The following is a 243359-nucleotide window of genomic DNA, read 5'->3' on the forward strand; positions in this document are numbered from 1 at the left end:
AGAGTCACTGTAACCTGAGCCAACTTGAGTTCCTCAGTTTGCATAAATATTTAGGTGGCCATGGGACAGAGGGTCCTGAGTTACATTAGTGACTTACCCATCTTACCATTAAGGTGACTACTGCCTTTAAAAGTTACTCTGCCTTTTCTGCTCCTGGTGGGTTTGGTTTTTTTGTTTTATTTTGTTTTTATTTACAATTTAATGACTAATAAAAGATCCAGAATGAAGTCAGAATGTAGAGGCTAGCACACAATTCTCCCAACAGATCCTCTTTCTTCTGTATTTGTTGGTTTTTTGCTTGCTGTCAGTCATTTCTTAATGTCTTTGTGGTTTCTGTATCTTATTAACTAAACACTGTAACATATTGTTGAAATCAGTTTTTATATTCTGTTTAATGAAATAAAATAGTTGGCAGGGATAATAAATGCAAGTTTCATCTCAGGTTATGTTGAAAACTTCTGTCCCTTTAAAATCCTAGGTGTTTTCAGTTAGCTAAAATCTGTGCTGCAGTAATATAATATATCATCTTTCTAATAAAACACAGACTGGAATGTATGTATCTGTTGTCTTCACAGTTTCACAGTTGTTGAGAAACAGACTTTCTCCTTTAGTTCCCAGTCATAGATTTCTGGAGAATATTTCCAGAACTATACATTCAATTGTTTTCTGCTGTTCTTGCAATGAACAAAAATAGCTGATTTTGATTACACCACTTCTCTTTTGATCCAAAAACTCCAAACAGAAAATACTTTCATATTCAAGGGCGGGGGAGGATACATTCTTCCTCATTATTTATTTTATAGCTCAGGCTAGTTGATGCAATCAATTGGTCCGTTTTAAAAATAGCTTGGTAAAATGCTATGCCTCTGAAGAACAAGGTTTAAACAGCATCATAGGATCTAAAGTAGTACGGCATGACCTTCTTAATGTGAAAAATAGCTTTGACAGAGGATCTTTCATTCAAAATCAAGATGCCTGAAGTTTGATAAATCATACAATTTAATGTAAACAACCACATTTCTTTTTCTGAGGGCTGGATCACCTCCCCTGTGAAGACAGGCTGAGAGAGTTGGGGTTGTTCAGCCTGGAGAAGAGAAGGCTCTGGGGACACCTTAAAGCAGCCTGCCAGTACCTGAAAGGGCCTACAGGAAAGCTGGAGAGGGACTGTTTACAAGGGCATGGAGTGATAGGACAAGAGCTAATGGCTTTAAGCTGAAGGATGGGAGATTTAGATTAGCTATTAGGAAGAAATTCTTCCCTGTGAGGGTGGTGAGGCACTAGAACAGGTTGCCCAGAGAAGCTGTGGATGCCTCATCCCTGGGATTGTCCAAGACCAGGTTGGATGGGGCTTTGGGCATCCTGGTCTGGTGGAGGGTGTCCCTGGCCACGACAGGCGGGTTGGAACTAGATGATCTTTAAGGTCCTTTCCAACCCAAGCCATTCTATGATTCCTTATGATTCTTCAAACAGGCCTTTTGAATTTATTTGGAGCATTACATCGCACTATGTATTCTTTCCTGGTATAAATCGACACAGTCCATTTTATATTAAGGGAGCTATAAGGAGCTATATATTAAAGGAGCTTATGCCATCTGAAGATTGGTAGTAAATGCTGATGTGAGACATACTAGTTCTGATGACTCACTAAAACAGTTGCTATTTCATAAGACTTTTCTAGAGAGAGAATGAAAAAAAAAAGGATTGAAAATCATTCAAGTAAAGAAACTTAAGAGTTGTCACACCTGGAGAAAACAATTCATCTGTATGTTCTTCATCATTAAGGGCAAAGCCATGGTAAGGCAGGCAGAAATTCTGACCCTCTAAAATGAATAGATTTCATGTTAAAGCACACCGGAAGATGGTTGCTCAGACAAAGACCTTGAGAAATTTATTGTATGTATGTGGATAAATCTGTTTTCCGAGGTCTTATTTTCTCTGTGGTATGCTGGATTATATGATTTCTGAAATACAATAAATGTATACAGGGGATCAGAATCAGTTGCCATATATGATCATTTGATAAATTATCTGACCAGGTTTAAGCATCCTGTTAATGACTGTAATAGCGCCATGAGAAGGAAAAGGTTCGACTGGGGTGATGGATTAGAAATGTTGCTGGTTTGGATTTTCTCACTAAAGGAGAATAATAATAGACTGCTTCTCAGTTGCATTTTTTAATTCAAAATTATAATATTTAAATATTATTAATTAAGCAACTGTTTCAGAATTCCTGTCAAGTAGAGAACCAAGGAACACAGTGTCTGTGCATAGTCAGTATTAGTAGCTGGCACTATATCTTTAAGGAATTAATCCAATGTAATACAGAACAAATTTTAGAATTTCCTGGATTTTCTCTCCTACAATTTCCTAAATGGTGGACTTACAGCCCAACAGATGATATCATATTTGACATCCAAACACAAAGAGACTTAAAAAATCTTTGGCTTAAACAAATACCTTCTTGTAATCAGTTCAAAAATTCGGTGTCCTCATTATACAAAAAATGTTTTTTCCAGCTGAATTTTGGTCCTCATGACACATACTAGTGGTGTTCTACTTTTAAATCATTCATTGGACTTGAAAATCAATGAGAACAAGCTCAACCTCCTTCAACTATATTATACATGTGGCTTTTTATTTGTACTTGACTTCTTAATAAAGCATCTCTATCAGCAGTTTTGTAGTGCCCTTGTATTTTAATGTACCTGAATTGACATGAATCCTACCAGCTGTGGGGGAGCAAAGGCTAACAGGATAGTAATATATATCCTCTACATAAGCCAATATATGTGGTCATTAATATCTTCTGTTGCATGAAAAGGAGAAAAATTGTTGTTCTAAGGGACAACTTAGGGTCAATTTTTTAAGGCTTTGCTCATCATTACAAATCAACTGCTGTGGATGTAGGTGCTGATCCCTTTTATATTTCCGAATCCAGAATCTCACTCACAGATGAAATCTCACTCATAGAGTGAGATTCCATGGGGAATGCTATGCAAAATCTTGGTGTCTTTTTCTTTAATTAAAAGCTTTCATAATTGACCATTCCAGGTTCTAGAGCTACCATTTACCGGATGCAGTTTTAAGACATCCTTCTAAATACTTTACTTACTAAGATTGTGGAGTGGTGTTTTAAAATACTATTTCAGATAAATTTTTGGTGAAAAATAACATATAACTCATTATCAGTGTGGTTCTCAGTTCAAATTTGTTTCTCCTTTAAATTTGTTGGGTTTTTCTCTGTAATAATATTTATTTTAGTAGATCAGAGGAACATCTAAGAACTATTTCTTATGGTTGCTTGGAATAAAATACTTCTACAGATTTAAAGGAAGGAAGCAAGCCCAGCAACATTTATTTCATTACTTTTAATCTCAGGAAATATTTTCAGTTGTGTTTTTTTCTACTTTATAGAAATAATTTCCATCTATCATTAGTCTCTTACAGAAAGATGAATGAATCTGCAACTGTTAAACCCTTTTAAAGAGATCAGTTCTCATCAGAGGTCAATCGGCAGTCAAACCAGACTTTTTTTTAGCAATTGAATAGGAGAATATTCCATTATAAATGTCAAGATGAGATGTGACTAATGTCACAAAAGTTAAAGGTTAGGGGCTAATCCTCTAAGAAGTCATTCATGGATCATATTTAAATTACTTTAGACACTTTTGAAAAGTCTATTCCCTCACAAGATCTCTGCAGTCTTACAGGAGTTGCAGCTACATGTGTAAGCAGACTTCCCTTACTATCTGTGCCAGCATTCAAATTGCTGAGCTAGGCTTTTCCTTAAAAATACAACAAAGATCTTGTGAATTAACTAGAAAATATCTCTTCCAAAATATATTAGTTCAGTAAGACCAATATTCTTTTAAAATCCATTTATTCATTCTAGAAGATCTTTTAAATTAAAAAGTAACCCCATTAAAACATGTACCTGAAAGAATAGAATTCTGAATGTTAATGTGGTGAACAAGTTCTAGTATAAGAAAGACTATTTGCTTATTCATATACATATGTACATTTAATAAAAATTCTTTGAAGAATCTATTTTGAGAGAAAATGGTAAGAGTCATATACAGTCTTTTTTTTTTCAAATGGAAGCTTCCAGAAGATCAAATTAAATAAACTGTAGACAAAAATGTAATGAATTTAAGCTGATCTTGGTTTAAGGGGAAAAAGAATAGCAGTGTTTGTTTATGTGTAGAAGATACTGATGAAAAATCATGTAATCATAGAATGGTTTGGGTTGGAAGGAACTTTAAAGCCCATCTAGTTCCAACCCGCCTGTCTTGGGCAGGGACACCCTCCACCAGACCACGTTGCCCAAAGCCCCATCCAACCTGGCCTTGAACACTTCCAGGGATGAGGCATCCACAGCTTCTCTGGGCAACCTGTTCCAGTGCCTCACCACCCTCACAGGGAAGAATTTCTTCCTAATAGCTAATCTAAATCTCCCGTCCTTCAGCTTAAAGCCATTAGCTCTTGTCCTATCACCCCATGCCCTTGTAAACAGTCCCTCTCCAGCTTTCTTGTAGGCCCCTTTAGGTACTGGCAGGCAGTGATAAGGTGTCCCCAGAGCCTTCTCTTCTCCAGGCTGAACAACCCCAACTCTCTCAGCCTGTCTTCACAGGGGAGATGCTCCAGCCCTCTGATTGTCGTAGCAGCATAGCAAACATTTCATGACCAAGCCATGCCCTTTTATGTCCTCGCACTACTTACATGGATGTTTTAGTAGGAAGAAGGTCATTGTCCAAACTAGATTATGGCCAAAATACAATGAATCCACCTTGATATACTATTGTAGTGATTTCAGGAAAAAATAGTGGGATTCCATTAATAAATTTACATGTGTGTGTGTAGATGTATGATCTAGTCACCATTGTTCTGTTTATAGACAGTAGACCTATATAGACATATAATTTTCATCATAAAATATGAAATTATATGACTTAAACCCAAGGTATCTACCAAAAGTAATGTTAATCAGTTTGGACAGTGATGACAGACTGCTTTGATTGCCTTTCTACAGTCTAATCAGGCAGAGAAAGAGAGGTTTCCTTTCCTCCTACAATCTTTGCAAATTTGCGTTATTAAAAGATACTCAGATAAAAGACTTCATGGAGAATAGGATGATTTAACACCTTGTGAATATCTTTAGTATCATAAAGACACTGGAAATTGTTGGGTTTGATCTGAGCAAAAAAGAAAATATTACTGTTAATTTTTACAATCATGTCTGACCAGAGAGATGCATGCTGATAGCTCATATTTGAAATACATGTTTTGAGAAATACCTCCAGAGTTTCCATTTGGGAAAATAAAATACTTTGCTTATACTTTGTGTATTGCCCTAATCTATTGAGACTTTAAAAAGTTTTCTGAATCGATCTGCAGAGACAAGCTTTGAGGTTAAGTTCTAGAAAGACAAATAAATTTAACAAAATGATTATGCAATAACATCTCTGTGTATTTGATTTGGAAAGGAGAGGGAAGTGTCTATTTTCCCTCTGGGGATTTTTTTGAACAGCTAACTTTTTAACTATACTAATATTTGTGGCTGCTTGAAACCATACAGCTGGGGTTTTTTTGCCTTTGATCTCTATTGTCAAACATGGCTAATGACTTTGTGATCCCTCATCTATTTTCATCATCAGTCCCAAATTGTGTCATAGCAGTGTTGGCAACTGTTTTGACTTTCACAGTATCGTGATGCTTTATATTAGGTTCATTAGGTAAAATACTTTTTGAAGAATCCTCATTTATAACAGGTTCCAGCTCTTGTTCCTACAATCATATAATCAAAGGTTGGAAAAGGCCTTTGGAGGTCATCAGGTCAGCCCTAACATTCAAAGCAGTACTAATTGTAAACTACGTAGCTCAAAGTAGCAATAAGATGTCTGCCTGCCTTCTGTTTCTAACGATGAACAAGTGCAATTCTCTGAGCTTCTGCTCACATACCACATGCTCCAGCCCCCTAATCATCTTGGTGGCCTTCCCTAAACTCACTCAAGTGAAAGCAAGAAGAGATTAAGTAGAAGACTAGCTTACTGTTTTCACTGTTTCTTAGATGTAAACTGGTTGAGGAAGATTTCTTCATTACATAGACTTTAATTTCAATATACTTGGCTCTTTTTCTCTTGTTGGAGATTTCAGTGCTTCCATGAGATGGGAAGCAGAGCGAACAAGCAGTTAAGATACTGGTTTGGGTGAGATTCCTGCCTGCTACTCTGAACGAAACCACATTTCCTCACATGTTCCTCTCTGTGATTCCATGCATTTCTTGTATTTTTTCACTTGGACTGCAACTCTTTGGGATCAGGATTGTTTCATTCTGCCTCAGCAGCATCTAGTATAACAAAGCCATGCTCTTGCAATACTGATCTTAATGCTATGGCACTGGTTTCCCTCCCCCTCGTTCCTTGTTGCAGAGGTAGAATAAGTAATGCTTCAGAAATGTGTCCTCTCAGTCATGGTGTCTCCTGAAGGTCTCCTGGCTTCCATGCCACACATTCCAAGTGCCTTAACGCACTCCCCAGCCTCAGCATACAATTAATAAAAGTCTACAATTCCTGCTATGAGCAATTACTGAATCTCTCTGCTCAAAATATGCTCTGTTCAGCTGGAGTACCCCACTCAGAGTTTATTAAGACTTGGCTCTGCTATCATCTGTTTCCCAGCCAGGAACTATGAAAGTTATGACACAGGAGGAAAACTAAAAAAGCAGAACTGACATTGATTTCCATGTGTGCATGATCTTGCTCCAAAGACTAGTAACATAGCAACAAGGGTTGGATTTTTTAATCCTCTTTTTTTCCCTATTTATCTTTTTTAAGACTGTGGTTTAAGTTATATGCTTCCTTCAGGGCATTGTACTTTTATTCAAAATAGAGGATGGGTTCACAACACCTTGTTCACAGTACTCACTTCCAAGTATATTATGCTCATTAGAGTTAAACCCTGATGTAGCATCTGGTTTTGATGGAGTTTCTGCTTTTATTCACTAATGCCCTTGGTCTGACCAGGTCATCACGTGTGACTTCATCTGATATCAAACAGCATGGCTTAATTGGTTTATTTTACATCTGAACATCAACATCTCCATTTCACTCTTTACAACACTCTTGTGTACCTTTCTTCAGTAATATCAATCAAGACTAAGCTGATTTTTAGAGATGCATTTTATTTCCACTCTCTACTCAGGTTCCCTTTTCGTGTCGATACATTATTATCCTCTCTTAACCTTAGCAGTGGAGCAGAGCTACCAAGTTATGTATGAGCATTAAGACATGTAACATGATAAGAGCAAACTCTCAGCCAAATTTTTGGGTATCCAACTCCCTGTACACTTATGTAGTCAGGGCAGGCATCGGGTCTCATTAGCCAGTGCACAAGGCTACTGTGCAATACAGAGGGGAATTTCCAGGTAGCTCCGTGTTCCAGAAGCTGAACAGTCAGAAATGATAAAGAAACATACGGTGGTTTAACATTTACCCTTCTGACAATTTGGCAGGTACCTGTCAGAATTCAAAGCTATGAAACCTCTCAAAGCTTTCTTTTTCCAAGAGAAAAAAAGTGAAGATCAAATCCTTGACAAGAGACAATTTTCTTCTTATACTGAGTATTTAGAGAACCTTCAGATAGTTAAGCTGAGGCTGAAATCCTTTATTAAAAGGCAAAAAGCTCCCATATATGTTATTTTTATAACCTAACTTCACTAACATGCCTAAACAGATTTTACTGTGAAAAAGAGACAGGATGAATCAGAGCAAGAACCTAGTTACATATTGACCTAGTTATCTGTAGCAATTCTGGAATCTGCTTATGAGAAAAATCAAGCTCCTGAAAGGAAAAAACCCTGACCGTAAGTGCTTTATCAAACCATACTCAGGTGAAATACTTCATAGTGTAAAATTTTAGTCCTTTTCCCTTAGACACAAAGTTTGACTCTTTCAGAACAACATAATTCAGCAGAAGCTCAAAATATCAATTATGCTCTTTCTGCCAACCTAAACCATCTAGCCTGCCTATCCACCAGTCCCCATCAACCAAGATTTTAGCAGGCTTTTATGAGGACCAGGTGATCTTCAAGCTATTATTTGATCCCCCATCTCACATGTACTATTGGGAGGCAGTTGATTAGTTGCAGATGGAGCTGGTTTAAATTCTAAGAACTACCACCATTTATTGTACCTAATGCCAGATTTCAACTAAGTGCCAGGGCTCTGATCATTTGTTTCATCTCCAGATGTGCACATATTCCGAAATTGTTAATTTCATAGTTTCTAACTATCTCACAAAGTTTTCTTGAACTCAGACAGGCTTTCAGTTAGTTTAATTATGCCATGGTGACAAGAATCAGGAGGACAAAAGATATAACAGACACTAAATATGAATGTTACTGAATTTCAGGAATTTCAGCTGTCAAACAAGATTCTCAGCAGTAGGAACTGGTCACATAATTCTCTCACTGCAGCTTAGCACAAATAAGAAAGAGGAGGGTTTGTGTTGCTGTTATCAGTGAACTACTTCTTTTAAAAGGACAACTGAACCTATTAGAATGTGCAGGTAGCAAATTTCTGCCTGTCGCCAAAGAGAAGGACTATATTAAGACTGCTTTGGATCTGTATATTTGACAGGTGGCATCTGTTTTTTTGAAGAAACAAGCAAATAGAAAAACTGATGAAACTTGAATGCCATGTTTCTTTTAAAGGGATGTTTTGTGGTTTTTGTTGAGAGTTTTTTTGCCAGAAATTGTGTTACTGCAGCCAGAGATAATGCTGTTTGCAATAAATTAACAATCATATTTAATGGTTTCTCCTATCTTTTTGATTCCTGGGAAATTAGAACAGAAATACCTATGAACAAAAATGTACTGAAATATTCAAACAGACAATTCAGTGTTCTAAATAATTTATTGATACTTAGAAAAGAACAGATAAATATGCAGGTGGCTAATTTTTAATGTGACCCTCCCAATGATTTACTAAGAACATCTGTCAGTTGGTTTATACGTGTTCTGTTCAGTACTCAGACGCCCATAAAGAAGTTGTCCTGAAGGGATGAGAGAACTGCTTCAGAGCAGGCGAGATGTATACAGTGCAACACACATGCCAGTGCTGATAGAGAGATTAAGTTTCTCTCAAGGATTGTCAAGTACAAATGTACTTTTTTTATTTTCTTTTGGTCATGCCAAAGTTTAGTCAGAGGTTGAAAAATACAGAGAAAGGATTCGGTGGAGATTCTGTGCAGACATAAATTGTATAGCTCTCCATGAACACACAGACAAAAAGTTTTTTACGAGCTAGTAAAAGTTTCTTCGATAATCTGTTGCATTTTCAGCAAGGTAGCTTTCATGTGGGGTTTACTTTGACTGTATATGTGATTCCACTTATTTTGGCTGAACTTAAAAATCATGAATGAGTTTATTCTACAATGGAAGTCAAATGAGGTTGCAATGCTAAGTATATGTGGCTGAGGATAGTTCTTATCAAAATAACTTGTGCATACTAATGTGAGTATAATAGAGGAGAACTGAGCCTTTGGTACATTCATGTGTCACTAAAGTCAGTCTTCATCCTGAAACACATGATTTTGCAGGGGATTGTAGCTGTCACATGCCAGGGTCTCCAAACAGGCCATGTTATTAAAGCTAACTATGGGGGCAAGTGGTCCCTGAAATGCGGTTGTTGGAGGAACTCAAGAATACAAACCGTACCCAGTACTGTGGCAGACACTACAGTAAAGCACTTAAATACCTCTGAAACTTAAAGCAAACAGTGCAATCTCCCTGCATTCTAAGGGAGTCCTCCCATGCCTTAAAGGAAGCCCACGTTTCACCACTTTGCTGTCCTGGGCAAGAATACCAAAGTGTAGGTTTTGAATCTTTAAAATAAAATTAAGCTATTTTCATTTCTTCTTCTTTTTTTTTTCTTTTTTTCTGCCCCCCCCCCCCCCCCCCGCCCCTTCACTGTTACTCCTCTTTGGATGATTATTCGGACTGGGCATCCCATTACAAATGTACATTACAAATGTACACAAGTATTGAACTAATTTGTTTGATATCTTTGTGCAACTAACAAGTAGTAGCATTACTCTACTAATATTCCCGAGTTGAAATCCCCAAAGGATACTTCAGCAAATAATGTAGTTATACTTAAAATAACTGAAAGATCCCAAATCACTGTCATGAGTTTATTAGTACTTAATGACTTCAATATTTTCCATTATTTTGTTCTGAGCAAAAGAACTTCTCTTGTCATCACTTGGCCTGGATACAAAATGAAGATTTTTATCCCATTGTATAAAATATACCAATGCACCACTATTCTTTATTAAAGCTATGCACTAAACAAAGGAGAGTGTTTTTCTTGATGACTTATAAGGCAGGATTGAATTTATCTCACTCTTCTGTTTCTTTTGCCAAGCTAACATGAGTTAAAAAAAGATAGATTTATTTTTGTCATTACACCAAGTTTGCTTGTTACAGACTGGGAATCTGAAATCTTTGAAACTGAAGATGAAGAATTTAAACAATTCTCAGGATCCAGACCACTGAGCTCATCTGTGTAACTATCTTTTGTGTCTTGCTTTAAAAGGTTGAGCTACCCCTGAATACCTTCGAAACAGCAGAGAAATCAAGTAAATAATAAATTAATCCACCCACTCACAAGATTCTTTTTCCCTTCTCCCTCAGAAAATCCTACCTGAATCTCCTAAACCATAAAAAGGGACTGTGAAAGTGGAAGATTGAAAAAAAAAATTCCCAAATGCAAGCTGTTTGTGTCTAGTACATCTTTTGTCAGTTAAGCCTACAGCTATTTATTTGACTAAAAGGAAGCAAAGCTACGATGCTTATCTTCCTATCTTCTCACAAGTGTTCTTCAGGAAAATATTCCAAACAAAATCATTCACAGCTAACTGGGGATGTAGGGATGATATAAATAAGAGATAGCGACTGTGCCTTTGTTCTGTAAGATTCTGCATATTCTAATCTGTTTTTACTTAGCATCCACCTGGCCTATTGTCTTTAGTTCTTTCACATTTTTTGACCACAGTTAATGCCATCCCCCCCCCCCCCAAAATAAATAAAGCCATCTCAGGTATTATAGTCAGGATTGTAAAACAAAGGGGAAAATAGAGTTTCAGTCTGCTGATGAACACTGACTAAAAACACTGCTACCTTGTATAAACACACCAAAGCAAAAAAACCTTTAAGCTCTGTCTCAGCCCTGGACAGATATTTCTGTCTGCAGCAGGTGTAACATTTTAGAAATTTCTTTAACATTCTTGGTAAGAAAGCCTTCAATAAAGCAGGCCTCTCCACCTCTCAAGCTGAAGTTAAATAAATAAAAAGCCATTTAATGGTAGCTCTTAATGCTTGTTGACATAGTAGGTAATGGCTGATTCAACATTAAGAAGCTAATGAAAATCAATGTAAGGATGATACATGATCTGGCAGATACACCTTTGACTTTCTACTGTATAACTTTGTATCATGAATTCTTGAGAAGCTCTTATCTGCCAATAAATTAAAAAAAAAAAAAAAAGATTAATGAGATTGTTTTGACTTTAATATTTTGTCATTTGTCTTTATTCTCTAGTCAGACTTTGAGTCACCAAAGCACTTAATCAAAGCCCTAACTTTAAGCATAACAGTGTTAAGCAGATGTTTCAAAGTCAGTCAGCTGGCCATTGTCTTTTGTCAAATTGGAAACAGATTATCAGGTAGCATGATGTGATATATCACGATCCTTCAGTTAAGGCACGTAGTATGAGGCACCTGTACCTTTGCTGTAGTGGTGTTAAACAGCTGTCCAACACAGTCTTTGCACCAACTTCATCACCTGGCAAAAGTGCCCATGAACGGGGATACAACTAACATTTTCTGCTTCAGCCAAGGTCTTCCTTCCACTCCTCAGTGGTTTCACCTAAGTGATCTCTACTGATAGAATCACCAGGTTGAACCAACTCTCAGCACTTTCCTTGTGGCCTCTCTACCCTGCAGTCAAAGGACATGTAGGCATATTGGGACTGGTATAAACCAGCTGCCCCATGTACTAATAGGTACGACCCTGTAAGCAGCACAAAATGGCAAAAGCATTGCGTGGCTGAACAAATACTGCAGGTCATGGGGCACAATATTCCACATCCTAGATGTACAATAAAATCAATTAGAGGCAGTTTTACATGTGTTTCAGTATACATCCAAGCCACAGAACAGGCATACCCTAAATATATAGCATTGAAAAGGATTAGGGAACAAACTACTCCCTAGAAGATGACAAACATGAGCTGCAGTAATGAAAATCATAGCTTAAATAAAACCAAGCTGTTGTGGGCCCAGCCCAGCATCCTTTCTCTACAAATAGCCTGTGCCAAAGTCAGTGGGAGAGCTTGCCTTTACAAATATGGAAAGATCATGTCAATTCCTTCCAATAATAGTCATTACTCTTTAAAAATATGTAAGGAGTAATAAAAAAGCAAACAGTGTTTGAAAGCTAGTGTTACTTTTACCCCCAGTGCAGGAAATTTGAATGCTGTCTATTTCTTTGAATAATAAAATTCATCATTTTTTCACTCTATAAAATAATTAAATTACTTGGTAAACTTTCATATTTGTTTTCTTTATTCTTGTTTCTAACCTGAAAATGTACAAGTCCTTTGTTTAAAAAGCTCTACAACATTTTTTCACGTATTATTCCATCACTGTGAATCCAGTCACAACTTTGTGTTATTTCAACAGCCAGCAAGACAGATACATATATGTGTCTGCCAGCACATCAGGGTACTGGTCCAGCCCAGACTATCACAGATGAAGATGGAAGTATAACATGTAGGACAATCCCATTTCTCCATGCTTTGAATCTACCTTATGATTCTCCATGCCTTATTTTCTACCCTTTAAAGAAGAATGGTTTCTGCTCCCTGATGCTTTTAATGGTCTCAGTTTTCTTTTGTTAATATATACCCAAAATCTACTGAGTACTTCAGACCTCTAAAGGTTTCCTAAAAGATTAATTTTATTTAACTTTCCAATCTTTTCACATTCCTATTCATAAAATTGTTAGGTCTAAATCCTGGACTGCTTCTTGTCATTGCCAAAATTTGCAATGAGTACATTTACAGCTGGAGCTTCAACCTATTTTTATATTTGATAAATATTTCATGAAAGACACTGTATGTAGCAAAAGTTGAGATATTCTGACATGTTGGTACAGACTTTTGGTCATCCATTTTTTGTTTTTAAACTTCTTTGTCTTCCAGAAATGCAAAGCTACTATTTTAAGCATGTGTTACAGCAGTTGAACCACATGTTGTACAAATTTCTAGCACTAGCAGGTATATGTATGTCGGTTTTCTCCCACCTGGATACTTTCAGTCATATTCAGCAGTATAACTTCAAAGTATGATTGGGAAAAAAAAAGACATGTGCTACTGAAGTCTCATTCAGATTTGATTTTCTGTGAAATGCTGGCTGTGAAAATAGATGTTTTCATTAACTGTCAAATACATGGACTGTGCGTCATAATGCGTGTCCCATGCATGTCTTGAAACATAATTTATGCAGAGATGACTGTCAGAATGATCTCTCCAGGAATGCTTTTTGAATATGTCTCTCTCTCAGATTGCATTTACCCTTTTTTTACAGGTACAGACAAGACAAGGTATGCAAATTTAATTGCTTAATTTTCTAGATTTCAAGAAGGAGGGGAGAAATTAATGTAAATGTCTTAATTTCATTAAACAATACCAGATGTATGCATAAAATAGTGATGAAATGAATTTTCTAACCTAAGCCCTACACATTTGGAAGATTCTTTCTATTAAAAAAAAAAGCCTTAAAAAAAGCAAAAAAGCATTTATACCCCAAAATTGCAGGCGCCTGTATATTCCTTTTTTTTTTTTTTTTTTTTTTTTTGATAAGCTGCCAATAGTTTATCCTTGAAATCAGTGAGATTTGCCCCAGGTGTCTTCTGGATTTTGCTTGATCCTGAGGATCTGAGCTGAAGCACTTAATCTGGGAACTAGAAAACTGTCATATGACCTCAATATTCTCTGCTTCCTTTTTTTGTTATCTCGATCAAACTACCTGAGGGAGTGAAACACCTCTGGACTAAGTTTCACTCTAGTAAGGTTTTGCTTAACTGTTGTGGTTTAACCCCAGGCGGCAACTGAGCACCACTCTGCTCACTCATTACCCCCTGCAGCGGGATGGGGGAGAGAATCGGAAGAGTAAAAGTGAGAAAACTTGTGGGTTGAGATAAAGACAGTTTAATAGGTAAAGCAAAAGCCACATGCACAAGCAAAGCGAAACAAGGAATTCATTCCCCCCTTCCCATCACAGCCATCTCCAGGAAAGCAGGGCTCCATCACACGTAATGGTGACTTGGGAAGAAAAACACCATCACTCCCAATGTCTCCCCCTTCCTTCCTCTTCCTCCAGCCCCTTATATGCTAAGCATGACGTCATGTGGTATGGGATATCCCTTTGGTCAGTTGGAGTCAGCTGTCCCGGCTGCGTCCCCCCCCAACTCCTTGTGTACCCCCAGCCTCCTCGCTGGTGCGGTGGTGTGAGGAGCAGAAAAGGCCTTGGCTCTGTGTCAACACTGCTCAGCAATAGCTAAAACATCCCTGTGTTATCAATGCTGTTTCCAGCACAAATCCAAAACATCACCCTGTACTAGCTACTGTGAAGAAAATTAACTCAATCCCAGCCAAAACCAGCACATTAGCTGACATAGTTACTAGACTAAACTACTTCACTCCTAGTTCTTTATTTTTAGAAGAGCAGGTAAGTGTGGCTGTCATCACTTTTACGCTTTCAGTTATGCTATTTTCCAGGTTTTCAGCTTGAGCTCTTCCTGTCTGAGAAGTTTTAATAAAGTATTTGCTTTATTTTGCTATATTTACTGCTATAAATATTTTGATATAGTATTATACTTAAAATAATAACAATATTTTAGGTGCTGTTATCAAACATAGTGAGAACAGAGAGGTTAATGTAAAGAGTTCTGCATAAAATTAAACAGAATATGGAGGAAAACAAAGCTTCACTATTGCTTGACACTTTAAGCATGGAATTTTCCTTATATATTTCATTGTGAATCTATTCCTCAATTAATTTCTGCTTTCAGTCAGTCTTGAACTGTTACTATAAGAATAAAAAGTCTTTACACACAGCTATACATAATTCTTTGCCAACACAGAATTACTGTAGTAGTGTGTTCTCATGTAGATTATTGTTTGCTTTGGCAGTTTTTCCCTTTTTGACATTTTTCCACTGCTTGTTGAATGTGTCTTCTTTTTGACAACTACCATAACTTAGGTCCAAAGTGAAACGATGCTCCAGCTCTGAAATTTAGAAGAGAAAAAAACCCCTGGATTTTGTTATAATTCATTAACTTGTTCCAAACATTGCAAATGTTGGTGGTAGATAAATATGCTTGGGTTCAGATACTTGTTGTTGGACTAAATTAAAAATTCTATACATCCCCTTTTTGAAGTTAATATATATTTTTAAACTACATAAACTCAAATATTACACATTAAAAGTGATGCATATGTTCTTGTTGATGAAGGACACATCATTGCTTTAAAAAGTTATGTTCAAAGATTTTTTTGAGAGCTCTTTAAGTTTGTGTGGTTTTAATTAAAAAATGGATCATCAGAAGTGCTTTTTGTCTTACAATTTTTTTATGAGCTCAAACCTGAAGCTTTAAAAATGGAGATGATATATTACCATGTAGGTTTTACCTTCACTGAGTCAGGAAGTTCATGATGATGGTTCCCACCACAACTGTAGCCTGGCCTCAAACACATATTTAATACTTTATTGGATATATTATTAAATTTCTATACTCATACAAAATAAAAGCTGTATACAAAAGAGAACTTCCTGTAATTTCAGCTCAATAGTTTCAATCATAATGTTGGATTGTTAGAGTTTTGCAATTTATTTTCCAGTAACTTTCAACATATTGAATCTGAAAATGTTCAAGAAGATATTCCAAATTCATGCTAGAATCTCTACTTATACATTTCTCTTTCCAGAGCCTTAGTTGTGGGCGTCATTCCTATATCAATTAGCTTCAGCACCATAAACTTCAGCCTGGCTGAAAGATTATTATATTAAATCAGGTAATCATCCTTTATACCTCTTTATTCTCAGACATATACAGATTAGGGCATGTGGTTGACACATATGCTTGACTCTTTTAATCAGTGATAATGTTTTCTTAACGGTTGATTATTAACTATCAAGTATGTGAAGGGAGATTTTGGTTCACAATATTTAAGCATATCATGAAGCTCTAGCAGCAAAATCACAGCTTTTACACTGCCTAAAGAGCTGAAAAATGCTGTCTTGGTAAATCCAGGGACAGAAAAAACGGGTGGACTCATTCTTCTCCAGGCTATGTGGTGAGGTATGGGTTATCATCTAGCAGTTCCTAGCTGCTGATGAGTGACCTGCTGTCAACCAGCATAAGTTTCAGGGAACTGTTGTGAATAAGAGGGTATTTGCTTTGCCTGGATGTGAGGCTGAATGCAGTTCAACAGAAGCTTAAGAAATGAGGCCATAGTTTGCATCTGGTTAGCACATATCAATCATAATTTGGTAAGAAACTGTGGAGCTGTCTAATGTCTATCATTAGGGATTTTCCCACTTCTCTGCTGAAAGTGTCATAAGACAGTAAATGTGTCATCATCCTCAGGTGAAACTTTGCATTCTCTAATTAAGACTCAGGAATTTGATAAAAACAAGAAATCAGAGTTGTTCAGTGTCTACACAGGAATGGTTTCTAAGGAAGCCAAAGATTATACTTTAGGATACGAGCAAAGTAAAACATGGGATCATTTGTATCAGTTTGATAGGAATGGCCAACAGTCAACACACTATCACAGCAACGTAACAGAAGAAAAAAAAAAAGTCAAGGAAATGTTAAGGTGTTTTTTCTTCTCTCACATTTTGCATTTTGAGGCACCCTTTATCCTTTCACCAATCTTTGTGGATCACCAGCAACACAACGCACCTTTGGCTTTCTTATGGTAGAAACACTAACTCCTGATCCCTCTCCAAAATTTCTATTCTAATATTACAACATACCAGCTTTACAACCTTTTAGGACAATTGTGCAAGATAAAATTATCTTGTTCTGATAGAAGATGTATCATATGATTGGTGAGAGGATTTCCAAGGGATTCCTCTAACTATATTATGTGGGTGGTGGGGGAGAGTGGAGCTTGTTAAAATAAAATGGGGCACATGATTCTGAATGTGGGTGTCTGCTAGAAAAATACTGTCCTTATTTCAACCTGTAATGATTTGGGAATATATTATTTTAAAATGTTAGAGTCTGCTGAATCCACTAGTTCAATGAATGCGAGGCTGTTGTGACTCCACGTTCCAAGGTTCAGCAAGGCTGAGCATGAATGAGTGTCCTTGGCTCTCCTTGGGCTTCCCACCAGAGACAAAGGGTTCACCATTCTTCTTGGATAGCCTCAGGGAAGTGGCTCCGGGTGCCCCATTCACACTAATTTACTGGGCTTTCTCAGCCTGACATTATTCCTCTGCATGCTGCTGGACTTCTGTGTTTATGGTGATTAGCTTTTAATCATATAATCTAACACGCATTTTACACACATTTTTTTCCCCTCATATCTTAGTTAATTACATTTACAAATTAATAATTACCCTTCATGGTCAACAGCAGAATATAAATGCACATTTCATCACAGACATTTTGCAGGCTTGCTTTGTAGAGGTGTATGAGCTGTTCCAAGCATCTATGACTATAGCCTTTACATCCAATACTACATTGTTCTTGTCTATTCTATTCTTTTCATTCCTATACTCCACTTATGAAGAGTAAGGTTTATTTAATCTTCTTTATATATAGTAATACAGTAATACCTTTATGTTAAAGATAATGAGAAATTTTTTTCCTTTGGACTTGACATAAGAGATGAGAATGATGGTGACTTTTGTTCTGTAGGATCTGACTGATAATTTCTGTTTTATCCTTTGATAAGCCCTAATGTTCTAGGGAGAAAAAACTTACTTTTTTACATGAGTAATGAAAGTTTTACCAACATACCAATCATCTGTCACTACAAGATCTTTTAGATTCATTTGACTGACAGTGTTGAATGACATAAAAATAATGACTGGGCCCAAGAATATTATTTGATAGTCTGTTAGGATGCCAGATTTAAAAGTGAACAGACTTAATGTGCTCCTGATAGTCTGTTACTCAGGAAATATGCTTCAGCTTTTAAGACTATTTTAAATGTTTTGTACGCTGAAGATTTCATGTCCTGCGGCTTTTCTGCTGTATCATTGTTACATAATGGCATCTGTTTCTGACCTTTGGGATGATGAATTATATCATGTTGGGACAGTTCTCTTAAATACCTTTGTTAGGAGATTCATATCTATCAAGAGAGGTAGGGGGAGATTTATTTTATATTGACCATAGTTCAGAAGGTTAGTATCAGAAACTGAACACAGAGTTAAGTTTTTACATTCTTAGTTCATGCAGACTTTTTTCTTTTTTTTTTTAAAGGATGATACTAATTCTGAATCTTGAGGTTTAGGTCTCATTTGAATACTGCAGAATAGTTATCTGAATTGTTTTTTGAAGAAGTGTCCTTCTGGTCTAAGATAAGATGTAATTTGTTAGCAAGGTAAATGGACCTCACAGGGGACTTACGGACCCTAGAGTCTTTGTTGCAATTGCAGCCAAGTCTTCAAATCACAAACTGTACTGTCTGCAGCAATGAGTTAACTTCCCACAGAGGAATATTCTTCTTTCCCCCCATACAATTACATTTTATAAAATGCTATGAAGCCAGTATGACTAAAATAAATATAAGGAAGAGGGCCTCATTTTACTTTGTGTAAGAATGAAGAATATAATTTAATCTTTAAAGTATGAGATTATAGCTTCTAATATTTGTGGGTTTATTTTTTTTTTTCCATATGAAAATAACATTTTGTGATGGAGATGTTTCATAAAACCATATTGGTCTTAACAAACTCTGGTAATGAAAAAATTGTTATTAGGTAGGTAATCTGGGACACTTCCTCAAGCCTGAAAGTAAGTTCAATGTCCTGTAATGTAGGTACAATGGTAAGGCCAACAGCCTGTACAGTGGAATTCATTAACATCAGCTCATTAGCTTTCTCTTTGTATTTCAGCACCCACTACACAGTTATTAAGCAGTAGGTTTTCCCACATAGGTCATTTTGATGTGGACTACAGCATTAACATTTTCATTAGACGGTAGTGTATACAAATAATGCATCACTATATGTTATTTTACATATTTTATGAAGAATTTGTGCTTTGGGAACTTGCTTTATTTTTCACTGAGTAGCTTTCAGTCTATGTATTACTGTATGTCATACACGTGTTTCATTTAAATTGAATATGGTTTCAGTGCATTTTGTGCCAGAACATGAATTATAAACCAAATAGCACCTCATAAGTTTGAGAAACAGAAAATGTTGGAGAAGCCAGATGCTTTCTGGCCAGTATATAGGAACCTCATTATGTAAATTCTCTTTTATTCTTAAAAATATTTACGATGACGACACAGTGATTCTCATTTGTAATTGTGTCCTTTTTTCCTTGCAATAAACAGGCCAAAGTGACAAACTCTGGTAATGCCTGCTAAAATGAGAATTTCCGTACTCAGGGTAATTGCTGCAGTGTGCACCAGTTACAAAGACCTGCAACAGAGACAGAGGACAGGCTAGAAAAACACTAACACCTATAAACTGTTGGTCTAAAATATGAGCTGAAGCATATCAGTAAACAATTTCTGAGGAAGAGAGTAGATAATTAAGAATATTGAGAGAAAAGGAATGTCCTCAGAGCAAAAGAGGAATCAGCAATTTTTGTGATGTTGTGAGAAATTAAGGGATTCCTAAAGGAAAGAAATGTGTAAAAAAAAAAAATAAAATTAAAGCAACAGCCAATGGAAAGGCCTTGGAAAGCTACAGATAATTTAGAAATGCAGGTGAATGTAGAAAAGAAATACTAATTAAATGTAGAAATTAGACTATAACTAGACACGGTATCAAAGAACATGTTAATATCAAAGCAAGAAAAAACCTTGGAGACGAGACTGATTAAGAAGATAAAATTTGAGTCCACATGATTTTCCAGTATACAACAGCACACGGACAGATTTGGAATGAACAAAGATGCTTCCTCTGAGCTTAAAATACTTCTCACTTTTGAGAAGACTGAGATTAGTTTTTATCTGAGTGCTGCAGAAATGCCCTTGCCTCCAATCGACACTAATTGTCAAAAACTTGAATGCGATGATCTGAAATTTGGAAAAATATTAATTATTGTACAGGTGCCTTTTGTGGATTTTTTTCAGCAATAATAATGTTCTATTATTGCTTATTTTCCTTAATATTTCCCCTGGAGAGCTGGCAAGAACAACATTCCTAATTACCTTTGTTGGCCAAACTGTTGAAAGAGACAGGCTTGCCCAGGCTTAGTAAGAGAGCTGCAGAGAGGTGTGCAGAAACACAGAATAAATTAAAAATCCTGTTAGTCAAACAGTTCCAGAAAAAGTCGTGAAAATTGAATCAACAGCCAAAATTATGCAGGGTTTGAAAGAAAAAAAGGTTGGGATCCACACTATAGTGAGATCACTTCGGAAGTTTTATTTTCTATATTTTCTTTGTAGAAAAGAAGAGAGTTTTGGAGAGGAAAGTTTTTGTATGTTTCTGTGTTTTCTCCCATCCTCAGTGATAAGGAATTCTCATGTGGGAAATTATGCATCAAAAATACATATTTAAAAAAAAAAAAAAAAAGTATTAACAAACCCTGTGGTGATATTTGGTAACCAGCTTTTCCTTATGAAAAGGAGGCAGCAAAAAACAAACTTGGGAAAACAGAGATATGAGAATTATTATTACAGAGAAGTATTTTGGTTGAATGAGAAATTTAACTGAAGAAGAAATTTTCAAAAGTGGATAATTTCTGGGTTTAGAAGATTTATAAGCCTTTAGTACTTTTGACTATGTCTACGTAGCAGCCTTTCAATGGGATCTAAGCTCAGTCAAATCCTAAAGTTTAATGAATTAGTGTCTGGACTACTTACCCTTTGCATGCTGTATGCTCATGGTGAACATGAGTCTAAGTATGTTAAAAATATTTAAGTTAAAGTGCCTCACCTCATATTTGTGAAAGAATTTTCATTGTTTTTCATCAGCACTGTATTTGAGCCCTGTATCTGCAGCGTAACACAGGACGCATCTTCCCTAAGGTTAGCTGTTTCATTGACCCTGGCCAGCGAAGATAAAAGTTCAGTGAGATTTATCTGACTCTCAAGCATTTACTGAATTATTTGAATCACGTTTAACATGGTGTTCTGGGAAAAGTAAAAAGATAAATTGTGGTTTCTGCACTCTGCCAGGTATAAGGATAGGATGGTTCACCACCAGAGCTAGTGGCAGCAGACAGGACAGCTTACTAGGTTGAGTGTGAAGCACCATCTGAAAAAGAACAGCAACTGCTTTGCACTCATGGGGAGATTGCATAGCCACTTTTTTTTTTAACTGTGGCTTTCCAGACCTTCCACCAAGCGTTGTCGTCCAGTGAAAACCAGCAAATGCAAATAAGTCCATAATAGATCAACGAATTAAGATAATGGTCATTTCTGCATTGTATCATTACTGAATGTATAAGTCTATGTTAAAATAAGTTTATTAAAACAGCCTCTGACAATTAAGGAAATATCAAGTTTAAGTTTTCTTGTGCAAACATAAATAACCATCTTGTGCATATATATGTGATATGCCTTCTGGCAGAAGAAACATTAGTCATATATTTAAAGACCACATCATATTTCAAATGGAAAAGAATGTCCCTTATTTCCTAATTTTGAGAGTTCATAATTTACAGAGATTTTTGGATGTGTAGTATCAACATTTCAAAAACCAGACTGATTAAAATAACAGCTCTATTACTTTACCACTCTCTCAGCCACTAACAAGTTTGAACTGTAGATTCATTGTTCAGATATGCCTACCAGCACAGGTAAGCATGTATTAACTGTCTGTAATCCCAGGTTGTTATTCTTTATGTGGGTGAGATAAGTGAACACTCATACATTTTGCCCTGGGTTTCACTGAAGAAGATGATGAAGCACAAATGCACAGCTCAAACCATGCTCCTTGTTTCCTGTCTAACCTTCTTATCTCCTTCAAGGTTCAAGTGGCACCTTTCAGATCCTGCTGATTCCACCTTATCTTCTCCAGTTTTTATTCTCACCAGAGACCCCCTTGCCTCGTTCTATTTCAGTCCAATTTCCCATGTACGTATGTGTGGTGGCTTTATTCCCCCAGCTGTCTCAGCACCAAAGAGAAAGGTCATCTTCCAATTTTTATTTTCCTACCATTTTGAATGCTTAAGGCAAGACCTTCTCAAAGAAAGGGATGATAAGAATTTTACATAGTCACATAACGTTATTCTCAGACTTATTCTCAGCCTGTTACAGGTTTTCTTTTTGTTTCATTAATTTGGACATTTCGATGTCACTGAAACCATCAGAAAAAAGATACAACCTATGGCAGACTTATGGAAGTTCACCCTAAAAATACTAGTTTTGTCAAAACTGTAAAAAACTAAAGGCAACATTTCATGATGGAAATTACTAGGTGCTCTTAATAGCAAGAAGTGATATACCACCCCTGAATGTGCAAGTATGTGAACTGCATTTATGCTTTGGCAGTACGCTTCCTGAAGTAGCTGTTAAATCTGTTCTCAGGTCATACAGCCCATCTCTGCTTTCTTTAGTGCTGAAATTGCTCTGACAGGTTTCCAGCATCCATGTTTCCCTTTCACCTGACTTCCTAAAACAAACACGCAAATCTTGCAGCCAGGACTCTCTGGCCACACACAAGTTGAAATTTACTGCTGTCAGATTTTGATGCCAAGGCCAGGAATGTATTTTTCCACCAAGACTAGCACATAGTATGTGGCAAGCTTCCTGTCTGGTCTCAGTGCTTTTGCCATTTTGGACTGGCATAAGAGGCCGCTGCAGAAAGGTTCTGCTCATGAGTTGTCTTTTGTCCTGCTGCCATTTTCCTTTGACTGACTTCAACCTGAAAAACTTGTTCCATTCTGAATGGTTTATTACTAACCAGGGCTTACAAAAATAGCATAAAGAGACTATTTTCTGCAAGGAAAATACACTTACGATTCCAGTGTGCTCTTGATATTCTTCATAAGTCAATAAGCAAGTTGTGAAAGTTTATTTTGTTATTTTAAATTGCAAAACTGTTATGTTTTTACAAGTATACAGAGAACAAATAGATTCCTTTCACAAAATTTGCTATAGCTCTTTGTTTGCATATACCTAATATATACCAGGGTAGCATTATCTGCTACACAGAGAGCTGGGCTGAAAATTTTACCTAGTTCTCACTCTACCTTCAGGTTGCTAGATAACTTGGAAGAAAAATTTCATTTCTGTGCTTTAATTTCTCTTCAGGGTCACCCTGAAGAAGTTAGAGCTTTAAACAAAATTTGATAATGTTGAATGGTCAAGCTGTGAGATTTGAGTGCCACTGACGGTGTATCTCATGTTCAGTGTGTGATTTATCACATGATAAAATTTGCAAATGGAAATATCTTTAGCTGGCAACAGTCCTGTACTTTTATCCGAGTCAAGAAAAGTAGGTATTATATATTGAACTTCCTTTATTCATATAGGAGAAGTAGTTTCAACAAAAAAGTCACTTCTTATAAGCGCCCCTTAGGCCTGATGAATTTACAATCATCTGAGGTGAAAAGGGAAGAGGAAGAAGCACTGTTATCTCATTTCAAGAGGTAGAGAATTACAGGCTTAGACACATAGACAAGTTCCCACGGAGATAAGAAGTTACTGAATAGCAACCAACGTGTTGTAACTGTCCTTTTGTGTTCTCTTGTTTTGTGGCAAATGTGAAGTTATTCAAATAATCTTTATCCTCTTCCATCACATATTTTGTTGAGGACCAAAGAAATGTAAATCACTTCACACTTGTCACAGGCTAAGAGATTGAAGACAAACGTTGTTGCAGATCAGCTATATTGGGTAACTCATTATGGCACCATGACTTTCCACGTGTCTGTGACTTGAGACCTGGATTGACTTTCTGTGCCAAACACTGAATTTACACTTCTTGAGCCTTACTCCCATGTCTAAACTAAAATCAATACCCCTTTTATATTTTTTCAGTGTCAGTCATGACAAGAAGAGTAACTCAAGAAAACCTAGCCCTAAGATATAGCTGGCCTGACAGGGAGAAAAAAAAGATATCAAACATATTGAAAGAACTAGATTTCCAGCCGTCATTTGTAGACTCAAGAAGCTTGGGTATTCAGATAAGCAACTAGCTTTCAGAATATTTATTAAGTGAAAGTAAAGTTGAAACTTTTGGGTGCTAGCCAGTTCTCTATCACTATTCATTATTATTAACATGGTGTTATTTCAAACAACAATGTTTTATTTGACAAGATTATGATTGCACCAAATAATGTATCTTGAGGACAAGAGAAAAATTCTAGCAATGCATCTGCAGCAGCTGCTCAGTTTTAGTATGGTCACTGTGATTTTTAAATCATTACTCCCACATGCTTTGTGTTTCTTTTTTGATTTGTGGGGAATAAAGGTTTTTGGTTTGTGTATTTTTTTCATAAAATATCTGAATAGAGTTTGACACTGGGAAGAGAAACTAGGATCATTAATACTGAGTCAGAACACCACCATAACCAATTACAATTTTTCTTCTTCCAACACACTACCAATTGTTTGGGCTCAGCAGAAAGAGGTCATCAGCTCTTATTTTCTGTAGCATTTTGCAGCAGTATATACATAGGCTTTGTGTTTCAGAAAAAGGGTGGGTTTTTTTTAAAAAATATGATAAGTCAACTTTGATGAAAGTAAGTTCATAATTTATTCTTTCCTTACAAATTACTCAGTGCCACTCAGTGAAAATCTTGCAGTCTGGTCCTTCTAGTTGCTTAAAAAATATAAGAGTGTTGAAATTCATAATGTCCATGACTCCTGGACCAATCTGTGGTCCATTTTCTGCCGAAGTATGCTCTGGAAGTATATGTAACAGCAGTAACAGTTCCTCATGAGGAATAAAGAAGAGCCAACACAGTGCCTACAGAAGGTTTATTGTGCAGTCTATTCACCACATTGTCTAATTTAAGCTAAACTCAGTGCCTGGAAATAACTTTACTTAACTGCCTCCAAAAAAACTGTCTGGAAGAATATTTGATACTTTGTAAGAGAGAATATAATTTTCTTTCAGGTGGATGCAATGATTTATTTCAACACTTGCTTGGTTGTCTTCGGAACTTTCTTGATTTATTTAAGGCCCTTTCCCCTCTTCCCCAAACTCTATCCTCCAAACCAGTGTCTTTTATGCATTTTAGTCTTTATGACAGGTAAGATGCGTGTTATATTTATTCTTGGTCATATATTCTCCTCTTCCAAGAAGATTAAGTGAGATAGAATCACCTAGAGGCAAAGAGAGAAAGTATCAGAAACTTCAGGGGGTGACAGGGAAAAGCTTGTAAACATGGGACTGGGGAAATGCGGCTCAGAGATGGTGAAGGTGCTGTGAAAAACAGGGACTAATCAGTCAGGGTCTAGATAAAACAAAATGAGAAACTCCCTAGAGATTAGAGCATGTACAAAGTTTACTGCATTTCAAAGATCATTAATTACAACATTGTATTAAAGCAAAGTTCCACCTGCAAGGACGCGTGGGGAAAGGGGAAGCTGGTGCATAAATATTTCTTATTTCATTTCTGTACTCCTTGGATAAAAAAGAGTTCTAAAATATTCCCCTTTATAAAAAGAACTCACAAATTTTAGTTTTCTGTCTTATAAAAATGTAACTTTTATTGATTTTAAAAGCCTTGTGGTCTTCTTCAGGGAGCTCATTATAAGGAAAAGGTCTAGATAGGTCTACTTCAAAGTAACAGTTAACTTGGAATCTTATCAATACCTTTCAAAGAAAAGTCTCTCATCTGAAGTTTTCTCTTTCTTTAAGCATATGTCTCTATGCATACATATATATCTCCTAGAAGTGCAGCTATATGTTTGTATGTGTATATATACATGAATATATATCTGTAAAGATATAAGAAGATATCATCATAGAATATTAGAATCATAGAATCATAGAATGGTTTGGGTTGGAAGGGACTTTAAAGATCATCTAGTTCCAACCCCCCTGCCATGGGCAGGGACACCCTCCACTAGACCAGGTTGCCCAAAGCCCCATCCAACCTGGCCTTGAACACTTCCAGGGAGGGGGCCTCCACAGCTTCTCTGGGCAACCTGTTCTAGTGCCTCACCACCTTTACAGTGAAGAATTTCTTCCTAATAGCTAATCTAAATCTCCCCTCCTTCATCGTAAAGCCATTCCCCCTTGTCCTATCACTCCATGCCCTTGTAAACAGCCCCTCTCCAGCTTTCCTGTAGGCCCTTTCAGGTACTGAAAGGCTGCTCTAAGGTCTCCCCAGAGCCTTCTTTTCTCCAGGTTCAACAACCCTAACTCTCTCAGCCTGTCTTCATAGGAGAGGTGCTCCAGCCCTCTGATCATCTTCATGCCTTTCCCCTGGACTCACTCAAACAGGTCCATGTCTTTCCTGTGCTGAGAACTCCAGAGCTGGATGCAGTACCCCAGGTGGGGTCTCACGAGAGCAGAGTAGAGGGGGAGAATCACCTTTCTTGACCTGCTGGTGTCCCGATTCAATGTTGGGGAGATTTCGATATGATCCCAAGGGCGAGATTAAGACACAAACGAGGTCAAATGCCGTATACCAGAAACCGTTTTTATTATGAAAAGAGTAAAAAAAAAAGAAAAGGTAAAGGTAACCAGTAAGAGCGATAGGACAGGGCAGAAAAGAAAGGCAGAAAACCAAGCAAGACTCCGGGATAGAATTGCAAGAATAGTCACCGCCATGGATCCACGGTGTTTCGGGGAGGGGGGGTTCAAATCTCTCATTCTGTGACGGTGGACAAAGGCACAGATCCACAATGTCTCGTGGGCGACATTCTGCGATGGTGGATGAAGGCGCAGGTCCACAGCATCTCGTGGACGAAGGCACGGGTCCACAGCGTCTCGGGGGTCTGTCTTGGGAGAGTCCAAATCTCTTGTTCTGTGGCAGTGGGCGAAGGCGTGCCACCCTGATCTTGGCAGTCCCCTTTTACACTGGTGGCAGTCTTCATGATGGCACGTGCGACACGGCTCCTGCACATGCGCACACACTTCTTGCAGTTCCAGCCCCGTTCTTCATGCGACTGTTATCTGACTCCCCGGCGCATGACCCCGCAAGGCCGTTTCGCAGGTTGAAAGTCTCTATGACCCAGCAATCGTCCTTATCATCCTTATCACTCAGTAGCTGGAGGGGTTTTCTGCTTGAGCAAAGTGATCTTTGAGACAAAAGTTCTTACAGTCTGGTTTCTCACAGCTGGTCATGCTTCTTTTCATATAGCCGAGGATATAGTTGGCTTTTCTGGGCTGCAAGTGCATGTTGAAATTCTCGTCCACCAATACCTCCAAGTCCTTCTCTGCACGATTGCTCTCAATCCATTCTCTGCCCAGCCTGTAGTTGTGCTTGGGGTTGCCTCAACCCATGTGCAGGACCTTGCACTTGGCCTTGTTGAACTTCATAAGGTTTGCACAGGCCGACCTCTCAAGCTTGTCAAGGTCCCTCTGGATGGCATCTCTTCCCTCCAGCGTGTCGACTGCACCATACAGCTTGGTGTCGTCAACAAACTTGCTGAGGGTGCACTCCATCCCACTGTCCATGTCCCTGGCAAAGATGTTGAACAGCACCAGTCCCAATACTGACCGCTGAGTAATGCCACTTGTCACTGGTCTTTTCTCGGACATTGAGCCGTTGACCACAACTCTTGCTGTGCACCCTCCTTGCTGCCCTGAGGATTTTGAACTTTGCCATTTCATGGCCATTGCAGCCAAGGCTGCCCTTGAGCTTCACATTCCCCACCAGCCCCTCCTTGTTGGTGAGAACTAGGTCCAGCATGGCACCTCTCCTCATTGCCTCCTCTAACACTTAGAGAAGGAAGTTATCATCAACGCATTCCAGGAACCTCCTGGATTGCTTATGCCCTGCTGTGTTGTGCCTCCAACACATATTGGGGTGGTTGAAGTTCCCTGTGAACAACAGGGCTTGTGAATGTGAGGTTACTCCTGTCTATAGCAGGCCTCAGCTACTCAATCTTCCTGGTTGGGTGGCCAGTAGCAGACCCCCACCTGTCCCTGCTTTCCTTTAATCCTGACCCATAAGCTCTCAGTCAGCTCCCCAGGCAGAGCTCCATACACTCCAGCTGGTCACTGACACAGAAGGTGGCACCCCCTCCCCATCTCCCCTGCCTGTCCTTTCTAAAGGGCCTGTATCCTTCCATTCCAACACTCCTGTCATAGGAGCTATCCCACCACATCTCTGTGATGCCAATAAGATCATAGCCCTGCAGGCATGCGCATGTCTCTAACTCCTCTTGTTTATTCTCCATGCCATGTGTGTTTGCACAGAGACATTTGAGTTGGGCCCCCGATGAAGATGACTGACTGGCTGGAGTAGGCGGAATTCCTTTGTGCTGCACTGCAGGTGCTCTTCTGCTGACCTGTGATCCTTGTCCAGGCTCTGGGCATTTATTCCTGGCACTGGCATCAAGCTGGTAGGAGTGGGATGGATTGAATTTCTCTTCCCCCCCTGCAACTTTAGTTTAAAGCCCTCTTTACCAGCTTGGCAAACCTACAGCTAAAGATACTCTTCCCCTTCTCTGACAGATGGACCCCATCAGCCCCCAGTTAACCAGGTTTCTCAAAGCAAGTCCCATGGTCTAAGTAGCCAAATCCCTGGCTGTGGCACCAGTCCTGTAAGCATTTGTTGATTCACCAGATTCCACTGGCCCTTTCAAACCCCCTCCCTTTCATAGGGAGGATTCATGAAACAACAGCAGTGGAAAATAGTCAGTGGACTGTATGAGGCTTGGTACTCTCTCGGTGTCATCCCTGATCCAAGCCCCGGTAAGCAGCACACCTCCCTGGAGACTCCGTCAGGTAGGCAGATGGGTACTTCTGTACCTCTCAGAAGAGAGTCACCTACTGCTATCACCCGTTGCCTTTTCTTACTTGCACTGGTAGTTACATGGGGCGCAGACCAGGCTGCATTACCTCCAGCATCTCTCCTCATGTGGCGGGTCTTTCCTCTTTGGTCTGCAGAGCAGTGAAATGGTTCTGCAAGGACACCTCAGGCTTCGGGGGAAGTCTCTTCCTCCTCCTGGTCCTTGCTGTCGCAAGCTTCCACTCTTCTGCATCATTGCCCCCCCCCCCCTTCTGTGTGTGCCGGTGGGGGAGTTTTTGGCAGTTTGGCTGTAGGCTGTGGGTCCACTGCAGACTGTGCTTGGAACAGCTATCTAACTCCTTCTCAGCCTCCCTGATGTTATGCAGCCTTGTCACTGCTGCCTGCAGCTCAGCCACCCATTGCTTGAGGTCCTCCACCTGCGCACACCTTCAGCAGGCAGGTCTACCGCTTGTCCCTGCCCCAGGAAAAAGATCTGGGCATGTCCTGCAGCCTGAGGTCTGCACTGCAGCCTCTCCCTTCAGCAGCTCCCTCCAGATGGAGGCATCGGCCACTGCTGGGGTAGATGATGCAGACCTCCCAAGCTGGAGCTGCAGCCTCCACTCTCAGACGAGCGCCCACCATTCTGCCTTGGGGCTCAGTTGGGATGGGTGCCCTTGGCCTGTCACAGGATGTTGCCCAGTTGCTGGGTTATGTGTACTTCAAGTCTCCCACCTGGCCAGTGGAATGTCCCTCCTTCGAAGAGGCGCCCTCCCTGCACGCCCTCCTGCGTCAACTGCCGCACCAACCGCCGCGCCATGCCCTGGCTGCTGCCCCATGCCCTGTTTGCCTGCTCTGGTTGCAGCTCTCCTGGCCCATTGCGCTCCCTGGGCTGCCCTTTGTAGGTGTGGGGTGGCCATCGTGGCTCTGGCAATGTCCAGGCCCCATCAGCATCTCCCAGGAGAGCAGCTGGCTCCTGGAGGGTCTGTCTGCTCCCCTGGTATTTCGCTGCATATATATACATTCTTAAGCACATTTATTACTTCATTCAACAGAAAGTTAAGGAAGTCTCATTTTAATTAATCTGTTATTTGCAAAACATTATTGAAAAAAACATTTCACACGTAAATGCGTATCATATTGATTTGGCAAGAACAAAGCCAATTAATTGTTCCCAGTTGCAATGAATAGAATTTCTCTCCCACCATTTCACTCCTGCTTTTGGAGGTACCTTCTGAAGTTAAACTTGCACATGTGGCATAGACCTGTATTTCAGCAAATGAGTTCTGTTAGCATAGTCATTAGGGTTAAATTTATGTGAACAGGAGACCAGGAACAGTCTACTAGTCCCAGTGGATTCCTTCAGTTTGGATTCACAATTTCTCTAAGTTATGATAACAGTCTAATTAGTGCTTTGGACGTACAGTTTTCCACTTGGCAGATAGACTACAATAGCTCTTTCAGAAATTCTACTCATTATGTCTTATTAGTATCAGGCAAGACAATATAAATCTCATTTCACAAGAGATTTATAAGAACTCCTACTGGGAAGTGGTCCTTGTTCAAATGACCCCTAGTTTCTTTTTCTATGTGTCAGCTGGATATTTCTAGAATACAGTCTTTAATATAAAGTATAGTACGTAACAGTATCTAAAAATGTCAGTGTCTGAGAAAGTAGATAATATTTCTTTAACCTAAAACTGCTTTGGGGAAAAAAATAATGCTAATATTAGTGTTTCACCAAATGACTGTATCCAAATGAAAATATTTTTAGTATATATTTCCCAATCAATCTCTGAAAAATTCTAAACAACTTAACTGTAATTCATTTTAATTCACATGTGAAGCAGAACATCTTTCTGAACATCTTGATTCTGGACAGAAACTTTGGGTTGAAGTCAAAAGAAGGGGTGTTTTTTTTTCCTTTTAAAAAAACTTTTTTTTTTTTTTTAAAACTGGAAATTCAGAAATCACTAAAACTTTACACATGTGATCTGCTTTTAGAGAAGTTTGTTTTGATTTTTTAATTATCCTAGAATTAACATGTCTTCATTTTGGTTGGCTTTTATGGGAATACAGCATGTCTAATTAAATGTTGAGAAAGTATTAAAATTCTTAAGATATCTCTATCTTTTATAGTGAAAAAAGCAATTGGAAAGTACTATTAATTCTGCTTCTGGTAGAGCTTGAGTATGAATAGGTGTCTTATAGGCACAAGTTTCCCATCCTATACAATCAGTTGGCTCATTCCAAACCACAGCCAAAGGCCGACCCAACATGTAGCTAATGTTCAGAATTGGGAATTTGAGCCTGAACTCAGAGACATGACTTGGTAAAAATCCCATAGCTAGAACTGGAGTACAACCAGCTGGATCTGGGATAAGCTGTACAGAGAATAATTTCAGTATAAGGTATGGTAACGGTTCATTTATCGTAACTTTCCGCACAGTTACTTTTTTTGCTGCTGTTGATGACCGAATCTGAATTGCATTAATTACACTGTGTATGCTGCAACGTCATTTGAACAGGATTTGTGTGAATAAGAAGAAAGTAACAGGCCTCTGTGTTTCACACTGCATTGGTAGGAAAGTGCACATGATTTGGCAAGTTCAATATTCATGGAACATATTCTATATTAAGCATGAATTATACAAGTGTCCAAACTTCCTATGCAGTGGTAAACCCTACAGAAAGTATTTGATATTTGTTGTTAGGAACAAACACGATTACTATTGCATTGTAAGAGATTATGTATGTCTTGATTGCAGCTAACATTTTTAGTGTCAGCAAAACAATATATTTCTCTGTATGAAAACAGAGTCTGAGATGCTTTCGCTTACATCCGCATGAGCTAATGACTCATGCTGTATTTTAGGAACAGGCCAATTTTCAGTCTTTGATCACTGTCAGCTGAATAATGATTTGCAAAACCAAAAATGAAGAAAAAGTGTGATTTCTTCATCTGTTAAAACTAAGTGCACTGTACTTAGTAACAATGAAAAATAAATGTCATGGAGCCAAATTCTGGTTACATACAATAAACTTAATTTGTAATAAACCCTTTGAATGTATTTATGGTAAAGTACATGTAAGCAGATGCATTTCCCAGTTGCTCTGAACAGGGGATGAAAGCAAAGTCTGTAATGTCACTGGACTGTTCATTTTCCTTGAAGCTGATTTAAATCAAAGGTGTCAATTGCCTTATGTCTTGGATATCTGTTATCCCCAATTTGGTTTTAGCTTCTTGTTTAATTTGGTAGCCTTTTACTTTCCTGTTGCATATATGGCAATCAATCTGAGTAAGTTAAAAAATATTGCTTTCTGTAGCTTTTTCTAAAGGTATTGTCTTAGGTTACAAAATCTGTATTTCATATTTCTGTCATATGCTATGGAAAAGGTAATAAAATTGTATTTATAAAGCAATTAAGTAAATCACCAACTTTAGGTATTAATTTAATTTAGGTATTTTCATTTCATACCTCTTTTTATTCTTCCAACCTGTGAATTAATGATTTTGACCCTAATACAGATTTATGTGAGATATATGTGACTCATTAACGATCACATTGTACGGCTATTGAGTTGGAAAATGCTTGTAATATATTTAAGCCTTCAGGCTTTATAAGGGAGATTTTCTTTCTTTCAATTAAAAAAGAAATAAACTCAGAAGTTGCCTATTTCTTGCTGTTTCTTTTTTTTTTTTTTCTCCCTTTTTCTAGAGATGTTTTAGAACAAGGAAATGTGATGTATATCCTCTTTAATTTCCACGGTGTCAAAATTTGACCTAGATATTTTGGGTTACAAATGAGATGTTCTAGTCAGAGTGAAAGTTATTGCATAGCTGGATTTCATCAGGCATAATTTGAAAGTCATAGGATCACAGACTGGTTTGGGTTGGAAGGGGCCTTAAAGCCCATCTAGTTCCAACGCCCCTGCCATGGGCAGGGACACCCTCCACTAGACCAGGTTGCCCAAAGCCCCATCCAACCTGGCCTTGAACACTTCCATGGAGGGGGCCTCCACAGCTTCTCTGGGCAACCTGTTCCAGTGTCCCACCACCCTGACTGTAAAAAATTTCTTCCTCCCATCCAATCTCCCAGTTTAAAACCATTGCCCCTTGTCCTGTCATTACAGGCCTTGATAAAGGCCTCTTCGTTGTTCTTATAAACTCCCTTTAAGTACTGAAAGGCAGCAGTAAGGTCTCCCCAGAGTCTTCTCTTCTCCAGACTGATCAGCCCCAACTCTCTCAGCTTTTCTTCATAGGAGAGATGTTCCAGCCCTCTGACTACTTTTATGCTGATTCCCCAAGACCTGGCTAAAATCAATGCACGTGCTTACCAGACACACGTAAGGTATTTTCCTTCCACAGATTTAACAGAAAATAGGCTTCCTTACCAACACTTCATGGGCCAACGGAGCCCTGATTTATGATATAACAGATCTAGTAACGTTTTTGGGGGCATACAGGAACTTTCCAGTTTCAAAGCAAAACCCAGCTGAAAGTATGTCTTTGAAAAACATCTCTTCATCTAAAAAAAATTGATTATATTTGGAACTTATCCCAACAAAATTGCTCTGATTTTCTGCAGAAACCATCAATGTTCCACATCTTGGAGTTTTTCCTAGCCCGTCAGGTGGGTTGTGAATCATAAGTACTATCACAGTAGTAGTAGAAAGTACAACAAAACACTCATCAGCTTGCAGAACACATTGCATGGACTTTGGGATGTTCGTCCCCGCAGTGACAGTTGCTCTGCAGGAAAAGAGATTAAACAAATACTACTACCACCATCAGTTTCTGTCTAAGACAACGTTAAAAATGAAGGACCACTCCACAACTTGCTCCCAGGTCTCACCCTGAGTAGCCCCAGGTTGCTGCCTGGTTCTGTACCCCTGCATTTCTGGGTTTCTTTTCAAATGAGAGGCAGGGAAGATACAGACACTCATTACAATGTGTTTGCTAATGGTAACAACTTGGTGGCCCTCCACAGAGTATAGCTGCCCCACAGGTGGGTAGTTATGCATATCGTACAAGGTGACCTGAGGTTACTTGCAAGCAACAATGGAGATGATAGAAAACGGACAATGTTTTTGCAGTGAGTTTTTTATGACTCTACAGAGCTCTGTTGACTTTGGGATTGTGCTTGGGTCCAGAATTCTGGCTCATATGGGATCAAAGTCATATAGACTCAGAGAGAAAAGGTAAAAGAACTTTTCCCTTGTTTTACCAGCTGCCTGCAACGCCTGCTGATTCCATGAAAACTGAACTCAAAATGTCACCTTCTTTTTAATTACAAAGCCAAGACTCAAACTATGCTTAGCAAAACATAAAAATAGAAATCTCTGCAGACAAGATACCATTACCCAAAGTCTTGTTAGTAATTCATTTGTTTTAAAAGGAATTGCCAAGAACAAGTCACTGTTAATTGTATAGCAGGTTATATTTACTTTTCACAAGAATGTCAGATGGAACTGCATTTCCAAAACCCTTTTTACGAGTAAATCTCCAACTTTCCAGTCCTGTCTAAAAGGGGAAGTTAGTGCTCAGTAAGGTAGGATGTGATTTTACGGAACACTAGTTATCCCACATTAACTCCCAATGTGAACAGTTGAGCTCTAGAAGGAGGTAGAGTGCCAGAAATTTCTATATTAGCTTTACACACAAAAACTTTCCTGTGAAGACAAGGCCTCAGGCAACTTTTATTCAACTCCTTCCATTTTTTTCAGCAAAGCCTTATTTTACTGCAACATTTCTATGTCTGTCTGATATAAACTCAGTATGCTGGAGCAGTTGCAACGAAAGACATGATGAATAGGGCAGCAACTTAACTTTACATCTTGAAGTACAGATAATGGGAATGCAACAGTTCCCACTCCCCAACAGACCCCAGCGCTTGGCTCTCAAAATGGTACGGAGAAGGGGGGAGCAAGGTAAGCCATTCTCAGGGAACTATATGTGCCACCATGAGATCAGTAGAAACTGCATTAACCTATGTGATAGGCTAGTAAACCACACCTATCTCAGAAATTGACTTTTGTGGTTGAAAACTGCCCATTTAGTCATATCAAGTTGTGGCCAAACTTAGTGGCCCTGTGTTGTCCCCTCGAGTGGCAACTTCATATTTTCAATGCATTCAAAATTCACTGCTAATTTCTTCCTCTTGCAACCCAGACAAGTTTTTTGGTTTTTGGGGGGGGTTTTTGAGGTTTTTTGTTTTGGTTTGTTTTGGTTTTTTGTTTTTTTGGTTTTTTTTTTTTTTTTTTTTTTTTTACAGAAGGAAGAAAGTAGGGCGAAGAAATTAGGATTTTTCTCCACGCTAAAACAAAATTTTCTGGGAGAGACAGGATTACCCTTGAAGAGTCCTGGTTTCCTGGACTGTGCTCAGGCCACTTTCTCACTTCCCTTCCTTCAAATAATACAAATATAAGTGCTCATCTGTCTGCTTAGTATATATTTTCTAGGTTTAAAGTCTATGGTATTAACATCACAGCACTGCTAACCTTTTTTCCCCTTTTACTTCAGCATTAAACTACAAGTCTTTACAATAATGCTTCAGGACAGAAGGAGGCCACGCAGTCCACTGCAGTCGTTCCCAGTAACACATCACTAATGTTTTCATTGCTTCAAAATGCTTGTCTAACACTTTTTGAATAATCACAGCTGTGGTTTCTGGTGCCATCTCAGATGATCCATTCTCCACATTAATTACTCCTTTGCATTCTGCTGATTGTCATAGTGCCTGATCTTCTCTTGTTTGACCTTGTGTCTGTCAGCATTAAAACTTCCAAAGTTCTATGTAACTTTAGCATATTTCTTAATTGTCTTTTCTCTTGAACATTTACAATGCATGGAGAAGTATGAAAAGGGGTTATATCCCTGAACCCTATGTATTAAAGCCTGACACCCTGCATATGAAATTAAGATGGGTGGAGATGAGAATCCAGGTTTCAGATTCTATACCTCGAGTTACTTGACAATGCCTAGTAAGAATTGCTATTCTACATTCCTCTGCTTAGGCAAGGAAATGTGCTTATCTTTTCCTTGGATACAAGAAGCCACATATTAAAATTCAGAGGTCGACTTCATATTATATCTCCCACAGACTTTGAAGCAAATTTCTCTTGAGCGTGGCAAGCTGATTCACAGCATTTCTTCCTAGCCAGTTGCACCTCAGCAGTGACCCTTTCAATTATAATAATACTCTAAGTTTAAGGCTCACATCTACATTTCACATTTCACTTCTAGTTCAGCGAAAGACAGTGGTTGCGATCAACCTCACATACGTTGTGGTTTGAGACCATCTAGTGCAGCACCCCAGCAGCGCAGCACTGAAACAATCAGGACAGATACATTTAACAATTCATGGAAATTTCTCACTGAAGACTTGAGTACCAGAGACCCCAAGGACACAAGAGCTCACAGAGACGATTTTAAGGATAGAGGGGCATCCTGTGATCTAGCTCCAGCAAATCAACAAGGTGATCTGCATTCATGTTTTTAGTATTTTTCTTTCATGCTGGTAGTTTGGGAGAACCTAGCTAAATTTAGAAACTTCAGGAACTCAGCAGAGCCCCATGTGAAAGTAAATATCAGCCAGTTACCTGCCCCTCATGAGGCATCTGCTCTTGTTCCCCTTGTGTTCCTATAAATACTATTGAGAAGGCTAGCTGGGGAATTGTTGTCTCTCACGTAAGCAAAAAAACAGCAACCATGTATTCTGCTACGGCTTGCCTCTTTGTAAGGCCATGGCTCCTAGACTCTGGGTCCCAGATACTCTCAGCTCTGAGCCAGAAGTTTACATCTCTTGTAGTAGCAGTATCTCTGTGAGAGGCAGCAGATATAAATCACAAATGCTTATATCTCAAAAAATATTTTCTACATTTACTTCCTGTTCATTTTTCCTAAATATTTAACATTTACTATTCACTAAATATTAATAGCATAGCTATTACTCAAACTTCTGTTTTGTTTCTGTATTTATTTTTAGAAGAAATACTTTGTGCTGTCCCTACATACCCACTATCTCAAAATTATTCTTTTTAAAAAGACTTTTTGAATCCCTTTTCCCTAATTTTCAGTATCTTGCTTATCTGTTCTGTTATTTTAAAATATAAATGATGCATAAGAGTCTCTCCTCTATTTCAGTAGCCTTTCACTGTCTTTTTCCTTGCTTGCATCATTTTTTGTGAGGTTCAGAAATGAACTTCAAGCACTGTAGACTATCTTTTACTTTGGATACTTGGTAAATCTTTGGCACGAGGAAAATTAACGAAGTTCAAGGAAAAAAAAATTCACTCAAATATGTATTTCTTGCTGTCCATCCTGATTCTTCTCCCCACTCAATTTTTTCTTCTTCTAATTACGATCTAAAAAGACGCCTCATAAGCTGAAAAAGAAATACAGAACAGTTAGTCTAGTATTATGTCTCCGTTTTACAACTTTCAGTATTACCCTACTGAGTTTCATAACTGTTTTCTTGTTCCCTTGTTTATAATCTGCAAATTGCAGAGTTCTCTCCTAGTTGTGATATAATCATTGAATCATAGTGAGATGATCTTGCCAGTTTCTGTTTCTTTTTCCTGATTAATAGTTCACTCATCTCCCAGGGGTTTGTGTAGTTTGCGGATGCTGCGGAACAGTTTTCTGCTGATCTTTTGATCATGCAGTTTTCAAGAATGCTCTGCTTTCATGGTTGGGTTCACCTTGGTTTCTAACATATCTTGCCAGTGCCTTCAAAGGCCACAATGAGCATGTTTCGATGGTATTTGCCATACACGTCTAGATGACATTTACCTCTAAATGGCAGAGGTAAGCAAGCAACCCCCTGTGGGGTTGTTCCTCCCTGTGCTCCAAGCCAGCCCACAGCCATGTGAAATCCAACAGGTCAAAAGGCAGGATGCATGAGCTCAAGCTTGGGAGAATTTAACTATGGGAAGACTTCTCTTTGCATGCTCACAAAAGACTATATTAATGGATTTTTTTTTATGAACCTGGTCCTTGTTCTGCCTCTCTGCTCAAGACAGTAGCAAGCCTGTGGTGTGATATGCCAACATTACTGACAGTTAACTTGGCAATGCGTGATGATGATTCCCACTAAAAGTGTGGAGGTCCCTCCAATCCTCTATAACATATTCACATTTATTTTTGCACCCATGTCTGTTATTTCCTGACAAACGGTAAGTGTCTTAGCCATCTCTGACAAAACAGTAAATTGTGGCTTCTTGACTTAAGGCTGCAAGTGTGTCCAGAGATGACTTTCCTTGCTTTGTATCACATTCAGACAAACACAGTGTTAGCGGTAGTTAACTATGTGTCAGCTTTGAGAAGTCTGATTTGTGTCTTTCCTATAATATCTATTACATTTCTTACATTTTATTCAATGTGGTTGTAGCTATTGATCTCTCTTCTAACTGTGATGCGACGTTCCAAATTAGTGACTATGTAATCTCCACGTTCTGTGCCCTATAGTAGTGATTTACCAATAGGTGAGTCTGAGAGTCATTCATTTCAGTGAAAATGAAAAAGCCTCTTTCCACTCGAGAGTAGCTGTGGATGGAGAATTACATTTTTCCTTCACATTTTTTTACTGATTAAGAGGTTTGAGTTGGGTTTGACTTAGCCTGAAACCTCCGTGAGAGCCATTATTCCTGTTCTTCTCAGAGAAGAAATTTTGCACTTTAACTCAATAGAGCACTTGGTGTGCTTTCACGTTTTTTAAAAAAAACCAAACAAAACCCTGTATAATTTGAACATGGTTCTCATTGCTGGTCTTTTATGCTGAGCCTGTTTCCACAGCATACCTCTCAGTTGTTGCATAATGTAACTTTTCCCATCAACTTATAAGCAGCTCAGGAGTCAGAGCTGAATAAAGCTGAGATAAAGGCTGCTATATTTGATATAAATAGAGGTGAACTGGCAATTTAATATTGCCCTTTCATTTTTCTATACTGTATAGGACTGTGAAAGTCAAATCTGGCAGAAACTATGCAGTGTTCACAACTAACAAGTAAGCCTTGAATTTAAACTTGATAATTTATGTGGGTGCAAGTGGATGCCTGTGAGTGAGATGAAATGATTTAGTCTTATGGAAGCACAGTCTCTGATTTGGAGAATTTTAAGACTCAGATTTGTAACCACTGAAATGTAAAACAACATATGCTTCACCAATGGATTAATAAACTAAACTAAGACTTAGCCAAAGATCTATGTAAAGTACTAGTAATATTCATACAGATATTCTCTGTTATAAATATTATTGGAATGATAAACTGAAACCACTGGTGAAAAATTAAAATGAGACCTGTACAGTTTTAAACTACTCTTAAAATATAACATCCTGTTACTAGATGGTTTACAGACAAATTATTGGACTCAATAGAGGGGAAATTCTTTTGCCTGTGTTATACAGGAGGTCAGGTTTGATGATCGAATGGTCCCTTCTGGCCTTAAAAGCTATGAATCTACTCCTTTTCTGCAATGTACACATAAAAGGTCAAATTTCCAAGACTGGAATATTTCACTGAAGGACCAGAAGCTCTCTAAGATGTCTTTAAAATAATGAAGGGAGTAAAAAAGACATAAAATAAGGACAAGAGAAGAAATACAAAACTAAACTTAAGGAATTTCTCTCTTTCACCCTCCAAATGGGAATAAAACATTAAATATCAGAGCATGCCATGTTCTTCCAGAAGTACTTACGTGGCAGTGCTTAAAAACAACTTCAGCACACAGCTCAAGCTAATCTGTTTTGCAAGGGATGTTTATGCATAATCTCTCACCTAACAAGAACCTGAAATTCTTTACTCAGGGGAAAAATATTTTGTGAACTGAATGTGTACATGTCACCCCATGTAAACACATAAACATAATTAAGGAGTTGCAGTGAGAAATACCAGGATCAAAATAGCTACTAACTACCTAACAACATTACCACAGTCCTGGTATTAGCATCCACCCTCCCATATCATCCCGAGAGCGAAATATCTACAGAACAACATTTTCATTTTTGGAGTTTGTGCTCTAATCTCAGTAAGGATTTCAGTGTTTAGAGTTTCAAAGTCTCATTGAGGGTCACTCTTAAAAAAAAAGGGGTACATATTTCTGAAGCACCTTTTAGATCTTGTTTCTAACTGTGCCTTATTTTATAAAGACATTGCACTAAAAAAGATGTTCCACTATTTTAACTCTAAATTGTTATTTGGTGGCACCATGGAAAACCCCCACTCAAATGCAAACAGTACAAGCCTATACCCTCTTAACAATCAGTACATAATTTGGGTTCCTCTAAATATTTGCTTTTCTCATAGATGACTTATCAAATACAAACAGTAATGAAAATTCCTTCTCCATCTTGATGAGCTTAGTTTCTTTGCAAAATTGACTACCTTAAAATGAGAGGTTTCTAAACTGTCATAAAAAAGGGATATATTAAAATAATACACATGCTAAATACTAATTCCCTCCATCTATATGATTTTTATTTTGTGCCCCATTAACCTCTACCACCTCATAAGGGTTTAATTTCTAATCCATACAACTGTTTTCTGACCAGCCTTCTAAGGCAAAAATAGTAAGATGTAATATTTGGAAGAAAAAATGCTGAACTGGAGAGCACAGTGAGAGGTGTTTTATTTAACTGACACTCTTGCATGTAGCAGCTCTTATCCAACGACCCAAGAGCACTCACATTTTACAGCCTATATTTTAGATCACTGTATCCATTATTGAAATTCGGCTATGGCTGGAGACAGAATAGAACAACCTTGTGAACGTACATCAAGATGACATGTAAGGTAGGAGAGTAATAAGGAATCTTCATACCAGTGTAAGAAATATGGATATAAGAGAAATTAGTTAAGTGAAATTTAGTCAAGATCCAATAATTATGGCTCTGTGTCACTTAAATCTAGCTTTATTACATTTGCATCTTACTCAAAGAATAATATCTCTCAGAATTTCTGTAATAATATGCTATTGTACTTCTATTTAGTATAATATACTTTGTGTTCCTTACTTCATTAATAGCAAGCAATTACTGCTGATAAATTGCCTGATATGAATAGGTCAGTTTTACTTGTGGTGCAATGATTTGTTAAGTTTTTTGCAAGATTAATAGTTTTGTTTCTAAATTTGGTGTGGTTTAACCCCAGCCGGCAGCTAAGCACCACGCAGCCCCTCACTCACTCCTCCCCACCCCACCCCACACGCCCCCCGTGGGATGGGGGAGAGAATCAGAAGAGTGAAAGTGAGAAAACTCGTGCGTTGAGATAAAGACAGTTTAATAGGTAAAGCAAAGCTGCATGTGCAGCAAAGCAAAACAAGGAATTCATTCCCCACTTCCCATGGGCAGGCAGGTGTTCAGCCATCTCCAGGAAAGGAGGATTCCATCATATGTAATGGTGACTTGGGAAGACAAATGCTACTACTCCCAATGTCCCCTCCTTCTTTCTTCTTCCCCCAGCTTTATCTGCTGAGCATGACATCATATGGTATGGAATATCCCTTTGGTCAGTTGGAGTCAGCTGTCCCGGCTGCGTCCCCCCCCAACTCCTTGTGCACCCCCAGCCTCCTCGCTGGTGGGGTGGTGTGAGGAGCAGAAAAGGCCTTGGCTCTGTGTCAGCACTGCTCAGCAATAGCTAAAACATCCCTGTGTTATCAATGCTGTTTCCAGCACAAATCCAAAACATCGTCCCATACTAGCTACTGTGAAGAAAATTAACTCTATCATCATAGCCAAAACCAGCACAGAATCTAAAAAATAGGATTTTGGGGGAACTGCTTATATTCAGAAAGCAGTCAGAAACAATGCTGTAAATCTCCTTGTTTTCCAAAGTACCTTAGCTAAATCCATTTGGGCTCATATTATGCGAAGTTTCAAAAATAAGATGAAGAATGGAACTCTTATTCTGTTTAAATAGAATTCTTATTTTAGAACTAGCTGTGATAACATCATAAAATTTCTTGCTGGGTTCCTTTCTGTAAAAACACAAAGCAGGGTTTTATAGAACTTTCTCTTCCCTACAAACCCCCCCCCCCCCAAATACTTAAGAAAGGGAAATTTTTGACAGAAAGCCCTCACCGGCAATGACCATCTGTCTTTGTGTTCACTGGTAGGTGCTAATTGGCATGGGTGAAAGGAGCTGGTAATAAACACTTAGCCCAGTGTAGCCAGCCCTGTTTGACTGAAAAAGAAAATTCTTTGAATTTTACTGGATCTTCAACAAATGGAGCTTTTTAGAGTAACAAATGCTTAGATTTTTACCAATGTTAAGAACACAGTAGTTGTGTCTGTAGGGATACAGAAAAAACATACAGACCTGACTCCATGATTAGTTTTATAGCAAATGAAAAAGAATTTAAGTACTGGAACATTTTCAGCCATTAACGTAGCTTTTGTTTTAACATTTGCTGCCTCAAAGGAACAGCTTCGGTGCTTGTAGTCTACAAGCAGACTTATGTTTTAGAGAACAGAGGCTTTGGTGTGCCCTATACCTTTGTACAATGCCCTGATTTCACTGGAAGTTTCTCAAATGTCACAAAGTTTAAGAGTAAAGCTGAAATGTGAAAAAGGAAAGGGAAAATCACAATGTCACACTGTACATGTGCTCTGTATATGAACTGCAGAACATGGCAGTCATAATCAATAGCGCATTTCTTTGAAATTAGTACCACTGGATTCAATATGCTAACTCAGGGCAGGGAGCAACTGGCAGAATCAGATCTATCTGATATGGTTCTGCCTTTGATATATTTTTTTCATTTCTCAAAAAATGTTAAAATGTAAGATACTTTGAAGAAAAAGTTCTAATTTTCAAGTGGGCAAAGTTTAAATATTATTATTTATTTGCATTTCTGCAACTACTTCACTGATTTTATTCAAGAAGTCCCATATATCTTTAATTATTTCCATTTTACCTAACTTGAAAGCTAATCTGAGCTTTTTTAGATATGAGTTCTACAACGTGAATTTTAAAATCCTCAAAACAAGTGTCTTCAGTAAGAGTAATAGATTGCACGGAAAAATCATATATGATCTTTTGAAACTCTTTGATAATAGAACTATATTGCAGCAATATTTAGTACTTCTAAATACTAAAGCAAATAAAAATACTTTAGAAGTTAACAAAAAAAAAAAATATTGACTCATTTTGAGTATTGATTGTCTGGCATTTTTAAGTTATCCTTGTTGAACTTATGAGTGTTCAACAGACACCATGGGATTTCACATTAGAAGTCTAACTTTTTCAGGGAAAAACATAGGTGAGACAAAATTAATCTCTAGTTTCTGTTTGCAACAATGTATCTGCTTCTCTACCCCTGCTAAATCCATTCCTGCCTTAGGATTATCATTCTCCATGCGAGTTCAAGCCATAAATAAATTAATAGATATAAATTTGAAATTTGAGACATTTTCCTTCTTTCAATTCTTTTGCCAATTTCAGTTATTGCAGTGACGGTATTTCACTGAATATCTGTGGAACACACAGCATAAGAAGGACTACATCTTGGGTGGTAATTCCAGTTGCTGTTGATATCAAGAAAAGAGCCTATATTGTTCATTTCTTGTGCCAGTATGAATCTGCTCCCAAGCACCTAGAATTCTCAGCTACATATTGGTTCTAGAAGATCAGAGAAAGAAAATAAATTTCTAACTTTATATATTTGCAAAGTGACACTTGCTAGTACAGTTGTCAGAATCTTATTATGTTTCTTCAGTTGGAAGGTTTATAAAAGCTACTTCATCCATATTAAATTCTAAAGTGAAATAGATTTATGTGGGAGAGAACTTCATCTCAGTTTAACATCAGTACAGTACCCCAAAGGATCACAGTTCATGCCTAATTGAGCTTTTGCAGCACAGTCCCAATCACCTACACGAGGAGATAAAAAAGATGCCATAACTCTAAAAGAGAAAATATTCTGTTCTGCTTAATCCTTCCCTCTTGCTTTTCTCTCCTCCCACTTCCACCCCCTTTAGCACAATAATACACTGTATTTTAAACATTCCTACAACAGATAAACATAGACATATTTTCCTGGTGATGGCCTTGTTTATCAATATTTGAAAAACTTAAAATTATGTCTGGCCTTAGTTTTATAATGAAAATGAACATGGTTTTTGCAATTCCTATTGAACTCTTCCTATAAAAAAGGCTCAGTTCTAACAGTTGGGAAGAGCACTATGACACTGATTATTTCGATAGTTACCACTATGGCTGCCACATAAAATTTAAAGATCTCCATAGCTGAGCATATGGCCTTCTCCAACTCGAAGTATGAAAATCAGCCTCCACTGTTCAGCCCATAATACCCTCTGGTCTTCTGTGGAATGGGCAAAAAATGAGGATCTTTACCACCCAGTTTCTAGCAGCCTACTTTAGAGTGCCCTGTTACCAAAGATACTCCAGGACATCTTTTTTAGTAATATTAGCTTACCAAGAACAAGCGGGGTTAAAGGAGGACCTTTAGCGTATTTTCTTTCTCTCTTGTGCAGATCAATGTGCAAGTAATGTGAAATACATATTATGTATTATCAAAATATGGTATAATGCTTTCCATTGAATTAACGGAAATAGAGTACTCAGACTCTCTCTGTGAAAAGTGCTGCTTTCAGTCTCAGTCTAATAATTTCTCTCGACCTCCTCACCTGTTCCAAATTCCTTGTAGAACTCTGATCATATCTAAAGCTGTCAAATGGAAATGATGGTTGTGCCTTATAGGTAGGAAATGTTTTGCAAGTCCACTTATTCCAGTGTAGAAAAGTTGGTGCTATGTGTTTTGCCCAAAAGGCCTTGCATTTAATATCTGAATTTACTTGCTGTGTCTTTCTGAAATACAAGGAAAAAACCCACACTTGTTATTTCTCCTCATGTCTTCTCTCATCTTCTTTGAATGAATGTATTGAATCAATCCAATTGTTAGAGGGTGATTGAGGAAGAAGTTCAATCAGATAGTGTTTAAGGTACGAACAATTGGGGATTAACACTGACAAGCAGGAATTAGTGCCCAAAACCAAGAAGAGACTCCAGATTAAGTAAGAACAAAGGGCACATTTTTTTGTCTGATGCAATGCAGCATTTCCTTCCCAGATCCGGAGCTTTTTTTTTTTTTTTTTTAATAGTTTTACAACAAATAAATGAACAGGCTTTATTATATAATATTTATGGAACTTGGCTCTCTACTTACTTTCATTCTTTTTTTTTTTTTTCATTGAAAGATTATACTGGGACACAGTTAATATCTTCACATGCCAAGAACTTTAGCTAGTTGCTAGCTAATTTTATCAGTCAGAACAACTTGAGCTAACCCAGTCAGTAAATCATAGTCTTAACGCTAAATTGGAATTTTATAACAAACATTTAGTTTCTTAAATACTGAGTAAAATGTTTTCAATTCTCTAATAGCATAAGTAACCTTTACTATGATTATCACACTCATACGCCAACGCTTTACTAACTTTTTTGGCCCTAGTTTGTGAGCTAATGTTAGCATACAAAGATTTTACTTAATGCTTTTAGTAGAGAACTTAAATGGGACAAAACCAAATCATCTAAATAAAAGAAGGCAGAAGCTACACAACACTCCATAGAGTGTTGCAGTAATGCTTTCCTACTGAAACCTTTTTTCATGTCGAAAGTAATCCAACTGATGCTGAACAGGGACATTGGGGAGCCTTCCACAGAGAGTACTTATACGCTAGTTTGATGGGACTTAGAGAAAATTACGTGTCACAAAAGATTTTTATTCCTAGATTTTGAGGCAGCTTTTAGAGAAACAAAGAGTACTACAGCTCCTTGAGAAAGGAAATAAGAAAAATTTGAAATACCAATGTATGTACAAGGGAAAAAAAAAATGGCTTTCAACTGCCACGACACTGTAACTTTGTGATTGATATTCAGTATGAATAGTCCTAAAAATAAATCAATGCACATTTTGAATGCTGGCTGTTTGGATACACATCATTGTACATTTTTATGTTTTTAAGTCCTGATAGTGAATCTTGTCTTCTGATTTTACAATGATAATGTGATTCATAGCTTTAAAGTCATTAGAATTAATATCAGTAAAACCAGTTAAGATCCATATTCTGAATAAAATAATTTAAAAAAAAATAAAATCTGTCTGGAGTAGAGATGTGTCTGGAGTTTGTAATCATTTTTTTCTATTTTCCATCTGACTTTTAGAGTCTATTATTACATGTTGCTGGTAGCAACCTTAAAGCCAAAGAATGGCTTTGTATTCCACAATCCCTTTGGAAGTTAAGCTCTTCAGAAGGATGGCTGACTGTTACATAAATCAGATTTTACATAAATCAGTCTTAATAAAAGAACCATTATAACTGTACTCTGTTTGGGGGTATGCTATCCATTAGGAAACAAACAGCTTTTTCCAGCCACATGTGAGGAAGTATCAGCCTGTCCTCAGTGCCTCCACAACTGTTTCTAGGGGATCTGATAGTTACAATGCATGATGCTTGCCAAGTGCACCCAAGTCTCCTGGAAAGTAGCTATAGCAATGAAAGACTATGTAGGATAAGCCAAACTCAACTGTCATTGCAAACATCAGGAATGTTGCACTGGATAATGGTCACTGTTAGACACAGCAGAGCCTTTGCTGAAATCCTCTGTGGTGATTAAGGGGAAAAAAAAATAGAAGTGTGTTTAAATACTGATTTAAATCTCATGGGCATCATCAAAAGGATTTAACATCCTGGAAAATACCTGGAGAATAGAAGGCCTGAGATCAACCTCTATGCATAAAACTCTGCCTCCAGCTTGGTAAGTACTGACGTGTTCGTTGAAGAGAACAAACATATGCTGTATCAGACCCTGTTACAGGTCTCTGATGAGAATGTCATTCATAAATACCTTACGTATCATTAACTCATAAAGTCTGACCTCCTGCATAATTCAGAGTATATAAAATTCTGGTGTAATTCAATATAAAAAATAATCTAGTTTTTCCTCTACGGAAGCTAATAACTCCATGTGACTAAAGCACAGCTTCCAAAATGCACTTAGTTTTATTTTGAGGATTTAGAAATGGGCAATCCAACATGTCCTCCTAATCTGTAACATGATTGTGTTATGAAAGAATAGGGACCTTAGTTTTATTTAAATTTTTCTGTCAAATTTGTTGTCATGGATTCTCATTGTGCCTTTCACCACAGGATTAAAGTATCCTTGATATTTTTATTCTCATTTTACAAAGGTTTAATAGTGGCACTGGAAATCCTATTGATAAACAGCTGCACTTTATAAGAAACTCTTTTTGTCTTGTTTTCACTCACTGCTTATGACGGTATTAAAGAAATACACAACCTTTACTGACAACTTTGGAAGTATCAGAGCAAACATTGGAAGTCCCTCTCCTCGCATTAATAGCACTAGATTCAACTTTCATAGTACAGGTTGAAGAACTGAAGGAATCATGTAGCCAATAGGACTCTTTTCAGGATCTGTGTTTTCTAACATAAGATGTGTGCAATCCTTGAATTTCAGGCTCTATTTGGATTTTCTTAAAAACAAATGAATGACTCTAATTAGACTGAGTATCACCTGTGTCCAGGAATAGTCTCAGGGAAATAAATGGAACTACTTGTGAAATAAGGATCTAATTTAGGTCAGGGTGAGGTGACATAGCTCGATACTTACTTTGCCAGTTTTAGCAGGCAATATATTTTTGGACTTTTTTGGAAAGTTTAAAAATTTCTATCTTCACCCAAAGATTGTACAGTCTTTTTTAATAATGATCAACAGACCAAAACTCTGCCTCAGAATGTGAACTCGTGGTCAAGTAAAATCAATAATATAATCAAAATAAATGTAAAAATCTTTCTTGTCAGCAATTAATTTTTTTTTTATCTTCTTCTGCTTTCTGAAACGTCTCTTTCCTGATCTTGATATAATAAGGAAATATCATTTCATTTGAGCTCTCAGAGAATGCACTATAAAGAAAATGCAATTTTAATCTTCTGGATATAAGTAACATAGAATGATCAGTTTCTGACTGACTTTTTCTCCTTAATATGAGACTATAGATTTCAAGTATCTTTTGATTCTGGCTGATAATTCTTATCAAACAACCAGCCAGGAATATTATCCTGTGCAAAGTTACTCCATGTTTCCCATTAGTTTTCTTGCATCTTTCTCTGAATTATCTGGTTCCCATCACTGTGGAGGAAAAAATTCTAGACTAGACAAGTGTGATTCACTATAATAGTTGTTGTATTTCAGGAAGCATATTAGTCATTGACAGAAAATAAAAATATTCATGATCTTGCACAGCCATGCTCTTGCATTCTCTGGAAAGTATTTATTCCTATGTAAGCTGAGGATGCTACTCAATCATTTTATCAGAAACTAGATTTTACCTATAACTAGATGGACCAGAATCACATGACTGTATCCTTAAGGGGCACCAATGCGATTCTGTCTTTGTCTAACTCCTTCCTTAAAAGTTCACTTCTTACTTCTGTACCTGAAACAAATGACTGGGCTGTCCTGAAGATCCAGGTAATCCAACCATACTCTGAACATTTTTTTTTCACTATGAGTAATTAAAAAAAAAAAAAAAAAATTATTTTCTAAAAGTTTAACAAGTGTCATTATAGAGTACACCGATCCTATTACTTACCAGTTTCATACACAATACTATTTGCTACGTTAACTCTTCATAATTTTTTTTTTCTTTTTCTGAGCAATCACCTATAATGTCTATGAACAGAAAGTAGACCATTATATTAGGCTACTGCTGCTAAATCAAAAAGTGCTTATTCACTGAGGTTGGGAGAAAGATCTTGACAAATCACAACTCCACTGCCTCTAAATGCCCGGTAGTTACCAGCTGCAAATAGACATTCTTCCTTCTGCCTCTCTCTCTCTCTCGCCTGTTTACCAACTCTGCAAAGTTCCTGGGAGGGCTGGTTGAGGTGGTGGTGGTGGTGGTGGTAATCTACATTACAGAGGAAACGCCCTCTCTATTGGCAAGAACTGCATGAAACCACCCTTCTTTTGTGTTGTGGATTAAATTGCCAGCCCACGTAGAGAGAGAGGGAAGACAACAGGGCATTGCTGTTAGTATTTCATATAGCATAAAAGCAAAGGAACAGTCAAAGTAATATTAAATGATGCTGATGAAGCAAAACTGAGAAACAGAAAATTTCATTGAAGAAATAGCGCTGTGCCATTTATATAAAAACAAGGATTAAATACTACATATAACTCTAAATATATTTTTTAAAAAAATATTCAAATAATCTAATAAAATATTGGACTATAGTTTCACGTAAATATCAAGAGTTAACACACACAGACCAAAAAACTGGAGTCCATCTAACTTAAAAGACATGGTCCAGAAGGATAGAAATGAAACTAAGCATGCTGCTTCTTAGGGTCTTCAACACAAAAGTTGAGAAATCTTGAATGACCATGTGGAAATTTTCTGCTTGCTTGGAAACTTGAGTTTCAGTTTTCTAAGCAAGGAAATGATCAGAAATAAAAGAAAGCTATATATTTTTTACTGTAAGCACCACTGGTCCATAACCAAGAAAAACCCATTTTTGAACTTGTTTCATAGTTTGCTTTTCAGACTTTTCATTAACTTCATGTTTCATTCCAAGGTAGAAGGATATCTACTTTGGCATGGTATAATAAAAGAGAACGTACAGGGCTATTACTGAACCACGTTTGTCACACATCCGGCTGCGCGCTACAGATTGTGTGAAAAGGAGACGGCAATTTTGCCAAGCGGAGCTCTTGCTAGCTGAAGCTCCACAAGGCACTGTGATATCACACTGTCGCCACAGCAGAGAAGCTCTCAGAAGCACTCCCAAGTCAGCCACGGGGTCTTGCAGGCGGGTGACTGTCCTTAGAAAAGAGCTCAGCACAAGATAATTTGGAGAAATTAGTCCCCAACTGGTTGATTACTCTCTTTACATAAAAAATCTTCTCCTTCCCACGTCACAATTTCCTCTACAAAGGTTGTATGATATATCCTAGGAAAATTGTAAATATAATGTTACTTCAGATACATATTTTTAATTTTTTTCTCATTTTTCTTCTTATCTTTAAATAGAATAAGAAAGCACTATGGTCTATCTATGTAACCAGGAAAAATCAGCTTTCACATCTGCAAAGGCAAAAGTAGATTGTGAAAACAATTATATATATTTTTTTAAAATTACAAGTAGGACATTTGATACCCGTGAAATTTCATCTGCAAGTCTGTAAAATTTGACGGGATTATTGGGTAATGGGTCTGTATTCTGTCTCCTCAGTGTTTAAATGCTTTCCAGGTACTATTAATGTCTAACTTACATTGAATAGATATTTTTAAAAATCAGATTTTTTGAATGAAATAATTCATTTCTATTGATCATTAGTTTCTTATCTATCTACCTAATGACAAGCACAATTAATGTTTTGTGGAGTTTGCAACTAGAAGACTTGCGCAAAGCCTAGACACAAATGATTACATGAGTAAAAGTTCATTTGAGCAATGTTAAAAAATGTGTGCAATATTTTAGAAGTTGATGAATCTACTCATCTGGCTTATAATTTCTCATGCACTAATTTTAGATTTGAATCTTCAGTGTCAAATGATGAAGATCAGCTTTGAACTAAATAGTCTCATAGAAAAAAAGTAAATAGGAATATGAGGGAATCATTAAGAAAAATTAAAACATATGGTGATATAATTTATTCCAAATATGAGTAACTCTCAGCAAAAGAGTGAGAGTTTCCAATTTTGGAAAGTGAATTCTGTGACAAATCAAAAGCAATGTCAGCAGTAAAATGTTGTATTAGTTTGACTCTAGTCTTTAGCTGCTTTCATTTTTTTGTCTGTATTTATCAGAAAGTGTTTTGGTTTCTTATAGAAATTAATAAAAGAAAACCACACAAGTTCTGTGCTGTGTTAAATGGATTATTATTACAATGATTATTCTGGTATACCTACAGAATTTTAAACCCTGAAGCATCCTTTTACTAAGGGTCAATATTTAATACAAAAATAAGTGTCAAAGTCAAATTTATCACGTGATGTGTAAAGGACTGCAAGTGTAAAGGTGTACAGGTCGTTCTCAGAAATGCATCTTCCCTGGTTTATAACAGATGCTGGGAGAAGAACGAGTTACACAATTTTATTTCAATATATTCGATATCTTGAGTGTCTGGAGATAATTGAGTACAAAAGAAAGTAAGAAAAAATAGCTTCTGTCTAGAGCATTTGAGGTTGGGGCCTATAGTCCTAATCCACACTCAGGTGTGTCATAAAAAATGTTCTGGCAAACAGCTGAAAAGAGAGGAAGGAAGGAAAAAAAAAAAAAATGACCTTTTCAGGTCATTCAGATTCACATCGGAAGCCAGTGAAGCAGAACCACATCACATTGACTTGCTGGACACTGCCACAATTTGTCACTCCATTCTAGTGCAAACTTCTTCAGTTTTGTACCATTATAAAAGCAGAAGTTAATGCAAAAGACAAAGTCTTTCAGATGAACAGTACTGACAGATGTAGTTATATAGAGATTTCTCCTGTAACATTTTCTTTTAAAGGAAAAGCAACATTCCTTCTTACTGATGATGTTAGCTTTACTACCTCTAGCAAAAATAATACGTTGTTTTATGGTTCACTTACAGTGCTACTACACATTTTATGCTTTTGTGCAGTATAAGCGTGATCTCTACTTTGATAATTAATAACATCCGCTTTCCTTAGATGACAAATGATGTTTCTTAAACCCAAGTTGCTTCATTTCCACAAGTTTTGCATGAGAATTCTAGGAAAAGTTTTAAAATGTTTAGGCTTATACAACTTTCTAAAGGGCTTTGAGCTGCTTAGAAAGCAGATTATCTTAGCTTTTGAATCTGAAAGAACACAGTTGACTTAAAATTCAGCTTGTTTCTGTTGTGGCTGCTTAGGTAGGGAATATATGAATACAAAGAATTAGACTTTCAGTGTGATGTGTAAAGTATTTTGAAGTTAAAAATTTATACACTTTTATAAGATGATTGTCTATCCAAAAGGTGTTTGTATTCCAGACTTGATATCTTTAGACTCCATAAATATTCAAAGAAATATCTTTGCTGTATACTTTTGATATGAAAAAGTATTATCTCTGGGTTTTCTTATGGGGAACTTCAGACATGAAGAAATGAAGCGACCTGAACAAATATCACAAAAGCAGAGCCAGGAATTGAATCTGGATCTCCTGAATGCTAATTCTGTGGGTTTGTTTCCTGAATTAACCCTTTAGGAAAGAAATGATGTATTGCTGTTCAGCATCTTTCATTTGACATTCCTGACATTGTTCTTTTGGCTCCCAGTAAAGCAGTCATGTGGTTTAGAAAGCGGCAAAAAGCTGCATATTAATTTCAGCAACTGTGAAAGGAAGGAGGTGGCTAATTGTTATTCAAGTATATTCCATTTTTCTGGACCTTGAAACTAACTTTTATAGTCAGCTGATGAAACAAGAAATGAAGGTGCATGATTCATGGTGCTATGTAATAGCTGCCAATCGGAAGAAATGAGCTTGTAATTAGGACTCATATTTTCTATTGAAAAATGCAATATATATCGTCAATATTTTTTGGAGACCGATTGATTCTTCATAAACCTGAGCAATTCAGGTAGATCTTAGGTCAGCTAAATTTAGTTGCTTAAATATGTATAGACATCTAAATTATGCTATAGCGTCTAAACGTCCTCTCCAATCAGTAAAGAGATGTGTTTGCAATATAGCCTAGGACAGGTTTCTGAGATTTAACTCTAGTGGTTGACTAACGGTAAGATGAAAAGAACCCTGTGCTTAGTGCTCATGCCAGGCCTACTTAAGCTTCATGAGCAAGATATCAGTTGCATCCCAAGAACTCTGCTGGGGAGAGGAAGCCACAAGAGAAGGAGATGTCTTGTCACTGGGTGGAGCAATGAGGTAAAAAATGAAAAGGACAAATAGAGAGATCTAAGACATACCTGGTGTTGTATGCGTTATACTTAAGAGGTTGTTATTTTAGAAAGAATTGCATCCCAGGAGAAAAGACTGCTAAGCAGTTATATTTACCCTCTAGGAATTTTGTTGTTGTTGCTCTGTTTATCTACCTGTTAAGTGTGCTCTTTTCTTCGATGGATGAAAATTTTGATTGCTAAACAAGGTTTATTAAACCTTTTTTCTCAGTTTAGAAAATTAGCTCATTGAGCAGCAGAAGTGTTTGTATAATTTTCCCAGGTTTCTGGATGGAGCCAGTGTGTATAGGGGCCAGTAGAGGCCCCTATAAAATTTAAACCCAGCTCTTGTTACTGCAAGTCAAATTTTGGCAGAAGAAAACATTGTACCAATACCTCATGATCTTCACACCAAATAGTCAAAATAATAAACTTTTTCTCCAAAACAGAAACAAACTTTACAATTTTTTTTTTTTTTAAATTTTGATCATTATTTAATGACAGAAATTATCCATATAAAGAAACTTTATAGAAAGGGAAGAAAATGGTGGGGGAGGTCTGAGAGAGGCTGAAATGCATGCTTAAAAGCAAGTTATCTGCAATAAAGGGGAATTAATTATTCATTAGTGCAGACACTTCACGATGTATTTTTATTATGTTTTTATTACGAGGGAATTTAATCCAAAATATCTAGTGAGGTTTGGAATCACATTTCATTATCTGGTGTTAATAAAAATCTTAGCTTTAATAGAAGGAACTCAGGAGCAAATGTTAAATGTTATTTATAAGGTGGAAAGAAGTGAGGAATTTCAACCTGAAAGAGAGTTGCATTTTTGGGCATTTTAGTCAATGCAGCATCACAAATGTTGCTATGAGCCTTTACAGTGGACTAAAGACCAGGAAATTTAAATGAGCTTTTTGCTACCAAGGGGTCAATTAAATGCGGACGGCTGTAGAAACCCCACAGGGATGAAGGGCAGCCTGAGTTAAGGAGAAGATCCAAATTAAAACCAGTTCTTAAACTGTTACTGATCATTATTTTTTATTCTTCCTAAATGCTTTGTATTCTCTATATTCTAACTAAGAGTAAAATTACAAATTTATGTTCCAAAATTAATACAGTCTACAGAATAAAATTTCTGATTCAAATTCACAACTTGCAGAGTACCAAACATTTTAGGGATTTCTTCCAGGCCAAATCCAGTTCAGAACATTAACAGGTATAACAGGCTAAATTCTAGTTTCATTGTCCAATGGTCACTAAAATCACATTTGACATCTTGTGATGGCCTCAGCAAAAAAAGGACAAATATAGATTTGATTGTATAAAATCATGTGATTCTTCTGAACAAGATTGGTGGTGTGCTGTTTTTTCCCTTGTCAATACAGAGGTACGCTTGGGCACCAGAATGTACACTGTCTCTCTCTGTGTGGTGTTGCTTCTAAATTTAAATGAAGATACTTAGGCCCAAAAGCTGACAAAGGCATTCCATTTTGAACCAATGGCTTCTTCCACTGCTGTGGCTGTGGAGGCAAAGTTGAAGTGGTCTGTAGACAGCTCTGGGGAGAAGGACCTGGGACACCAAGCTCTCCATGAGCCAGCAATGTGCCCTCGTGGCCAAGAAGGACAATGGCATCCTGGGGTGCATTCAGAAGAACATGGCCAGCAGGTCGAGGGAGGTCGACAAGAAACTACTGGACAGAGTCCAGCAGAGGGCTATGAAGGTGATTAAAGGACTGAAAGATCTCTCGTATGAGGAAAGGCTGAGAGAGCTGGGTCTGTTTAGCCTGGAGAAGACTGAGAGGGGATCTTATCAATGCTTATAAATATCTAAAGGGTGGATGTCTAGAGGATGGGGCCAGACTCTTTCAGTGGTTCCCAGTGACAGGACGAGGGGCAATGGGCACAAACTGGAACACAGGAAGTTTCATCTGCATATGAGGAAAAACTTCTTCACTCTGAGGGTGACCGAGCACTGGCACAGGCTGCCCAGAGAGGTTGTGGAGTCTCCTTCTCTGGAGATATTCAAAACCCACCTGGATGCAATCCTGTGCAACGTGCTCTAGGTGATCCTGCTCCAGCAGGGGGGGTGGACTAGATGATCTCTAGAGGTCCCTTCCAACTCCTGGCATTCTGTGATTCTGTAATTGCCCAGTGAAAATATAAAATTACTGAATGCATAAAACATAGTTGGTTAATATACTTCTCAGATTGTGGGGTTTGGGGTTCAAAGTTGTGGGTCTTCTACAGAAATTATAAGAGAATAGTCATAAAATCCTCACAACATTAAAATCTAGAGGAAAATATTCAAAGAAATATTTATCCTAAGACAAATTCCTGAGAATATATGTGGAAAGAACTAATTCAATGACACAGGCTTAGAAGTAAGTCTTTCCAAAAGTTAAGTGCCAGTGAAAGACATGTGTGAGTATACAATTTTATTTTTAGGGAGATCATTTAAAGATATTTTAAAAACAGGATATTAGCTGTGGAAAATTACTGGCCCTTGAACTGAAATAAATAAAATATGACCTTCAGTACAAAATAATTCCTCCCATCTTACAGCTATTCAAACAGTGAACTCAATTGGTCATTTGTTGGGTGTTCAGCCCACAGAGAAATAAGGTCCCAGCTATGGCTGATCAAGATTTATGTATTTATAAATATGTGCTTTTAGTTGGCAGACTTTCTTGATCAAGCACACCCCTTTTTTAGAAGAAAATGGCACATTTCCATGAAAGTGACAAGTAATAGTAATCTTTCTCAGACAGGCTTCCATTCTGCTGAGTGTTTCAGTCTGATGATCTGAATATGGGAACTGAGTGCCAGATCTGCTGAGGTCCTGTGAATAGTGTTATGTGAATAATTGTATTTCAGTATTTTAAAAGTGAAATAAAGTTCCAAGTTGAATAGAATGTGATATTCTTTTTCTCTTTCTCAAAAAAAAAAAAAAAAATCCACAAAAAAAACCCAAAACAAAACAAAACAAAGTTTCTGCTGGGAACCTCAGAGGAAAGGTCCAAGGAGATTTATGTCAGATAATCTTCTTGTTTGAGGTGGACACGTAAAAATACTGGACCATCGTTCAACTTTATGCACTGCATCATTCAAAAGAAAAAAAAAGACTTTAGATTTATGGGTTTAAATCTAATTGTGACATAGTTTAAAGTTGGATCTCTCACATCTGGACATCTAATCACTGGTCTATTGGATCAACATAGGTAAGATGCACACTCTTGCTTTAACAGTTTTATGAGTCTAATGACTTCCTCACTATTTCTATGAAAAGTAGTTGTATCTGAAATGATTCAATTAATTTGATGTGGATTTGTCAGCAGCCAGGAAACAACTTAGTCTTTTTTATCAGTTCTATACCATTAACAAGACCTGACATCTATGCTATACGAGTTCCAGGAGTTTAATTTTGGATTAGTTCTAGTCTGATTCCCTGGACTGGTGCCCAGTAACAGTAGGAGCATGTTGGGTGCAATCCTGGAACGTATCTTCCAGTCTAGTTTCATCAGAAAGGAATCTAGTTTGCATCTTCCCCCACTGCTCTGCAATGCAAACCAAAGTGTCTTCTGTGAATCAGAAGATTCACTCCAAAGTTATAGCCCTGATCAGAACAAAAGTGTGCATGTAGACAGATGCACCCTTAGTTGTTTCTCTACCGGCAAAGCGTTAGTGCAGTCAAAATGGGGTAAAATTCTCCATGTTATACTGTTTACTTCCTTTTCTTCTGTACAAAATCATTCATGATACTCTTTTCTTTGGATTCCTAACAATCATTTTAACGTAAGTTTCAGGTGAATCTTCTCAAACTTGAGCATCCTTTGACCTTGAGACTAGAAATGACCTACAGTAATTATAGATTATGGCACTAGGAACAAAATAAGAAAGGGGCCAAATGAATTCACAAACTTTTCAAAGAGGAAAGCAGTAATTTCAATTACAAATAGGTTGTTTTGCTTCCATTGGCACAGTTGGAAAAAGGATAGAGTAAGGCATATTCTGGAAACTTCACAAGCTGTACAGAGAAACTATGTAGATTACAGAGATTTGGTAAGAAACTGAAGAATAGCTAGAGCTGTGTGATGACAGAAGTGCCTAACCTAGCCTCCTAAATAATATTTATTTTCAGCAAAGTGAAATAACTGATAGGCGCTGATGAGAATTTGTTCTCACAAAATAGTATCTGACTGTTGAAAGCTTGCACAGCATAAACAGAGATAGGCAACTGCCTACAAGGGTGTCCCGCAAAAGGCAATAGACAGTCCCCTCTGCCTGCAGCTGGGATGGGAAGGAGTCTTTGAGCCTATCTATCTATTCATGCACAGGCGGGGGGAGGCAGGAACACTTTCCACAGCAGAAGTTTCTGGATCCCATGCTGACCCTGACCTTATGAAGAGGAGGAAAGAGATCCGCACTTATTCCATGTAAAAGCAGCTCAGCCTTCATGTCAGCCTAAGATACACAGAAAGATGTATAGGAGAGGTGTCAGTGGCAAGGAAAAAGGGAGAGCGCTAACTCTGCAGTGGGAGCACGGAGTGCAGCCAAAGGCTGCTGCGGCAGGGAAGGCAGAGGGGTCTGCAGGTGTGAGGGGGGAGGGAATGGCTCCTGTCCCATATATGAAAAGGGAGAACAGAGAGAAATCTCCCTGCCCTCACTCCGATCCCTCTAAAATTTTTTGGACTCCATCTCAGCCTCTTTTCGTTGAGCCAGATTAGGACTCATTAATATTTTATTTGCTCCCTGACTCTTTTTTGGACTGTTCCAACCAGCTGTCTCCAGTCCAGGAGACAATTCACTCCAGAGATGCCTCTGGGCAGGTGGCACACAAAGGCCACCAATCTTCACCCTACGCTGTCCTTCAACACTATCTCTGCGTCCACAGAAAAGCTCACGAGCCTTCATAACCCACCTGATGGCATGCAATCACAGAACCTTAATTTTGTTTCCTAAAAATGCCAAACTAGTGAACTGCAACACAACCCCCAAGGTATTATTAGACAGTTTGAAACTAATAAAACACACAGGGTGATAATCACACCTCGGGAACTCAGGATGACAGGGAAACCTTTGGTCCACGCCTAATGTAAGTGGATGTGGCTGATCTGCACTATAGTGCATTAACCCTACGCAGTATGGACATAGGGCAGTTTGTTCCAGCCACTCTTGTAGGCACAAAGCATCCCTCAATCCTCCTAGCATTGGAGAGGTACCTTCCAACCCCACTTCCACCCCTCTCTCCCTTTGCCTGCCCTCACTTCTCTGGAACTAGCTCTGTCCAACTTACCCCATAAAACCTCAGTTTTCCACTACCTCAGCACTGATTTTTTTACTGTACAGATGCAAAAACTGTGATCTCTATCTGGAATCAGTTTCACAGAAATTATCATCTGTTTGGGGGGAATTCCCAAAATGGGAAAACAAGTGTAAAACTAAGGAATAGTTCATTCTTTTCTAACACTGTTACTGGGAACAAGTTTTTTTGTTGTTTTATTTTCTATTTTGCTACTACAAAAAAAATCCAGGATTTTTAACCCTGACCCAGCAAATCACTTAACCATGTGCTTAACTTAAAGCACATGAATGCTGCTGTTGAAATCAGTGGGATTGTTTGTAGTCTGAAGGATGTCTGAAGTGTTGTCTTGGATTAATGGAACAGGAGAAGTGTATTTTATTTATTGTGTTTTCAGTTCTCACAAATAGGTGTAGAGATTCCACCTGCAGCCCATGGAGGACCCCATGCCGGAGCAGGTGGAGGCACCTGAAGGAGGCTGTGACCCCGTGGGAAGCCCGCGCTGGAGCAGGCTCCTGGCAGGACCTGTGGATCCGTGGAGAGAGGAGCCCACGCCAGAGCAGGTTTGCTGACAGGACTTGTGACCCCGTGGGGGACCCACGCTGGAGCAGTTTGCTCCTGAAGGTCTGCACCCCGTGGGAGAGACCCACGCTGGAGCAGTTCGTGAAGAACTGTAGCCCGTGGGAGAGACTCACGTTGGAGAAGGCCGTGAAGGACTGTCTCCCGTGAGAGGGACCCCATGCTGGAGTGGGGGAACGATGAGAGGAGTCCTCCCCTGAGGATGAAGAAGCAGCAGAAACCCTGTGTGATGAACTGACCGTAACCCCCACTCCCCGTCCCCCTGTGCCGCTGAGGGGGGAGGAGGTTGAAGCTGGGAGTGAAGTTGAGCCCGGGAAGATGGGAGGGGTGGGGGGAGGTGTTTTAAGATTTGATTTTATTTCTCATTCCTCTACTCTGTTTTGCTTAGTAATAAATTAGATGAATTCCCTCTCTGAGTTTGGTCTGTTTTGCTCGTGACGGTAATTAGTGAGTGATCTCTCCCTGTCCTTATCTCGACCCACAAGCTTTTCGTTGTACTTTTTCTCCCCTGTCTAGAGAAGGAGGGGAGTGATAGAGCGGCTCTGGTGGGCACCTGGCCCCCAGCCAGGGTCAACCCACCACAAACCCCAAAAATTCAATTTGGGGAATTTTAAGGCATAAAAAAGGGGAGGTTTTTTTGAATGAAAGTTTTTTGCATACTCACATTCCTCACCAATAGAGTTATAATTTCAATATATTTGCTGTTCTTAGCTGTCCCTATTAATAGAAATTGAATCAAGTCATTTTACACAACCAGAAAATAAGGCCATTCTGTTTCTGGCCCTTTTGGTGATGCAGTAATTTGGCTCTGAAACCTTAGGAAAATACAACTGAAGGAATAAGAGCTACACAGAGTGAAGAAGTGATACACAGGAACCAAAATGAGAGGGTTCTGCATTTTACAGACAACGTTTGTATTCCAGATGATTTAACAACTACTTAATATTTTAATTAATGTTATTTTTAAAACTTTTTCATAGTAACTGCTATGGTAATCATGCTGAGCATCAAGTAGCACAGTAACACCAGACTGTATAACTTGCTGTATTGTAAATCAGGGCTTCCCCCAGGCAGCCATAATTTGTATGCCCTTCTGGTTTTGCCTACTTTAACTTTTCTATTTTAGGGAATAAACATGTGCTTTGTGTTAGAGCAGGGAAGTCATAGAAGACTAAACTACAGTCTATGGTGACTTTCCCTTCTGGGTCATGCCCTCCTTTGGTGTTGGAGGAAGATGGTCACTTATATAAAAACAAATTATGATTCAGAGAATCCCTACAGAGAGATTAACCAGAGAAGAGTGGTTTTCACTGTGCCCTCACCAAGTATACAAAGTCCCTGTATAAATAGTCTTGTACTGTTCTAATTAATCAGCTCTCTAATCCTTGCCTTGCCCATTACATACAAAGTGGTTTTGTTAATTCAAAATAGACATGGTCTTGAGCCACAACATTTATAAGATCATAGCATCTAAGGATGGAAAACAAGTGATACATCATCCGGTACACTTCCCCAGCAGGGCAGGGTAGTGTAGTTAAAAATGACCCAAATAACATGGCTTTGACCACATCCCGAGCCAGCCAGTCCACTGTCTAATTCATCCTGCTGCCACGATGCTTTCCTTGATTTTTCTTGATACCCTGTTTCCTAGCTCTAGCCTCTCACTTTGAATTCAGCTCAGCTATAGCAAGGGAGTGAACCTCCCTTGCCTGAGGACAGCTTTCCACATTTGTACAGACAATTGCTTGCCTCCTGTTTATGCTTCTATCTTGTTGCTGTTCTTTTGAGTTGGGGAAATTTGTGTATACAAAATTTCTATATCAGCCAACACAGCCTCAGGATTCAATTTTGGATATTTTTCTCAGATTTGGCAATGCTATTGTACTTTTGCTACACAGCTCTAAAACTGGATTTCTGAGTAGTTATTCTAATGCCTGTAACCATTGATTTTGTTACTGGAACACCAAGTTCCTATGAAGGCAGATCAGGGTAATACTTGTCCATCCTTAATAATTACATAAATGATCTCAACAGGCAGACAACAGATTTCCCTGAGATAAAGCATTCACTTTTCTAGTTGTAAAATAGACTGACACTCCTCTCTCATTTCCTCAAGTTTATAATTTAAAGGATTAACTTAATGCGGTTTGATACCCTGTCCAGAGACTTCTTGAAAGTTGTTGGCTCTTGAATAAAGAAAATGTGTTAAACCCTCTGGTTGTTTTTTTTTTCTTTCTTTCTTTCTTTCTTTCTCTTTTTTTTAAGTGAATGTGTTGGTGGTTCAAATAAATATCTGTCTAGACGGATGTCAAAAGTGAAATCCAATGATCATGACTTTCTTCATGATAATAATAAAGTAGATGGCAAAAAAAAAAAAAAGTGTTTATGGTGTAAGGAACACCCAAGTTCTGAATGTAAAGACAGATCTTTTTGTTTCAACTACCGCACAGCAAAGGGCAGTGAGTTAATCAGACAAGAAGTTCTTTTACATCGAGGTATTATAGGCTATGGGTGCGTATGTGTGTGTACATGTGGCAAAGCAGTTAGAAATATGGCAATGGATTATTTTTTTTGTTTTTCTCCTTTGAAAGTGATGATCTGGTTAATGCTGGGATTTCTAAAGACCTTAAAGGGAATAGATTCTTCAGTTCCCACCACACCGGGCTCCTCATTCCTTTGAGATATTTCGTACAGAATTTGAAATGTTCGATGTCTCCTGCCCTTCCCAAAGCTGCAGTGAGATCAGCCACTGCTCACCAGGAATTGCTGCAAAATACTGGGGATTTGTGCGCTTCAGTACTTAGCGTCACAGTACCTAAATGTTAGCTGCCTGACAACTGTAAAGGGATTCCAAGCAGGAGATATACCTATGAACGTCTTTAAACCAAGGAGAGAATTAATGCTTTAACCACTGTGACAGAGAAGAAGATCAGCTAAGCTTCTTTCTGTATTGCATTCGAATACAGACAGCTCACTTCTAAGCATGCTTCATATTAAATGCCCAAAACTGTGTCTTTAGATTTTCTTCATCTTTCCTTCAGTTTTTGGACCCATGTTGCTGTCATAAGAAATCTAATTCATTCCTGAAAGCATATTACATCCCACTGATGCAAATCACAGCATATACCAGTTCTTGCTCTCTGCTTTTGGGATCTGTCATGATGTATGTCTTCCATTAATAGGTGTAAGAGAAAATACAAACTAAATGTAGCCTAGGAGTCATGTCCAGACTGATGATGTCATCACCTTGCCCAAGAAGGAATATGGTATCCATTAGCAGGCAATAGAACTGGAACTGATTTTCAAATATTTTGCATCAACATGCATTTGCAGCTTTAAAACCTGCAACTGATTTGTGGTCAAAATGGTTTATTTTTTACAAATGCTTTCCATTTCACCTTTAAGATGATGATTACATTAAAAAATGGCCATAGGCTTCAGACAGAAAATTTGTAGGTTATATCTTTGTATGTCTGATCAAGGAAAATAAACTTTTGTTTACAGCTCTCTGACAAATGGTCAAATCACTTCATTCTTGCATAGAGAAAATAATAGCAAAGAACTGAAGCAGCTAAATGGCACCTTTAAGGCATAAAATATCATTCTTATATAACCAGTGCTTTGTTTGTTGTTTTGTTTCTTTTTTAAATAGTGAAGAATCAAGAAACAATCAATTGGAAGCAAAATCATGTAAAGGGAGAACTATGCAGTATTCACATTGTTCATTTGGGATAAAAAAAGCCATAATTAACTTTTAATAAAATATATTCCTCATTCTGAGGTAACAGGAAATATCTGATAGCCATAATTACTTAATATTAGACTTTTGACCATTACATTTTTATTTCCTGTTCAGTGATCTGTGGAAAATATGACATGCCATACTGCATCTTGATCTTCAACAACAACTAACTGTTTCATTTATTATTTTTTTTTCTTTTGAGAGACTTCAGCAATTATTTAGTAGCAAAAATATCATCAAAAATACATTCCCCTAGAGAAATCAGTAATTTGATTTTCATCCATAACTAACCGTACAGATTGCTGTGACCCATGTACTAATCGTAAGTCAGGCACATGGAGTTGATTTCAGGAATAAGATATGCCGATACACCATTTTTTTAGTGCAACCTATAAAGAAATCCCTCAAGAGGGCTGTATTTGAAAAAAGAAACATTTATTCCACCTGGTTTTTTATAGGTTAACCAAAGTATGTAATCTATGTCCCAAGTAGTATTGACATTCACCTGTAATTAGTCACAGAAATGATGTTTCTACAAACAACAATGTTCCAAGGACAGTATGTTTCAATATTTACCTGCCAAAACCCAATCCTTCTGGAATTAAGAGGAATGTAATTTAATTGAGAATTCTTATTCTTCCTCCAGAGCATTAATTTGCTATGCAATTTTGTGGCTAGTTTGAAGTACAGGTTCATGTTCAGTCAAATTCTTTTGCTTAATGAATATTGTCTCAATTTGATCTTGGATCAAAGAGAGAATGCACTGTGTATAAAACAAGAGAAATAACACTTCCCCATCCTGGAGATATTAGATATAAACACAGCTACTTTCATGCAGGGTTAGGATCCAACTTTTGCAGACAAAAGCAAAGACCTAAACCATTTCTAATCTGAAAGTTCCATATGAGGACCAAGTTTTATTATTATTTCCTGTTATTTCCTTGTATCAAACAGGACCTGGCAACATTCTTCTGCTATCAGCATATCCTCCCGAGGGTCAGTGGGGTCATCCAAGTGGTGGTTCTACTCCTTTCATTGAGAGAGAACCCAGAAGATATTATTGAGTGATTACTCACCTGTTGGATCAGCTTGTTCTTGTTCTTGTTATGTCTTGTCAGTGCTCTTACTTCATGTGTTAGCAGAATTTTTTATGGGTTGATTAGGAGTCATGAGGCTGCAGTATCTGCGTTGCACCGATGACAAGCAGTTTTGTGTTACCGTTTCTTCCAGTACTGCTGACGTAAGAGAGTCAGCTACCAGTTTGTAATGGAGACTGGAGCAGACATGAATTCCCACCTCAAAGGCAGAGATAAGACAGAGATAACACTTACATGATATACAGAACTTTTCTTCATCTCCTACATCTGCTGTAAGGATTTCTGTAGGATAGAATTTGACAGCTGATGTGTCAATAAGAACTGCAATGCCCAGTGGATAAATAGTGACATAAAAAGGTTTTACAGGTGAAGTACTGTGAGATAAGTTCTTTAAGCATCTTTTAGAGTTTTGTCTATTAAATAAATGAAGATATGATAACCTGTGCAATATAGCTGCCACAGGTTATAGTACTAATGAAGATAAAGGCATCAGTGACATCAGTGAAGGCCACACAGCTCCGTTAGGGACTGCACGCCTTCTTTTGATCTGCAAGCATAGCCCGGTAAAGAAAGAGAATTCCTACCATGGCTCAGTGTATTGTCATCAGAAGGAGGCAGTCTTGTAACTTTTAAGCCTGGTTTTAAGTTATGGTTATGGCAATTCTTGGACCACCCCAGCTTTAAAATTTCTAAACATTTCATTTTGCTTTATAGTTATAATGTTTAGAATTTGTTACTGGTGCTAGTAGCTACAGATCCACTTATTTATATCATACTCCTGCGTTTACATTTCACTCTATCAGTTAAACTTAAACCAGTTCACACAATATGACAGAAGTATTTTGTGTTGGAGTGTTTAGATTCACAGGCTGAATGACTTCATTAGAATTGCTCTGGATCTGCAGCTGCTGCAGCAAGTCAAACTATGGTTCACAGACTTCACATAGCAATTCACAATTAATTTGTAGTCCTTTTAATGGACTTCTCTACTGTACATAAAGAATGCAAATGTACACAACAACCTTATTTTTTTTTTCCTTTTCTATTAAGACAACCTGTCATCTTCCTCTTTAGGACTGTGTAATTATACAAATTCTGCCCCAGCAATTAAATACAGGGTTTGCATGTATATTGCCAAATACTCTTTACTTACAGGTTTCCAGGCATGATTTTTTACTTATCTGTCAGCATTTACTTAACTGGAGATTTTACTACTGAAACAAACTCAGCTTTGACGGATATCTGTTGTATTTGCCTTATTAACAGCAAATAAGCAGTAAACCCACCTCGTTTACTCTTCAGAGACCCAGCACTGTACTACATGTGGGCTCCGCAGCCCCAGGACATCTGTGTTTGTACTCATCTAAGACTGAATCCTAATATTTGAACATCTTTGTTGCCATCCTTCTACCTACTGTTTAAAATCCTTTAGGAAGAAGTCTCTCAAAACACCCCTTGAGGCAGGACCATATGCCTGTTTAATTGCAAAGATGCTGAGGCAAAGAGCTTGACTGCCTTGCCTGAGGCCACGCGTTTCTCTTGACTTGAAATTGTGGGTACCTTTCCACTACTTGCTTTGCATCAAAACTTGTTGTGTAAGGGTGTAAGGCATGCGATTCTTATACAGCAATTTCAGGAAAAAATAGATGAGGATTCACCTGCTCAGAACATTCAGTTTTCTTAGAAAAAAGTCAGTCTCCTGCATATACCTATACATGAATTTTCCCTTTCTCTTCCATCCCCTTTCCAGTGCAGACATCTTTCCGCGCATTCAGCAGCCATTCCCAGCTTTCCCATGCCAGCACCTCTTGCTGACAGCCAAAGCCTTAACGCTGAGTGGCAGCTCCAGCTTCTGCTTCTGCGCCTTTGCTCCACGGCCCTTCCCTCGGCAGGCAGAGGAAGGAGCCTGAGGCACCCGCACAGCCCACCCTGCTTGAGAATCAGATCTCAGACTAAAAAATTTTATCCTTAGGCACAAATATGAAAATCAGCTTGTTTCTGACTCTACTGGAGCTCCAGCCTTGGGTCACGTTGTGTTTGCAGGGAGCTGTTGTGCAACGGCAGGGGATGTGTGGGGTTAGAAATGCATGTGAGAGCATGTAAACTCAGGTTCTGGGGGAATTGCCCTTATTTGTGTGTATGTCTTGTTTGAATAGACCTGCTGCACCCTACGTCTTATCTAAATACAAAACAAGGCCCACAGCTTCCAGCAGCTCCCTTGCACTTCCACTCCCCTGTTCCTTTTCCCCAACTGGAAAACGAAACCAGAATTTTAAAGCTGGGAAATTTGTTTTGAAGTTGTTGCACTAATTTTTTTATACCACCTCAGGATACCTGAAATCTAACTATTCAGTCTGTTGAGTATCTACAATATTAGCTGCAGCCTGAGAAAATTAATAAACAACACCCTAGTACAGCTTGGAGAGGAGTTCTGGAGAGAGGCAGGATTTGGGGGTTTGCACTAATGTTTGCTTTATTCACTGAATATGGTTTTAGTTTTCATACCGTGAGCTCACATTTGGATCTTTGTGTCCTTTTTAAAAATAAATACATTAAGTTACAAGTGTTAAGTTTTCCATATCAGGATCCTTGAAAGAAAAAAAAAAAAAACCCCGAACGTTTGGGCTATCTCAGAATTGGAATTGTTTAAGTTTTGCAGACTTATGTTGAGAAAGAATGAGTCTTTGAGAATTCTATTGATTTTTTTTTTTTGAGGAAAAATGAAATATTTCAATAAGAATTCACAAAATCACAAAATCCAAAGACAAATTAAAGTATTCAGAGAGACTTCACTAATCTCAACAGGTACCGGACAATGCTCACTTAGAGCAGATTGTAATGGTCAAACATTTGTATGCCTCAGTACTAGAGAAAGGTGCCAATAATAATAATCATCATCATCCCATCGGGTATATGATAAACTCCTCCATGCTGAGGTGAGTGCTTGGAGGCAGCGCCTACATTGCCTTCTCCACTGACAGTGTCTCAAGTGCACACGCTGAGCTACTGCCAGACAGCCGGCGCATCAGCAGAAAAATCAGTGCATCCTGCAGTTGTGTGCAAGAAATGGAGCAAATAGCTGTGTGATTTCGCTCTTGCTCCTGTGGCTCAGCTGCTGTTGGCACAGTTTCCAGCTGACTGAAAGCAAGCCCAGGTACGTGTACGTGACCTGCTCTTGAAGAACTAACAGGTAGACATGACCTCCTCCCTGCTCCTGTTTTTACAGCCTCCAGGAGTCCTTGGGCACTCTCATGATTTCCTTCTGTCTTTTCACCAAAGTTGCTTTCTTTTTCTGTCCCAGTAGTTCACATTTTTTATCCTTCTTGAACAGTTCTGTCTTCTTCCATCCATACATGCTGCTATTAAAATTATTAACGTTTCACTATAATATTGTACTGGATTCTTTTCAGTTTGCCGGCGTACAGAAATTTTGTATTAAATCTTTCTCTCCAGACATCATTATCTTTTGTTGGCTACCAAATTTGTCTGAGTGCATTATTTTCAAATGCATATATTAGTTTCCATTTTCCTTTCTTTGTGATTCTTTTTCTGTATAAAACAATGAGAAGTATAAAGACTTGACATGACATTAATGCCCCATCCCATTAAAAAAATGCAATTGTTAATGACTAAAATGCACCTCGCAGAATTCTAAATGATTCTATGCATGAGATCTTACCTCCAGAAGACTTTATTCCTGAATTAATGTATTCCAGACATAGATTTATAGTCTTTATTTATAAAAAAAAATTACTTCTTGCCACGGATATATTTTTAAATTACATATGATGTGAAAAAGAGATTAAGTTTTCTGGTATTTGTTAGTTGCAGTATAAGAAAGAGCTGCTTGACACTTGTAAATCTGATGCTGTTCATCATGTTTCCACACCATTCTGCTCAGGATTTTTTTTTTAAATACTGCCCAATCCTACAGGCATCTAGCCACATCAGTAATTTTACTGACATGCATAGACGACCTAAGATTCCAGACTTACAGACGTTTAAAATGTAATTGGGAGAAGCCACTGTCTAAAACTGCATTTGGAAAAAAAAAAATAAATTAAAAATTAAGCCCTTTTCTTTAAAGTGAAAAAGGATATAAAACAGGAATCTTTTTATTCTGATCCACTTAGTAGCATGCTGTTTAATGACTCTAAGTGATAATGTACTTAAATAGTTAATTCAAGGGTTAATCCTCCTCTAAAACTGAGCTGGGAACAAAAGCTGAAATGACTTTTCGAAAAAGAGGGACGGGAGGATTTCTGACCCTTCTCCCGATGCTTAACAACGTGAAACCACGAAGCAATTGAGGAATCAGTGCACGGCACGTGGATTAAAACGCTTCCTAGAAACAGCTAGTACTGTACATTGCCTCAACCCTCCCTGAACTTTCTCAGTAAATACAGCAGCCTGACAGCCCGGCTTCCCCGCTGGGTGGATCCTGCAACTCCAGGAGGGAATGGCACTTCTTGTTTTTAATTAGCAAAGGTGAAAGGTGAATTAAAACTAGCTGTTTGGCAAGTCAGAGCAAGAGGCTGAGTTCTGAAGAGCACCAAGGAGGAGGGTGCTTTCTTCTTTTTTTTTTTTTTTTTTTTTTTCCCTCCCTCCCTCCTTCTCTGAATGAATTGCCTTGCAGGAGGGACTGAAAATACAGCTTCTTCCTGAATCCACTGGCAGAGTTACTAAAGAGAGCTCAAGACTCAACACTGCAGAGTAACGCCTCGGAATGTCCTCGCACTTTATAAACAATTGTCCTAGGGAGGGAATATTTTTACATGACATTTGCACAGCTTGACAAATGGCTAGCTGAGGCTGTGTGCTTCTCTGATGAACGTTGAATTTCCCATAGAGATACCCCACAAACTGACCAAAGAGAGAGATCTAACTGCACTGGGAAAGTAAAAGTGGAACTTGGAGCCTTAAAAAACCCCCACCAAAACAACAAACAAACAGCAGCAGTTAAGTGAAGAGCGCAAGAATTTGATCTTGGGCAGGATGGCATCTGCCCAGGACCTTTTAATCCTGGCACTGTATGGCTTGTTACTAGAGCTACCGACTGGATGCCATGCAACAGATACGAGGCAGCCAAGGTTACGTCTGTCACATAAAGGTAGGTCAGTGTGTCAGGTTTTTAAAGACTTTATGCTAATGCAAGTTCATTGACTGCACTGAAAGTATTGCATCGGGGTTAAATTATGGTCCTTTGACAGAGTAAAATCTTCCTGTTCAGAAATCTTGTGAATTGTTTCCTTGTACTAAACTGCATTCATCATTAAGTTTACTGAATTCAGGAAGATTTAAGGTACTGACAGTGATGATTTTAGGCTACTGAAATATTCTTCTACCTGAAAGTGTGTTAGATTTTCTTGTCATTCTGTCTTAGCCTCCATGCTGTAAGAAGGTTGTCTGGTCCCTAATATGAGAGATGGAGAAGATAACCTGAAATTATTTCTGCATAAATATACTCTTATGCATCAAGTAACCCTTAAATGATTAAATGCTTGTGTCACCTTTAGAATTCTATCTACAAATATAGCTAAGGCAAAAAGACTGAATTCCTGTGCAACCATATGATTCATTTTCTAAACTAGCAAGTGTCATCACACTATAATTAAAATGACTAACTGCCAACGTAAGTCTGCTTGCAGTTTAACTGAGTTACCCAAAGAAAAAAAATGTTATTTTTTCTGACATATGTATGTAGAGTACTTATAACTTTTTTTTGGTTTTCAGTTATTTAAGTTTCAGTTTACCTGAAGCCTGATCGATTCTTCCTTAGCTCCTTCAGAATATGTCCTTGTTCAGTTCTGGATTGTATGTGATTTAAACTCTTCCCTATGATTTGGTTTTAATACTGTGTATATATAAAAATACCTGTGCACAACCATGACATTTCAGTTCTCTGCAGCATTACATACGTTTGTAGATTATGTACTTAGAAATATATGACAGACAGTTATTGCAGTAGGAGTGAAAAAATGTAAGTGTGCAATATAAATTGATGGTTGGCCAATCAGTAATGTTTTGATATTACCTCTTATGCAAAGATGAAAAAAAAATGCCTTTTTGCTGACATACTTGGGAATGAGCAAATGCTAATTTACTCAAGAACATTTCTGCAGTTATGAAAGTGATAACTAAGCTGCATCAGTGTGAAGTACATGAGAATACCTATTTTAAGTATGGCTAAGATTTAAGAATTAGCATCAGCTGCAGCTCCACGTGTAGACAGCTTTAGTCTAAACAAGGTTTAATTGTGTTTTATATAGCAAGCTAAATTACCAATTATAGAGAAAGGAAAAGCTGAATAGGATAATTGGTCTGAATGTCTTGCTAGGAAGCTATAAGAAATGGATTTGCTTTTATAGGGCAGTGAAACACTTTTTAAAGAAAGAAAGATTTGTTGTGGGAAGCTGTCTTCTAAGTAAACAATTAATTGCAATGAAATAAATTAAATGATCCCTCTTAATATATAAACCACTTCTCTTTTAGCCTACGGTTTCAGAGTACAGTAGCAATGAGTGACAAATGCTGATTATATAATCCTTTCATATCTCTTATTGTTGAAAATGTGCATTTGAACATGGATTCATTTCTAGGTGTAATTACTAAGGCTATCATTATTATTGATATTTGTTTGCTTGTGATGGGGTAAGGGAGATGAGAAAAGCACAGTAAATGAGACAAATAGACCTACTGTTACGTTGGTTCAGGACTTTGGCTTAGCTGCCAGTTTTGGCAGGCACCCCACTATGGTGCTGCGACTATTAACTGCTTCTGTGCTCACTTGTAGAAGTAATTGTTTTTCCGCTGGTTGGAATCAGTGTACATTTCACTGCATACTACTTCCATTTTCGGCAGGGAGCCAGTAATTTGGCCATAACACATAAAACATCCATTTCTCACAGAGAGCCAAACCTCCCCTGACTGATGTCAGTTCTCTCAGATCCAATGACACAGAAAGATCTGCCTCAAGTAAATTCTCTACCATGAACACACACATCACCATCTTATATTTTGCCTTGTACAGTACCCTGCAGCATTTTTCACTCTTATGAAATGTGACTGATTTTCCAAGCTGCGTTGCGGTCAGTGAGTGCTTGACCGCATATCCCGAGTCAAAGGTTAGAAATGGCATACCTGCCTGCACCCTGGGAACAGCTATTGCAACTCCCCCAGCCAAAAGAATGTAGCAACCAAGCATGAAGACAATGAGTAAATGTCGTCGTTGTATTCACTAATCAAACAGGAACAGCAGGAGGGTCCCTCATCTTAATTGCTTTGACTCCAGAGAGAGATCACTGTGGGTACCAGCGAGGCACGGGGCAGTTCGGAAGGGGTGGTCACGCACCCTCTTCACAAAGCTGCTCCAGCCTGTCCCGGGAGCTGCTGTGTTGGTACAGATGATGAAGCCCATATGTATAAATTTAGCTGTAAATTCAGTTATAAATTTCACTGCAAAGACCCTGAAATGTGAAAATAAGCATGCTTGCTCACTGCTTCCCTTGGATGCTGGTGGATGCTGGTGGTTAATGCGGATGCAGGCCTTTGCAAGATAGGCTAGTGCTCACTGGTGAGATAAAAGCTTCTGTGGCAAGTATGATGAGGTTTATGGACATGAGATTTTTTTGTTTTGTTTTGTTATGGGGGAAGTATTTACAACTAGCTATTCTTATTTTAAAGAGTCAAGAGAAGGCTTCCACACATTAGAAAAGGACACTATTTGATTTTTATAAATTCACAAATTCTCTTTTCTTTTTTTTCTCTTTAAAAGTGATGCTCAGTGAAAGTGTAGTGAACTGACAATGAATGAGAACTTTTTGCTCTCATAGCAAACCAGGCTTCACCTGCAGCGCACACATGTCTCCAGACCCACTGCAACAAGATCAGGTCCTAACCCTTGTGCAGAGGGGTCACCTGATGGATAGGAATACCACAATCCCCTTGCCAATTAAGAGATATATTGTGCAACCCCTGTTTGACTCTATGGCCATTTACTCAGCTTCAGTGGGACTTAATGAAAGTCCTGCATTCTTGAACTACTGTTAAACCTGTCAAATTAATGCAAACTGTAACGGTGATTTTTGGTAAGGTAGAAGATGATCTTTATTCACAGTAAACTCAAACATGAGAATTTTGCCATTCCTTTATATGGGATTAGAATTAAACCTATAACCACCTAACAGTTATGGTTCTAACTTCATTTTTAATAAGCTGAAATATATTTAGTAAGCTGAAATATATTTCTATCCAGGACTTGAAGGTGTTTTCCTCAAACCATCAGCTTTTGCCTATCAGAAAATTTACACTGCATTTAGTACCACTGATGGTATTAGTGGTATGGTTGTGCTAAAGGTCGGTGTTTGATGGTGACCAATGATCTTGCTTGGGGTAATAACATACTCCAATGGCTTCATGTTGACTTGTAGAGGTAAAAATGTATTATTGCTCAGTATTACAGAGAAATAATGTTCCTACATTATGAAGTTATAGGTTGACAACTACTTTTAAAATCATTAGCTCATTTTACGTACAGTACAGGCTCTGCCTAATGAGGTGTTAATGAAAGCCAAGCTTTAGCCCCTATTCTTTATAGGCTGCTGGTTAAATTCTTTCCCAGTATCCCACGGTTTGAGTTCTCGCAATGGGAAATATATAATTAAGGTGAAATCAGCACACACTGCATGTTAAAAAGAAACTATTTACATCACAGATTGAAATGGATTGGGTTTCCAGAGGACAGGAGGGATATATTTATATAAGCCTAACAGAGCTACGCTAGAGTCATGTAGGCCTGAAGAGCCCATGAAGGATGTAATTGTATAATTCAAGCATTACACACGGTTTGCAGCGTATTTCTAACTGTTTTTTTTTCTCCCCTTGTTGGTGAATATGGTAAAAAGCAAAGGTAACATAGTATGAAAATGAGAGGTTGAGTCCTTCCAGCGGTCTGTACAACTTTGTTGCTGCAGTGGGATCTGGTATAGTTGGTTATGTGCAGAGATTTGCAGATCTTGAGGGATCTATTTTCTGTTTTATCCATTTACATTGCTCTTGAGTGACTTGAGGGATCTTGGCATCGCCTGATCTCCGGTTGTGTAGCTATGCATTGGACTGGAAAAGGTATGGTTAAGTAGCAGTTGTGCCTGCCTTATCCATCCAACTATCTCCCTTTTCCCTGCTGTGGGAACTGCTTGCCGCTTTCTATAGCAGAGTCAAGCTGCAGCAGGCAGAAGGAGAAGACTGAATTTAGAAGAAAATAATCTGGATTGGAAAATTTATTCTCCAAGCATAAATATTTCAAACAATAGCAGCAGATGACTAAGCAAAGGAGAGCAGAAATGTTGCAGAAGAAAAGTGATACTCTCCATGTTCATATACAGACTTTAATATGTAGAATGTGTAATATAAAACATTTAATGTATAAGAATTTAGGTTTGTTAGGGCTGGCTAATGATCTTTGAGAGCTGCTGACGTCTGTTACAGCAGAAAAAAATGTTTCATTGCCATTTGCAGGAGCCAGACTTTCAACACACCTACTTTAACTTTCTTGAAAATTGTAATTTAGAATTCATTTTAATTAACACTAAGAGTTTTATCATAGAATCATAGAATCATCATAGAATCGTAGAACGTTTTGGGTTGGAAGGGACCTCAAAGATCATCTAGTTCCAACCCCCTGCCACGGGCAGGGACACCTTCCACTAGGCCAGGTTGCCCTGGATCTCATGCTTGTCCATGATCTCATGCTTGATATCTTACTGTGTCTGTTCTCTGGCTAGGTGGCAGCAAAATTTACTCAGGGACTAGTGATCAAATTGAATAACAAAAATGTAGGGAATACTAAGTCAGGCATTTGTGAATTCTGAAGTAGGTAATTATATTTAATGTAAAAGTATAGTATTTTCAATTAGTAATCACCTGGCCACATAAATCATGGCTAATTAATGACTGGTCACATAACCCATAGCTGAATCATGACTAATTCAATTTCATGCACAAAAATGTTTTCTATTTTTAACAGCTTTCACTGTAATATAATTTTGATTTTGAATAACTAGAAAAGACTAGTTTTCCTACCAAGGCAAATTCAAATTTGAGAAAGATGTTAATTCATGCTAGATATAAATCACCTTGAATTTGTACCAGAATAAGATTTAGCTTGTGGTGTATGCTTATAGTCCAGAGAAGTCTGTATTTAAAAAAAAAAAAAAAGATATACACACACATATATATATGTATCTATAAAATATGTGTGTATATATAACAGATTGAAATTTGGATTTTTCTTACAATGAATTAAAGAGCAGTATAATTCCAAAGGTTTAGGAACTAAAGACCTGTATTATCCTGTATCATGTCTCCAGGTCTAAATGTTTTTGGGTGTAAGGGCTGATAACCAGAATTATGAGTGTTTGGAAAAACTACATGACAAGCAGTCTCTTCTTCCTACGCAAATTCTCGAGGTCACAGAGAACTCAATGTCAGCTTAGAAATGTCTTAGGGAAAGACACACAAATATGTCTGGGCCACTTGTGGGGTAGAGAGGAGAGCCTTGGCATCCCTTCTCCCACCGGATGGACAATTGATTCTTTACCAACAATCAGGACAAGCTTTACATTTATTATTCATCCATATCAGAAGAGGTGACTGGCAGCAAGTTCAGGAGTGTTTCCAAGTAATCCTAGAGGGACTTGCTCACCAAGACAGGAACTTTTTGGCAGAGAATCCATGCTAGTTCCTTTCATAACTGCATTTTGTTGACAAAGGCTTCTGTAAGTATCGCTGTAGCAGAACTCTGAAGCGATAAGCACCATCGCCAGGGATGCAAGCAGCAGACTGTTTGCTGTGTAACATCAATCACTTTCCTGCTTTTTCTTTAAAGAACTAAGTACCATCTGAAGGTGCAAGACCAGAATATCCTGCATGCTGCTGCTTCTGTGCAGCTACCTTCCTGCTTTCAAAGTGATGACACCATCTGCTATTTTAAACTCTTCATCAGATACTCTACTCATCATTATTTCACTGCAAGCAAGTGTTATATTTTACTTCAATGAAAATGGGATTAATGCTGTTTGTATGATTTACAGTATGCCGTGTAAGGGTGAGCATCTGTTTCAGGCCTTTTGAGAAACTTTTGGTCAATAAATATTCTAAAAGTGTGCAATGGGAATACCAAATGTTATTAAAACTGCTGCCCTGGTTTTCTTCATGTAGCCAGGCAAACATGATGAAGTTATAGCATGCAGCCAGCTTTAATTAGAAAAATCTTCATTTCTTAAAGGAATTAATAGCCTGCAAGGATAAAGATAATAATCTTTGTTTTATAGAAAAAAAGTGCTCTTAACTTGAGTATACTATTTAAAATGTTTCGTGTTGGTTAGTTAATGTTTGGCATTTAAATAATCAGCTAAGGATTCATGATTAAACATGAAAGAAAATGTTAAAAAATAAAAAAAGAATGAAAATATTGCATTATAGAAAATCTGTAGTGTAGTTTATTTATAATTCCAAACTTCTGTAAAGAAAGGACATAAATAACTTTGAAGAAACAATATTTGAGAAGTTTTTAAAAGAAACTCCATCTTTAAATTGATGAAAAATGTAAATTGTCATCACCGAGACTCAGTTTGAGGAACTGAGTTTGCTACATACACTAAAACAAATAAAACCATCATGATTCTCTCAGAGCATAGTTTGAAAAACAAATGTTACCAACCTATTGTTTCCTCACTTTTATCATCTCACATTGACAAATTCCTTTTTCCCTTGATCTTGGTTCTTCTGATCATAGTCAAGGCTACAAATTCTTATTTTGGAAGAGAGATTTCACCTTGTTAATGAATTCAATTGAAGGCTGACTTCACTGTGTTTCTCCTCTAACCATCGTCTGTTGGTTTTGATGAAGCTATAAATTGATATGCTTTCACTCATCCTGCATCCGTTTGGCAAACTGTTTTACAGCAGTCTAAAGACTTTTTTTTTTCCCTTGCAAAACAATGTAAAGCAGGAATGTATCATTATGTATTCATTTTTTTCTTACCCTGTGATGATTTTCGTGTTTATAAAAATCACCAAAGCAAAAGTGTTTTCAGATTTTTTTATTTTATTTTAAAGAAACAACATTATGAACACAAGGAAGGGTTTCTCTGTTTTTTCTCAGGGTTTCTTTGTGACATTTCTTGATGATAGACCTTTTCAGAGGATTTCTAAATCACAGGACATCACAATCAGGCATCTGGATACACTGTTTAGCCACCCTGCTCTAGGTGAATATATCATCTTAGTGATGAATCTTTGTTTCTCTTCTAGTCTACTCTCATTCTTTTTTTTTTACCTGTAATCTGCAGGACCTCCGGAATATAATGGCATGTCAAAGGTTCCTTTTATAGTTTATGTGCAAGTATGTACAGGAGGTCTGTAACCACAAAGATGTCAACAAAGTGATGCCTGCCAAACATCTTGGTCTTGGCATGACGCACAGACTGTGTGTGTAGCCAATAGCTGCAAAACTTGGATCACTCGTGTGGCAGAAAAATAATTTTTGACGGAATAAAAGTTGAATCTCATCTTTAAATTACTTTTTATTAGTCTCGGCTGAAAGCAGGTAATAATTGGTAGTTGTTTATGTCGTGTCTTGCTACCCTGTCTCAATATAGTGCTCGGTATGCTTTATTATCTCTTCTGTCAATCAGAATCTTCTCCACTCTTATTAAAAGTCAACAAGAGTCTTCCAGTTACATAGAATGACCTAAGATTTGTCCTTGAATGCAATGCAATGTTTCAGACTGAAACTTCATTTGCCTGGTAGAAGTGCCATCCATTTACCTCATACGCTTCACAGTACGAAATCCATGAAGTTCACCAGGAAAGAGCAACACTCTCTGCCATGTTGTCTCTTTGCCTTCCGTGGAGAAACTTGGTGCCATAGCACTTTCTGTAACTCACCTGCCTGTTACTGGTTGACTCCTGATACTTAGATCTCCAGTATGAAAGAAAAGATTCAAACCTAAATTTCCAATCAAGGAAGGCTGTATGATATAAATGGGATTTTTGTGCTTTGTGTGATCTATTACAATATAGTTCAAAGGATCCCTACGAATATTAAATGTCAAAATACAGAAGAAATAAAAGGCCAAACATTTCATTCATGAAAAAAGCCCCAAAACCAAAACCCAAACCCAGCCAAACAGAGCCTGCTAGCCAAAAAGGGGGGGGGAATCACTGATGACTTCTCATATCCCTTTGGTCTGAGCTGAAGATGTTCATTATTTGTAAGAATTTGATGACAGGCAATATATAGTCCTCTTTAGACTGGTATTTGGCACCAGCAGCTAAATAAAAAAAAAGATGTTTATGATCCTTGTGAAATCATGTTGCTAACATTTCTACTTCATCAGTACTAAAGAATTTCAGGTTTTAGGAAAGTCACTCTTCAGTGCAGCATGCGAAGTTTATCCTCTATTTCTATTTCTCTAAATCTCCAAAAATATATTTACATACAAATTTAAAACGTTCCTGACTGGATCCCTCCAGTATGATGATGGTTTGTGGGGGTTTTTTTGCAAACTATTTGCAAAATAATTCTCTAAACCGAGGAACCAGTGCTTGGAAGACAGGCATTCAGTGAAAGAAGACTTCACTCCTCTTAACATCCTTAATGTATCTATTCTCTACTTCTTCTGTGTTTATTTTTATCTAAAGGATTCCTGACTTCATACTGTGAAGCAATTGAAGCTTCAGTAGGGAGTCAAACAATGGGCTTTTTACTGTTGCTAAGTTCGCTTTATAGGCTTTTTCTTACAACACATTTGTTTAATAGGCCTAGTAAAATGGTGAATGCAGCTGTAAATATATCTTTTATTTGTTGATGTGCAATAAACATCACAGGGATGTTGGTCTTTTCTTATTCTGATCTTCATGGCACTGGTGAAAGGAAATTGTACAAAATGAATGAAAAGTGCCTTAAACTGATTGCAGAAAACAACAGTCCCCAAATACCTAAGGGTCAGTACCTTGTTTCTCTTTTAACAGATGGTTTCTCCCAGCAGTGTTACTAAAACTTAATAATAGTCAAATAATAGGTTGCTTGATGTGAAGGAATTATTCCAGATAGCACTATTCACTGGGGTCATCTCTGAAGGTCATTTTTCAGCCAGAAAGCTAAAGGTTAGCAAGTGTTGCCCAATTCGGTGAGCTCCTGCAACTCTTTATTTATGATTAAGCTAAGTGCTTTCCCGTGGGTGTGTGCTAAAAGCCAAGAGTAAAGGAAAATAAACCCATTTCTTTGTGTATCAAATATTTCATCTCAGTTGATTGAGAATGGTACTATGCAAAGCTTGAAAACACGTGTTGTCTGGGAGCCCAGAAAGACATAAGCTGTCTTAGAGATCTTGTTCTTATTAACGTTGTTGCTGAAAAAAATGTCTTGTCTTTATGTGCCTGTGTTTACATGCAGTAAGTCATTATTTTCTCTTCTCTTCCCTTCTCTGCTTATCTTAGGCATGGCCATGTCCTCCTGCATATTTTGAGGTTACACAAGCATATGGGATAGTAGTCATTTCTAAACACACGATTGAGGAGGTGTTAAAGTATTCAGCAGGTTGAGCATTTATTATAGCTCAGAACCAGGCTGTAAACAGTCCCAAGCTCTTTATGGATTCCATAGTATTCCTTACTGAGTGACTGCAGTTTCCGTGGGTCAACACTCAAACACTTCAATGTTTTTTTTCATTTCTAAAATACTTGAATTCTTGTAGATAAAATGCTTCACATCGAGAAGATAAAATAAACAGTTAACAGTAAAGAGTGGTTCTCCAGCAAAGGCTTTGAATGTAGCACGCTGTACTTAAATTCTACGGCTAAATATATGAAACATTTAATACAAAAATAGAAGAAAGGCTTTATTTCACTGTTCGTAAGGACAATAGCAAACCTCCCACAAAGTCCTGTGACTAAAGATTTGAGAGGATATTCCTCGTTCCTGACTTTACTTTCTGAAAGAGGTGATTCATTTGGTTGTTGCACTTAGCCTGGAAGTGTATTTCGTTCTCTCCTGAGCATAGAAGGAGAACACTGATCGCCTTAAACCAGAGGCCTGGCTTACACTCAGATAAAAGTAGGTGAGATGGATTTGGGAAGAATGTCTGATGATGTTACACATCCAAGGATAAAACCCTTTAACTGAGAATGACCTGCTGCAGAGCTTATAAGCTGCAGCACTATTGCCTCGATAAAATATAAGTGAGGATGTTGTTACTAAGTAGTGTGTCTTTGATCTAATAACGGTCTGGAAGATGAGGACAGAGGTGCAGTCCCTTGAGCAATCTAAGTGGCCACCATGACTGCTGGACACAGCTATCTCTGGACCACAGACATGTGTTCTGCATCTGCTTCAGTGCACAATATGCTGACTTCATTTGAGCACAATATGCTGATTTAGGTTAAGCACGATATGCTGACTTCGGTTAAGCATCTTTCGGAACGATTTAAACTAAACCGATGTATTTCATCTTGTAATAGGTAAGTCTTTCACAGCTGCCTGCCAGAGCTCAGCTACTCTCTGGCCAAGAAGCAGTAATAAACAGTGGTTATATAGAAGGTTTTTAAGTTATTTCCGCTGCACACAAAGCAGCCTTATAGACCATATCCTAAAACTTTCATTCTATAAATACTTGATCATGTGTATACCTTTAATCAGACAAATTACTCCATTGATGAAAAGTTAAGTTGGGGTTTGTTTGAAAGATCAAAGTCTAAGGCACAGATTCTTTGTGGCCATCCCTACAGCGTGATTGATTAAAACCAATCATGACAGAAGTTGTTCTATTTTGCCCATACCCCAGGCATTACAAAGCAACGTGAAACTCTGGCAATTTTGATTTATGTGTATAATTTCACTTTCCATTTTATTCTTTGGTTAAAACACTTATGAAAAGGCTTGAGACTTACAACTTACTATGCTCCTTTGTTACATGGAAAATGGTATTTTCAGAAAACACTTCTTTGAGGCTTTTATAGAGCACTATGGGTCCTTGTCATTTAGAACTGAGAAATAGATGTTACAAGTGCTATGTGCGGTCTCTGTAATTTTCTTGACACAGAACAACCCTTTTGTTAGAAAACGTAACAGATTACTTCGTAATATCAGGTTAATGGATTGGAATTTTTTTTTTTTTTTGTGGTTTCACATTTACTGCTTTAATGTGTAATAGCACTAAAACCCTTGAGCTGTAAAATTGGATCTCTGGGCTGTTGAAAACTCCTTGTACTCTTAATTTAAAAGTAAAACAAACCAAAATACTTATAGCATGGAGACTTGAAAATAATAATCACTGATGTTTATACATTCTTCTGAAACGGCTCCTGAAGTGTGCTGTGAATTTGATAGCAGCGTAGAAATGCTCTACCTTAGGATCGTGGAAAGGTAACAGACATATTGACACATACTGATATCTGATACTATTGCCTGGGAGTGTTGCAGGACCCGTGGGGAATATCTGAGAGTTAGACTTGTCATGTCTTAGCATGTTTTATATTTTAAATGGTGTAAACTATAAATTACCACAAAGAAAGTAGATTTCTAATCTATGACGAAAAGGTGTTTCAGAGTTTTGCTGAATTAGTCATACATTATATCCATGCCTTATAGTCCTGCTGCAACCTTGCTGGTGTGGTTTGGCTTCTGTGTTTAACTGTTCGCAACATGATGGTGAGTTTCTACAGATGTGGGTTTCTGTGCAAATTCTGTCTCAGTGGTTTCGCTGTATAAGTGTTTGGTCCTTCAGCCTGTAAGGTCTGCTGTTGCCAGACATTGTAATTTCAATGGCAGGCGTTAGCTATTACCACATCCACCTGAGCCCCATATTTACGGCTGTGACCGCGTTACAGTAGCACAGGGTAATAATGTGTTTCTGCTGGCATGTTGGAGTTCTGCTGTTGCTTTTGCAGGGATTGTAATAATGCCAATACTACTGAGTCACTACAGGATTGTTTACAGACTTTTAAAAATGCATCTGAGAGCACTAAGGGGTGGAGGTAGGTCCTGAGAGCAGCTTGTGTAATTGAATTAGAAAGCCTTCAGGCTGACCCTAACGTTATTGATTGGACGAGACTTGTTTTTAACCCATCAGATCCTGGCCTAAGCTGTTACTGATTTTTACCCTTGTAAAGACCTCGCAACTGCTGGTAGCTATCTTAGATGGTGAACTCCAGAGATCTGATGTGGTGCTTATAGAAGCTATAGTACCCTTAAAACATCTCTGCGTGCAATTTTAAATCAAATCCTTTTATATTTAAAACATTTCTTTCAGGAAAGAAAAGTTCCAGTCCTTTTCTTTCATTGAGAGTATTTCTGTTAGGCTGATTGGGTCACCAATAATGTGTTAATAATCTATTAGATTTGAGAAATCTGGATTCACTTTGAAGTTTTATGAAAAACTTTTAACAAGCTCCTGGGATCCTCAAGTATTTACATCTTGCTAAATCTCATAGTTGTTTTCCCAGTAGAATTATCTAACCTAAATGCGAGAATAAAACTTCCTTCCAACTACCTATTGTTTTGCCTAGTTAAGAGTGAAATATCTCTAAGCAGCATGACACCAGCAATGAGAAATATTAACAAGGACATGCCTCAATAGGAGGCAAACATTAAAGCGGAAAATAAACATGAAAAGTGTAATAAATGTATTCTAGTCTCCTATACACTTGTATCTCATATCCCTTGGGCTTTCTCTGTTCTTTCCTCTACTGAAATAGTCTGAGATCTTCTCCTCTTCATCACTAGCTTTGTTAGTATCTCAAATTCTTAACAAATCACTTAATCCTTCCAAAGTCACACGCACCTTTCCTCATCCCTAATGTTTTCCTGCTGCAGCACACATAATGGACTATATTCTTTCTTTTGGTTAAGGAACTGATGGAATTTTTGCATTTCTTAACTACTGATTTTCATGAAATTTGGAAAAACTTAATGCTTTTTAGACTGCCCTTCCTCCCCACCCTTTTCCCAAGTAATTTGAAATATATCAGAGGGATCTCATGTGTCAGAGATAGATTGTGTCACCAATGAGCAGAGTGATCAAAAAAGCCTCCTTTCCTTAGGAAATGAGACTTGTTTTCATCACAAGAGAATCAGTGTCTTTACTATGATAGATCATCATCCTCTTACTCCTTCAAATCGGTATTTTGTAGAGAAGTCAGATAACCTCCTGAAGATTTAGTGGCAATGCAATTGCAATTATCTTTTCCAATAGCTCCTATGGAAATGTCAGTCTTCTACTGTGTCTACAGGTAGCTTTTCCGAGGAAGTCCAGCTGATCACCAAGCAAAATTTAGGTTGAAAATATTTTCTTATTACATGAGTTAAAGGCACTAGGTCTCCTTTCTTAAGGATTAAAAATATTAAAATTAATATATATGCGGGGTTTGGTTCTTAATGTTTTGTCCTTTACCAATAATTTGGAACAGTGCAATGAATATCTGGAAGAGATTTTCTGTGGCATTCCCTGCATTCAGATGGGTTAGGATTATTATCCCAGCCCTTGCCTGTCCCTGTAGGATTTTGACATGATCTTATTCCCAGGAGAGTCTTGGAGATGTACACACATGTTGACCTTTCTAGACAGAGAATATTAAAGCAAGAAGCCAAAGAATGAAGAAGACTGCACAGGTCAATATAGTGTTAAAAGAAAAGAACATCAGGGAAAAAAAAGACCACATATGATCTATATGACTGTGGAAGATTAGAGTCCTTACTAGAAAAACATATGAACTGGGAATTTTACAGACCAGATAGCCAGCCTAGTGAGACAGGGCTCTATATCTGACCTGAATCAGTCCCACTATATCAGTATCAGCCAGTTTTCACCAATAGACTTGGTAATGTGAGCAGTTAAAAAACAAACAAACAAACAAACAAACAAAAAAAAAAAAAAAAAAAACAAAAAAAATCCCAAACTTATCAGGCTAGCAGCTGACAAATGTGTAGATAAGCAAGATGAAAAATAAAATCTACGGGTATGTTGAGCATATTCTAATTTAAGAGTAATAAAAAAACATTCTCTGTTTACTTTGTATTATCTTAGATGGTGTCACTCAGCTCTGAGTGATAAACTATTAATATATAGTTTTATGTTGTACTAACAAGCAGTTTTATTTATTTATCAGTAACCTCCAAAGTACTTAAGTACAGCAGCATTTTACTTAAAGTGTTTTGAGATACTAAGTCAGATAAATTAACCTTTTTCCTTTTATTGATTGTACTGCAAATGCATTCCAAAAGTTCTAGTGTGCTTATGAAACCAAATTTCTTCTTAAGCTGCTGCCATTTCTTGTTTTGTAATGTTTATCTAGATACTGTTAATTAACTGCAATTTTGCAGATAGTTTAAGAATTTTAAAACAAGTCTCGTTGTCTCTCAATTCCCAGAAACAGTAAAAACACTTTTAAAGAGAAAATGGCAGGTGGTGTCTTTCCTGGCCTCCCTCAGAATGCTTATTTTTGCTTGCATTTAAGTATTTAATTCAAAAATTCCATATGAACTGACTTAGTGATGCTGAGGCTTCCATATTAATAAATTGAGATACAGATTTTTTTCTTTGAAGTCCTAGGTACTGACATCTAAAAATTTTTAAGAATATAAGTATTAGTTTTTAAAAATTGTAGTGCTCAGCATTGCAAAGAATTCTTGGAAACAGAAACTCCAAATACTGGGGAAAATGGACAGTAAATTGAAAGAGCTTAGTATTTATTTCCTGAAATACTGCATACTTTTTCAGAAAGTCTGATCCCCCATTTTGCCTGAGCTTGGCAAAATTGGTTTTTGATAAATGTCAATACGTACTAATAACTCCTTAATACATTATCAGTGAATTTAAGTGGTATTTTTTTTTTCCTCTAGGACAAAGGCTTATTATTACTCGATTATGTCTTGAACAGGTATTTGTGTAATTGTTGTGGTGAAGAACAGCTGCAAGGAAATGTTCAGGTGTTCATTTATTGCAAGGTAGCCCAGGTGACACCTGCATCCTTCTGCAGACTATCTGGTTTTGAGTTTGGCTACTCATTGTTCAGATTTCACTGTAGCTTTGCAAATCACCAACACAGGACCCAGGACCACACTCTGTTTGCAATGGTTTAGCAAGTCATGTGGCATCTGAGTGCACCTTCATGGCCTGCAGCAAATATAAAATAAAGCAACTTCACAGAATCATTGTAATTTGGGGCCAAAATTACTTTGATTCTAAGGCATCCAGTTATCACAAGTTAGCTGATGCATGTTAACTTGTCATCGCATCATATACTGATCATGCATCAAATCTCCATCAGTTCGCATGTCTTAGTTGATTCCCTTCTGTTGGCCTCAATGGGCTGTTTTGTTTTTAAAAAGGTTTCTTGACTCAGAAAAAAAAAAAAAAATCTAAGATCCATGTTGCTTTGCTTTGTGGATTTCTTTTTTTAAATTAATTTTCCTGAATATGTATGATTGGTATCATATGTTTATGTAACCTCCAGCTAGTAATACAAGGATTTCAAATTATTTTGGTCTTTTTTATTTTGTTTTTGTATATATTTTGCTTTTGATTTTTAATGTCTTCTGAAGTCTCATATTGTAAGGTTAATTTATATTTTTTTTTTTTAATATTATGCCCCCCTCCAAGAGAGCTAAATTTAATTCTGATGTGGTCACTATTACTTAATGTCTCAAGTATAACTACTTTTTCATTTTTTGACTAGCTTTTCCTTTGATATGTTCCAAAACAAGCCATTCCAAGAAGGAATCGTTTAACAGGCAAAATAGAACTTCCTTAAATGTTTTCTTTATTATGCCAGACAATCAGTTTAAAAAAGAGATGTCCAAGACATTTTCTAATTTAATTTTATTCTTTTTGTGTGGCCTCATTGATCTCAGCCAAGACCGTGTCATTAACATTCTCTCCAGTAGAAGTACCATATCTTTATGGTACTGTCCATGTTCTCTACGGACATCAGTTTAAAAAATAAATACATTTCTCGTGTTTTAGAATATATTTACTTTGTTTAAACAGTTGTATTTATTATGCACATATTCTTGTTTGTAGACTACAGCAGTGTTTCTACTCATTCTTTTGTGGCATATGTCCCTTGCTCAATTTTGGAGGGTCTGGATGAAGAAAAACATACCTTTTTATAAACAGGGGAGTTTCTATCATGTCTGATTTTCCTGAGTGAACCTTCCTCTTACTATATTTGAATATGAATTTGAGAAAACAGAAAGCAACTCAAAGTAGAGGATTTACTTTGACTTACTAAAGCAATTTAGTGTAAAAGAAATCAGTTAATTTCAAAGGGGTACTGTATTTTAATTGCACATGTTTAAAACCTCTAGAAACTAACACTTTCTATTTAAGGTAGTTTTTATTTAAAGTCCAGATAAGGAGCAGGTTTGCAAAAATGAGTTGTTTTGTTATTGGAAGATATTGGAAGTTGACACTGTAATGACCGAAGCACAGCACTGAAGTGGTACCATATCAGTATTCCTGGAAGACTGACTGTCAATATTAGAAGACCTTTTCATTCTGTATGGTATTAACCCTTTTGTTTCCCTGTAGATAACTGATTTTTTCTTAAATAGAGCTTGATTGGTTTGGAAAAAATATGTATGTAACTAAACAGCAGAAATAGTGGAAATAGCTAATTACGTTTTTGTTTATTAGTCCTTGCACAGCTTATGTTGTGGTACATATGCAATGATACAGGCTTAGGGAAGAGTGACTGGAAACCTGCGTGGTGGAAAAGGACCTGGGGACGTTGGTCAACAGCCAGCTGAATATGACCTGGTGGCATGCCTAGGTGCCTTGTATCAGTGATGCTGGCACTTCTTCAGATCAGCTATAACTTTAATCTAACAAACTCCTGCTAATGCAGTCATTGACAACATGCTTGAACTACCTTCCTTTGGCACTTTTTATTAACAGATTTGTTTGTGGTGTTCAGATTGTTATAGGAAGTTGGAAACTGTGTTGTGTGGTCCATAGCCCGTACTGATGTCTGGAATATTAGCAACTCCTTGGAGTCCTCCTAAACTGTGCACTTGTTGCAGGGTTACTTTTAGTTAGATGGAACTGGACTTCATAACCCACATATCTCTTTCCAAATTTTCATGACATTAACTTTTAAGATTTTTCAATGACAATGAGAACAGAGACATCAAATTGTCAATCAACTGCAGAAGATATTAATAACTCTAACTGGTGAACATTTCAGACCAGCAGTAGTTATAATGCTACTAACCTACGCAGATAAGGAGGAACTCTTACAAATTTTCTGAAAAATTGTCTGTTATTTAAAGCATTTAACCTGAGAATAGAACATGTTTGTTTGCAGTGGAACTACTTATATTTTGATTCCCAAAGCTATCAATTTTTTTTCCAGAAATCAGCTTTATTTTTTATTTGCTCCTTTAAACTTCCACTGCAACCTGAAAAGTCTGAAGAATTCCACCAGCAGTAAGTTGTGTGTTAACTCAGAGACATGGAGAAACACTGACTGAATTCTTAGTTAAAATGATTAAACTTTTAATATAAGACAAATGTAAGCTCTCAATCTGCAATAAATTCATGGGTAAAATTTGTATGGCTAAATTAATAGACTATATTTCTGATGTACTGTTCAGGTTATCCTGAGTTTTGCAGCAGATGAAAACTTTCTTCTGCCCTTGGATAATCTGGAAAGAGAGTGACATAATCAAACAGAACAATAGATCATTCATGACTACTGAATAAGTGGCATGTTTTTGTTTTCCCAAGCTGAGCATTTCTAAATTGAATACCCTTTTGTTTCTATTTCTGCGTTAAAAGCCTACATTCCTTTGGATAAGGATTTTATAATGATGACTGATGATATAAGAATATGTGGGATTTGTTCTGAGTTGTAAAAGTCACTGCATAATGAATTCAGAAATATCTGATGAATAATTCATTGTATTCTATGTAATATCAAGATTAACTTGTCTTTCAGCTGATGACCAGATAGTTCTAGAAAAATATTCTACAGGAACAGGGGAAGATAAAGGACAAGGCCTCCCTACTTATATATACATCACACTTGTACGAATTTTTGTATGCATTAAGGTCAGTTGAACAAGATTTGAGCTATACATCGCATGCTGAAGCTCAAGTTCAGTATATCCTCTAAACATATGTTTGGGACTTCTGTGAACATATCCCCTGACTTTAGTGCTTCAGCTGGCTCTTCTGATCTTTTCCAAATTCTGATGGAACTTATGTTTTTGGAAGCTTAATGAGTTGTGTTTTCACTGCATCCACATTGCAAAATCAGGACAGAATTAGCTCACAGCCCAAGCTGGGCTTTTCACTTTGTTTGAAGTACTCGTAACTTGGCCTCGGGTTTGTTGAATGAGAACCGAGTAAAAGCCCAAATTAACAGTGCAGTGAAGATGTGCAATCCTTTCAAACATTACTTCTTTCATTCTGTTCATAGCTAACTAAATCTCCTCAAGGTATTACAAGTATGCTGATGACTTTGTACTGTTTGGGAAGTAAAGCTGAGTTTAGGTCCTCGTGGTTACTAATCATATTCAGGCAGAGTATTCCCTTCTGATTCTTAAAATGACTAATAATTTTTCTGGGTTTTTGTGAGTCCACACCCAGTTTCTGGTTGTTTATGATTCTACAGTCTTTTCCATATTAGCTATCCCTATATCCCTGCTGTTATGTGCACGTAGGATCTGTGGTTGCACCTAAAAGAAATTGTCTGTGAGAATCCTCTGAAATACTTTCAGGGGGCCAGGAGGAAAGGAAAGGGAGAAAGTCATTCCCTGCCTTGCCCCTCCACCCTCCAAGAATAAAAAACAAAACAAAACAAAACAAAACAAAACCACCAAAAACCACCCAAATCAACCACATTTAAAAAAACCCTGGAGTTTGATTCAGGATGGTACAGATTAATGTGTTAAAATTGGGTAAGGCTGTGCCACTGTGACACATTTCCTCTGGCATGGGTTCTTAAAATTGTCTCAGCAGGCTTTGTGCCTGTGCATACAGATCCACAGATTCACAGATCGGTAGGGGTTGGAAGGGACCTCGGGAGATCATCTAGTCCAACCCCCCTGCTAGAGCAGCATCACCTAGAGCAGGTTACACAGGATGGCGTTCAGGCGGGTCTTGAATATCTCCAGCGAAAGAGACTCCACAACCTCTCTGGGCAGCCTGTTCCAGTGCTTGGTCACCCTCAGAGTGAAGAAGTTTTTCCTCATTTCCAGATGGAACTTCCTGTGCTCCAGTTTGTGCCCGTCATACTCCCATAATCCTCATGCTACAACCAGGATCATGATGGATCCACTATTATCATCTTGTAATGAGAATCCACAACCTTCTCATTATTTATAGGGTCCAGGTCATCACAACAGGAAGTCAGAGGGCAGCAACAGAAGAGTTTAATCTAAATTGATAGATCAATATCAGTCTAATCTTGACCTATGTTAGCTGTATTTTTAAATGCCATCCCATGTTGCAGAGTTAGAGAAACATATCCACTGAAGGAATTGGAGGTCTTTCTAATTTTTCTGATCTGTAATCAGTGGGGCAGCTGGGTTATCTTCCTTAGTAGGACACTCTTAATCTAACTAAAGTACTAATTGTCATTCTGTGAGATCACTATCCTACATTTGAGGTGGTAACGTTCTATCTGAGAGACTTGCAGAAAAGATCTTGTGTCTGAAAGCTTGTTGCTTCTCCCAACTGTTTAGGCATTAGAACCTGTAGCCTCTTTTTTTTTCCCTTACCTACATTCTAGGAAAATCATAAACACACTCTACAACTAAAATGTAGCAAGTGACTGACTTATTTTAAAACTAGTCATTAACGAAGATTCATATAATGGTACCCTCCAAAAGAATTACTTTGTCAAAATGAAAACCAAAATGACGAACAGCAATGTTGTGGGATATTCAATATTTAGATAGTTTATCTAAATATCTCTGCTATTTCCCTTGTGCCTAGTTTTTACCCTTGTAGTTATAACTAGGATCAGAAATAGAAGTGTGACAATATTCTAGAGGAAGATATAGAATTACAAAAAAAATCCCTCAGATATGATTTCCTTTGTATACTCATCCCATCTTAAATCAGGCTAATAACTCTGAATTTCTTTCATTGCTAGTTCTGCACTTGGGAATACAGTTTGAGGTAAGCAATTTTAGGACAAATTGGTTATTTGGAACTGCTGGACTGGAAACCAATGTTGCCTTTCCACATCTACAGTTGGTCATCTCAGGCTAGCATGCATAAGCACATTTAAAACAGATTTGAACTGAAGAACTATGTTGCATTATACTACGTTATGCTTTGATAGAATATGATGCAAACTTAAATGCTAGGTTCTCACTTGGCATGATAAATACAATTTTTCAAAACAGCTTTTTTTTTTTTTTTTTACTGCTTCACATTTGATAAGGAGATGTGGGGTTCTCTTTACTTCAGACATTGTGATATTATTATTATTATTATTATTATTATTATTATTATTTCAAATAACAGCAATAGCTGCAGAAACCTTTCAGTCTGGTCCCAGATAGATGCAATGTAGGTCAAGCAGATTGTGTATATCTTTACGTACGTTTTTTGTCCTTACCAATACACAGCTTAGTATATGAAAAATAATCGTGAACAACAATGAGGTAGATGTCATGAATTTTTTACACATAATCTTGCAAAAGCTACACCTTTTCTCAAATGAAAACATGAATTTTGGTGCAAGTGAATACCGCTTTTTTTTGAAAGATTTAACAATAATAAATATAGATAATCTCATCAAAAAAACTATTCTCACTTTCTAGATTACGTGAATGATCTTTAGAGGCAAAATCCACATACTGCGTAGGTCTTAATTTGAATACCTTGTCACTTATTATTTGTTTTTTGTAGTATTTATAGTTATTAATTAATTAAACATAATATTTGCTGTGTTTATTAAATATTATATTTTTCAATGTGTTATTTCGATACTTATAAAGAATGATAGCTCTTTTCCTGTTCTTCCCAGTAAGTAGCTTTATAAATTGTTTATTTATTTTGTGATTATATTAAGAGATGTAAGGCTCAACTATTTGTAATCCTCCTATAGCTAAATACAATATTTCAATACCATACCTTAGTGTTTAATACCACTTGAAGTTCTAAAGCCAGGTTCCTTAATCCTATGGGATTGTCTGGAAAATAGATGAACTGTTATAATGTGAAGTTTAGCATATCTTAGGTGAGTAACCTTTGTAGTTCAACCTGGCAGGAAGAGCCATTAACCACTTTGTCCTTCTCCCATCGGTACATCCAGACTTTCAAAAGATGCTGCAGATCACTCTGTGACTTAAGCAACAAATCTCATGTTTTCAATTTTCTTTTCAAGACTTCAATTTTGAGCAGCCTGCAGGACACTGAAATTTTGCACGGAGTGTAGCAATAGCCATTCACTACATGTAATTGAGAAGCAGAGACCCCCGGTGTTTCAGCTTACTAGGGAGTAGATCTGTGGAGTATAGCCAGTTTCCTGGACTATTAATTAAGTCAAGGATAGAGTTTTCTACTTCACTATGGATCAGTTAGTTTATCATTCCTACAGATCCAGAAAATACATCTGTCCACATCTCGTGGAGCAATATTTTTTTCACCCTATATATTGAAATAACATATGTCTTTCACCAGCAGGAAGTCCTGTTGTTTGCCTGCAGTGATAAGTAGCTGCACTTACTCAGAGAGAAGGTGATGTTCACAGCTAAAAAAGGCTGTCCAGTTTTCTTTTCTCCCACTCAGCGTATTCAGCTGACAAGCTGAACTGTGTTTTAACAAAAGGAATTGCGATGCCTTCAGTCTCCAACACAGTCATCCAAGAGTGGGGCCTCCAGAGCAGAAAGTCAATATCAGTATTGGAAGAGATTGCTTAGGGGATTGCACAACCTGGTTTGCAGCAGCAATTGTTTCAATAAGAGCATGTTTTGTCTCAACCTGTACTTCTTGAAGTGATTGACTGTAAAAAGATGTTTGGGCAAGTGTGCAATAATAACCTCTGAGCAAATTTTGTCCACACCTGGCTGTTTCTATAACCTTTCTACATAAGAGAAACCTGGAGAGTCTGAGACAAAGTGTGTGATCTGGTTTAACTATATGTTTTAAGTATTGGTACACACAGTTTCACAACTTATGTGTGATAAATCAATGTAAAGTTTGCAGCAGTACAGTATGAATCAGGGCTGATTATGACAATGATGATAATTTTATTCTTTAACAAATGTTATTATGTAAAACGAGTCTAGTCTACACCTGGCATTTCAACCGTCATACTTCAAACACCTTTTTTCCTGGAGTGATTATACATTTATTCATGAAGCGAATATTTCAATAGCACCACACTTTTATTCTCTCTGAAAGAATAGTTTTCCAATTTGAGATACTGAGTAATCCAGGAATTAAAATTGTCCTTGTTATGCTACATACGCATAAGTTTCTACTTATACTTTCTCTGCTTATGCCAGTACTGGGGTTTCCCAGCACTCATTTTTAATATAATCAGACTAACTACCATTGCCACTCAGTGCAAATCAAATTGCATCCAAATTGCAAATCCTTTGCAATTTACATTACCATTCAATGTAAATTGACGTGTCACCCACAACTTCAGTGGATCTACATTGATTGCACTGGTTTACGTCAGTGCAGGTTCAGTATACCTATTGTTTCCTTAGACTTGCAGGGATGTGCTGGGCCAGCCAACATGTGCAGTGATGGATGACAGTTACGTGGAAGACCATTTCCCGAACATAAACAAAAGCATTACATTATTTTGTTTTAAAAAGACGATATTCAAATCATAATCAACTGAATTAGAGTGTAGCAGATATTTTTTCTGTATCAAAGTGAGCATAGTTCTTATCAAAAATGCTCATCATCCTGGCAAAGATAACACTTTTACTAGACCAGTTGGAAGAAAAAACAGTTGGAAGCATGCTCCCAGTCATATTAATTCTTCTTCAGATTCAGTGCCTAGAGAAACTTCTAGTCACTCTCTCTTTAACTACAAAGCAGGTGTAAAAAGGAAGGGCTGCAATCAAGGAAGTCATCCTACATGTGCCAGCATGGATTAATAATTCTTCTTCTTGACTCCAGCAAAGCATAAATCCAGCCAGAAAGTTGAAAGGGAATAGGGTGGTAGACACAGTACTGCTACTCTGGATTAGCTCAATAGGCTTGAACAAGGTTTTGCAAGAGCCAGGGGAGTCCTTTGCTCTGTCTCTCCTCTCCTAAAGGCTGGCATTTGCTTGATATTTTCAAACTCTCTTGTACCGAGGCAATCATCACACGTGGCAACCAAGTGCAGTGCTGCGCTTATCATTTCCACTCAATCTTTGGCCTGTCTCACGCATCCAGCAAGAGATGATTTATTCACTAAGTTTAGTAATAACTTGAGTCAGTAAAGATAAACTCTCCATTGTGTTACTTATTGCACAAACATGTATTAAAAAAAAAAAAAAAGAGAGAAGAAAAGAAAAGAAAAGAAAAGAAAAGAAAAGAAAAGAAAAGAAAAGAAAAGAAAAGAAAAGAAAAGAAAAGAAAAGAAAAGAAAAGAAAAGAAAAGAAAAGAAAAGAAAAGAAAAGAAAAGAAAAAAGAAAAGGAAAGGAAAGGAAAGGAAAGGAAAGGAAAGAAAAGAAAAGAAAAGAAAAGAAAAGAAAAGAAAAGAAAAGAAAAGAAAAGAAAAGAGAAAAGAAAAGAAAAGAAAAGAAAAGAAAAGAAAAGAAAAGAAAAGAAAAGAAAAGAAAAGAAAAGAAAAGAAAAGAAAAGAAAAGAAAAGAAAAGAAAAGAAAAGAAAAGAAAAAAAAGAAAAGAAAAGAAAAGAAAAGAAAAGAAAAGAAAAGAAAAGAAAAGAAAAGAAGAAAAGAAGAAAAGAAAAGGTTGTAAACTCATCTGTCTCCCAGTTTAGATGGAAGTGCCTAAACATCAGTTAGGAAATTCTACCACCTACCTGGAGGATTGTTTTCACAGCTACCAAATTAGAGGCACAGAATTTAAAAGCCTGAAAACCTAGACTTTCCACTTGGGTGCATATTGACGTATAATTTTACATGGCTGTCTGTGTCTAGATAGGTGTTGAAAACTGACCTGATTAATTGATATATGTGGAAATACTATGTCTATTCATCTGAATACTGTTAGTTAGTCTTCTTTAGCCGATATGAGAACATCATTCTGTCTTTGGGTTCTCATTATATATATTGGATAAATAATATTAAAGTTTTCTCAAGAGACATACATGTCTAAATACAAATATTATTCCAGCAGTGGCTATAATATGGCATTTCCTATGAGGATATCTCTGGTACAAGAAGGAGTCTTTTCATATCTCTGACTATTAAAATAGTACAGCCTATACTGTGCACAGGGTCTGGATGGATTATTATAATGTTCTCTTATATCCTTCAAATTTCTGGGACATTTCTTATTTGGCATAATTCAGTCCAGCTCTGTGGAATGCATAGGCATGTACAGGTTTAGTACAATTTCACTGGCAATAGACTCCTAATTTATAAAGGCAGTTCTGATACCCTTTCATCATTAATGTTCAGTTTTCATCTAATGCACATTTTTTTTTTATTGGACTTTGAGCAAACATATGAAATTTATCATTTTAGCTGCTACTGCATGCCTGAATTTAAAAAGAAAGAAAAAAAAAAAAAAGTAGGAAGCTTTATCCTGTTCAACCACAGCATATTTTTTCCATCCTCAGGGAAAAAAAAATAATTCTGGTTGAAAAGGATACTCTGTTATGTATAGCATAATGTTTTCTCTGACTTTAATGGATTTCACTGTTTTAGAAAGCCCTGAAAATGGAAAACTTTAGACACTAACAACTAAAATCACATCACATTGCTTTTATTAAAAGCAAAAAAAAAAAAAACCTCAGAAAAGAGAACAGAAAGAAATATAGATTCAGCAGTGTTCCTTTCTTTGAAAAGAAAGAGACTTCCAGGATGTATTTTCTTTAGAAACATATGTAAGTATGCTTAATTAACACACTCAGAGATATTTAATAATGAGCAATTAGTTTTAAATTGAGAGAAGCAGCTGTCACTTTAATAGTTTGGATAAATCTAGAGGCTCTGCAGGCATTCAGTTTTCATAAAGCATTAATGTGACTTGATATTTGATATAACAACTGAAGAACTTTCTGGGATCCATCCAGCTATGCTTTAGCATATTTAGCACCATTCCTAATCATGTTCTAAATTAAAGTCTTACATATACAGATGCATAACTCCAAGTACAATGTTTAAGATACCATGTCTGGAATATCATAGAATTTTAACAAGAGATTCCACACAATCCATTTGCATTACTGATAACTGTGTTTGCAGAGTCATCCCTAGTGATTTACTGCTTCATAAAAAGGAAATACTAATGTGAATTGATTTTGCAGTTACTTGTGGAATGGATTTTTTATGGAAGTACCTGAGAAGTAGAATTTTTCATGGACATTTTTTACTTCATAAAAAGTCAAAAATGTATTTTCCACAAAGAAACTGAATCAGTGTTTCTTTTCAGGCAAATGCAACCTAAAACCAAAATATACTTTCTTTAACTTAGCCATTTTATTTTGAGTTAAACACTAGACTACTCTTCCTATCGGTGACTGTGCATTTGTGTATAAGTCTCTGTTCAAACCCTCAGATTCTTCTTTGGCTCAAATACACTATAACTGAACACAATATAACCACAAATCAGCGACTGTGCATGTGTGACTATTGCTGAAACATTCATGTTAGCTGACATTTTCGATGAAGCCTGTGAGATTTCAGTGACCAAGTCCTTATCTAATCCACTTCAATCCCTTTGAAAATCCTACCATTAACTACTGAATTCTCATAATGAATAATTTCTGAAAGCACCCACGTACTTCTCAAATGATATATAATGTAGTCTTTGGAAATACACTTGTCTTTGTGGAGAACAACAGGTGATTTTCAAGTAATATTTGTTAAATATTCAAATAAACTAGTTGATTTTTTTTATTATTTTAAATACAATTCTAACTTTTTGCTACACGTGTAGCAGTTTAACAACATAATTATCTTCTGAGAAAAGGATAAAGATTCTTTGTAAAAAAAGTATGAATTATTAAAAGACAGCTATAAAAATGACTATACTTATAGTTGGCAATATAATCTAGCACAGCTTCTATTTATCATTCTCCCTAAAATGCTTTATATATATTTTAAATTATATATCAGTTTTGTATCAAATATTCATAAACATACCAATTTAAAGCACAACCAAATGCTTTGCCAACATTAGGTGTATTACAATAGTCTGACATATCTATATGTCTTCAGTTATTAACATTTTTTTATGTTATTATTGCCTTTATCTATTATGGATGTAAGTGAGATTAGGGTGACATTTGTACAAATCTGTAGCAAGATTCTTCTGTTCTCAGGGAGAACAGCTTGGCTTTTGGCTGAAAATATCTAGAGTATTAAACTCAGATTTGGTTGCATATCCATATCATGTCTGTTCTTGCTGGAAAAACATAAGTATTAGAGCAATTTACTACTATTCTGGCAACATCCATAGGATTTAATGAGATGGCTCTCATTTTTGTAATCTTGTAATCTAGAAAAATCTAACTTGAAAATGTTATTCTTCTGAGCATTTCATTCAGTTTTTATATCCATAGGTCAAATTCCTTACTTATATTGGTTTAATCATACTGAAAAAAATGGAGTTGTCTGCAGCGCATACTGCTGCACAGACATGAATGATACTGTATGTGATTTACAGACAAAATAGGGTTTGAAATCTAGTTTATGATTTCATAATTACACAGTACAGAAGGCCAGACACAATCACATGTGTGGTTTTCTGCAATTTCTTGGAGACAGCCATCTGACATCCTCTACATTGACTTTTGAGCCACTCATTTTTAATAAGATATATCCTGTTTTCTCTTTACCTTCGTAATCACATCTGTGAAGTCACTTTTTCTGTTTGACTGAAAAAGGGCAAGGGGACTCCACATTCAGGCAGCAACTAATTGACTCTTAAAACTTTTTGCTACCAAGGAACACAGTCTAATTTTGAAAGCAGTTCATAATCTGATCTTAGAAACCCCTAATCATGATGTTATTGTTGGGTGGTCAAAACCATACATTGTTTGTTAGTATTTAACTGAACTGAGTTTAATTTCTATGGAAACCAGAACGATATGGAAGTAAAGCTAGCAGGTTATTCACCCAGTTTGAACATAGCTATTTATAACATTTCTAAGAGAAGTGTCATATTCTTGCTTGGTTCTCAAATATAACATCCCTTTCTGTAAATAAGAATCTCACGTTTTAATTTTATTTCACTATTTGCAATAGAATTGTGGATTGGCAGGGGCACTACTAGAAACATATGTTTTTAGCATCAGTCTGTATATTGATCTGATACCTCTGCATCCTTACATTTTACCTTTCAATTCCCTTCATATTTTTGTGATGTCTTGTAAAGTAAAAGATATATATGCTTGCAAATTAGAAAAACAAACAAACAAACACCCCCCCCCCCCCAACATTCTCCAGAGGTGAGAAAAGGCTCTGTCTACCCACTATTAATTTTTTATTTTTCTCCTAATCTTTTAACATAGTCAGAACGTCATGATTTATGAAAATGGGAATATGTGTATTGTTTTGGTAGAGAATTCAACCTTCATCTTATCTGAGGCCTAAATGTTACCTGAGAGTTTGGTTTTGCATTGTCAGAAACTCTTCACAACAGGTTAATGATTGTGGTGAGCTGTTCATACTAGTGAAGGAATTCTTTTCAGCATTTTTTTTTTTTTAATATACTAACTTTGTGCCTTCGGTAACCACTGTTTTCAGTGAGATCCCTGAATAATGACACTTAAGCTTAGCCCTGGAGGCAAATAGTTCCATGCAAGGTCTTGGACTTAGGAGTTCTCCTTGTCATCAATACTTTTAAAATATTTATTTAGAGAACTACTCATCTAATTAATGAGTACATTGGAAAGATCACCAGCATCTAATTTCTCTTTTATTAATCTTCTCTCCACTTGTAGCAGCATTCTAGCTACCAAGCCTATTTAGTTTTGGAGATCTTTGGGTTCCTTACCTAGAACTGGGAAGTTACATTTTGGGAGTAGCCACAATAAAAGAGTTTTCATTTTTTCACTTACTAATAAAGATGCCTGCTCTTGAAAGTGTTATAACTAATAAATCACTGGGAGACTAATTCTTCTTACATATTCATTACTGTTTGGTGTTCTCCTAAGGAAAACGGGTACTCTGTTCAGTCCACTGTACACATGCTCTGCTGAAGTTTTTCGTACACAGATCACTTCCATTACTTTTTCCTAACTTATTTTCATGTTGCTGTGAGGTCTGACTTGGGTCTTTTTCTTGCTCTTGAGTCTTTCTTTAATGTTACTTTGGGACTTTAACTTCGGTACCTGGCCATTAACTATGGGGAAGTACTTTACCAGGTGACCATCATTGCTAAATACTCACACAGCTCCAGTGGGCAAAGCTAGAATCACTGAGATGAATATGAGAAGCCAGGTTAAATTTATACAATGATCGGAAAAGATGAGAAAAAGACAAGAAATTAGAAGAATCCAGACTTTTAGCTATTAAGACATTACCTGGATACCTACCGTGTAATCCATGAAATCCATGTGAATTACTGTCCTCAGTGAAATAGGTATGCTAATTCACCAGATTCAGGTAGTATCTCGAATGTCTCACATATATCAATTAATTTTTAAACATAAAAACCTTTTCAAAGCTAAACCAGACTCCTTTTTTATTATTTTTTTTTTTATTTTGGGGAGGGTTATTTTAAATATTGGTTTCACAAGACATTGTAGCACTATTTAGTTAGGAACATGGAAAATAAAGAAGGGAATAAGGCTTGTCTACTGATTGGAAAACATCTCGAGTTCTATTGCTCACCTCTGAAAGAAACACAGCCTATTAAAAAGCAACATGGGAGTAAAAGATTTAAAAACCTGAAGGGATATAGACTTTATTATTTGCTGTGGTTAAAAGCTAGTTAGAATGGAAATACAGTTGGTATGAAAAGGGAAAATATAAAATGAAAGTTTAAAATTATACATAAGTAGCCTTATTCAAACAAGAGAAAAATTTGAAAATTTGATGTTGTCAGAATGACAGAGATGCTTATGGTTGGAACTAAAATCTGCCATTTCATAGCACTATACTGTGGACATTATTTGAGTGGCAGTGAAGATTAAATTGATTTAAATTATACTTAGCTATTATAGCTATTAATTTCTGTATCACAACTATTTGTATTTTGACTTTACTTTTCCCTTGGAGATCTCAGAGCACTTGAGAAGATTAACACTCATTAAATATACGGTGCTCATTTAATCAGCCATCTGCCTGGTTTACTCATTTGAAAAGCCAACATGTGTCTTCTGCATTTATATAATTTTTTGTGCCCTTTTCAAGACAGAGGTCAAAACAACAACATTCTTGTGCATGGCACCTGTGAAAAGTCCGTCGGTTTAAGCTACCCATGTTACTGCCACATCTCAAAAACTATTATTAGCCACTTGCCTAATTTATAGAGGCAAGTGACACGAGTTTGAGAATCTTGTATCCCAGTTCCCTTCCCAGCTAAACCACTTTGGCAGCCCAGCAAATTGTCCCCCCATGTTGTCCCAACCCCATGGAGCTCTCCGAGCTCCAGTAACTCTCAGGCATACTCAGTGAAGTTGGTATGTTTCTTATTATAGAAATATTTTCTAGTAGAGGATATAAATTCATTGAAACAGAGCCATTTCCAGTTTGCAAAGTATACAAGCTTTGCCAGTGAAGGCATCTTTAAGAAATGCATTAAAAATAGCAAAGAAAGACACTTTATGCTGTCTCTGCCCAGTTCCAAGAGCTATAATTTAAAAACTATTCAGTTGATGGCCGTCAGATTTAATTTGATTTTTAAGTCACAAAGTGTTATTAAAAAGCCCCTAAACCTTCCAAAATGCATCATCTTTTCTTTACCAGTTATTTCATCAACAATTTTACATAAAAATGGACATGGAAAATATTTGGGAGGGTTATATTCCATTTGTTGACTTTTTTTGTTTATTTATTTAGCTTACCTCCTCATGAACTTTGCATAATAATCAGAAAGAATTTACAGTTGAGGGGAGATGAACTGTGGAAAATTTTATCATAATGAGCATAATATTGGAAAGCAACTGGCCAGAAAGTAATAAAGTGGAAATATTCTACAGTAAGGAGCATTATCATTAAATGACTATGGGATGAATTTTTTGTTCTGTCTATCCTCTCTTTCACGAACAAATGTCTCATTATGGCCAGCAACTACTAGAAGCTTGATTTTTAGAAGGTATTTAGGCAAATATAACACAATACGAGAACAGCAGAGAAGTTAAATCTTGCTTCTCTGTTATAATCTAAATTGAACAAAACTGGAATAAATTATTTATACTGATAACTCCCCAATGTGAGACATGAGAGAATAAACCAGAAAAAGAAAATAGGAGACATCTCAAGATATTGGCTGATTCAGTACAAATTCAGACGCTCCACTACTTAATTGAGCCTATTGTCCTCTGTAATGAAGACTAAGGCCCTATATCAGTGCACAGTCTCCCTTTACATGTGTAAGTTATATACCCCAGTAGACTGAAAACAGCCAGCACACTGCCAAATATACTATTTGAAGCCAGAAACAAACTAAGGAGTTGCATGGTGCTAGTTGATAGGAAAAAAGGCCAACATCATAGTACCAGTCCTCAGGTAACTAACGGTTTCAGATATCTGCAAGTCAGGACTATGAACCCTTTTATTTTTTACAGGTAATCATATACTTTTGAAATAAGAGAAGAGGTCTCATTTTTTCTCTCTTGACATAGCTTCATTGCCACCTAACTTACTAGGTAGAACATTTTTTATCTGAGATGTAAGAGATCTGAACTCAGCTTCCTCCCTTGACTGATGCCAATTCAACCTCTTATCCTTCACCTCTAATGGAGAATTTTGATATTGTTTCGAGGACCCTTGCCTCTCCTCCCACTGCAGCTATCACTTTTATAAAAACATTTGAGTCATTAAAGAGAGGATACAAGTGAAAGTAAGGCTAGCATATGGTAACCTGAAAGCTACAGCAATGTTCTGGCTAAGGAAATTCTGGACATCCAGAACCTGAAATCCTCTGCATATTTAGGCAGTTGTCTGCATACCAACTTTGAGTATTTCAAACTAAATTTCTAACTATTGTTTTAATTGTTATCTTTGTTGCAGAAATTTATTACGCAGCTAGTAAAACCTGCATATATCATCTGTGCTGTAGCACTGAATTTAGCTTTCTCTGAGACTGCTGTAACCTTGCCTTGCTTTTCACATCAATTTTTATTTTAAATTCTGAACAGGAGCCCAGTCATTTAAAAGTATGCAAGAATGTTAATGTATTATTAAGTTGGTCTAACAGGTTATTGTCAGAGCCTTAAAAATCAGCATTTGCAGAGAAAATATGAGTCTGGGAAAGGCAGGTCCAACTTATCTGCTAACTGATTCAGATCGGGGATTTGGTGATTCAGAAGTTTGATTTTAATTGCTTTGAAGACTTTTCAGCTTTCACAGGCCTGTTCTGGAAGAGAAAGTTTGCTTTTGCTGACAAATGAGAAAAAATAACACTGGACAAATGTGTTAAAAAAAACCCCAATGTCTGGACACTGGATTTTTCTTCAGTCTGGATCCCTATTAGCCAACGTGGGTCCCTGGGAGACTCGCTGCCAGTAGGTAGTTATATTTGTTTCTTCCTGTATCAGTAATATTTGTACTTCTTGAATCACTGAAACCCATGTGCAGTTTAGTTTCTTCTGGGCTCTCTATCTGGGGTCTTAATGAGAATGGTTAGATAAAGAAGAAGAGCTAAATGCCCACAAAAGAGGGTTAAAACAGGACAACCCACAGCTGCTTTGTATTCCTGTATGAGCTTCCCAGACTGGCAGGGCTGCCCGGAGCACTGAGCTGGCTCCGCAGCCCAGGTAACAAGGTGCAGACAGGGAATTAACGCTGTCTTTGGCTCCGTTCCTCCACTTGCTGGCCAGTGTAGCTGAGCTGGCATGGAGGTGGGACAGTAATTTATTTCTGGAAAAGACCATAAGCTAATGGAAAGGCTGTGGGAGCAAGGAGGAAGCCAGGGAGGAATTATGACTCAGAGGGATGTCTGTGAGTCACAGTGTTTCCCTGGGCTACCCAGGAGTTACACATATCCTCCTCCTTGGAGTGAACGTAAAAGCATAATCTCCTTCAACAGTGAAGTGAGCACTGAGAACTTGAGCTTGGAAGGGTTTGCAAAGAGTGACTTCTCAATGATGTTTGTGTTTTATTGTGCTTCCAACTTGAGTTGAGGGCATCTGAAGTAACTGATGAAGTCATTAGCAAACCTGAGATCATGATTCTGTTTCATTCCTTCCATTGTGTTATGAATCTCAGAGTGAGAAATACAACTACAACTGTACGCATCACGATAGAAATATAAAGACATGGTTTCTCACTCTAGAAGGTTTACAGCATCGCTGATGGACATCTGCCAGCTGAAACTGGGTTCTAAACACCCGTTTACTGACAGTGCAGCTGGCTGTTTCCTGGGAGCAGGAATGCTTTTTTCAGCAGCTTTACTCTATTCTAGTGGAGACTTTCAAGTGTCCCTGTGTTTCAGGGTGTGTTGAAATGCATTCACGTTCCAGTGTTCTAACAGAGCTAAAATGTTAACATTTCTGTGAATATATCTACATAGGAAATACACTTTGGTCCCACAGTTATCCCTGATAAATCCCCTTAGCTCAATATTAATCCACTCCTCCTTTGGATGGCAATTATGCTTAAATAGCCTTCTGAGTAAGGTTGTTCATACGAATCAGAGCACACACCTACAAAAGAACAGTGACAATCTTTTTCTTTGCCTTACTGAATAGCTGCCTTGGTAAAAGAAGCAAAACATGGAACAGCTTGTGCCTCCCAGTTCCAGTGCCTTATTCTCATAATTGGAAAAATAGGGGGTTTTTTTTTGGTACACCTGATTTGCTGCTTTTACATCAAGACAGCGGGAAGGCACTTTAGCCTTTGCTTGCTCGCTCTCTCACTATAATCACTGTCTGAGCAGCACAACTGAGAACTGGACCCAGCAGAATTTCAAGCATTAAAACTTCAGTGTTTTGCTGGAAGAATCTCTACGAAAGCCCCTAAAGCTTCAGTAGTGTTTCTAGTGAAACATGAGGAAAGTATATCCTTGAATCAATATAATTCAGCATTAGGTAATAATTTAGTGCTCTTGACTTCAGTGAGAATTTTGCCAGCACTGAGAAAGAAACTGGGGTCCAGGTGCACATTTAAAAAAAAAACCCAAACCAACACCTTGGCATTAGATAAAGGTGAAATACTTGGCAGCTTAATTTTCCTGTGATCTTATATTCTTCTGATAAAGTAAGATGAAGATAACTGTGCATTTGTGTTTATGTGTTTATATGTATAGTGATGTAGTGTGTATATGAGTGTATATATACAAGCATTTCTTTAATGTGTGTCTTTATATGTGTATACATAGATATACATGTATATACACATTCACACATATCTCCACGCTTTTGGTTTATAAAGTCTCATTCTTGTTTAAATATACATCTTTCGTAAAAGCCCTTGCAGTAATTGTTCCTGTGGGTTAGCACTCTACTGTATTTTCTCGGCTATAATCCTGTGCACAAGTCGTAAAGAGTTTTTAATTCACTAATTAGTGCACAATAGGTAGTCAGTATTTAGTTACCTTTTCTATCTATTTCTTTAGTAAGTGTATATTTTTATCATTCACGAATTTGTACTTAGCTAAAAAAAAAAGACGCAAGTATTGTGGCAAAATTCTTGTTCCCATATAGAACAGAAATCCAACATCAGTTATTTCTTTATGTACATTATTTAAAGTATATGTTTCCCATATCTTTAAGTATCAGAACTTCATAGCAAGAAATTTACATTTCTGTAAGAAAGTTTTCCATTAAAACACCGTTCTGTTCCCCAGCACTGAGATTTCAGCCAGCATCACTGTTCGAGTGGCCATACTCCTCCAAGGGAGAAAATTCCTCTTTTGGGGAAACAGGAAAGATAATACATGCATTCATAGTCTGAAGTCTGTGTAGTATGCTTCAAGTTTAACATTCAGCTTCCTTAAGAAAGTAGAAAGACGCTTCTGTTTGTGGTATAAATAAATTCACATGAAAATGTTTCCAAAAGAGAGAAGGCTTTCCACCCTGCCTGAAACCAGAACAGATGTCATCCCATTTATTTAGGAACAGTTTCTAAACCTTTTTTGTATTATGATTTACTGGGACAAAATTGCCAAGTTTACATTTTTCATTTGCATTAATGCAAAGATAAATTTTCATTGACCTTCAACATGTAAAAAGAGAGAAAACTGTAATTGCACTTTTATTTCCCCTTTCTTTTGGTGTAAGAAAGAAGCTGACCCACACTGACACTAATGGGCGAAAAGCATCAAGAGTTATTCCGTAGCAAAACTCGACATAATCCTTTCATCCCATCCCCACTTTTTGCTGTAGTCCCATATCAGCTGTAGTCAGTTCACATAAGCCAGTGTCCCAGTAGCATGGGCTACACATGCCAGTGCTGCAAACTATTAAAACTTTTAAAAAAACCTTTGTTTCAAGGAATTTTAATTATGGCTCACAAGGTCATTCATGTTGAGACTTTATATCATGGGCCAAACTTCAGATCTTTGTGAATGAGGCAAGGGGTTAGTATGTGTAATTTTATCCCCACTGTAGAGTTCATATGCTGCTGATTATAAGCTTGTAAACAAATCCTTCGTATCTCTCCTGTCTGAAATAGCTTTATAAGGAGTTTATTTTTTAGAAAAATAAGAACAGGTGACAAGGACAAATTGTTCTGAAGTATGTGCAAGAAAGCTAAACCCCCAATTTCTGATGAAAAAGAGGCCGTAATTAGACATATTAGATCTCTTTAGACTATCCTGAGTTTCCTTAGGTCACGTCACAGTTTTGCTGGCAAGGAACACTAGTGCTTGGCTTCAGCGAGATGTAGGGTGACTTCCCTTTTCATTTTTCTCAGCATCTGGTTTCCTCTCTTTTCCCTATTTCTCCACGTGGACATACTTTTTATAGACTAGAGTTGAGTTGAAAACACTGAATCAAACTCCTTGCTCACCGATTTATAAACTCCTTAAAGTATTTGGCAATTAGAATGAGCCAAATGTTTATGAATGCTACCATCTCTCAGGGGACTTGGAGAAGGTATATACAATTTTAATCCAGGTTCTCCTTTGTATATTATTAATTTGCATGCAGTAGAAATCATAATGACATTTCTGCTATTTGTTCTCCTCTTTATATTTTACAGACATCCATGTGTAAAGTCTGTTTGGTCAATGCAGCAATATTGGATATATGTTGTATGGGGCTTTTTTACTCGAAAAGGCATAGTTCTTTTTTTCTTTCTTTTCTTGAGAAGAACCATTCTGGCACATCTGCCTCTCTCACTTTATTTGACATATACGACTTGTCTTATGCCTTAAGAATTAATTTGGCTTACTTGTGTAATTTGCTCTTTTAGCCTGCTTTTATCATCTTTGCTTCAGAGAGCATTTATGTCTTGAACTGAGACTAAATTGGGTTAATTAGGAAAATATCTAATGGCATCTTGCCCATCACCATGCCTGAATGGCCACGTAAAGTTAAAAAAAAAAAAAAAATAGCGGTGCATTTCTTGAATTCATAAGAAGTCCTTCCAAAAACATCAACATTGAGTAATTTATCTTTTTTAGACACTGGCAACATAGTAGACAAAGACATAATAAGAGAGATTTGGAAGGGAAATTATGTAGACACTTCCCCCCCCCCCCCCCCAGTAATGAGAATAATTAATTGTTGGGAGAATTTTCTAGCCAAAGTGACGGAGTAGCTATAGCTGAGTGTCTTTCTAAATCATGTACTTGAGCTCATCAGGAAGTTATTAGGCTTGATGCAGAAATTACTCAATTAAATTTTATGCCCTGTGTAACTAAAGAGGTCAAACTAAAGAGTCATAATAGTCCTTTTTGATCCTCACTTGCAGGTGAAATTGTGGCCAAGTGAATTGAAGGCCTAACTCCTATTGATTTCAATAAGAAAATTATTTCATCGAATAAACTTGTGAACAAAACTTTTACTTCTGTTAGGTGAAGACAGAAACAGACAGTATTTTAGGTAATTTATTTTTGATCTATTGTGTTATGTAATCATGTGTTATGAAGGAGAATGAGATATTGATACAATGCTATACACCTATTTACGTTTTTGCTATGGCAATAAAAAGCTTTATTCTTCATTTTACTTTGTCCCAAAGGATTCAGAAGTGCTTTGTAAGCTGATAAATCAAGTTCATAATTTCATTCAGTAATTAAACAAAGCTGTCCAGTCAGTAAAATTACTTTGGCTATTTTGATAGCTTGGTGCACTGCTGTTTTGTCATAGTGATAGGATCATGGTATAGTAGTAACTGGAAATTTGATTGTTGCCTGATAGATTAAAATAAAAGAAAAAATTCTGCTTACAAGAGTTCCACTCACAGACTTTTTTTTTTTTTTTTTAAATCAAATGAATTTGATACAAAATGAAAGCTCTTCAGTGTAAAATGTGGAGCATGACAGTGTAGTTGTGAAACAGCTCAGTAAAGCCCAAAAATTTATTTGCCTATCTTCTGCTGCTCTGTTACTTTCAGCAACGGTTCTGGATCTGGGGCAGTTCTGCACCTACACAGAAGGAACTTGAAAGTAAAACAGAGATGTCCCAATGGGAACTGCAGCAGCTTTAATATTGAGGCAACAACTCAGTTCTTATGTGATTGCAATGAGGTGTATCCGGAAGCTTCAGAGAAACTCCATGCTCCTGCTGACAGTAACAGCCGCTATTCCAGCTTATTTCAGTTTGGCTCTAGTTTTCCCATCTTATGGAACTGTTTTTCTTGGTATCAATATTCTGTTTTCAACTATGATTAATGATTTGGGATGATTTAGTTTAGACGCAGAACATCTTTGTACAACTGGAAAGGTATCTGTTTCCCAGGCTGTATGCTGAGAGTTCAGAGAGTCATAAATTAGTAATTTAAAAAAAAAATAAAAAATTGGCCTGTTTGAAATAGAATAGAATAAGACTAAGACTAAGACTAAGACTAGACTAGACTAGACGAGAATAGTTCAGTTGGAAGGGACCTACAATGATCATCTAGTCCAACTGACCACTTCAGGGCTGACCAAAAGTAACTAAGTATTAATATCTTCATAACCAAGTATTTTATAATTTGTTTGGTCATTAGTTTCATTCATTAAAGAAATCCTTAGGTTTGGTGTTAAAGTATTAGCTATGTACTGCGTTAATGCACAGTTGTCCTCTGAGCAGATGGGCTCAAGGATGTAAAAGGTTTCATTATTCTTATCTTGTATGCTTTCACCAAGGGACAAACCCGATAAAAGTATCCCCTTTATCATGCTGTGAAAACAGCTGAATGTCCCTATGGAAATTTAGCATCTTTCCATCTGCTTTTTCTTAGCTCATTATAACTAACACAACTTCCAATGAAGCTGCTAAGATTTTACTTAATATCTGGCTATAATATTTACTATATTGAATATTACGGTAGTGTGTGTGTGCATATATGTATACACACATCATATACATTATGTGCTGAGGAGCAGGTCTTAATCCTATTCTAGTCAATTACAGAACTTTTTGACTTCCCTGAGACTCAGGTTTAGGACTCTGCTTCTTTTTCTCTTTTGCAAGTTAATGCCTATATTTTTAGCTCCTTCATATAATGTAGTAGTCTCGTGCAATTTAGAATCTAAAGGGGGTCAGTCTGCTGTTGTGACCCCTAATTGCTTCTGTCTTAAAACATTTCAGTATTTCTAAGATGAGTAATTTTTCTTCTTTTCAGTGCAGATGAAAAGGGATAATGTTAGCGTTTTGCAGTTAATTCAATTACTTTCTACTTGTGAAAATGCTGACAGGATTTCCGACCGCTGGAAGAAGTGCCCTGACTGTTAGATGTGATTGGCAGCCCAGACATAACTTATAAATTGCAGCTGAAATTAAAGCATTTTATCTTCATCCATATATATCCTTCATGACAAACCATTCAGCAATACTTTTAAGCCATTATTTCAGTGAATTGATTTTCAACAGCAATTAATGACCAATTTGTTAGATAATGTTCCCAGTCAAATCACTGATGAGTCAAGATCTGTTTCGGTAATGGACAAGACTTTAGTGTACTTGTGATCATAAGTCATAACTGTTGTTTTTTAAATACCGTAGATAAATCTTTTTTTTTTTCAGATTTATACCATCTTCAATACCACTATTATCAGAAGACTGTGCCCTGTGTGTTTCATACAAACTACAAATATGAAAAAAAAAAAAGTTTATTCAAAAAGAAAAGTGCTAATTTTTGCATGCTGGAGAATATATCTTCCCATACTAAAACATCCTTTTTTAAAATGTTATTTAAAGATAATAGTAAAAATTTGCCAATCAGAAAATAAGAAAGTCATTTGGAAAATAAAGCATGCCAAAAGCAATTACGAAACATGGAAAAACCCCCCCACTTACTTTAAATATGGTTAACTAAAGCTTACAGTCATCACACCTAACTTTAATTATTCAAAGAGTCCAGTCAGCTCAAATTTTCTCCATAGTCTATGGAAAGAAAAAGACACTTCCAAAAGTAATTCATATGATAGATGGGCTGAATTTCCATTTCCAAGTGGCTACCTTTTGTGGGTAAGTACACAGACATGTACAATCCCTCTGAACCTGTTTAGAGTGGACATATAATTTTTAGACAGACCTTAAGGGACATGAGCCTCTATCAACTCTCCATCTGATGATATTAGCATGAGTTTATTACTAAAAAATGTACAAGAACAGAGAAGAAGCTAGGAAGGGTGAAAATGGCAAATCAATTATTTTATCCTATTATGGATTTTGCAGACATGTGCAGAAACCCTACATTAAAACCTAGTAGAATAGCCACATATTAGAGTTGAGTCATATTTAAAATTCTTAAAAAGACATAAAAAGAGGAAACTTAAAGGATAGGAGGAAAATTTGAAAAGTATGAAGACAAGTAATGGCCTAACAGAGCAAAAAATGCACTTTACTATTATGACAAAGAATATTTTTCCTTTATTTCATTTTTTAATTTTTATGTGGTATATCTATCCTGAGTAGCTAGAATAGCAATATTTAGTCTTCTGTATATCAACCAATGGTGAGGGCTTTCTTAATTGAAAATATGTCTTGGCCAGTTGGTGCAGCCAGCTGCAGGAACAGAAGGTCTGACTGGGACCATCCTGAACTCTCCTGAGCAACAGTGTTTCATGGTTTGCAGAAGCAGATCTCTCTATCCATTTTCCAGCTCTCTGTAGGGGAGAAATGAACAGTTTCTTCTCAAGGCAATTGAGGTTTCTTCTTGTCCCTTCTCAAGGAGTAATGGAAGTCTGATGCATCTCCCAAGATTTGGAGAGCAGGGATGAGTTTGAGTTGCCATACTCCCTGCCTTGACATAGTATGGAATATTGGTTGAAATACCTTAGACATGCAGAAGAGGGGTCTATGTTTTCAGCAGTGAACATCCAAAATATCATTATAGCTGATTTTGAACTGAAAAATAGTGGCCTCCATATGTGACAGAATGATTAAATCATGTTAAATCTATACACAGTTAAACATAGTCAATGTACATGCTGTTCAAATTTGGTTTGGGTGTTTGGGTTTTGTTCTTTTTTTTAATATATATAATGGAACCTCAATTATCTTCAAAAGTAAGCTAATAAGAGATATGGGGATTAAAAATTATTAAGGAAAATTAAGGGAAAGAACTATGCTCATAAGTAATTTAAAAAACCCTTTGCATCATGAAAACTGATAAGACATTTTTGTACTGTTTTAATCAAATTTGCTTTTGCACTCTTCTTAATTTTAATTAATAATTTCTTTTTTTTCGCAGTTTCTCAGCTTCCAGAATGATAATTATACACACACAGTGTTTCATCCCTTTAGAAAGGAATCAAAACATTTTATTCCTTTGAGAAAAATCTCAATTGTAAAAGATGCATTTGCAGCCCAATAGGTAGCTTGTTCCTAAAACATAAAATTGAGCATTTGTTACATATCTTACAGGGTTATTTTACAATATCCACTTTAACTAGCAAACAGTTGCAAGGTCTATAGTGTAATTGCTTTTGTAATTTTAGTGCCTACAAGCCAAAAAAAGTAAATATTTTTATAAACGCTTCTTTGTTATGTCTGTGTTTAATTAAATTTAGAGATATGATTTTCCCCATCATCATGTGCTTCTGATTACAGTGATACCTGCATTAGCCTGTATTGTGGAGGATTTGTCTTAAATATTCACCATCTGTTAATAAAAGAGATTATCTCACTGCATTTTGGAACAGGTATAGACTAATTAGAACCAATTGGTATTTTTTTAAATTATTTTTTTTCTCATAAAGGAACTCTTCAACATAGGAGTTACACAGTCAGAAATGTATCTTCTGGCTGAGTGCATGTTTATTGGATGATGACCTAATCCATCAAAGAAGTTGATTATATCTTTTAATAACTGGAATAGTCAAGACCAAAAAAAAAAGAGATTGATTTAATGATATGGCAGGTTTAGCACAAAGCAGGCATTTTAAATCGAAGACTTTGCCTGCAAGGGGAGAAATCGCCTGAAGGCTATGGAGAAAGCATTATGGTATTTCGGTGACATATTTCCTTACTGCTACTTCAGCATGGTTTACAGCTGATTGCTTCTGTTTGTGCTTGGAGAGTTTTCTAAGGATTATGAGATTATTTGTGTTGACTAAAATAAAATAAAGTGAAACTTGAGATTTCTGTACAAAGTTTATATTGCTAAAATTATATAGATGTATTCCTATGCTTATCTCATACCAGTAATTAGTGGACTCCAGTGCCTCAGTGATACTAGTTTTGAAATAAGTGTAATGATATAAAAACACTGTGTGAAGCAGCCCTAAAGTAAACCTTCTCTCTGAAGTAAATGCATTCTGATAGGAAGAACAAGAATATATCCATCTAATTTTTGAGGAGAAACTTACGGAGACAATTAGTAATTAGTAATCTCTTGGTCAGACCTACAAAATTTATAAAAAATGAAGTCCACTCAAAAATTCCTTCTCAAATGTTGCTGGATGGCCAGATATAATTTATGAATTTATCAGAAGAATCTCTCTCACGGCTTTAAACTAATGAGGTGTTTGGTGAAAAATGGCGGTACATAGAAGTAAGCTCTTGTGGACTAAAATGACATTGGCCATAAACCCACCAAGAATTACCATGATACCGTACATACATATGTACTTTGGTTTAAAAAGGAAAAAAAAAATCAATTTATTTCAGGGACAACCAGTTCAATAAAAGGAATGGTTGGAACTGATATTTTAACTTTTCTTGTGTTAATAATTGTAAACATTTTACATTAAGAGGCCATAACATCTTAGGTGAGAATGAATGTGGTGTTGGGTTTTTTGCTTGCTTGTTTCTTAAGATTCCATGTACCTGAATTTATTGTTTTCAAGGCAGGTTTCGTTATTTTAAAACATGCACAGACATATAAATTGCATCAGTACAGAATATACCGTTTCATCTGGACTTTTTTCATAGACCATTTTAGGTGGTTTAATCAGTCTAGGGGAAAGAAAAGTCTTGTGAAATCCTCCAGTTGGTTCAGAAGTGATGGTTCTCATTCTGAATTATGTGAGAACATTTTTATAGGTTACCTAATCTCTGAAGCCTTGGCAAATTCTAATCCAAAATCATAAGGGATGCATGAATTTGTGTGATCTGTTCCTCACTGATATTAGGTTTTCGACAGGTGTTGGTGGAGACTGGAGCTTTAACCAATTATTTTCCATAATCAGCCAAACTTCTAACAGTTTTAATAAAAACACCTTTGCTGTCTGTGGACCAGCTACATGTAGACCTCAACGTACTGTGTGATTTCAGTAGGAATTCTGGCTGAATTTCACTATTCAGCGCTACAGGTTTACTTTTGACCTCAGTAATTTCTTTTACTCCTAGTAACTGCTGAACCAAGAGAATGTTAGTTTATTTACTCTGATGAGATTTAAGATGCTGAAGGTGATCTGAAGAGCCAGCAACAATTGGACTTTTAAGATTGCAACATACAGTCATCAGACACGTTAGTTATGTTCACTAATGTACTGTTAATATGAATAGTGTCATGGGAATTTTGAAATACACTCTATAGAAGTGTATACCTCTTTGGAAGACCATCCTATAATCAGAGTAAGAGCTAGCAAATACTGAACAAAAAAGCTTTCAGCCCAGCTTTAACCAGGAGGCTGTCCCTCTTTGTATTGTTTTCTTGGATAAAAAACTTCAAACAAAACTGAAGACCAAAAGCATGAATGTTAAATTTTGCCTCCTAAAGCTCTAGTTCTACTTCCAGCATATTGATATTTATCATTTTATTTCAGTTTCCATGTTTTCAGTTTTTTGATCTACTGATAACCTATTAAACTTAAACTAACTTCCAGGAAAACCTGAACGTAAAACATTATTCTTAGACAGAGAGATTATGCCAAATACTTTAACAGAGTAAGTGAAAGGGATCTGGAAGTTTTGCTTTAAATGCTGCACAGGAGGTAGTACTGCAGCTCAACTATGCATTAATAGGTGATAATGGACATTTAGGTAAAACTTGAAGTTTAATATATAGCAGGACAGCATGCTTTTGTTTACTTATCACAGAATCACACTTGAAATGTTTCAGATGCTTTAGAGCTTTTTTATATGTTGGCTTTATAATGTAAGTAATCTGAGAGGACTAGAGAGAAAAAACAATGTGCTAACAGACAGTCCCCAGGAGAAACAATACCAAAAACATCGTCTGTGTACCAAGATGACAATGGTTCTATAAACGGGTTGCGAGCAGATTCTGAAATCCAAAGATATTAAAAACAGATGGACAAACACTGTTAGATAAAGAGTCTTTAAAAGTCAGTTTTTAACTTTAGAACTGCAAGTGAATCGGATGGGGGTAATGAAATCTATTGTATCAATAATATGCTTATAAATAGGACTATCAAATTAATAGAATCACAGAATCACAAAATCACAAAGTGGCTTGGGTTGGAAGGGACCTCAAAGATCATCTAGTCCCAACCCCCCTGCCATGGGCAGGGACACCCTCCACTAGACCAGGTTGCCCAAAGCCCCATCCAACCTGGCCTTGAATGCTACCAGGGATGGGGCATCCACAGCTTCTCTGGGCAACCTGTTCCAGTGCCTCACCACCTTCGTAGTGAAGAATTTCTTCCTAATATCTAATCTAAATCTACCCTCTTTCAGTTTAAAATAATTACCCCTTGTCCTGTCACTTCATGCCCTTGTAAACAGCTTTCTTGTAGGCCCCTTCAGGTACTGAAAGGCTGCAATAAGATCTTCCTGGAGCCTTCTCTTCTCCAGGCTGATAAACCCCAGCTGTCTCAGCCTGTCCTCATAGGAGAGGTGCTCCAGCCCTCTGATCAGCTTCGTGGCCTTCTCTGGACTCTCCCTAGCAGATCCATGTCTTTCTTGTACCGGGGACCCCAGAACTGGACACAGTACTCCAGGTGGGGTCTCAGGACAGTGGAGTAGAGGGGCAGAATCCCCTCCCTCAACATGCTCGTCGTGCTTCTTTTGATGCAGCCCAGGATACAGGTGGCTTTCTGGGCTGCAAGCGCACATTGCTGGCTTATGTTGAACTTTTTGTCAACCAACACCCCCAAGTCCTTCTCCCCAGGGCTGCTCTCAATCCATTCTCTGCCCAGCCTGCAGTTGTGCTTGGGATTGCTCCAACCCATGTGCAGGACCTTGCACTTGGCCTTGTTGAACTTCATGCGGTTTGCATGGGCCCACCTCTCTAGCCTGTCAAGGTCCCTCTGGATGGCATCCCTTCCCTCCAGCGTGTCGACCACACAACACAGCTTGGTGTCATCGGCAAACTTGCTGAGGGTGCACTCGATCCCACTGATCATGTTGCCAACAGAGATGTTAAACATTCTTGTGCCAACAGCTATACCTCAGCTTGTCGTATGGGCATCCTTGATAACCAGTGAAAAGAAATAAGCTCTTCTGGGTTGCAATTTACTTCAGCAATTTTGGACATATATAAGGATGACCTGAACGGGTCTCTTGCTAGAATGACTCACTTCTCTGTTTTAGAAAGATTAGACAGCTAGAACACATCTACATATCAGACTTCTGAAGTTGGATGTCCTACCTTAAATGTTAGATTTTGTAAGGTTAGGCATATATTTTTAGGAAATAATAAAAAGAAAAAGTTTCTAACCTTAAATATTTCCAGGCTGCAAGGACAATGTCATTAATCTGTCATCTTAATGTGGTGCTGAGATTTTATTTGAGAAGTGCTATGAATGAAAGTATTCTATAAATGCAAAAGTGAAAGCAGAGCCCAGTCTTCCGACTTCTTTGGCTGAGCAAGTATTGCCAAATGCCTGCTACCCTGGAAGCCTTAACAGCAGCCCTAGCAGTTTCTAATGCACTTTACTGAAAACAATTGAAATTGCAAGTGAATTGTAATTGCTACAAAAGCTTGAGTTACCACTGCAATTTCTAATGGTGATTTCCTTGGCACTTAGTGAGGTTTTGAAAAGTACTTTAGTTGCAATTAGTAGAAATAATGGTGTATTTCTAATTTCCTTTGGCCTAAAACCAAAATAGTCTTGACTCTGATTGACATATATTCTAATAACATTCTAATGAATGTTAAATGCTAGGTTTTTTTTTTCTTTTTTTCTTTTTAAATTAAGTAAATAGGGTTGAATGTCTTTATTAGTGCAAAACATGAAGCATGCAATTATTTGGCTAGCAAGTAAATAGTAACTGGCAAACTGTGTAGACAATCTGGAGCTCAGATATTTCGACCTTCCTGGTGGTCCCAAAGTCTGCAGTGAAGACTGAATGGCATAGGGACGGAACTATTCTTGCAGCTGAGTGGGTGGTTCTCTGCAGTTCAGAGCTAAGACAAATAACTAGCAAAGGCAGGAAAATATTTACTGCCACTACTCACAACACATACTGCCACCATACATAATGTACTGGCATTGTAACTGAAAATAACTTTCCTGGCTCAAAGATTATCAAAGTATTATGTTCTCTGCCAATAATATATGATGTTTATAGACCAAACAGATGGAAACAACATCTCAATTAACAGCAAAACCACATCTGTGTCACTACATTCATTGTAGGAGTGAGAACATATCTAAATCATCTAAATTCAGGCACCTGTAATGCTTAATATTACGGTCTTAATAAGCTGTTCATGCAGTCAATGGAAAAGGATGGGCCTTTCAGAGGGCAATGCTGATTAGGTTAAAATACTCTTTGGAGGGGCACATTTCTCTCCATTAACTATTAGGGAATTTAGTTACTGGGTATGTAGCTTGGGTGCCTCTGATAAGTTCTTACTTGGGGTGGAATGACTCTGAATCCACATGACTCAGAAAATTACTGAGGAGAGTGCAAAGGAGATGATAAAATATCCAGGATCTGGATCATGTAAATTCCAGACAGTAAATCAGTGATTAGTGTATTCAATTCATCAAGAAATGTCATCAGATCTTATACCTCATACCCTGAAAGGTATGTGCAATCTTTGGACTAAAAAAGCAAAAATTGTCCTGGGAAGCAGGAACCAAAACCTTAGAGTCTTCCCTCCAAAATAATGAACTGACTGTTAACCTAGGGTCAAATCCATGTTTGCTCATTAGGCTGCACAAGCCCTCTCCGTCTTCACTGACGTATCTTTTCAAGCCAACTGAATTGCACCCTACTTCACAAAAAGAAGTTCACAGTAATTTCACTGAAGTCTCCTAATGAATGGTTAATGCTAGATAAGGATATCTTAATCAAAATAAGGAAAATTAAGAGCTGAATTTTAGGTATGTGTCCTCATTTTATATCCACACACACACACACACATAAAAATAATAGAATTCTAAAATTATAGAAAAGCTTTGATGAAGACCACTGGTAAAAGTTTCAAATCTCATACACTGGAGCATCTGACTAGCTGTTACTGTTACTGACATTTAAGGACTTTGTGGTCTTCATTTTAAAGCACAAGTATATATTTATGTATTTACACCCTTAAGCTACACCATCAAAGGCATCTTTGTAAGCTACAATTTTCAGTAAAAATAAATTAAAATTGTTCTGAATGCTAGTGCAATAACAAACTGGGGCAATCCATCTGGAATTCATTTTACTTCATATTACGGTCTTTGTGTCACTGCTGTCCAATTTGACATCCAAAAGCACAAAAAATAACATTGACATAAGGATATAGTTATGTTTATACGTACAGAAGCAGATTTTTTTTCTGTTATTTTCAGAGTAGTATCCTTAGAATTGGCACCCTCAACTGGCTTTTGGAAAAAAATATCTGTAGCAGGCATGTTAAAATGCAGCAGCAAAAGCCCATGAAATGAAAAAGCTGTCAGTTCAGCTACTGTTCTTAGTCAAGTACTTCCGTTGTGCCCATGGGAGGCTGGGAGGCTGGAACTGGGAGACACGCTTTCCCAGACATGCTCTGAGCAAAAAGGTAGAATATATGTCTGCTGGCTGCATCAATGCTTTTTTTCTTAGGGTCCATTAAGTCATGTCCATTAAAGGCAGTAGGAGCTTTTTTCTTTAATATGCCTAGTCTGTCTCCATTAAAGCAGAATAAAATCTTTTTTTTTTTCTTTTTTATTTCCTGACGCCACATTCAATGTGCTTATATAATACACATGTTTTTAAAACTTCAGGAAGCTGAGCCTTCACAGTGGCTGCACCTATAAGATCTTTAGGTGTCTGAAAGAAAGAACATAAAGGAGAAGGCAATTACGTCACTGTTCAGCAAGGATTGGGCCGAACTTAGAGATGATCTAAGTATAACCCAAAGCTAATTTTTTTTTTAATAAGGGTATTAATATCAAATACAGGAATAAAAGATTGTTAATAACAATAGATTTATGCAAGAGAAGTGTGTCTATTTGGTTTAAAGAAAAAAACATCAGGAGTTTGATAACCTCGAGTCAGAAAAATACAAATCTTCTTCAACACAAATTGTAGGCTTATCCAGCTATCTAAAAGTATGGCTCCCAGTTCATTCAAGAGAGAAAATACGTATCTTATTTAATTCTAAATATGTCTGCGTATCTATAGGTGCAGGATGACACTGGAGACAGCTTCATCAAAGATAAATGCACTTGTACTAATTTATTGTTATTTGATATATGATTCATTTCTTCAGACAGATGAAATGTAGTAGAGCAAATGTGTCTAGACTTCAGTAAAATATTTAATATAGTGCTATGAGATGCTATTAGTCAGCTAAAGGGTTAGGGTTGGACAAGTATTAGCACACACCTTATAAAATAAATAAAGGAGAGTGGGCTTGAAGAAGGGTGTTGGGTTTTTTGGGGGGTTTTTTTTTGAATTCCAGAAGGGTTAGTCATGAAATGCATTTTATTTAATAGACATATTTATGGGTTTGGCATAAAAACAAGCAGTGTGCTAATGAAATTAGGAGATAATGCACAAAATAGATGGCCTTAAGAAAAAAGTGTTAGACTGAAATAAATTGAATAAAATTTTAATAGTACCAAATGCTTGATTGTGAACATAAAGGTGCATAACAAGTGACCCTGTTAAAAGCTGCACAGGGAAGGAGAAAACAGAAGCCTAAGGGCTCTGTTAGTGGGATTGGCCATGAAAAGAAAAAGGGACTCCTAAAATCTATTAAGCAAAGTATTTCCAATGGAATTAGGAATTACCGTTATGTGAGGCATAGGTAAGACTGAAGCATAGAATCATAGATTCTACGATTCTATGAATCAGGAAATACTATTACACAAGGCATGGGTAAGACTACTAACGGATGTCAGGCCAGCGCCAGCGAGGATGCTGAGCACTACTTCCCATATCAAGCCTTAAGACAAGCTTCTTTGATACCTACCAGGCCCATGGACTGGGACTCCAAGTGAGAAGGCAGAAATTTTGTGCAGCCCTGTGAAACTTCTCCAGCTTCCTACTTCTGATGCCAGAACCCACAGCAAAACTCTGTAAACACATGGTGTCCCTTCTGTAGCTCAGGAGCCAGAGTTACTGACTTTTACTCAGGAAAAAAGCTAAAAGCTAAATCAGCATGATCTCCCACCACCTCCACACAATGATCTCCCACCACCTCCCCACAATGATCTCCCACCACCTCCACACAATGATCTCCCACCATCACAGCTCATGCCATGGAAAAATCCTGTTTCAATTGTATAGTAGCAAGACAAGTAGTAAGCAGCTAAAAATCATAAGCAGTGAAATAAAATGAACTTTGGGGGAAAAAGAAACTATTTTTGTACAAATGTATGCAGGAGTAAGGCAAGGGGAAAAGTGAAACAGCAAATACACTCTATTACAACAGTGTTTTCCCTAAATAGACTTTGTTTCAGAGTTTTCCGTGTGCAATCAGCAGGTCTTACAAATGACACAGAACGAACATGCCACTAAAGTGTGACCAGAATGGAATACAGCCACATTTATGCTGATAGCACGTATTTCCATACAAACAATGGTTAGGTACAAACAGCAGGGAGTCCATCTATATCTTTATCTAGTCTGTGAGTTACTGCGCAGCACTAATGAGCAGCCGATGAGATAGATTCTTTGGTTTGGGTTTTTTTTTTTTTGTGTGTGTGTGTGTGTATTTGTTTGTTAGTTTGGTTTGGTTTTGTTGTTGTTGTTGTTTTTCGCTATGGCTTTATATTTGGAGTCTTTGGCCTCTAGAGAGACTTCTCTTGTATAATTTACTTGGTTTTAAGTGTAAAAACCTAGCCAGATTGGAAATAATGGGACTTGGTTGCCTATTGCGTATGGGTACTTTTGAAAACTTTGGTAAACTCTCAATTTCTAAACAATTCTGAAAAATCTTACCACGCTCTGTGTTTTTCAACCAAAAACTGTGTTACTTAGCATCAAATATGAACATGATGCTTTGTTAATTTAAATGGCTTCCTAAACTCATTGTTTAAGGTTTTATATTGTTGGTGTTCAAATAATTTTATGTTTTGTGCTTTGATACTGCTAATGAAAATTTTGTTCTAGTGGCACACTTTTCACACCACTAGTAAACCAGGGAAAAGCCAAATGTTTTCTGGAAGAGGGGTATTCAAACTTTAACTACTGGAAGTATGCAGTGGGAATATTTGTGTTTTATTAACAGTTAAAAATGTTGAACACAGTAATATCTTGGAGCTGATATTTAGCCAAGATTAATAATCTCATCTTCTTCTTACTTAAGATTAATTACTATGGCTTTTGATTTGTCCTAATCTTATCTGAATATATTTAAATGTGATCGAGTTATCAAGGACCTAATTAAATGTAACACTTAACGGGGAGTTGGGAAAGATTTTATATTCTCAAATGTTATGAGTAAGTGAATATGAAGACGAATATACACTATTGTTTAAAATTAGGTCCACATCGTAAGGTGGAAGCACATTAAAAGGATTATGTTCTTTCGGCACTTTGCAGGACTGAATGTTTTACTTGCACAACTGAATGTACTAATAGAATTAGCTATGAAGTATTAATGCTATTGACATTAGCACTTATTAATGAATGATAATAGCAATCCATTTTCATGCTTCTAGATGTGTATTATATAGTAGAAGACTCTGGGACAACACATATATTATGTCACCCAGTCAGTATTAGAATTATTCATAGTTCAGATTTTTGCCAGTGTCAGCAGAAAAAAATGCTAGTTAAGATAAGCAAATGATTTAACTTAGAACTAATCTTGCATTCTCTTTTTAGTATCAGAAAAATATTTTAGAACAATTAACTAAATGGACTTGAGGTAGTGGAAAACATACCTGTAATCTTCTTGTGGGTCTCATTAACTCCTTTGTGTTACTTTGATGTGGTTTTGTAGTTTAGGTTGTTTAATTTTAGATTATGCAATTCAGCATGTCTACATTACAGAGTGGAAAATGTAGCATTGTGCCTACAGCAAAAAGTGAGGATATATTGGCACGGCAAGGCTGACCTCGTAGCAGACTCAAGCTTATTATTCATTTCTTGAATAAGAAAAACTGGCTTCTGCAAACAAGATAGTGATTTATCGCATAGTTGAAGTGAGAAGGCAAAGGTTAGCAGAGGCATATGAAAATGAAACTCTTTCATGCTTTAGTTGAATAAGAGGTTGGCAGAGTTATACTATTATGATTTATAATATAGAATATATTAATATACACAAAAAAGGGAAAAGCTTGAAATTCTAAATAATGTATTCATAATAACAGCAAACATTTGTACGTGTAGATTACTTCTTAAGGAGACATAGTATACAGCTCCGTCCCCTGCCCTAAAAACTCATCCTTTCAATGTGCTGACTAGTGTATCTGAAGTTCTGCTCTAAGCAGGAATCTCCACAACAGTACATAAACCTAACACTTCTCAATTTGAGGGGCACTGATGATAGAAGGAAAAAACATTGAAGCAAAATTCTGACTACAACCTTTAGATTCTGTTCTTGGCTGTAGAACAAGTCACAGTTGCTAAGTTACTTATAAAAAATAACATGTTTTTCATGCAACTGTATTGTTTTCCCTAGGGACCAGAGTTTGCACTTACGCACAGTATTATACGCTTTATACACCTGTTGTAGAACACATGTTTAGCGGATGAGACCGTGCTGGGTAAAAATAACCTATATTATTTCACTGTCTTCAAGATAATTACAGATTACATTTTCCATGATTTGAAGCTTTTTTCATATATTGTCACTGTGAACTAGCCTGTTTTGTTTGATCCTAGGACCCTTCCCATGGACAAATTCTGTGATGTAGATTTCTTGGGGGTTGGACATGCACTTAGAATGAGATTTGGATTAATTCAAATAAAAGAAATTTCTTAATTTTGCATTCCATACTCAAGTGCTTCCTGGATTAGACAATATTATTATTATTGAGCTATGTGGTCAGCCTACGTATGTCAAAGCAGCTTGTAACTAGCTTTTAATTAACAGATTACATACATGCTTTTCTTAAAGCTGTTGCTGATGGCAACTGAAGTTACCACTGCTCGTTAACATTACTGTGGTAACATTAGTTGTGCTCATTAATGCCCCTTGGCTATGAGGCAGCAAGTGAATGTTTCCCTACTATTTCTTCAAACTCAAAGGCAAAGAACTGGGCTCTTTATTGTACACATGTGAGATGCTTGGAACAAGGGAAACGCTTCTCATTTAGCTCTCTCTCCCCTGCTATAATATATCAGTTAAATAATAATTATTGAATTCTGGAATAAAATAGAAATACAATAAAATGAAAAATTATCCAAATTCAAACCTAGTAGGGATAGCTTTTTAAAGATTACATTTAATTTTAAAAAGTAAATCCAGAGCACAAACACCCACTGAAGCACTGACCTGTGTTTTTCCCTAGTATTTAAATTTTTTATGTTCTTCTTGGCAACTGTGAAAACTAGCACTCTTCCAAATAATATTTGGGTATGGTTCAGGAGACAGTACAACAAGGACCATTCTAAGCAGGGGGGTTGGATGACGTTATGTTGCTTGAGATGAAGACAGTGGAACAATTTAGCTTTATGGATGTATGCCATGTGGCCTCTGAGCCATAAAATGGTTTTATTTAGTAATACTTATGCAGCCAAGGAAACCATACTCTTTCAGTGTAGCAGGGCCTATTACAGCATTAATACTTCTCAAACAGAAGACCTGGGCGTAGTTTCACGGCTGTATAGGTTGTGTTGTAATTCCATCAGTTACAGATCTTTGTTATTGTTGTTATTTGTTATCTTATTTGAGAATAAGAGTGGCTAAATGCAATTTAGATAATGCTGACAAGTACCATATATAATTCATTAGTTTTCTTCTATAACAAGACTGTTAACACAGAGTTGCTCACTATGTTCACTTTTTAGTATAAATGAATTTTAATTCAATCTCTGAAAACAATCTCTTGGCTTGTTCATTTACATTTCATAATTTAATGGAATGCAGAATAGAGAAAACATGACTCCAAGTGACTTTCCTCCATAATTTTTTGTTAAATATCACAAATTTTTTTGCCAAGACAATCAAAGTCACCCTTGATTCCAGACATTGAAATTTATTATGCTATAGTTTCCTGCATTCATCAGCATGCAACAGAAATCACACCGTTTTTAGCTTTTTGATCACACGAAAACATTGGTCAAGCTGATATTTGGCTACTTCACAAAAATCCATGAAGCCCATCAACAGTGCATAAAAAAGGTATAAAGTAAAGCTCTTTTCATGCCATTTTGAGACATATGATTAATGAGATACAGCCTAGTTTGATTAATCTGTGCATTCATAGTATCTCATACTTTACACTTGTAGCTAGTTGATTCTTTTATGAGAATTTTTCTTATAGCATTTATATACAAAAGGGAATTAATCATCCTCCCAGTTAGTCACCTGTTTTGTCACTTACCCACCAAAAAGCCTCAGCTTTCGAGCGATTGTTTCCACTAAACACTTTTGCTGTCATAATATTTGATTTCTCCACCACACACTTAGTTTTCATCTCTCTAGACAAAACTATTTTTTGTTCTACAGTTTCTAAGGGGTGTAATATTAACAAAGTATTTGAAAAGAAAAAGCCATTGCTAGTCTATTTTATATTTCACATGTAATGAAAACAATTTGAATTTGAGTTGACATATATGCACTAATGATGTTCGAGCAAGGACAAAATACAAATAATAACAAGCATCAGCAGTGCTGGAATCCTATACTTGTGTTTGACAAAAAACTTCAGTGTTCAGTGACAGATTATAAGGTTTGGGTATATGCCTGGAAGCAATAAATCATCGAATCATAGAATGATTTGTGTTGGAAGGCACCTTAAAGATTGTCTAGTTCCAATCTCCCTGCCATGGGCAGGGACACTCTCCACCAGATCAGGTTGCCCAAAGCCCCATCCAACCTGGCCTTGAATACTTCCAGGGATGGGGCATCCACAGCTTCTCTGGGCAACTTGTTCCAGTAGAGAATTCTTCCCAATATCTACCCTAAATCTGCCCTCCTTCAGTTTAAAGCTATTACACCTTTTGCTATCACTATATGCCCCTGTAAACAGTCCCTTTGCCAGAGGCCCCAGAGCTGGACGCAGTACTCCAGGTGGGGTCTCTCAAGAGCAGAGTAGAGGGATGGAATCACCTCCCTTGACTAGCTGGTCACCTATCTTTTGATGCAGCCTAGGACACGGTTTGCTTTCTGGGCTGCAAGCGCACATTTTTGGCTCATGTTGAGCTTTTCATCAACCAACACCCCAATGTCCTTCTCCCCAGGGCTGCTCTCAATCCATTCCTCGCCCAGCCTGCAGTTGTGCTTGGGATTGCACCGACCCATGTGCAGGACCTTGCACTTTGCCTTGTTGAACTTCATGCAGTTTGCACGGGCCCACATCTCCAGCCTGTCAAGGTCCCTCTGGATGGCATCCCTTCCCTCCAGCGTGTCGACCACACCACACAGCTTGGTGTCATCAGCAAACTTGCTGAGTGCCCTTGATCCCACTGCCCATGCTGCTGCTGAAGATGTTGAACAGTGCTTTTCCCAGTACTGACACCTGAGGAATGCCACTCATCACTGGTCTTTATTTGGACATCAAGCCACTGACTGCAACTCTTTGAGTGCAACCGTTCAGCCAATTCCTTATCCACTGAGTTGTCCATCCATCGAATCCATGTTTCTCCAATTTAGAGGCAAGGATGTCGTGCGGGACTGTGTCAAATGCTTTGCACAAATTCAGGTAGACAATGTGAGTTGCTCTTCCCTCATCCACCAATGCTGTAACCCTGTCGTAGAATGCCACTAAGTTTGTCAGACACAATTTGCCCTTAGTGAAGCTGTGTTGGCTGTCACCAATCACCTTCTTATCTTCCATGTGCCTGAGCATAGTTTCCAGGAGGATCTGCTCCATGATCTTGCCAGGCATGGAGGTGAGACTGACTGGTCTGTAGTTGGTGGTTCTTCATTCTCCCAGTCCCTGCCTTTGCCTTCTGTGTCCTGGGCAGTGTGGCTGGAGCACTTGCTAGTGAAGGCTGATGCAAAAAAAGTCATTGAGTACCTCAGCCTTCTCCATATCCTGGGTAACCAGGTCTCCCATTTCCTTCATGAGAGGGCCCACATTTTCCCTAGTCTTCCTTTTATCACTGATGTATCTATAGAAGCTTTCTTGTTGCCCTTGATGTCCCTGGCCAGATTTAATTCTATCAGGGATTTAGCTTTCCTAACCTGACCCCTGGCTGCTCGGACAGTTTCTCTGTATTCCTCCCAGGCTACCTGCCCTTTCTTCCACCCTCTGTAGGTTTCCTTTTATGTCTGAGTTTGTCCAGGAGCTCCTTGTTCATCCATGCAAGCCTCCAAGTGTTTTTGTGTGACTTCCTCTTTGTTGGGATGCATCGCTCATGAGCTTAGAGGAGGTGACCCTTGAATACTACTAACCAGCTGTCTTGGGCTCCTCTTCCCTCCAGGGCTTTGCCCCAATGTACTGTACCAAGCAGATCCTTGAAGAGGCCACATCCTGCTCTCCTGAAGTCCAGGGTGGTGAGTTTGCTGTGCGCCCTCCTCATCGCCCTAAGGATCTTGAACTCCACCATTTCATGGTCACTGCAGCCAAGGCTGCCCTTGAGCTTCACATTCCCCACCAGCCCCTCCTTGTTGGTGAGAGCAAAGTCCAGCATGGCACCTCTCCTCATTGGCCGCTCTGTCACTTGGAGAAAGAAGTTGTCATCAACACATTCCAGGAACCTCCTGGATTTCTTATGCCTTGCTGTGTTGTCCCTACAACAGATATCATGGTGATTGAAGTCCCCCCATGAGGACCAGGGCTTGTGAATGTGAGGCTGCTCCTGTCTGTCTATGGAGGGCCTCATCCGCTCGGTCTTCCTGGTTGGGCAGACCCCCACTATAGTGTCTCCTGTCCTGACCCATAAATTCTGGGGGGATTTAACTCCTTATCCATCCCCAAGCAGAGCACCAAACACTCCAGCTGGTCATTGACATAGAGGGCAACAGCCCCTCCTCACTTCCCCTGCCTGTCCTTCCTAAAGAATCTGTATCCTTCCATTCTAACGCTCCAGTCACAAGAGCCATGCCACCACATCTCAGTGATGCTAATGAGATCATAGCCCTGCAGGTGCGCATGTTTCCAACTCCTCTTGTTTATTCCCCATGCTACCCGTGAGTGAAAAAGAGTGAAAAGAAGTAAGAGTGAAAAGAAGTAATTTAACTACAGTAAATGATATTACGCATTTATGCAGAAGACAAATGGTCACCTTTAAACCATTATTTTACTTCTTCATTCCAATTGTGGATAATCCCACAGAAGATAAATTATCATAGAGAAGTGCAGAAGAGGCAAAAGGACCAGTGAAGGCCTGTGACCACCTCCAAAGCTCTCACCAAGTTTTCAACCTTTGACTCTGCTCCTATTCCAGGTGCATCAGCACCAGCATTGCACGTTAAGCTTTTTGCATGCCAACAACTATCTCTGGTGTTGGCACACAAAGAGAAGCTGCTGCATGGAGTACAGTGCCCCACATCCCTATAATGAAAGAAAAAGGGCTAAGAATTTTTCAAAATCTGTTGTAAAACTGAATTGAGAAAATTAATGTGCGGCTCTAACTAGTTCAGAGGGAAAGAAGAGATCTTTACAGAAACAGTAAGCAAATTAACTGTTAGTGAGGGAAGAGATTAAACACTTCTGTGTTGTGGGGAAGCAACAGAGTAGTTGTAACTATGAAGGGAGCTCATTAAAATCTGCCGCTGAATCTGTCTCTTAAAACATGTGCCATCATATCTATAAGTGAGGATGCTTGTTAGTAATAGTAATTATTGCTCACAACACTAATAATTGATGCTTTCCCAGTAGTCAGTGAATGTTCTTTTCAAGACATAAAAAGTTTTAGTTTCAGTCATCTTCTTCTTGCCTTATTCCCCTTGCTTTTTCAAAGGCAACTTCCCCTCTCCCTGCCTTGATGCTCAGAGGTTTCTATCTTTTGAACTTGTAGGTGAATAAAAAACCTGGCGAGCAACCTGTCAACTGTAGATCAGCTTCCAATTTCAAGGCAGAATTTTAAATAAGCTGGAATACTTTTCAGAGTTTGTTAGCTCACCAAGTCTAAATGGCAGATTCCCACGTGCTGAGCACTGCCTAGGCCTATGTAATGACCTAGCACAGTAACCTTATTATTGCCACATAATTCATTGATTTTCTGGGCAGTGCTGCTGGTGCCCGTTTAACATATTACTGCTACTTAATATATCTTAAATTAAACATTACCAAATATCCTTTTTTTTTTTTTTTTTTTTTTTTTTCCATGCTTTTTCCTCTGGTAAGTCAGAAGAAAACTGCAGATTGTCAGCAGCTCTGACAGTAAAACCTGCTACCCCTCACATGTATAGAGTGCCAAAATGTGAAGATGCAATTTTAAAATGCTGGGTTTTTTCCTACTCTGAAATGCAGCTCAGGTGCCACTGTCCACACCGTTAGCAACTATATCATTCCATGTGCACACATAATTAAGAAAACCCTAATTAATTCCCCTTGACAGTAATAGACAAGAGACCTTACTGAAGCTATGGCAGTGCATATTTTAATACCATTATTGCATTTTTAATTGAAATTGGTGTCCCCTTAACATGCCACACTTAACCTCTAGGTACAACACAACAGACAAGAGTTTTGAGATAGTTGCGCATTAAAGGTGTGTAGTTAGGCATAAAGCCAAAGCTAAGTGCTCCTAGCTCCTGCGGAGAAGAATATCCTCCAAGGAATGCAAATATTTATATCCAGACAGTATCCTTACTGCTAAGTGATTCAGCCTTCAACAATCTCCAATTCTTCAGAAGAAGGAAGCAGATTGTTTTATAATGTTAATGAATTATTAGTATTCTATTTCTATTGATTTGTATGCACAGGTAAATAAATAAGCACTTTAGTACCTCTTCTTTCCTTTTTTATAATATATTAAAGAGCATTAAACTGATACTTACAAATCCTTGAGCTTGACATGGATTTGTGCTAAAAAACACATGATGTGTATAGGTCTGTTCATTGTTCACTATTCACCATTTTTAAAAGTGATAAATAAAACAAACAAAAAAAAGCATATCCCACTTTTCACACTTGTTACTATTGGTGGAAACAACCAAAAAAATGTACTTTCAACAGTTCAAAAATTTTGTTAGATTGAGATTTCCTGGTCATCAACTAGCTTCCAGATGTTTCCAGCCTCTTCTGTGTGAGGTTTTTTTCTGTCAGAAACAAACTTTGAACATAACTAGTCATAATTTTATCAGGTCAGTTGCTTGTGTCAAAATTAATTTATGAAAGGAATAAAAGCCAATATATTGTGTAACTAAGCACTGCCTAAACTAAATAGTCAAATGCATGTGTCAAATCTTGGAGTCAGCTTAAAAATCAGAGGCAATGATATAAAAGTATTTTGAAATGAAAAAAAAAGAGAAAGAGAAAGAGAAAGAGAAAGAAAAAAGAAAAAGAAAAAGAAAAAAGAAAAAGAAAAAGAAAGAAAAAGAAAAAGAAAAAGAAAAAGAAAAAGAAAAGAAAAGAAAGAAAAGAAAAGAAAAGAAAAGAAAAGAAAAGAAAAGAAAAGAAAAGAAAAGAAAAGAAAAGAAAAGAAAAGAAAAGAAAAGAAAAGAAAAGAAAAGAAAAGAAAAGAAAAGAAAAGAAAAGAAAAGAAAAGAAAAGAAAAGAAAAGAAAAGAAAAGAAAAAAAAAGAAAGGAAAAGAAAAGGAAAAGGAAAAGGAAAGGAAAAGAAAAGAAAAGAAAAGAAAAGAAAAGAAAAGAAAAGAAAAGAAAAGAAAAGAAAAGAAAAGAAAAGAAAAGAAAAGAAAAGAAAAGAAAAGAAAAGAAAAGAAAAGAAAAGAAAAGAAAAGAAAAGAAAAGAAAAGAAAAGAAAAGAAAAGAAAAGAAAAGAAAAGAAAAGAAGAAAAGAAATTAGACTTTTCATTTTTCAATTTTTTTTTTTGCTTCAAGGTCTTCATGGTTCTGTCACACATTCTGCACCTTCTCCACACTCATAGGAGAACTTGCAGTTTAAAAACATTAGCTTCTCACATACAGTCAACACTCCAGTTGTAAGGAGTTTCAGAAAAGTGAGTGCTGCAACAGTCACATTAAAATGATGGAAGCTGACAATGTTGTAAAACAGGTTATAAATTGAGTATAAGCAATATATTGTACCTTTGTTGGCAATTTTGGTCTATGTGAGTACAACAACCCATAAGACTCTCCTAACAAAAAGTGCATAAAATTAGGAAGTTCTAGTTTGATGGAAAAAATAAGACAGCCTTCAGGTCACTTAACAGATTGTCACTAAGCTCTAGTTACAGAAAAATAGGATAGGTAATCAGTTTTTTAAAAAAAAGGTTAAATGCATATTTTTTTGTTTAATTGAGGATTTTTTTAAATGAATATTCCATTAGCCCCTTCTCAAAATGAAAATATAGTTATCCTATATTTGGCTGATTGTCTGAAGAACAGCTGGGAAATAACAGAAATATTCTGATTTGAATAGAAACCAAAGTATTGACACATCAAAATATATTATTTTTCTGATTCACATGTATTAGAAATATATTGAAATAACATGGAGTAAAACATTAAAATTCTATTACGCCATGAGTCACAACATAGATCTAGGTATTAATATAAATATTTAAGTTAATTCTCTGACTAGAAATACTTCAAAGAGAAAAGTATTTTTGAATATTACTGCACTCATTTGCATCTTTCTTGTACTGAATGCTAAGTGCCTGGTTCCTGAAGGAATTAAGAGATATTTAACAGGAGTGAGCATAAGAATAGGTAAAAAATAATTCTATCACTGAAGAAAAATAATCTTATAGGACTGCTGCTGATGCTATTCAACCAATGCTTCTATTGAACTGTTACTTAAATTTGCAAGATATTGTTCACAATTAACAACACAAAGAAAATTTTCATACATCTACAATAGAAAAGCTTTCGAATTAATAAGAAAAGACATAAAGCAGGCATTGTCTTTGCCTTAATTCTGTATGTCATTCTAATAAAGATTGAATAATAGAAATTTGTGCTAAAACTAATCTTTTCTTTACAATAAGAAGGCTCTATAGTGCAGGAAAAATTATAAACTTTTTTGGTCTGGCTGTTTCTCAATCAAAGGGCATATCAGTTACTATATATTACTGCAACATTCCAAGCATTAAATTAAATTATAGACAATGGAATCAAGTACAGTTTACATCTGTGGGGCATTAAAAAATGAGGTATGTTCAGCAGTTTATTTATTCCCAGTAGAAATATCCCTGCTGAAATCGTGCTCTTAAAACTTTCTTTCCTACCAGACTTTGCTGTTTCAAATGAATTCCTACGGCAATGTATGTATTTAGTTTTTAAATGTAACATGTAGAAATCAGCCTTGATTTTCTTGGATGGCTTGCCTTTCGTTAGTTGTGCTACAGTTTAGGTAACCTTATCACTCCCACGTTCTAACCCTGCTACTGGACCTCTACAAACAGCCTGAAGCATGCTTATTCAACAGGGCTACAAATAAGCACCAAAGGTCCACCTGTGTTAATACGTTTTGAAGGTTTCTGCCACTTATTACACATGATTAATGTGTAAGGAGAGGCCAAGTACTGCGGAGACAGAACCTGCAGTCTTTAGTCTAAACACACGGATCTGTACCATCTGAACTGAAAATTACAGTGTTTGTTCAATATCATTAGAGCTCACTGCAATCATGAAAGAAAGGGCTGCAAACAATACTGTTCTTAATTTATCTTAGAATAGTTTGGTACATTGGAAGTATTTTGGATTTTAATAGTAAGCATCATATCTTCTTGTTCCTAACACTGGAAAATTTTTTCTGTAATTTAGCTCAGCAGACCATATAAATAAATCAGAAACAGAAATGTAGTGCATCATGGGCCAGATCTACACAGGTATAAATAAGTGAAACTTCAGTTATGCCAGTGGGAATAGGCTAACTGAAATGAACTTCACCTCTACGTGACTGGCCCTCAGAATCTGTTTCAGCAGTGCAAAATTACTCGCAATTTATAATGCTATCTTTTGCACAATGTTCATGCCATCTTCTTTTGCTGCTATGGTCTTTTGCCTGGAGACACTGAGGCTGAATGGCACATTTGAAATTGAATCCCTACCTATGTGGAATCCATCCATTTCAGGACTTGTTACACTACACTCTAACCACATGTATTTCTGTTACTTTTTCCCCCAAAAAGACTCATTAGAACTCAAGAAAAAAATGCCAGTAGACTGCATAGACTTTGTAGCTTGATGTGAAATTTAGTGTTTATAACTGTGTGTTGAGTTCTGTGACTGAAAGCCCAAATTGGGTGGTATTGGAAGACAGATGAAGGTGATTAAGCATAAATGAATCCAAATTTCCTAGAATTCTTGTGTAATGAAACTTCTGAATGTTTACAGCAATATTCTGGAGGCTTGCTCTACTTGTTTTTTCATTTGAAGCTCTCTGACATAAGAATGTAAAAAGGAGATAGAGTAAATATTTAACATGAAGGGATTCCTTAGATGTCTTTAGTACAACTTACTTGAAGCAGAGGATGGTATTTCAGGACACATAATTTGTGTTAACGGGCTGATGCTTATGTTTTTGGTATAAATGCAAGAACAAGGGCAGCTAGACTTAGTGGAAGCCACAGCTGCCTTGACAATGTCAAGGCACCTATGCAAACATTGTGACTTCTAGATTTCAGTACAGACAGCTTCTATATTGCTGCCTTACTACAATAGCATGTGTAAACCCTTAGATCATAGTAAACCACCAACAGACGCACAGTGAAAATAAATCCTGCTTAAAGACTTGCCTTCTGATCTTTATAACTCTTCTAAAAAGAGCAAGAAAGCAAGCAGTGCAAATTCCAAAATGTTAGGGTCTTTGAAATGATTTAGTAATTAATACTGAGACACTGACCAACTGAGCTAGGAATTACCAAAGTGCTAAATTCCGTAGGGGAAAAAAAAAGTAATTGTTTCCAATAGCTATTTAGCATTTTTTAAAGCTATTCAGATAGTGATGATGGTTATGGGCAAAAGAACTGATAACCACAGATAAAACAGTCATTGACCAATGGCATTAATAGTAGCAGCAGGGTAGACTTGCAGAGAAAATATGTAAATATAAATGAGCTTGGTGATAATTTTTAGAAATGATCTTTATTGTCTGTAGTGGTGGCACTGAGACTAGTTTCAAAGGGAAAAAAAAAGAAATAAGTTGCAACAGGAAAAAAAAAGAGATGGTCTGCTGTTTGCTTTTATCAAATTTACATTTGACTCATAATCTTTTGAAAAATTTGATCCTCATTATAGCTATCATATTTGTACCTTTTTATTAATTTGTTGATGCCACTTTTATTAGAATAGTTTGAGATGGCAAGCAGCTTTGCTTATAAAATGAGACCTTTGTGTGAAATAACATTTTATATATGCATATAAACATACATATACACGCACACACAAACACACATTCCGTGGGTCCCAGGATATTTTCCTCAGATGCCTGTACTCCCAAGAAGATGGATGTAAATATTCTTTTTTATGTTACTGTTACACAGAAATATTTTACTTGGAAAGGTGACACATCCAACTAATGAGCTGGTATCAATATCTTGTGCATATAGACAACTTTGTTCTTCAGTATAAATTGTATTATGGAAAATGAAGATGGAGAAATAACCTGGAAGATAGCTAATCCTTTTCCAACTAGTGCACGGCTATTAACTAGAGTAAATTGTGAAATGCTTCCTCCTATCTTTTTTTAATTGGCTCATCTAATAGCAGTTCTGGTGCTTGCCTTTGCAGATTATTCTGAAGCTAATACATCTGACTGTCACATTATTTGTATCCTTACTGTTAAATGACCCAAAACAATTCCTTTTCTCGTCCTTGCAGTATTTGCTGTTTTCTTTCTTTTTTTTTTCAAAAGCAAGTATATACAATTATCTTGTGTTTTAACAACTTTATTTTCCATTGCTTCCAACAGTGGAAAATGGGGAGGGAGTGTTTTATACTTATCTTACACTCAACTTGAACAAGTGTATGACATTACAAAAGGTGCAATGAAGACCATTTTTCCTTGGTTTTCTTGTGACACAAATATAACACACATCACGGCCCACGTGGTCTCTTAGTGCCAGCCATCCACTGGTACATGAGTTGTTTATGCAACTCTTAGATTGAGAAATATATCCCTCTGCAAGAGAGCCTGTTGAAATCAGAAACTGTTTATATAGATGATACTTATTTCTGAAAATAAAGCTGGCATAAATAAACTAGATATATTGCATTTACATCTACACAAATGAGCATTTTCTAATGCTTTTCCTGCTTTTTATTTTTCTCTGTAAAGAAAGCTGTCTCACTGCCTTCAAACCAGACACTGTTTTATAATATCCTACAAGGGTCAGAATAGAATCCAATATTCCTGATTCTTTAATTCTTAAAGAGGGAAAATTCCCTTGAACTTCAGTTAAGCTTATATAGTAAGTGTCAGAACTACTTAAGTGTAACATTTTCCTCTAAAGTATTAATGAAATATAATATAAACAATTAAAGAGCTTTCAGCTAAATAATATATGTTTAGGACCTATTCATTCCTAAATATACTTACCTGTGACAGTTTGATAAATATATTATTCTGTGACAAGCTATTTCATACAGTTCATGATGCCCTTGTTACATATTTTTCATAGTATTAGCAATGTAGAGTTGTATCCTGATGGATAAATACTGGAGCAATATGCAGCATGTATTACAAAACTAACATGTCCTCAGATGTCCTCCATGCTCATAAATAATGTGCAGAATATAAATTGCTGTTTCTATTGTATTCTAAACAAAAACATTGCAGTCAGATTCAGTAATATGGTACTTGGGACATATAGTTCTAATATATCTTCGAATTGTTCATATTTATTTTGACCTAATTTTAGAAGTAATATTCATATCTCAAAAGTCAATATTTAGGAATTGTCTTGTAATCCTGTAAAAGGAATATCATTTTCTATGTGTCTTTTATTCTCTACATCCTTCCATCTCTACATACTACTATGAAAAATCCATAGCAGTTAAACTAATGAAATATTCTTTTTTCAAAAGTTCTTTTGCTTTTAGAAGTAGCTAAAGTTTATTAGAGACTAAATTTTTTTTATAGAAAGAATAACAGGAGATGTTTTAAAAGTATGCACAAGGTTTTTTATGGCTATATGGATCCCAGACTTGGGTTTGTTTTGTTTTGTTTTGTTTTGTTTTGTTTTGCTTTGTTTTGTTTTGTTTTTCCCTCTATGAAACATTATAAAATCATGGAAATTGAATGTTTTCATTGATTAATATTTTGGCAAAAAAAAAAGAAGGATATTTACATGTTTCAAATTAAGACTTCTATTTTGTTCAATGAACATTTCATTTTGAAATGTTAGTTGACTGACAATAAAAAGATGACACTGCTTTAATAAAAATAAAATATGTAAAATTATCAAAATAGTTCCATCACATCAATGTGAAAGTAACAGGCTTTTTCTACATTTGAAAATGTTCTGTATCTGAAGATTTTATTCTACTTTGGGATGGAAATATTTTTCAAAGTTTTTCAAAATTCTTTCAGATCCATAAAAAAGTTCCCTTGTAGTTCTAATCCTTCACGTGTGTTCCTTCATGTCTTTTTTCTGATGGCAAATTCTGATCACAAGAGAATAGCCTTGTGAATCACCCATTGCACTTGTATTCAAAATATGAAGTGTCCAACAGTTACATACAAACTTCCTGAATGATTGCTGCAAATCATGTAAAACTAAATCAAACCTTGGAGAATTCTGTGAAAACTGAAATTATTATTTTGTCATTTTCCCCATTTTCATAATGGATGTTCTTCCCTTTTGCTTTCTTTTTTGGCTGTGTCTTCCAGTTAGATTACAAATTCCTAGAGACAAGGATCGTCCAGTGCTGTATATTTTTGCAGTGCTGAGCAGTACATACTCTAGCGACAAGTGGTGTCCCTCAAGGGTCTGTACTGGGACAGATATAGTATTTACTATCTTCATCAACAACACAGACAGTGGGATTGAGTTCACTCTCAGCAAGTTTGTGGATGACACCAAGCTAAATGGTGTAGTTGATACACAAGAGGGAAGGGATGCCATCCAGAGGGACCTTGACAGGTTTGAGAGGTGGGCCTGGGCAAACTGCATGAAGTTCAACAAGGCCAAGTGCAAGGTCCTGCACATGGGTTGGTGCAATCCCAAGCACAGCTATAGGCTGGAATGGATTGAAAGCAGCCCTGAGGAGAAGGATTTGGGGATATCGGTGGATGAAAAATTAGACACGAGCCAGCAATTTGCACTTGCAGCCCAGAAAGCCAATTGTACCTTGTGCTGCATGAGAAGAAGCATGGCCAGTAGGTCAAGAGAGGTGATTCTCCCCTTCTACTCCACTCTTGTGAGACCCCACCTGGAGTACTGTGTCCAGCTCTGGAGTCCTCAGTACAAGAAAGACATGGACCTGTTAGAGCAGGTCCAGAGGAGGCCACAGAAATGACAAGAGGCCTGGAACACTTCTCATATGAAGAAAGGCCGAGAGAGTTGAGGTTGTTCAGCCTGGAGAAGAGAAGGCTCTGGGGAGACTTTATTGTGGCCTTTCAATAAATAAAGGAGGCTTATAAGAAAGATGGAGAAAAGCTTTTTACCAGGGCCTGTAGTGATATGACAAGGGGTAACTATTTTAAACTGAAAGAGGGTAATTTAGATTAAAGGAGAAATTTTTTATGATGAGGCTGGTGAGACATGGGAACAGGTTTCTCAGAGAAGTTGTGGATGTCCCCTTCCCTGGAAGTGTTCAAGGTCAGGTTGGATGGGGCTTTGAGTAACCTGATCTAATGAAAGATGTCCCTGCCCACGGCAGAGGGGGTTAGACTAGATGATCTTTGATGGTCCTTTCCAACCCAAACAATTCTATGATTCTACGATCTAATGCCTGGATCTCTAGGGGCTTCTGCACAACATTCTATTATACAAAAATGAATCTGCTGTATCAACCTGTCATTTCCATAGTATCTCTATAATTCTAAAGATCAATAGCCCTTTTGTGAATTATAGGTTATTAATGAAATTATCTCATATTCTACATACTGTGAAGCCAGCTATAAGAAGAAAAGACAGTCTGACCCCAAAACATCTGAAGTTAAGCACCAATGCTAAAACAAGCATCAAGATGAAGGTGAATTTCTAACTGTACAGTGAAGACCAGCGTACAGGAGGAACACCCCATAAGTGTATGGCGTTTATACATACTATGCAAAATGAATCAGGACAGTCTGATACTGAGATGATGTTCCATTTTGAAGGTGGAAGGGTTGTTGGGTTTTTTTATGGCTACATCAGGTCAAATGAGGATATAGAGATGTTACTTGTAATTTGGAGACATCGTTTCTCCCTTCTACATGTAGATTTCTCTACAGTCTTGACAGGTCTTTTATTACCACTGGGTATTTTACTAAAAGCATAAGAAGGGTTTAGGAGCACAAATTGCATCTGACATTCAGTAGGATCTATTGTCTGACTCTGTTAGATACTCAAATTTACCATGAGAAAAGATGTTTATGATGTCAAATGTACAATAAATTTCTAAAAAAGCACTAGGATTTCCTCCCTGCCTTGCAAAATCTGCCAGACACAAATCAATAGGGTGGGAAAAAAAGAAGGGGAGGATAGGTACACATCTCTGTGAAGGTTTAAGGATAATATGCAATGGTTCCTAATACAATTCATAATAGTTATGTGGCCATTTACAGCTGCCTAATATTGACTTTTATTCTCCGGTTACACTACTTAAGATCAACTCTGTTGAATTCTACCAGCTCAAAGTCAAATGGCAGAAGCACGTCTCTGGTTTTGACTGCTAATATTTGCAAAGCGTTATTCATTCTGAAAGGTTTCAAATATGTCTCAAGTTATTCAAATAAAGCTTTTCTCTCTCTCTTTCTTCCAAGGCATTTAATCTAACCAGCATTTTACAGATAATTAGGCATACTGAGGGAGAAACAATAGAGACAACAGAGATTCTTAAGGACAGTTATTTCTATGTATTTCCCTTCATTGCACTGCTTAAAATTGCAAACACTGACAGAGTATAGCCTTAGCTTATGTATAGAAAACATTTTGGGGTGGTATTCATCTACATTTAACTGTGTATCTAAAAAGTAGTAGACTTCCTTGAAATTTGGAGTATAGAAATGACTACTTTTAGATGATATGTGTTTAGATTCTTTTATAAAGGAATTTTAAAATGGAAAATGCCTCCTTCTCTTGTTCCGATAAAAAAGACAGCTGGATAAATATCTTAAATTAAACACCTGACTTTGAACAAAAGCTGAATATGACATATCTCACCTACAATATAAAAGCTTGAATTCTTTCATAAAAATCCATCTCATAATACAAAAGATAACATAATTAAAATAAAGCCAACAAACAGACCGTTGATCTATTCAGTTTTCATTAATATTCAAAAGTATTTGGGACATATTAGGAAAAGCAGGATCAAATCATGGATAGATTAGTGCTAGATACCTCAAATTAGGTAGGTCTTCTGAAGAAAATGATGTTTAGCAGCTGGATACTTGTCTCCTTTCTCTTTCCCAGAGAAGTTATTCTGTTCAATTAAAGAGAACAGACTTTGGGGTAACAGTGTACTGATTTCTGCATAAATCTATTCACTGTTGTTTAGAGTTGCTGTGCTCGGTAAAACTTGGGTTTATTTCAGTGTGTGAGGTGTAGCAAATCTTTCTAAACTCACCTATGGAATATTACCTCAAACTCTGCATCTTCTGTGAGTAATTGATTTGGCAAAAAAAATACTCTGAAAGTTTCCTTTCATCTTTTTAGTTACTTCCATCTCTACCTTTTGCTGTTCTTACAATGCTTCCTTTCTCCTTCCTTCTGTTTTTTATCACGTTGATGATTCCAGATAGCCTTACGTATACTGTCAATCACATGCCATCCTGCCCAAGAGCACATGTCCCTGAAAATCACATGGGATAGCTCATTTTTATCCATCTTTTTCAAAGGAAATTCAATTTAACAGTCATTTTGAATAGCATAAAACCCTGACTTTTGGCATCTTCGTTTTAAATGAAAGCACCAGATTGTCTTTCTGTCAAAACAATGGATCTCTCCATAAGAAGAATTCTACCCTTCCCAGATTGGTGTGGTAATAAGCATGTAGTAAGTGGTACACCTTAATAAATCAAGTCCTCAAGAGACTGGACTGTCTGTGTTTCATCAGAAAAGGGCTCTGATTATTTGAACCATATGTATCTTCTAAAACTCAAGAGTTTTATAAATTGATTCTTTCACTTGTTAACAGTATTAAGATATTAAACATAATGTAAAACATCTTCTGTGAGTATAATTTAAAGGGGACATTTCTTTGTATGCTTACTTCCTTAGAAATGCATTGGATGAAGTAGGTAATGTGACCAGAGGCTTATTTCATGGTTGCTTGTGTCATCCTTAGACTGCAATATTTTAACATTAAAAATTTCAAACGTACATTTCTGCTGGAATGTTTTTATAGACACATTGTTGAAGCTTTCTATTGGGCATCCTACATTCAGAAAAAAATTTCTAACATTAATAAATATTTTTATTAACTACAACATTATCACTTCTTATCACCTACTCAAAATGCTTTATTAAAGAGATAAGAAACTTCAGGGTTTGAAATCATGGGAGAATTTTAGGCAGCCCCAGTATATTGGTTTAATATTGCTCACATGAATAAATATCTACCCTACCTTGGACTGAGACCTGGGGACTTGTAACAGCAATGGTGTTATGTCATTTTGCATAAACAATGAATATGATTTAATATTTTGTACCACAACCACATTTTTGAACTGCATTGTCAGAGAAGACTTTGGGGATGTGTGTATCTTTTCTGAGAAATATCACACTGGAAAGGTAAATAATTTGTTTTATAATAGAGTCCCTGGTAGAAGGAGTATGTCAACTTGACCATAGCAAATTTGTTTGGATGCATACCAAAATTTGCTATCTAATACCAAAATGAATTGAAAAAAAAAATAAAAAAATTCCATCACTTGGCAAGCAATAGCCAGCTAACTACAAATAGATATTGAATCAATATAATAAGCTTAATTTAAAATCTTTGAAAATAAATGTTGACTGAATTATTATTATTAAATATTAAATGTTATCATTAAAACCATGTTGTGAGTGCATGGAAGAAATTATCCTTTAAATAAAAATTTAACATTGGAATTATGAAGATTTACTATCATTCTGAGTTGATTCCCTGTCTGCTGTTTCTCAGGTTCAGATAAAATACAGGAGGAAATCTACTATTCATATACTATTTCACACCTATTTAATTTATATTGTTGTGATTACCTAGCTGAAAGTTAATGAACTTAACTGGGAAAAATGGCGTATGAGTTCTGGATTAGGCCTTATGTCGGAAGCTTACTACTTCTGTAATGAAAATCAACAATAAGATCCAGAAATTGGTAGGGTCACATATATTACTAACATATAGCACTTCAACATACTGATTATTTTTAATGTACACTATGAAGTTTCCAGCAAGAACTAGAAACATTATGAAATACTGTGCAAGCATAATTTTTTTTTTTTTTTTTTTTAATAGTATGTAGCATATCAATACTATAAGCCCTGGTAGATTTGTAATGGTTATATTTCTGCTGTTTAATAACTAAAACCAGATCAATTATAGTGGGACTAACTGAGTATGTTATTTTGCCAGCAGGGAGGAAAAACTAAGTATTTGTTAGATGTGACAGAGTATGTATATGTCACAGTATATACGTGACATATAATAACATGAAATGGAAATACCAAGGATTAGGACATGAGCTAACATGACAAGCTGTGTAAAAGACTTTCAAGTTCCACTGAAATTTCTCTGCCATAAGCTGAGTAGAATTAGAAGAAAAAAGCATATACCCTATGATTTATTATATGTTTCAGTTATAAGGTTTTCCAATATACTTAGAAAAAAGATAGAAGACAGTTTTGTCTTTCATACAGATTGAAAATATTCTTGTCTCCCCAAATGATACCTTTTAGTTTCAGAAAATTTTGCCTCTGTAATTTAAGCAAACTCACAGGGAAAGTTCTTTGAAGATTTAACTATAATTTAAAATTCATCACTAGATCCACACATTCGGAGGAAGAGCACCAAACAAACAAAATTATTCATGGACTTTGCTGCACCAGCTCACTTCATGAAGCCAATTAGATTATCCAAATATAGCTAGATAGCCAAACTCACCTGCTGTTAAGAGCAGAGGTTGAACCATGTGAGACTAGTTATGGACTAATGGGTTTTTGCTTGTCATTACTAGACTTTGCTTTCTGTCTCCTACCCTGCCAAGTTTCTGGGGCATCTGCCTGGCAGCCACACAGATAAAACCTCAAGCAGTGAAAGTTCATACTTCAATCTCCCTAACAGCCTTTTAAGTTTATCTATCTCCTACTGATTCATGTTCCTCAAATAAAATACTAAAATATCTTAAGAACTGTGTTTTAAAAGAACAGTGGCAACTTTCAGCATTACTGCTACCAAGATTTTTGAGTTAGTTTACTATTTGAAATTAATTCTGCCTTTAAGGTTCTTGGCTCAGATTTTGCTAGCAAACCTCATGTGGCAGCGTTGACTTTAGACGTCTCTGGCCAATTTCCACTGTCTCCTTTTCTATTGCTCAACTGCTTCAGTTGCTTGCTGGTTCACCTGAGTTATTGTATCCCTACCTGGCAATCACTATCATGAACCTATAATTATTTTTGCAGTGATATAGATGATGGATGACTGTGAGCATAGGGAAGTAAAAATTGCTAATGCATTAGCTCATCTTCAGCATCATAGTTTTTTTGGGGTAGATATGGTCTCTGGTTTGTTTTTTTTTTCCCCAGGGAAGAAAACTTCTGCCTCCTGTTACCAATTTCATACGGAATATTGCCAGTTAGAGGTCTTAACCTTGTCAGAAAGATCCAGCCACTTGAAAGATGGATATTTTTGTCCTTGTGATGGATGACTCTTTAGAGTACCCTTGAATAGTAATTTGCCTTAAAGTACTGGTGGTTTAAAACTGGAGGATACTTGCATTGCCTGATCTTACTTTTAACCTGTAGTTCATAAACTGTGTCACAGGCATTGCCAGATCTCCCCTATGTCTCCTTTTTGTTTTTCCTCCTTTTTGTTTCTGTCTCTTTCTTGTCACTTGTAAGCAGATTTTGGTTATCACTTGTAAGCTACATAGCAAAAAGTTGAATTAACTAAGATTACATAAGGCTCACCAAATTCTTATAAAACTTTTTGCACTGTAATATTTAGATTCCAGGACTATCCTGATAATTGGAAATACGTCATTCAGGTGTTCACATTACCTAGACTTTATATCTGTGGTCTTTTGCATTATTGATGGGTACAGAAGGCAACCCCGGTCGTTACCTCTTCCTGTAGAGCAGCACTCAGATGTTCACCTTACATACTCAACATGTTCAAAGTGCCAGACTCATTTGTCAATGCCCTGCATCTGGAAAACATCTTTGCCAGAAGAATGTTCTGCAGAATGAAGTAGTGTGGGAGGTGAGACTATATTTCTGTAGAATTTAAAAGGGGAACCAAAGATTTTTATGAGGGCAAAAAAGGGCAAAAGCAATGGATTTGTGCAGTTGTGATGATGTAATGCCATGGAAAACAGAGCAGAACAACAGCAGCTTTGTCACTCCCTGAGAAAAAAAAAAATAAATCGGTAGTGATATTTGTCAATAATCAAGTTGCAAAGTTATATCTTACTCACTACATGCTTAACTTATAAGAATCTGTTATAAGTGAGATCTTACTATACTTTGACTGCTGTGGAGCCGCAACAAGGTTTTTGCATTTAATGTCCTGAGCATATTTTATTTATTAAGCATTTATGTTTAAAAAATATCAAAATAACGTAATAAAAAGGTGAGGGGTTTTTTGTAGTAGAAGAAATGACTGTTTTAACACAATCTTAGAAGTTAATTACATACTGATCATTAAACCATTCAAGAAATCCACTATTGTTAATATAATTAACATTGCTTGACAAATGGTTAACAAATCTTGTCAAAGAGGATATAGTACAAATATGTTCACCAAAGCAGTTTTGCTATAAGAGAAAATGTGGTAAACAAGATCAGTCTGAATATTTGCCAGCAAGCTCCAGCAGACAGATAACAATACTGTTCTCAGTATTTAAAGCAGAAAGAAATGGCATTTGTTCTCTTATGAAATGCACTCCAGCAGTCCAGACTTGCTTTAAGGCTTTCACAGGTAAGTGAAGTGCCATATAAGAGTATGTAAATATTGAAGCAGTCCTTCCTTTGTTGAGTAAAATATTGTTTGTACTGTAATGGTGTGGTTTTAGTTATGGTGTTGAGCTTTTAGATTAAATGGCAAAACACTACAGTACCAAAGCTAAATAACATTTTCTCAGATTTGGGGATCAGTACACCAAAGCAACTTGAAGCTCATTTTTTACCAAAAGATAGTAGGAATAGTCTTTTCTCTTTTGTCCTATGCGTTGAGCAATAACAATATATTCTCCTGGAATAATTCATCCTCTTTTTCTCTTCCTTTTTAATTCTTTACACAAGATAGATTTATAGAGGAAGAGGTTTTTGTCACAGAAATCTATAGAAACTCAATACAAGGAAGGGTTTTACTCAGCTGAAATCTTTAGCCATTCCCATGTGAGAGAGGAGATGAGGGTTTCTAGTCCATGTGCTAGAACAGTTTATAGAGTTTATTCACTGTTAAATATAAAATGCACAGACTATTTTGAGCACTAGAGCCAGAACTTCCTTCCCCAAAAAGCAATTTAACTACTATATTAGAGTCATGCTACTGCTTGTTCACTCTTCCTGAAGCTTGAGTATTTTGTTGCACAGCTTCAACAGGAAATGGAGAAAGCATTCATCCTTCCCTACCAATCCAGTAGCTAATAGCTTATGATTAGACCTCTTTTCATAAAGAGAAAGATCTGGGTTTCAATCCATTTAAAAAAGGAAATTGAACTAATGTCTGCTGTTTCTCAGGTGACCAATTTAACCACTAGAAAATTTTTAAAACATTAGGCAGCACTATACTTTCTCTGACCAGATTCTCGAAGAAAATTGCAGTTGCACCTGATCTTGTAAGTGTGCTAGATGTGTTCAGCATAAATGTAGCTATTAAATCCTAGTACTAAGTAGAAGAACAACTTTTTTTTGGGTTACGCTCAAGTTTAGGCATGATCTAACTGAATTTTACAAATCGAGGGCATTGGCATGACCAGGAGCACAACTCTTGACACCTTGAGGAGTCTATAGTCACAAGGTGACCCTGGTAAACAAAAGCTTCTTCAAGGTAACTGAGGGTAAGTTTTGGGGAAAGTTGCTTTAAGCTTTGAATTTAAGGATCTCACTCCCAATCTTTCCTTGACTTCAATGACTAAGGGTATCTTAACACTGCGAAGTGCAACAATCCATGAACTAACAATTCTCTAAATGAGCATGAGGGCTGTCCAACCTGTGTCTGCAGCAGCTCGTCTGGAAGTAGTACAGCTGCATTCATGTAGTACTATATCGAAGCCAACCAATTTTGCTGAAGGAGTGTATCACCACATAAATGAAGTTTTATTGCTTCAAAATCTGGGTCATTTACATCAGGCCAGATCATGGTGAGATTCACTTGCCTAGAAACGACATTTAGTGCCATTTTAGATTCCTGGCTATCCCACCCATTCTTCTCGCATTAAGAAGGTGCTTATCCTATTTACCTACACTATGCTAATATCTCAGTTATCCTACAATAACCAGAAATCCTGGTACCTTTCAAAGGAACTACATAATACTAGTATATTTTGTGTTTCAGTAATGAAATCACTCCCCAGGTCCCACTCCTTGGTGTTTTCCAGCCCTTCCAGATGTCAGGTTCACTTCTGTGCTTGTCTCTACACCCACGGCAAAAACATGCCTGTATAGCTTTGATGGAGGTAGTCTTAGAAATACCTCTTTATACAAGTTTGATCTTGAAAGGTGTTTAATATTCTCAACTTTCATTTAAGACAATGAGAGTTGCAGGTGTACTTGGCAGGACTGAGTCTTATATGAGTAGTTACTGGTGTACATGACCAGGTAGAGGAGTGTTCATCATGCCTTGTGCTCTCATGGAGAACATGTGAGTGATATCTCTGATCTATGTATAGAAATATTGTCTCATTTATGAAAAATTTGCCTTCAGGACAACATGGAAATAAATCAAGGGAAGCTACCACAGTGTCCTTTTGTGGCTTGTACATAACTAGAATTTAAAATGCAATTCTTTTAACTCCATAACTGACTCAAAAATAAAATATATTGGATGTTTTATATTCTTGCAAATAAAAAATTACTTTCTTTAGGAATGAGAGAATATTTGGTTCTGCTTTCATTCTGTTTCTAATCTGATCACAAACAAGCAATGTTCTGAAAGAGCAGTCTGGTGGATTTGCTTGGTGAGAGAAGCTTGCTTTGAAAGCATGATTTCCACATTGCTATGCAGTTCTTTGCTGAGTGTATCACTGTCAAGGAATGTATATATGGTCATTGGCTAGTATGCAAACCTGAGACAAAAAAGACTGTTCTGCTCATCATGGTGCTTCCCTCTGTGACTTAGTTTTTGCATTTGTAATATGAGGCCAATCACACCCAGGTACAAAGTATTTTGACCTCTACTATTAAAAAATATTATGGAAAGCATAGATATTAACATTGTTTTTCACAACTATTTAATCAATCAATTCTTTTTGAAGATAGCTCAGGAAAGAAATCAGTTGCGAGACTGAATTTCTAGTATGACTCCTTTGATAGAAAATTTATCATCTAGGGAAACCTCTTTCAGAAACTACTTGCTTTCAGCTTCTCTTGACTTGAATCAAACCTCGTCAACAAATGGAACAAAACATATATATCCTATTATTAAATTCCTTTATCATTACACACACAATATAAATAATAATTAAAAAAAAAGAAATTGTGACAACTCGTTGGATTAAATTAGTATCTTCATTGAATGTTAAATTTCTTGCTTTGGCTCAAAATATTTGTTCTCTTTTCTGTACTTCAGGATATAAGTAAGGTATGTCATGCATAAAATTGGTCATGCTAAATCTTTCTGTGGGTAAGGTAAATCCAAATTCAAATTAGAATTCAAATCTCATTGGTTTGGAACATCCTTTTCTCAGTGAACACAGGACAGATTTTCAATAATGAGTATGAATTTTGATGATTCAATATTAGATACTTTATGAGGATGTATTCTCAGATTAAAGATATACATAAATTTCTGAAAACTACAGCATATATGGATGGCATTTATGGCATCCCCATATGGCTGTCATAGTGATAGACCTGTGCAAGGACTTTCTCTGACATGTAGGACAAGTATCCCTGCAGAAGGCCATCTGTGGCCTCTATGTGGCTGACCAGGTGCTGCATGGATGAATGAACATAACTGCTGGTGTGGCACGCAAGCTGGACCCTCCACCCCAGATTGGATGAGGACCCATTGATGTCTTCACTAGCTGTGGGGACAATCCCGCTTCTCCCAACATCAGCTGCTGGGCCACATCCAAACAATTAGGAAAGTTATGCTGAGGGATAGCTGTGAGGATAAGCTAAAGGAATTTAGTTGCTTTTACCAAGAGTGATTTTTGTTTCTTCAAAATAAAACAATCACCACGCATAGACACAGGAACATAGCTCCTTTCCCTCAGTCCCAGCTCCACTGTTTTGGAGACAGTCCTAAGGCACTCTGTAATGACTTATTTTGAGGCTTCCTGACAGCAAAATGGTTTTCAGCCTCTCTGGCCTGCTACGAGCTGGGATGTGCTCTGCACCATCTGCTCAAGAGTGCAGAAAGACCTCTGTGCTTGCCTCTTTCTTCCTTCCTGAGGCCTGATTCCAAGTTTCTGCAACGTTACCCGGGATGAATTTCCCTTTCTCTGTGGGAGTGACTTTGGACTGGATCACATGCAGCCAAGCCCCAGCTCCTCTTATCTGATCATCGTATTTCTTGATAAAATCAGTAATCACTTGGAAAATTCTGAATATGCATTTTACAGATTTCTTTCTGTTCTCACTGAATTTAGAGGCAATACTTTCAGTAAACTGTGTGGAGACACTACTGGGCTTAAAACAAGCAACCCCATCCCCCCCAAAAAGCAAAACCAGAACAACATTGTGCGTACAGTAAAAACCTGCAGTTTGACATGCCTGAGGGAAAGACAAGGAGACAATTTTCAGCAATTATTTCAATTTCCATTAGCTCAATCATTTTTTCCAATTTGCAGTGAATGTCCTAAGCAGTATTTTTTCCTTTTCAGAAAATGTTAAGAAGAAAATTTATTTTCCCCCATCCTCATCTCACGATATATTGAGCACAAAAATTATGATGTAAAGATTCACACACAAATCTCCTGGAGAGCTGGCTCACTTTGAAAATTGTTCCCAGGTGTTTTGTGTCTCTTTCTTACTCAAAGATTATACGATTAGCATTTTAATGTCCCACAACTTCTTTTCTAGTTCCCTAGGAGGATATGAAAATGAAACCATGAAAGCTAAGCTGTTTGGTATTTATCACACACACTCTGATTGTATTTCAGAGCTCTGGGATTTAAACAGGACGTCAGTCTTTCATAGCCCATTTGGATATCTTGGTCTTCGTATAATGCTGCTGGATGAGTATCAAGAGCGACTGTTCGTGGGAGGAAGAGACCTCTTGTATTCCCTCAGTTTGGATCGAGTCAGCGACAACTACCGAGAGGTGGAGTAAAAAGCTATATGTATTAGTCACTTCACATCATAATGTGTAGCACAGAGTATCAGAGTTTGCATGACTGGGAATGAGATAATGGTGGTTTTGTAAATGTTTTGTGCACAAACTTTAAGGTCATGTTTATATTTAAGAAAAATACACTAATTACCATTTTTCCCCCAGTAATAACCCCACAAGGGTCACTCTAAGTGAAGAGATCTGGGGATCATATAGCTAATTCTCACTGTTTTTCAGCATGTTTACAGATATTTAAAGCATATGCACTTTATGCATATTTGATTTTTTGTATCTACCCTATATTATCAAGGAATAATTTCTCCCTGATATTTCTGTGGGACTTTTCCACAGCAACAGAAAAAACATTACAAAAAAAAAAAAAAAAACCCAAAAAAAAGCACATAAATGATAAGAGATATTCAATAGCAGCATAAACCATTCAGCTAATGTTTAGCCTTCTTTAGAGACTGGATTTTGAATTGACTTTGAGCCAGTCAAAGCTATTAAGTAGTGCTATTAAGTAGTGACTGAAAGTGGCATTTGAAGTCTACTCAGTGGTCTGTGGGAGAAAGGTGGTTCAAGTAATAATCCTACCAGAGAGATCGATACATCGTAGAAACTGCAGCTGATTAGCAAACTGGCAATTGAGGTGGAGAGGCCGGAGTTTGAGCTGATGTGAGCCTTGCCTTCCTTACTCACCTCAGCTGTTGGCAGCTAGGGTTGGAAACTTGCAGTAGCAAAGGAAGCTGGTAGGAGCATTGCTCCCACCTCAGCCATCTTGACTGTGCATAAACGTTGCCGTAAAATATTTCAGTGTTTTCCTTTTCCACTTTTTAAAATTTTCTCAATTCATTTTCATTCATTCTCAAATTAATAAATGAATGAAAAAGTGAATAATAAAATAAAACCCCTCTGGAGAAATATGATTTTTGTTGATGTCCGTACTGCACTGACCACTGATGTTTCAAATTCTTTTCTTTCTGCTTCCTTGTTGTAAGTGAATATCACTATTCTCATGTCAACACTCTGGTCAACGTTGCCATAAGCAACCTTGCTTATCTCCAGATATAATTAGTATGTTCCACTACTGTGAACAGATATAATATGCTTTATCCTTTTTATAAACAATTTGGGAAAGGCAATCCTAGATATGGGGAAATGGATATACTCAGGGAGGCCATTTGACAATTTATGTACATTAAAAAAAAATAATTTTTAACTCCTCAGGGAACAATGTTACATACTGAGCTTTATTCCTCCACAGTGAGATATGAGTTAACTCCTTTTCCATTTGATAAAAATTATTACTATCCTGTCATAAGATATTAGAGCTCAGGGATATGAAAACATTTAGGAAGCAGTTGTTTCTATAAAATAAGCTTTTTTTCCCCTCTCTTCTTCCCCATTTGGCAGTAAATCTGTATGAGGAAAAATGACAGGATAGAGCACTTCATGCTTCTGTCCAACCACCATTGTCCCATCTGGACACTCTCTTGAAGTTCGTTGCTCTTGTTGCTGTTTTTAGATGGAAGATCAGCCATTTACTCTGAAACCATACTCTCTGTCTTGAGACCTGTATGCAGAGTATGACAAATTAATGGAAGCTCTTCTTGCCTGCTTGCCTGATTTTATGATGTGCAAAAGATGAGAAACTGGAATAAATGGAACTTGACCTAGCATGTTGAGAAACATGAACTCACTGGGACTTAGCTCCCTTGAATACAAATGTCACGATCCTTTTCCTTTTCCCAGTGTTCACTCAGTGAGATCCCATCCAGTGATAGCTAGGGAAAACTTGACTGCCCCACAGCACTATCAGCAAAAGTATGGAAAGAGACATCGCTGCTATATGAGGGCTTACTTACTGAGATACACTGGGGAAAGTTCCTGGAATCAAGAGACGGGTTGATTCATTATTGCCAAAGTTCTTCATTAATCTGTCTTTAACTGTGTGTTGGTTGGCCTTTGACCTTTTCTTTCAGACTGAAGACTTTACATTCGTTAATCTAAAACACTAGTTACGATCTAGTGAAAGTATAGGAATGGAGGCGAGTTCCTGGCTTTTATTCTCTCTCTGGTAACCATGATGAGTCTCTAGCTGCAAAAGAGATGTTTCATAAAGTTGGTAGTTTTGGGTAGATTCATATAGATCTTTTTCATCTTCTGTGTTCTCGAAAAAAGTTTATGTGTTTTAATTCATTGCCGTCCCTTTCCTCACAATTTGGAATATGAATATGCTTTCTAAAAACCAAGGTAAAACCTATTCCCAATTAGACATGTATCCCTTCTGCTGTAAAACGACCCAGTAATTCAGTTCTAGCAAGCATATTAGAAGTCCTCCAAAGAAAAACAACAAAATGCTGAGTGGACATAAAATGCTTTTGCACTGAGACCTACTGACTGCCAAAGTAATCTAGCATTTCCAAAAAATTCAGCCTGTGATGTATATGAGGTATGCATTCTATAAATCTGCATTTAATAGACTACATTTTCTCTTAAGGTTCAATTGTCTTCAGCTTTCAAATACAAAACAGCACTCTGAAGGGTAGATTATAGTTTTTCACGTAAGCTATTAGCTATTTATGTATACATCTACTAATGTTATTTTAAACATGTATTATCTTGACCATTTTTCATATCCAGTAAAGATACACAAAAAATGGGAAAAATCTTTCAGGGAAGAAAACTACTACTGTCATTCTTGCATTGGTTAGGAAATCCAGAGATTCAGATTGAACTCTCAGCTATAGAATAGACCTTCCATGTCACCTTGGACAAAGACTGAATCTCACTTCTCCATTGGTCAAATTATATTTCCTTTGCCTATTTTGCATTTTTTTGGTACTCTCTGTATCTCTCCTTTCACATAATACACACAGAAATGTTCTTGCTTTGAGTATTTAACATATCTTACCATAAGTTTTTGAAACAAAAAGTTACTCATGAACCTTGGTTTCTGTATGAAGAATGCCCTAACACTAACAGTAGCAAGAATGAGGGAGAATATGAAATATGGATACCAATATTTACAGAGAATTAAAGCCATAGAAGCACTTGAAACCTTGTGTAAAGCCAAAGATTTGGAGGTACCCTCCATGTGACCTTTGCTTTCCCTGAGATCTCATTCCATTTGACACCACCTTTGGAATCAAACTTTACACATATTTGGGATTTGATCCAAAGTCTTTAAGGCTTGTAATGATCTAACACACTGATAGAGAACTTTCTTTGATATCTTGTGCCAAATTTATTTTGAAAAGCATTTCAGTTCATTGCAATTTTTGCCAGAGCAGATCTTTGCTGACAGGAAACTTGAACCAATGCCAGTAGTTCATCACCACTGATCCAACAGCTCATAGAAAAGGATGACCTTCGTTTCTACTTTTTATCTCTTGTTGGAGTGAAAAAAAACCCTGCACTTTCTATTCGTCCACAAACTCCTTACAGATACTCCTTCTCCATAGCTTCTGCTGCAAAGGGCTCATGAAGGCCTTGCTCTGAAAAGGAAGCCTTCCTACTTCTGTAAACAGGCCTGTGCAGGCAGATTTCAATGTGCTGTTTCTGATCTAGTATGAGATAGCTCCAGATTAGGATTTAGGGCTTTGTTGTAATAAACTATAGAGTCCTCATACTATATCCTGCCTCTAGCGAAGCTGGCTATATTTCCACTCCAGAGATAGCTGAACACAAGTCTGCAAGAGCAGGGCTTCCTTGTATCTCCTTTGAATACTGTGTAGGAACGTACATATATTCAAGCTGAAATAAGAAGCACACATTTTACCAGTGAGATTGATTATCCATTGGAATTACCTCCCAAGAGGCAAGGTGGCTGTGATTTTTTGTTGGTAGATATATGTAATATCCAGCCATAACCAGATATTTTTTCAGAATTTGTGCTTCAGCCAAACACAAATTATATGTTAATTAAGCACTATTTATTGACTTAAACCAGGGACAGAATAGCTGAATTGCTTAATTGCTCTGTCATACTAGAGTTCAGACTAGCTCACACAGTAGTCTATTTCGGTCTGAAGTGCTGTAAAGCTCATATAATTTCTCAAAATTAATTTTCATTAGATATGCCATCCTGGTTTTGAGGTTAGTTACTGAATAGGAAAGCTGTTGGAGACATTAATTGGCATTACAGTTCCAGTTTGCTAAGTAGCTGTTGTCTGTACTGCTTTACAACTCCATTTTTTTCGCATGAGGAGTATATTTAAACGTAGCATTTGCCTGTCTTTTAAATACAGTGCTAAAATTGCATCATCCAGGTCTCAAGGATGATAATATGGTGCAAGATGAGAAAACATCACTAAAGAAGCAATTAAAAAATTTACGTCACAGTAACTTGAAGGGATGAAAAGTTTGGAAAAAATATGTTCAATTTTGCTGATAATAATTATGTCAAGCATGCAGCCCAGTGCAATGTATGTTATTGTGATGTTATTCCAGTCTAGATGTACAGGAAAATTTCCCAACAACAGTTATTGACAGCTTGCCAAAAGATTGTAATCCTGGCAAAGAATTCAAAGTTAAAGCTGATAGTTGTCCTAACTCTAAAGCATAAAGTCAGGAAAAATAATATGTGGCATGTTAAAGGCTACCATTACAGCTGATTAATCTGGATTTCCATGCAGTGCAAACACATCCTATGTTATGCTAGTTAAGTAAAAGAGCAACAATTACACAAATATAATTAAGTACATTAAGTACAACTTGGTAAAGTATTACTTGAGCCACTTACTATAGATTTCTTTGCAAATTATCATAACAGACCGAGCAGCTCTTCTCAGATGTTTTAACTGAGCTAAGGAATCCTCATGAAGATTTTAAGAGAGATATGGATTTGATGGATGGCCTGTTTGATGAGTAAGGAATTGGCTGGATGGTGACATCCAAAGAATTACAGTCAATGGCTCCAAGTGAAAGCCAGTAACAAGTGGTATCCCTCAAGGATCTGTACAGGGACCAATCCTATTTACTACCTTCGTCAACATGAATGATCGAGAGCAGTCCTGTGAAGAAAGACTTGGAGATATTGGTGGATTGAAAAATAAGCATGAGCCAGCAATGTGCACTTACAGTCCAGAAAGCCAACTGTATCCTGGACTGCATCAAAAGGAGCGTGACGAGGTCAAGACAGGTGATTCTGCCCCTCTACTCCACTCTCATGAGACCCTACCTCGAGTATTGCATCCAGCTCTGGGGTCCCCAGTACAAGAAGGACATGGAGCTGCTGTTGTGAGTCCAGAGGAGGCCACAAAAATGACCAGAGAGCTGGAGCACCTCTCCTCTGAGGAAAGGGGTTGTTCATCCTGGAGAAGAGAAGGCTCCAGGGAGACTTTATTGCAGCCTTTCAATATATAAAGGGGGCTTATAAGAAAGACAGAGACTGTTTGCCAGAGCCTGTAGTGAGAAGACAAAATACAAAGGTTTTAAACTTAAAGAGGTAAGATTTAGATCAGATAAAAAGAAGAAATTTTTATAATGAAGCTTGTTGGACACTGGAACAGGTTTCCCAGATAAGTTGTGGCTACCTCATCACTGGAAATGTTTAAGGTCGGGCTGGACATGGCTTTGAGCACCCTAATCCAGTCAAAGATGTCCCTGCCTATGGCAGGGGGTTGCACTAGATGTTCTTTAAGGTCCCTTCCAACCCAAACCACTCTATGACTTTATGGTTCATTCTATAATGCTATGCTAAGGACCAAATTCTTGTTGGTTACACTGCAGCAGCTTTTCAACATTCCAAACAAGGTGGGGGCATTGGGTTACTTCTTCAGCTTTTTTCTCTTAATTTTGTGTATGCATTTAATTCAGTATGTCTTAAGTGGAAAATGTGCATATGAAATATTTTCAATAGCACTGGGACTATGTATCCACATGTAAAAATAATCAATCACCTATACACAGTGTATTTAATATTAGGTTACAGAGTCAAGTGTTTTATTCCCTCTGTGGTTTCTCTGTTCCTAACAGCCACCTACACCTGATATGGGCAAAAGCCCCCATTTTATCCTGCTAGTTAGAACATTTCTTTGGGAAGTGGAAGCTGTGACTTCAAATTTTTAGGGACAGGAGATGCTAGAGTTCATATCTCCTAACTTCTAGGCTTTTTTTGTTAAGGACAGGCTGTTGCCTATTCAATCCTTGACCAGTGGGTAAAGTAAATGACTGTGGACCCCGAGTTTCATACTGAATGAACCAGAAATAATCAGACCAGGGCGACTGGACGAGTGCCCTCATGGGAGTTCAGCAGAGTTCAGGTACCTCCCCCGACTACACAGCAGCAGCACAGAGACTAGATGAGAGTTACTTCTGATCATACGTAGGTGACTATAAGACCATTTGACGGAAGACAAATGTTCTGATTAATTTTAGGTTCCTTGCAGGATTGAGATGGTGTGTGACCATAGGTGGCCTGATTTGGGCACTGAGACATAAACACTGACAAGCTGCTGAAGTTAACAAGAATAACATATAGCTGATCTCTTGCTTTTAAGCACTAGGCCTCTAGGATTTATAATTTATCCCCACTTTTCTTGAAATTTATTTTTCTTATAATTTATCCCCAGATTTTCTGGGGTTAGAATTATTTCAAGAAAACAAAGTAGTTCAATTACAATAAAAGGAAGAAAAAAAGCCTTGCAGAAGAACTTAATTTTAAAATATTTTCCAGATAGAAAAATAATTTGTGATTGGATTATTGACAAAAATGTCCTAATGATGACATCCTTTTTTTGATACTTACTTGGTTTCAGCCAAGCCTGATATCACTGAAGTGAACATATTTTTGTTGTCACTTTTTAAAGTTCTAAGAAATTAAGTAATCATTCCAGTCTGCTCAGTCATTGTTTAATATTGTTTTCATCCAAACAAATCATGCATCTGGAATGAAACATAAATTTTATACAGTAGGTAGCTGAAAAAAATCTTGCTTGTGTAATTTGGCTTCACTTCTATTAATTGACTGTGAAGACCCGATCCTACTCCCATGAGGTTAATTGCTGACCCTCATTAATTCACTGTAAAGCATTTTCTTTCCTAAGTGTCACTTAAAGCAGGAAATCAGTAGTTCAAAATTAATATTCTATGTTGAAAGTCACTGACAATTTAGCAGAGATTTTTCTACTGAATTTGTATTAATTGTTCCATACATTAACTTCCTTTAAAATCTGTTGATTAGTACCGAGTTTACTGAGTTACCCTAGGCAAAATAGTGATGTTTCAACAAAAAATATTTCTTCCGTTATTGTAAACTTTTATAGAAATTTAAAAGTAAAACTGGAGTATTTTACATGAAAACTGTTCAAATGGTATCAGAAACTTGTCTAAACTTTATAACATGCAACAAAACATGTGTGTATATTATGATGAGACAACTATAAAGACAAGTGCAAAGTCTTGCACCTGGGACAACATAATCAAAGAGCCCAGTACAGGCCGGGATCTGTGTGGCTGGGGGGCAGCCTTGCTGAAAGGGACCCGGGGGTCCTGGTGGACAACAAGCTGAATGCGAGTCATCAGTGCACTGCTGCAGCAAGGAAGGCAAATTGAATCCTGGGCTGCATCCGCAGGGGCATTACTAGCAGAGATAGAGACGTGATCATGCCTCTCTACTCAGCTCTTGTCAGGTCACACCTGGAGTACTGTGTCCAGTTCTGGTCCCCACAGTTCAAGAAAGATGTGGACAAACTGGAGAAGCTCCAAAGGAGGGCCACAAAGATGATCAAAGGGCTGAAGAACCTGCACGAGGAGGAAAGACTGAAGGAGTTATGTCTGTTCTCCCTGGAGAAGAGAAGGCTCAGGGGCAACTCATAGCAGTATTCCAGTTTTTAAAGGGCAGCTACAAAGAGGACAGAGGCTCTCTCTTCACAAGGAGCCACATGGGGAAGACAAGGGGCAACGGGTACAAGTTGCACCAGGAGATAATAAATTTTTTTATAGTAAGAACAATCGATCACTGAAACAACCTCCCCAGGGACATGATGGAATCTCAGTCACTGGATATTTTAAAGATGTGATAGGACAGGATGCTAGATAATCTCATCTAGGGTCCCTTTCCCATGGAAGGTTGGACCAGATTATCTTTCGAGGTGCCTTCCAATGTGGGCTGTTCTATGATTTTATAATTCTCTTCTATGAGTCTTTCACATGAAAAATAGTTTAAAAGCTGGATTGGCATGGTCAGACTGCCAATTGAATTTTTTTCTATGCTTGTTTGTTTGTTTTTCCCTCAGATCCATTGGCCTAGTACACCTCTACAGGCAGAAGAATGCATAATTAAAGGAAGAGATGCTGTAAGTATCATTAATTACAAATCAAAAATACTTTAATTATACCAGTGGCTGGTCCAAAAGAAGGATTCAGGCATCCCTAAACTTCAGAAAGATCAAAACACAGATATAATTCTAAGTGTTGCAACTTAAAAATGTGTAAGTACTGTGAATACACAAAATTATTAGTTTAATTGTTGTTCAAACCAGCTCATAAATGGGCAATGAACACTTCTGATCATCTGAACTTTCTTCTAATTTTTTTTTCTGGTGATATCAAAGAAGGTACCTTAATAATTCTTCCTTCACATTTCTATTTCCCTTTCTTTTCATACACATAGGATACCTTCTCTGTTTAAACTTTTTCACATTCTAATTTATATTTAAAATTCACATTCTCTAGAATATTCAAAAAAGTGGCTAAATTATTAGTAATTATAAAATATACTCTAAATTGTTTTGTCCTATAGGTTTTATGGTATATTAAAAATATACTCCTTTAATAAGCCCCCAAACTGTTCTGTTCTTGTGATCCAGTGCCTTGCCTGTAATCAGTTCCCAGGGAAAGACCTGAAAGCTCGCTGACATACAGCAGCTATCATTGATATCATTGGCACCGCAGGATGAAAGTTCTGGATGCAAGCTCTCTTTAATTTTGCAATGCACCAAGCTCATTATCTGCACCTCATAAACACACAGCAAGTGCAACACCTAATAAATCCCACAGCTGAGAGAGCTCACACTGTACCAAAGGATCTGAAAATGATGATAGTTTTACAGCAACAGTGACAGGAACGTAGGACATAGAAGGGTACATACAAGGTTTTCCCACAAACGCAGCAAACAGACAGCCTTGATGATAACCACAACGTATTCCCAGTGAAGATTAGGAAGCTATAAAGATTCTTGCTGAAGTACAAGCATGAGAATTATCCACATCAAGGGAATCAGTAAACCAGACTGGAAAATAATAAAATAATAATAATAATAACAATAATAACAATAATAGCCCAACATGATACTCCACTCCTTGCACTCACCTGGCCTAGAACTGATCCTTTTTGAGGCATCTTAAAAGTTAATTTCATTTTTCTGGATGCTTTTGTACCCTTGAGAATTTCAGGTGGCTTTGGATGAAAATGATGTTTTTCTACATTATCCAAACTTCGTGGTCATATTAAATGAATCCAAAACCTAAATCCTTTGAGCTTTATCTAATACAACCTCTCAGCATAGGCTGTTATTAGTTAAAGCTCTGTCATCTTTCCTTCACCACTGCATGATGGGATTTATTTTCTGATACTTTGACAATAATCTTTGGGTTAAATAAATACAGAAATAGGTACTGTTGTTCCAATATAATGTAAAGATATCCATCTCAGACTTGTGAAATTCTATACAATTTGAAAACTTTTACAATCCAGTCTATTATTATGTCTTCAACATAAGTTGGTGTCTCTATTTTTTTAAAAGAAAAACACAGAATTTTAAATAATCACAAAACCCCAGAACTAGAGTCTGTTAGAAAAAGATGTTAAAATTGTAAAAGCTGGAAATATTGTAATACCAAACAATATTCTAATCCTCACATGAGACTTAATTATGTATGGCACTATGTGAATGAGTAAGACTAATTAATTCCAGGGAAACATCAGTAATTATCATTAGCATGCTCAGCATTCAGTAAACTAAATTGCTCAACCTGAAAGGAATCTAAATTAGAATAAAAAACTTTCCTGTTACTTTTCTTTTTGTCTTCATTTTTTGTAGCCATAAACCAATATTAACTTAATGGCATAATGTCTTAAAATCAACCCTTTGCCATTTCTAAGTTCTGAATGCTATTTTTCTCACTGTAAGTCCCAGAAGAAAATTACTCATCAGTGCTCTTTCAAACCTTTTTGCTTATTTCCATGCTGTTTCTTTCTTTGTTTTCCTTTGTAAATGATCTGTTACTCAAGGCACAATTAACATTAAGTAGAACTGAAAACGTTGTAATAAGCATCTCGGTGTTGAGGAACTTCATGTGTTCTCTGCTACCTCTTTCTCTATAACAGAACAGGCCACTTTTACAGGCTTTTGCAACCTTTAAAAGTTATCAATTCATCTTGTAGCAGTAAAGCTGCAAGCATTGTAGTCATAAACATGATTTCAGAAAGCTTGTAAGACTTAACAGGAGAGTTAGCCCTGTCTTAGCAACGTTTGCATCATCTTAAACTCAGGCCACACTTTTCTGATGCAGGTCAAGCCAAGTTAAAAACCTTTCTGCTCTCATCCACTGTGCCAGGAAACACACCTGTGGTGTGAGAGCTTTTGATCCTTTCAATTATTTTATCAGAACTGGAAATCATTCAGATAAAGAAATCAAATTCTGTAGTGATGACTAACTCCTTCACACTGAAAAGTTTCAGATGAATGCAATTCCACAGATCTATTAATATGCCTACAGAGCCTCCTAGACACAACCACAATATTTAATTAATTAATATAGTAGCAAGAAAACTTATTTTAACATTCCCTTGGCTGATGTGCCTCTTCCTAGTTATGTGTACAGGACATTATGGGGCCAGCAGCAATGTCTAGTTGTCTGACACTTCCCAGAATAACACCTTTTTTCATTTGTTTATAAATGATAAAGTCTAGCCATTTGGAATGATTTTTTTCTATATTTGGTATCTGCCTCATCCTGTTTTTTTCTGCAGAATTTTTCAGGCATTTCTATGAAGACGCACAAGAGAAAAAATGTGTAATTTTTGCCCATTAAAAAAAATAAAAATCCAAGATCTCTCTTCCTCCACAGTGCTTTTGAGAGAAAGATGAAGAGCTGCAGGCATATGTGGATAAAAAAGGAAACCATGGATTAAAGACCAGACCACCACTGAGAGAGAACAGAGGGGATAAGTCAGGAAGGTCATACTTGGAGGGGAGGGAGAATAAGGAACAGCATCAGTGCCCAGTAAAGCATCTATTTAAAAACTGCAAAGCATCATAAAATTCCTATATATTATCAGTCTGCTACCACCCGTCAGCAGATGTTTGTGAAACGCACATACAAACTGGGCACCTCTGTCTTTAAGTGCTGATCCTCTATACATGATACATATACATGATGCATATCCTACTAATCTCAACTCATTCTTGTCTCAATTTGTCTGACAAATCAAGTAAAAGGTTTTTTCGTGGGTCTAAAAATTTTTGTCCAGGTGAGAGACCATCTGGATGTCATGTGAAGGTTGATTTGTCTTTTGTATATATATAATAATTAATTACACAACAAGTTACCTTTCTGTGTAGGTTACCTTCTTCTTTCAGTTAGCATGATATATCTCCAAGGTTAACAGTTAAGGAGAATCATGTAGCAAAGATTTTTTCCTTATGATCATTATTTTTTGGAGCAGTTGGAAGACTTGCAAGGGATTGAAGAAGAAATATGGTTTCTTAGTTTTGAACCCAATGTGGATTTGCAAGAGCTAAATTCTGCCCATGACCCTGTCGCAGACTCTTCCTCTGTGACATTAAGTTCTTGCAGATCCAGAGTTATTCTCATATAAATATAGCAGTGTGAAAACTGATTAGTCATCAGTGAAGGACAGCGAATGTTCAAAAAGGAAATTCCTCCACTCTGTTTTACACATTAATTTTAGGACAGAATTAATTGTCTTTTGGAGATGTCTGGCCTTCTTCATTGACTACTGAAAAAGCCTAGGAGAATAGAATAAATTATATGTCTAAACTTTAAAATATCTAAAGTTAGCTAAGATTAATCCCATTATAATTGTCGTCTTAAACTTGGTGTAATTGTCTTAAAACCCAGGGTTTGAGTTGCAGAAATGTTGAATGGAAATGAACAGGAATTTTGCTCCAAACATAGAAATCATTACAAAATGTTAAATACTCTGTAAAACCAAGTCCCAGGAGTCCCAAAATCAATGAATACTTTTATCTCACTGTCTCCATTTCTAGTTTAGCACAGGAAGGATAATGACCTCACATCTCAAAGGGATGTTTGAAAATTTTTTAATTGTAATATTTATGAAGCTGCAAATACACTAATGAGTCCCAGAGTATTACCCTGGGGGAAATTAATAGCTGCTTCTTCAAAGAAGGGTTCGAACAGTGAGAACAGATAAAGCATGAGACTATACAATATAAAAAATATTGATTAACAATTAATTATATAAGAAATTAATGGTGCAGTGGTTTTATGGAAAAAATTATAACAAGAAAAAGTGTTATTTTTCTTGAGATAAACTTTTTTTAACTTGAGAGACAAGCCATTTGCTGACTATTCACATATGCTCTGGGTCTAATGTCTAGCACATCTAACAATGCTTAGTAAAACAAATATTTAGAATTGCAGAATATCTCTGAGATTGAAGAAGCACGAGTGTGTTTTATAACTTAATAACTCCTAACTGGTTTAGTATCTAAAATAAATTGTGATAAATCAGTGCTCTAAACCTGCTTTTTTCATGTCACAAATGTCTATCTATGAAACTGGTGGCACTAAGGTACTAGCATGAAGTGGGAGAACTAAGATCTTATATTTAACAGAATAGAAAGTTTCAATATGCAGAATATTACCTAAGATATTTAATAAAAAAAAAAAACAAAAAACAACCAAACCCCCAACTTTTTAAAAAAGTTAATATTTTCCTATGTTTATTTTTTATGTAAACTAGGATGAATGTGCAAATTACATTCGTGTCCTTCACCGATACAACAGAACACATCTTCTAGCTTGTGGAACAGGAGCTTTTGATCCACTCTGTACTTTTGTTAGAGCTGGACATCCATCAGAGGTAAGAAATTTGTTTTACAGTAGTGACTCTTTTGGTCTGTATTCTAGAAAAGCCTCTATAGTTAAAAATAAATGCTTAAATTCAACTGCTCAGAGTTCTCATACAAGCTGCACAAGAGATATTTTCTCCGATGAAATGTAGTGCTGGCCTAAAACTCAGTTTGGTACTAGAGGATCTCACTAAGGGTTGAAAGTATATTTTGGATAATCATGCAAAGAACTCAAAGTGATTTTCATCTTAGAAATTTATTACTAGATCAGCTTACCAAAAATTATTAAATATTTTTAGGTTTTTAGCTAAATCTGTTGTTATGGGTTTTTTTAGGAAATAATACACCATATAACAAAATTCATATTAGTTTGATGGGAGACGAATACCTTAATAATTCTTTGTCAAATTCAGCTTCTTAGTGTTGATCATATTCAGCAAGTGTGTGTTAGCTCCTTAATGACACCTGTAGCTGAGTGAAATAGTACTGCAGAGAAGATCATTATAATCAATATATATTGCAGAATATAATCAATATTGTTAATATATTTCTTATGCAAAAATAGAAATTTTCTGGATTTTTCTGAAATCTGGATCCTTTCTGTCTCAGTTATATTAGATCAGGGCTAACGAATCAGCAAAAGTAGCAATCTCTCATTTTAGATTAGTGTATAAGTCTCATTAAGCATTCAACCGAATCCTGATTATATGCAACCTATGTGTTGCTACATAAAGACCAAACTTCTGATTGGTTGATCCTGCTTACATCCTGCTTCTTTGCATCCTTGTTTCGTCGTATTCCTATTGCAGTCTAAAAAACGTATAGAGTTTACGAATATATTTTGAAATTCCTAATTTTAAAAAGCCTTTATGAAGGGCTGAATTTCTTCAACTGTTATCAGATTGAATTTGTAGACAAGTTATAAATTACAATACTAGGTCTGGACCTTGGAAGTCCAGACAGTGAAAATTGGATACTCAAAGTTATCCCTTAACATATACTTAGTAATGCTGAAGAAATCATTTATTCAGTGGTAAGGTAGAACAACTGGTAAGGGATCCCACTGTTTATCTGAGCTGCCCTGCAGTCAGAAGTACATGTAGTGACCACTTAAGGAATCTGACCAGGGATTCTTGGTCACGCACTTTCTAAGTTGGAACTTAATAGATGGAGATCATCTGTAGCCCAGAGGTAAGACTGAGTTTTACTGCAAATGTCAGGAAGAGATGCTGGACAATGGTCTTGCTTAGTTGGTTCATATTTAGTGATGTCTCCTGGTAAAGCTAAGCACTTGTCCTGGAGCTGATGTTAAAGCACCATCCAAGAGAGTTCTTGTTTCCCCCAACAGCCAGGAGTGGGATTTTCAAGGTGATTGCAATTACATAAGTCCACGTTAGAAGCAGGTTCAATTTTGTGGATATTATTAATAAAATAATATAGAGTGATCCATAAAGACCAACCTTACTGATGACCAGGAGAAAAAAGTAAAGCTTCAAAACAGATAAAGTCACAAGTGCTTTCCTTTCCATTTCCAGATATTTCAGAATATTTACCAAAAACTTTAAGCTACATTATAAATAGTTGGTGTGTGTATACATATATATAGAAAAGAAAACATGAAAGCTTTGTGTTTAATGTTTTATGTAGCTAAACTTGGATACATTGGAAAAAACTCTCTTATATCCAAAAAAATTAAATCTAAATTCTGAATTATGTTTGAATTTTTTTCTGTAATTCCACATCAGAATTACTCAGTTTATCAGTTTATAAATAATGTATTTCTCCTAATTCTTTTTCTCACAGATTTCAGCTTAAGCTCTCCAAACCAAACTGTTTTTATTCTCTTACATCACTTTAATTATTATACTCCACATTTAACTGACAGTTTTGTACCTAATGAGTTAAAGCAGCACAATTCAAACTTGTCCCATACCTACAGTATAGTTTACTGGTCTGGTGGTCAGAATAACAGGAAAACAGACGTCAGGGGCTGGAGCTGACTTAAAATAAGCACTTGGCTTGAATAAACATCAATTGCAGATGTAAAGCTTGTTAAAGCGTACTCATACAAATCAACTATGGTATTTACTTTAGTACATTTTTTTTAATAAGCTCTTCTGAGTGAAGGTGTGTCCCTTTGACAAACCAAACCAAACTAGAATCACATCACCGAAACAATCTCCAAGGATCCAATCCATACTGTGCACCTCCAACTGCTGTTACAATCAGAAGCATCTCAGAAGTTAAGACTGAGCACATCACTTACATTGAAGTTATTTGAATTGCAGAAACATAGTCTTCTGAAATAGAGGAAGGAACTAAATAATAAGCAATTTTAAAATAAGGCAACTTTGCACGTGGTCTTTGCTCCTCTCATGAACCTCCTGTCAGGCTTCCTGGTACAGTTTAAAGAAAGCAATGTCTGTATATTTAGGAACACTATTTAAGAAAGCATAAGCAACAGGATAATAAAAATAGAAACAAAACAAACAAAAAATGAGAAACAAGACTTGTATATAAGAATGTGTGGCCCATGATCCTCCCCTTATGTATCACTGTCCTTCCTTCCCTTCTTTTTGTTTATTATTCTCCCTTGTCAATCTGAAGTTCTAAAATTTTACCCACACTGAAGTCATGGGAAAATTACTATTTTTCTGTTTGTGTAGACCAACAGGAAATATATTTGCTGCACTAATAAGTAGCTCTATTAATTTCCATTATCTGAAAAGCTGACCATCAGGATTAAAAAAGGCAGGTGCTATGTATATGGTAGGTTAAAAATAACACATGGTAAGTGATTGAGTGGGCAAATCGTAATCTTGCTTTCTTTGACTGATAAGGACATCGTGTAACTGCAGGAAGTGAAGGGACAAGAACCTTCCTCAGAAAATTGTGGTTCAGTCTCTCTCTGCTGATCTCTCTGTTTGGCCAATGTGTCCCGGTCCAATGACTTCTGATTACTGTCCTCCCATTTCTGCAATCTCAGCTCTCTTGCCTCTTTCTCACTGTCTGACTGTCATGGAAGGGAGAGTAACAAATGAAATAGCCTTAAAAATATATTGATACTATTTATTCCATGTCTAAACAGGACCCAAACACCTTTACTGAAAAACTAGTAAAATTCAAACTTTCAATTTGAAGGGTAAGTGCTGGTTACATTATGCGGTTATATGCAGTTAAATGCAGTTCATAATATACAGCTGGCTGAAAGGAACATTTTATAGATATTGTTGATATTTTTATCAAATATATTGAAATTCAATATGAGTAAAATCTAACTTTGATCTGCAAACTAAGTTGCTTCTGAACAGAATCTCTTTAAGTACCACAAGATGTATTTGAGGCTTATATACGTTTGAACAATGACAATTTTCAGGCATGTTGAGGTATAAAGGGTGGAAGGTAAAAAGGGAGCCCTTATCGCAGACTTCTGTGTATCTAGATACCTAGCTAAGGCAGCATATGAAGCTAGATGCATTCCATTCTTCCATATGGAACTATGAATCAGCAGTATTAACACAGAGGAAATATTTTCTCTCTGGTCAGGGACCTTAACTGTAAGTTTCAATAGTGTTGCCTGAGCTGATGGCAAAGGGAAGATGCAACCCTCTCAGTAAAATCTGCAGGGTTCTTAAATTACAAACTGTATATAAATACAAATTAGAGATAGAGACATTTAAGAACATGATAGAATAGCAGAACTTTATTTTCTACAACCTTATCTCTTGCAATTTACCGAGCAGGCCAAAGAGAAACAATTTGTTGGAACAAAACATCCAGTTGAGGGTCTTATTCTTGGTTCTCACTAGTCCTATGTTGCAGGAAATTTTATTTCATTGTTGGCTTGCAACAAAAGTTTATGTAAAGTCATCCATTTCTTCATAGCCATTTGATAAGAAAACAAATCATTACCTTTTTGCTTTTCAACAGTGACATAATCCCAAAGCCGTGATCAGAACCATACTGTATGGCATCCTGATCTAGTATTTAACATGTTTTTGTGAAGTGCAATCCAGCTTATGAAAAGGAGCATTCTGCTTCCTATATAAAGTCTCACATTCTTATGCAACTACAAATTCATATTTTCTTATCAAAAACAAGTTTGACGTGTCAGAACACTGAGCTCTTGTCAACAAATAGTGAAGCCAAAAGGAGATTTCTGTCTCCAAAAACAGGCAGAATCTGATTACCTCATTGGCACATCATTACTCCTTGGAATTTACTGAAAATCAGAACCGTTAATTTTCTCAAAAACCACAGTAAAAATGTCCATCCCTCTAGCCAGTCTCTCTATAAAGTATTACTCTAACTTACTATGTAGTAATTGAAATGTGCTTTGAACTCTTTCACAATCAAATTGTACTGATACATTATATATGTTTAAATGTTTCTTTCATGCTTTTCATGGTGTATAGAAATTTAATGATACTATGTATTTTGTCAATATAAATAATTATGCTTGAATATGTTGATCATATAAAACAACAAGCAATAAATATTGAATTTATTGAATTATAACTCAAACTTGTGTTGTACAACCAGAGCCTAACCAAATATGTTTTTCTAAATCAAATTATTTATAAATTCTGTGATGCTCTATATATCCATTTGAAATATTGCAATATTAGTTTAATTGATATTGCTTTGGAATTCCAGGCTGTTCACTTTATTAAAGCTGTTGCCAGGTATTACCTTTCTAAAAATATGCAAGTATAGTCACTGACAGCAACATGCAGCTTTTCATCTTTTTCTTTCTAATTACTTTGTCTCTGATGAATGTTGCTTTCCCAAATTTAAACATCTCTGATGAATGTTGCTTTCCCAAATTTAAATATTTCAGCAAATTACCCAATGTTTTTCTGCCATTTAGAAATAAATTACAAATTGGGAAAATAGGAGTGCTGACTTTGCAGAGAGAACAACTATTGGTGTTTGCAAGAGAACATAATACAAAAACTCGTCCAAAAAAACATAAGCAAGTTACTTGCCAGCCAGTAAATGAGTTCATTGTCACTGACTTCATGAAATGTTTCCAAATGTCAAAAATCCATGCAGGTCAGAAAAGACTGGGTTCCTCCAATTTCTATTTGTCTGTCATCCAGAAATGAAGGAGAGTTCATTTCATTAAAAATCAACATTTTTTTTTCTGAAGAAAAGAGACCCTCCACCCCAAAATTCACATGATGAATTGAATATGCATCCTTCCCATGTGCTCTGTGAGAAAAAATCTGAGATAAGTTTTCAAAACAAATATAGATGATGAAGAAAAGTGCAGAAAAAAAAAATTCCTCTTCTTCCATTCTCACCAAATCGACATTTGTCACTCCTGTTGCCTTTGATGCTAACAAGGGCGAGGGAGGGTGTGGGGGGGAAAGAAACTGCATCCAGTCTCTTCCTTTTGCATTTATATAAACTTCTCAGTTTTGGTAGTGAAAAATGAGTATTGGAAGAAGTGCTTTCTGTCTCAGTCTATGTTTCTCCATATCTAACTGCTAGTAAAACAGTACTTCACTACTGTTCTGTATAGCTCAAAGTACTCTAGGTGAATTATGATGCACCTTAGATAAAACGGGTGATATCTGCAGTCAGGCAATGATTTTATCTTAATGAGTTATCTATTCAGCAGAGCAACAGGTTTTAGAGGTGCCCCAGAGGCCTTCCAATGATCCAAACTGCCTTATTAACTAACTCACAAAGCGCCTTTAACAAGTCCAGACAGGAGTTCCAGCAAATACGGCTAAAGAGATTACTCTGCCTCCATAGGACCTGCAAAATGAGTGGAAATTGCAAAAGAAACCAATGTGCAGAAATAATATCCTAAGTTTTTGCAAATTATATGGTGACAAGATAGAGCTGATTCCTGGAGAGGAAAGCATCTCTGCATGACAAAACCTGTTGAAGGAATGAAAGTTGTGGGAAAGAACAGTGCATGAAGAATTTTTCTTCCAGAACACGCTGTAATTTTTTAATATGTACATTGAGCTGGCAGAGAACCATTTTCAATGCCTCATCTAACTCAGTAAGCTGCCTATTTCTCCACCTCAGAAGGCTGATGGACTAAGTCACCCTTTCTACAAGATGCACTGCTGATTTCTGGAAGTCTCCCCTAGGTTTCCTGATCTGATGTATTCCCTTTTATGCTATTTCCTCTTCACTTAGCCAGATGAGATTCTGCTTATCAGGGAACAACAGTTCTAAATTCTAAGTCTGTAAGGCCTGTTAGAGAGGAATTGCCCTTACTGAAGCAGCAGGTGTATTTGTTGGCTTGGAGGATAGTTCAGTCAAGTTGGAATTTCTTCTTGCTAATCTATGTTGCCCTTAATATTTCATTGGAAGTGGAGAGGGGCACTTCTTTTTCTACACATTCTGTGATTCAAAGCAAAAATAGGGTAAGGTTCAACTGTGCAATAAGCTTTCCATTTGCCTCTCTACATCAAACAAATGTAGGCAACATGAGCTCCTCAGCTCTTGCTTTAACAAATTGAAGTGAATTGGCGTGGAAGTTAAGAGAGAATGGTCCAATCATACCTCAGTTTAATTTTTACATGACATAATTCTGCTCTTGACTAGCATTTGGTAATGTCATCATTCTTTCAACTTTGTTAAGAAACAAAATTGTATACACATTTATACCTATTATTTTAGGATACTGTTTCTGACGTATTTTTATAATCAAAACAAACAATGATCTGCCCAGTTACTCCCTCTCCATGCTTTTTCCTATTACCTCATCTCCGCTCTCAGTTTGCAGAGGATTAAGGAGGAGGAACATCTGGTTTCATTGACCAAACAGAAATGGGTGTTGGTTAGTCCTTCATTAGAATGTGTGACAAATTCCTGCCCTGGAAATATTTGCTCAGAGACACAGTGTCCCTCTGCATGGATAAAAAGCCACCAGTTAGAATGCCATCCACTAAATCTTAGCAGGTTTTTCAACTTACTCAATTTGTGGAATTGAATCTGCAGTCCTAAATACTACAATTTATTGCAGTCATCTGCAACCATAGCTCATGTGAAACTAGTCATTAATCTGGGTGATGTTTAAACGAATATCAAGTGTTCATCTATATGCAGTGCTACCAAGTAAGCAACACAACATCATCACAGAATCCTTTACCAGAGGAGTTCATTACATTATCTAGTCTGAATGCCCACATGAAATTGCACCAAAACATCCAAAATCCCCAAATTTCAGTTAGATTGAAGCATTTCAGGGTTTTGAAGTTAAATATGCATACATTTCAAGAGAGATTAAAATAGTACCTAAATTCATAATAGGCAGGAAATTAATTAGGTGAAGATTACACCTATGCTCACAGCATACAAGAAGGGTGCCGTGCTGCAAAAGGGAAAAAGAAAAAGCAGAAGAGCCACATCAATCCTAATCTGAAGAAGTATTTCTGACTGAACCCATGGCTTATCTATGTGCTGCCAAGAAAATGAGAAAGTACTAGCCAAGCAACACATGAAAAAGATTTTCTGCACCAGCTCAAATAACAACACAACCCCTGCAACTGGTCAGTCTTTGAACCTTCCAAAAAAAAAAAAAAAAAGAATAAACATCCTCTCATGAAACAGGGTGAAAAAGTTGCTTTTGAACCAATGCATATGGTTGTTTGAGAAATTAAATTTCATAAGTTTTGCCTATGTTAATTACCTTAATGAGGAGCAGGATATGTGAAGCTCAGTAAGGATAATGAAGAAAGGACAATTCTGTTCTTCCCATGCTTTGCTAGGAAAGGGATAATGGGAATTGCATAAATAGAAACAAAGGACAGAAGGGTCCATCAGAACATTTTATGTGGTCAATCACACACTGCATGGATAATTGCTCCCAGGTACTGAATTAAAACATTTTCAGGAAAATATGTATTGCCATTTCAAAGAATCCAGATAATGGATAATGGATAATAACACCACCATTTCTCTGGTAAGCTGTCCTAATATTTAATTACTTTCAATGTTAGGAAGTAGCCACTTACTCAAAGTTAAATTTATCTGACTTCAACTTCCTCTCATTTAACCTTGATATGCCTTTGATAGCAAAGTTGAAAAGTCTCCCACTATCTTTTCTACATCTTTTCCACATGTAAGTACCTATGCACAAAGATCAATCCACCTCTTCACTTTTTTTGATAAGCTGAATAAATATAGCTCCTTAAACCTCCTATCACAAGGATTCCTCAGTCATATTTGTGTCCTTCCTGTGAACTCTCTGCAGTATTTTCACATGTTCTGGAAGTGTGGACACTAGAACCAGACATGCTATTTGACGGTGTGTATACAGGCAAGGTCACTTCCCTGCCTCTGTTTGAGATTCTTCTTTTCATAGGCTCAAGTGCTGAGTTCTTGGCACAGCATCACAAGGAGAAATCTCTTTTTAGCATTTTGCACTTGACCCAAAGTTCTTCTCCGGAGCACAGTTATCCCAGTTTACACACTTATTTGAGGCACCTAATTAGCAGTCTCATACGACAAGGTCAGTGAAGAGATTCCTAGAGATGCCTGTCACTGTCAGCTGTAACAAGGCACCTAGGATGTCCAAGATGAGGCGCCTCAGCCTAATGTAGGAAAGTAGTCTGAACAAGGATCTGAACCTCCACCTTCTAGGGCATTCTGATGTACCTCAGATATAAACTGTTCCAAGATATATCACTTTGAATATGGTTGTATTAAAATCTACTTTGTTAGCTTCTGACCTTTGACACAGTATTCAGAGCATTCCATAACCTGAATGCAGCTGGAGCTCTCATTAACCCTTTCGCTTCATTATTTATATCTCCCCAGTCTTTTTGTAAACTTTACTAGGAAAGAAATCACATGATGGTTTACATCACTGCTAAATTAAAAATAAAGTCATCTTTCTATCAATCAAAAACAAAATTTAGGGAAACCATCAGTAAAGGAGAATTCATCGATACCTACCAAATAACAACTATACTTTGGCATATGTTAGCGGTTTATATTTCTTAATAATTCTACAATGCACATTGTTTTATCAAATAGCTGTGTACTAAATGAAAGGGTCTGGAGAAAGCCAAGTATTCTGTATCAGCACAGTTGTTCTTATCAGTCATTCTTACACATTGTAACAGACAACAGGTTTGTTTGACAGTACTCCATCCATAAAATGAGGTGAATGACATCCATTGCTTTTGAATGCTGTCTAAATATGGCCATGCGTTAAGTTCAATTTGTCAGATTGGTAGAGAATGTGAATTTATCAGCCATATGAAATGAATTTTCCATCGTATTAGACCTACCCTTTGCAAGATTAAAGACAGATGGTCAGGAGAGAATGAATCAATACAGAGGAATAATACTATTATCCCCAAAAGAAAGAAATACTCCACCTGTGTGGTAAATTGATGGGGGTAGGTAAAATATTCCAGCTCTCATCATAATGATTTTTAGATTCCACCACCTTTATTTATGAGAGGAAGTATTTTTCTAAGTGAGGGCACCTGGTGAAGTCTATGGTATTGTTTGAAGAGTGGGGGTACTGCTCAAGAAGGTGTTAGTCATCATAATTAAAACCAGCAAAAACTGAACAACAACAGGTTTTAGTTAATAATTTCGCAAATTTATAAAATGGCCCCCTAATATTATATAATTCTTCTGTAATTTATGACTGATATTTATTCTTATTTGACTGAGATCTATCCGGGAAAATTATTCCAGTTTATAAGAAGTGAACTAAAAAGAAGTATTATTTGCAGCTCATATGTGTCATCAAGAGCAGTGGATCCACTCCTCTGCTCCCTCTTCCAGAACGGCCTGCTTTGGCACGGCCTGCTGAAGCTCTGCAAAAGGACTGTTGGCTGTCTAGGTCTCCACTCTGCAGAGACAGACAGAACTTCCCCAGGGTGTCTGCTTTCTCTTGGAAATCCATTCTCACTTGAAGGTGGCTGCTGTCCTCTCCATGCCCAATGCATCTGTTGCTCCATCCATCACCAAAGCCTTGACTGTAAGCTCAAACCATGGAGCTGTATCCTTTTTTCATTTTTTTTTTCACTACGTTTGTCCCCAGTTGCTATGATAGCAATCATTAGATGTTTATGAGGTATTTGCTCTGATATGACCCTCACAATGTCAACACAAGTTTAGCCTGTCAAAATCAAGAAAAAGGGAAAGTCTTGGCTAGCGAGGCTCGTTGTAAAGACTGTGCACTTCCCCACAGAAACCTCTTCACTTTTGTATAGCAATTTTTGTACTATCTTTAGCTCCTCTTTCACCTGGTCATAAAACTATATCTCCATATACAGCTATACAAACATTTTAATTCTAGAGATGTTTTATGTTGTCCCTGGAACTTTCATGTATAACTATCACACTAGTGCAGTATAATCATAATTGATTTGTCTAATGGTCCTATTCTATGCCATAGGACCCTAATGACTTGTGTCTAGTTTAAGGTCATGCAAAGGTGTGTCTCCTAAAATTCTGACCAATTCAATCACTTCTGCTTAAACATTCTGAACTGCTAAGGATAAATGCCCGTGATTTCTAGACGTAGGGTGGTGGCTGTGGTTTTTTTGTTGTTTTCCTATTGCCAGAGTATTTCACACGCATTAAATCAGGGAAATATATTATTTTTGTCACTTTAGGCCAGATATTTTGACACAAGTCACAAATTGCTAATCCTTTAGCAAACTCAGACAGCAGTCTGACACAGCTCCAGATTTTAAACATGTTTTTAGATTGGAGCCCAATGTGTCTTAATCATTTAACTGTGGAATAAAATGAATAGACCTGAAACATACATCTGAATTTTTAGGGAGGATTTAATGTCTGTAATATTTTATGCAGTCTCATCCTATAGGACGATTGATCTTTTCAGTATGTCGCTGGATAGTAAAGAGGATTGAAAACAGATCCTCAGAAGAAAAATTACCTCCCAAATATTCTTAATCTTAATTATTTGGGAGACCTTAATTATTTAGTGGAGACTTGACTATTTCAGCCAGTTCTTTGAGGACTCTATTCCTAATATTGTATCCCCATTTGGCTTGGAAAATAAAGTTAAGTGAACATAGAAGGTGTAATTTTAAATGTTAGTAATACTCTGACAACAAGTAGAGCAATTTTTTTTCCAGTGTTTAGTCCTTTTGAAAATTAGTGTTTGGAAGTTTTAAAGAAGATGTTACATCATGAAATGAACGGTTCTTTCATTGATGAAGCATCCTTGTGTTAGTCACCCACATATCTGTATGCTTGTGTTATGTTGACTTAAATAGATCAGTAGGTTGCAATATGAACTTATTAGTATTATTATAAGTATTTGGAGAATAGATTCCTTTACATAAACTCCATGATATTGATTCATTTTTTATTAGTTTTAGATTTTTAGATGATTAGGCACCTAATTAATATTTGGGTCTATAGTTATCAGATACTGCTAAAACACATTTTTCTTAGCACCAAAATATAGCCTGCTTAAACACAAAAGGCTATGTGATGTGAGACATCTTTTCAGGCCTGACCCAGTATGTTATTTTCTGTTATTATGCAAAGACAAAATATTTTACTGTACATCTCTTTTACCATGAGCCTTCTTGATGAGGCAAGTGTACAGATTAAGACAGGTCATGGAGTTGAGAGTTCATTTTGGAGACTTATATTTGAATTATATTTTCTGCTGATTTACAGACATGTTCTGTGATTTTTTTTTTATTTTTTTAAATTGGAAAGTCAAGGTCCATCCTTCATAAAAGAAGCCTCTGCATAGTGTATTTAGTGCATCTTTCTATGTCAAAATAAAAATGTAAGGAGAAGTAAGATACAAGAAAGATACAAGAAAAAAGAAAAGTGAAAAATTTTTTTGAGAATATACAGAACACAAGAGTATTTGCAAAATTGTGTCATATGAATTTATACTAAAACATTATAGTGCAAAAGAGAATGGAAATCAAGATAAGGTTTATTCTGTGCATTGCACTTCACTTTCTATTGTGATCATAAAATTTCTCTGGATTCACTCAGTATTCAATTTCTCACACAAGGAAAAAAAAATCCAGTCACATCAGTGAAATGCTCTACAAATCTTATTTTTTATTAATTTTGAAATAAGTTCTTTGGTTCTTCATGTTAGGCTGTGCAAGTGTGCATGGGTATGTATGGGTGTGCAAAATGCCAGACTGTAAAGGTGCAATGTTAAGATTAAACCAGACTTAAAAGTTACATTAATGAATGGGAAAGTACATATGGGCAACAAATAGTTCTTTGTTTACAAATAACACGCCTGCTATGTTAGATATTTTGAAATTTTATTTTCTAAAGAACAAAGTCTGTTACTGTCTTGTAGATTGCATAAGTTACCTTCATTTCCATGGTGCTAAAGACTGTCAGTAAATCTCCACCGGTAGCCCACTGTGTACCTAAATTGGTGAAGTTTTTAAATCACAGCTTCCCAATGTGTTATTTTATTGTTTTGTTATTTTGGCTTTAAGATAGTATTAGGAAAAAAAAATAGAGTACATGGAACCAGTGAATCCAAGAACGATATCCTCTGTTTGGGACAAGAGTCCCAGCATCATTCACATAAAGAACCAGGGTAAAATTGCAGTGGATTTCAGTGAAAGTGCTCTGTGAGAGGATGTAACCCTGCAAGTGAAAATTAACTTCACAGCGTTTGTACAGAGGTTCAAGGAAAGGTTCTGAACATGCTATCTTCAGAGTAGGGATGCGAACATCCCCTTGGCAGCCTTCTCCCTCCCATACCTTCTCCATTTGCAGCTCTCCCTCTTGCTCTGGGCTTCAGTCTCCACCTCTGATGACCCTTGTTGAAAGCCCATTTTACCAGGTCACTCAGCCAGCCAGATGGTCCGTTAGGATGTCCTTTCCCCATGGAGTCAGGGTGTCCCAGTGTGTCATATCCCTTCCAAAGTCTTCTTCCTCAAATAGGGCATTATGATCAAATAAGGTTAATCTTTGATGTTTAAACTCCCTTTTTTGATGCCTTGGGAATTACTTGAACAGAAAAAAGAGCACATCATATGACACTGGAATACATGGCTTTAGTAAGATTTTTAAAAGAACATTTCTCTTCATTTCGCACAAGCAGTGCATCACTATTTTACGCTTTCCCATTCAATGCACTTTGCATGTGAACCTTCTTATTCATAGTTCTCTTTAAAAACGTCTCAAATATATGACCCCTAGTAAATGCAATGCAACAGCTCTTGCATGTAATGTCATTCTTACTCTAAGGTTGAATAACTATGAGATCATTAATGCTAAGAATGAATTTTGTCCAGTGAGTTACAATAATAGTGGGTAGTATAGCCCGTGCTAAAAACTATATTCATAAAAATCTGGTGTCTCTCCCCATAATACTCTAAATATGATTTACTATCCCATAATTTAAGTAACATGGACTTTTTAAAAAACAAACAAACCAACAAACACCCCCCCCCCCCACACACACACACATAAAAAACCCTACCAAAAAAAGTACCAAGTACAAAAAGGCACAAGTATCCTTGTATAGCACACCTTGGCTATACTGGTGGAGCATATGCACACAGTTAAGTATGTAATTAAAGGTTCTAAAATGGTTTAAATTTCCTTTTTAAAAATGCTAGTATGATATGTTTTACTTTTTTGTTACCTGGAAAATAATAAAAATTGAAAGTGAAAAAAAATCCCCTTAGACAAAATCAAATTATTTTTTTCTCATAAAAATAATATAAGAAAACCCAACCAAAGCATCTATATTTTTAAATCCCTGATTTAGTGAAAAGATACAGCCATTGTATTAAGTTGAGAATAGACTTAGGTACTTTGCTGAATAGGAATGGAAGTAAACATATGTTTTAAATAAATCACATGCATAAAACCAGAGCAAAGCAGCACTTGGCATTAGAGAAAGCAATTTTCTGCAACAAAAGTTAAACGCAGTGTTTAAATTTTAATGGCTCTGATTGACCTTTTCTTTCATTATTATTTATAACCTACATTATTCTTCATTGTCTAAAATTATCAATTCATATCAAGTTAATGGCAAAATGCTTGATGTCCTCGGAAATATCTTCTATTTCTTTTTAAACAACACTATTATTTCAATAGTAGTTGAAAGTGTATTACGTTTCCTGAGTCATAGGTATCATAAATCAAACCCAAAGCCCCGTTTTTTCTCCCAAACTGCATGTAGAAATTTGTAATTCCACTCCCAGCCCTCCATATGCGCTTTTGCATAACTTTTACCCTAACCACTGAAAAGTGTCTGTGAAATAAATTGCAATGTTGAATTACTATGTTGAATAATCTGTGAGGAAACTGTCAGTTTTCTTCTGACATTTCTCAAGGGATTCCAATGTCACAAACAGCAAGGAGAGCTAGAATTATGGTATTAGCCTTCAAAGCTGATTATTAATGTGTAACGCTTATTTCATTTAAATTAGCATCCCATGGAAGCTGACACATCTAACACCTGATCTTCAATTACTTTCTCTGGTGATGGGAATAACTTATTGCAACCATAGAATATTTGGTATGCTGTCCTAAAAGGTGAAGGTGGAAAATCTCTCTTGGAGGAGTCATTGCTTACATTTTCAGTGACTTTTCAGATGGTTACATGCATCTGCAAGCATTTATCAGAGACATATTCTGCTTTATATCAAAACCGGTGAGATCCACTTAAAAACTTCTCCAAGTTGCACTGAAATCCAAATTTTTGTCTACCTTCAGTGTTAGCATTAGATTACATATTTAAGCTACAATCCTTATTCACAAATTCCAGCTGTTAAAATGTAGATAATGAAAGGACACTATGCATACTGCTTAACATTTTCATTCCATGGTTGTATAGTTAGCTGTTTTAAACATTCATGTCCTGAATGCTAAAAGAGATGGGTTTATCTTTCCCACAGATTTAAGTCAGATTCTCAGGGGAATGGTTAACTACATTAGTAACTTTCTTCATTGTGATACTATAATTTGGTGTACAGTGACACAAAATCCTTCTACATCATCTGGAAGACTCCAGTACTGGCCGTCTCCCTGGTCTTGAATATCAGTAGCATTTTACCAGGGGAAGACCTGAATATGAAGTATGGTTTATGATGCCTTGGTGGGATCATGTCTTGTCCTACAGTACAAAAAAATTCAGTTTCTATTCCCTATGTAGGATGAACTATGAACCATACACTATAAACCATGAAGTATGAATAATACAACTTCTTCAAGTATTACTTCGAATGAATTTTGTTTCCACACCTGATCACTTTACCTGACTACGTTTTTTAGAATCACAGAATCACAGAATGGTTTGGGTTGGAAGGGACCTTAAAGATCATCAAGTTCCAACCCCCCTGCTACGGGCAGGGACACCCTCCACTAGACCAGGTTGCCCAAAGCCCCATCCAACCTGGCTTTTCAGTAATCAATTTTAAATTTGTTACTTTTTTCTTTCATATACAAATTTTTATTTTACTGTGAGGAAAAGTGAACAGGAAGCATTAAGACTAGAAAAATCTATTAAATTTTAACTCTCAGTTTATCTCCCCACTTACTTTTATGTCTTCGTAAAAATTGTTTTTTTTTCTTTATTGAACTGATTCATTGACAAATAGTTTAGTTGAGATCCCAGAAGAGAAGCTTTTTAATGAGTAACTTTGTTTTTAATACCTCATTAGCAAATAAATAACATCAGACAGATTGTTTTAAGAAATATTTCTCTTACATCATATTTTATGACAATTATGACTCCCTAGCCCTTTTTCAAGATTTCAAAAGGTTTTTCTTTCCTTTCCTGAGTTCACCTTACTCTTTTTTTTTCTACTGTTGACCAAAAATGTTATGATATTTAGTTTTGAAAAATACCTGGTACGTGATGTTTGAAAAGTATGGAATGGGCCTGAGATTTCCACATGTACAGAAATATTTCTTCATTGTTTGACATTTACCCAACAGCAGAGGGAGAACAGTTACTACTGATGTGCAATTGAAGCTGATACAGCAGAAAATAATATTCCAGCACCACCAGTCTCTACCCAGGATGATTATTTTCTGCTGCATCAGCTTTAACATCAGACACTAACGTGCCAGGGTTAGGCTAACACAGGAGCTTCTGGAGAGGTGAGATTCTGAATGCCTTGTTACTTCGTGAGTTTTAGGACCATTACTTCAATTTTGTATGTTTTTTCTTGCTATTTTTATTTTGGAGTGGGTTTTTCACTTCAAGTAGACGTGAAACATATGTCTTATTTTTCCAGAACTGCATTCTGAGTTATATCCCATTTTTATATAAACTCTCTAAGTAATAGGAATCTTACTTTTTGATCAGAAGTTGCAGCAAAATGACATGTATTATTTAGACATGGAAGGTAGGTACATCAGCTTGGCTGATCTGAGGATTAAGAAGTGAGTAATGCTTTGAAAGGGAGGGGCTTGTGACAAATTCAAGATTAACTTTTACATGAAAAGCACAGAAATATTTAATTATTCCTCAATGAGTGAGCACTAACAGCTCTATAACTTTCCCACTTTCCTTACATCTTTTTTCTTTCTGTCCTTTAAAAAAATATTTTTTTTATTATTATCCTACCAGTCTACCATCCCATGTAATAGTTAGCATACCTTCTGCTTCTTTGCTCCTTGTCTTTTTCATGTGTTTTTTTCAGGAGAGCATAGCTGTCATGAGTGGAGCTACCTGAAGAGAACATTAGTTTTGCTTTGGAGGCAATTGTTCTTGGTTGGGGAGAGATTTGTAGGTTGTAGGGTGGGATGAGTAGATGTAGGTGAGTGATCTGAAAGGGGAGTGGAGAATACAGCATTGCAGAGAGCAGACATAATCAAGTTTCTGTGTGTCTCAAAAGAAAAATATCTCTAGAGACCAAGATCCATGACCGAAAATTAAATGAATTATAACCAACAGTAGGAAAAAGAACCTGCCATAATGACATAAGGACTAAAAGGACTGCATACACTTAAATACAGACTATCAGGACACTATTTTGTCCAGTCTAGATATATCAAGCTTTTTTTCTGTGCAAATATTGAGTTATTATAATAAATATCTGAAAAGTCAGGTCTAATAAAACCTGATTTTTATGGTTAAAAAGCCTCTTGGACCTCTTTAGGAATGTTTGCTGTAAGGGAGAGATCCAGACAGATCCTCCTCAAAATTCTGGGGGATTTAGGGTCCTGTCACATGTAATTTTATGCCTCACAAAACATTTCTCTTTGTATATTAGCAATGTGAACCTGAGATTAATTTACGGACCAGGTAGGTTGCATTTATCTAACATGTTGACATAATCTGCATTTCAGTAAACTTTTGAGTAAAACTGTTACACAGAACAAGTGGAACTGCTAGACTATCAAAATGTTTTCTAGTCACACACTTGATGGCAGGGTGGTGTATCTTTTACGAAGCATTCATAGCTTTCTCTCTATTTACCCTTTTATTCTCCCCTATCCCCGTGTTTTGTGGTATGCTTTTTTGGTAATATGTAAATTAAAAAAAATACTGTGCTCTCACTTGATATTTTAATCAGACATTAATGGGCTCTTTTGAGAAAGCTGGGACTAAGGCAGCATTGCAAATGAAAATTTAAAATGTAAATTCTTTCTCAGCCTTTAAAGCCTTATACAGACAAATTAAACTAAGTTGCTAATATTATTTTTTTACTGATATTCTGTTAAATCCACTTCAGAAATCACATCTGCTGTGAAAACCATAATTGGGGTTTCATTCCTAAGTGTACTTTTATGAAGAAGATATACAAACTTCTCAAAGCTAGAAGAGAAGATAACACAGCATGATATATTTAACAACTACTGGAAAAAAATGTTTAAAGAGGGAAAACACATTCCATGGCTAGATATCTATTTCATGTTTAGATAATTTGGAGAAAAGATAGAGGAATCTTCACTCCCTACTCCCACAGAAATGAAATAAATGCAATTTTAGTGCATATTTTACTGATTCTTTTTGAGCAGTGCACACACAAAGGTGATTTGTAGAAACCCAGAGAATTTTTACTTGTACGCCAGTTAGCAATGATAATTGTGTTCTCTGCCTAATGAAGTCAATCCATTACAAAGGTATAACACAGTTAAAGCTCATCTCTAAGGTCTTTTTTTCTTTGCCTGTAGGGTTTATGTTGTTTTCTGTGATTTTTTTTTTTTTTAAAGGATCATCTGTTTCAACTGGAATCGCACAAATTTGAGAGAGGACGAGGCAGGTGCCCTTTTGACCCCAGTTCTTCCTTCACCTCCATCTTAATTGGTAATGATCTTTATGTCAGAAACTTCACGGTCCTGTCAATCTGTCACTCTGAGTCTCTTTCTTCAGCACACCAAAGTGTTGTCAGTCTTCCATCGCAACCTTCCACATGTCAGACTTAATCCTCAAGGTGCTGCCCACATTAATATTACATCTCAGGCAGCATTAACTCCAGCAAGGGTGTCTCACTGAAGTGAGTAGATGTTATATGACACGTGCCATCCTGATTGTTGTGTAATTTTGGAAACCATAATTTCCTGCTTTCCTTCAAAACAAAGCAATATGTCTAGCTTAGTCTTTCACACCACTGAGACAAATACACAACATTTACTCTTTTCTCATCTACTGAGACGTAATCTGTGTAACAACCATCTTGTAAAAATGTGAATTTAACTGTTTTTATATTAAGCATTTATTGTTTATATAAAATACAGCTTTTGAGATCAAAATAGATTTTTTTTCAATGCTGCCTGCCTTCTAACAAAACTATCTAAAACTTCTTTAGTAGTGTTCTCTGTTAGGAGAATTGATCCTATACTTGACAGTTATAAAAATAAAATTCAGTCTAAGTCCTGCAGTGCCAGAAAGCTGTGCTGAGATAGTGCTCTTCTTTGCCTTGCTGGTAAGTACATCACTGTAGGGCTGGGACCTTTGAAGTTGTAGTATGGCAAACCATATGTTTTTTCCTCTATAATGTTTTCCTGAAAACATTTTGTGAGATCAAGTAAACAAAGACTTGGCAATATTATAGTACATTGATTAAAAATAGACTGGAACAGCAGGTAAAGGGTGAAAGCTAGATGCACTTAGGGAGTAATACAAAGATTTCTGGTTTTTAAAAACATAAATAAGATGAAAACAGCATTCAAAAGGAATAGTCATTAAAAAGACAGCTAGAAAAAAGAGGCTAAAAATCAAATACATTTTCAACTTTTCAGAGATAAAAAAGTTAGAGGATTTTAGGGCCCTTTGATATTTACATTTGACTTCATATCTTAAAATCAGACAGCTAGTCTCTGATTATTAGCTACAAAGATATAGCTCACCCATTGTTGTGAGGAAGTATTGGTGATGAGTGATACATGTATCTTTACATGCTAGGTTTGTTTGTTCCTTTACATTGACAAATTACAAGAAGAATCTTTATCAGTAATGTTAAATATTTCAAATTGCAGGAATTCATGAAAATATTGTTAATTTCCATTAAAAAAATTACAGCTCAAATTCTTAACAGTTAGTGGGTTAAGAAGTCATGAAAGAATCAGAAAAAAACCTGCTGTATTTTGACTGAACTTCGAAAATCCATGAAGCACAAATTGTTATGCTTTTCTTCCACCCTTATTTCTAAATTGTTTCTACAGTTTTTAACAGATTCCAGTCTTAGCTCAGCCTAGGAACAGACTCTTCCTGTGGAATTTGCTGTAGGCCTGAAACCTCATGGTCTAATCTTGAAGTCCTTCTCAACCTTTCCTCAGACAGAACTAAGTAAATAAATTAACCTGATCATGTTCCTACTGTGAGATCAATGTGAATTTTATTTGCTTAAATGGAAGCCAGATTGTTCCACTGAGCATTTCAAGACTAATGGTTAGTCCTTGTGTTTCTGGCCTATTCATTAATTTGCCTGGATTATAGGAGGTCCTATGGATTCTCACAGTTTTATCTGAAAGAGAAATCCATTAAACAAGCCCTCCCCTGATAAATGTTGATCAGTCCTGGACATCCACTGACAAAGACTTATAAAAACGATCTCACAAAGCTAACAATTCTGTAATGTGAAGGCAGCTTATAGTACCCAAAGGGGGACTACCGGAAAGATGGAGAGGGACAGTTTATCAGGGAGTGTAGTGACAGAACAAGGGGTAATAGGTTTAAGCTGAAGGAGGGGAGATTTCTATTAAATATAAGGAATAAATTCTTGACTGTGAGAGTGGTGAGACACTGGCACAAGTTGCCCAGAGAAGCTGTGGATGCCCCATCCCTGGAAGTGTTCAAGGCCAGGTTGGATGGGGCTTTGGGCAACCTGGTCTAGTGGAGGGTGTCCCTGCCCGCAGCAGGGGATTGGAACTAGATGGGCTTTGAGGTTCCTTCCAACCCAAACCATTCTGTAATTCTATGGTTAACACAGCAGCCTACACCAGCATGGCTATTGACTAACAGTGAGGATTAGACTAACAAAGAAACTTTACACACCTCCAATAAAAGTTTAAAAGCTTTTAAAATCTTGATATTGAAGGATCATTTGCATCATCACTAATTAGAACCAGATTTAGCTAGATTAATTTAGGAAGAAAGAGAATCTCTTGTTCTGTATCTCTTCATGTATTTCAACACATCAGTTAAAATATCCACTTCAATAAAACAATAGTTCGTGACTTGGCTTTAAAACTAAATATCCATGCTGTCATAAGTTTTATTACAGGTTATATGACTCAGTGGTAAAGTAGCTTGTGATAAATTCCTCAATTTATGAGCAATTAACTTTTAGCAATTTATTGTCAGTATCAGGAAACAGAATAGATGTTGGATGGCAGACAGGCTGAATAGAACATATGTATTTAGAATATCTGCATATAAGATTTTTGGATTTCGATTTCTAATGAACTCTCCCATCTGCTTTCAATAGCCCAAACTATTTTTGATATCAAATCATGCATGCCACGCTAGCTCTTGAAAGCTGAGAAATTAATTTACCTGCAATATATCAGAGAAAGTGGTGAAAAACCTAAACTACATTTGAATATGTTTTTCTATCCAGGGAATCCATTCTGCTAATATTTTCTGGCTTTGTAGTTTCAAAACAGTTTAATGTATTTGTGTCTTTTACTTTAGACAAATAAAATAATTACATATTATCTCAAAACAGAAGACAGAATACTTGAGTGAGAGAAAATACTAATATACAGAGAAAGTTTAGCAGTTAAGCAATAGCTAATTTCTTTTGAGTTTGTTTTATTCCTACTGTGAAAAGTACCATTTGCTAAAAATGTGAATTGGCATTCTGATTTTAGTTGTCATGTGAGTAATAACTGGCTGTCAGTCAAGGAAATGCACAAAAGGTGCTACTTATGTTCTACTCATTATGTTCTACTCCTTTATTCATAACAGAGCTAGTCCACTTTGTAGAAAGTGATATAATGGTGATTTTACACTAAAAGGACTACTGATGAGTAATAGCTTATGTTTGCATTACCTTCCAATTTGAAGCAGGTATACAAAACACGCCAATAACAAATGAAGGAAATCCGCTTCTAAGGTGGAAGCAGCCAATTTATAGAAATCCCTTGTATATATATATATATATTTTTTTTTTAAACTAAATCACATACTTCAATGTTTTACTTTAAATATTGTCATCTAGGAAATCTTGGGTTTAGAAGAAAAAGGTTGGGTTTGATTTTGTTAACATTTCACTCTGAGAAAAGTGCAAAAAAAAAAAAGTATCTTTTAAGTGGTCCCAACTGAACTTTGATGTACTTGTTGTCTTGAAAAGAATGCTAGCTAAAAAGTATGCATGTATCACTTGAACTAAAACTGTTTTTTGAGGTCCATGGGATTTTTATGTTTGTTTGTTTGTTTAAATAAGGAAAAAAAGAAAGATTCTGTTCTTGTTTTAGCAGGATTAACTAGGCTATGTTAAAACTTAAATTTTAGTAATTAATTTGTCAAATGCATGAGAAGCTGAGGTTGGACTGGAAGAGGGGAGGAGTTGTGAAGATCTGTGAAATTGTTTAATTTGCAGTTGATTTTTGCTGGAAGATACTGGTTTATGAGTGTGATGTGCTGCAGTATAAAACCCTACAGCCAAGACGAGAGTGAGTTGCTATGTAGTAGTAGCCTTTCGATGGAGGAGAAAAGACTAGAAATCTTGCCAGGATTTTCCAAAGCTCAACCTCAGGTTGTCTCTAAATCTAGAACTAGTCAGCACCTGTAAAAACCTAGTGGTGTTCAAAATTTGTAATATGAATTTAAAGGATGTGCAAAAGGGTGCTGAACAGGAAAAAATAAGATGCTTTTAATGTGAAAGGTGAAAAAGATCTCAGAATTATGTTGAGTGTTCTTGTGCTGAGAACTTTGCCAGCCACACTCATCAGTATTGTCTCATCGCTTTCCTTAGGCAAGGTGATATGTGTGCTCACACTTGATACTTGTCTGATGTTTAGTTTAGTAACACTTCAGGGTAAAAATCAGATTTAATTTCTGTATCTATACAATTTCTTTAATGGAACAAAATCCATCCAAGACTGGAACATCCATTTTTTCCCCCAGGATCTGACAGATAAAATCAGTGATAACTTCCTTGGCATATGGTAGAATGCCATACCAGCAGGTTAGCTACATATACTGACATTTTATACCTATGTCAAACAGAAGGAATAGGCTTCATGTCCAAACTTCTGAACATCTGGACTTCTAAATGTCAATCCTGATCACCAGCAATATGTGATGAATCATTTGCCCTGCACTGATGCATTTTCCAAGATTCATTATGGTGTTGAAAGGATAAAAACATTGTGTTTTGTATTACATATCACTATAATTTAAAAACCAAACACCCAGTCTAAGATGTTTTTCCAACAGAATTCTTAAAGGGGGATTTATGACTAATGTAACTCATTAACTGGAGCTGTGAAGATTGGAACATTATTCAGAGATGCAAATTCTGTTGTTTAAGCAGCTCTATGTTGTTTAAAAAATAAAGCTCTCTATTAGTTTGGGGTAACCTTAACTTCTACTGATGCTGTAATTTATATTTACTTTTCATTTCAGTTGCCAATATTTTACACTAAAGCACCACCGTATATTTTACAAGGCAATATCCATTCTTTATATGGTGAAGCATAAAGCAAAACTATGCTCAGCTCTGAATCAGCAGAGGTCTCTGAACCAGCCCCAGCTGCCAAACTACAAACTTTTCAGAATCATTATTCAGACTTATTGTACTGTTTAATTCATACATTATCTCTTAAAAGAAACAAAATTCACACTTTGAGGGAAACCAACAAGTAAAATTTTTGCTTTTGCTATAATCCTTTATAAATACCAGCAAATGTTATTTGAATGGATCCATCATGTTTATTTTGATTAGGGGGTAGGAAGCCATGTCACTGAAACCTCCTCTCATATTAGCCACAAACTGGAAATAATTTATTTCTCTCTTCTTGTGCAGTTTAATTCCTGCTGCGTTATTTTCTAACATAAGGATGCCACCTAGTGACAATAACTGTCTGCATCTTAAATTTGGCTTAATTTCTAATCTATGTCCACAAGGATATGAAATATATTATTATTAATGCTTGGTCAGTTAAGGGGAATTGTGCCCATGCATAACTACAAGATAAAATTATTGCTAGTATTTCACTAAAGTAAGATATATCCGACATCACAATTTTAGATGGGTTTGACAGAGATAGGCTGGATTTTTGAACATATGTATGAACCAGTTGTACCCAACTACATATAGATTTTCAACTGTTATTGCCAATGAATGGATTATTTCTAATATTGTCCTATACTTACTTAATTTATGAATGCCACCTAAACCCTTTGAAAATGGGACCCAATTGCTGTTCCCATAAATTTTTCAGGAAATAGTTGTGCAGAACAGACGAGATCTCAGGTCCTGTCCCTACTCTGGTGAATATTATAAGGAGATGAAAACAAGTTATTGCTGGACCAGAGAAAAATAGGCGCTTTTTTTTTTCTTTCTTTTTTCTGTCTTTTTTCTTTTTTTTTCCTTTTTATTTTTTTTTCCTTTTCTTTTTTTTTACTGAACACCTAAGCCCCTCAGCAAGCAAGTTACACCCAAAGTGTATTTATTTCAGGTAAAGCGGAATAGCTCCAGTAAGCTGACTGGAAAACCCCCTCAGCCTAATAAAACATGTGCTTGTTTATAGAAATAACTTCTAAGGTAGCAGGTACTGCTTCTATCTCTCCAGCTGGGTAGATAACTACATCCAGCCCTCCAGTATTTTCAGTATGTGCTTCACTAATGAATCCTTTTTTCAGCCATGTTTTGCACAGAGCCAAATCTGATAACTATGCTCAGGAAATACTCCACTCTGAGGTCTAATCTGTGGATCCAGGTACGGTTTAGCCTTGAGCTGTATCCATGCAGTGTAGCCATAATCAGTGGTTTGGGCCAGCTACCACTATCGCTTAGCACTGCATCCTCTGAAACCTGCTGCTGCATTTTCACCCCATCTTCCAGCTCCTATTATTTCTGGCTCCTCATAAACCCAACAAGGTCCCTCCAGTTCTGGGCCCAAGCAATTCGTTGCTTCTCATTAGCAAGACCCGGGCACGTCTGGAAGTGGTCAGAAGCAAACCACTGGACAGAGTCTTTGCACTGGTGAAAATTTAGATGCCAGCAAAGGGTAGGTGTCTCTAGGGCCAGGCACTAACGCAATGACAGTGAGATCTTTGAACTTAGGTGCCTGATGTATCGGATGTTTTTGTGGCAAGTGAGCTTAGATGTTAATTTAATGCCTTCATGTTTTGTGTGTGAATCTCTCCCAAAGACATTAAGTCAGTTTTGTAAATGAGGCCAAGCCCATCAATGAATCTTAAAATTCTTGTCCTTGTGCTGTTCCAACAGTAAATGTTGCAGTGCTGGTAGAAACCATGTCCATATTCTGGTTAGACTGTATGTAACTTACTGACTCACCTTCTTACCTGAATTTGAGCAAATACTAATGAGCCATGTTTATAATGCATTTCCTATCATATGCAATGAAATCAATAAGTAGAGCATTACCAAATTGTTTTGATTTTGTTTTTTAATCTATGGTCTGCAGGTGGTGAACTTTTTACTGGTCTCTACAGTGACTACTGGGGAAGAGATGCTGCTTTGTTTCGCACCATGACTCGCATGGCCCATCTCCGAACTGAACCTGATAGTGAGCGCCTCTTGAAAGGTATGGGAAGAAGGAGAAAGAAGAACATGGAACCGGAGGTGTTTCAGATAACTAGAGAATCTCTGTTTAACCAGAAATTAAAATGATACTGTCCATGCATAGGTATATCCATTTGGAGGTGAATTTGTTTAAACTATCTTTTTTCCATTAAATTTTTCATGAACCTTCTGCCCGGATGAACATATTGAAATCATTGCTTTGATTACATATTAGAGTTAACAACTGGAACTTTAAGTCCTTCATTTTTCACTTTTAAAATTGCTTTTAATTTATACTCTGGGTATTCTATACTATTTCATGATATGCCAGATATAATTAAAATAATACTTTAAAATTATGTATTTAATTAATGGTAGCTTCTAATTAGAACACAGTACTCTCTTTTTCTAGATGAGCTCATTTTGTCTTTATATTGCAATAAAACAGCTCAATCTTTGCCAAGCTGTGTAGTAAAAAGATGTCATGCAATAACGCAAAATAATAAACATACAATGATCATAAAGTTAAATGAAATAAAAAGTTAAAGCAGGCAATTTTAAAGAAGAAAATTAAAATATTCCACAAGAAAAATATTGAGAAAAATCATGTGCTGGGAAATTTAGAAATTTTTTCATACTCTTTCATGTCAAATCTAAATGAATTTCAAAGTATTGAAATTTCTGTGAAATGGAGAGTCAGAATTTTGATTTAGAATCATAGAATCATAGAATCTTAAGGTTGGAAAAGACCTCTAAGATCATCAGTTCCAACCATCAAAAACCTGTCTGTTTTTCTCCAGAAGTATTGCAATATTTCATTATAACATTGACATAATTGCTGCTAATGTTTGTTAAGGAGAGTCAACAATTGCCTTTTATGGTGATACATATGGTGACCATCATATTTTCAGTGAAAGTCATAGAAGTCTTTTCTCTCAAATTTCAAGGCAGTTTTCTCCCAGATCAGAAGAGAGAAAATAGTTCTTCTGCATAATTCTTCTGACATGAATCTGACCTTAGTCTTGAATTATTTTCTTTTTCTTTTTCTTTCTTTCTTTTTTTTTTTTTTAAATATGTTTAGAAGATGCTTAGACATGCTTTAAGTCCAACACTTAGAGCTTTGCCAGACTGAGTGTTTAGACTGGCTAGATAAGGGTAGCAACAATCAGGTAGATGTTCACAATGTGCAAGTGAAGTTTTCTCTTCTCTTCTCTTCTCTTCCGTCTGGAAGATTTCATTATTTTAAGTATAGAATTCTCTAAATTATAGCCTCAAACTTTGCTTTTCAGTTTGTCTACACTTGAAATTTAAATTTGCCGAAAGGGAATATCTTAAAATGTATATTAAAAACACTTCAGAAAATTAGCAAGTGCTGTATCAATGTCTTAAAATACAATGGCTGTTTTCATAGAGAACAGGAAGTTAGAAAAAATTTACATCACCCACTGCTTCTTAAGAAATCATACTAATTGTATGAATGACGTTGTCATTTAAAAAACTCGTAAAAACTTTTCTACAATTCAGTGGGATGAAATCATCCACAGGTCTGCTTAGTGTGGGGTTAAAAGTTATACAGGCATAGACTGAAGTCTGAACTTGGGTTTCAACTTTGCAGCAAAATGTCAAAACAGGAAAAATTTAGAAGGTTTTTATTTCATGACAAAGATACACAATACATCTTCTGTCTATGAAGGTACATGTTCATATAACATCTATTAGCTGAACTACCAGAGCTTTTGCTTTATCTAAAAGGCTGTTTGTCCAAAGTTGACATTCCTACACCTGGTTTGTATGGGATCAAAGACTGTTATGTGAGTAATAGTGCCAGGTTTTAGCCTAATCCAAATTAAAATATATAAACCCTAGAGAATGGGACTGGAAAAAGGTCTTTTTCTTGCATACATACAAAGGAATATTGATCTGTGAATTGAAGCTATGAAAATAGTTTTACATTAATGTATTCCACATGTTCTACAGATACTCACCCACAAAGAAAAAATAGATTTTTTCCTATTTCTATCACCCTATTCCCCTTAGGTAGCTCTCTGACTGACAGATCCCTGATTCTTTAATTTTATTTTTTTTTCTTTGAGACCAGCTGATTTTAAGGATTGAAAAAAATAAAAGAATGTTTTAATAAACTTGAATTCAATTCCTTTTTGTTATTTTTTTTTAAAGAACCAAAATTTGTTGGCTCATACATGATTCCTGACAATGAAGACCACGATGATAACAAAGTATATTTCTTCTTTACTGAAAAAGCATTAGAAGCCGAGACAAGCACTCATGCTATATATACCAGAGTGGGACGTGTATGTGCGGTAAGATCCCTTTTCCGATTCCCCAGCTAAATGAGAAAAAAAAAAAAAATCATTCTCCTTTCTTTGGTCCTTCTCCCCAAGGCAAATATGGCATCTGTTAGTGTATGTGAGAGTAAGTTATAGGTCTGAATGAAAACCCTCCATCTAAGCCTCAAGCATTGGAAAATTCAAAAGCAATCTGAAATCTGGACTTGAAGCCGAATTTTGCTGAGAGGAGGGCAAAGTTCAGAAATCCTGTTATTCAACAGGAATATTCCATCTCTCTTTGTGCTGATATGTGGTAACAGTAATAGCAGTTGCCCACAGGACTGACTCTCTTACCATCCATATTCTCAAATCAGACCAAAGCTCCATCACCATTAGTGTTGGCAGTAGGTCCAAGGCCTCTTGCAGCTCTCACAAGTGACATAAATTGATATTCCCTCATATTCCTGGTCACAGGATAAACCCAGCCACCAGCCCTCTCTGACATTCCCTCTTGCCTTCCTATTCTGTCAGCAAGGAGCAGACATTTGTGCAGGGTCGATGGCTATCCTGTCAGACAGCTGGATTGGACAAGAGGCAATGGGCATAGACTAAAACACATGAAATCCATTGAACGTAAGAAAACATTTTTATACTACAAGGTGCTTGAACACCGACACCAGTTGCCCAGAGTCTCCATCCTTGGAGATATTCAAAACCTGCCTGGATATGGGTCTGAGCAATTGGCTGAGCAGCTCACTCAAGGCAACTTACTTTGAGCAGGGCAGTTGGACTAGATGATCTCCAAAGGTCCCTGCCAAATTCAACTATTCTGTGATTCTGTAAATTTTGAAAATGTCTTTCTGATGCATGAATGATAGGAGAGATAAAATGTCAACCATCTATAGAATGCTTTATAAATAGTAGCTAATAATAGCTACTAATAGTAGCTAATTAATGTTTTCATTTCATCTCATTCCTCTCCTTCTCAACAGCAACTAAGGGAAATTGTGCAGATAAGAAACTAGAACAGAGCATTGAGTTGTCTAGCAAATTATTATTGCAGATTTACCAGAAGGCACAGAAAAATCGTGAGGAAAGACCTTGCTTCCCTCCACTGCCCTGCACGATTATCCATTTCTCACTCAGGCCACGCTCCTGATGTACTGATCCCATCTCTTTTTGGCTCCCTGGCCCCCCACACAGGAAAGAGATCTCGGGCAGTTGCTGGAGAGGAGCACTTTTAACGTACGACCTCCCAGATTAAGCTGCCCATAGTTGGTCCTCTCTGGACGACTGCTGAAGTTTGGGTGCATTCCTTTTCTATTAATTGAACTACAGTAAGGCTGATGAGAGGAGCTCTCCCATCCCTATTGGGACTACATCTGACTGATTAAAGGAAGGAATGAGAAGCTTATTTATTAGCATCTGATTTTGTTTCTGAAAAAAAATTGCACTCCCTCTCCTAACTGTAGGGGATACATTCCTAAAACTATTGTGCAAAGAGCAAGACACAAGTTAAAAATCTCCTGTCACCTCAATGTATAGTATATGTCACATATGCTCACCAGCATACTACCTATTAACATTTCTTAAGGAGTACTCATGTATAACTTAAAACATCTGAAGTATGCAAAGTACCAAACTGCAGCCTAAGATATTAATGTTCACAAAGCCAGCTGGATTTCTGAATTCAAGCCTGCACCAAGATCTGAAGTAGAATTCTTTGGCCTGTGTTCTGGTAGATGTCTGAATAGATTATTTTAACAGTTCCCTCTAAGTCTGAAATATATCCACCTGAATGTCTTATCTCTAGGCACAGGTTTAACCAAAATCCCACAGATCTTTCTATTCCACTTGTACAAAACACCAAATGCTTTATCATCTGAACATTAACTTCACAGCCAAATGCTGTAATTCAAATTTGATTTAATGAATACAGAAAATAGCTAGCTGGTGATTCAAGAACAGGCTTTTTTCTCGCAGTTTTTATATTTTCATCTGAGCTAGAACAGATTTTGCAACACAGTCATCTACTCTGTATATTTCTACTTTTCTGAGGAAAACAGATATCTGATTTTGTAAGATCTCAATGTGAAGCTGAGGAAATCTGTTAAGTTTGGTAGTTTAGAATGAAGCTGTGAGAGGAGTTTTGCAAACCTGATAGAGGGGCTTCAACAGTTAGCTAACAGTCTACCTGAATATAAGGCCATAGCTTTGAGGAAGCTACCCAAAGGTTACAAATTGATTACTAAGTTTTACTAACTGCCCCCTTTTCATGACAATCCAAGAGTCGTAATAGCAAGAGAAAGATGAGACAGTCATAGCAAAGCAGGAATGACATAAAGTTATTGAGAAATCGTTGGAACACCATGCAGATGCTTGCCTCAGACTTGCCCCAGCTGTACCAGCCCTATGGATAGATTCAGGGCTTCAGTCTCCAAATGTGTTGATCTAGCCCTGCACTGAGCTCCTAAAGCAAAGCCAAACTTTGCTAATGTACTCACTACATCAGTTAAAAAAATGAGAGATAAAAAAGCTTTACAACAGCTGTATAGTTAAAACTATCCATGGATGCAGTAGAGAATTAAAAAGTTCTTATAAACCCACAGCTCTTAATGAGACCTGGACTTGATCAGTGCAATCCTACTTGAAAACTGACTCCAGAGAAATAATACTAGTAATAGACATGTGGTTTGAAAATGCATGCTTTTGACATTAAAAGATACAATGAGTGGCTAATTCAGCAGGGATGTTTGTGCTTCTAGACTTACTCATGCAAATTACCATCAGCATTTGTTTCCTTCTACGCAGAACGATATGGGAGGCCAGAGAATGCTTGTGAATAAATGGAGCACTTTCCTCAAAACCAGGCTAGTTTGCTCTGTGCCCGGGAGAAATGGAATTGATACGCATTTTGATGAATTAGGTAAATATCCTAGACTGCAACAAACTTAAAACCATCATATAAAACATATACTTTCATGATAACACTTCTTACTGTCAAGTATTATAATTGCTTTCATTGATAGGGAACAGTTGCTAGTGTTTTGTTTCCAATGTATACGAAGTTCTAAACACATGGAGTTGACTATCATCAATTACACCTTATTGCATTGTTTTCAAAGATTGCTTTTAAAATCTGCATAAAATTAAATTGCATATATGAGTAAAATAGGATAATACTTTTAACAAGCAATGAAGTTTCTCTTTTGGGGCTGAGAAAAGTAGTTTGCTACCAATAACATTGCATTTAAATTTTACAGAGGATGTGTTTTTGCTGCAAACTCGTGATAACAAAAATCCAGTGATATTTGGCCTCTTCAACACTACAAGGTAAACAACTAGAAGAAATAATAGCAGCAACAGAGGAATGTTTGAACAGCCTATTGAAGAGATAGAAGCTGCATGATAAATATCCCTTAGCAAATATATAGTAAACACTTTAATCCCTGTTCTATTCACAGTGGACTTCCTTGTTAGTGTAAAAACTGCTCTATGACACTCGGGGGCTTGAAATCTCATACAGTCATTCAGTCTATCTGGATCATAAATTAATTAAATGTTTCTCTGCTTGAAAATTTCCTAGTGTCAAAGTATATCCACTCCCGCATGCTTATAAGAGCAGCCTATCAGAACCGCCTGTCTTCCTTTAAGAGCTCCACTGTAATTCGAGTTTAAATAGAAAGCAGCTCCTACTAATCTCTTAGTGAAGCCTAAAACACCAGCTGTGATGTTGCTGGTGGCCTCCTTTTCCACAGCAGCCTAGTTCAAATGTGAGCACGTAGTACCTGTTTCTCGGAGATCCAACTGTTAGTATAGGATGTAACTGGTAGAGAAGAGCAGCTGTGCTTTTGCCACTATTTCACACTCCTGATGTATTATTTTTTCTTTGAATTATTTTTTAATAAAGCAAGGTAGATCTGGTCCTCTAGGAATTCAGGCATCTAGCATTCCTTATTGGCTCCCAATGCCAGTAGAGAAAGGTAGACACCAAATTAAAATGGTCTGAATCACCTTCTGGAGTCTTCAGAGATAATGTCTTTGTAGAGATCCTGATGCTTCTTTAAAAAATAATTAGTTGTTTCTCTGGTGAATAAAATTTAAAAGTAAAAAAGATAATTTTATGTGGAATGATCTACACAGAGTGATCTTGATGATGTAACTAAAAACACCAACCAACATTCCCACTCAATATGGAAAGACTCCTGTTCATTTCAGTCAGCATAGGATGGTTCTCATTTTTCCAAAATAACAACAACAGGAAAAATCTTAGAGAAGAAAAATGGTTAACTGTTTAAGTCACTAATTAAAGACATATAAGACCTGAGTTCCATTTGCTGTGCTTCCTCTGTGTTCACAAACAAGTAACTTAAAGCCTGTGTTCACATCTTCAAATTTTGGGATAACAACACAAAGCTGCTTCAGAGAAATGTTATAAATATAAATACATTAAAGACTTTGTAAAGAAAACTGGACACAGCAGTTATAAAAGAAACATATAGGAAACACTGAGTAGTTTTTTCTCCCTGAAGATTGTTGAAATGTGACTTTTTTTTAATCGCACAATAATACCAGTATTATACGTACAGGATGTGACATATTGCTTTAATAACATCTTTGAATTTTACTTCATAGCAATATATTTAGAGGATATGCCATATGTGTTTACCACATGGCAAGTGTCCGAGCAGCTTTCAATGGCCCATATGCTCATAAAGAAGGACCTGAATACCACTGGGCTCTATACGAAGGAAAAGTACCTTATCCGAGGCCTGGTTCAGTAAGTACAATCTATTTTCCATTGCTTTGTTATGCAAATGAATTTGGAAAGAAAAAGCAGACTGCTGCTAATGTACAAATCTTCCAGATTTCACAATCCAAAATATATTTATTTGAATATATACATACTCTAGCATTTCTGGAAAAGCATGACATGGGTCAGCAATAAATTTAATCAAGTCCTAGAACCATACATTTCCCAAAGGAAAAGAGTGGAATTAAGTATATAAGGTTTTTAAAAATCCTGTTGGGACTTCAATTTATCAACCTTGTGTTAAGGTCCCAAAGTTAGGACCTCGAGCAAGAGGGGTAGAAAGAGGCACCTGTAGAAGGTGGGTTCAGAAGCAGTAAAGGCATTCCCTGGGAAGGAACTTCTATTGAGCATAGTATAACTGTTCTAAATTTGGCTGCTGACATATTTTTTGAATCTGAACCTTGATAATTTTAATCTAATTACCAAAGAAATAAATGAAAAATCAAATTTATTTAAGTGCATTGAGTGAACCATAGGGTTTTTTTCTAACGGAACTTTTTGGAGAACAAATTGTCCCTACTGTCTTGACCTGAGAAAATAAAACCAAGATGAAGTAGAAACACGTACCTATATTTACATTAAAAATATATATAGTTAAGGTACAGGCAATATTTTCCAATGTAAATAAGATCATTACTGGAAACAACAAGCTTACACAAGGCAATTCACTTTCATTCTATTACCTGGTGAAACAAGGGCATTTAACATGTTTCAACGGAAGAAAAAAAAGATGATCCACTATTTCAAGATCAGGGAGTTCTGGTTCTCTTTTTTCATTTCTTTCTCAAAAAGGATCAAATTTCAATATTTCTATAATGTGGATTAGTGCACAGGTTAGAAATGAGACACAGATTTTAACAAAAGAAACTAATCGGAAGAAATACACTTGTAGATAGGGAGTAAATCCCCCATCACCTGATGTCCTTCTCCCAAGACTGGTTCTTTCTAGAAGCAATGGTCTAGCATCCTCACAATTAATTGGTGTGCTTTCAGACATCAAAGAGTGAGATTTTATTACCCTCAAATCAAGTTCCTGACCTTACTAACATTCTTGTTCTGTACCCTTTCTAAAGAATATAGAAATATTAAAACAATGTTGCAAAGAACCAAACTCAGCAAGATTGCTCATGCTTTTTGTTAATTTTCACACAAGTTTCTCTACAAACTACTTTTTTTTTTTTTTCCCAATGAACATTAAGTGAAAAAAATAAACAAAACCTATTTTTAAAATGCAATTAATCTGGCAACTATTGTAGCATACTCAGCAACTATACAGGTGCTGCCATGTAGAGAGCTGTTCCTGCCTGGCACTTAGATTTTTCATTTGGCAAATAGAAATTCTGGAGCAAATCACAAACTCATTACTTAGAGACAGGTAATTAATTTCTCACAGAAGGAGCACATCCAGGGTTGCCCTCACCTTCCTCTTCCTGCTGCAAGTCAGGAGGAGCCCCGTAGCAGGCAATGCCAGGCTAACCCAGCGAAGCATCACATCCAGGATTTCTTCTTCACCAGGTAGTTTTTGAGAATACAACGACTTTCCCACCCATGGCAACTGTCATCCGTTGCAAAGCTGCTTTTGTTTACTCACTGAAGGTCTACCCCTTATCATGTCAGCATTGTGCAGATTTTTTGACTCTGTGAGATGCAAAGACATTTCTAATAGCTGTTTGGTTAAACCCCCCCGCCCCCGGGGTTTTCACGCTTCACCTCTCAAGCTAGGGCGTTGCTCTCTTGAGCTTAACGATGGAATAAACACTCGCTGTAACATTACTTTCAGTGTTGTTTTTTCCTTTGCTAACTGAATCAATATTCTCTTCTATTCTAAAAGAAATCATTTGCAGACATAAACATTGCATACTATTCATTTATCACTGAATCGCAGGAATGAGAGGTGAAAAGACCTATTAGCTTATCTAGTCCATGCCAGTACAACCTTTCTCCCTGTAGTATGATTTCAAATGCGTGTTCTCTCTCATTTTAAATTAATGTTTTCCTCTGCTTCTCATGGGGTTAGAGACATAAGTCAAAATACAGAAGTGAATGCTCCAAAAAAGAGATTAACTGGGATTTAAACATGAATATGATTTGACCATCTTGGCCAATAGGCTATCATTGTAGCAGTGCTAACATCAAAACCAAATGGGTATTTGTTTGTTTGATGTAGATCAGTCATTGGTATTGAATCAGGATAGAAAATCAGATAAGTAAATTATCACATTTTGAGTGAAATGGTTGAATGCAAAGGAATTATTGGTTTCCTATTTGAAATTGTGCATAACAAATGTACAGTTTTTGCAGTTCTAACAAATAATGAGACAGTACCATGCATGGATTGCAGAATGGCTGTATATTTTACAAAGATTATATGGTCCAAGTTTTTTAAGTGGCATTCATTTATTTTTTTTTTCCAGAACACCTCATATACATTATTTGGACTAACGTTAAACACAGACAGGAATTCTATATTAATGACTACAGTCATTACATTGATCACATAGTACTGAAAATTAAATGGTGTTTGTTTTGGTAAGAAGGAGAGAACATTGAGCCAGCACTTCAGCAAAGCTGACGATGGTTTACAGAAAGGTTGCCCTAAGTTCCACTCGCTTTCAATGCTTCTCTCCCTCGGCTCTGAATGGCCACGTTTGGGTCAGACTGGATTGTAGCCTCCCCAACAGGCAAGGCATGGGGGCTGAAACAGATATAAGAGCACAAGTAATTTTCCCAATGTGATGGAACACATTAGTTGAGGAACCAGGTCTTTCCTGGGTGTTAATCGATTTAATCATGTTTGTCTCTGTATATTGCAGAGCACATCAGAGGCTGAAGTAGTTGGCTCTGCCAGCTAAGAGAGGATTAATTGATTCATTTTTGGCTGCTCATTTAGGACACAGTTGAGAGGTCGTTTCAACGCTTTTCCAGCAGCATGAAGAGAAAATATGTTTCGAGCTGTAGCCCACAGTGTTAGGTTTCACACTCCAAAGAAAAGGTCAGCATATTGGCAAGCTGAGTCCCACTACCTTTCCCACTACAGGAGTGACAGTGACAAGAGGCCAAAAATAACCTATTAGGCATCTCTGAGAGTCAGCACACTTTGATCTTAGATATCGAATGGGTAAAGATGGAGTCTATAGGAATGAGAGTAGAGCTTAAAGCTAAATAAACAGAAAACCAGTGTTAAGAGTCACACAGGTTCTGACAGACTCTGCAGTCTGCTGCTCTCTGAAGTCTGCTTGAAGGACTGCTTCTGCCATACTCTCTGCTCCTGCTTTGCTGATTCTTCCAGTGCATTTAGACTGTGATGCTTCTGGGAACGACATCAGTTACCTCAAAAATGGTGTTGATAGACTTCAGAGACAGCTGGCTGTACTGTTTCCTTTCTAGACTACTTCATTTAATTAAAAATGAAAAGCCTGTGAAGGATTATTTTTATTAAATCTCTCCAGGGCTAGAACTTTGCAAAGGGAACCTGGGAATGCCTATTCACTTGATATGCTGTGCAGCGCATGGAAAGCAGAGGCTTAGCCTGTCTTCATGCTCCAGCTCTGTATCTTTATTGCAAACAGCCAGTGAAATTCCATCACTAGGTTGATTAGACAATTACTTTAAAGTCAACACTGAACAAATACTTTCCTGTAGCTAAGCTCAAAAAGTGAAAACAAACATTGCCCCACTTGACAAGTGCAGGAGTTTGTTATTGTCATTACCATTGACCACAAGTTTAAAATTACCAATTCCAGTAAATATAGACTATTTTATTTCATTTTATTGATTGAAAAATCCAATTTAAATAGGGAAAGGCTGCTACTGTGGGTTTGCTTGAAATGCTTCTTAAAACCACACTGTCTTCCAAATATGTGGAGAAAGTAAACAGTTACCGAGATATTTCCAGCTTGATCATAAGTGGTTTCAATTAGACATCATGAAGCAAATTGGAAATGTACAATCTACATTCAGTTAGAGAACACTGTATCCTTCACAAAGCATCCTAAAATTAACTTCTCTTTTTAATGCTTTAAATTATCCCTAATTGCACATTTGACCAAAGGAGTAAGCCTCTTTTAATCAGTCATTGACATAAAGTCTATTTGCTTTGCAAAACAGTAGATTGATCGATGCAAACATTGGTATTTCAAGCTAAACTGTGATATATAATACTGTCATAGTGAGTTAGGAATTAGAATCAAATGTAATACTGTTAGAATGCCTGAGACCAAGAATTACTGTTGCTGCTGGCATCATTTTAAAGTGTGTTTCGTTTCTTATGGTAATGCATTTTGTAATCAAAAGTAATTAGACTAGAGATTGATTTCAAGCATTAACATTCTGCTGACTTTACATGGCCATCTCTCTACTGGGGTAGGAAGCCCCTTTCTCCTAACTCTGTCAATGGCCCTTTTTTTGGTTACATCTTCAATATGAATTTGGGGAAGACGTGAGCATTATGGGTTTTTGTCACAATCTAAAAGTGTCACTATTTATTCTGCTGTTAATACGCCGGACAGGAAGGACCTCCCTATTTCTACACATGACAACACCAAGGCTCTGTTCAGCATTCCTTTTCTTGGTTTCTCATGATAAATAATCCACACATGCATAAAGCATAGAGTTCACTGTCCCAATTCCTACTATGGTCTTCTGTGTCTGTTTTTATGCCAGGTTTTCTATAAACTTGTCATTACCCATGAAAACAAGATCTGTCTCTGACAATTCATTTGGCAAGCCTTCAGGACAATCTATGTTTTATGTTTTTGCAGTGTGCCAGCAAGGTGAATGGTGGTCTGTACACTACCACCAAAGACTATCCTGATGAAGCTGTCCATTTTGCCAGGAGTCATCCACTGATGTATCAGCCAATCAAGCCTGTTCACAAGAGACCAATACTAGTTAAAACAGATGGAAAGTACAATCTTAAACAAATAGCAGTGGACAGAGTGGAAGCTGAAGATGGGCAATATGATGTCTTGTTCATTGGCACAGGTAAATTAAAGAGAGCAAAGAAGACAATTGATTTAATAGGTTTGTTGGGTTTTGTTTTTTTTTTTACCTCCAGGATGAGTGAAATTAAGTTGTATATAGTCCAAAAATAAAAAGTTAATACAACATTCCTTTTTAACAATCATTCTTTGGATGACTGTGCCAGTCTTCAACTTATTGAGGTTAGTCATTCTAGACATGTGCTTCACTGTGCTGATAGCATTATTAAAAAAAAAAAAAAAAAAAAAAAAGATAGGGAATTATGTAAAGACTAGGAAGAGAAACTTAAGCATAGCACCTTTTTTTTTTTTTTTTTTGTATGTGTGTGTGTCTTTCCAAACAAGAACCTTAAATTAATTTCCTGAACAACTGGCCTTATTTTTAAAGCTTCAGAACACAATCATGTATCTGTGCATAGTTCTGAGCTGAGACCTACAGACCTGAGAGACACAAAGCTGATATGATTTTCAAAAATATCAGTTCAAATTATTGGCTTTATTCCACAGTTTATTTTCCCCAATTCTGGAGACCACAAGTCTAGCTGATACCATTAAAAAGAAACTACCAGCTTCGAGACTTGGGTTACAATACAGCTCAAGGAAGGAAGGAGGAAATACCCAAGTTTCTTAAAAAGAAACTGTTAGAAGTTTTCTGCCAAGTTTTCTTGTCTTCCTTTTGTGCCATTTTCATAAGATACAGAGAGCTTCTTTAAAGAGGATTTTTAAACATTTACCAAACAAATATGATTAAGGTAAAATATATCATAGATCTGCCCTAAGTCTAAGCAACCAGAGGAAAAAAATCTACATTCTAATGGTATTTGAAAAATAAGAAAATTTAACAAAGAGGAAACCTGGCACTAGACAAGACTTTAGTCACATGTAATCTGTCTGGAAAAAATCCAAGGATTCATAAAATTCACATTTTATCAATTTAACAACAGGAATGGTATCACAAATCATTTTGACCTTTTTGTCTAGGAAAGCAGTTACAGAGAACTATTTTTTACTAATGAAATTCCTCTGATAAGCACATTTCAGTGTTGAGAACATCCAAAAGCAGCATATTTGTAGAAGAGCAAAGGCTTATTTATATTAGTGTTGCTTTCTAAGCTTTTAAATGGCCTCAGTATAGTCTCAGCATTATACTTCGTGTGGTCTATAAAACATTGTGTCATGTGTCACTTATTTCTGTACAGCTGATTTTATAATGGTGCCTAGATTTTTCATATTTTCCAGTTGCATTTGTGATTGAGATATCAAATACTGTTGTACAGAAGTCAGCACAGCTGAATCCAAGGGGACTTACGTGTGTGCTTTAGAGCTGTGCTGGACTGACACCCAACAGCTGCTTAGTCTTCTCAAGATGTCTGATCTCAGGTGACAAGAAATTCCAGCATAGGAATTTGGGTTTCAAAAGCTTTAAAACAAACACTGAAACATCTGCTCTGCAAAGCTCCTATCAAAAAACTCACTGCTTCTCTTGGCAATATAATGTTAGAAAGGGTTAATATTTTTTTTTTTTTTTTAATCCGAGTCCAACACCTGCTGTGTAACGTAAGTAAACAGGGCCTTACAGCCAAGCAGAAGTTTCCTTAGGGTAGCAGTGCAGGTTAGAAAGGTTCATCAAATACAAAGTCTGAACGTCAGGGCTAACTTTCACGTGTCTGTCAGCAGGATTCGAAGATGGACTTACTTATGAAAATCAGAGCTCAGAATGCAATATATATTTACTGTTCCATCACAAAATGGATGCCTTTGATTACATATTCTCTTTGAGAAGTGGTGTATGACCCCAGTTTAATGGTTCCTCTTTATGTTTGCCCCTTTGATGTTTTGCTGAACATTTTTCCCAGTGCTTGTCTGCTTAATATTATTTCCCCTGCAAATCAAAGGTGACTGAAAATAACAGAAGAAAGGAAGTGATATTTGCCATTGTTGGTGACAGATTTTCAGATTAAGGAAAGCAAGACTATTCTAATAATAGTCAGCAAGACAAAGCTGAAGTGGTGGAAGACCAGATGCTATTCATGTGGTTTAATTTCCTGCAAGAGTTGTAGTGACAGAGAGGCTGGTAAATCTAAACTCCAACCCAGCTTAGCCTTTTTGAATGTGAAGCTTTTTTTTGGTTCATCTTCCTTTGATTAACACCTTCAGCTCAACAGCATCTCTGTGTTTTCTTAAAGGAGGGTGAGAACCATGAACAATGAACCCCTAAATGTTTTTGTACTCTTGCCTGGAGGAACGGAGCTGCTGCCAGCAATTAAGGATAGTTAGTAGTTTCCTAACTAGTGTAAACACTCAGATCCTATAATTAAAGCTATTTTATACTCCCTTGCCTTGATGGACTCAGCTCCTGCCTAGTCTCATTTCTTTTTCTGAAATATGGTCACACTCTTTGATCCTTTTGCAGCTCACCAAGGGGTTATGACCCAGAGTTTGAAAAATGCAAGTCAATTAGTCAGATAGCTTAGGGAAGTCTCAGTTGACTCTTATTTGCTAGGGACAAATTGTCATATGTGTTTATTTTCTAAGAGCAAGCAATTACCCGTACATATTTATAAATTTCTATCCGTTATCAGTTTGAAGAAGTCATTAAATGTATTTGAAGACCATATAAATGTTTCCACCAATTATAATCTTTAATATTGTTTTTCTTTTAAAATTTATTCCCAGATAATGGAATTGTGCTGAAAGTCATTACAATTTACAATCAAGAGACAGAATCAATGGAAGAAGTGATTCTTGAAGAGCTGCAAGTATTCAAGGTGAACTGTGTTGTATATGATGCACATATGCAAGTCTTGAATTTTCTGCAGAATTAAAATGTCTAAAATATCTGAGAATAGTCAAATATATAATAGTTGTGTGCCAGAAATTTTTTAATGATCTACTTATTTTATGGTAGGAAATTATCATTTTCAACTGAAGTTTTTCTGAGGTGGAGTTATAGCCCAAGTACCGAAGCATATTGCAGCAAACCAGGACTACTGTCTTTCTGTTTACATGCTTCGAGGTTGTAGGGTGACTTTTCATTAGAAACTTACCACTTTTTATTTAATTGTCCCTCATATGAAATTAAGTTTTTAAAAGAGTGTAACTACATGCACAAAAATATGCCTACTACAGTCTTGGAAGCTTCAATGAGGTCCAGATTAAAAAAACAACCATAAATTCCTCAGAAAGAGCGAATCAGTTAATCTCTTTACAGTGGGCAAACCTGAGTCCTAGTCAGGCAAAACTCCATTCTGTTTAACCAATGACTAAAGCTCAGGATTTGGTATGTGGCAAAGCTAATATAATGAAATTCTCTTGGTGAGTATTCAGATCACGTCATGTTAGCCACACAAAGTGGGAGGCTAACCTACCTGGAACTGTAGGGAAAATCTAACAACCAAACTTAGATATTTAAATGTGGTACCTGCATTTAAGCAATGTAACTACTGACTTGTCGCCTGGAGGGGGAAAAAATCACAGAAATTGCCCCTCTTAATAACGCTGGTTTTCAATAGACCTATTAGGGGCTATGTTTTGCCATCGCTCCAGGAAATCTGAGCAGAGGGCAGAGAGGACAATGGTAAAAGAAGGAATTTCTGCTATTTTTATCTTATCTTCAATGAATGTTTTGTTATAAAGAACACTCCACTTATCACTCTCAAGTAGGACAAGAGAGATTCAGTGGTGGCAAGAGCTTATGTCATGTTTGACAGGGAAATTGTAGTGTTCCTGTGGCTCCGATAATCCTGAATTAAGTGTTGGCTGGTTGTTTTTAAATAAACTCTTTCAAAGCAATAGTTCTGAAAGTCACAATTTCCTCACGTCTTTCTGTAGCGTCAGAACTTAAAGAAAGCCAAAGTATTTAGCAAAGCTGAATATAATAAGTAATCATCAACACTATTTTACCTAATTTATTGTCATAGCAAAAAGATATTCTTTTTTCTAAGCAAGGAAATATTTACTATTTTCTAGGTACCTGTTCCTATTATTTCTATGGAAATCTCTTCAAAAAGAGTAAGTAATTGACAAGTTTGAAATGTGAAAATTATGACTGAAATATAACAAAGCTATAAACTATATAGAGATAAATAGATACATAGGTAGATAGACAGATGGATGTACCTAATCTATAATGAGATCTGTAATATAAACTTATGGTTATATGCTCTGTTCCTTTATGAAGCATTTATGTTCTTCAATTCTAATGTTAAATCTCCCTGTTTCACACTATCATTCATATCAAAGCAAGTAAAACCCAATCTGTTTCATGAGTTACTGGCATAGTAATGACAGTAGGGATTAGCTTGGTGGATATGGCAACTCACAGAAAAGTTCCTCGCTGATGAATGCAGACAGACGTCAGCCCCATGGGGATATCAGTGCAAAAAGAGCCTTGCTGACTCTCCCACGTATTCAGTTGCCCATGAAAGGCAGGGCTGTTGGGATCTGACTCCCTTTTGAGTTTCTGCTAGTTTCTGCTAATATAAACACCCAATTTATTACTCTTGTAGGTAGATTCTCATGTGTACCATATCATAGATATCCATACCATATCATCATATCATCTCAGGATGAAGCCATTATAAACATCCAATGACAGTCATACCTTAACAGATTTTAGACATCTAATGCAATGTAAGTTCACATAAACATAGTGAAACACAAGTAACAGAGAATGAAAGTTGCACTACTAGGCGGTGTGAGTGTGCCCCAAAAAGATCATTTTAGTCTTGGTGTGCAGTCATTCTGCATTCTTTCTGTAAGTAATGTAGAAAGACAAACCCCTTTGATGGTGATTCAGAGGAGGATCTTAGGTGTAAGAAGTATTCTGAATTATTTCCTGGATCAATCTATTTTTTTTTTTCCATGTGAAAAGCAGTTCTAGATTGTCTAACACTGCACCTAAGTGATTATTTAGAGAAAGACTTCAGTGTAATTTCAAGTATTTGCCTTACCTCTAGCTCTCAGTGAAATGTCACAGTAAAAGGATGGTTTTGGAAGAGTAAAAAAGGAGATACAGTATAAAAGTGAAGTAGTCTTCCTCCATTACATCCAGCTCCCAGGAGGGCTGCTAACTCTACTAATTCAAGAAGTATCTGGAAAATCTGGAGACAATTGTAAAAAAAGCTGCCAAAGCAATCTAGCAGTTGAAGAATGAGCATTCTTGTGAGACATAAACACAGCTTAACTTTTTCAAGATATCAAAGAAAAGACTGAGAGACAACAGGATGCCCAGATATAACTTTTTACTCAACAAAGTGACTTCCTAGTTTATGTGTATGGAGATCCTTGAACAGTGATAGCAAAACTATATCAAGATTAAATAGCCAAGTTTAGCTTGTTGAATGAAGATAAACTTGATCTTGAAATAGGATGCAGTTTTCTGGTACTGAGGACAACTAAATGTTGCAATACATGTTAGGGACAGGGTTTGCACCAGGTCATTTTATCTTTAAACAGCAGAAGTGTACCTTGGTTGCATTTATGTGAAAAAAGTTACATAGCTTCTCTGCTCAAGCATTTTGGCTAGTCTCTTTTGACCTTGGAGTTGTGAGCCTGTGGAGACCTTCTTGCTAGCTTAGTTTCGGTATCCTTATAACACTAACCAGTCTTCACTAAGTCATCAGTACAATAAAATGTCATGTTTCAGGGCTGAGCTAGTTATCTGCAAAGGCTGGGAAGGAATGTTCTTCTTTGATGTTCAGTTTGCTAGATATCAGATGCTTTTTGCCCTCCTCTGATGAACCAAGACTTAGAGTAGTCTTTACCCCTGCTAAAAGATGAAAGAGAAAATCCCATCTCGTATGTCTCATTGAGTGTTGTTCATGTCTTCTGGGACAATCACACCGCAGCCTGTGCAGACAAGAAAGAATTCCCCTCAAACAAGGATCCTAGGTTTCTTTTTTTATTCCAGTTGGCAGATTGAGTTCCTGCTACTATTATCTGGTTTGCCTCAGATGAAAAAGTCTTCAAGCATTAGTTACCAGCTTCTCCTAGTTTTAAATTTCATGTTTTGCGATAGGCAAGCCAGACTAAATGAGCTGCCAGGATTTTCCAGATTTAAGATTTTCAAAATATAAGATTTTGAAAGCTTGGTCTAAGAGTGGGAATTACAGACTAAGTTTGGCCATTAGGATAAGCACAGCTTAAGTCTTCATTAGGAATCCTTTTTCTGACTGGCAGAACCATGGAAGTGAACAGTGCATAAGCAGTTCCCATTGCAGTGCACACTGCATATTTCTGTGTTCACTCCATTTACTTTCACCAGCAATAAGATTTTTTCTGAAATCCCTGTAAATTCAATCTATTATCTTCTGAATTTATTATGCCAGCGACTCATGAATCAGACTGGTCATCTTGATTTGAAAAGGACATTTATGTGAACTCAGAAGATTCAAACAGTCTTAACACTAATGGTGAAAAAAACCCAAATCCCTGCAAATAAATATTAAAGAAGTAGATTTTGACCATTTAATTTGTAAGGACAGGCTGCCCAGTACCAGGAAAAATAAACTATCTCCCATGCATTGAAGGATAATACAAATCATAGTATTATTGTGCATGTGTATATGTGACCATATTGTAAGTAGCCACATCAAGAGCTAAATTTACTTGATAACTCCCATTTTAAGACTGAGGTTGCTTATAACTTTTGCAAATTTGAACTTCTTTGTTTAAAGTCTGTCATGTCAAAGTTTTTGTGTTTTTGGTTTTTTGGGGGGTTTTGTGGTTTGGTTTTTTTTTTTTTTTTTTTTTTTTGTAGATCAGTTAGGTGAAGGGAAGTGTAAAGAGAGAGGCATTGGAAAATATCTTGAGGAAGAAAAAGAAACTTAAACCCCTGCCTATTCAAACGCAGAGCTTACAAAGCTTACACTTCAGAAGTGAGGAAATGCCAAAATAAACTCATTCGGTTTATCTTCTTTCTATCCTCTGTCCGCATGCGGGAGAGTTTAGTCTGTAATCAGATATTTTCCTACAGAGTAACTCTGCCTCCCTCAGGGCACAGGCTGGATGCGCAACTGGCAAGCAATGCTAAAGCTAACGTTTTTTAATAACTCCATTGGTAACAGAAATTTTAGTGGAAGTTCTAGGAATTTAATTGTACATGGTGTATTTTTTTTCCAGCAACAGCTCTACGTTGGATCTGAGTCACTCATAGTGCAAATGAAGTTCCACCAGTGTGACATGTACGGCACTGCTTGTGCGGACTGCTGCCTCGCTCGAGATCCGTACTGCGCTTGGGATGGGATCTCCTGCTCCCGATACTATCCCACAGGAATGCAGGCAAAGAGGTGAGACCTGCTGCTTTCTGTGATATCCTTTTTTTTTTGCAAAATAGCTACTCCTACAGAGTTCCTACTGCAACACAAAGTACTTCATATCTTCCCCTTCATAAAAATAACTGAGTAGTAAGAAGATATGTTAGCTGCTAATTTATTAGCGCAAACATAAGGGATTGCAAAGGACCCAAATTAACAGGATGGCATAGGCTGCAGTACCAGGAATATTTAAGTATTAAGTTTTAAACACACCTCAGTTTCCTTATACATCTTTTGGTGTGCAAGATGGTTTGTAACATCAAAGACCTATTTTGGTAGTATTATACAGCAAATATATCACACTGCAATAACATATATAATAAAATTTAAAAAAAAAAAAAAAAAAGGAAAGAAGAATCTGTGTTAGTAGTTAAATACCTTCACCAGCCAAAATGAAACCAGGGTATCTCCAAAAGCTAAGGTTAGGCTTAGGCTTTCTCCAGTGAATTTATAAAGACAAGTTACTCTAGAGGCCAGTTCAAAGCATGACCTTAATTTGGGTTCTTTAATTTTTCCCTTAGGGAGACTTCTCTCTGTCACCATTCACATATTTGTAGTTCTTGGCCTTCACTCTTCCATGCAGTAATTTCCCATATACCTGTCCTGTTCCCTTCCCTCTCAAACCCACGTCTTCCAATTCAGCTACACAGATACTTGATCAAGCATGTAGAACATGCATATTTTAATTCAGACCTTTTCACAAGATTTTGAGTTAGCTTTGCCACTGGAGAGAGTAATTTCTAGCCTTAGTCAGCAAAACTTTATAATTCAAATCCTTTCTGTGGCTTTTTTACAATTACTGTTTCTGCAAATATATTCTTGTATATATTAGATCTACATGGACTGCAAGGATTAGAATTAACTGAGTAACTTCTGGAGACAGTTTTAAAAAACAGTGGAGAAAGTTCAGTCAAAACCAAGTCACTCTATCCCAAATTGATTATTGTTTCTTAAGGAAACATAGGAAGGTTTTGTTGGGTTTTTTTGGTTTTGTTTGTTTGTTTGTTTCTTGACCTGTACACCTTATCTTTCCATGAACCCAGATGCACTCAAACAAATGCACTGCTGACTAGAGTCAGGCACAATGGACATTTCTCTGGATTTTTCGAAAAGATAATAAACAGAGAAAGCATTGGATAACCCAACTTTTTGGGTAGGGCACATTAAAATATAAAATGAGAAATATAGCCAATGACTCAGCAATTAAGAATCTCTTAGACTCGTTACACTGAGGCATAGGTTAAACCTACACCACTTTTACAAGCAGGATTGCATAGTCTTCTCATGCCTCTTGCAAGCAGACCTAAGGGAGGAAGCGGGCTCTGGTTGTCTGCACAATGTGAGAAGAGTCTGGCTAAAATTTTCAGTCCCCAGATTAAGAAAGATGAGCAGCTATATAGTGGGTCGGGGAGATTAATTTCCCACAGTCTAAGTAGAAATTGGATTACCATAATTATAAAGCATATGGGTTACTTATCTAATGATGTAAAAGTCATTTGGAGAAAGGGGGGGGGGGGTTAAAAAATTTCCCAGCAGCCTGCTAGGACTGTATCAGCATTTACGTTGTTCTGCAGGCTACTTATTGTCTAAGAAAAGATAAGAGAAACTCACTCGGTCCTGAACTCTCTTGTACATTTTTAGCATATTTCTCACCTAAGACAATTTCCAGAGTAGCAGCCCTTAAGTCCCCTGACACACGCGTTTATCCAGGGTTGAGTGATATGGGCAGCACCCCAGGCACCTTCCTGTGCCTTACCTCCCCAACATTCAGCAGGTCAGTCTCTAAAAGAAGAAAATACTGCTGTTATCAGCCTCCTTCTCTTAAGATAAGCACTGCAGCAGTGGAGAAGGGATTTGCACTCAACTGAATGTTCTTGAAGTCTGCAAAACTTGTTTTACTTTAAGAGTTTGGGGAACAGCCAGCAAGAACTAATAATGTTGAGAGGGATGGATGGCATTTCCTTTGTTCACTTTAGCTCATAGCTGAAGCTCAGAGCATTTTAAACTTACGAGCTTACACTAACTGTGTGGTACATGAAGAGGCAGGGAGAGCTACTCAGGACGTGTGTATGGAAGTTGTTTTAAGTTGCCTCCTGCTGGGTACCAGGTGGAGAGCACTGGTGGAAAGGGCAGGTCTCGGTAGACAACACAGAGTTTTCTGATACCAAGTGACCCTGAGCAGCCAATAACCCTGACATGGCTGTTCTGGGCTCCAGGTACAGTTAACACTACATCCCAGAGCATACAGGTCTTGATTTGACCTTGTCTCTGGACTCCAGATTTCTGCTCAAGCTGTACAAGCAATGTGATTAGAAGGGGCATTGGAGAGCACTTGTTCCCCCCTGTTCCTGGCAGCCCTCACTTCATCAGGACTTGTGGAGCTGTGCCTTACATTAGAGGACACTTGAGCTGCCTTTAGTACCACCACTATCTGCTCAAATGTGGCCCTCATATAGTACATTTAGGTGGGCTTTTGACTTGTAAGAGCAGCCCTGCTAGTGCGGTCAGCACTGCTCAGAGCCCTCTTTTCAATTCCAGTCCTCCTGGTGCAGAGTTGAACCGAAGCAGGGATGTACAGCGTGTCCTCCCCACTTTGATTCAAATGCTCTCTGCTTTAGATCCTAATGTCTCCAGTGTATGACAAGTGTTTAGAGAAACATGAAATAGAAGAACTGTAAACTAAGACATGTAGGAGATAGAACTTCAGCATAAATAAAAAAAACCCCTCTGGTTGACAGCTGGCACTAATTTGTTGAATTGTGAGAGCCTATAATATAATTACTTGTGAATGCATAGCCTGGATAGTTAATTAGATATAGGATTTAATTGAGGACAAATAAAAACTGCACCCAAATTCTCGTATCTTGATGCTGACCGTGCAGCCCACTGCAATGTCATGGTAGTTACAGGTGTACAGCTCCTACATACTGCAAATACTTAAGATGCCAGAAGGAAATTATATTGCAGTCAACTTCCATGAAGTGTGCTTGAGAAAGCAGAGACGTCCAGGACTTAAATAAATGCTTTAGTTCACTATTACCTCAGCAATCTGATTTAGGCAGGTTCCATTTATGTCTAAACAAGCACTAAATTCCACAAGTGAGATTCTTTGCTGTGCTAATTCACCGTCCAGGCTGAAAAAGGGCTGAAGTAATTTTAAAATATCTTTCAGCTTGGGTAGGTCTGTGATTCCTGTGATTCCTTAGCTAATTTTAACAAGCTGACAGTAACCTTCCTGCCTCCTCTCCCTCTCTAGCCTCTCTCTACACCAGCAAACACCCTGGTGGGGGGTGGGTAAGCAGCTGCCTTCACCTTGCCACTGAATCCCAGTGCTAACCCAAGTGTCACGCTGTTATAACATTTGGTTCGGCAACCTCAAATTCAGTCTACTGATTTACTTAGCAAACCGCAACGATGCCTTTTCTCCCTGAGCCATTTCAACTTTGCTTCATCTGTCCCTGGGAAATAATAAAGAAACATGAAGGTGATGGTGTTGATGATGATGATGACTCTGTTGCTTTCTTGCAGATCATTTTTACTAAGTTCCTGAAAGCACAGAGTTGCAGACTGAAATCTAAATTCATGAAGTTATAGATTGCAAAAGCCACTTCCATACATCCAGTACATTTGCTAGTCACTGAAAATTGTTCTGTATAGTAGTTTATCTCAGGAATTGTCTGGCACTCTATTATTCATGGAATTCTGAATGAAATGATTACTAAGAAAAAATAACAAATACCAGGCTTATGTCAGTATTTATGAAATGTTTATTTCCCAGCATCTCCCTCTCTTTCAGCACCTCTCCCCGTTTTTTCCTTCTCTTCAAAAAGGTAGCAAGTGAAGACACTAATAAAAGTATCTTTCCCAGTCTTCACACTCACAGCAGTAAAAATCCATCAAAGGTTTCTCTTTCCTGAATGGTTCTAAGAACTGGAGAAACATCCTATCTTACAGGACTAGGATTTTTTAGCTCTTCAATGATCTTTGGGGACTGAAGGGTAAATAGCACATGCTTGCTAACTGTCCTGTTCCTGCTAGGTAGGGCTGCTGGGCTTGACACCAGCAGGGTTTTCTGGTTTGATTTTTCAAGGCTAATGTCTGTAGTACTTATGTATATTTGTGCAAGAGAATGTCTCTTCTGAATAATCAGTATACACAGATATGCAAAGCTGGTGGCAGCATTATCCAGCACTGACATATTGCAGTTTTCAGTAAGCACGGCTGCAACATCTATACATTACAATGAGAACTCCCAGGGCATGATAAAGCCCTGTTGCTATCTCAGAATCTCAGGTTTTGTTTAATAATATGCACGTATTTTTAGTGTTTCTGCCTTAAAGGCCCAATGTGGTCCCCACTGAATTTGCAGATTCCCCTGAAAGAACAACGTCAAAACACTGGTTCTGCTGTGAATATCAGTAAAGGTTAAAGCTGTACTCTCGGTCCACCAGCACCACTGGATCAGAAGTCCATACAGGTGACAGAATGCAGAAAATAATCACTGTCTACTGCCAATTTAGAAACATAATGAGTACCATCCATGGGCAAGATCATTAAATAGTGTAAATCTACATACTTTCAGTAAATTCAATTTACGCCAAATAAAAATTCTGCTTTTTGTGTTCACATAGGACTGGAGAAAAGAATTATTTAAGTAGAAATACAAAGAATAACAAAACTGCTATGCTTTGCTTGTTTCTATCATACATGATTTATACTGTACACATACCTGCTGTGTAAGATTTGCTGCATTGCACATTTTTGTTAATCTATTCTGTATGACATTCGTAATACTGTGTAGAATTACTCTTTATGCAAATATAGGAAAGGTCTCATTAGTAACTAAATTCCAGGTTGTTGAAAATATTACATCTGGCAAGATATGACATTCCAATAGGCTCTTTCATTTCCTTAGTAAGCAATCTTAATTTTATTTATCAGGACACTCAGAGAAAAAAAAATTGCCGTATAAAAGCACAATTCTTCTGGGAATGTACTGTACAATTATGGTTTTCATTATTTTTCTGTAAATGTGTATAAAAAACCTAAGCCCAAAACTCACAACATTTTTTTTTCTCTCACAAGCAATTGCATTATTTCCAGGTTGTAGCCAGGACTCCCAGGTTCTGACCACAGTTCTACCACTTTCTAGGCATGAGCAAGTCATGAATGTGTCTGTTTCCCTACTGGGAAAAATGAGCTTAACAACTGTCTACTGCACAGATGTAATAAAATAAAGTATTTGCTCTGTGCTTTGAGATTCCCAAGTGAAAAAAAACCTAACATGAGAGTGAAGGATAAAAGAACTGCCATTCAGTTTGCCATACAAGTCAAACTGTTCTAAACTAAAAAAGAAAAATTTCCTTGGCTTCCAGAGAGAGAGAACCCAAAGACAGGCTAAAGGTCCCTTTGGCTCTTCCTAGCACTGAGTGTTGCCCAGTTGGTTCAGATGATCGTGTTTTAGTATTTATAACATCAGAGTAGTTATGTATAAACTGGACACATGGTTGTGCCTCTTCCCCAGACAACTCTGTTTCTTTTTTTCAGACATGTGATTCTCAATAGGTTAAGTAGGGAGAAAATATCGATGCATAATTGCATATTTCTCATAACAATGCTAAATTTTTAGGAATCAAATTTTTTCTCCTTGTGTTTTTAATGAATGCCACATTAGCACAAAACCAACAACCTGTAAGCCAAACATGTTATCTCAAACAATTCCATTTTTTCCCCTCCAGACGTTTCCGCAGACAAGATGTTCGACACGGAAATGCAGCGCAGCAGTGCTTTGGCCAGCAGTTCATTGGTAATCTACTCACACGTTTACAAATTGCTAGCAAATGCCTGGAGCAGAGAGTACAGACCTTGCCAAGAGTATAAGCCAGACCATGATCTCACCTGAGGTTTTTTCCTGACATATTCCTGTAAGAGTCACCAGCCCCTGTCATCCAGGTCTAGGAATGACTGTTTCGATGGCAGGTGGGGTCCAAGCCATGCATTCATGTAGTCCCACAGCCCTGTCATTCAGACTAGGGATGTGGCCAGTGCATCTCAAGGGCTTCCAACAGAAAGTGAGATGGGGCAGGGATAGGAAACAACAGGGCTGCATCCTGAAATTAATATGAAATACTGCCAGGACACTCAGCCAGAAGTGGGAATTGAAGGAGCTCCCTAGCATAGACATGGGCAATGACATGAAAGAACACAAATGTGTATTTATGATCAGTATCAACACTTGTTCTAAAAAAAGATAGATTACTGTGTCCAATGCTGTTGTCTAAACCTTGGAAAATGATGTTTTCAAACTTTGGTATTGGGAATGGCAAAATAGACAGAAAGAGTTGCCTGGACATCCTCAATATTTTGCAGGATAACACCTAATACATTTATAGAAGAAAAAAAAAAATAAAAGGTTATTTCAGAGAGATAGCCAGAGAAAAGATATTTTAGATATTGAATATTAGATAGATATTTTATCGGAGAAAGCTTCATTAAAATTGAAGTCCATTGGATGATATAGTAGATTTTTGAAAACTGTATTACAATATGAAATACTAATTACATAGCAAGTTTGAAATACAACAGAGAAATAACAATGATATCAAAGCCTGTATTTTTAGGGTATAAAACTGATTGGTCTCAAGAATATTTTTCACTACTATGGAATAAGATGATTTCACTAATGAGGTAACTGATATCCTCCATCATAGATAGAGATGCTAGCTTATCGTCCTCCAGGTGTTTTGTCGGATGGAAAAGCAGAATAGAGTTTTGATTAATTTCATTCACCTTGTTTTTATTAGCATCCTTGGGCCAAAACTATACATTCATTTATACATGTGTATAACATGGATATGTATAATATTGGTTAGGGTATTTATAGTTTTTAAGAGTTTCATTCTGCAAAAGGCTATGTGCTCTCATTATTATCCCTAAAATATTTAATTATTCATTATATTTAAGCATGTATTGAATCCTCCTGTTTCACTGAGTGAAAATGAAATAAATGAACTATTCATAAGAACCAGGCCCAAGTAATTAGCAGTGTGAAAGGCTGAGATCTGTTTCTCTGTGTAAAATCTTAGCTGAATCATGGCACAATTTGATCCGTTTATCTTATGGCCAGATCCTGTGAGAGTCTTTGATGGGAAAATTCACTCAGTAGGTCAGACCTTCCCCAGATACTATTTTTCAGTCACTATCATCTGGTTTGATCTGAATTAAACGTCACTCTTAAAAGTAAATATATCTCAAATATGGAATATAACAAGTACTCACAGTAGCACATATTTTTAAAATATTTCTTTTCCTTCCAGGTGAAGTCCTGGAGAAGACTGAGGAGCGACTTGTTTATGGAATAGAGTACAACAGCACCCTTCTGGAGTGCACCCCTCGGACCTTACAAGCAAAAGTAATCTGGTTTGTCCAGCGAGCACATGAAACTAAGAAGGAAGAGGTAATTATTCTTATAGCCTAAATAAAGGAGCCAGTGGTTAGTAATATTACATCTTCACTGAAAGGTCTGTCATCAGTTGTTGAAATGTACATGGGTGTAAGGGAAAATCATTATGTTCTCTTGAATTAATAGACCTGAGAATTTCATCTGGTGTTTGCATTCAGCATCTTGAACCCAGATGTTAAGAATATAGTGAAACTTGATTTAAGATCTCAAACTAAAAGAAAATCCACCACTTCTCTTGGTATGTTACTGCAGAGGTGAAATGTGTACATATTACTCCCAGTATTAGTCTAGTCTGACATCTATTAATTCTTGCTGCCTCACCCGTTACATTAGAGAACCTTCTGAAAATGGGCATCAGTGGATTCTCTGCTTCTTTTACATATATTTCCCTGTTATGAAAGTGTTTCATAAGTGTTGTTATATTTATTCCTCATTACCTCTCTGGTCCACATCAGTGTAAGTATTCCCACTTAGCACATGGAAGGGCATAAGGAGAAAAGCCCCAAACCACCAAAGCCTAGCAGCTAGGGTCTGCTGCAAACATGAGACACCAGCTTGGCCATAGACATCTGCAGATCTCTGGAGTGGGACTCATCTGACAGTAAATGTGGACATTTGTAATAAAGAGATCTACCCAGGAACTAGTTGATTTAGGCTGCCTTTGAAGTCAGACTAGATGGTGTTGCAATTTCAGCCAGCGGTATCACCTCAAGCTAATCTAGACAGGTTCATCTGGTCAGGTAAAAAAGGACCAGTAAACCACTGAATACAAAATTAACCAAGGATGCCACACTCTGCTTTAAATATCTGAAATTAAGCAAGATGATTGCCATCCCCGCTTTAGGCACATTTTTGCCTGAAGTTTTGTCCAAGTCCCAAATCTCTGCATGGGTTTTCACACTTGGTATTTCCTCATGTAGTTAGCTGGAAGATCCCTACCTATGCATAATTATTCTTACAATAGAATTATTCATAAGGCCTTTTACAAAATGTAGTGAACTATGGGGGGGGGGGGGGGGGGGGAGGATGTTCTATTACATATACATCCCATTAGATCCAGTAGCGCCGATACTGGACAACAATAGTGTGAATTTGAACACTATACTACAAGGATTAATTTGCTTTAATGTTTTCCCCTGAAAGTTATTCCATTTTTTGTGAGTAAGTATATACTCATTAGAAAAAGACAAATAAAAGCAGAGAGAAATAGAATCATAGAGTCAAAGAATGGCTGGACCTTTAAAGGTCACCTAATCCAACCTCCCTGCCGTGGGCACGGACATCATTCACTGGATCAAGCCGCTCAAAGTCCTGTCTAACCTGACCTTGAACACTTTCTCATGGGTCAACCACAACCTCTCTGGATAACCTGTTCCAGTGTCTCATTTAAAAGGAACCCCTATTCTTTAGGTCCAATGTAAATCTACCCTCTTTCAGTTTAAAATCATTACTCCTTGTAGTATCGCTACAGGCCCTGGCAAAAAGTTTCTCTGTGTCTTTTTTATAAGCCCCCTTTATGTACTGGAAGGTTGCTATAAGGTCTCCCTGGAGCCTTCTTTGCTCCAGGCTAACAATCACAACTCTCTTAGTCTTTCTTCATAGGAGAGGTGCTCCAGCCCTCTGACCATTTTTGTGGTCCTGCTCCAACAGCTCCATGTCTCTCCTGTACTGGGGCCCCCAGAGCTGGATGCAGTACTCCAGGTGGGGTCTCACCAGAGCAGAGTAGAGGGGCAGAATCCCCTCCCTTGACCTGCTGGTCATGCCTCTTTTGATGCAGCCCAGGATATGGTTGGCTTTCTGGGCTGCAAGGGCAGATTATGCCCAATTTTACATCCACCAATGTCTCTGAGTCCTTCTCTGCAGGGCTGCTGTCAGTCTATCCATCACCCAGTACTTCTGCTTAATATTCAGCACTTACTGTTAAATAGAAAGATGGAGATTCCATTCTCCTGGGCACTTCTGCTGGCTGGGTTAGACAGCTCAGTGCTCCCTGCGTGCTAGCATCTGCAAATGCCGCATAGTTAATAACCTAGCTGCCAGGAGCTGTAGGGGGAACTCAAACACCAAATTCAGAATTGAGGCTTTAAAATTGCAATGGTACTGCAGTTAGATATACAAATACCTGACTGTTGCCTCAGACACTTGTTTGTCAACGTGTAAGAGGGACACATTGCAGGTCAGCTGGCAAATGCCCACTTGTTTTCCATCCAGCAGTTTATTTGCATGTTTCAACCTTATTTCCCTCTGTGATTTAGCCACGAGTGACTAAACCATGCTGGGAAAACAGGAAACTATCTGCTCCACTATCTGTTCTTCCATGCTTGCCAGATTCTCTAAACCGCTTTCCTTTCACAGCTCAATCTCTGCTTTACTTCAAGTAAATATTTTTGTTACTTAAAAACTCTGAATCAAAGGACCATAGCTCTCTAATCTTCCTCTCAGAATTTAATATTATATTCATGAAAGTACAGTTCAGAAGTAATTGCACTGGTTTAATGCAATAGTAAAAGCCTGTGCTCTATAACTGCGTCAATTTGTTTTTCAGGTGAAGACAGATGATAGAATAATCAAAATGGACCTCGGCCTCTTATTCCTAAAGCTGCATCGGCTGGATGCAGGGACCTATTTTTGTCAGACAGTGGAACACAGCATTGTTCACACTGTCAGGAAAATCACCCTGGAAATAGTCGAGGAAGAACGCGTAGATGAAATGTTCAATAAAGACTATGAGGAGGAGATACCTCACAAAATGCCATGCCCAGTGCAGAGCAGTATACCTCAGGCATCAAAGCCATGGTACAAGGAATTTCTTCAACTAATAGGTTACAGCAACTTCCAGAGGGTGGAAGAATACTGTGAAAAAGTGTGGTGTACAGATAAGAAGAGAAAAAAGCTCAAAATGTCTCCATCTAAGTGGAAATACGCCAACCCTCAGGAGAAGAAGGCAAGGATCAGGCCAGAGCATTACCGGTTGCCCAGGAACATAGCTGACTCTTGATGGACAAAATCTATCCACAGTTTCTGGGCAAAATTTTATTTGGACTTAAGAAAGAGGGAGAAAACAGTCTTGGTTTTGGTAAATGACACAGGTCTATATATATAGAATATTGGGACTGAAAACAAAAATGCTCTGGTAAGTTATACTGTACACTCATGATGACTGTTTAGAAGTATTTTAAACAAAATCTTCTTAACTATCTGATTCTAGGTAGGTCAATGCAATCAGAGTTTTGCATTAGGGAGGATGTGACAATCTTCAGACTTTGAGTGCTTGAATCAGTTTCCTGTGTGGACCATGCTTGCGCTGTATATTGTTGCACATGATGGCATATTTAACAAATTCAAATAGCTAAGCATTCACAAGTGGGTGACAAATACAACACGTGTCTTTTCTTAGTTTCACTAATTTCTCATGCTTCTGAAAGCAGCATGTCTTAAGATCTCTCCTTTTGATTGTGAGCTGTATGAGTTTATCACTGAGAACAATGAGTTGTGTTAATACAGTGTACTGCTATTTCTAAAGGTAATGAAGGGAAATCGTATTTACTTCCCACCATTTTTTGTCTTATCAGTCATTTATGAAGCGCAGTGTGCTCTCACAGCTAAATAATATTGCCTGGTAACTTGATGTAAGTCAAATGCATGCTGAGAACACAAACAGAACTAAATTCTTCAACTTATTTATATAAAAAGTTGGAATAATGGTTTAGATAGAAAAAGAGTCTATCTTGCCTCTAATAATGGATCTTGCCTTAGTAATGACACGAATTGAGGGAGTGCCCTCTTGTGGCAAAACAAAGCAAAAGCCGAGATTATCATCTATTTTCTGAAGAAATGTGTATAGCGAAGAAGTATTACCCAGATCCACAGCTGGTTTGTTTTCAGCACACACTCCTAGTCTCGGTGTGCTGAATCCACAGATTTAGAAGGCGGTGTTGGAAGTCATTAATACTGGAAAGACAGAATTTAAAGTAAGCAATGCTTTATGTTGTTAACGTGCTTTTGGGGTAAAATGCAGTCATAAAAAGTTAGGATGTAGATTAAAACCAAGAAGAACATTATACAGCTGTGTTTCTATAATTTCAGGGTCTGCTCCCGGTAGATCTTTTCCTGATATGTGATCTCTGGTCAAAAGGGCTGATTTGCTGCTCTCATGAGTGATACCAGGAGAGATCAAAGAACTAAGTCACTTATAATCTAGATCTTTCAAGATTTACTTAAAAAAAAAAAATTAAAAAAATCTTTCTTCAAGTGCAAGAAACCAGATGCAGAAAATGCAGAAAAACTAGCATTTCACTACTTGAGAAATCTGACATTACAATATGAATTGGATTTTTTTTTTTCAATCGGAATTTTTTTTTAAAAAAAGATAGGGAAGTTATAAAATCAAATGAATCACAAATGAGTTAACTCCTCAAATGAGAACATGATGCCAATAGGGGAAATAGTCAAGCTGATACAGATTTTGATGCCACCAAGAAAATACACAAGGGATTCACCAGCTACAAAGAAGTTCATGTTCAGCTTCAACCTCTGACAGAAGTTAGATTTAGTGGGAATTAACAGCCTGGATATCAGAGATTTGCAAGGTTTGCTGTGTTAACAAAGGCAGCAATCAATGCTAGCCCAGTGATTCCCAAATAGGCTGTGTGTGAGAGGATCGTGCGGTTGCTGGCAGGATCAGTCAGCTTTGCTGTGCTCCTCTGGGAACAGAGACTGTCCCGGTGTTTGAAAGGAGCCGGGGGGCACACTGTCAGCACCAGAGCATGAGGAAAACAGGGTGTCACCTTGTGTCGGTATAACAGCAGATAAATCTTTCCATCAGCCAGTTGTGTTAAGAAAATCAATTTATCTGAGGGTTTGCATTTTGTTTAGCTAGAATGCCTGAGAGATGGGACCAGATGCTGTGCGCAGCTTTGCATAAATTCACTCAGTTGCTAACTTTGATCTGATACAGGAGATTAGATAAATTCACTTTTCCATGACAGTTTAATGGAACTTAGTTGCAGTTAGGATCCTCTGTTTGTTTGCAGTTATATGGAAAGCGCTAGCACTGAAGGCTGTGGAAGAGAGAGTGTACTCAGAACAAACATCACTGATTTATACTTGGTCCTCTATACAATCTTCACTGGCATCCTTGATGGAAAACTGTTAAAACACTACTGAAATCCTTTTCTGATGAATTATGTAGTCCACTTCAACAGTAATAGGAGTTACATTTTTCTTTTTTCTGATTCATTTGCTAGTATCTAGTGCCAAATGTACCATTAATGGACTATTAGAAAGGAATAACATCATCTCAGCCTGCTGGAACAAAGATAACTTTGTGTCTCATTCTCTGAGATTTCAGGTGGAAATCATGTGATATGCAAATCAGGATTCCTGATTTAATACAAGAGCATGTATTTTTAGCTTCCCATCCCTTTAGTGGTTACATGTGGAGAATGGCATTAAATTTTTATTTACCTTTTAAAATTTAAATTTCTATCATCTCACACCTTGCTACATTCATGGTTGCAATGCCTGTGAGAATTCGGAACTACAAGGTCTTGTTCAAAGAGTGCTACGACATCTATGGAAGAGAGAGCGCGACAATGTATTTTGGAAGGATACGCACAAACGTGCTTGTACACAGACAATGTCATTTAAAATGCTTCTTTGTATATTTGGGGGGCATTGTCTGCTTCTTTTCATTATGACTTTGATGTATTTTGTATGTGCATGAAGTGGTAAAATTATAAATATAATTAAGAACCATATTTGGCTGAAATAATCCGTATTATTTCTCATAATTCATTTTCACCAGACAATATGATTATGCACAGATCACTAGTCACACATTGTTATTTACAGATGCCCTTCACCGTGCACTTTATGAGCAATCTCAGGTCAAGACAGAGGGATGTTAGCATACGGCTGCCAAATGGGAAACTGTGGTACAGAGCAACAAGTAGATTTAGTCTGTTAATGTCAGGTAGATTTGGGAAAGCTATGATTAGAGCAGCATCTGCTGCATGAATGTATTCTGAGAGTGGAACATGCTCACTTAAACCTAGAAGATTCTAACTGATGGAAATTCACTGAGAAACAACAATTTGGATAAAGCTTTGAACTCTGCTTTGCTGCCTGACAAGTGCTTGGACTAAACACTTACCTTGCTTTGCTCTTGCTCTTTTGTTGTCAGTGAGATTACTGTCACCTTGTACAAACTACTGTGCTCTCAGATTCTGTTGGGACCTCAAGCCAGGAGAGTGCTAGCCTGCTGTGAAATTTCTGGCTTGTATATCTCAAAGTAGGATTTTAGGATCTACACAACTTTTCAGTAGCATAAACCAGATCTCTTTACGTAGGCAAGAGAGAAAAATAATTGCCCTACATTCAGGTACCTGAAGAGCAGAGTTAGTGATATTTGAAGAAGTTCTTGAATTAACATAAGTAGCATAGTTATAGAGTTTCTCTTGTTCATTTATTTTCTTTTAAGTTGGTGGGAAAAAATCAGTTTTCTTTTCCCCTAAAAAAAAAAGCAGTCAGTCAGTTTCCCTTTCTGAAAGTCCTTTAATCTCCTCAGTCTACCTTGGAGCAGTAAGGCTGGAGTTATTTATGTAACTTCATGTCTCTGGGTCGAGAAGGCACAAACGCTTTTGAAAGCTGCACTGTCCAGATAAGACGCACTGAAAGTGAGCTTTTCTACGTCTGTAACCTAGCAGGATGTCTGCAGGTCCTATCAGCCCTGGAGTCCTGTTCAGTTCACCAAATTACTGCTTTTAAAGGAGAATTCATGTCCAGTTAGCATGAGTATTTATCGTAAATGAAGCCACGATTGACAAGTCTTGCCTTTGGATGATATTTACTTTCTCCGCTAGTAATAAGTGATTTTTTATAATTTTAATTTTAATTTTTTTTGAGGAAATAAGTTATCTGACTAGCACTATAGACAGAAAAGTGGCAGAGCTGGCAATGTCAAGTAGAGCTACTGGTTGCTATGAGTTAATCAAAATCTTACAGTGATGCACACATTTCTGAACAAATTTACCAAATATTAACCTAATCCATCACCATAATCCCATTTCACAAAATAACTTTGCCCCTTTGGGATATGACTCTTATGTAACGTTGAACCAAGAAATACATTGCTAAGCCTTTGCGCACATCTACTCATGATTTGCTGAAGTGAGAGGTGCAGGACTGAGCATAGTTGAATGTAGGTGGAGCAAAGGGGCCTTAGTTGCCCAGTTCCTAGATTTCCCGAGATTCTCATCCATATCTAGAAAAAGCAGATTTAATTGCAGGAGGAGAAGCCTGGATCCATGAATGGTTTGGTGAGTCACAGATGCTGTTTCAGAACATCTGCGGGCTAAAGAGCCATTGTGAATAACTTGTTTCAGTAGACTTCCCCAATTGCAACATTCGGCAATTTCCATTGAAACAAAACATCTCTTTATTGGCGATGTTAGTTAATTTAACTGCAGAATTTCATGCCTTTGAGAGTGTTTTTACACATCTTTGAAAAGCCAAGTTTGAAGAAGTACAGTCTAGGATTACATTTAATGTGGGTGCATTTGTATACAAATTATGAATTCTCAGAATATCTCTAGTCAGTTTGAAATTCAGCGTATCCAACAAAAATCACACATGTAGCCCATAATGATTTTTTTCTCACTCTAAAGAATCACACTCATCCTGTGCCCTCAACATGGATTTCAAGTGTGTCTGTGAAGGCACATAATAATGCCTATCATCATCACTGTCATCATCATCATCATCATAAGCTGCAACAGCTGTAACTCACTATCTTCTCCTCTTCCCAATACTAAGAGATGAAGTTTGCACACCAATGGGCATAATTAATGCACTATGAGCATTTTCTGCATTTTAATTTGCTAGATGTATTAAAAGGTGCTATTAATAATCAGAATTTGAAGAATGCACTGTGGACTTTGTCAAAATCAAGGTAATGGAAATATTCTACCTGTAGCTTTAATTCAGGCATACAGATCATTAGTATTTAATTTACTGCATTTTCTTCAGCTAAAATGTGTTAGTTACTACATTATTATTTTGCAGTCAGTAAAAATATTTGATAGTGCTTTTTATGTTCAGAATTTGCTTAGTTTCACAACAGCCACCAGAGGGATGAAAATACCTTTTAGCATCCTTCACTCTGTGGTTTACCGGAGCAGAAATGGCCCGTGGCCAGCCAAAGCTCCCCCACGACACAATGCAGTGTTGTGCCACAGCAGTGTGGTACCAGGTGAGTGGGCAAGTTAAATCAACACGGTGTGATGCCACACAGAGACCCCAGCTTGTGCTCCAAAAGCAGTGTGTAAGGGCATGTTTGTACTAATCAATCTTTTTTTCAGACAGCTTCAGTTTATGGTAGTACAGGCTAACACATCCTGCTCAGTCATTCCTGCTAGAGGGTGGAAAATTTTGGAAGAGGGTTAAAGAGAAAAATCAGAGGTTAGTAAGTCTATTAAGGAATATAAAGCCTCTTTATGGTGATGTCCATTCATGGTCTTGTCAAACTGAGTCCAGGATACAGTCCATATTAATATTTAAACTACAAAAGCCTGTGGATGTTCAGGGTTCTTTGGGTTTTGGTGGGTTTTTTGGGTTTGGGGTTTTTTTTTTGGGGGGAGGGGGAAGGAACGTGTTGCGGTTTGTTTGTTTGAGTGGGTTTTTTTCTTCTTTTATTTTCCTTGTAGTTGTTGAAGAAAAATAGACATTTTTTAGATTGCAATCTATCAGGTCCTTTTCAGATGTGTTCATTAGGATGAGATGATTCATCAGCATAATTCCACCATGATGCTGTAAGGTAATCAGAAAGACCGTTTCAAGCTAATTTTTGTCTCAAAGTAAATACTCCAAAACATCAGAACTATCAATACAGCTGAAAATATGGTAACTACTTCTAAACAATTTTGTTTTACAGAGGTAGAAAATGAAGTCTGTAGGGAGGATGAAGTTGACAATGTTCAACAAGAAAATACATATTGGGAAATGGTTTTGGATGGAGAGATTTGGGGTTTGTTTTTAAACAGCAGAAACCATTAAGTGATGTACTCTCATTTGTTTGGAGGTCATATTTCATCAGAGACTAGTCTTCATAAGAAATCATTATTCTTTAGGTTTGCTTGGAAACTAGAGGAATTATGTGTTCACTCACTTTTATAGCACATTACTGTGAAAAAAAGATATTCACAAACCTGAAGTATAACTTGCAAAGAATACTTGCCTTTCTATCTTCCTGCCTTTTAATCATCTTGAAAAAGATCAAAGATGGAGTTTTTTTTAACATCTAAAAAATATAACTCTTTTTTTTTATGTGCACTGACCTTTTAAGAATGTGAACATGGTAAAAATTCATTTAACCTCCAGAATATAAAATAAAGTCTTGAAATTATAAATGTTCCAGCCTAGAACATTACCATTTCTGTTCTGTACTCTGACTTTCTGACTGTTTTCCACACTTGCGTGGCATTGTTTTGTGAATTTCCTTACATGTTACCCTGGGCACAGAGAACTGTGAGGTGGTAGATGAATATTCAGCTGTGAGTTCTTTATATTGGTGTCGGCTTAGTGTCTGTAATGATTTGAGAACTGGTTACCCACAGAAGCTTTTAGAAAGGACCTTGAATTGTGATTTGTTATCATAGTTATATATATATGTATATATAGTTATATATATAGTTATATATAGTTATTATGAATCATGGGGAATTTTTTCATTGCATAGATAATATGCTCCAGAAAGCCAGAAATATTTTTTAACTTAAAAAATAAATAAATAAATGTTTTCCATCCCATCAATCCTTTTCAAAGCACTTAAACTGCACAAATTAGGAAACCATAGAATAGAGGAAACAGTTGCAAGGGTGGCCTTTCTGGGGCTTCCTCAGTGCTTCCTGACTGGTTAATATGGTGGTGAACTTAGAGTCAGTACAAGCTAAAGACTTTCCCATCCTCTTCTGTAGCTGTCAGTGGGGCTGAAGCTGCCAAGAGGATTGCCACTGCTGCAGTTGTGCCAGGGAGCATGCCCCAGCAGAGATGACTTTCACCACTGGCTGATTTCAGTGTATTCAAATGCTGCGCTGCCCTGATCCAGGGGATTAGGCAACACACGGATTGTGAAGTCTTCTGGTGGACATTGAAAAGCTATATGTGGCAAGATCAAAGGGACGCATTGGTGGGAGAGAGCTGGATGTAGGATGACTGGTGGGGAAGGGGATGGAGAAGGTGAGGAACCATTTCTCATTCACAATGACTACTTGCAATTCACTGCATTTGATATTTTACAATGCAGGAGAAGGAGGTATGAAAAAAGTATTTGTAACTTCTGTATTCTGAATTTACCCTCTTCGAAAGCTGGTTTCACAGAATTAAAAGTAAGCAAATGGCACCATTTAGTCAGCAGATGCCATATGCTGCACAGAGCTTTCAGTTGCAAAGCAGTCTGCACAGAGGGCCATCATCACTGTAACTACACAAAGCCCTCAAAAAAACCCCAAAACCCCAAAAAACCCTGCTAGCCTTGTTGGAGCTGAATATGCATGCAGGCTACACTTTCAAAAGCTGCAGAGGAATCATGCCCAGCCCCTATCCTATTTGGGCTGTAGAGGAAGTGGGTTTTCTTTCCTCTCACTAGACATAAGGCTATAAAAGACTTTCAAAGGTGGAAGAGCTGAAAAACAGACTGTGACCTCTTTCTGGTCCCATATTCAGTCCATCCCCTACATAGGAATTGGGGGTTTTTAAGCCACATTAAAAAGTGTATCAAATGAAGTAATTAGTCTATTTTTGTAACCACAAACGAAAGCCATGTTGTGGGAAATCTCTTCTTACCTGAAACAGAACCTTCCTCTCATCAGCACGGCAGAGAGTGTTCTCCCCACACAAGGTCTAGACAGGCAAATAGACCAAGGTGTGATTAATCAAGGACATAGTCAAGGTAGTGACATATGCAGCACAGATAGTGTGCCTTTCTTTAATGCATACAAGACTTATACCTTAAATACATAAAATTAACCTGCTGAATTTGCAATCAATAGATATTATGTAACAGACTTAAAGAAATTACTTCTAATTTTGCTTTCTTTGGGGATAAACTATTTTGTTTCTTTCAGCAAGAGTTGGTTATCTCCTAACATGACAAGTTTGAGGGCACACAATAAGAGGCATTTGTTCTGATCATAGACCTAAGAAGAGGTTTTTCTCTCATACATTCACTGCTCTTGCTGGTTTTTCTGGTGTACCACACAAGTGCTGCAGGAACAGAAACAAACCTCTTATTGTCATGTGCTTTGTGTGACAGATACGAGACTTTACTGTAAGATGCACAATGTAGAGATTATCAAATACATGGCAAAAGAAGAAACATTTCCAAGAAGAAACATTTCCAGGAACATATTTCAGGCAACTGACCTAGGTCCTCGTGGCAAAGCCTTCAAGCTATTCACAATAGTGTGCAAAGTAGTAACTAATTTCCAGCCTCCTCTTTAATGACAGGAGCAGGTAGCTACAACACCGATGTCCATGCTAAGCAATCTCTCTATATTTTGATTTATGCTACTCCAAGGATCAGATTTTTGTTCAGAAGAAAACTGATTTTAGATCAGAGGCAGGATCTGATAGAGACTGAACATCCTCATCACTACAAGGAGCACTTTGCTTTTCATTCTACCAGGAATTCTTTGGGACTTTCTACCACAAGCAGATAACACAAGCTCATCTAGGCTTCTTCTCCCACGAAAGGCTGGACCAGATGATCTTTCCAGGTCCCCTCCAATCTAGGCTAGTCTGTGATTTGGTGAGTCCGTGAACATCACAGTTGAATTAATTGCACCACATTTAGTATGTGCTGAAAACAAAGTAAAGCTACTTATGTCTTTCTCTGGCTTCAGATTTGTGTGCCCATCAATTGTAAAATCTCTCTATTACTTTTTCCTGAAAGAGAGATGTCATACCTTAAGAGAAGGCATGTTATCCTTAAGAGAAAGTACTAGGTGAAAATATGTTCTTTGGTGCCTCTTAATATCCAGGTTAAAAACTGAAGAAGGCTTCTCTGCTGTATGTTTTTCTCATGTTTAATAACTTGTTTCTCCAGTTTCTTACCTCACTACAGATCTGGGTACTGGGGAAAAGTGCACACAGATTTACTTGTTGACTGAATGAAGCTCCAACCTTCAAAAAGATGGAGCTAGAAGGAAATACTTCACGCAGGTTGGTAACAGCAATGACAGCTGCTGAGAGATCCACATGATCCACCTAGGCCTTATCACTTTCCCAGCCCTCTGTGGGATTTAATTGGAGAGCTACTCCTGACTTGTTAGCTCCACTACTAATTCTTTTGAGTTCAGAAGATGTCCCGAGTAGAACAAACTCACCTCCTGGTAGGCCTGAGTCACAATGATGAAAAGCTGATACTGCTGGTAGCCCTGGCATATGTACGTAGTACAAGACTTGAAAGCTAGCCCTGTAGCTACTCCAATTATCAGAGCTTCTCAGGCATCAAACACTTGATGGCTCTGCCCAAGAATAACATGAATAAGGCAGAATTTCATCATTAAAGAAGAACATTACTCTGAGTTCAGAATGCCTGCTGTTTAACATGTAATGCAATTAAGTGAAGTTCACCAAATGGATGAAATGGAAATATGATGTTCAGATTAGCTGATGCCCATGTGGTATGCTGAAGGCTCATCAGTTTTCATGTGAGGGATCAGAAACAAAATTCTTCCCGTGCAACTCTGATCCAGGCTTAGCCCTGTCCTTATCATCTTCATTTTCTTACCACCACCCCACACACACCCCCCCACACACCCACACCTCTGCCTCAGGATTATTTCTGCTTTCCATCATTATATTATCTGAAATTAAAATTAAAAGCCTTCTGGACTTCATGAAGTCCATATTTCCTTGGGTAATGTGGTGGCCTTCTACGATGGAGTGACTGCGTTAGTGGATAAGGGAAGAGCAACAGATGTCATCTATCTTGACTTCTGCAAGGCCTTTGACAAGATCCCACACAACATCCTTATTACTAAATAGGAGAGATATGAGTTTGATGGATAGACTATTTGATGGACAAGGAACTAGCTGGATGGCCACATCCAAAGTGTTGCAGTCAATGGCTCAGTGTCCAGATGGAGATCAGTAACAAGTGGTCTCCCTCAGGGGACTGCGACTGGTACTTTTCAATATCTTTATTAATGACAGACAGTGCGACTGAGTGCACCATCAGCATATGACACCAGACTGAGTGGTGCAGATGATTCACTGGAGGGAAAGGATGCCATCCAGAAGGACCTTCACAGGCTGCAGGAGTGGGCCCATGTGAACCTCATGAACCTTCAACAAGGCCAAGTGCAAGGTCCTGCACCTCAGTGAGAGCAATCACCTGTATCAGTACAGACTGGGAGATGAATGGATTGAGAGCAGCCCTGCAGAGAAGGACTTGAGGGTGTTAGTTGATGAAAAGTTCAACATGCGATGTCAATGTGCTCTTGCAGCTCAGAAAGCCAACTGTATCCTGGACTGCATCATAAGAAACATGACCAGCAGGTTGAGGGAGGTGTTTCTCCCCCTCTACTCTGCTGTTATGAGACCCCACCTGGAGTACTGCATCCAGCTCTGGAGTCCTCAGTACAAGAAAGACATGGACCTGTTGGAGTGAGTCAAGACGAGGGCCATAATAATGACCAGAGTGCTGGAGCACCTCACCTATGAGGAAAGACTGAGAGAGTTGGGGTTGTTCAGCCTGGAGAAGAGAAGGCTCTGGGACACCTTATTGTGGCCTTTCAATCTATAAAGAGGGCTTATAAGAAGGATGGAGAAAGACTTTTTACCCGGGTCTGTAGTGGCATGACAAGGGATAATGATTTTAAACTGAAAGAGCATAGATTTTGATTGGATATAAGGAAGAAATATTTTTTTTTTATTTTGTGAGACAGTGGAACACGTTCCCCAGAGATGATGTGGCTCCTCATCACTGGAAATATTCAAGGCCAGGTTGGATGGGGCTTTGAGCAACCTGATCTAGTTGAAGATGTCCCTGCTTATTGCAGGGGGGTTGGACTAGGTGATCTTTAAAGGTCCCTTCCAACCCAAATCATTTTATGATTCTATGATTCATAGTCCTACTGTATGTGTAAGCCAAATACATCGGTTGTGCTCGTAACAAAGATGATATGAATCTGCTTCAGACAGCAAGAGTTGAAGCTTTTAGAGTTAGAGGTTGCCTAGCCAGTTCTAACGAAGGTACAGTCAAAAGTTGTAATTAGATATATGAACTCCCTGGGAACTGCTGAATTAACTCTTAAGTACTACACATGGCACAATAACCTTGCCTGTAAACATCTTCTGCTATTTCTATTAGTACCATTTTCATACTCCTGTCATTTCTGTTTATATCATTAGTTTTAAATGTTTTAAAGCTATCTGCAAAACTAGTCTATAATTTAGGTTTTCAGAGTGAAAGTCTGCATTCTGTTCACAGAAAATGAGGATTTTACACTTGGAGTTTTCTGCTTAGAATCTTCTATCTCTGCTACGACTGTATTCTCAAATCTCTTATCATCTCTGTGAGGCTTTTCTTGCATTAGCAGTCTCTTGAGTTTCCCTTATTTCTCCAGTGAATATTTTTTTGAATTATTGTATTTAAAAATGTAATTTAGATGCAAACACCATGCTAGACACCTCACAGAAATCAGCCACAGACTTTCTTCTTAGCAGAGAGTCTCTTCTTCAGATCAGGGATTTAGCTTGAGGAACTTGAAACTGAGCTTTTAGCACACATAGCATGGTTAGTATTCTTAAAAGAGAAATATCAGCAGTTGATTAGATTTACACAGCAATGTGTCTGGACATGTGCAAATATGAACTGTGAAGCACTTTTGGAAAAACTCATTGTGGATTCTGAAAGCTAGCTCATATGCCTAAGTCGTCATCTTTATTAAATGATACTGCATGCTAATAGGCTGCATGCATACATCATTTGGTATTTAACTAGATTTCTGGGTTAAAAAAAAAACAAACCTACAAACATTTAGATATCTATAGAACTATATAGAAAAGAAATGTGGACGAACACATTCAGAGAGAATTTATTTACTGTATAGTTTCTCCAGAGTCTCATTTCTGAGCCACAGCTTAATTCCTTTGGATATACCTGAGATAACCAGTGAAGGTGCAATTCTGTTGCTCAGCAAATAAGTACCACATGTCCTACTTCCTGAAAAGAACTAAGAATATCACTTTTTCTACCTGACATCACAGACCAGGACAGCTGTAACGCCTAACACCTTTGCACCAGGCAAATGAGTGGCATAATTTATCAAGTGTGCCATTTTAATTTGGAATTGAATTTAGTCCCCATTTCACTCCATAATCAAGCTCCTAGCTTGAGTAATTTTTGCCTTTCAACTACACTAGACCTGGTCCCTCATTACTTCCCCTATGTACTCCTCTCAGCTGTATCTGAACAAGGGTTTGTGGGGTTAGTGGGGGGACCAGAGCAAGGAATTCAATAACAGATACAACTGGGCAGGAGGCACAGGAGGGGCAAAGGACAGTAGGAACAGAAAAAAAAAAACCAGGAATGACATTTGATGTGTAAGCTGAATTTGCTGTTGCAAAAAGTATCCATGACCATTTTACACATTCAATTGCATAAGAAACAATTTATTTTAAAAAAAATTCCTGAATTTCTTTAAGAGCTATTTGTTTTCCAGAATTATTCCCCAATGTTTCCATGTGTTGCCCTCTGTTTATGAATTGGGTACATGTCTGAGGCTATGCAGTCACCTAAACATGTGCAATGTACATACAAAATACACAGCGAATAGTGGTGTGGAATATATATGTGGTTTGCATAAATGTGAACACTTCATAAAAACTAAAGTAGTGGGGTACCCATTCATTCTGGTCCTGCTTCTGACAACCAGAACCTATGTCATGTTCCCTCCAGTACAAACTAAGCCTAAGAAATTATAACTTCTCTAAATAAGTAGAAGTATCTAACACTTGGTTGAGCTGGCCTGGCTGCTGTCATTGATGCATTAACTGGGCACCCTAAATAGCTTCATTAAGAGATGCAAAAACTCCAACACCTGGGTAATGGTAAGTCCAGAAACTGAGAATTCAGAAAGCCTTCTGGCATATGGCCCCTTTACACTCTATTTGTACACCTAAATCATAACAAACTTGAATAAGAATCAGATTGCACAGCTTTCAAATAACTTTTTGTCTTACAAATACTTAAAGACCTAAAGATGTTGCATGAAAAACTCGTATTTGTATCTGTCAGGAATAGCTGAAATTTATGGGCAATTAAACACAAAGGGAAGTGTTTCCAGCTTGGACTGGAAGTAGAGGAAGACACAGGACTGAAGTGTTCAGAACTAGAACTTTATACAGATATATTTAAAATGCAATATACCACAAATCTAGGCTCAGTAAACAGGGTACAGGTCTACCCTTACCCCACCAGCTGAAAATCTGCAAAATGGGAAACTTGGTTTGCCAGTGTCCACCTCCTCTTACCAAAGTTCAAGGTCCTCTAGTCTGATTCTTATACAGCGTGCTCCAAAATCTTTTACCTCTGACAAGTGGCCTGCAGCCGTCTGACTTCTCCTGTGAAATAATTTATTGTCTTACAGTTATTTACAATCTGTTGCTAGGGCATGAAAAATGGTACTTGCAGCTAACAAACTCCAGGAACAGCTGGAATCCACAGGTGATTTCACATTAAGTGCTGTTTACTCTCTATTCGCACAACCAACCAAAACGTGTACATGCAGATATGTTTAGCAGTGCTTAAAATGTGAGCACGAATTGTGGGAAGGTACACAATGCCCCAGCTGGCATTCATATTTACAGGGAGAAATGGGAAAAAAGGTGCCAAAGAACAACCTGTAGCTATGTTCCTCCTGCCTCTGTTGAATCTGTGTTTGAGAGGCTCAAGATTTAGAAAAGACAGGATGGAAGGCTGGTATATAAGTTACAAAACATATACACAGTTGAATTCCAGAGCCTGTTGAATGCAAAGCAGCCATAAGAGTGCTGTAGAGGAGCCAGTGGTCGGCAGCTCATGAGGATACCAACAAGGCACGTAGAAGTGGGAGAGAGAGTCCTGATGGCAGACGTAGACTTTTGGCTGGAGGCTTTGGATCTGAACTTCTTGGACAGTGTTCTCCAAAATATCTCCAGTTCTAAGCACGGGGATATACAGGCAGGCAGAGAGACAAATCCACTCACATAAAGAGAAACGCTTTAGGTTAAAAGAAAGTGAAAGTTTTTCAAGAAATATGGAATCTGAAGAAAAATATGTTGTCGGGCACAATATTTTTGAAGAAGTTTTAGAACTGAACATCAATAAAGAAGGGGGGGGGAGTAAAAAGAAAGTTTGAGAACATTCATTCTTAAAAGGACTCTTAGAAAAAAGGATATAACAGTAAACAAAATTTAGGCAAGAGGGGAAGTAAAAGCTAAACATTTAAAATTCAGTTAAATGGGGAAGTAAAAATAATCAGCTAGATTTTGACTATCTGTACTGATACTTTTACATGAATTTACTCTTTATATAATACTTCTACATAATTATAATTTTATAAAATTCTGGAAGATGAAAATGCCCAGTTTTGAATAATACATATTTATGATAAATAATACATATTTATAAGAGGTAAATATAAATTTAATATGTAAGTTGGAAACTTGAATAGAAAGAAAATAATAATTATACTGTCTATTACTATCATCCAATTATTTAGGAATGAGAGAGAGTATATTGCACTTGTGAAAGCGAGGGACATTCATGTTAAAAAATAACCAGAGTCAATTAAGCCATCTCTGTCACACTATATCACATAATCTGAAATTCCTGGTTCAATTAGAAATAATTTAATTACAGAGTTAAGCATGGACCAAATTATAAAAGGAGGACTATGCTCTGAAAATGATGACAAACATTACCAAAATTATGAATAAAACCAAGAATAGTGTAAATGTTCAGTTAAACCTCCATAATCAATGAGAGCATGTGGAACATGGTGTATAAGATTTGATAACTATTTATTAGAGTAGATAGTGCATTCACAAGGGACCAACTGACTTTTACATCAATAGCGTTCTGGTTCAGGACAGAAGATTGAAGTGGTAATAACGTATTCATCAATTTCATATTTGTGTAATGGAAGTCATACAGGATGAAGGAAGTTAGAACAAAATAAAAAGAGTTGCTGACAGTACAACACACTTCCAATCTAAGATTAATTAAAATTGTCTTATTAGATGCTTAAATTTAAAAATACACCACTAATTAGAAGGAAAGGAATAAAACTTATAAGGAACACACAGACACAAAAAGAACTACCATGGCCTAATGGCAAAAAAAAAAAAAAAAAAAAAAAAAAAAAAGAAGTATTAGAAACAAAAAGTCATCCTTTCAAAAAAGGAGACTTTTTAAAACAAAAGCACAGAAGACGATAAAATGTCAAGTTAAATATAAAACTGCAATGAGATAAGCTAGAATAGGGAAAAAAAGAAAAAAAATATCTTAAGGAGAAACTTGCTAGAGGCATGAAAACTAATAATGAAAATTTTCAAATGCAACAGAAGAAGAAAACCTGCTAGAGAATTCACACGGCTGATAGATGATAACCATAAAAGAAGCATTCAAGGGGGATAAGGAAAACAGCTAAATCAGATTTATTTTATGTGCTGTTCACTAAACAGGGGTTAGAGAGTTTCCTAAACAAGGTTCATACACATTCCTCATAGGATGAGCTGAAGAATTTTCCCTAATAGAAGTGTCAGTAGAAGAGATTTTGGAAGAAACGGGTACATGGAAGAGTAACAAATTTCCAGGTTTGGATGGCATTTAGCCAAAAATCCTGAAGGGACAGAAATATGAAACTGATGAACTGCCACATGTGGTGTGCAATTTACTCCTTGAATCAGCATCTGTATCTTAGGAAAGCAAAGCAGTAATCCAGTGCTTATGAAAGCAACCTTATTTTTAAGAAGGGCTGTAGAATTCTATATAGTCTATTTGGAAAGAATTTTTATATAGTGAAGAGTATATGAGATGTACCAAAAATTATTATCTGTCATTTGAAAAAAAAAAGAAAGATTCTGGTTTAATCTCTACAGCTCACAATTTGAGTTTTCAAAACTGTCACTGGTTAAATTCAGCAGTGTTGTAAATGGAATGCCAGACCGAAAATTGCCTTGGGAAGTAGCAACAGCCACGCAAGCTCAAAGCACCAATGAAATATACTAGCTCCACAAGAATGGTAAATAAAGGAGGTACAAAAAATCTGCTTCTTTCCCATCTTCTATAAGTTGAAAAATTTATAATGCTCTGAAACACAAAACTTTATCCCTTCTTAAATTGCAAAGCTACCAGAAGTCAAAACTTCATGTAGGGGGCAAAGAAGAATCTTCTGCCTTCAATACAGTAGTCCAAGCAAATGGATGTTGGGAAGATGAAGCGAGCAAAATGAAGTTGGTATTCTTACTTTTTTTTACCTAAATTGGGAGATTTTAAACCAATTAATAACCTTAACTTGAAATAATATGCTATTGAGTTATTAGCACTGTAGCAGCCTGTGAAAGAGGAAGGGGAGGGAGTTACATTCATGCTATAATCATCACCTTAACAATTTTCAAAAGTGAGGTGAACAACAACTGCCATAAAACGATGCTGTAAGATTTTCCCTCATTCTACTCAGCCTAAGGAATATCACATATTTCCTTTCTCAAAGGCAACAAAATATATAACATGGATTACATATACATAACAGTTTGAAGAAGATTATTCAAGGAAAACATTATATATACACAGACAATATATCTGAAGAAAGCCAGTAATTTTTATGGATAACTCCAGAATATGTATTGTTCTTATCAGCTATTAAACAAAAAGCAAATCAATGAACAGAACTGTCAGTAGTTTAAATTAATCTGAATGTGAAAAACATGCATCAGGTTTTATCTTCTGTGCTGAGGATAGTTCTTTTGTATGAAAGCCATGATTATGATAAATGGCAATTTTATTTTATTTTTTTTAATTAAAAAACTACAACACCCTCTGCATTGATAGTTTTAAATGACATTCAAAATATTGGGTTAGTCTATTGTCTATATTCCATTCCAAAATTTTAAAAAATGTTTTGGAAGCTACTGCTGCAAAGAAGGAATGTCCCGACAGTCTTTCGTTTTTTAAAATCTTCTATCAAACACAGAAAGGCAGCAAGAACCTAAAATTCTTTCAGCTTGTACCTAACTAGTGAAAATCAGTCTCAGGGTGTTGCTACGTTTGCTCAGAATTAAGGCAGAGGGTAGGATATCTGTTCCAAACTCTGGCTGGATGCTACGTGTATGCAGTGATCCATAGCGTGCAACTGCTGAGGCACAGCTACTTGGAGTCATTATTAATGAGTGGAAAGGCCAAGATCTGTGTGCAAGGATATGGTTAGATATGAAGACCATAGTTCCCCTAAATGAATGAAAAACTCTCCCACTCCATGTGGAAGTCTCTGCCTTGTGGATGAGAAACAGTGGCATGCATGTTCTGCAGACCATCTGGCCTCCCTGTGATAAACTCTCAAAAAGCCTGTGGATCACGGAGAGATGCTGCCTTTACTGTGATACTTCTTCCTCCTTTGCCTCTTTAAATTTACATTTTTATAGGGATGAGTACCTGAACTTCAGGCCTGGAAGTGGTCCAAATTCAAGTATGCAAATGCAGGTACTCTTGTGGGAAGACAAAAAGCTAAACCCATCCATTTCAGAGAGAAAAAATAAATAAATAAAAATATGGTCTGCCTGAGGCATAGAGGTATGCATTTTTGGTGTATAATGCTGTGTTCAGGCTCATGTCCTAGCAGAACTTTGGGTCAAAGAATTAACATCAATTCCTTTTCAAACCCACCAGTCACGCTGCAACAAAGCATAAATATTCATTGCCATCTCTCTCAGCAATTTAAAAGGAATCCATCTTAACCTGAGTTCCTGAAAACACCAAACTCCTTGTCAGATAGACAGACTCTATTCCCTCCATCCAAACTGCAGGGAGGCATACTTAATCCTTGAATTGGAGATCACTTGCACCACTGACCATAGTAATAAACTCATTCCTCAGTTCACTTACTTCTGTGCTTGGCTGAGCTTACCTGGGCTGGAGAATTTTTGCCATACAGGTCTTTGAACCTTCTCCATCCAGGTCAAGGTAAAAAAAAAAAAAAAAAAAAAGTAATGAGAAAAGACACATGAAGAAGCTGTGCTGACATTCCTTATTATACTAATGGGCAGTTTGGTCCCTTTTGCTACGAGTTAGTCAATTCCCCAGGTGAGTGGTGGAGAAGGAGAGCAGTCTGCCATCCCAGATTGGTAGTAAAATAGGGGAAGTTATTCTCTGCTTTACAGATGCCTTATCTGACCGTTGAACAAGGCCTGCTTGCAGAGTCATCAGCTCCCCAGTGTTGGGGGCATTTTCTTATAATCAGAAAAAAGGAATATGATGACTTCTTGACCCATGTAATAATACATCTGTCTTTGGGGTCAGCTCTTAGGCTGCTCTCTTCTCCTTTTCTGACTTGGTGCTTAAGGTGCATCTCTGTTCAATTGGTCTCTGGCTTCCTTTGCTCGGGTACCTAACCCTCTGCACGCGTGATTTACTGAGCCTGGCCATCTCACCGAGAGCTGTGACAGGGCCCCTGTAGGATTTAGATCTCTTTGGCAAGACTAGGACTTAGCTACCACAGTGTAACGCATGACCTGCAGTTTGGATACTCTGAGCATCCATGGTTCCCACCTAGGACCTATACCAAGTTTTATTTGAAAGGCATTCCATAGGCTTGGTGTATGCCCCTAACATACAGAGACAGGATGTTGCCATGGCACATATGCAGACCTGTGAACTTAAATGTGTATAGTTTGATACAGTCTGGTAGAGTCTGTTCCTCACATACCTATATGTAAACTAGCTGAACTGAAAAAAAAAAATTAAAAAAAATCTGTACTTTCACTCTTTTGTGCCTTGAGAAATATGGTGAAATGAATCACTTTTAGCATTTATTATACACTTAGAGGCCAGACCATCAAAGAAATGAAAAAATCTCTGGAATTCAAATTGTTCAAATTGTAGACAATTTAAGTCATGAGGAATAACCAGTACAAGCATAAAGCAAAATATTGAATAACATATTGTTCATTTGGTGCCCTGAATAAGGCAGAAATCCTATTGGAAGAGCTATGATTTCCTTTTGCTACAGATTGTAAAGAATGTATATACATTAAAGGATCAAATTAAAGCTACAAAGATAATTAATTTTGACATTTTTTTAACTTTGGAATGATTTATTTGTCAGGCTTCACTAATACGTTTTTTAATAATATTTTTATTTACTTATGTACAATACGTGATGTAATGCAACTGCCTATCTCTGCTAGAGGTGCCTTTCAGAATAGATTTAAACCATTGATTTTTTAGATTGATGTGACTGAGTTTTTTTCACTGTGAGTTGTATTTGATTGCTTGTAATAACAAGAAGAACAAGAACAACAACAACAACTGAATGTTAAAACATAAGCTGTGATAATAATTTAAAGTGTCTGCGGAGAATCTAGATGAACCTAAAACTATACAAAACCATCTGACAGTCAGAGATTTAGTTTCCATAGTTTTCTTCTATAATAAGTGTGGAAAAAAGTCCTGTCTTTGATGTTGGCAAAAAGATTCTCATCCTCAGAATCAAGATCATGATGAGATAAATATCTATAACAAAATCAGTTATATGAGTGCTAACTTTTACATCAAAAAGTAGCACAAATATAGAAAATATATGATTGCTCTTTAATGAGGAAAAGTTCATATCTGCATACATGTACGCTCATGCTATACTGCTCATCATAATCTTCCTTTTGATTTTGGTGACAGAAAAAGTCATGTTTTCTTGTATTAGATTTGGAACAGAGATTCACCTTTGACCTTCTAAGGCAATGTTGATTCTAGAAATGCTTCACAGTATTTAAACTGATAATTTCATTTTATTACTTCACAGCAAGACCTCTGATATGTCATTAATACTGTCAAGATACAGAGGAAAAGTCAAAGTCGCTCTGCCTTTCTGAAAAAAAAATAAAAAAGAGCTTAATGAAAAGCTTAAATATATATTTCTTTTATTTTTTTAACTGTTCCTGGTAATTTCGGGACATTTTCCAGAAGGTGTCACTTTATCTCAAACATTCTCCATGACCTCCGAGCATTAGCTAATAAGTCATCATGGGGCAGGAAAAGACAGATAGAAACTAAAGAGGATTTTTATGAAGTTATTTGCTACCTTGGACAAATAGTATAGCACAGTGGGACCTCATTCCTAATTTCAGGTCTCTGTTATCTCCAAGACAGATGGTTCAGTGTCTAATTTTAAAAGTTTTTTTCTTTTTTTTTTTTTCTTAATTTTTTCTTGCAGATTTGAAGAGAACATGGAAGGGGTGAGGCTGCCAAGGAGCAGCAAGGCATGGGGGTGAGACTGCCAAGGAGCAGCAGAGCATGGGGATGTGCTACCTTTGCTGGGAGGACAGTGGCCTCACCGACCAAGGCCAGTCCCACTGCTCCTGAGCGAGGTGAGTGGGGCAGGCTGGGGATGGCAGCTGGGCTCAGCCCAGGGTCCAGATGATCAGACAAGTCCATAGCAATGAGGCAAGTCCAAGGTCTAACTGGGAAGTCAAGCCTGTGGACCAGAGTCAAGCTCAGCAAGTCCAAGGCACGTTTGCAGTATAGCTCAAGCAAGGGCCAGGCAAGGGCCTGAGCTTAAATGCAGCTCCCAAGTGAAGGGCAAAAGGATCTCTTTCTTAAACAAGTCAGCAAGGCTACACAGCTGCACCATATCAGAGCTACCTCCAACAGCAGCCACCAAACCTCTGGCAGAGGGAAAGGGTGCAGAGATGGTCTCTGCACTCAGGTTCCTGACAGACGTCGCTATATGGGTCATGGGCTTTAATGTGACAGCGTGTCACAATCTGTTATACCTGGCACAGCCACGTGCCACATTAAAAGCCCTGCCAAGTAGGTCTGCACACCATGTGAGCACAGAACAGCCCTGCAGCTGGGCAGGGTGAAAACCTGATTTTTGTCCCCTGGCTGTAGCCGTTTTTCTCACTCCAGCTGCGTTCGGGTGGTGAGTCATCCTCAGTGCTAAAGGTGTAAGATGCACACACAGGAACAGAAGGAACAGACATTACACAGCTGAATTGTCAAAAATTCATTGAGTCTCTGGGACTTTTGTGAAGCAAGAATCACAAGTCTCATATTTAATGCATGAAGTTAAATTAGCTTTGAATTCCTTCTAAGCAAAAGCCTTAAACATATGATGTACTAAAGAATCATGCTCTACAGTGAGGACCTACAAAACATCCCTACATCCATAGAACTCGAATGGAGTTTGGTAGGGCTGTGAGGTAGGTCTATGAGGAAAATCCAGCAACTCTCTATATTGGCAATGAGTCCTTGGAGCACCTAGTTCTGTACCTGATGCAGTTGGCAGTGGGCAGCAGCGTGCTGACTACGCTGACTTCAGAGACTCACTGCAAGCAAACAGATTTAGGCTGCTAAGTCATTTTGCTACTTCTGAGATAGTAAGAGATAAAAAAATGCAACTTTTTTGGGAAAAAAACCCAACCACCCACCCAACCACAAAACATCACATCATTCCTGATGGTTAGTATTTGATACACATGACTATCTTTTCTTGTTTTGTGGCATCTGAAAAGTTTAAGGGGAGTATTTGAAAGAACAGTTTTGTGCTGCTCATATCATGACACAGATGGGCATCAAACCAAAACAGATGCCCAGAATGCCTAGCATGGTCTAGTATTGCTGGATATTTATGGGCATCTCCTGTTGATATCACTGTAGAGGTCCATACATAATTTTAAGTCTAACAAAGAAAAGTACTCTTCTATCTAAGTTTTAAAAAGTCTAAGCAATTTAACAATAGTGTTTCCATTCAAAAGAGGCCTTGGTTCTCACTCCAGTCTTGGTGAAAATCAATGAGTGCGGTTTTCTGTGATAGGAAATCACTTCTCTTATTGGAACATCCATGTTTACTGCATTGTATTTTAAGCAGTAGTACCTACCCATCACAGGGACTCTTGAAAATCTAAAGAATTATGATCTTTCCTGCCTTATCAACAGCCACAAAAAGCCTAAGTTGCTAAAAAGTAACTTGAAAGCTGTGATGCAATATTTTGTCACAGGTGATAACCCTATGGGAAACGCTTGGTTATGTATATTGATTTTCCTGAAAACTTTTATCCTTCCATGGTTGCCACCTTCTGCCCTGAAAGTCTGCTAGATTTTTAAAAAATAACCTCTTTTCATGCACTCATACTGCTTAACACTTCAGCTTGTTAAATATTTTTAAATGGTTTTAATTATAATATGACAGTATTTTTATGTCTGAGCTGTTGGGAAAATGAGATGTGTGTAAGTGTGAATTGCTGTATTTTTGGTTCTAGAAAAGAAGGACATTTGTAATTGATGACATGTTCTAGACTACTTTGTTCCTGCACACAACATACAGTTGTTTGTGAATTCTTCCAATATCGACAAAATACCCAGATGGTGTGGCGTTCTTGTAGTCTGCTGGTGGTTGTACTTCATTGCAGTCCCTGATTTTGCTACAGAGGAGTAAGACAAAGAGGAGAGATTTGGCTTGTGCAGACCTGGTTTATCTGTGCTTCCAGTTTCTTGAGTTGCACCTTGTCAGGTCAAGCATAATTTGAACAGCATCAGAACTGCTTGGATGTATTTTAGGAGCTGGTCTGGTCTGAAGACACACAGGACAGAAATTGCCGTTCCTTTTAAGAGGGTAGAGGAGTTGCCTGGTTTTCAGCTAACTAACCACTGAGGATCTGTTTCAGTCTAGCACTGGGAACACCGTGCTTTGTAGCAGCAGCATGCTCTAGTTTCAAGAGGCATTGCCAGCGCGTTTTAATACTGCAAATAGAAGTGTAGGGGGAGAGCTATAAGCCTTTTCTTCTATCCCCTGCTATTACACTGCATTCATCATCATGTCATTTGAGGTTTTGTTTGCTTTCTTTTGCAGGTTTTGTGAACCACTCAGATTATTTTACTCCTCTGATTTAGTATTGATTTCCTCCATTCTGTTTTCTGCACTAGTCAGCTAATCATTAACTCTGTGCAGAGAAGTATTAACAATTATAAATACAACAAAAATAGCGAGAATTCTATCCCATGACTACTGTGAAAAACAAACAGATTATAGTTTTAATAGTCTTCAGAAAACAAGGCATCAGGGAGTCCTGAGCAAAAAAGTGGTGGTGGTAAAAATATAAGAGTCCTTGCAGAAAGCTTACAAAAAGCACAACAATACCACAAATACATTTTTTGTACTTAAAAAAGGCAAATTTTAAAATGAAAATCATATTTCAGTCTATAGAATGTGGCAGCATGTTTTATTTGGTTACATAGACTATAGATCCAATAAAACACCGGACATTTATGGTTCTGCATTAAGATATGAGTCAGCTTGGCCTAAGCTATAGTCCCCTGGTTTGAAAGACCCCTCAGAAGTGCCAGGTAACTTCTTCTATACCTTTCCACACCTGCCCCCTACTCAGGCTTCATAGCTGGAAACCTTTGCCTGGAATTACAGACCACAGGCCATAGCTACAAAAACAAGTTACTATGAAGATCTAGATTTATCTATTGGGTAACTAAAATGGCAGCAAGCCCCTTTGTAGGGATACCTCTGTGGCTGTTTCAGTGACTGTAAAAGATAAAACAATTACAGTTGTTGATATTAGCTGTGATTTTTCTGGTAACCAAAGAAAGGAAATCTTAATTATGGAAGCTATTGCCCCTTATCAGCTGAAATGCCACGGCTGACCCAGTGCTTGCTCCTGATTCCTTCTAGCTGTGGGGCAAACCAGGTTCATTTCTGCAGCTGTCAGAAAGTCTAAACACATCCTGCTCCATAAATGAGAGAGCTAAAAGTATGCACAAAAGGCCAGAAAGGCAGCACAGCTGTGAGGAGATAAGTTGCTAAGCTGCTGTAAGTCACAGTCACATAACCATAGCCTGAGAGCAAAGGATTGGTATGGCACCTCTTCACAACACTGCCGTCGCTGGCTTTCAAGAGCAGTATGAAGTATAATGCATAACTTCTTGTTGCTCATTCTGCTCATCGGATTGTCACGGGACATTTCAGGTTATTTTTGGCCTCCTTCTACTCACCACATTGTCAAGACAATGGGAAGACAATGTGTTTTTCTGCTCTCATTCCCATTGTTATAATGCAAATGAATTAATATTGTGCCATTCTCTGTTCTCACGATGATCCTTCTTAGAGAAACAGTACAATAGGAAAATATACCAGTCAGTAAAACCTTCTGTGACAACTCAGCATTGTGATAAAATGTGCTGCATTACAAGAAGTAACATGTATGTGCTCTGCTTGGGGAAATGGAAGATGGGAAGAGGACAGAGAACAAATTAATTCTTTCTGGTAACTGAAGTTCATTACCCTCTAGAAGCTTCTCTGCTCCTCTTAGTCATAAGACACGTGACAGTACAGGGCACAATCTGCATTGATCCCCAGGGGATATTTTTCCCCTTTGTAGCAAAACAACCCATTAGGTAAACAGAGCTTTGTTGCCCGTAGCAACAGAAAATTGCATTCTAGCAGGATAACAATGTAGTTTGGTTTTGCTTATTTCTTTCAAAGTTAAAAATAAAGATCAGCAGGACAACAGAACTACAATTACAATTATGCTTTGCTTGATAAAGACTGGACAACTACAAGGAGAAAGAACAAGATTCATCAACAGAATGCTGAAAAACATAGAATAATTTTGTAGCATTTACCTGGTGCTTACTTTATTTACAGCAGCGATAGCCTGGCATTCAGTTATTCCCACCACTGCCAGACGGCTTGCCACAAAGAAGCTGATGCCGGCCGTATTATGTTTTCAGATGTTGCCTGACTTAGCTTACATGAAAGTATATTCCAAAATATATTCTGTAGGCTTTTGCTGGCTATGGCACAGGATGTGTACTTTCCTGTCAGTGCTGTCCAAAGGAAATAAAATTACAAATGAAATGAAACTAATGAAAGGAGGAAAGAGCACTGATGCTGGAAGTGTGCGGGGTCAGCTAGGAAGAGCTGTGACAATTTATTACAGTGCCCTAAACAGGCAATCTGAATCAGAGCTGGTTGCCCAAGCTCTAGGTTACAGAGTATAACTGGAGTGTTAAACCAATGTAATCACTATTTTACTGAAATCTAAAGGAAGGAATAAATGCTGAGCTTTCGTATTAGAAGGAAATCACCAGTGGGGTTCCTCAGGGATCTCTGCTACGGACTGTGTAGTTCAACAAATCTTAAAAAGAACTGGAAACAGTAAGGGATGAAGAAGTTTCCCAGTGTTAGGAAGCTATTCAAGATAATACGAGCAAGGGCAGACTGAAAACAGTAGGAGACTAAGGGCGTGGTACAACAGTAAAAGAAAGAATCCACTGGAAATCAATGTGAAGGGATGAATGGGAGAAAAAACCCTGAATTTTATGTATCAAATGATAGTCTCTGGACATTTTGCTGCTATACAAATACATGTTTTATCCACACCTTAAATATGCTTTCAACGTTTTAAAATGTAGTGTATCTTTTTTGAGAAGGATGGTCCAGAAATGTGTAACCTCAAAGAGAAAGGCAAAAGGTATGGAATGGCTTCCATACTAGGAAGAAGGAATCAGTAAATAAAGCCTCTTCAGCCAGGAAAAGAGCTGAGCGAGGGATGTATAATGAAGAACTGCAGAATTGCAAGTGGCATGGAGAAGGTAGGTAGAGAATGATTAGTCACTGTCTCTACCAACACAAAATCTGGGGGGGAATCAAGTAAAGCTAGTAGGAGCATGCTTCAAAACAAACCGAAGGGCATGATTTATCATGCAGCAGGTGAATGATTACCTGTGACAGCTTACACAGGCTCAAGAGCAAACTGGACAACTTCAGGGCGGATAGATTTGTTGCATTCTGTGAAATACACATCCAGCTCCAGGAAGTTCCTGGAGATGGAAAGAGGTGGAGAATGGGAGAGTATTAGGGGAGATATCACCATTCCTTACTGATTTGTCCTGGTATTGGAGTCTGGAATCTGTATCACCAAACTTACCATGACTGTTTCAATTACTTAAGCTATGGTTAGACTCAAACATGCACTATTTAATAGATTTAAGATGATAATGTGTCTGCAAACTTTTTGCATCAGAAAAGTTTAGTATCTGAAACCTGTCTTCCAAGAAATTGGTTGGAAGCACACCTCTTGCATTTAGGAAGAGGTCAATATAGGATTTGGGTACCTAGTGGATTTAATGAAGTGCAAGAGAATAAAGGGGTGAGGCTCTAAATTTTCTAACTTTGCTTTTACTTCCTTTAGAAAAGGGTTTGGAAATCTTTCCTTTTTGTCCTTATATCTTAACGGCTCCTTTTCTTTCTAACTGTCTTTATTCCTTGGCTGTCAGACATTTTTTTATTTTTTTCAGGGAAAGATATGGATGGCATTGGTTGAAATATGACTACAAAGAAAATACTGCACTGAAAGAGAAATAACACTAGATTTTATCTAAAAGAGTGAATTGGGGATTCTTTGTAATAATCTGGGTTTCTTCAGTTTTTATTATGGCTGAGTTACGAGGCTTTACTTTACAGTGGGGAATAAGCCTTGTATTTAAAAAAAAAAGCTACAGACATGGTTACATGGATGGTAGGTAGTGACACAAATTGAGATGTATTAATGCTGCTATGAGGAGAAAGTCTCCAATAATTCATAAGTCAGGAGGGAATTAGAAGCAGTTTCTCATACTTAGTTTAGCAGTAAGAACAGGCCTGAGAAGCTTTTGGTCTGTGCATAAAAATATATACAAATAAATTATAGCGAATGTTTTTACAGAATAATTCTTGATCTGTTTTGTTTGTGAGAAGCTCAGAGACCCTTAAAAACTACACACAGAGACCTGCTAAGTGTTGCAAGGATGACCCTTTCCCATTTTAAAAATGTAAGCTCATAGAATCAAGTTCTTATTTTAGACTGTAACTTTTTAATATTCTTTTAAAATGCATATTTATTGCCCATATGACTCTGAAACAGTATGAAAATCTGGGACTCAATGATTTTTTTTAGAAAGTGAGAGGCAAATATAGGTAACCAATATTTAAATATTGATGTATTTCAAACAATTCATTATTTTAAGGATAAACTCATGATTTCCAGGTACTTTATATTATTTGAATGCCTGTTTTTATTCTCCTTGATTGTAGATTACAATATAACTTCCAGAATCACGTTTCTAAAATAAATGCTAGTGCTTATTAAAAGCTGTGAATATTCTGCAATAATAGCTTAAAAATTGATACTTCATTGCAGTATTTGCCAACCAGAAACCATGTCAATGTGAATGGTGCAGGAGAAATGGAGAGTGAAATTAACTGGAAACCGATGAGACTGTTTTCAGCTCAGAAATATAAAAATCACACCTAGTGGAAAAGTAAAACCCACCAAACCTGAAATTGCCTCTAAACTGACTTTAGGGTGATTTTGATCATGATTGAATGTGCACTATCAAAACCATCTGAATAGGTTTTATATCACATAAGTATCAAAAAAAAATCTGTTCTGGAATAAAAAGATCTGTAGGCCTGTAATCACTCCAATAATTTCTTTGTTTCTGATGGTGTCTAATTGATGCACTGTCTTTCATACATTTTCTTTTATTTTGTAACTTTTTTGCTTGACTGGTCATATCGTCAATTTTTTTCTTGTATCTCCCAAAGTACAGAAAAACCTTTTTTTTCATATTTTCTAGGTCTTACATTTCTTAGATACCAAAAGTTCTGTTACATATAGACTCTAATTTATTCAAATCTGCTTGTGGTTCCTTTCATATTAAACAATCCCATCACTTAGAGAATACTTTTGTAGTCAAAGCACTTTTCACATAAAATACAGACTAACCATTCTTCCCAATTCTTAACAGATTTACCCCAGGGAAATGAGGAAATAGCTCTTTTGAGTTAGTGGCAATTAACTCAATCACAGGCAATTTACCTGCCAAGAGTTAGAATCAGGACTGGCACACAGGACTTTCTGGTTGCTGGCCTGGACACAGACTTTGAGATGACACTTATCTCTATTGCTGATTGAAACTCTGGGAGTGCATGTGTTTAAACAAAGTTTACCTAAATAAAAAGTGATAGAATTATTTTGTCCCAGCCTTCTCTATGTCCACAGATATTACAGTGATACTTCTATCAATGTGTTAGGCAGTACAACTCAGCTGTATTCTTTCCTGATTTTCTTAAGTAGAACATTTCACTTAGTTGTGACTTACTTGTGAAAGGCTGCATTCAACTATGATTGCAATTCAGAAAATATCTCTGGTGGCCTAAAATATTCTGCCCAAATAAAATCTGAATTTGTTTAGAATCTGTCCTTTCCATATTCATTTTCTAAATGATTCTATTCACAGGCAAGAATTTTTTATCCATGCAAATAGTAGTGCCAGATCAAAACCAGTTATAGCTCCTCCAGACATGGCAGAGGCAGGAACAGGTTTAGAGCCACTATGAACAAATTATAAAAAAAGGACTTAACCAAGGTACAGGAAACAGCTGCTGTGATTATAATGTGATCCTTATAAAAAAAACAGTCCTTGCTCTTCACTAAAGACAACTAGTAATGGTCAGCAAAAACACCCAAACAAACCATGTAATACAATAAATTATGGGTTTTTTTTCCCCACCCTGGAAGGTGGAAAAAAGCATAAAGGTTGAAATGTGTGTGAGTAGCAGGAAGAGATTGGGCAAAAGAATAAGGATCAGTCCCCAAATGATTAAATGGTGACAAGTGAATATAAAGATCATTAAAGTTTGATTAGCTTACAACCTTTCTGAGATGGGTTCTTCTCTCTTGGGTCTCTGTAATAATCATAATTTGTCGCCATAGTTATCAATGAGATTTTGACCTAAGAAGTTAATAGCCAGTATGATTAATAAAGACACAGTACAGCTAATAGTCAAGAATGACCAGGCTTGCCAAACAGAGGCCAGATGCAGAGCTGGAAGTGATTGATGGTAATGCCTGGAAAATGCAAAGGACCTATCATTTAGTATGTAGAGGCAGTCACATTGAAATCTGGTGAGGCGTGGGTGTACACATTAACCTTGGCGGTGGGATAGAGCGCTGTATTTCAAACAGGGTTTTGTGTCAGTCGGATGACTGAGAGCAAACACGAGCATTTCCTGTTGTACTCTAATGCATTTTTATACAACTTTGGGTTTTCATATTTTACAGTGCTGTAATGCACTCTCAGGTTAACTGGATTTTTTGGTATAAGGTATAGATGCTCTTGAATTTTAATGTGAAAAATATCACTGGATGAAGGGAGACAGAATAGCATTGATCACTAAAGTATACATGTAATGATTATAGGACAAATAATCATACAAAGATTAAATATCATATTGTGATGAATCATAATTTCATCTATTCAGTCCGATCTGTTCTTTGAACCCAGTCATTTGAAATCACAGCTCAGGAAGCTGGTGAATCTTCTCTCACTAATTACAGTGACCCTTGAAGCAGTCCCAAGGGTATTACTGTGACCATTGCCTCCTACATTGGTACACGAGCTCTGGTTGAGACTTCCCAATGTAGGTGAGATATTAGGATCCAGTATATGTTGCTTAGTCTAACTCTATGTGCACAGAATTATAGTAGATTTTCCTTCAAGCAGCTATACAAGCAGTTAGTAACGTGCTTAGGTAAATCCACTGCAAGCACATACTATATAACTTTGTAAATTATCTAGCTTTCTTCTGACAGTAGGAGGTCAATCCCAAGTTTCTGACTGTTAAATAATTCGTATTAATTTCACTGTCTGCTTATCTAGAATTTGTAGCAGAGTCCCCTATTGAATTCTTCAGGTACTACAATTGCACAAAATTATTCAGTATTGCTTGATCAGGTAAAATGTAAAAAAGCAATACCAACCACACTGGAGTAATAAAATGAATCATAAAGAAAACATTATGAGCTACTGCCCATTTGAGATAGCTATGTTTCCAGGTTCTCCTATTAATTATCAATTAACTTAATTTTATTTCTTTACACTAGAGCTAGACATGATATTTTCTTTTCCTTTAATGCCTTTTTTGACCTGCATTTTGTATAATTACGCATGAAAGCCACTTAAGAAGAAATATGTCTTTATGTTCTCAATTTATATAAATTTTTTTTTAATAAAAAGGAACAATTTTTTCTTGCACAGCTTAA

The 243359-nt window shown here is 37.0% G+C and overlaps 1 protein-coding gene across 1 annotated transcript; it reads left to right on the forward strand.

Moving 5' to 3' along the window:
- Window positions 1–68250: 68250 nt before the first annotated feature.
- On the forward strand, window positions 68251–214237 carry SEMA3E (semaphorin 3E). The gene is made up of 17 exons (XM_075771492.1): window positions 68251–68892; window positions 144784–144944; window positions 153194–153253; window positions 157912–158031; window positions 176159–176252; window positions 183047–183166; window positions 185323–185465; window positions 188244–188358; window positions 188696–188765; window positions 190068–190212; window positions 195006–195228; window positions 197901–197992; window positions 199194–199235; window positions 202347–202513; window positions 208279–208346; window positions 209857–209996; window positions 212548–214237. The coding sequence occupies exons 1-17, from the start codon at window positions 68778–68780 to the stop codon at window positions 212998–213000; spliced, it is 2328 nt and encodes a 775-aa protein (XP_075627607.1). The 5' UTR covers window positions 68251–68777; the 3' UTR covers window positions 213001–214237.
- The last annotated feature ends 29122 nt before the right edge of the window (window positions 214238–243359 follow it).

The sequence above is a fragment of the Balearica regulorum genome, chromosome 1 (assembly GCF_011004875.1).
Source record: "Balearica regulorum gibbericeps isolate bBalReg1 chromosome 1, bBalReg1.pri, whole genome shotgun sequence".
NCBI lineage: Eukaryota > Metazoa > Chordata > Aves > Gruiformes > Gruidae > Balearica > Balearica regulorum.

Bases quoted from the DNA above. Each gene is read 5' to 3' on its own strand.
- SEMA3E (XM_075771492.1), top strand. From the start codon at position 68,778: ATGGCATCTGCCCAGGACCTTTTAATCCTGGCACTGTATGGCTTGTTA. The intron at 197,993-199,193 runs GTGAACTGTGTT...ACTATTTTCTAG, and splicing joins AAGAGCTGCAAGTATTCAAG to GTACCTGTTCCTATTATTTC. The intron at 202,514-208,278 runs GTGAGACCTGCT...TTTCCCCTCCAG, and splicing joins ACAGGAATGCAGGCAAAGAG to ACGTTTCCGCAGACAAGATG.